This window comes from Choristoneura fumiferana, chromosome Z (genome assembly GCF_025370935.1).
Source record: "Choristoneura fumiferana chromosome Z, NRCan_CFum_1, whole genome shotgun sequence".
Lineage (NCBI taxonomy): Eukaryota > Metazoa > Arthropoda > Insecta > Lepidoptera > Tortricidae > Choristoneura > Choristoneura fumiferana.
Genome location: NC_133472.1, coordinates 10357872 through 10642075, shown reverse-complemented (window position 1 = coordinate 10642075; position 284204 = coordinate 10357872). Strand labels below are relative to the sequence as shown.

Here is a 284204-nt window from a genome sequence, read left to right as displayed (position 1 = left end):
TACCACGGAACAGAAAATACAAGATATCTACCTCTACCTCATATTCGCATGCTTAGTAATAAACGGGCCTAACTCAAAATTGGCGAAAATTTAGTTATTGTACTAAAACGGCTTATATCTGAGAGCACTATCGGCTCTCTTTCTTAAACCAGCCTAAATCGGGTATTATAAAGAGATAGCACGACTTGGTGCATTTTACTTTTAACAAAATTGCAAATTTCATTTGGTGCTAAAGCAGCTAACTTCAGTCATGTTCCGACTTACTTGCGAGCAAGAAGTTGGCTTTCGTGAGCCATTTGAAGATAGATCGTTATTGCAAGAAGGAAAACATGAGTATTTTGAATAACTTTTAAGCAAATAAAAGCATATTTGGATTTACTTCTTTTTAGCACAAAAATCAAACGCAAAATGAAGTGATGTAATTCGGATTGCCTCGTTTTATTAAAAATAATCCTTGAATACTTGGTGTTGTATTAAGACTTGCATCATTTATTATTTTTATTATTTCGCTACATTTTGCTACATTTTGTAATAAAGTGATATATGAATGCAATGTTTTTTTTTAAACCTTAGCAATATTATTAAATATATAAAAACAAATTGGTTTATAAGAAAAAAGTGCAAGTAGACATTATATACAACGTTAGGAATTATAAAAAACATAGTGAACAAAATTAAATCCTACCAAATAATTCAACGGAAACGAGAAGTGCTAATTACTTAAACTTTAAACTCGATTTGCCAAAATTCACGATTTTTGAGTTAAGACCGTTTATTACTAAGCATGCGAATGTTAAAATCCGTCCAGCCCTTTAGGCTGCAGTGAGGACCAAAGAAATGGACATACATACCCACATACATTGTTACATACGCTCGAAAAACATAACCCTCCTTCGGGCAGTCGGTAATTTTTTTTTTTAAAAAGTTTATTTAATTATCACAGTTCTTGTAACAATGTGTTGATAATGTGCACGGCTAGGAAAATGTCCCCACAAAAGTTACAGTAGAAATGCATAGCTAGAATGAAGAAATATATAATTTGATACATTTCGCTAGCCCATAGAGCCGTGTTTTTTTTTGTTACCACGTTGAAATATAAAAGCGCCCAAAGGAGCTCCGGCGCGGCCCGCGCAGGTGTCGCAACGTCGGCTCTGTTACATTTTACCTTTATTGAAATGAGTTTATTATAAACTGTTTAAGCGCGGCTGGCCCAGCCGACCTCGCGAACTGGTCAAGGCACCCACCGACACATAACCCAATTGCACTCGCTCGTAGTATTTTCGTGACATTATAGGTTATGAGCGTAACGACGTAATTTTTTTAAATTGTGATGTGAGGTGCGTATTTTCGGTCGCGTAATTGCCTTCAAAAATGGAGGAAGTTCTATGTTCCAATGTTTGTATTATTTCTATGTATTTTCACCGTTTACTCAGTCAATTGTGGACCGATTCAAAATTCTTTTTTTATTCGACAGAGTACTCTTCTGAGGTTGTCCCATTGTCACCAAGTCAAGATCTGATGATGGGATCCTAGGGAAATCGTGGGCAAACCTCAAATTTTATAGGTTCACCTATGGGGATTTAGGCATTTTTAGCATTAAGATAAGCATTTACATTCAGAAAGTATTATAAAAAAGTCCAGTTTGTGAAAACGGCGCCTCAAATTGTGTGAAAGCAAAATTACGCAACTCACAACTCAAAAAATGACACTCTTCTGGCTTCACCCTATCACAACTCATCATCATCTCGGCCTACATATTATGTACGTCCTACTGCAGGGCACATGCCTCTTCTCAGAATAAGAGGGATCCTAAATAATTGTTATAAATGCATAAGTGAGTTTGCAATTGGTATGAAAATTTTCGGTTTACTAATGTTTCGGCGAATAACGTTTGTTAACCTGTTTCATTTCGCAACTTTTCATTTCCCAACTGTTTAATATTTCTGAAACTGCAAATATTTCAGGATTTTTATAAAACTAACCTAACCTAACCTAAAGGGTTCTACACGATGGCTCTAAAATAAATCCTGAAATATTTACAGTTTTAGAGTTTGCGAAATGAAAAAGTTGCGAAATGAAACAGGTTGCCAAACGTTACGTTGCGAAAAGGCAGTACTCGAAAATTTTTCATATATCGTATTAGATATCCAGAATAAAAATAGGATACCTTTTATCTATCTAGTAAGTACGCTTACTTGATGACATTTTCTAACTACATAGATTATACGTATAGATACTTTAAGCGTAATTATATCAAATATATCAAACTACGAGCACATATATCAAATGAAAAGACCACAGATAACAGATTTACCTAGATAAGCCAAGTTTCTCAATCTATATGAAAACCAACCGTGTTACTTTTTTTTGAAGCTTTTTTTTGCAATGTGTGTGTAGGGGTTAAATATTGCAAGTTATATTTATTTAACCTACTTTCAGTGATCGCATTGTCATGAAATTTGGAACGTTTATGTAAATTTGGTTACTATGTAGTATTGACATCCTGGTGGTTCAGCCAGTATCGTATCCGCTGAAGAGAACTTCTCAATAGTTTACAGCACAGACGCGAAACTTATGTAACCTGATTAATGTAGTTAGTTAGATCACATTGTAATCTTAACTACTTGTAGTTAAGGTTACTTACCACTTGTAACCTAAACTACAAGTAGATAAGGTTACTTGTAGTTAACTATATGTAATCGTAATCTGTAATCAGCTTTCAAAATGTAGTTAACTACGCCCTACTCTGTCAGTCGGTTAGATTATAGGAAGATATTGGACCCGTATCATTTGTTTTGCAAATGAAGATATAGCCAGTGACGTCACGCCGTGCGGCACTTTTTAGTACTGTGCGGCGTCACGGGCTCCCACTAAGCTTTGGTGCACTTTATCTTTGTATTTTTTGTTTCAGTGACAAAAGAAAAAAACACTTGTCGAATATTTTCTGATATTTTAACTGACAAACTAAATAGAAGATTATTAATTTATCCAGGAACCAACTGGCAATAACCAAATTAGCAAAACGGATCCGATTAAAAAACTTTCGTTAATAGAAAGCTTCATCAAGGTCACAGCTCATTACAGCCACCCGGCACCCGACCAGCACTCACACCATCAACTCCGTAGCGTCACCGGATCGCCTCTCCCGCGAGGATGCCACGCGCGGACGGCGAGTGGACCACTCGGTGATAGCCCGCTGCTCGCTGCCAGAGTGACTGCTAGGAAATTCGTGGACCACGCCAGGTCCACTCGATGTCAACGCGGTGTCCACCCGTGGACCACATGTCGACAATGAGTGGACGCCAAAAATCGAGGCGGTGCTGGTCGGGTGCCGGGTGGCTCTAATGAACTGTGACTTTTATTCCAGGATCTTATACTACGAAGTGCAAAATTCGAACTTCGTATCTTGCCGTCCCGCTGACGCTAATATTATTTAATACGAGAGTGAGAGGGACGGTACGATACGAACTTCGATTTTCGAATTTCGTAGTAGCCCTCCAGATCAACATAGGTAGGTAGGTATATCGGTTAACACGATAATTCCGCCGTCAGTTCAGTTCATGCGCGACATGGAGTAAGTGGCGTGCAATAGCTAGTCATAGATACGTATTTAAGGAAATATCTTCTTTTACGTAATATACACAATAAATTATACCTTAATAATTTGATTCATTTATTGACAATTGTTTTTTGTAATCCCAAAATACATACACATTACAAACATAAATCCATACTAATATTATAAATGCGAAAGTGTGCGTGTTCGTACGTTTGTCCGTCTTTCACGGTGAAACGGAGCGCCATCGTCGTGATTTTTTGGCATAGAGATGCCTTTGGGCCAGAGAGTGACATAGATAGGCTACTTTTTATCCCGGAAAAATGCATAGTTTCTGAGGGAACAGCGCGCGATAACCGAGTTCCACGCGGGCGAAGCCGCGGGCAAAGGCTACCCACTAATAAAACAAAGCTAATACTAAGTAGGTACCTATAAGTTAGTGTGGTGGTACAGACCACATATTACAATTAAAATTGATTTTATAATTAGTTACAAACATGGGAAACATCTCATAAGTTTATAGTTGGTCATGGGACATCGTCTACATTAACTTACGCTCTAAAAGAACTATACATTTATTTAACGTTAAATAAATATGTTTCTTTATTTCTGGCTTACCTACAAGTATGTACAATGCGCTTAAATAATTTTCTAATAACGTAGTCAAATATATGTGGGATCGAAAATTACTATGATTGTGTGTAATTTTAATATACTTCATTGTGTGCATGAATAATTAAAGTACATTTAAATAAGTTAATCTTAAATCTTCTAAGTAATTTAAACATAGGTACGTCCAAATGTAGTTCTACCTAAACATCTATTACCGATATAACAAAGATTATACAGCGTGTATTTTTTTTGATACTACCTCAAACTGTAACCAGACGAAGATTGAAGTGCTGTGAACCGATATCAAACAAATTGCTAATTTATTAATACCAGACTGTATTTTTAGTTTTTGAAATATTTTTGAGCAGTAATGTAATGCGTACAATAATTTGTTACGAGAGAGAAACGTTCTGTGACAGCTGTCACGTCAACAAGTGCGACAAAATTAATTTTGTAAGGAAAATAATAAGTCATATTTTACTAAAACATAATAAAATGTGATTATTAGGGCCGTCACAAAATACCCTTAAAGTTTTAACATACACGCTGTATACCCGTACGTAAGTACATTGGCGGGAAAGTAAGCGTCCGGCCAGTTCGAAGCATCCATCTACGTGGTAGACGCAGATTTGGTAGGCCTCCTACTAGGTGGGCTGATGACATTATTTACGCGGTTTGCGGGTAACTGGTATTGTGCAGGTGGCCAGTTGTCATTCATTGTAGCGGAATACGCCGTAGGCCCTTTATTTAACGCATCCAATACCACCGACGCACATATGCGTTTTCGGAACTTCGCCTAGTGCCGCGGTCATAATTATTCATATATTTTGAACGCACACGTGCGTCGGTGGTACCTGTGGAAGTCAGGTGGTAGTGAATGAGTTTACAGTGGACGTCTTCCGTCTGCTAATAAACTAATATGATACGCTGACGTTTAAAAATGTTGTTCGCCGAAATAGACTTTACACTTGGATCTAATCTCGGCTTATACACATATAACCTACTGAAGGGCGCATGTCTCCTCTCAGAATGAGAGGACTTGGATCGTGGTTCCCATGCGCTTTCAGTGCTCCATCAACTTTCTTCATAATTTTCTTGACGATGTTTTCCTTGACCGTAAAGGTCATGGTAAATTGCAAATTTAATTTCGTATATAAATTCAGATAAACTCAGACTAAGGTGCGACCCCGAGCTCGAACTCTCAAACCCCTCCTTGACAGGCCATAGGTGAAACCACTAGGCTACTAAGACTACACACTTGCTTGCTTCAAACACTTGGATATGCAATGATATTCACTATTTAGATTTAGAACCTAAGGGGAATGTCCAGGAATAGTTTCATGTGCTCGCCGATGTCGGCTACAGAGCGTTCGTCGAGTTGCTAGCTGGGGTCGTCGGTGTCGGGGTCGTCGGGGTCGATGTCGTCGGGGTCGGGGTCTTCGGCGTCGTCCAGTGGCTGGCTGGTAAGCGCGGCCCAGAGCGGCGAGCGCGCGCCGAGCTGCGCCGAGCCGCGGCGCTAGCTGTCGCGTACGCATGCCGCCGCCGCCGCCGCCGCCGTGCCCATCGCGCCCACCGCGCTGAATAGGATGGCGCCCACTTCGCGGTCCGGTGTCATCTCCACCTGAACAATAAGAAAATATGTAACATCTAGTAGTATGGGTGCTCTGAGGATGAACTCTGGTTGAGTTTGAAACAAGTCAGTGTAGTGTGGTGGTGGTTATAGTTGGGTTTGTTTGTGGATGAGCTGTATGAAGACAGATTTGTTGCATAGACGTAGCTATCGTAAGGTCACGGGTCAGCAAAGTAATTGTTTCAGTTCAAAAAAACGGTAGCCGAATGCCAGTAAGATAATATTAATATCTTGTGCAGTGCTCACATCAAAAAAATCTTGGGATACCTACCTACCCATTATCCCTAAATAAATTATAGTACATTGTGCAATACGGGCCGCAGGAAGGGAATTACTAACGAGAGTCTATTATTGACTCGAGTTTGTTATCCCCTTACTGCCCGTGATACACACAATGATTTTCATCACATTACGAGGAAAAAAAATCAAAAAATAAAATTAAATATTTTGTGTCGAAACACTTCCCAGTTCGGCAAGAGAAAGACGCTAAGAAAAAAACTGAATAAAATAATGGCTACCCGTCAATACAGGGAAAACACAAATTCGAAAATCGATGTTCGTATATTGTACCGTTCCTCTCACTCTCATATTAAATAATATTAGCGTCAGCGATACGATACGAACGAACTTCAATTTTCGAATTTCGTAGCCACCTGATTGTCACTTTTTTCAAGTTGTCTACCATAGATATAATGCTAAGAACTGTAAATGTGTGAAGATTGCTCAATACGGCCAGATTCTTCCGACATGCTTAAAAAATATTTGCTAAAATTATTGCAAAACAATTTTATATAAAAATAACGAAGTTTCATGAAGCGTATTTAGATAAGTTGTGTGGTGTAAAATCGGGTCATAGGTAAGTTTTATAGTACATTGTGCATTAAGGGGCGTAAGAAAGGGATTACTAACGAGAGTTTGTAATTCTATTACGGCCTGTGATACACACAATGATTTTCATCACATTGCGAGGAAAAAATGCAAAAAAAGGGAAATATTTTGTGTCCAAACACTTCACAGCTCAGCAAAAGAAAGACGCTAAGAAAACAACAAGTGTAAAATTGGGTTATACTCGTAGCTAAGTTTTAAAGATGTAACTAAAACGTTGGCTGACTTAAAACCTCTTTAGTCTGAAATGACGTACCTACCTACTAACTTTTTAAAACTAATTAAAGTCATAGCTCCCTTGGGGAGGAAAACTATACGTAAATCCATAATTTCCGCAGGAACAATTGAGGACATTGTCCTTACAGGCATGAAATAACATCATTGACGAGCAAGTGTGATGAAAAAGATATCAATAAAACGTTGACTGACTTGAAACCTATTTACTCTGAAATGACGTAGTACCTACTAACTTGTTTGCAAATTTTAAAACTAAACTTTTCCTCCCTGGGGAGGAAAATCCATTACTCCCGCGGAAACAATTCTACAATACATTCATCATCTGTGAAACGTCCCAAAACACCATGTTATACGAGCAATACGTTAATTTCGTGTCAAATACATCCTACGTACTAATCCAAATGACGCCAGATATAGAAACAATGATAGATTCATACAATGATATTAATATAAGTCGTGATTACTTCATCCATAGCGTCACGATTATCGTACTAAAGTAAATTAGGATACTATCGATTTAGTGAAACAGACAGTTTAACATTGCTCCCGAGGTCAGCAAAATGACCCTCGGCCCGACTTAACACTTAGCCGTCCCAGTATTAGTGAAGAATGATCGGTTCATCAATCTGAAGGGAAGCTCTACAGCGGCCTATTTGGTGAATAAATGTTACGAATCAGCCTAGTGTAAGGCGCAGAGGCCCAGTCCGGCCCAGCTTGTTCCATGAAACTTGATACGCCTACACAGTTTCAATGAGCAAAAGGAAAGTACGATTTCGGTGTCCGAAAAGTTCGAAATAACGGGACTAGTTACGAATCACTTTTACTCTCATAGAAATATAACAAATACTTATCGATGTTTAATGAAATAAACCCGAATAACTCACGTCTTAAATCGAGTTTAGCTAGACATGTTTCGGGATAATTCGTAGCCCGTCCTCTAGGAATACCGCGACACGGCAGCTGCTGCAAAACGCGCTATTCGCGCCACCGCTCTGCCCGTGCGGGATTATTAACACCGCGACACGGCAGCTGCTGCAAAACGCGCACTTCACGCCACCGCTCTGCCCGTGTGGGTTTATTAACACCGCGACACGGCATCTGCTGCAAAACGCGCACTTCGCAGCACCGCTCCGCCCGTGCGGGTTTATTAACACCGCGACACGACAGTTGCTGAAAAACGCGCACTTCGCGCCACCGCTCTGCCCGTGCGGGTTTATTAACACCGCGACACGGCAGCTGCTGCAAAACGCGCACTTCGCGCCACCGCTCTGCCCGTGCGGGTTTATTAACACCACGACACGGCAGCTGCAGCTGCAAAGCGCGCAATTCGCGCCACCGCTCTGCCCTGAAAGGTTATTCCTATCCATAAAAAAAAACTAAATTTTTCATCCATTCCCCATTGTATTTTTATGAACCTCCTATAATACGGTGTTGGTAGAGTCGAACCCTTTTATTTCCAACCCACCTCAGAACTTTCTCATGTAAGTGATATTATTATTCGCCACGACATTTTTTCTAAAAAAAGTTTTCACATTAAGTAACTAAGTATTCAGTGGATTCAGAAGAATTTAAGTGTTATGCGCTGAACGTAAAAGCATTTTTTTTTATTTTAATATCAACATTAATGCATCGAATTGAGTCAATGTGGAATTAAATTAAGCATAGCGTAGAAGGTAGACCACAAAACATTCATGGTTATACCTATGTGGGCGCGCTGTTTGTGGTTTATTTGAACAATTTCATTATTATTGTTTCATTGATATATTGAGTGTTACTAAGTTATCGTATCCACATAAAGTAGCTTTTGCTATGGTGTTATTATAAGGTTTCTCAGAAATCTACAGGTTTATATCGCCAACTGATATATTATTTAGGTAGACAAAAATCAAGTAATGTTTAGTAGAATAAAGTTAACGGCTACAGATAAAAGCCAGCTGACGGTATTAAAATTAAGTGTTTTATGTTCTGCGAGATATGCGTGACTATAGTTAGTTTTTAGCTCGTTGCTAATCACTTTTACGCCCCACTAGCTATGTGCAGTGACCTAACAAGAGTTATTTAGAAATTTGGGCCAATCAACTTTTTTACCCACACTAATCTGTCCACGACATTTTTCAAACAATTGCAGATTTTTACTTTTATTTTTACGTACATGAATACATGCACAATAAGTTCAACCTATTGAACCTAGATATACCTTGTTGGAAGTGATTTTTTGGTAACGCCAGAGACAATTTTGGTAATGCAGGAGACGCCCAAAGCGTCGGTAAAATAGTTGATTGGCCAATTTGCACCGTTTAGACACTTAATCAAAGCTAACACAAGTTTTACAACGCCTCTGTTTAGTATCCTAACAGTCTGTTTCGGTTTCAGAGATTTTTCGCGTAAAATTAGAATAATAATATCCGTACCTGAGAAGCATATAACACTGCAATGCAAGTACTATATCTAGTACTAAGTACTATATGTATGTAGTATCAATTTCCGGTTTTTAAAAGTGCTCGCCAAAAAGGTAAATTTAACAAAAGACCATACAAAACAGCATTACTTGCTAAAAGCGTATTCGGCATGGCATCAAAGATCTTTAATAAACTTCCGAAGAATATATTGATGACCGAAGATATTCACGATTTTAAAAACCAACTAAGTATTTTACTTTTTGGCGGGTAAGGCCTACTATTCAATGGAGGAGTATATGCGTGATAGTTTGGCAACTTTTTAGACTTTATTTAGTTTACTGCATGGCTGAATGTGCCTACCTACAAGACATTTATATTTATGTTTGTCTATGATCAATGTACCAACTATTTTGACTTATGTTTGACAAATAAATTATTTGTATTTGTATTTGTACTATATCTTGGAAAAAACCGGCCAAGAGCGTGTCGGACACGCCCGAAATATTTATCTAAGGATTTCGTATTTTGTACGGAATATTCCAAGTTTAGGTAAGTATATTTTATACCTTAGGCTGCTATTTACTCTTAAACTACTAATAATTCTCAAGAAAACTTAACCGTTATAGTTTTCCTTGTAAGATACTTACTACCATCCTGATTTTTTTTTAACTTTTCCACCCACTGGTTTAGATTTTAGCGCTCGATTTTAATGAAAATTTTCACTTTAAAGTTGAATATTTTGCAAACAAATCACTGAACCGAAAAATTGTTTTAGCAACCCCCTAATGGTTTTAAAATACCTATCCAACGATAACCCTCACTACAAGATTAGATGAGAAAAAAAATCTCCCCCCCTTTACGGATAGGTATGGGAGGTACTCTAAAAAAGTTTTTTGAATTTTTTATTGTACTATTTTGTCGGCATAGTTTACATATATATTCGTGCAAAGTTACAGCTTTCTAGCATTGATGGTCCCTGAACAAACTCGCGGGCGGCTGTCCGCGGCTGTCTGACAGATAGAGAGACAGACAGACATAGCGAAACTATAAGGGTTCCGTCTTTGCCATTTTGGCTACGGAACCTTAAAAATTACACCAATTGAACTTTCACTTTTCGACAGGAAATCTGCGTAAATAGGTACCATGTAGGTATGATAAAATGCTATGTAATGAATGTGAAGTGTGTAATAGTACATCGACGCGGCGTTATTGCGGTGTCTTTATTGCTACCTTGCTATGCATAAATTTAGCGAAACGCTAACATATATATAAAAGCTAAAATGAACGCAAGTTAAACAAAACTATTTTTATTTAGGATCTTCAAGAATTCAATTTGGGTTTTGGCCGATAATGTAACACAAACTGAAATTCAGTTTCGGTTGCTGATACCAGTTCCCGGTTGGCTACTAGCACGATTCAGGTGACAGTTGTGATGATTTAGGGCTCCATAACAACAAACGCCACAGGGTGTAATTATTCGGTTACTTACCTGCGAGAACGTCGTCTGCTCTGGATCCGACCGTTCTTCCAGCACGGTGGCGAGCTCTAGCGATGGCAGAGGACGCGACGCCCGCGCCAGGCTCACGGCACGCCCACGCGCTTTCACCGGCGACAGACGCACCACCGACAACTCGCCGCGGTCCAAGTCGCAGTTGCGACGACGCGCGCGCTCCCTGACAAAAAACGTCGTGAATAGTCCCGAGGCCGTATTGTCTACCGTTTCTGGCGCTCGCGATCGCAATAAAGTGATAGTTTTTGTATGAGAAATCTGTCATTTGGTTGCTATCGCGAGCGTCAGTAACGTTAGGCGATACGGCCTCCGGTCGGTATTAGGGAATCATTTACTATAATTGAGTATAAATGTGTTATTATTCGTCCAATCAGAAAAGTTTGAAATACATCATACATTATACAGGTCGTAAGAAATAACGACCATCCTGTATTTACGATAATTCAGAAAAAATGCCATTTTAAATATGTTCTACATGAAATAACGTTTTGGTCTTAATTTAGACTACATTCACTACTGCATATTTTAATTTTGCTCCTATATTATTCGGGATTGATTAATTTAGAACGAAAAAAAAATTGGTTCAAAATATTTTTCATGACATTACATTTTAATAATATTCACTTTGGACGGTATTCATGTGGAATTAATTTTGTACCGAATTCAAAATAGGTACTTAGTCAATTCATGTGGAAGATTTTCCATTTGTACTGAATGACAGTAAATCAAGTGAATTGGTACTACAGCGCTATAGGTAATAAAAAATTAGAAACCCGAGCCTTAAAAATGCTAAAAAGAAGAAGGTCACGATCACGATTTGAATGGGTCCCGACTGTTGAACTTTAAGAAAGCTACCTACTTAACAGATTCTTAAGACCACTAGACGTGTTTTCTTCTTTGGAGTATTTTTTAAGGCAGTCGGGTTTTTAATTATTTTAAGTATTGTTTTATTACTTTTTGATATTTCTGTGAAAATGGTAGATTAAAAGTATTTTAACTCATTTAAATTTAGAATAGGTAAGTTAACTATTATAGCTTTTATTTGATACTCGCTTGTTACAAAACAATGTTTTTTTTTATTCCCCGCCATATCGAACCCGGCCGGGAATAGAACCCGGGACCTCAAGCTTCATAGTCAGGCTCTGCAATGTTAACAATGTTAACGTCAATGTTGTATACCCTATATCATATGATAAAATCCGTCCAGCCGTTTAGGCTGCAGTTAGGACCAAAGAAATGGACATACATACATACATACGAGTACATATGCTCGAAAAACATAACCCTCCTTCGGGCAGTCGGGTAAAAAACTTAAGAAGATGATCTGTATGTAGTACCTAGTATTATCTAATGTGTCCGTATAGATAAAATATAAGTCGACGTTCCATATTCGAAAAATGACTTAAGTCCTATATCAATTCTGTGCACTACTACAACACAATTCCACAGTGACCATAAATATTGTCTATCGTGCGTGTGGGCGTTCGTAATCGCATTCATCATCTCTTTCTACCCTCATTCTATACCATGTGATAGATAGAAACAGTAAAACGATCGTATACCCGTCTTCGACGAAGACGGGATAATTAAGATCGAACTTCACTTCAGGTAAGTTCGTTTGATCATCTAAATATATTTTTAAGTTTTTTACCTATATACGCTAGCTACAGCACCGGACATATTGTAACGGTGCATTGATGCACCCCCGTTTGAGATGCTCGACTCATGTATAGTTTGGCTAATGAAAGCTGAACCCAGCTATTATTTGAGTGGCAACATTATTCAAATGTCATGGGAAAACAGACCAAAGAGTATAAGAAAACAGACACTTGACCTTGTACTATTATCTATTCTGTTTCTGTGACATGTTGAGAATATTATAGTAGCTTCGTGTGTAAAAATAGTTTTTTTTTTGGAAATTTACTACTGATGAAACATGGGCGAAACAATCAAGTCGTGTGCCACAGATTATTTTAACCATGATAAGCAAATTCATACAAAAACAAGCAGAGGGAAGCCTTGTTCAAACAGAAAAAACCGGCCAAGAGCGTGTCGGACACGCCCAAAATAGGGTTCCGTAGCCATTACGAAAAAATTAAGTAATATTTTTCTAAGGGTTTCGCATTTTATAAGGAATCTTCCAAGTTTGTATATTTTATACCTTAGGCTGCTATTTACTCTTAAACTACTAATAATTCTCAAGCAAACTTAACCATTATAGTTTTCCTTGTAAGTATGATATAATTACTACTATCCTGATTTATTTTAAACTTTTCCACCCACCGGTTTAGATTTTAACAATTTGCACTTTAAAGTTGAATATTTCGCAAACAAATCTCTGAATCGAAAAATTGTCTTAGCAACCCGCTAATGGTTTTAACCTATCCAACGATACTCCACACAATAGGGTTGGATGAGAAAAAAATCACCCCCTCTTTACGTCTATGGAGGTACTCAAAAAATTTTTTTATTGATTTTTTATTGTACTATTTTGTCGGCATTGTTTATTTATATACCTGTGCAAAATTACAGCTTTCTAGCATTGACAGTCCCTGAGAAAAGCCGCGGACGGACGGACAAACAGACAGACAGACATGGCGAAACTATAAGGGTTCCGTTTTTGCCATTTTGGCTCCGGAACCCTAAAAAAAGAGTGTTTAGATGCGGTGACCGAATTTGTAGGTTAGTAGGCATGGTAAAATATTTTGATACTAATTAATATCCTTTTCAGAACTGGTCAATACAACTGTGGTTACTAAGATTCACTTTTTCTCAAAAATATTCGTATTAACCTTTTTATGTTCAACACATCGTTTTAAATAATTACTTATTTTCCAATAGGCATGCGATAGACAGAGAAACAAAGTACTCGTAGGCACGATTCTTATGCCTAATCGTCACTTTTGTACGGCAGAGACTATTACATATTATATGGTGATACCTGGTGGTGGTGATACCATCTGCAATTTTTTTGAATTTGCCGCGGTTTTGCAAGGTTCGTCTTTTATAAGCAGAGTCTGGCTAATTGGCTTTCATTGACCGACTCGATATAGTTTGTATGGATTCAATCCCACCCGAGCATTTGTGCTTGTTTGAATATCATAAAATATCGCCATGGACAACAGTTTGAAACGTGATGACAGTAAAGGGACGAATTTTGCCGATATTGCTTAGAAAAATCGATTTAATTTCGCTGAGGAGTTAGTAGTGTTGGTATGTTTAATAACTTAGCTAAATTTAACCAAGAAAATTGGATAAATCGGGAGTAGACTTAGCTCATTATTGGAGTTTGTTTAGTGACATGGACAGATGACGGATTATTTTAGCGCGCATGTTGTCCTAAGCTTATGGGAGTGGGAAGCTTATTTACAAGGATCGATTCGCGATAATACAGGGCCGCCGCTCTTTTGATGGATATACCTACATGAGATTGATCGACCGATGTATTGTAGCGTTACGTGCAGAATGTCTCTTACAATGTGTAAATTATACATTGACCCTGGATCACGCGACTAAAAATAATTTACAATTCTTCTTTAAGTTGAATCGGTATTGTTGTAAACCTTTACCCGCAGTTTTGCACGCGTAAACCACTAGATCTAGCAGTTAAATTGAGATTCCGCGATTTTATGCGTCTGTCTCAAGCTCGCTCCAGTGTCACTGCTCTATACCGAGACAATGGCGAAGCAACACTTGTGGCTGTTAAAAGTGTTACTTGCGTCATATAGCACTATACTCTATAGCTGGCTATACTCCAACATGTAAATAAAATCGTTCGTTCAATAAATTCCATAGCTCAACACCACTCGAACGAGGCGTAAAGAGTTCCAATCGGCGTCTGGCCTCAAAGTCTACATTGATGATGCCAATCAAAGAATGTGATGAATGTATAATTTTGTAGACTCGACGTGTCAGACCTTTTTTTAAACCCAAAAAACACTGCATCCAGTCATTTTTATCGGAGCTCTGTTCACTGACAAATACGGTTCCGAAATGTCACGAGAGGCGAGCGAAACCGCTCGAAACTCGCAAATCGAAGTTCGTATCGCACCGTCCCTTTCACTCGCGTATTAAATGACATAAGAGAGAGACCAGCAAAAGTTTGCTCGGCACCTGTATAAGAGGCTATATGGTTATTATCCGTTTTTGTTTCCGTCGCTGTTTGTGTCAGGCATTGTTGGGCTGGATACCTTATACTGTTCTTTGTTGCAAAATAGAGTCAATATTCCTCTGGTAAAAAAAAAAATCCTCTGGTACTGCGGCAAATGACTATTCGTCCCGCAACCGTATGTACGGGCGGGAGTGCGCCGCCGCCAATGCCGCCATCACTTATTCGCAGCGTTGGCGGGGCTGAGGACTCGTAGAGCTAGGAACTGTCCAACGGCCGGGGCAATTGCGCTGCTAAATGAATCTTTGACTGAAATCCAGGATGCTGACGTGTTTGCCGATGGTTGGGGAGCACTTTTATCTAAAATAATGTTATTTTTAGCATAGTATTAAGTATTAACGAGCTAGGCGTTTTGGTGCAAACTGTAAGCCTGACTTTGTATTGAATAAATAAATAAATAAATAAGCGTCAGTGGGACGGCAACATACGAAGTTCGAGTTTTGCACTTCGTGGTATAGGACCAGTTTTATTAAACGAGTATACCCGGGTTCATACCTTTGACAGAGGGGAAATTCACTTCCATTCTGCTCCATTATAGATAAATACTCAAAGTAATCGGCATATAAAGTAAACGTGTTAGCGCTTCCGGCTGGCACCGCCAACAAGCCTGCGTTACACTACTTCCGTGCAACCCCAAGCCTAAGAATTGTACAATTACTAGCAAGTCGATCGAATAATAGTTTATTGATTGTGATGTATGTAAATCGGCCTTGTATTTATTATCAATTACTATTTTTTGGTACTTATTAATTTTGATTTGACTTTACTTGTACTGTAGTACTTGCTTTTGTTCGACAATAATATATGTATATATATATATAATAGATAGATAGATTCATTTTTGATTATTCTTGAGACAACTGTGATTGTAGACGTTATATACTATGTTCGTTGACGGTAATAAAGTTATAAATTCTCAAAGTAAGTTATTTCTTTTGGTGGGTCTCTGGTGAATATCCAATATATGTCTTATTCCAGACGTCCATCTATAGTAAAGTTAATAAATTTGCCAGCAAAAAAATTATCAAAAATATGTGAACACGACTCTATTGTTAACGGTATAGAAGCGTGCTTAAAAGTATAAGAACTCAACTGTAGGTACATAGCAAATTTCGTCCTAATTCGTTCAGACGTATTAGCGCGAAGGAGTAACAAACATACACACGCACGCATGCACACAATGCATACTCGCAAAATTTCGAATTTCTAATTGGTAGTACCTTGGCGACCGAGCTTTGATCGGGCTAAAACTCGACAATAAGCATTTTCCCAGAGATAAGATCAAGCTAGATCGTTTTGTCATCCCCGAAAACCCCCAAATACCTAATTTCATCGAAATCGTTGGACCCATTTCCGAGATTCTGATTACAAATATATATACAAGAATTGCACGTTTAAAGGTGCTACGAGTATGATCAGTAGGATACATAGCGTGTGAGCTAACTTTGGGGCGGCAGACGTGAGCTTGCCTTCGGAATCCAAAAGCTTAATGGTTACTTGACCTGAAATGTATATTTCAGAACTAATAGTACATTACTGCAGAGGCCATGAAGTAAGGGATTGATGGACGAGTTCGGGGTAGACGGCCGAGTCGTAGACGAGGCCGGATAAAACGAGTCCAGCAATCCCTGTTCTGGCCGAGGCTTGTATAGTGCTTTTCTCAAACAATGTGAGGAAATATTTCATCCATCCATCCATCCATCCAATCCCATCGCATCGCTTCGCATCGCATCGCATCGCATCGCATCGCTTCGCATCGCATCGCTTCGCATCGCTTCGCGTCGCTTCGCATCGCTTCGCATCGCATCGCATCGCATCGCATCGCATCGCTTCGCATCGCATCGCATCGCTTCGCATCGCTTCGCATCGCTTCGCATCGCTTCGCATCGCTTCGCATCGCATCGCATCGCTTCGCATCGCATCGCATCGCTTGGCATCGCTTGGCATCGCTTGCATCGCTTGGCATCGCTTGGCATCGCTTGGCATCGCTTGGCATCGCTTCGCTTCGCTTCGCATCGCATCGCATCGCTTCGCATCGTATCGCATCGCATCGCATCGCATCGCATCGCATCGCATCGCATCGCATCGCATCGCATCGCATCGCATCGCATCGCAGTATCGCAAATGCTTATAGAGTAGTGGTGGTTGGCTGTTCGTAATTTTTCCTTTGTCAGTTTAATGTTAGTAAGTAAAATTAAAAAGTTAGAGCAGCGGACAATAATTGATTTTCATACATACTTCATGGCCTAGGCCAAGAAGTTATGTAGGGAGGTGGTAGGGAGCCATAAATGAGAAACTTCATGTCTCCATTTCGTGACATTAACGCATACATTTCCGAGCATGTTTGAGAAAATTATTATTATTAAAATTTATGAGGGTGGAAGCATTCTACACTTCCACTGAACGTAGATATAGTTAGTGTTTAGTTTTGTAACTAAGGGACCCCATACATCCCTGTATTATTATTTTTGCAATTTTTCTTTAATCGTATACTGTAGTTTTTAAGTATTTTATTTGTAATTATATTATTATGAAAAAATACTTTCTGCCAAGTTTCTTGCGGCGCATTCTTCTTGGCAATGATGGTCTTTCCGAAAGCGCTGATAATTTACAAATGACGTGTAAAAGCGCCCATTGCGGCCTATTTACTGAATAAATGATTTGAATTTGAATTTGAATCACTTTTAATGATGGTAACTGATAATAGTATAATATTGTTGAAGATACTGAAAAGTAAGCAATTAGATGAACGAGTTAGTTTGAAGGCCGACCCGAAGGGGAGGCCTTCGATAATACGAGTTCATCTACTTATTGCACTTTTGGCCGAAACGAAACATTGTGCTTTTCACGACCACTGCGAGGAAATAAAAAACATTTATCACAAAACAAACAATAACAATTCAAAGACTACGTTGCTCCAGCCGTGTGACACGACCTGTTACCGTAATGTATTACATTGTTGTCGTGTTTTGCGAACCATAAATGAGTCAGCTGTTAAATGTACATATGTATAGGCAGTTTCGGGTACTAGATGATTTAGCTTATCTATGGCCACATTTTCGAGCAGTGTCGTGAAAAATAAATTATTTCAATACGAAGCAAAATGAGGTTACCGTTGGCGGTTCCAATTAGCCTCCTATATGCTAAATAAAGTGCCCTTTTCCATTAAAAATGAAAACCGACATCACCCGACATCAAAACTTTGCCCCCGACCCTTCGCCTTATCGTCAATGAGAATATAAATAAGACCTCTTATACATCAGAACATGTACCTACATCCAAATCGGTTCACGAATGTCACAATGAAAAATACAGTCAGACATATATCTAAATGTAAGTATCTTGTGTTGTGAATAAATGATATGTTTGCTTAAAAAAAAGAAGTACCGTCAGACTGAGGAACATTATTCTAAAAGTTCGGTGTAAAAATCAGTCGACGTTTAAAGGGCTCAGGCCTGGAATATCCATTTTCCCAAAATGTCTGCAATCATGAACATGCAACATTTATCCAAAATATCTTTATCATATCAAAAATATCTCTATTATTTTAAATTTTATTTTAAGAGTACTAAGTATGCAAGCAATTAAACCTTTTACATTTATAACATTGATTTGAAAATAAAGCAGATATTATGGGAAAACAAACAAAAGCAGAACTTATTGTAATGCTAATATTACAGGAATGTAAAAATTATAAATAGGCGACTTCCTGAGATTGTACATATTTAAATTAGAAGACATTTTGAGAAAGCTGACAAAATAGAAGTGCTAATATTGTAAAAATGCAGACGTTTTGAGAATTGTACATTTTAGGAAAACAGATATTTTAGCTCTGAGCCGTTTAAAGCAATAGTTAAAATATTAGCCGGAGTATAAGGGCATTAATCGTGAATTAATTATTGCTTAATTTACTTCATACAAATTTATTCCATACAAATATAATTCATACAAATTTATTTCATACAAATAGAATGAATCGGGTTTGCCAGCGGCTGGACTAGCTCGAGCATTTTACTTGTTAAATCTCAGCACGAGCCAGTAGGAATCGACCTAGTCATCTGCACTTTATCTAATATAGTACGAGTACATATTTTCTATTGATTGGGCTTGGCACCGACTTCGAACTGATTAGTAGGAAGCGCACACAGAAATATATGTTATTTTGAGCAAAAAAGGCAAGGTATTGTGTACGAGAGGGCGGTTTGATGAATCTATGAAAAAAGTTTTTCTCATATATATTTTTTTGTAATCGTTAACTCTTTGGTGGCTAACTGGCAAGATTTCTTTTTAAAAAGTGGGAAAATAAAAAATAAATCGAGTCATATATCAGATGAGCAAAGCAGATGAGGTCAGAAAACTGTTGACCATATTATGGTACACACAAGTGGTTACGGAATTTCGTTGTGGTCGTATCTCTACTGAGACTATACACATTTCATCTGAATGAGTTTGTCATATCTTGCACAATATTTTATTTACGAAAAAGCTTTCCGCAAGATGGATGCCGCGATTGCTAACAGCCGATCAAAAATGACACCGCGTAACAACTTCTGAGTAATGCTTAGCCAAATTGAAGCGTAATCCTGATGATTTTTTACGTCGATTCGTGACCGTGGATGAAACATGGATCCATCGTGATACGCCAGAGACGAAAAACCAGTCAAAACAGTGGACTTCTACTAACGAACCTGCCCGAAGAAGGCAAACCCGTTAATTCGGCAGCCAAGGTAATGGCCACTGTTTTTTGGGACAGCCAAGGAGTTATTTACATCGATTACTTAAACAAAGGTAAAACAATAAATAGCCTTTATTATGCTACTTTGTTGCAAAAATTTAACGCAGTAATTTTTAAAAAACTACCTCATCTGGCAAAGAAGAAAATACTTTTTCATCAAGATAATGCCCTTGCACAGCGTTGACATACGCAACAGCCAAATTAACAGAATTTCGATATAAAATACAGCTACATTCACCCTATTCTCCAGATTTGGCACTATGTTATTTTTTTAAATTCCCAAACCTAAAGAATTGGCTTGGTGGGAAAAGATTTTCATCAAATGAGGAACTCATAGCTGAAACTGAAGCATATTTTTAAGAGCTTGACAAAAAAAATTTTTGAAGGCGTTGAAAAAGCTGGAACATCTTTGGACGAAATACATCGAATTGGAAGGAGATTGAAAAAGTTTTTTTACTCAAATTCACTGACTTATCAAACCACCCTCGTACCTACTTACACAATAAAAATGTATGGCGCATGTTAATAATACTCGTACACATTTTCATCAGCCATTCTATTTCATTATTAATAAGGTACACGTTTCGTTAAAACTTGAATTGGACGTTAAATAATATAAACATTGTAAAGGACAATGAGAGTGAAAATAATATTTATGAATGAATATTATGCTAATTCTAGCACTACGCTGTAGATAAGAAAAAAAACATCGCATTGCGCAATATAACTATAAGCAAGTAAAGTATAAAATAATGTACCGTATTAGGTACCACACTGCATCGGATTACCTAGGATACAACAGACAAGTTAAAAGAAATCATGTACGATATAAAAAATAACGAACACATCATCAACTTATTGGAATAAAGGTAAAAAAATGTGAAATTCGACTTCACTAAATGGTGATTTTCAAGAGCAAATGCATGATTTAGGTACTACTACTCAATATACCCAAAACACTAAAGGTTATTTACATTGCTACGAGAATCTCAAATATATTCAATATTGTAATTTTAACACAAATATTATTATGTGGTTTCAAAGTTATTTAAGAACACACGAGATATTTTTACATTGAGAGTTCCCTCGATTTTCATAAGTTCCGCTTATCAGAGCCTAACTTGATGAATGATGACAATGAGACATAATTGAAAGTATTTTTTTTATTTGATTAAAAAAAATGGCAAAAAAATAAAATCTAAAACATATGAAAACACAAATACGCGTCTGCATTAATATGTGTAAGTGGCGAGAAAGACACGTCAGTTCTGGGAGGAAATACACCCGATTACTTTCCTATTCCTCTTACTGTTTCATAGTTAGAACATAAGTCATCACATCATATTATTATAGTGTGTCGGATCTTGTTTCTTTCACATTCGCAAAGCAAGCATAGCTTTTGTTTATTTATCTGTCTACATCCATATCATAACTTCCCTATAATATGTTCAGAGACGATAAGCAAATGACCCACCCACATTAAGAAACTTCTATCTGTATATCTTAATTCTATTTGTATCTTGCATCTTAATGTTTATATTAAAGCACCGGTAATTGATACTTTAAGTGGTATCATATATTTTACGCGAGTGAAAGGGACGGTGCGATACGAACTTCGATTTGCGAGTTTCGTAGTAGCCCCTCTGATCTCAAACTACTCGCACTTGGTCATTTTCAATTGTCACCCCATCACACCGACACACAGCACTAACAACGTCCGACCCTCCCTCCGAACATGTTTAGCGTGATAAGTCCTGTTTGTGGTATTTTAACTATGAGTGAAAATCACGAAAGTTTAAAACATTAAAATCGCAAGCATTTCAAGAGATTCCCGATTCAAATTCAAAGGAACGATCAGATGTAGCTCCCAGATAAATTGAAATCTATTTATAAAACTTATTAATCCATATTGAAAGCCCGTTCTTTAAAAGTCCATAAGAACGGATCTTTTGTTATCCGAAGTGAAGAGAAAAATTGTTATTAAGTTATTCTCTATAATCCTTTGCGTTACAACTTTACGTTATTTATAGCAGGGGAGGCGGGTATGCTAAATCGGTAGTTACTTAGTAAGCGTAATGATCCATGGAACGGGGGATGTCTAAAAATTTAAAAACGCTTGAAACTTTTTATATCAATAGGAATAGGTAATCTTGGTAAGCGCGTGCAAATTTTTAAAAATGTAAAAAAAATAGTCACATGAAAATAAAATAGTCGAGCCCATCAGACATTTATAGAGTAACGTTCTACGTCTATCTGATAACCGAGAGGTATTTATTCATTTGACGGGTTGGTTGGTGGGGGTGGCCGTAGAAGGGTAGAAAAAAAATAAAAAAGTTATTCGAGCGTGTCAGATACAGGGAATATAGAAAAATGTTATAAAAACGTGACCTTGAAATACTCGAGCGCGTCAAATTTTTGTACAGACGGTTCAGATTTATGTCCTAGTCCTAAATTAAAATCCGACAATTATATGAAGGTAATTCGATGATCTGAGAAGTTGAAAAAATTTTTTGGTCGTTTCTTTTTTTTTAAATGACTGAATGTAATAAAAATTCCTACTAATCCTACTAATATTATAAATGTGAAAGTTTGTGAGTGAGTGACTATGTTTGTTACTTCTTCATGCTGAAACGGCTGGACGGATATGGATGAAATTTGGCAAAAAGTTAGTTAATAACCTGGATTAAATCATAGAATACTTTTTAATCCCGATATTCCCACGGGATAGAGATAAAATATCTAAATAACAACCGGTGGGTTTAGAGTCATGAAATTTAGTATGTAGGTAGCTGGACGTCTGGAATAACACATAGGCTACTTTTTATCCCGATGTTCCCACAGGATAGGGACAAAATCTCGAATTAATAATCGCTGGGCTTAGAGTCATGAAATTTGGTATGTAAATAGCTGGACATCTGGAATAAAACATAGCCTACTTTTTATTTCGATATTCCCACGGGATAGGGATAAAATCTCAGAACAACAACCGCTGGGCTTAGAGTCATAAAACTTGACCATGATTGTTTTTAATGTGACGTCAAAGAAAACAACGATTTATTTTTTTAAAAATCCCGGAATTTCAATTCAGCTGCTGGACCTAATGATTTATGTGTGAGAAGCCGCGGGTAAACACTAGTATTATAAATGCGAAAGTTTGTGTGTGTGTGTGTGTGTGTGTGTGTGTGTATGTTTATTACTCCTTTCAATTCGACTGCCAGACCTAATGGATTACGCGAGTAAAATCACGGGTAAAGGCTAGTTAAGTATAAAGCACGGTTATACGTTTCGCATAGCACAGCAAAGTTGAAATGAGAACATCTGACGCGTTGAGTGGATTTTTACGCAATTCAGCCTCATTTCTACGTAAAGTGATCTCCGTGCCCGAGGGGACGAAAATTATTTAAATTGGTTTCTTGTAGCCGTTAAATTAAAACCATAATGCTACTTAAAGCCACACCAAGACTATTACTTAATAAATCCTTAACTTTCAAATCTGAGGATACGACGTGGTGGATATACTCTAAATATGGTGGATGGCCTGTCGTGTTTAAATAGATTAAATTTAATTAACTTGAATTTCTAGTTTCAATAATCAAGTGATGTGTCTGAATATAAACGTTTAAAAACAAAGAGATAAATGTAAACGAAAGAAAATAAAACTCTGGCAATCCGTAACAAAAACTGTGTAGCGATGAATTTTTCCGTTTTTGATTAAGCGGTTGCTATGAATGTATGTATATTGGTACATGCTCCCTTTTAAAGCGCTAGTATAGTCTCATAGTAGTGCCTGTAGGTTTCGAACTTTATTAGCGGTCGGCGGCAGATTGGTTTCGCATTGTTCAGCGCAAGCGAAGAAACTCTCGACTTGCTGCTTACCTAGCTAGTTTCGCTCTTCGTCGCAGGCAGCAAATCACCGTCAAGGCAAGTACGGGAAATCCGAATATGCATGACACGATCGGGACTACTATCGATTCCGGGGTCACTGAAACAAAAAAATTGTAAAGTTTTATTTTTGTGATAGCGACCAATTATGTTTTATTAATTTTGATAAAAACCTGGGTTTAAATTGGCCGCCTTAAAATTAAAATTCCGACCAAATCTTTCGTTTGCCATACTGATCATTTGACACAAGGTTTTTTAGCAACTATAGAGCAAGTTGTACTGTTTAAGACTCCGTAAGCTACTGTCTTAATCTAAAGGGTTTTTAGGAAGAAGATAATTTTATAATTAACATAAATTTATTTATGAAAATTCTAAATTTATAAATCATGGTCAGTAAGCGGATCGCGAAATGGACACATCATAGCGATATTTTTATTGCAGCTTTAATTGAAGTCAACAATGTTTGTAATGTTAAACCTAATCTGTTGTATTGTATACAACGTATATAAAATTGTGTGGCATTATTCTATTAAGTAGTTTATTTTTAATTGACTTGGGACAGCCAATAAAGTTGGTCTGAAAATTCACCCATAAATAATTTATGGGTAATTATTATATTTGATGATATGCAACCGGTAGAAATTTTGTCACAGGTTTGATTTATTAACCGGGAGAAAATGTCAAAAACTTTAATTTTAAATAAAATAAATTATACCTAATTAAACTTGTCATTGATAACGAAGTTAGAAAAAATGGCGCCAGAAAAGAAAAATAGGTCCATGGTGTTTTCTGCTATATACCTAAAAGGCGATAACAGTTTATCACTGGTTGTAGCTGCAATCACCGTTTAGTTGTAGTCCATGCTTTTTGTGGACTAAAACTGGGTTAAGATGGGTTCATGGAGGGTTCGTTAGCACCGTGAAGCGGAATTCGTTCTTCTTCGGGTACATTTCATCAGATTGCACTCGTATGTACCTAATATAGAGCAGCTGTCACAAATTTGTTCGTGTTTTTTTTTAAATAGTTCGGTAGGCGCGTAGGCGCTGTTAGTAAAATGTCAGGACATCATTTTACCAAAACATTTTAGTTCGGAGTATCACAAAGACTAATGAAGGGATCTTGCTAGCCTGTTTTTGATCTTGTTTTTCTACCTCCTTCCCTTTTAATTGTAAAGGAAATCAACGGACTGTTTGGTTTGAAATTATTTTAATGATGATTTCAGCCGCAGTTCTTATCGAAATTGTAAACGGGAAGTAAATAAGTAAAAGATAGGCGTTGATAGATACGGTATGAAAATTACAAAATACACATTCCTTTTGATGGCTTCGCTTCAGAGACTTGATTTTTGACAGCTCCCACAGACCATACTTTGTCTAGTATTTGATTAGGTAATTTCAATTCGATAAAAGACTAGTGTCTCAGAAACGGGAAGAGGTAGATATTTACTTAGTATCTACCTCTTCCCGTTTCTGAGACAGTAGTCTTGGCAGAACAGACGCGTGCACGGCCAGACAACAAATAGATCCTGTAAGGTGTTTAAACATACCTGTACCCTTAGTGTAAGTTATCGGTTACAAAATACGTCTCGATCGCGTTCGCGTTAAGATCTCAATTTATATGGAAACACGAACAGCGCCTCTAGCGGAACGTTTGAGATGTTCGTGTTTCCATACAAATTGAGATATAACGCGAACGCGATCGAGACGTATTTTGTAACCGAAAACTTTCACTATGAGCACTGAACACTTTGATCATAACTTTGACCTTTAATTTGAGCATCAGGCCTTTCTATTGATGGTAGCTGTACATTATAAATCGATCAATGTCGTCGTAAATCTGATTCGGGAAAAACGGGAGCGACATCGAAGTAAAGTTTTGGGCCGGGTTTAGTCTGTGGCAGCAAGTACCTAGTCAAATTTTGGACATTGAGCCGGGACCCAGGCGGTTTTTGTGCTCTGTTCCGCAGTCGCATCATCGCCCTAGTTAGGTAACCAGCAAACGAATGACAAGGCAACCCATTTGGGGTGGTTTACGCGGGTCATGTAACGAGCGGCACGCGGGCTACTTGAGTGCGACCTATTAATAGCTGTTTGAGAACCGACTATACTGGAGCTCAAAAGTACTCAGATGATGACGTGCATGCATTAAGAAAGCTATGTAATTGATTTTAACGCAGCTTAAAGTATGTAGCGAGAGCTTCGCCGCGGTCGATTTTAAAGTTGATGAAAGTTTTTACCTGTGGGGTAAATGATGATTGGCGTAGGCCGTTTATTGTTGGCGCTTTGCTTAGCGACGGCTACTGTGGCGGCAGTGGGGGCGGCGGACGCGACAGAAGTGCTGCTGCCGAACGGAGCCAGGAACCCCAGGGGGTTTCTTGTCGTTCGCGCCATCTCACTGTTGTTAGACCCAAAAATATCTATATTAATATAATACCTGTAGATACATAATTAACGGTTTTGGAAACATCTTAATTTAGACTTTTCCGCCCAGCTTTTTGTTTTGTGGCAGTTGCGTAAAAACAGTACTTATAAATAAAATAAAAAATCCTGACTGACTGATATATCAACGCACAGTCCAAACCGCTGAAGCTAAAGGTCTTTGGGGGCCAAGTGCGCGTCGGCTATATAAAGATTTGTCGACGCGCCTAATTGAGGCCTCGGGCGACCAGAGGGCTGGCCACTATTTCGCACAGCGTATAAGTAAGTATCGCTATACAACGAGGAAATACGGCCAGCCATCTGGGCACCTTACCCATTGACGGTGATTTAGGCCAAATTTTCTATCTATAGTTTAATTATGTTTTATTATGTTTGTTTATAACAAAACTTTATAATGATAATTATAATAGTGAATTTAATTTTATTAATGATTATTGTAAATTAATGAATTATAATTTAAAATTAATATTTGATTATGATAAAGTATTACTAGTATTAATAGTAAACTTTGTTACTAACAAATTATGGATTTAATTGTGTGAAATAAATGTTTTTATTTTTATCGAAAATACAAATTGAAATAAAGATGCACAGAAAAAGCAGAAAAATAAGACCAGCGCTGGGAATCGAACCCAGGTCCTCGGCATTCCGTGCCTAGCGCTACACTACCGCTGGACGACGATACAGACACGAATTTCTCCTATGCACCTCATATCTCAGCTTGTGTTGTTTCTTATTTAGCCACTTAAGCAGTGACACTAGCGACATCTATGCCGTAGCCCTCATCGAGAAACTTTTCGACACTCCATCGGAACTAACTGCTCACCCGGACAAGAGATATCGTTACTAAGCAATCAAATTAAGATTGGTTTTTTGGAATGTTTTTGTATTTTTTATTTCAATTCCAAATTTTTTGTTACTTTTACGGTCATCCCGTAAAACCTATATCGAAAATACAAACTGAAATATATATGCACAAAAAAAAAGATTCCAAAAAACCAATCTTAGTTTTTATTTTTTTATTTTTTTTATTTTAAAGATGTGAAATTTGGTACACATTTACTTTAAGTGAAGTAGAGGTGCGCTAAAAAAGGATTTTTTGAAATTCCTACGGGCTTGGGAATGAATGGGATTTATATTTTCACTTCAAAATGGCCCTATTTCCGTAACTAGGTATAATTATTAGAGTCTCTTTCCAAAGACCGATGAGCAATCCTCATGGTCGGGTACTGTATAGTAGTTTTCAATATTTATTTATTTAGTACTAAATAAACATGACCCCTTACCTACACTCTTACTATAAAATCAATTTAGTTATTTATTATGTACCTAGCTCTAGGCCTATAATTTGTCCTAGAACTAGAAGTCCGCCGTGCAAGAGTCGTATTTACAAAAAAAGAAAAGAAACGCCCCTTTTCTAAGTCCCTTGTCAAGTTTGAATGAGGCTGAAAAGAAAAAGGGCCTTAGTCACGTTACGTTTGATAACTTCTTACTGGTGTTATTTTATTTGCTTTCCGGATGTCTCTTGCATTGCGCTGACGAAAACTCGGGTATCGTTTTGACACGTGCCGTGACGTGACAAAAGGAAAAAATCCCACAATAAAGAAAGGCTAAATTAATGTGGTTGCACGCTTTGTCAAAGAAAACGGTTTCGGTTAATTTTTACCTGAACACGTTCAGTGAAAAATAATAATAATGTGAACGTGAGTAGGCATCTTATACCTTCAGAAATACACGGAAAAAATTATAAAATCTTTAGCAACAAGATCATTACTCATTTATCTTGATGATTTTAGCCTGTCAGACATTTAAGTTACTTGCAAGTTTCGTGTTAATCTCTCGTTAATTGCGCAGATTCGAAACTAAAAGCGTAATCAAAGCCTGTAACACTAAGCATAGGTGTTGTATCACTTCCCACCTCTCCGTCTATTGTACTATTTGTACTTAATCAATTTGCTGTACCTATACTACTTACACATTAGTATAGGTAACACATCATAACGAGTAGGTGCAGCTGATCCTATAGAACGATTCGCTAAGTTCTTTTTGTCTGTTTTTTTAACCTCTTATACTGGGGCTATGGCTGGCTGGATTTTATTTGTTCTTGTCACGCACACCTTTTCCTTTTCCCCCCGTAAGTTACTGCGATATACATAACTCAATGTGTCTAGGGAGGAATCGAATGACGCTCTGTATTTTTGAATTTTTATTTACTTTTACCCCAACGGATAGCACTGAAAATCTTTATTTAACCGGTCACGCGTTCTAGAGACTATATTAGTCCCTAACTTTTTTTTGCGGGATATGTCCTAGAGACTACGGGTTAGTCTACTAACTAAACTAAACTAAGACTAAACAAAAAAAGTTAGGGACTAATATAGAGTATTGGACGCGTAACGGGTATAAACGAAGTGCCACTTGTAACGTAAAAATAAAATTAAACAATTTATTGAATCAGGCGTTACTTTGCGGAGGTCCATATCAATGAACTAAAATAATTTCCTTGCACACCCGCGACCTTACGATAGCTAAGCTTATGCAAAATATGCGTGGTCATGCAGTTCCTCCACCTCCACACTGTAAGAACACACACAAATCACACAAACCCATCTATCACCACCACCACACTACACTAACGCGTTTCGAACTCAACCAGAGCTCATCTTCAGAGTGACAACCGTACACCATGCTACCAGTTGTTAGTTGTTGTTTTGTTGTGGTTCGTTAGTCTAACAACTGGTAGCATAGTGTACGGTTGTGTCACTCTGAAGATGAGCTCTGGTTGAGTTCGAAACGCGTCAGTGTAGTGTGGTGGTGGTGATAGATGGGTTTGTGTGATTTGTGTGTGTTCTTACAGTGTGGAGGTGGAGGAACTGCATGAACACGCATATTTTGCATAAACTTAGCTATCGTAAGGTCGCGGGTGAGCAAGGAAATTATTTTAGTTCAATAAAATTAAACGTTATTTAAGACACTTTTTTGTAATAAAACGGGCTTAACCTTGAAGTTAATTAAAGCAGGCTCATAATCTAATCAAACCTCACAGTTTGTTGGCTTCAGTTTTGGCGAGCTAACTTCACCGACGGGGAAGCGGATTTCTAACCGTAAACGCTATTAAATGAAGGCGCGATGCCGTAACAACACAAGAATTAATATGCATTTTGATACCCGATTTCCCCGCCTTATCGCGGAAAGGGCTGACCTTTTATGTACTAGGAAAGAGCCCACGAGAATCTCGGCACATCGAGGTTTTTGTATTTGATACGACGTTTATTAAAAAAGTTCCCTGAGTGCGACCACGTTGGATGAGGTTGATTGCATTAAAAGGCAGATAAATTTGTCTTTCATGGACGCGCTTAATGAACTTGTTACATACTTAAGTTTACTCAATCAATTTATTTTCGGCGTGTAACTTAAAATTTGTAAGTAAATAATACACGCGGTTAACACATAGTAAACATGATGACAGGCACAGATCGGACCTGTTTAATGATGATTAACCAAAAACCTACTGATTGTAGTTATTTCCGTGTTATTTCTGTATTGTGTTTAATAAAGAGAAGGTAGGTATGTAGAGTTTAAATTATAAAAAAAACTATAGTTCAACATCTATTACAAGAATTTATGAAAGTCATTAAATAATAATTAGGAAAAGTGGGCGATTAGGTAAGAATGCGAATTTCTCCAAATGGCTTTTAGAAAAATATTTCTTCGCAGTTACTGCTAAAATGAAAACGTAAAGTAATTTAAACATTTAATTCTTCAACAAAATAATAGAACTGCGAGTATGCATACTGTAAGAAATTGAAGCCAGGCTCCTATTTGATAAAAGGTACAACTGTTACAAGTGTCAATTGTCACTTTTTTGCAAGAGAAACTTAACAATCATGTAGAATTGTAACACTTGTAGGTACCTGGTGTAAATAAGTTTTACTAAAAAAACAATTTATCAAGTTTATTTTTAAATGAATTTCAAATACGAAAGAAGGTACATTAAGTTTGGGTTTGTGCGACAAAAATATGCAAAATGTTTTTTTCTTCTAATTTTATTTACGAATGTAAGGTCAAGTGTCCAACAATGAAACACGTAAAATTCAAAATCTCATAGATCTTTGTTTTGACAGATAGAAGTATGAATTTTTTACAGTACTTAGGTAATTTTATTGAGTTTCGAGTGGCATACACAGTATTCTTTAGGAATGTGCTGTGTCATCAAAAAAATAAAAAGTAAAAAATGGGAAATGTTTCACTGTGCCCACATTGGTGTACAGAATGAAACATTACATATTTAAACAATGAAACGTGAAAACTGATATAATCTGTTTCATCATTTTAAGACTTATTTATGTAATACGTATTTATGTAAATACATAAATATAATCAAAACAGATTTAATTACTTTAACTTTTATCAGCCTTATTAAATGTCCCATGCGTAATTGTTTCATTGTTGACTACCTAAGGTATTTTATAATATCCTCGAATTTTGCCTGCTAAATTGTGTCGCTTTAATACGTGAGCAAGTCCACGATAATCTAGGAAATATGTTTAATATTAGGAAAGTATCAAATATATTGAATTTCTAAACATAATTTAATGAAAAATCTACAAAAAATGCTAAATTACTTTTGTGCTAATAATACTGAAAAAGCTCCGTAGACACGTGTTCCTCCACGTGACGCCGATGCAAACTGGAGTACAGTGGGGGATTCTCAAGGGTGTCCTTACGCGATATAGTGCACGATCTGTCAACCTGGCACTTTATTAATATCGCAATGATTCACTGTGTACCTAAGTTTCATTGTTGGACATATGGCCCTACTCACTTTGCTCTGCTTTATCATTCAGGTATAGTTAGACATATCAGATCACAGAATAATGTGTACTTACCTATAAAAACAATTTAATAAAATGCCTAAGCACTGCTTATGCCGCCGCTTTGCATGCAGTTGTTATGGACCGCGGATTTGTTTTATTTTAAAAATCTCTTGCGTTGCTTTGTGGCTTTAACTTCTATACATACGAGTATAATAATGCTAAAGAGGGTCGAAAGTCTGTACATGGAAGATATTCAAAAAAAGTTGGCATCCCCACTTAGAATCGATAACAGAACACGTTCCAACAGTTTGTAGAATTTTGTCTGTTTATCTGTTTGTCGTTTATATGACCGCGCATCACGTGAGAACAGCTGAACGGATTTTGATGCAAACTTTACTAATCTGTCGAAAAAATCCCCGGTGTGTCTCTAAAATATTGTATGGAAATGTTAACGAAAATTAATAAGAAAAAAATTCGTAACAATTCGTTGTTGAAATTGGAGAGATAAACTCAGGGTACAACAGCAGATAGATAGAAATGCCCGTAGATGGGAAACTTAGTGAACAGGTTTTTCAGTTTATATTTATCCGCAGTTTGAAATAATTTTTCGAAAATCTCTTGGAATTGGATAATGTGGGGTGTTTAAGTTTGTATAAGAAAATCTCAGTTGGTACACTCGAACCAACTGTATTGTGACCACAAACTTCATATTAGGTACTAGACGAACCGACCTTACTTGCCAGCGTGACCGAAAGTGAGATGGGCCTGTCTGTGTAAATTTGTAAATGTCTGTTTGAGTTTTAGAGTTGCCCTCACTGCTAAATATGAGTTGTCGATAACCATAGCTATCGTATCCCCGGTATCCCCGTATATCCGGTATCGTCATATACTCGTAGGCAAGGTACACAGTAGAAATAAATCTTAAGGGCTGTTGCAGTAAAGTACGTACTAAAAACTTCATTACATTTCTTAATTAAAAAAATTGCCAGCAAATATCTGTCACTCCCACTCATGTCACTCGTCGTTAACTTTACACTAGACAGTTAGGTAAGTACCTATATTCGTATGTCAAGAGTGTAAATAGTAAGCTATAAATAAAACACAAACAAGATACATGCTTACTGGCTTTAATGAACACTTTAGGTGTTTTTAATTAGCGTGGCACAAAATTCCAATTATTATCTTAATATTAAAAATGACTCGAGCGAAACGTATGAAAATTATCGCTAAATTGACTTTACATGATACAGCTTTGCGACAGACGCATAGACAGACAGACAGACAGACAGAGGAGGCTTAGTATAGGGTCCCGTTTGGCACCATTTGGGTACGAAATCCTAAAAACAAAACACTGAATTTTTGTTTGTAAGCAAATAGTTATTATTTTATTTACTAAAAAACATTTAATTCTCAATGTTACGTTATTTTACTTTTATTTTTGTCAAATCTTTAAATCGGAGAAAAGCAGCTACAAATTTTAGTGCAAAACTTTATTGGAAGAAGGATACAATATATTTTTATTTAACACATAATTATTAGAAATCAAGCCATATTTATGAAATAGACTATTTACCGCTTCATATTAGCATATTAATAAGTATTTGAGAATACATTCAATGAAAATAAGAGCTATGAAAATGGTACTTGTACAATCATATTTACCTGTGAAATGTATGTTTATTTGGGTTATTACAGTAGGTTGTATCACAACGCAACACAGAACACGACACCATTCCAGAATGCAAAAAATCGAAAGGATTGCAGAAAAAATACAAAACAAATACTAAGAAAATTTTGACAGGAGGCTAAAGGTGGCTCACTGATTCAAAACGGGTCTAGCTGTCATTTTGATTTTATCTCTTTCCCACACATAGCTTATGCCGTAAGGATAGGTTTCTTCACTCGCACCACTGTTAGTCTATTTACGCTAGTAATATTTAGTTTATGATCGTGACCCACTGTGGAACCTTTACGTAAAGAGTCATAGTGACATCGCATTGCTTGACAAGGGAATTTATTATGACACTTACTGTGAGAAAATTCAACTGTGGGTAGCGGTGGAGCAGGACTCAAAGGTTTACTAATGTTTCGGCGAAAAATGTTTGGCAACCTGATTCATTTCGAAACTTTTCATTTCCCAACTGTTTAATATTTCTGAAACTCATAGTCAAAATACCATAAACGGGACTTATCACGCTATTTTTACACGAGTAATATTTACCTCGACGTTTCGGCAACGTTACGAGTCACAAGTAGACCCGCCGAGGTAAATATTACTCGTGTAAAAATAGCGTGATAAGTCCCGTTTATGGTATTTTGACTATGAGTGAGAATCACGAAAGTTTGAAACGTTATATTTCTGAAACTGTAAATATTTCAGGTTTTTTATAAAACTAACCTAACCTAACCTAAAGGGTTCTACACGTTGGCCCTGAAATAAACTCTGAAATATTTACAGTTTTAGAGTTGCGAATAGGCAGTAGGTACCTGGGACTCAAATGGTTCGACTAAAAGTTCTACGGTACTATGGAGTATTGCGTAAATATCGAAATCTACGCAGACGAAGTCTCGGGCAAAAGCTAGTATAACATATAAGCTTAGGCCTAGGCATTTGCATAAAATTATGAATACCGAATAAGTACATTCCGGCGGCCTCTAAACTTATTCAATATATACGACAGGTATTCACAATACAGCGGTACCTCACCGTTTTAGCAGTTCACAAGTTTCCGCTCTATATTAGACCCGGGTATATATTTGACTCATGAAACTAAGCCTCCGGCGGACAGCTTAGCAGCCAGTTAGCTGTGACTCAACTAGTCGCCGGCTTAGGTGAACTTTCTCAATCGACTTTTCCTATTTGAATTCATAGAACTCAGGCTAAAGGGCTTACTTATTATTACGGAACTTGATAATACTTAAACTGTTTCAGTTGGGAAGTTTCATTTAATCGATTGTAATATTGTAAATTTGAAAATACTATCTACGAATAGCGGTGAGGGAAGAGTTTCGTTTCTGTGAGGGATCGACGTCCAAGGTCGCTGAGAGCCCTTGTTATTTTATTCAGACAAATCCGTCGTTTATAAAACAATGTTCTTTACTTAAATATCTTTAATAAAATATGAGTTATCGACTCCGAGGGGGACTCCTTTATTGACTCCGAGGCTTTCGAGCGATTATTTTATTAGTTTGTCTATGGCCGACCGACCGACCGACCGACCAAGGTACTGAAGTACCGATTCGTGCTAATGACTTTTTGAATCTGTGTCACTTCAGATATACTTACTACTGTCGAACCGGCTCCGGGGAGCGGCTCTGAAATTGGTATCATGCTTACCCCGCGAGTCCTGCGAGTCGCTCGATCCAATAGGTTAGTCGGAGTTAGTAACTCCTCGGAGTCGATAAGATTTTAAAGGAGTCAATAAGGGATTCGGATCCGCTTAAGGATCTGACTCTTTTGAGTCTTCAGATCCGGATTTACCCATCTCTACAAGGTAGTGAATTAAGAGGATTTTCTTTGCGTCCCAATTAACAGACGCCATCACTTTTCAACATACGGAATGACCTAGGCTTTCTTTGGAGTTGGCTCACCACGGCTAACCCATTGTCTGGACTGTTTTTAGGGTTCCGTACCTAAAAAAGAAAAAACGAAACCCTTATAGGATCACTTTGTTGTCCGTTTGTCTGTCATGTCCTGAAGTTGTTAAATTTTAAGCTTCTACATTAACGCAATCAAAATAAACGGCCATTTGAGCTTTATTATTCATATATTTTGCAGTGGATTCAAAACCTATAGGGTACTTCCCGTAGACCTAGAATCATGACATTTGGCAAGATGGAAGGTCTTACAGCACAAGTAAAGGAAAAAATCGGAAAATCGCTAATTAGTTGCTCCATCACAAAAAAATTTTTTTTTGATTACATACTTATTTAATTCCAAAGCGATGGTTTATTTCGACAGACTCTGACCAGGATCAAGGTGGCGAAGCGGTATACGTGGACTACCTGCATGAAGCCCCGAGTTCGAATCCTAGGAATAGTTATAACATTTTTTTATTTCGTATATTTATTTCTCTTTTTCCATTGTGTAACATCCATACTAATATTATAAATGCGAAAGTGTGTGTGTGAGCGACAAATCAACGTGATCTTTGGCATAGAGACAGTTCATGGGCCAGATGTTGACATAAGCTACTTTTTATCACGGAAAAATGCACAGTTCCCGAGGTAACAGCGCGCGATAACCAAATTCCATGCGGGCGAAGCCGCGGGCAAAAGCTAGTATTTTATATTTTAGATATTAAGTTAAATATTATCTATTTTATATTTAGGGGAAAAAATGGGAAAACCTCGAGGCTCCATCAAAGATCTATTTACATACAAATTTGTACGGAACCCTCGGTGCGCGAGTCGAACTCGCATTTGACCGGTTCTTTCATCTCCGGGATATAGTGATAAATTCACGTATCATATATTGTAACAAAACGGCGAATAAACTCCATTGGATTTCTTTCAAACACATGAAGATTGTCAGCAAATATTCGTATGCGAATATACGCATCTAATCTACGCATGTGTTCTGGAATGAGTAACTGCGGTAATTATTTTCCACAAAGCCTTTTCATGTGCAATCCGTTGTGCAAAACAAAATTTTATGCACCTGCTCAGAAGAGATATTTATTTGTGGCTTTAACTTATTCGCGTATTTTCAGTAAAGCCACCGTTTTTGGGGCTCCAAGACGAGGTGCATCTTCAATGCTTGTCCTGTCGGTTTCGAGTCCATTGTTTTGTAGATGCCAGTTTTAGTTTTGTCGAATAAGATTTGAAGATCTAACTCAAAAGCTATTTTTTTCTAATGTATAGTGCTTATAGGTTCTCCATCGTATTTTATTGGAAATGTTCGTATTTGTCCTGCTCTCTTAATCAGCTTTACTTAGTACCCATCGTAAGGCTGTACATTTTTCATTTTGACATTTGATACTAAATAATAAAGTTTCTTATAGCTTAATTGCTATGAAAAAGTCACTCATTTAATACAATAATTGATAGACACTTCGGGTGCCGCCATATTCCGATTGAGATCCGACTTTTCCCGAAGGAAAACAATTAATTACTTAACAAAGTATGTACGTACCATCAGCCAAATATGTGGTCTACCACTCTAAAGTTGATAATCGTTTGCATGTAATAAAACAATAATGCCAATAGACGTGTCTGTCAACTTGAAAGTTCGACTTTAGCGACATATTCATTTGATAGGAACTTGTTTAAAAATTGATAGACCAATTATTTGGCTGACCGTACATCTGTAATTATAATATTATGTGTTTCCTTTTATTATTTCTAGGAAGCAAGAATTTTCATGTCTTTTTAAATAATTTGTTGTTAGGTAAGTACGTAAGTACATTAGATTTTTTTTTAATCTACCTAACTTAGTTTCCGACACATCAAAAAATCGTTACAAGCGTAAAAATTGTTGGAGGTTAAAAGAAAGACCTTAGTAGTATGAAAATTCGCTGGCACAATGTTTTTCAAGAAGGAGAATTAATAATAGTGCCTACCTATTGACTATTAATGATTACAAACCTTTTCATACTTTAAATCATATTTCAATAGCATAGCTCTTTAATGTCGCATTTAAATAAATTATTTCTATCGTTTTCGTATAGACCTATATCTATTAAAGATAAGGTGCCGCTAATCATTACGAATATAACCATTTTCAGCTAATGCAGTTAACTACCCTATCATTAGCACCCTTCCATTAATTGTCGTTGTCACTATTATTATTATGGCGCTAACCGTGCTACTTAAAATGAAAATGCCAATATAGGGTAAAGAAATTAATATAAAACTCTAATTTTGTTGAAAATAAACTTTCATAAGTGCAACGTCATCACACGTTGCTTCATGATCACGTTATAAACTTACCCAGGCGCAGAGCTTATTGGCACTTGGGAGTTTCTCTACAAATTAAAAGTACATGTTCGGCCGGCAATTGGGTAAATGTGCGATGAGAATTGGTAAGGGTGTTCGGCTTGCGGGGTAGTTCGTTTGCGTGCGGGGTGTTCGCGGTTCGGGCGTTACGGGCGGCCGTCCCGCTGCTCTCCCGCCGGCGGACTGAAGCTGGAACTGATACTGGAGCCGGTGCACTACGGCGTCGTCGACCCGGCTACCCGCTCGCCTCACAAACTTAGATAAAATTTGACGGCCCGGCTCTCTGTGGGCCTACGCTGTTCTTGCTACAAACTTACTTACCCAGTTGTGACAATAATTTTATTACGAAGCGTTCAAGATGATTGTCTTGTTTTTTTACTAAGTTTTATGATTCTTTATATTTTTACTTCAATGACTAACGTCCACTTACAGGCTTTTTAATCTAGGTTTAAGTGGTCTTAAGTCCTGTCAGTTCCATACAAGGCCTGTCAGTTTAAGCCTTAAATCGAGATTTAAAAAAGCCTACAAGACGACCTTAACCATTAACTCGAGTCTCGAATACAACAACTAGCGTGGAACTCAAATTAATTACTTATCTACTTATCTAATAATATAAAACACAATAAACATGTGAGTTGAACAATAGCGGTCTGTGATTTATACCTGCATGAGCAATGTTTTGGTACCTAGTTTTGAGGTGAAGGTGGGTCATTTCATTACATTAGCCATGAGATACTTTGTAACCGGCTTTGGAATCTGACCCGGTGGGCATATTGTCAAGGTGACGCATCTTGCTTGCTTAACTTTTGATATCGCCTCGACACCAGCAGCCTGCGAAGACGTAAGTCAAGGCTCCCTAATCAGATTCGAAATAGATATTTCGAGATTTAAACAATAGATTTAAAGATGATAATGCACGCACAGTTACTTTTATGAGACAAGACTTAGGCCGTCTTGCAAGAATAAATAAATCTGTATTTAGTAGTTAAAAATAGCTTAAGCTTGACAGTTCCATACATTTTGACACTACTAAACTGAGCTTAACGCTAACTCGAGATTTATGTGTTTCCAGCAAGTAGCCATTAGTACATTACAGTATTAAGTGATTCACGGTTATTTACACTTGATATACGTGGTAGCGTGTCAAGCCAAGTTCAAGCTAACAGAGCTGGCGAGCAGCACCGTGTGTAATTTTACCCGAACCATTTGGAGCCACTTTCGACCTCCTCATAACTCAAACTATTTCACATAAACATGTCAAATTTGGCTCATTTATTGAGACTTGTGAGATACATACGTGCTCCAAATTTCATAAAAACACCTCAAACGGTTATTAAGATCATCATCATCATCCATCATCCCAGCCTATATACGTCCCACTGCGCACAGGCCTCCTCTCAGAATAAGAGGGCCCTCTTGTTATTTAGATATTAACATCCAAAAATCGTCATTTTTATCACTGACTCTCCTATAGACCAAAATTCTATCCCAGTTCCAGATGACCTAGAAAGTTAAAATTTGGCATTCAAATAGGTACTTGGGTGAATACAAAGGAATAGGACAGAAACTAGTAAATTTTTGTTATTTTATTATAAATTATTTCTGTACGAATAGTAATGATATCCCATCAAAACATAAATGTGAAATGAGAACCAAGTACAACACTATGATATATGCCTGTATTATAGACTTTAACGACAAAAGAAGTGAGATCTAAATGTGTGCCGAGTGCCAAGGTGCCGTGTTCAATGGTCAGTCCTGAATTTTATTTATAATAATATAAAAATATATTTAATTAATTATTAAATATAGATTACATAAAATAAAATAATAATAGTAATAAGAAGACAAAGAAAACTTACCCAAGAAACCTTAACTAAATATATCTATATGTTACTATAAAAATAAAAATTATAATAATAAATATAAAATATTTTATAACAACTTAAAATATCATTTCTTCTTATAACTTAGGATAATACATTGAAGCCGAAGGTCTGACTTGGCTAGTTGTCATATACGAAGTATTATTAAGTACCTACTAAAGCAGTCATGGAAGATCCCTTTGTTCGATGGCTACTTTCTACCAGCAAGCCAAATTTTTTAAAGAATAAAATGTGACGGGACCGTGATTATCTTTATGCTCCCGATATATTTATGCAGTTGGACACACGGGTAGACTTAGTATACCTAGTGCCATCCAACAAGACGCGTGATTTTGTCAAAATTATAACATTAATGACATTGTAATAAGAACCACGGCACGCGTCATCGTGAATGACTCTACCTATAACTTTGTAAGTGTATAAATAATACACAAAAGGCGACCGACCTTTAGAAGTGCTATAGAAAAATTATATTGTAAATACACCTAGACATTTTCTTCCGTATATAGAGTTCTGTATCTAAAAAAAGACATCCACGTTTTGTCTGTTTGTCCATCAGACACAGAAAAATTTATTCGCACGATTAAGTTGAAACTTATATTAGTTATATTTTAATGTGATTTAAAAACGAACGTGTATCGCCAATAAATAAATTTTGAACGTAGAGGTCAAGATTGCGGGAAAATTTTGCAAACTGTACCTTTTTCGGGATCCCTTTCGTTTGCATGTTTTTTTTTACCTATTTTAATTTGGGATAATAGATTTCGCTTAATTTTTATAACCATTACAGTCACATACTACTTAATACTTTGGCCACTACTTTGTTTGGAATATTACGGTTTTAGAATAATTTTAGTTGGACTAAAATATTTGAATCATCATCGCAGCCTATATACGTCCCACTGCTGGGCACAGGCCTCCTCTCAGAACAAGAGGGCTTGGGCCGTAGTTCCCACGCGGGCTCAGTGTGGATTGGGAACTTCACACGCACCATTGAATTGCTTCGCAGGTTTGTGAAGGTTTCCTCACGATGTTTTCCTTCACCGCAAAGCTCGTGGAAATATTTGAATGCTTAATGTATATTATACAGCCGCCATCAGATATTTCTAAGCAGCCAAGGTGATCAGAAATATCGGAACATGCACTTTATTCTCAAGAATTTACAGTTCATGTCCTGATATTTTTGATCACCTTGGCTGATCCGAAATAGCTGATGGCGATTGTACATATTATTATTAAGGCTAATAATTATTTGTCATATTTTTCAGAAACCATAATTTCAGTTCTTTTCATGAATAAAACACAGTTTTGGTTGTTAACATGAAAAAAAAGAGGAATTAAGTTTTTAGATAAAAAACAAGCAGACTAAACGCCATCAAAAACCTAACATTTTATTTGGCATACATTAGGTTTGGTTAGTTAGGTTAGTATGTTGTCCAGGCCTAAAGTATCTACGTAGAAAAAGAGGTCAACCTCGCTCTTGTTCCTACACATATTATAACTTTAACTATAGCATTTTTATTGCTAAGTATACGACATTTGTACATTACAATTTTTAGGACTAAACATATTAATGCTTTTTGTAAAAATGCGTATTAATTATTATGTCTTTTTTATATTTAAACTGTTTGATGTTATTCTTTGTCACGATTATGCTTTCAATGTTTATGCTTTTAAATTTTATGCGTATATAATTTTGTTGACTCGTACTTGGTACTCGTAGGTTATTTGTGTAATGCCTTACTTATTAATATACATGGATAGCTCTAGGTATAAGGTATTTAGAAAGTTTCAGCCTCACTGCGGTCGGATGAAAGGGCATATTCATAATTTGGAAGGTTTATTTGAAGACAATCCATGCGTAGAGACATAAACAGATCCTTTGGCATTTTAAGGGGATATCTCTGATCTCGCGCTTAAGCCAATTCTAAATGCGTTTTCACTGATTTTTTTAGGCATATGAACCTTCGCAGTGAATTTGTAAAAGCGTGCGCTGTAGATACTTTGTGGGGAACATATCGAATAGTAAACCCTCGTTATTACCCTCCCTCAAAGCCAACTCAGTTGTTCAGGTTTGACTTCAAAGAACCATTGTTTCGGGTAATTTGAAATTGTTTTAAGTAATCGGATTATGTGTCATTAAAATAACTCTTTATGGCTAAAATGAAGGCTTTATTGTTTTCAAGGAGTTTGCGATTAGGTATATCTACTAAGAACATCAACTGTTGTTCCTAATCTTTGCGAGAGGTAAGTGCCATCCCTGGGGTCACCTGAGGCCAAAACCAGACGAGTAGATAAGTCGTAGTATTTTTTTTGTGTCTTCCGACCATGGTCCCATTGTCTCGAAAGCAAGCGCCGCAAACTCATAATAGTTCGTTAAAGCTGAGTATTTGCGGCGCTTGTTTATCTGAGCCTGTTCAGCAGCCGCCCCAGCTCTGAGCGCGGTGCTCTGGATGAGAGACGCGGCAAGAGTGTCGACACACGTCGCGTCCCACACCAAAGTTCGTCCCAAAGTCCAAGGCACTAAGGTGGCACCATCCGGCCTTTTTCCGTCGTCCCTCAACAAACCGCACGGCTCTAGAGTGTGATAGAAATAGAATACAAAGTAATTCAATGATTGTTTTCATTCATTCCTTTGGATAGGCAACGGAAATGTGTTCCATACAATCCGTCTGTTGTTGTCTTTATTAAGGCCAAAACAAAATTAATAAACATGAACTTTTATAGACAAAGATAAATCAAAACATATTTTAAAAGCTTGCGTTAAAAAACGGACTGTGGCTTCGGGCTATTCTGCGTCTATAGCTACGTAACACAATGTCTTTCGGAAGTTACCAAAATATAAGGTTTAGTTTTCGAAAATCGCCTAGCCTGTTCAAGTCCGTATGGATGCTGTCGGGTGGTTATTATCAAGGAGCGGAATTTCTCATAGCAAAAATCAAACATCAAAGGGATTGAACATAAGTTTTATCGACTATTCCAGTTATCGATGTTATCGAATCGACTCTTCTTGTTTTCGCCTTGTAACATTTGACCTCTTTAATAAGCGACTTGCATCTCCATATTAAAATAAAATAAATCGCGTCAACGTCACTTATTATGACATTTAAGTCGCTTGAGTTTTTCTTAATCATTCCCGTGTTATTAAAATGGTTTCCTATAGAAATCCTAAAAGAAAAACGATTGACAAATTGATTTAAAAACATCCCTTATTTATTTACAATGAAGATTCTTCAACGATATACTGCTCTAAATGTAAAATGTAAGTATTTTAATTGTAACACTTAAACAGCGCTATTTTAAAAGTACCTACTATTTCCTGGTTTATTAATTACTGAAATATTTATCGATAGTCGATTAAACTTATGTTCAATTCCTTTGACGTTTGATTTTTGCTATGAGAAATTACGCTCCTTGGTTATTATGGACTCGTAAATCGGTATGAAGGTTCTTGGATTGACCAAGGACCGAGAAAAGCATCAATCGTTGGTTGTCAATAAATTGAGTGCTTGTGGAGTGGATGCAGAAGGTGCTCAATCGTTTGTCGCGGAAGCGAAACAGTAGAAAAATAATGGCAGGTAATTGAAGTTTAGAAGTTCCGAGGGTTTCAAGCATTCAAACATACATCCTCTCTATAAAATATTTTTAACTCCCGACGTAAAAAGAGGGGTGTTATAAGTTTGACCGCTATGTGATGTGTGTCTGTATGTCTGTGTGTCTGTATGTCTGTCTGTGGCACCGTAGCTCTTAAACGGGTGAACCGATTTGGATTTTTGGATGCGGCTTTTTAATTGAAAGCAGGTTTTCTAGCGATGGTTCTTAGACATGTTTTATCAAAATCGATTCAGCCGTTTCCAACTTTTTGTTGGTTAGGTTATTGTGTTATAGGTACTTACTTTAAGTACTATACATTTCCATAATTTGCTTAGCACTTGTAACATTCTCTTCTGTGCATTCGTTTATTTCGTTATCAGTAGTTCTACGTTTGACCGAAGATATTAGTTTATATTTCTTATTAATTTACGTAGCCTGCGGCTGAACCCGTCCCTTGTTTATTGGATGGTGTACTTTCTGGGAGCATTCCTTTCTAACCCTTCATATTTTATGGTTGGCTACCTTCTCTGTGTGTGTATCTGTCTGTGGCACCGTAGTTATTTTATTTGAAAGCAGGGTTTCTAGCGATAGTTCTTAGGCAAGCTTTATCAAAATCGGTTCAGCCGTTTTTGAGATATTGAACTTTGAAGTGATAATGTCGGGGGTTTTCAAACTTTTTGTTGGTTAGGTTACGAGTATTGTTGGTTATTGTTAGGTATTTATCCCAGCACTGATGTTGAAGTATTTTATATAACAGTTTGAATGTTTATTTCGCCAGGACTGGGGCCGCTACCAGTCTATCTACATCTAATATCGCTTTATTACCTTTGTTAGGTACACATAGTACCAAATAAAATATATTCGGCCTTTTTTTGTTTTGACGGTAAAAGGGCCCACTAAAAATTAAAGTTGGGGTAAGCCGAAACTTTACATACTAGTGGATAACGTTTGGTGTGCCTTTCTACACTTGTTTGTGTAGGTAGTCACCAGTGAATGAAATTGAATAGCTGAATAGCTTAAAATGCCCAACACCGTGTAGAAAGCAAGAACGTGCGTGGCTAACTTTGCGTTATTACTCGTAGATTGCTAAATCAATTATAGCTGTTTCTATTCGGATTTTAGAATACTAAATTATTTGTTTAGTAAAGAATAAAAAAATCATACATGTACAAAATAACTCGTCTTGTACAGTCCTTTGTGGACGGACGGTCAGGTAAAAGTATTGGGATTATAAAAACAATAGATTTAAAAAATAAACAAATTTATTTGTGTCCAAAGTATGTATCAGATAAATGCCTTAGGTACTTCTCCTATATTTATCGAAAATAATGTCACGAGTAGACCACGGCCACTGTAATGTGGTCGAAACGTCGAGGTAAATATTACTCGTGTGTTTAGCGCGATAGCCCGTTTGTAATATTTTAATTATGAGTGAAAATCACCAAAGTTCTAAAAATTGATTCCTATTCTATTTAAGCACATCTCTGGTGGAAGGCACCTGTTTGGAGCGCTCCGTCACACCGTGTGCCAGAAACTCCAGCTTAACCTATAATACAAACGTCACTAAGCCGATTACGTTCGTGGGATGAAATTCACCGAACCGCCGTTGGCTGGCGCAAGTAACACGGCATAGGGATCCGCCTTCAGCTCATACTTGTCGGTCACGGGCTCCACTCTGTACTTGTGGAGCAGTTGGGCGAGAGCCGTGCGGACTTGCATCAGTCCATAGCGTTTACCTGGAACGAAGTGAAGTTAGTAATTATATTAGCTTTAGCACATTGGCCGGTACAAACTCAGAGGAAAATTAAATTTTACCACTAGTAAACTACCACTGGACTGTTTTTAATAAGCTAATGTTATACTTGTGATGTTCGTATGGGTGTTCTGTCTTTTCGCCGATAATTCACTTTGACAACAAACTATTACCAAATCTTTGTATGACATAATGTGTCAGTTGGTCGAATTATTATAAAGCTGAATATCATAATGACTCAAAACGTTTGTAAAACCTATCATTTGACAAATCTTTCATTAGGTCAAAAAACTGTTAAACGAATAACGTTTCGTCAGTGCAATAGTTCCGTCTTCATACACAAGCCAACTTTTTACTTAAACTAAGCTAGAGCTACACACCATTTTTTCAATTGGCCATTACGAATTACAAATAAGACTTTGGTAATAGGTATAGCAACAGAAATCTAATGTGTGACGGTCTAGTTAGGTGCGACGACGAGCAAAGCGAGGAGGAGCGTGTTAGGTTAACAGCGCACGAAGCCGAGCGAGCGTAGCGAGCGTGCCGCAGCAGCAGCCGGTGACTTCCGAATCGTATTTTTTAATATTTCTTTTTTAAGTATCCAAAACATGAGTGTAATGAAAAATAATTTTATATTAAATTACCCGCATTGCATTACAGTTACTAAACGAAACCCTTATTCAATAAAATATTTGGGAAACATTGTATGACGAAATTAATATTATATACGCCAACCTAAACATTCGACTAACCGAAAGTTGGCACTATAACAAACAGACCAAATATGCGGTTGGTAACTGTGAGGTTGGGAAATAAAACAAAATCTTTTGATAAGTTGGGAAGTGGTCATTTGGCGATATAGGTACCTATGCGAAAAGTTGGTTGGGTTATACAGCGTGTATTTTTGATACTACCTCAAACTTTAAGGGTAGTTAGTGAAGACCCTAATAATTCTACGAACAAATAATATCAGGTAGCGTAACTCAGAACAAATTCCACACAAAAAGTGGCCATACCTAAAACCAAAGCGACTTATGTGATTCAAATACGAATCAATTTCGAGGTTGCAAATAGACGTGCTTGTTGATTGGTTAAAATTCAGAAATAATGCAGGGATTGGTTGGCTAGCGTGATGCAATGTCAGGATGACAACCTGACGTTCAAACGGATCACTTCTTACATCTAACGTTTCAATGACAGCAGTTGTTATCTCAGAACTCCGTCATTTACTCATGAATCAATTAAAAAAAAAGTATAGGAAAACAATTGTATAGGAATACTCCAATTAGTTCCCATAGGCATGAAATCAGAATTGGATGATTGGATCTCTTCAAACATTGTAGGGGCACTTATGGTATTTTCGATATATTTAGTAGTAACTCGTGCATTTGCTCTTGAACGTCATCATTTGGTGAAGTGGAACTAATGATAAAGACAAGTGAAGATCACAGTTGACCACCGGAGTTACTAAATAACAAATATTTCACGGGTTTAATTGCAATTATTTTAACACAGTTGCTAAGCAATTTATGCTCCTCGTAATGCATATGGTGAAATGGAACGGGTGGTAAAGCACCAGGATTAATTACGCTCTGGTACCTAGTTAATTTTAAATTAACAATTTGTTTGGATATCGGTTCACAGCACTTAAATCTGCGTCTGGTTACAGTTTGAGGTAGTACCAAAAATACATATGGATTAGAGATTACATAATATGCGAAAAGTTGGTTGGGTTATACATTAGGTACTATAACCAATAATCGACGAAACCATTTCGGCGAAAAATTAAAGAACCGTTCGTATGTCTTTATATGTAAATAAGTGTCATAAAATACCTTTAAATCCGACTGTAGTGCGGATATATGGATAGGATGTCAATGAATATACGATACAGTCAACAAAAAACCTATATTAAAAAGTAATTTTAACAATTGCTTTTACACGGCTAAGAAAATCTTATGAGAAAAAATGTTGGCATCAAAAAATTCAGGGTTCATTAATAATTTTCTTTGTGAATCTGTTTTTCTCTGTATGTAATGTAATCTAAAAGTATGTGTCTACTACTATACACATTTCCATTGCTGTACCTAGCCATTCAGTATAATACTTGTAATAGGTTTACGGAAGCTGTAATATTCTTATGTAAACACATTTCCTTTGAAGCTAACTCGTATTTGATTAAAGAGCACATATATACATTAGGTTATTTATATTATAATAACGAAAATGGTTATTATATGTAGGTACATTATTGTGAATCCTTGTACTATTGCCTATATGCTATAACAAGGCATAGCGTGTTGATTCAAGGACATTTTTCCTTTTCAGGACTCCGAGCATATGAACAACAGGCCTTTTAACTCGGAAAGTATAAGATCTTCTATGATGATGGAAATTTAGTACTAGAAAACTGTAATTTGGCATGATTATACATATCAGGCACGCCGACAAAGTGGTAAAACAAAAATAAAAAGTGGTAAAACAAAAGTAAAGTGGGGATGTTTTTATTCACTTCCACCCTATGTCGTGGGATATAGTTGGATAGGTATTTAAAAATTAATATGGGTTTGTAAAAACCATTTTTTGATAAAGTGAATATTTTCGGAGATATTCACTCCGAAAGCTAAAAAAAAAATGTATCCTCCCCCTCTAACTTATGATCGCACGTCTAAAAAATATGAAAAAAATCACGAAAGTTAAGCTTACTAAAAAGTTTCTAGGAAAAGGATTTTCAACTTAATCAGTGGAGTAGTTTTTAAGTTTTTGTAAAAAAATATTTCTCAAATAAGATTGTCATTTAACCTATAAGATCACGCTAAAAGTATCCTCTTTCAAATAAAAAAAAATTGAAATCGTTGCATAAAATAAAGAATTACCTCTGAAAAATCAACAACATACATACTAGTTCTAGCCTGCAAATTAGTTACCTAATTTGCCGATAGATGGCGCTCTACCCTCGACGTTGAAATTATTGTACTTCGCGCTGTTAAGATTTTTCCTGAGTTAATGAGGTCGGGGCGGATATGCTTGATGTTAGGTCAAATAAATCTCGTTTACAATTATGCGTTGATGGTCTTTGGTTTAGGTCTAGCAAGCTGTCTTTCGTTCGTGGGTACTGTTGAGTTGTCATGTGTTTTGGTGGGAAATTGGCCCGTTTTTTAACTTTAAACCATAATAACTTAACTAGTACCCATCTAACTATAAAAAATCGTATTTTATGTCCACCTATTGCGACGGTCGGGAACTACGGAACCCTACACTGAGCATAGCCCGACATGCTCTTGACCAACCGGTTTTTGTTTCTTATTTTTACTCGAGTTGACCGTATTGAATCAAATCCAAAAAAATACTTTAAACAAGTACAAATACAAAGGAACTTAGGAGAACTGACCTATTAATAGAATGTTCGCTAAGCCAGTAGCATAACGTTACAGATTGTTAATTTTAGCACAGCAAGTTCAAATCTAATTAAAGAACACTTTGAGATAAACTCTATCGTGGTTTCCTTATCGAACATGCTAATTAATTTACATATTGAATCGAGTTATATCTTAAGTATCTGTCTATATCTATACATATAATAAAGCTGAAAGGGTCGAAAGTCTGTACATGGCAGATATCCGAAAAAAAAAATAGCTGGGGATACTTTAGAATCGATAACAGAACACGTTTGCGCATCACGGGAGAACTGCTGAACGGATTTTGATGCAAACTTTACTAATCTGTTGCGAAAATCCCCGGCCAGGTTATAGCCTATAAAAATGTAACCCTTAAATGGGGGGGGGGGGGTAGCCACTATACTCTGAATCTTGAGAGAACACAACCATTTATTTGGTATACGCAAACTACAGAAATCCCACGAAACTTCGCTCACCTATGCAGAAGTGCGGCCCCTCGCCAAATGGCAGGAACGTGAATTGTTTATTGTCGTTATCCGAGGGGTTGCTGAACCTCTCCGGACGCCACTTCTCCGGCTCAGGGTAGTACTTCTCGTTGCGATGAATGGCCATGACGTTCACGAACACGGGAATACCTTTTTCTATTACGACATCATCAGTTAACTTGTACCGATTTTTAGAAATCCTCTCCAAATAAGCCACTGGCGTGTTCTTCCTCATTGTTTCTGTAAAGACAAGAAGCAACTTAAGGCACAGCGGAATAAATGACATGAAACAGGAAGGACCGGACCCTTACCGCTAATGCACGCTGTGAGATACTTCAGTTCTAATAAATTATCGTAGTCCAAAATGTCCTTTCCCTTTTCCTTTAGCGCTGTGTCGATTTCTTTGAAAAGCTTTTCCTGGTGAATAAAAAGACGCAAGTTAAGCATTTACTAAACTGTTGTATATTAGGCCATCACAAACGTGAATATTAAATAAAATATATTAAATAGTTGTAAGCATATATCGGTATAACGTAGGTCGTTATTTGTTTTATTTTTGTCCATAGGTTAGCCACATGCCACATCTCTTGCTAACAATTTGTTTTAAGAATCGTTTTCCTAGGTGTATTCTCGGGATAAGATTATATGTTTCAAGCGTGGATTAATACGAAATCACTATCTAAATCCGTGTATTCAAGCAACGCTTGATTTAAACCCGATCCGGATTATTGATTTTATCTTTGTTTTACGTCAATTTGTATTTGATCATACGATTAGCGATTAAAGTATTTTATTACCCATTAAATCTTTTTTTTTCATTTTCATTTTCATTACAGTTAATCCAGTCTGAGTTTGTCATTAAAATCTCGTCAACTACAGTTGCCTTTTAATATAACCCTGGCGTAGCCTGGGCAGTACTGGAACTTAATTGATTTTTTAAGTCTAATTAATCATCATAGTTCAAAAGACATTCTTATACTTACAGTTGATTACAATTACTTCTTGAATGTTTAGGTTAAGTTGAATAATGGCTTATCTATCTGCATTTGATTTACCTACCTTACGTGGGATCAAATACCTTTACGTCGTTATTTTATTGCAAAAAGGGAATTAAGTTTATTTGTAAGCCATATTGCTTTCCTGGTACCTAATGATATCCAGCTTAAAGATAAAATGGAAACACATACATGCAAAGTGTTGATAAAATTGGCCCTTAGAATTCTTATCTCACAAGTATACATATATTCATTTATAAACAAAAGTAGTTCGCCTCTTCTGTCGCGTTTGTTCCCAAGATTTCTGAAGGTATCCTGTTCGTTTTCCCTCATAAAACCATCGATCCGATCCGAACACTCATTCTGTTACACTGCTTTGGCCCGTTGAAGGTGCAACGGACTTTAGTGCGACTTTGACATTCATGAGCGGCGAACGGACTAAATTTTGATTGAGACTCCGAATGTAAGCGTAAACCTGCACGTAAGTAACAATTCACTACTCAAGTAATTAAAATTACATGTTGTTCAAGTGATTAAGCAGCTAATATTGTAAAACCTCAATAAAAAACGCTATCCTACAGTCATACATGCAGACGTTCCCATTCAAAATTGGTTGTAGGTAAAAAATTGTGACGGAACTTGAATGACAATTTGTTTAATTGCTTTGTACCCAGTTTGATATTTTTTAATATTTATTTTATCTTGTTTCTTTTTAGTCTAAATAATAGGTATCAAAAACCTACTGTGAGGTTGAAGAGTACAATTTCCTATGATGAAATTGTTAATGTCAGGTTCCATGACTAAAGTTAAGTAGGTACTCGTACCTATATGATTATATAATAAATAACACACATTGCACAACACAGTACATATTAGTACAACAAGTTGTTTTTTTTTTAAGCGAAAAACATTGTCGCGTAAAGACAGGAGGGTTCAAATCCCCTGCGGCATTCCGAAAATCTTTTCGCTTTTAATAAATCTGAAATTTCGTTGAGCAAGCATACATTGCTAATAAAATAATAATAATAATAATATTAATACACCAGTTTTGACTATATTAGGGCTCCGGATTTTTTTTAATTTTCCAATAACGGGGTCCATTCCGATAAAGGTTTGAGAACCGCTGAATTACGGGTTTCAATGAGGGCTATCGTTTTTTGTCTCACTAGATGGCGCACTGTTGCGTGAGGTTTTTAAGTATGGCTTTCAAAGTCTGTTATTACGGGCGTGAAAACAAAGTTTAGATTAAAATCATATGTAATACACCTTAAAACCGTACCATAAAAATATCGAGCATGCCACAGTGTTGCATAGTCCCCGTTTTGTTCGGAAAAAAGGGAGGACAAAGTTTTCCGAAAGACAAAACTGTCTCAAAACACAGACATTCATTGCCCCGGAACGCATATTTGCCATAATTAATTTCAGATATTGCAAAATATTCATAAAATTATTCTAATTATAAATAAACCCGCGTAGCTCACCCAAAAACTATGAGATTTGACATTTCGGAGACCATACGCTACACTAGCGCCTCTAGTGGAGAATTCATATGCGATAGCCCTCATTACATTTCTACTGCTTCAGCTTTTTTCAAAACCTCATTCACTATCTGTCTATTTATTAAGATCTTTTCTTTCAATTGTTTAAAAATTGCAGTTACATGTTTCCGTTTTTTTTCGAAGAAATCTATTTTATTATATTTTGAGCATTATAATTGTGTTTTGTAGGTAAAATAGCTGTGTCACTTCTGCGGTGTATAATTTATATAGCTATGACGTGTTGTGACAATCCGGTATTTGAACATATTGTTGACATGAAAAGTCTTGTCTATCGGTAGAATATATGTCAATGCATAAAACACAGTTATTAGGAACAAATGGTCAATGAAGTTACTAGTCGTTGCTGTTAGTCCGTGTGATATTACTGGTCGACGCGACTCACGAACGGTTCGTACACATCTGACCATAAGTTATCGTTTATGAGAAATTGAGTATCTATTAGAGCAGATCCAAACCGTTTCAGTTTACAGCGCACTTATAGGCTTAATATAACCTTTCGTCATGGCACCTTTCAGATAGGAAGCTTAGGTAGCTAAAATAGGTTCAATAGCTGGCAATGACGTGGCGCCGTAACAGCTGAGTTATCACCAGATTGCCTAAGTTTCTGGGCTAATTGGAGCCCCACGCGGCGCCCATGGGTACTTACCACGGCTCCCTCGGGGCACCACGGCGTATCATTTGGACTCCTGCATTAATCCTAATAAAAGAATGGGTGTTATGGGTCTTACCTGTTCTTCGGGGTGATGGGCCAGTTCATGCAACGTGTAGCTAAGCGTCGTAGAGGAGGTTTCAACCGAACCTAAGATAAATACCGCTGCTTGCGCCAACATTAACTCGTCGGCCAACTCTGAAATAATAACTCAAATATTACCTTACAATCAAATATCAACCAAAACTTAGGTACCTAAAAATAATATGCATGTCTATTGTTCCATGAAATATATTGCAGACATAGACAAAGAGACTAAATTCGGTTATAGTCGCCTTATTTTGTACACATTTCAATTCTACGTCTGAAGATCAAAAGTGTGAATATAATAAAGGGGCAACTGGCAAAATCTGAAGCAAACGAGAGGATTCCTTTGTCTATCAGTGAGTAAATGTGGAGTGAATGCGGGTGAATACACAGCAAATTTAAAATCCCTGCTGATCCCAAACAGCAGAAACAGACATTTTTACTGAGTTGAGACACAGAATATATGTATGTTATAGATAAAAGATAAAATACAAAACTTAAAAAAAGCAAGGTACAACATGAGTTTTGTAGAAAGAAACTTTAAATCGTGGGCCAATATTTCGTGGCCGTAACAACTATGTTGATTATTGTGAAGATACGTTATTTTATGTTAGCGGCTTAGCTGATCGTTGTGGTCCCATAAGCTCCACCTGGACTTGAATGTCGTTTCTCTTTCGAAAACTGATTAATTTGAACTTTAACGTCCTATAATATAATACTGATAATAATGTCCTTAAATGCTACGAGATTTCGGTACAATAGGCAAAACTTATTGTTGAAATAACTTACGCGATCCAGACTCAGCAGGGAGTTTCACGTTTTCCTTTAATCTCAGTAAGTGATTAACAAGATCCTTATCGCTCGATATGCCAGTTTTTTTGCGCTCTTCGACAACGTTCCAAAACAATTTTCTAATGTATTCCGTGGCACCGTCAGAGAAGAATTTTAATCTGAATAGAAGAAAGCGGTATTGAAACGAAACCCGCGAGCGTTATGTTAGGGCACAATACAATATTTTTCTTATAAAACGACGAAGGATTAAAGCGATGACTTACAGAGACGAATATACGATCTAAAAGTACCTATTTATTTTTATTCAAAACCCTAATCAGAACTTTTATTCTGGAAGTATCTTGTTGCATCTTATTTAAAAATAAAGTTGTGTTAAGTTGTGTAAATCTGTTTAAAATAAAATATACCTCGTTGAGTTTCTTGCCGGATTCTTCTCAACAGAGGTTTTTTCCGAACCGGTGGTAGATTTTTTTTGACATTCATAAGTGTTTGTTATAGCCTAAATTGAATAAAGATATTTTGACTTTGACTTTGACTTAAGTTTAGAAAGAACATAAGATTCAGTGGACCCATGAACACAATCATAAAAAAGGTATAAAACAATTCGCTTATGTTTTCATTGATAGTCACAATGGATAAAAGTATAATAAATATGCTAAGTAAAGCAAGCCGTCATGGAGTAACGTAAAAAAGTATTACCTTAGAAGTTTCGCAATGACAGGCAAAAAGAAGATAGCGCTGAATTCTAGGCCCCGCCAGAAGTTCCATTTGACCATGTGGCTAGTAATGTACCACAAAGGCGAGTCTTGGTCATTAAGGCGACTAATCCGAATACCAAACACTGTGTACGCAACTGTGTCTGATGTATACATTGAGAAAATTTCCTGCAAAAAACGTGAGCTGTACAGAAAATTTTAAAAATGTATTTTATTCTTCAACTTATCGTTAGTCAACTTACCTTGAGATTGACGGATTCTTTCTTTTCGATAAAATTACGTTGCACTCTAAGAACAAGTTCAGAGGCGTTTCCATTCATGAGATCTGTGAGCTTTCTGAGGCGAGAGGACGTAAACATGGGGGTGAGTTCCTGCCTCATGGATGACCAAATAGGATTCTGTACAAAAATGGAATAATATAAATATTAGAACACTTTGTTATATTGATATTAAATTAAAAAAAAACACAATAAGCAAAGCAAGTAAGGATAATCTATAACTGAAAACTAAAATCTTGAAAGGTATCAAACGAGTAACAAAGTAACTTAACATACCTTGACAGTAAATAAATTCAGAGAGCCCAGTGGGTCAGCGTGCCCCGAATACAGATATCTGTCCTCAAAATTGTCGTAATCCTTGACGAGTATTTTTCTGGCTAATTCCGGTGTTTGCACCACCAGGGTAGGTTGGAGTCCAAGAAAAATCCCGACGTAATCGGTGGGATACTTTTTACTTAACTCCAAAAAGAAATCCGTCACTGATATTCTCATAACAAATCCCAAGTTTCCTATTAGAGGTATGGGTTTCGCGTAAGGAATGCCGCGTCGCTTAAAGTAGTCGTATTTGCGCACAATTACCCAGCACAAAAGCAGGAATGCGGTGACAGCCGCCACGAATAAATACTGCGTGATAGTATTCATCTTCGAAACGTCCATTTTGTTCCAAGGAGCGACATGTAATGCCACTAGACCAACACTGTTATTTAATAATTACTTATAGAGGAAAATTAAGCCGGTTGTGACTAAGCCGTGCGGTCGGGCGTCCCTATCTGCCGTGATAGGCTGTTGATCGAGTGCCCGGCCCGACCTAACAACAAATTCTCGCGTAGATAATTTAATCGCTGATACTTAAATCGGCAGCTTGTTTATAAACTTAGATAACGTGCCTACGTACAGTTACAAATTTTCAATTACAATTTTTAGTCTTGCCAAATCGGCATAAAAACATGGCTTTACAATAACGGATTACAAAGTTTAGGTTAGTAATGAAGACAACTTCAGTACAGTACCTAACGAGCATCTTCGTGATTGCATAGATAAGTACCTACTTATACTTATTTATTTGAAAATCGAAGCCGAGAGTGCAATTCTGGGACCCTAGTGAAAAAGGGGTTAAGTCTGCGAAAATTACACAGCTGTTTTCTATTTTATGTGTAAAGGGGTTTAAGTCGAAATCGGCTGTTCAACTTCTGCAGAATGAACCCCTAGGGCTCCAGAATTTTGCAAGGAAAATAATTTAATACGTTAATTAAAATATGAGACTTAAAAAGATAAGTTCCTATTACCGAGAGCAAAGCACGGGTTTTTCTGTGGAACGCAAGCACTACACTAAGAGGAAAACTGATAAGTTACATTTTCCTCGTAGCTGGTTGCTGTTGATTTATGCTATGTAATTAAGCAAACAACCGTATCATAGCTTCGTGTTTGAGCTGCGGTAAACCCCTGTCATTAATTCACCTTTGTACATATAAACAAAAGCAAAAACAGTTGACATTTTTAAGCCAATGCACTTTTCTTTAAAATTTTTGCTCAACCTTTTCTATAAATATGCAACAGAATTACTATAAAATAAAACCACATTTAAGTTAAACTGGTCTCATTGGAAAACAATAACATGCTTGTGGCGCTCTCTGAGACATGGACGCGATTGCGTATTGGATGGAACATTTAGTACGTCTACGCTCCGAGCCACGAGAACTAAGCAAACATTTAGCTCAAAACGAGACGTCTCTCTGAACTACGTATAAATCCGCAACAATTTCGGCACGCAACATGGAAAAAAGTGGTTACGTTCCGATACCAAATACCACATCTCAATATTATGCAAATTTATTGACAAATACATTACACATTCTCTGACAAGAGATTAATCTGGAAAGATTGGATCTATTTATATATGTAACTACTATTTTGATATTCCAAATGGGAAGTAGACGTCTAGGGCCAATGAATAGCTACAATATCATCGCGCAAGTGGTACAGTCTGGGTATCTACGCATTTTATACAAGTACTGCACTGTATATAGGAGTTATAAATATCTCTCCAAGTAGGTACCTTATGAGTTATTTTAATCATGAGCGTGATTGAATAAAATAACAATTCGTATTATTTAAGCTCTCGTAAAGCATGATTTGTAACGTTAAAAAATTATAGGTGTTTTATTGGATAATATATCAAATGTAGTAATCAATTTTAATATAATCTTTTAAACATGTAATTGTTGAGAGATTGGGAGACGAATGTTAGAAAAAAGAAAGGAAAAACACATTCATATTGTGCCACACATGTAAGCTTTAATTTTATACTGAAGGCTAAATAGGCTAAACGACTATTTTTTTCATTTATTATTGAAAGTTTTTTTTTCCATAGGTTCTTAAGTAAGTGATGCTGACCATGCCATTTGTTTACAAAACATTGATTGATTATAGATACCGATATTTATTCTGCTTGCCCAACTCTATAGTGTATCGATCGCGGCGTAGTGGCCTTTTCACTAGATTCGTTAAAATATATGTTCATTGCTGTTCATTGCAATGAACAACTCAACTAATATTATACATAAAAACAGAGGTAGGTTGTAGTAACACATGTCGAATTTAATTAACAAATTTTGCACGTGAGAAACATAAACACTCAGTCTAAACATGGAATCGGCCTTCCAAGAACACCATTCAAAATGTACTTATACATAAGGTGTAATGGTATTGTTCAGGTGTGAGGTCAAAAACTTGACCGTTTATAGCAATTACAGTACCTACTTAACCATGTATGTCATTGTCACGGCATACTTAGTTATCATCATAGTTGCTAGAGGCTAAAGGTAAAACGTCTCGATAAATATATTGGCATGCGATTTTTGCGGGTTCATTTTTGGAGCCGTTGCATGCATTTGCAAATATGCACTTGTAATAGATAGACAGACAAGGTTCAACTTATTTAATCGAAATTAGTGCTGTATGTGGTTACCAGTAGCGTGGAGTGAACATTTTTGCGAGGTAAACCGGAGAGCGAGAGAAGCGTGAGTTTGGTATGCTCTCGGATACAACAATTCGTAGTTGACGTACACAGCCTCTGCGATACATGTCACTGATAAAAAGCAACCCGGTGAGATTCGAGTTATTACGGCGCCACGCTGCTGGTGCTTACATAAATGCCTACACATATGCATAATTATACATATTAGATTATTTGTAGTTTCTAAGTTAGGAAGCCATGCTCTTTATTCTCTAATAGGTCCTCGAGAAACTGCATGTCCATCTAGCTCCTAGGTCTTAATTGAATGACAGCAGCCTACATGATAGGTAACTTGATTCATTGAGTTTGTACTCAAGGAAATTAGCTGTCATGTCTATAAATATGTAATTCAACATTTTCTGAAGGAAAAAAACACGCATATAATCCTTATACCTATCTATTTATTGTGGTTATAATGTATAGACTTTGTCTTGTAGGTGCATAACATACACATAAGATTTCCTTTAATAAATGATAATTGCATAACATAATATAATAACAACAATACAGTACAGTAGCGATGGCAATATTGTGAGTGTAAAATGTTATTTACTTATGTCCCTCTTCAGTACCTACGTTATCCTGGGATGAAGGCTATTCCTACGTAAATTCGTGCGATGCCCGATATGTTTGTTATACTTAGAGTACGTCTCACTTGTTAAATGTTGTCAGTATATTTTATGAATTGTTGTTTATACATATTTAAACTTGGAAACGTCTGTGTTTTACGTTCACTTACAGGCTTTTTAATCTAGGTTTAAGTGGTCTTAAGTCCGGTCAGATCCATACAAGGACTGTCAGTTTAAGCCTTAAATCGAGATTTAAAAAAGCCTACAGGACAACATTAGTCTAAAACGATCCCATCCTTAGTTATTTTATGTTTCTAGCAAAAAATACTTCCGAAAAGTGTTTTTGGTTAAATATAAATAACAATCCGAGGCCATAGTTATAGTTATCCCGACTAACAATGTCACGAGTTCATTTGAAGTCGTAGGTACTTTGTTTTATTTCAGTTATAAATATCATGTGGATAGATATCTTGCGTCTTAATAAAATCGATATTATCATGGGACAATAAAATTAACATCGTCACTCGTCCACTCAAACTGATACAAATGACCTATAAATAATAATATAATAATCTATAAGTACTACTATTATAAAGAGGTACAATTTGTGAGTTTGTAGGGGTGATCTCTGGGTCTACTGAACCGATTTTGATAAAATTCGGTTTAAAGATAGTTTGAGTCCCGGAGAACAACATCGGATAGTTTTTATCCCGGAAAATTGCATAGTTCCCGCGGGATTGCAATAAATAAAGGCTACGCGAACGGCGTCGCGGGCAACAGCTAGTTAGGGTTCCGGAGCCAAAATGGCAAAAACGGAACCCTTATAGTTTCGCCATGTCTGTCTATCTGTCTGTCTGTCCGTCCGTCCGTCCGCGGCTTTGCTCAGGGACTATTAATTCTAGAAAGCTGTAATTTTTCACGGATATATATGTAAACTATGCCGACAAAATAGTACATAAAAAAATAAAAAAAATTTTTTTAGGGTACCTCCCATTGACGTAAAGTGGGGGTGTTTTTTTTTCTCATCCAACCCTATAGTGTGGGGTATCGTTGGATAGGTGTTTTAAAACCAGGGGGGTTACAATTTAGGGGTTTTCTAAGACGATTTTTCGATTTAGTGATTTGTTTGCGAAATATTCATCTTTAAAGAGCAAATTTTCATTAAAATCGAGCGTCCCCACTCTAAAATCTAAACAGGTGGATGGAAAAATTTGAAAAAATTCAGGATGGTATTACGTAAGTATATCAAACTTTCAAGGAAAACTATAACGGCTATGTTTGCTTGAGAATTATTAGTAGTTTAAGAGTAAATAGCAGCCTAATGTATAAAATATACCTAAACTTGGAAGATTCCGTATAAAATACGAAATCCTTAGAAAAATATTACTTAATTTTTTCGTAATAGCTACGGAACCCTATTTTGAGCGTGTCCGACACGCTCTTGGCCGGTTTTTATAATTATATTATCTACTAGCTGTGCCCGCTGCCCGCGACTTAGACCAATAAACGGACAGGATGATAAGGGGTTCAGTTTTTACCATCTTGGCTACGGTACCCGAAACAATCAGAGTAATAATAGTAAGAACGTAACGAATTTTTAAGGATAATTGTTTGAACTATTCTGTTTGTGAGATTTATTACGTAAGTACTACTTATGTTCAATGAACGCGGCGACGAACATCCATTAAAATTGTTTTAAGTTAAATGATGTTATCACGTAAGTGACAATCATGTCTTTGTTGATAATAAATCTTGATGATATGATATGGATACATTTAAGACTGTTGAGTCTTGAACTCGAAAAGATTTGAACGAGAACATTTGCTCCGATCAGGATCGCTACCGGGACCTTAAGCTTCGTAGTCAAGTTAAAGCTATTCACTCTTGAAAATACTTAGATCCTGTGTATTTCACATCCTTCACATCCTCCTAGTGCTATTAATTTCGTTTAATGTTCGTACCGACTTCATTACCCTTAAAGTAAGCCACCAGAAATCATAAAACCCATTCTTCTAAGTTTGCGCGAAGTTGGTTGATGTTTCTTCCGAGTTTATTGTATTCGACGTACTACACCCGCCGATTCATTAACATAATAATAAAGTTTCTTCAAGTTGTTAGATTATAGTTAGTAACTACGTGCCAAGCCAACCGCTTTTAAGCGACGGTATGTAAAAAAAAGTAGGTTTTGAATGAAATTTGAAGGGACTACGGGGACCAAATGAATCGGCAAGCGCAGCGTATGAGTGTGACATCGACCAACGTGATGTATGACCTGAGGCCGTATTGCCTAACTTTTCTTACGCTAGCGATCGCAATCAAATGACAGATCTCGCATACAAAAACTGACATTTGATTGCGATCGCGAGCGTCAGAAACGTTAGGCATACGGCCTCTGGTTAAAGCCGCAGCCGCAGGTTCACGGTGGATGCAGGCCGCTCCCTATCAAAGGACGCCTATTTTCAACAGCGAACTTCCTACGGCTGGCTTTCCTATTTTTCCCATTTTTTATTATTTAGCTATTCTTCAACTCTTTGGAAAATACGAAGGCAAACTAAAAAGAACAACAATTCTTTTGAAATATTGTTAGTGATTAAAGCTTAAGCTAAAGATTAAAGATAGATTGTTAACTGTTAATTGGGGATTTGAGTTTAGTTAATTATTAAGATCTTATTGTCTCAGAACAGAACTATATCAATGTTACAAGTCATTTGCTTTGTAATTGCTGGCTTAACTAGCTTTAAACTCAGCGGGAGGCTCAAGTTGTATAGGCACGTCGAGGGGAAAATGGGTTTAATGCTCAAATTTTACACTGCTTTTCACTTCGGTTGCGAGGAGATGAAAATAACAACAGAACAAACATTGTTCACTTACTAGGTACCTTTTATTTTTATGGATTGCTAATATAATTATAAATATTTAGTTTTATTCGTTTATTTGATTGATTTTTTGTTTCATAAAAATTAAAAATTATTAAAAAATACACCTGTGATGTTCCAGCAAAATAAATAATTTCATTTCATTTTTCATTTTATAGAAACTTTTTTGTTTGTGGCTGTTAACACCTAATTGCCTTGGTCTTAGACGAAGGTTTTACTTTATGCACTAGAGCATAAAAAAGTCATTTAATGTCGCCTAGTCCAGCATAAACACGAACTTTACGAGTATGAGAAGTGAAAAAGATTTTTCTTTACTTTCTTAAAATGCAGCAGGACGTGCAATTGTTGAAACCGAGCAAAGCCTCGTATTGGTTTTGTGATAGATCGAGTACCTACCTAGGCTGCCTAGATAATAGGGTGCCTTTGCATAATAGACAACATTTTTATGGTAAAATACCTGAACATTGCAATGTTTTTTTATTTTTTTATTTTTCTGTTGTCTCTTTATTTATTGTATATCTTCTAACAAAAAATATGAGAAACATGAAGAATTAAATGCTTCCTCTTCGATCCGACTACCGGTTATTTTGATCGATGATTGAATAATAAATGATTTTTTACCAATTAAGTATTAAGTACATAGTGAGTTACAAAGAATTTTCCTTGTCGGAAACATATGTACGTGGTTCAAAAAGTCATGTAGCTACCTCCGCTTATAAGTTTGATTCGTGATTGGTTGCCGAGAGACAATTCATTACAGGCTGGTTGCTCTATATTACTGTTCAATATTAGCTATCATGTGCCCTTCTTCGGGGACAGAAACTGACTGTTTTCCGTATTTCATTTGAATCAGTTTATCGATTTAGACGTGATGAGGTAACGAACAACCAACTTACAAACTTTCGCATTTATAATGGGTATTAGTGAGATATTTTTCTTAGAATATGTCACACACATTACGAACGAGGAAAAGGTCTAAAGATAAAAGCGCGAAATAATGGGACCTTTTGAATTAAGGGGCGTAAGAAGGGGATTACTAACGAGAATCTATTAGAAGCACGACGCCGGAGGCGGAGAACTTACGGCCCTTGATACACAATGATTTTCATCACATTGCGAGGAAAAATGCAAGAAATTAAATTATTTTGTGTCTAAACACTTCACAGCTCGGCAAAAGAAAGATGCTACAAAAACAACTGAATAAAATAATGGTTACCCGCTAATACAGGGGGCTACAACAAAATTCGAAAATCGAAGTTCGTATCGTACTTTCCCTATCACCCTCGTTTTAAATAATACATATTTGCGTCAGCAAAACGATACGAACTTCTATTTTCGAAATGCGTAGTAGCCATTTTTTTCGAGTCGTTTACCATAGAGAATGCTAAGCTAATTATTCCAACATGCAAAAAAATATTTACAACAATTATTGCAAAATAATTCATACTTCCATACTAATATTATAAATGCGAAAGCGTGTGTGTTTGTATGTTTTTCCGTCTTTCACGTCGAAACGGAGCGACGGATTGACGTGATTTTTGGCAAAGAGATAGTTTATGGGCCCGACAGTGACATAGGCTACTTTTTATCCCGGAAAAATGCGCAGTTCCCGAGGAAACAGCGTGCGATAACCGAATTCCACGCGGGCGAAGCCGCGGGCAAAAGCTAGTTTGATATTTATTTAAAATATGAAAATAACGAACTTTCATGAGGTGTGAAAAAATTATATGGTGTAAAATTGGATTAAGTATAGTTAAGGTTTTAAAGCTGTAAATAAAAAGTTGACTGACTTGAAACCTCTTTAGTCTAAAAATGACCTTGAAATGACATACCTAAGTACTCTATTTATTTATTAAACCAAGATACTAAAATCAAGTTTCATGTGTTACCTGTTTATTACATCTCATAAATAGTGATGTCTCACAACCGGTAATCACCGAAAAGTTTCGGTAAGTACCTATGTTATAGGTAGTCATTCAGGATGACGCGTGCCGCGGTTCTTATTAAGTACAATGTCATAATTAATGTCTAATTTTGACAAAATCACGCGTCTTCGTGGAGGGAACTAGGTAAGTATATACGAGTACGTATAAAATGTCAGTAATAATTTATTTATTTAAGATAACTATGATCCATAATTTGTACATTACATCTTCATCAGCAATACTAAACATAAAATAACTTAGGTACTAAAAATAAAATCAATAAAATTAAAATATGAACGGATCTGTGACGTACAGCTACCAGCACCAATATATGACACAACAAGCGTGCATAAATATCTGACACGATTCTATTTCTAGGGCTGGAAGGACGTGTCAGATATTTTTCCACGCTCCGCTGTGGAAGATATTTATGCTGGTGACTGTACTAACATACGTAGGGCACTTAAGACATTCTAAACAAGGTAAAAAGGGTCTAATGAAAATGCCACCGTTTAGGAGATATTTCGACTTTTTGTACATGTTGATGTTGAAATTTCATTTCATTCTAACCAAGTTTTGCCTAAAAGCTCAATGCTTATCGAAAGTAGAATATTGAATGCTTTAATTTTATTTTTGTTTCCATAAAATATTATGTTTTTCCGATTTTTGCAATAATGTCGAAAACCGAATTCAGAGAGCAGCACTATTCGTATTATGCTTGGTCACATTATTTTTACATATGACATTTTATTCTGTCACTTTAACAATAAATAGAGTATATTACTTAGTATATGAGTATGCACATACTTTTTAAAACTAAAGTCATACTCATACTCGTACTCGTAACTTCCTTGAGAAGAAAAACTATACGTACCTAAACCTTAACTCTCGCGGGAACAAAATATTGAGACCATTGTCCTTTAGTATATAGGCATGGAATAACATCATTGAGGAGCAAGTGTGATGAAAAGTAGGTACATAGTTATTTCAACGTTAATGGTCTCGACAGCAGTCCTCACGTTAGTCGAGCACCGTGTCTGAACCGATATATTGGCTGCTGACGTAAGGCTCAGTTAAGCAAGCCATTGTCGACCCTAATTACATTTACTTCCGAGAATATAAACTGTGTGGTCTGTGTGTACAGGTAAAGTCGTAAGTAGAACTCTGAAAGAGTCCCGAATAAGGCCAGCGCGGCGCCGAAGGTAGGCAAGTAAATTGAATCGACATAGCAGGAAATTAAAGCTCCGAGTCTGTTAACAATACCTGCTTGTGAGTTCCGTGGAATGTATCTCGGGTCATGTTCTCGGGCTCTCTCGTCACCAACTCGATACTCGTCAAAAACAGTGTCGTCGACTTCACTATTCATGGGCTTCATCAAAACTTCAGTGAAAAAGTCGGCTTTTCGGGAATGTTTGTTCCAACAGACGAGCGAGCCTAAACAAATAGCGTCTGAAATAGGCATGCCATTGCATGCATTCTCTTTGATTCTACTAATATGGCGTTGTTCGAGTAAAGTTAGAATTGAGTTACATTGGATACGAGCTTTCATTTTATTATTTACTAGCTTGAGCCCCCGGCTTCGCCCGCGTGGAATTCGGTTATACGGTTTTCGGTTATTCGGTGCATTTTTCCGGGATAAGAAGTAGCCTATATATGTCATTCTTGGGCCCATAAACTTTCGACGTGAAAGACGGACAAACATACAATCATACAATCACACAAACATACGAACACACACACTCTCGCATTTATAATATTAGTAAGTTTGGATTAATTGTTAGATATGTCAATTTTTTTTACACGAAATTTAAATACAATTTTTCGTTTCCATTTTTGATCAATACCATTTACCACTAGGATTCAACTCAGCCCAGACAATGAAATATCGAAGCTGTTTCTCCGTAAGAAGGCAACCTCATTTTACGGTTCGCGAGGCACGGACGGACGGACGTGACGCCCGGCGCCCCCGGTTTATTGTCCAACAAACTGCTACATTTTTTTGTTTGCTCTATTTTTTGACTTGTCATCCGCATTTCGGACTTAATACGTAATCTGATCATAAGAAAGCCCTAAATACCAAATTATGATTACCTACTTTCAGTTTCATATATCATTCATTTGATGATTCCGGAAACCGTCGTATTATGTTCAGTCGTTTAGCTCGCGTTAACGCTTCGATAATAATGTTTCATTACCTGCCCATTAAAAATTTTGCATCAATGTGTCAGGTTGCTACTGAATATACATATTTGTATTACAAATAAGCTTCAATTAATTTTGGCAAACGCTGTTACGTAGCTTGCTGTAAATTAACGCGCTGAGTAATAATTTTAGTCAGACCAATTGCAAATTACCAAGCACTATTTTTAAACCAGGATAAATTTTGCATATTGTAAATAGGATTATTAAAGCAAAATATGTACATTCGTGTATCGCTAAAAACAGGAAAAATCTTAAACGTACAGTCAAGGGCAAAGATATCGACACGGCCAAAGTTACAAAAATATGTATACACGACTTTATGCACTTAACATTATGGCCGTGTAGGTTTACATATTTTTGCATTTTGGCCGTGTCGATATCTTTGCCCTTGACTGTACGTACTTGGCAGACTAGGTCAGGAGAAAAATATTTTAGAGGCAGTCTGCGAGCTTTCGATAAAGAACACCACTTGACGCTCACTGACACGGTAAAAGCCTCAGCGATCCCTCACTGTATCCCGCAAGAGATATCTTCACCAACACTGAGAATTGCGATATAGCTACCGATATAGCATGTAAGTCGATAATAAATATTACATGTTGTGCATCAAAGGCTGCTCGTGCGGGGTGGCATATAAGTTTCTGCGCCCGAAAATGCCTCGCGATATCGGATAAAACTGTACATTTCTCAACATTCAATACTATTATATGTTTACATACGAACGTATATTTTCAACTTAATTATATTTATTTTTGAATACGATATGATAGAGTGTATTGTCTGTCTTATTACTAGCATTTAGCGCTGACTGTACTTCCTTGGCAATAGTACAAAAAACGGACAAAAATACATTTCGGAGAGTAACATAGCATTTTTACTTATTGCTTGTAGCAAGGAACTAAAACAAAGGTCGTAAAGAAAATAACGAGCGTAACTGCGAAAAGCGCCGTGCTTGTGTGGGAGGGAGATCTTTCTGTGATTTACGGACAAGATCGTAATTAAAATACGCAGATTAATGAAGCCCTTACATCACTAGCGTTAAATAAGGATGTGACTTCTAGGTTCAAGTTTGTATGGCATTACCGGGACGTCACTGTGTCTACTTGATACTTGTTCACTGTGATATCACATCACTGCAATAAATATTTTGCCCACATAACTCCGTAATTTGTCTCAACTCACTTTATTAGCCGCCCGAGCAAACTGTCTAGATATTATTTTGAAAGTGTTTTAATTGTATCAAAGGAGTTTGTTGATGATAAAAGTTTCAAATTAATAAACGCCTGTTACTTTGCTGACAATAAAGAACGGAGTCTCTATTTCACACCGTCCTTATTACGAGTATAGCAGTTTTGCCGCAACGAGATAATTATGCACCACGCTTTTCGCTTCGTTATGCTAGTAATAAGTAAATACTTTTAAGTTTATTTTATTAGTCGTAAATAGACATTATTTAGTCCTGGTTAAAAAAACACTGGGATCTATATGGCTTCCGTAACAGAGGATCGGTTTTAGTTTTTCTGAATTGTCAGAATGTGATTTTCACGAAATTTACATCTCAAAGTTAAACGTCTTTTTCTATAGTATCTGTGAAGTTCCCAATTCGTACTGGCCCCGCGTGGGAACCAAAGCAAAAACCCTCTCATTCTTAGAAGGCCGGAAACTGTAACGTATTTAGGCCGGAGACGACTGGTTCATTTCTATTAAGTTCACTTTATTTTGACGTATACCTATTTACTTAATTTTTATATGGTGTTATAATAAGTTAGACTCAATGATCTAGAAACTAAATGGCATATACCTATAGCTACACACATTGTGTATTTTTATTCATTTAGGCTGTTCAGCTTCCCAAATAAATCGACTTTCAAATACGTGGCAGCCTCTTGACTTAACTCTGTTTGTGCTATAGGTTGGCGCAAGTCTAACGAGAGTCATAAATTTTCCCTACGAAATCAATTTATCGAAATTTTTTCGGGTAATTGAATTTTCTTGAGAGGGTCTGTAACTCGTGTTTGTGCTACGGACGCGACACTGTTTTTCGTTCGATCCTGATTTATGAGTGATGAGACCCCACGATGCGATTTCAATTTAGCCATTTTAGAGGAGATTAAAACTTTTGAATCTTTGCGGACAGAATAGGTCAGCGCCAAGAGACAGAGCTTCAGCGACTTAAAAGTTTTACTGGCGTTTTTAATATAATTCCGAAAAAGATTTTTTGAGTACGAGTATTTACTTGAAATCACCATCGTTTTCACCTATTCTTTCTGTCACACGATGTAAGATGAGTGAGAGTATGGTGAATGCAATCGCGAACGTTAGAGCGTTTAACAATACGTCCACTATTCATAATACACATCATCGGTTGTTAGAAGTGGCTGTAGGGCACTGTACTTTAAATGACGCATAACTTTTTTTTTCAGAATTAGGTAAGTAATTCTGGATTCTCCTTACTCAGAATCACAAGTACCTTCTATTGATTTAGGTGAAGAAAAAAAGTGTCCGTTATTTTTTTCTCAGTTCTACTTCTGCGCCTTTTTAGGGTTCCGTAGCCAAAATGGCAAAAACGGAACCCTTATAGTTTCGCCATGTCTGTCTGTCTGTCCGTCCGCGGCTTTGCTCAGGGACTATCAATGCTAGAAAGCTGTAATTTTGCATGAATATATATGTAAACTATGCCGACAAAATGTTACAATAAAAAATAAATTAAAAATTCCAACTGGGGTATCGTTGGATAGGTCTTTTAAAACCATTATTCGATTCAGTGATTTGTTTGCAAAATATTCAACTTTAAAGTGCAAATTTTCATTAAAATCGAGCGTCCACCCCCTCTAAAATCTAAACCGGCGGGTGGAAAAATTTGAAAAAATTCAGGATGGTATTCCATATACATATATATGCCATCAATTATGTCATGTGGTAAGTGTCCAGACGAATAAAAAAAGAGTGCAATTTCATATTCATTAACAATAGTGAAAAGTTATGTTAGCACTATTATTAAAGTAGTACCTACCTTGCCCTGAGCGACAGTAGAAGAGTATAATTTCAGTAACTTATTTGACAGCTCGCATAATTTTACATTTATGAGTTGTGGCCTCCAAAGGTTCGGCAGGCAATAAATTTTGCCATATTGTTTACTTGTACTGGGATAGCGTTGCCAGTGAATACCTTTGTGAATCCATGTTTACGGACGAGTGAAACAGATTAGAATGTTGTCCTTTCCTCTCTTATTGGTGACGAATCCTATGACCCTGAGCCATCTTTACCATGTTTAGTTTATGGCCTAAAACATTTAAGAACCGTATAAAAATATACTTTTCCGAATAAAACTGATGTAACGTAGTATTTTCCCATTGTTCCCAATAAATGATTGATTTTGTTATTTTTTCTTAATACCTACATTATTTTTGCTGACTGTATACTAAGCTGTGTTGACTGCATTTGCAGTAACTCGTATTAACATGCATAAGGTGACCCGGGGCTATTGTAGCTGGGGGGATATTGTATCTGAGCCGTCTGATGGCGTCCTTACGACGCCATGTTCGCCATGTTCATGTGTGTTGTGTGAAGACAGTCTTTTGGCGAACACAACGTAAAATGGCCGAGAAGAACATGGCGTCGTAATCGTAAGGACGCCATCAGACGACTCAGATATAATATCCCCCCAGCTACAAAAGACCCGGGTCACCTTACTTCATTTCAGGTAGGTAGACATAAAAAAAACAGATTTTTAAGTATTTCTTTCTGGTTGTGATGAGCTTATAACAAATTTCAGGTTTTGATTCTCCGGCAACTTAAATCATCTTCTCGTGGGAATTCCCAAAAATTACGCGGTCTACTTCATTTTGATAAAAAAAAAAAAAAAAAAAAAACATTTAGCCAAATTTTATATCTCCATGTCTTTGTGATTGAAATTTTGTGATTTTTTCCCGACCCTGTGGACATCGGGAAAAAATTGCCTATGTGTTATTCCAGACTTCCAACTATCGGCAATAATCGGCATACTTAATTTCATCCAAAATCGTCAATGCATTTCAGCGTGACGCAGTTACAAGCACACACACGTGCGCACGCGCTCACAAACTTTCGCATTTTTATAGTATAAGTAGGATTCTATTGTAACAATATAAAATAGCAAAAGATGATAATTCATCCATTTCTGATTATAAATTATACATGTCAAGTTACAAAATCACAATTAAATTAAATTAAATCAACTAATATAATTAAAATAAATAAAAGTAAACAATGTCATTGATAAAATACATAACTAAAAAAATAATTAAAAAAACCTTGTACTCGTAACATTGTTTTTTGACCATTATGTGAGACTGTAACCATTCGGGTAACTAATGGGACACGTGACACCAATTGACCTAGTACTAAACTAAGCAAAGCTATGGATACTAGGCAACGGATAAACATACTTATATAGATAAATACATACTTAAATACATATTAAACATCCAAGACCAGAGAACAAACATTCGTATTATTGTAATGTCGATGCTTTAAGTGCGTTTTAAGACATCAAAGGGATGACTTCATCTTAAATGAAAAATCGTACAGGGTAGTTGAATAGTGAATCAAAGTAAGCCAACCATCTGCTGAAAGATTTCGGATTAATTTTAGAATTTTGTTTTAAATTATATAGTAACTGACTATATACTATATATACTGAGCGGCAAAAAATCTGGCCCTCAAATGTATGCAGTTATAGGTAATTTTAGATGGAGAGTGGGCCAAATTTTGTGCCGCTCAGTATATTATAGTAACTGAGTAGTTCTCAACTGACTATTCGTAAATGTTGCCAGGGTAAGGATTCACGAAAGGCCAGCTAAAAATATTTACATGCATGGGGTAGCTGATTATCGACTCACAGAAGGATTACGTGTATTGCGACGTCTGCAAACGCCAACACATATAACGGACTATTCGTAAACGTTACCAATAACGAAGCATAAAGCAATGATGGACGGTTTGGTCAGTTGCGATCACACCACTAAGTACTTATTTAGCTATACTTAATCACAATCTTGCCACTTATAGAGATCACTTGAGCCTTAACCTACAGCTATAAAGTAGTTTTCATAATCTAAAAATGAAGCGGCCAACTACCTAGTTTGTTTTGGACCGCACATCTCAGTTAACGTTATGAAAATACTTTTATACCAATACGTTCCTCTCCGAAAGTTTGTGTTACGAAGTGAAATAAGGCTGGAATGGCTAAATATAGCGATTTAACAGCCTTTTTGCGTCATGTTTCAGTGTGCCCCTTTGTCATTAAAAGTTGTTTATGGGCCCCATAGGTAATAGGGGAGACCTAAACTTAGAATTGAGCTATCATAATTATGGTCTGATTTGTGTCTGTTTTATTGTTACGATAACCCGAGCGAAACAAAACAGTTTTTCATCTCTCCTGTTCGGAAAGTTTAATTTTCATGGGTAGATAGCCGGGTAAAAAATTGCGTTTTCATCTCTAGGGTGGAAAGTATTTTTTTTTAATTTTTGACTATCCACGGAGTCGAAGATAATTGAGTTACGTCAATGACACTTTTTTATTCACGTTTCGGCATGAGCTTATACAATACAACACTGGAGGTTGAACGCCGAACATCCGTTTGAAACAAGAAATTTGATCTTTATTACGTCACGAACATATTCCATCTCTTTCTTTGGTTAGGTTAAGAAAGAAATGGAAGTAATTCGTGAAATGTGAAAGAAAGAGATGGAATATAGTAATAAAGGTCAAACTTCTTCGTTTGGCGACATTTGCGCTAATTCTAAGGCCGACAGCCAACCTGTAACTATTGTCGTCCATATTAATTCGATTTATATTTATACATTTAATAACTGTGTTTCGTGGACTCATCCACTCTCATTCCCTGTTTAAAAATATTCTACTCGTAGTTCCTTCTATGAAGTTCAAAAATTTTTTCTATTCCCAATTTCATCTGGTGCAGTGCTTTGATTGTGAAAAGTTAACTATCTGTATATGATTAAAGGTCACATTTAGATCCAAACTGGCGATTAAAAACTATAAATATTGTAGAGAATATTTCTTGAGTTAATAATATTATATACGTTTCGTTCCTTACAGAACGTAGTTAACCTCTGCCTCTTTAGGTATTTTATAGGGAGACGTTTCTGTTTTTAACAAAACAGAATAAGTTTTTTAATTGTTTTTAAATTATGATATGAAAAATAGCAGTTAATCTCACTAATATTAATTATAAACGCGAAAGGTTGTAAGTGTATATTTGTTTGTTACCTACCTCTTCACGTCTTAACCGCTGAACCGATTTAGATGAAATTCGGTATACAGATTGTACAAGTGCCGGGGAAGGACACAGAATAGTTTGTATCCCGGAAAATTAGATAGTTCCCGCGGAATCGCAATAAACGAATTCTACGTGAACGGAGTCGCGTACACTATAAAGAGCCTATTTTCCTTCTGTCCATTCCTATACTGAACAGACTGTAACCGACTAAATAATTAATTTTGTGCAGGCTATGACGAGTAAGGAATATGACAAATCAGGAATATGACGAGTTAGGAATATGACCAATTAGGAAAGTGTCGAATTAGGAATATGACCAATTAATATGACTAATTAGGAACAAATCTTACTTACGATACGACCATCCAACTACCTAATATTGCCCTGTCCAAATTTGAGTCACACAAGTCTTTGTAAAAAATATATTTTAATGTAAACTTTTTTTGTAAATGGTACCTAGATTCTTTATTACGAGTTGCATTGTTATCCTCTCTACGTTTACAATCCAAATTTCAGCTCAATCGGATACCATTGAATTTGAGCCAAATTTAACTTACAAGGTTTAATTACAAAGACAAACTGAATAAAAATCTTGCGAAAAAAGCAATTTCAGGTTTTCCCGAATTTTCCAAGCCAAGCCTAAAGCGTACTAAATATTACGAATAGTTAATACTATCTACACTACCTTTTTCATACATACATCGGAGAGATAAACTCAGGGTACAACCATAGTAGAAGAGAACAAGTATCCATACTCCGACCCTTTAGGAGACTATTAACTGTCTACTCCGGCGCGGACGCTTAGGGTTGTCGATGTCTATTTTAGATTAATTAATTACCTACCGGCAAATAATTTTAGTATGAAAGTTAACTTAAAATTGTCTAATATCTGTGTCTAGAGAAACAAGATTCTTTGCCACTCTAGTATTATTATTATACTAAATTTAAAAATATTATTTATAAATTCGCTGAAGTCGCGACGTACGGCACCGACGGCAGCGCAGCCTTGACTAAAGAAAACTTAATCCTCCTTAAATTATCAGTGTGTGCGTGCGGCAGGTGCGTGGGTACCGGCGCCAACCGGCGCGCACACAATAAGTAGATGTAGGTACTTTTGTTCGTATATATAGTGAACCTACTTGGACCCTTTTACTATGGTACAACGGTAGATAGAAATGTCCACTATGGAAAATTGACACTTAATTACTTAAGTAGGTTTTCTGTTATTCTTACCTTTCAATATGATTCGGAAGTGAAAAAAAACTAAAGTTTCTGATCCTTATCGTTATTTTTGCATCCAGCTACAATGCAATATTTTTTTGTATTCATCGTGAACCAATTTCACAAAAATCACAGAACTACTACAGGCGCGACTAGTTCGAGAGACTGCGGGCGTGCATCCCGGGGGGAACGCATTAGTAGGGTTCTAACTGAGTTACGCCGGGACATCGTGGCGTGTTTTGATACTTAAAGGATCGCACCTATATCGCTGAGAGCGCCGCGCCTGGTCATACATAAGTTGTAATATGTCATTGAGAAAATCGATCCAAACAGAGTTCAGTTAAGTTTTTCATTTAATTTTCATGACAAAACCAATAAAAAAATCACAATATTTATTTAAATTCCGACCTCTTCTTAAATCAGTTATCTTTTCAACGATAATTTTTTTTAGTCGTTCGGGTAAATAATTGAAATAAAAACTTAACCATTTAAGCAATTTTTAAAAACGAAATCAATAGCTGAAACTACTGTACTGTGTGTGTGTGTGTGTGTGTGTGTGTGTGTGTAGAAGAACTTCTAACATCCACTTTGCAGTAGGTAACCAGAGTCACATTCCTGCGGGCATACTTACACAAGCAGTCTCACTTGGTGAACTACCAAAATCTATAGTCGAAGCCCACATCTTGTACGTGAATTGACTGTTATATTAATCTTTGATACACAGTCACGAGCTTGAGTTTCCAACATCTAATATTTATTCCATACTGAACACGTGCAAGTAAAACTAGAATCTACTCGTAGAATCGCTTGACGTTTACGGGATCGTCATGAAAGTTTTATAACAGTATTGAATTGGTTTACCGTCGTGCTTGGGTTTGTGGGAAGGGTTACTAAAAATCTATCTACCTAGATATCAGAGCAAGTTAAGTATAGGCATATTATCTTTTAGTACTTATATTCATGCTTATTTGGAGTGCATGTTCTAAAATAAATTACACTTTGCGACTGTTGTGTCAAAATGAAAAGCCTCATTTATATGTATGAAGGTGCTTTCCTGGGAATATAACTTATGATTCTTCCAAGTATGTCTAATTATAAAACTCGCTGGATTGTAAAGCATGCATTTGACTTTAAATTGCTCATTTTCTCTCCATGGTTATATCGTTCCTTTAATAGATTGTAAACAGGAGCATGCTCTTTGAGCGTTTACTTCGCGGTAATAATGTCGAAGTATGTACATACGAGTATACAGGCCTAGAAGTGCCTTATACTAACTACGGCTACGACTCGCATCCGGAAAGGTCCACGCGTAGTAAAATAACTCATCAATGTTTGAAATCTTCTGAAACATTCCAATCAATTACAGATCAACTTTATTTATACACCGAATAACTTTATTTTTGGAGAGGAAGAATGCCTTTGAAACGACCTTCACGCGTCTAATATGATAATTATTGTGTTAAAAATATATAGCAAGTAGATTGGTTAAAAAAATCCGGGCTATGAAAACAAAAAAAAACTCTACAACCGTCATTCAAACTAACTTTTTTCAGACAACCTTATTTTATCATCTTGTACGTGTCGGCGGCCGATCGTAAAATCCGCCAGATCGCGAAATTCCTAGGCATATCGTGAAACGCCGCCATTTCATGATATGCCTAAACGTTGGCCAGGCATATCACGATGTGCCTGAGAAATAATACGGCAGGTCGATTAGAGCAACGCATTCGTCGATATTCCTAGCTCTGTACCGGGCACATCGTAAAATAGTTTCTTATTTGGCCACTGGTGGCGCTGCGTATGCAATGGCGGCCGTGACCAGCTGGCCGGCCGTGTTTGTGTAGCGCCTGAAAAATGTCGGCGTCGCAACAAAATGATCTTTAAACCGAAAATAGTGATTGAATTCTAAATAGAATTGCAAAAGAAGCTTTTGAACATCAGCTCCGTTCTTTTTATGTGAATCAAACGGATTCTGTGCACAATGTGAAAAAACCATGGACGTTTGCCCGTATTTTAGAGGTTAGTATTTTGTTGGTAAATAAAGTATTCACTAGTTGTTATTTATTTATATAGAAAAATTTAGGTACGACGAGCGAAGCGAGGAGTGGTTAGTATTAATTGTGTTCACGACGCACGAGCCGAGCGAGCGAAGCGAGCGTGCCGCGGCAGCGACCGGCGAAGTGCCAGAACCGATATGGCGGCGTTTCATGATATGCCTAGGAATTTCATGATCTGCCTAAACTGGCCAAATCATGAAATGGCGGCGCTTCATGATATGCCTAGGACTTTCATGATCTGCCTAAACGTCACTAGGAAAATCGCTAAACGGTGAGTTATGAACGATATGGCGGATGTCCCTTAGCCAATTCATGAAATGGCGGCATTTCACGATATGCCCAGGAATTTCGTGATCTGGCGGATTTTACGATCGGCCGCCGACACGCAATTGAAGTATTGTAGAGCTTATTTTGACATAAGATTTGTTAAATAAAATGGGAAAAATAGTAGAAAACTTATTGTAGTTACTGCCAACCCAGTATAGTTTCATACTTACAATAACATGAGTACGATGTTTAAGAAACATTGTAGAAATTTTAATTAATCATAGTTTGACCAGGTATTTTTCAGCCAACCCTCGCAATATTTTACTTACTAAATTTGATATATATTTTTTTCATCCACTAAAAGTGAGGGTCCTTTCTAATTCGAAACTTAGATCATTACAAATTGATAGCGGAATTACTGGACTGGAAGTAATCACACTAACAGAAAAAAAAACATTTCTACCTTTCTACCTTAAAGGCTTAAAGGATTAATTTATTGAATCAGGCGTTACTTTGCGGAGGTCCATATCAATGAACTAAAAGAATTTCCTATACTATATTATTATTTGTATTTGCATATTTTGCATAAGCTTAGCTATCGTAAGGTCGCGGGTGAGCAAAGAAATTCTTTTAGTTCGCTTATAAGATTATAAAAACTTATTTTACCTGAATCAAAAAGTCAAAAACTTTGGCAACACGAACTTCCTTAGTAGGTAACGTGATAGAATAGATGTAATCTGGCAATTACTCGAGCAACATGCTTGTAAGTTACTATAGACTGTGTTAAGCGATCAAAGTTTATCTATCCAACTAAGAGTTAAGTAACTGCTAATTCAGAAATAACTACTGTCTAAATTTACGGAACTGTCGGCGCTTAATGATTTTACGCTGGAATTTCAACGGTGAACTTGCCTTCAGTCACTACCAAATAATAATTATCAAGTGAGCAGCTTACCTCGCGCAGCACAATCCAAACTGCAGAGCTGTTAAGTGGGAGAACTGAAACCTGAACAAAACCTAAAAAAATATTGATCAATGGAAAACCATTCTGTGGTCAAATCACGAAATACTCGTACTTTTTTGCATTTTTTATTCTTTCGGTTTTTGAAACAACAATAGCTTTTGATTCAGACAGATTCAGATTAAATTTAACGTCTAAATAAAACTGTTAACATAGAGTGTACATGTTGAGAGGCGCGTGTATAACTAACTATACGCATTGCAAGCGTCTATGCTTATCATAGGTACAGGTTTAGTTCCATAAAATGTTAATCCGTTTTCCAAGCTGAGACATCTGATTACCATGTAACAGTGTAGACACAAGAGTACCGCCGTAGGTGGAGCGCATAAACGTGCCGACACCTCACGGCGGAACGAAGAGTAATGATTCCCGGCGCGTCTCGGACCTCACTTTTTATTAATGCTACGAGAACCTGGCTACCTAAGTTTATGCTGGTATATTTTCGTTGAAATTTGAATATTAATAAAGACTTTGCTACCTTTGATAACCTAACGTAAGGAAATAATTTCCAGGAAAAGGGAAAAATGAGGTTAACTACCTACTAGGAACGTCGAGGCAGTATGTTGACAAAGTCTTATCTGGTTACCTAAGTACTATGCTAGTCTATCCGGAGGCAAGCTCATTTGTTACTTTCTTACTCGCCGTTACGCAGATAATATCACGTGAACATCCAGAGTCCATCCGCTACAGCCTTGTTGACCTCGCCTAATATTCCGTAACCTATTCCATCCATCTGCCTTCACCCCGCTCGAGACAAACAACTAACAGCTCTGCTTTATTTTTGTTTACGCGAGAGACACCGAAAAACAAAAACCAAATGTTATTGCGTTCCAAAAATAAATACTTAACGGAGTCAAGGACGATACGGGATCGCCAAATTATTTGTCCAAACTTTTCCTCGAATTTTAGGGTTCCGGAGCCAAAATGGCTAAAACGGGACCCTTACAGTTTCGCCATGTCTGTCTGTCTGTCTCTCTGTCCGTCCGTCCGCAGCTTTGCTCAGGGATGCTAGAAAGCTGTAATTTTGCACGGATATATACGTAAACTACGCCGACAAAATGGTATAATAAAAAAGAACATTTTTAACAATAAAGTAAAACCGACTCAAAAAAAATAATAAAATAACAAAAAATGGAACCGACTACAAAACCCTTGAAAATATTTTTCTAGGTAACTAGCTCGAAGTCGGTGACTCAGCACGAGCCAACAGGAGTGGGACAATTCACAATAGTCGTCTACCTCACCTACATACTATGGGTTTCAATCCCTCCTGCTGGGTCGTGCTGAGTCACCGACTTCGAGCTAGTACGTACCTACTTACCTAGAAAAATATTTTCAAGGGTTTTGTAGTCGGTTCCATTTTTTGTTATTTTTTTGGAGTCGGTTATACTTTTTTGTTAAAATTTTCTTTATTTCTCACTTTTTAGTGATTCGTAGCCAAAGAACACCTCACAACGATTCCATTAAGCCCAAAGACGACTTAGTTAAGTTGTTTTATAACAGAGTTCCGTTGCCTACCTTCTGGCTTCAGCATCAGATCAGTTCGAAAGAATCATTAACTTAAAGGTTCTTCTTAGTCGCTTATCTAGGTAAGTATATTAATCATGATAATTTAAATTTAACCCGTGAAATACTTGTTATTGATAGTAGTAGTTCCGTTGGTCAAATCTGGTCTTCATCATCAGTTCCACTTCACCAAATTATGATTTGCAAGAGCAAATGCACGAGTTACTGCTAAATATATCCAAATTACCATAGGTGTCCCTACAATATTTGAAGAGTTCCCTCGATTTCCTTAAGATCCGATCATCAGATCCTAATTTGCTGCTTATGGGACCTAATTAAAAGCATTCCTAGACAAACGCAAAAAAAATTTTTCAAATCGGTTCATAAATGACGGAGTTCTGAGGTAACAAACATAAAAAAAACATACAACCGAATTGATAACCTCCTCCTTTTTTTTGAAGTCGGTTAAAAACTAAAAAAAAATCCCATAGACTTGTGGGGGTGATTTTTTTTCTCATCCAATCCTATAGTGTGGAGTATAGTTGGATAGGTCTTTTAAAACCATTAGGGGTTTGCTAGGACGATTTTTCGATTCATCGATTTTTTTGCGAAATATTCAACTTCAAAGTGCAAATTTTCATTAAAACCGAGCGTCCCCCCCCCCCTCTGAAACCTAAACCGGTAGGTGAAAAATTTCAAAAAAATCAGGATAGTAGTAAGTATATCAAACTTTCAAGGAAAACTATAAGCTAAGTTTGCTTGAGAATTATTAGTAGTTTTACTCTTAAATAGCAGCCTAAGGTATAAAATATACCTAAACTTGGAAGATTCCGTATAAAGTACGAAATCCTTTTTTTACTTAATTTTTACGTAATGGCTACGGAACCCTATTTTGGGCGTGTCCGACACGCTCTTGGCCGGTTTTAGTTTAGAATTTTACTTGTAAGTGTTAAGCTCAAATATTTATAGGTAGTAGTAGTACTTAGTAGTAGTAGTTTGAGTCTAGTTCCAAGATTCTTTATCAATATTTCAATAATCGCTTTCACTAATAGGATAACCATTGATTGACAAATTTCATTTGTCACTGCAAAAGAAGGTTAACCCTTAAAAATCCAGATTTTTCTTAAAGCGCTGCTACACAGAACGCAGTAGCAGATTGGTTTTTGTTACTTCCGGTTTGAAAGAGTTGGCGCATCGTAGTTCAACCAAGTTAGTGGTTTAAACTTAATCCAGCGAAATGGCTACGAATTACGGAACTTATAAACGAGGGTAAAAGTTGTGATGAAAGATTTAAGAAAAGATTCGTGAAAATTTAAATACCTATGTAGGGAATCTACATAGATTCCGCTCAATTCAATTAATTATCGTCAAAACTCTGTCCAGGCCAGCCTTGCTGAATTTTAATTCCTATGTTGTCTAGACGTTTCACGTGCATTTTAACGTATCGACAATTCATATACGCTATTGCAATATTGCTGAAACTTACGTATAGTACCTACCATTAATAGTCTCTGTTGCGCTTAAAGAACTCTATACCTCTCAGGTACTTAAATGCGTAATTACTTAGTGCCACTGCGTTAACGCTGCTTGCTAGCTTTTAGGTCACGCCCTCAACACGGTACGTAGTTAAAAAATAAATAACAAAACTGTGCAAAGTTTGAATCTTAATTTTTTTCAAATCCTTTGTACGCAGCAGGTAGTATTATTGTGTTATCATAACACAATACCCGGACTGCCCAAAAAGTTGTCATTTACATAAATGCTTAAAATTTTCATTAATTTTAGCTATGTCTCTTACAGGATATTAAAATAAAATATTTTTGAAGGCGATCACTAAAATAACTTTTAACACGTTCACTGCGGGACAAATCTTGAAGAACTTTAACTGGTGCGGTTGAGATCAGATCAACCCAAACCTAAGCTCTTTTACAGTGCGGGTGAGACCTTGTCGACCTCAAATTTCAGTTCTTACTTAGATCCTTCATAACTTTGCCACGACTAGGATTAGGTGTTTTTTTATGTGGCCTTCATTTGTCAGAAACTGATCTAAATGTAGGTACTTAGCTTCGCCCTTGGTTCTGACTTCTGGTTAAAAAAAAAACCTAAAGGCTAAAGTATTCTTGAGGTCTTTTAGGGCTCAAAACCAGGATGTCACTACTAGATTATCGTATTGTTACGCGATTTACATACTCGTAAGTATTCCAAATTTCAAGTCTGACTAATAGAAGTTGGTCAAATTTAACTTGCAAGCTTTGATTACAGACAGACAGACAGACAGCCAACGGGACAGGTGAAACTAAATAAAAGCTTGTAAAAAGAGCTACGTATATCAGAATGCAGTCTGGGTTCTAAGTGCTAAAAATAGGCGGTCGAATTTAGAGGCAATATATAACATAAAGTAGATAAATATAAACATAAGATAAAGTAGGTACGACAGCATCAACTTGAGACCGCAAATATAATGAATGCAAACTTAATATCTCGGGCTCGTCTTTAATGAACCATCGTTCGCGCAGATATAATAACGAAAGGGCGATATTTGACGATGCACTGGTTCGCTTATCGCTCATATATTAAAATACTAAAATTCTAGTTTCTAAAGTTTCTAACAAAAGCAAGTTAGCAAATCAAAAACGCAACTTCCTTCAATATTGCAAAATCAAAACCGCCATACGACTAGATATATACAGTGTATGTACAGTGTGTTACCGGCAGCCAGGTTTTTTTAAGGGAGATTAAAGTAACGTATTTCTGTAACTTAATCATGACATTAATTTAATTAATAAACTAATATTCAGACTTTGTTAACTTTCTAACAAAATTATAATTGCCAGCAATTTAGGTACAGCAAAGTAAATTGACAAGTAATAATCAAAGTATCTGTCGGCTGTCATTTACACTTGTCAATTTACTGTATATGCATATAATATGTAATGCACACAATAACGATATGTAGGTACAGTCAGCCATAGCGGGACAGAATGAAACATTAGCCAGAAAATTTTAATTAGCCTCCACTGAAAATGTTGTGAAGTTAAAAATTTAACTAATACAGAGCAAAGTCTTGCATGTTCAAAAGTTGACGGACTATATTCTTCATCCCAGTACCTGAATTTTAAAGAACAATTTTATGAATGTCAAGAGAAAATGAGATAAATATCCGTTTAACTCAAGAGCTCTCAACTTAAACGGTCAACATTAATCTTGCTAATTACACTAAAATTTCGGTCGCTGAAAACGAACCCCAGAAGCGACGGCACTACGCGCCTTTTACGTACACCTTAAGGGCTTATTTGCATAAAACTTAAACTTAGTGTACCCATTACATATTTAGTGACGAAGTTCTCTAATTATGTAGTATGATATTTTCCGAAGGATCGGTTTTGTATTGCCTTAATTTTTAAAGTTACCCGAAGCTACCCGAAGGATGTCAAACGGATCCCTCTTAAAAGACATATTATTGATTTGTTTTCAGGGAATATAACGCGCACTTACACTGAACGAATGGTGGCGTTCAATAAAGCCCACAACAGATGGGCTACTAAGCAAATCGCATTTCGTATCGCACTGTCCCTTTCACTCGCGTATTAAATGATACAAGCGTCAGCGGGACGGCAACATACGAAGTTCGAGTTTTGCACTTCGTGGTATAGGGCCTGGGCGGACTCCCTTTTGAGCTGATTTCCGTTGACTTGAGTGCGAGTTACAAATTAACGCAATGCGTGCTAAGCGCGGATTTAACAGCGCAAAGATCAGAGGCATATTCGAGTAAGGCTGCGTTACCACCAGAGATGTGGCGAGAACGCGAGGCGCAAAGAAATGCGTTTTTCATGAACCAATGGAGACGCTTTAATTACCTATCTTCGCTCCGCTCAGCTGTTTCCAGCAGGGCTGTGCTGGGCGAGGATAAGAAAATGAACTGTTTATTGATGCATGAAAAACTCGTAACACGTCCTCGCACATCTCTGGTTGAAACGGTACCTAAGTGTATGATAGGCATTGATTATCCACACAAGTCTACATATGGAGATTTCATATAGCTTTAAAGAAAACTTCTTAATGTATCATACCTATACAGATCCAGATTCCAGGATTAGGATGTTGATAAAAAGTTCATCATAATAATCATCTGCCGGATGACGTCCACTGCTGAACGATTACTTGCCTCTTGCGTCCATCGTTTGCTGGCCTGCAACTCTCGCTCTCAGGGTGTCAATAATGGTAAGTATTATAAAGTTGATATTAAAAGATAAGCAAAAAATCAAGGAAGTGCTTAAATTTTCTGTAAGCAGCTACCAGTGACGTGGAGTGAACATTTTCGTTCGATAACCCAGAAAGTGAGAAAAGCGTGAGTATAAGTGTATTCGGTTGAAATTTTTGGAACCGATAGGAATCGACTTGTTACGACGCCACGCCACTGCTTGATACCTAATTTGTCTAAATATCTACTTTACTTGCAAAAGACAGAGGATTGAATCTAATCTTGAAGTATCGATACTTATACCTATTTTAGGAACATGGTAATAAAATGTAAGTACCTAAAGTAAATTTTGTTTGTATATAACAAAAAGCCGAGAATAATAAGCAAAGCTGTAGCTAAATTCGGATGATGGAGATTCTGAGTTCATAACAGCTCTGAAGTAAATCTATTTTAGGTGCACGTTTACGTCTTCAAAGTAGGATTAAACAGTGTAATGTTCTTGCGATTTTCGCTTTTAGCGTTAATCTCTCTACTCGGTGTAAGCTAGAGAATAACGATGTGTGGTTATTACATGATTAACCTGAATATATTTTTGGAGTGTTATTTACGATGTTGGTAACAGCGTACGTGTGTGACCTAACTATTACACTTTTATTTCAGTGGAATATGATGGAATCGATTTTGGAGCTGCATACGCTCCTATGCTCCTATCCTATGCTTGGAATGTGGTAAGGTCGTAGTTGTTCTGTATGCTGAGGGTGCTCACTGAATAAAATACAAATGTTAGGACAATTGTTAGGAAAGATTAGGTTAAATAAAATGATGATAGCTAGTAAAGCGATTTTAGAAATAACGTGTTATGTGTAGTATACCAAGTGCTTTGCCATTCTATGTATCAGTCCTTACGTCAGGAAAAAAGGAACATATAAGCTCATTATCACATGTAACAGTGTTTCCTGACAACTATGACATCGGGGCTTTCAAGAAAAGGGCTTATACTTAAAAGGTCGGCAACGGACCAATGAGTAGTTGAGTAGTTGGTACTCATGGGCAGCTTTGATCATTTCCCATCAGATGGCCCGCTTGCTCGTTTTCCTCCCTCTCATAATGAAAAAAGACTTGTATGTGACAATAGTCCTTAATGTTTTAGGGTGGTAAAATTACTTCTTGGTGGACTATACAATGTTTCGTCTTTCGCAAATGTTTTGCTGAATTTTAGTGTTAAAAAAGTTTTTTTACTCCTTTTGTTCGTATAACAATACCTACATAACCAAAGTAGAATAAGCTTAAAACACGTATTCGGAAATTAGTAATTAATTCCTTCGATATCAATGCCTTTGAACACTTTGTTCACTGTAATTTAGTGATAGGCCATCTTCCAATGATTGCATTTCGCAAAAGGCGAATTAATCGTAAAAATCTGCATTAATCGAATTCCAAATACAGCGTGCGAGCAGCCTGCAGGACTCTTGCATGAAAGCCAATTAAAACTAATAGGCACTACGAGGTGCACAGAGATCAAAGTTAGCTATAAAGCGCAAAATGAAACCTCGAAAAGTAGCACATGAGTTTGCTCAAAAAGAGTAGCCGGTGTACGGCATCAGCCGAGTTATACGATATTCCATGAAATATTTTTAATATTCAATAACACTGTGTACGTTTTTAATTAAACCGGAACGAAAACATAACATGATAAACCTCCAAGCCTAAATTAATACATTTGACCAATTTACTTTTAAATGAATGCATAGGCGCCAGTCGCGAACAAAGATTAATAAAGGGACTTTCACGCATAAAATAATGGAATTAACATTTCATCGTGTCTCCACAATGATAAAGTAGTAGGTACATTGTACATCTATACAAATATTATAAATGCGAGTGTGTGTGTTTGTATGTTTGTCCTTCTTTCACGCCGCAATGGAGCAACGGATCGACGTGATTTTTGGCATAGAGACAGTTTATGGGCCCGATAGTGACATAGACTATTTTTTATCCCGAAAAAATGCACAGTTCCCGAGGATTCCCGAATAACCGAATAGCACGCGGACGAAGCAGCGGGCAAAAGTTAGTTTAGGTATAATCTGATTGTAACGAAATATAGCTCTTAAATTAATGACACAAACAAATTAAAGTTCTTTTTGCTTCCATTTTCGAATATTAAGTAAAAGTTTTCAACGGTATATTACCGAGTTTTACCTCAATCTATTGCCAAAAAAGTCACACACAACACGCTTTGTATCAGGTATCACAATGCTAACAAGGTTTCAATCCTGTCTAAAGTAAATATATACACGAAATATAAATATATAGAAAAATATTTTATTTACGGTTCCAAAATTATACCACCACCAAACAACAGAAACCAATTATAAATAAACACCTAATATTATTTATAAACATAACCGCCTTATATGTATATTTCTAAATTGCTAATGGTGGTGGGCGACACCAATGTCACCGAAAAAAGCTCTACACTTAGAATATGTTGCTATTGCTACACAATGGGAGCATTTCACTGAATTTATCCGTTTTGCCATGAGCTAAATTTCTCAAAGAAATACGTACGTAAACGACTCAAACAAGACAAAAAAAATCTAATTTCTCAAACAATTCTTAATAGCTAAATTGGTTAATCTTAAACTGACAAAAATAGGCTGGTGCAGAAAGCAAGTAAAACTGGGGTGGAGGAGCAGGATGACAAGGGGCAATCTGATAAGGGCTTCCAGGTCGTCGCACGCCCGCTTTTCAGCCTCCTGCGCGCACTTCACATGCTTCGAGTACTTACGCCGAGATACGTGGACCCTATCGCCTGCGCACACTACAAGCAAACCACCCATGTGGCTAATGCTATGAAAAATTAGGACAAGGGTTGGGGTATTAGTGCGGACATATTAGTTTGTATTTTGAAGCTGGCAGGCAATAAATGACATTTTTAATGCGCTGTGGGTGGAAACTAAAAATAATATGAAGTTAAAGATGGGTTGGGAAGTTTTAAAACTTTAATTACAATTATGACAATTGGCAGTGCGATTCTTCATCATCTTAAAATCGTTGACTCTCGACTGACTTGATAAAACCTGCCCATAGAGCGCCATGTAAGTTTGTCATTTTTAGAGTTTAATATCTAGGTCGGTAAAACGGTTTATAGAATACTTTATTGTCCGTCAGTCAAGACACTTTTTCTCAGGCGCGTGTGGAAGTATCAATCTGAAATTAATATCAAATACTTAGATAATTTCTAGCAGTGAATAATTAAACCTATAACGCAATCAAAAGACAAAGTCATTCAAAAAGGTGCTTTCATACAAAATTCCGGACAATCAAAACCTATCTATTAGGGTACTTCCAGTTGTCCTAAAAATTCAAAATTTGGTATAAATGCGCAGAATTAAAAAATATGTGCCAAAATCTCTCCTTAAAGAACGAAGTACTTATGTAAACAGAGGGTAAATAAATACTTATACTGGAACAAAAGCAACTTTTGTCATTAAAATCTTTAAAAGAGTTGATTCAGGAAAACGTGAAGGTTATCACGAAAATATAATATTAACTAAAATACCTAGATCAGCCAAATAAGTGGTCTATCAATTTTTAAACAAGTTCCTATCAAATAAATATGTCGCTAAAGTCGAACTTTCAAGTTATAACACACACACACGTCTATTGGCATTATTGTTTTATGACATGCAAACGATTATCAACTTTAGGGTGGTAGGCCACATATTTGGCTGATTGTACATGTAAATGAATGCCGACGATATCGTTACGGCCTATCGTAAGAAGACAAATAGCACGGGAGCTGCACAAAGTAAACAACTATCGATCGTTGTTACGCTACGAGATGGCTGCAGTGAACAATGGCTTGTAACGGGTAAAACGGCGAAAATGTTCATATAAGAGGCCCTCACGTCAAGTAACTCATTCCTGCGCTAGAAAGTTAAAATAGAACTTAAGGATACTTTACGACTATACCTGTAAATACGTAAGAACTAGCTAAGGACAAATTCTAGTACGTAAAATTAAAAAGGGGAAAGTCAACCCCGTTATGTGCGGAAGGGAAATAGAAAAACTTGCAAAGCTTAAAAAACCAGCTTGAATATCTTCCAGATTTCATTGTTTTAGTTTTCTTATTGAATTTGAGTGTTAGTTATGAAGTTATTTGAGTTTTTGCTCGAAAACGGATAACGGATTTTCACTAGTCATAGAAGAAAATACAACCACTGGAACAGTTTCTAAAAAAAAATAATCGTTCATCCAAAAGAAACCGTTGCGAAATGAAATATCTAGAGATTTACAGCGAAAAACCAGGATCCCAAAAAAATAAGTGAAATTCCATCACACTTTTTAGCCTTTGTATTGTGTTAAAAGTAAAGTACATAAGGCATCTTCGCTCCGATCAGCGGCTCGGAGCTTCATTATTTACCGTCGCAGCGCACTGGTTACTAAACAACATAAGGCGCTACATTAGTGTTGTGTCGTATAGTGTCGCTTTTACTAACGGACAAACCATTACGAGATAACATAGATGTCGGTTACGTAACTAAGATGCTTTAGGTATTAATTAGGCTGATGAGTAGCTATTTGGCGGAAACCATAAGATAACGTATTCGTGACTTATCGCTTGATCTTGCCTTTCACGCCATGTTAGTGGTTTTGATTAGTATTCCATTAGGACGTGAGATGAATGAGAGAGATACAACGTATTAGTAATCCCAGTTTATGGTTAGGTTAGGTTAGGTTAGTCTTTAGTTAACATTAAAACCATGTGAGCTCCTGTGATGTCAAGAGTACTGCTGTCAAGCTTCGAAGAATCATTTTTGCATTAGAACCCCGAATTTAAAAATCTATTTATTTAACCTATTGAACTTTTGAGCGAGCAATTCTCTCTTATTTACGAAAATGGCTCTAATGAATTCGATGAAATTTGCCAAGTACCTAAGGATATTCACTCACTTATCGATCCAGCTTGGTCTCACCTCTGGAACAATGCGTATTTTCGAGTTTTAGTCCGAGCGAAGCAATATAAATACTATAGATACATAAATACCGCTGGCGTGGAGTCAACATAGGCATATTTTAGTTCATACAACCTTTGCCATACTTGTCATCACTGAAGTTACACACATATTCAGGCGGGAATCGAGTTGTTACGGCACCACGTTAAAGATATACATTACATACTTAATACATACATGCTTATCAGAACACTGTACATACCTATAATACCTATCCATATCATTAGGTAAATTAGATGCTAATTCAACGTGCACAAAGTACAAAACCCAATTTCACATCCGGAAAAGGAAACAAAAGTCTAACCGATCCTGAATTCCTTACTGAAAGAAGCAACGAAATTACAATCCGCTTCTTGGCGTGAAAGGTATGGTATGGCTTCGGATGAAAATCTCGACCGTCCCTGAGCTTGTTTGTGTTTTTAAATTAGTACCGTATTGCTGTGGGTTTATTATATGGAACTGTTACCGAATGAGCGTTCATGGGCGGCAGGTATTCGTTACTCATTTCAATTAGGTGCGTACGTGAAATTATTTGTGTGCATTCACGCTCCACACGCCGGTGGCCGTGAATGTACCTAGTGGATGGCAGGAAAGGTGACGCCTTCATAATGGAGCCTCTAAATTCTCTATAGAAATGGAATTACGCCATAAATCAATGCAGGGTTTTATTGTTGGGTTGTATTTGCCTGAAAACATCATTTTTTTTACATCCACGTCCTCGTTCTACAGAATGTTATGGGGTTTTTCAATGGTCGTAAAACGCCCCGCGATGCGGGACATAAAAGAGATACCTACTTCCACCTCTCGGAGAGAATCGGAGCAAGTTAGCAATTATTCATGTTGTTAGCCGCTATGGGTACGAGTTATGTAATAAGAAGAAGCGTTGTTCTAGCTTCACCAGTACTACAAAACTGAGTTTCAGATTGTTGCCTACTAAAAAACGTAAAACATTAGATGGGTTTGCGGCGCAAGCAAGAAATCGATGATCACAAGCGTACTTGGGGCTTGAGACCAACCGCTTTATCCCAGGATTGACAGAAAAGTGTCGGGAATGACGGCCGAATCTTATGGGCAGGACAATAGACAGCTATCTATAACTTATAGCCACAACTATTCAAACTAGTGTGGAAGCCGACAATATGTACAAGTACCTGTGTATACATATTAGTTAAAGAATATATAGACACCGCTTATACCTACATGCGACTTGCTAAGTTACTTAGAGCGTTATGGTCATTATTACATTCCCTATGCAGTACCTATGTTGTAAGTCCTAGTTTTTATGATACTGGTGCTTCTGTTGCAAAGTAGCTTTTTGGCAACATTTTTTCATGTTTCGCGTAAAATTCTAAAGTTGTACGTTAAAGATTGCGGCATGGAAAAGTTAGACTTCATTTGCGTTTGTTTCGAGCCAACTGTCCGCGCCATGTCCGCGCTCTAAATTCTCAATTTGTGTTCTGTATTGTTCTGTACGTGACGATTCAGCATTTAACGTTTTGTCTCCAAAAATAGCGGACTAACTTCGCTGGGCAATCACCCTATTATGTACGTTTATGTTTTGCCCCAGTTCAATTTGAAATGTAAATATTGTACACAATTTGCGTCCTAAATATTTGTATTTGTAAGAAAATTTGTACTTAACTTAAAATAAAACTTAAGGTAAATTGTAGTAAAGTGTAGTTTGTAGAGGAAGACATTTTGAGGGTGAGATAGGTAAACCATTAACTGCGTGGATGGGGCAGTGACGACGAACAGTGCGCTGCCGAGTCTCGCCTGCCGCCTACGTGACCTTTGGCGCCCGCCCGTAATTTATTGGCTTAGTTTGACCACGTTTACACTTTGTTAGCTCGCCCGCCGTAGTCAACTAATATCGCAGCCGGATGCTTTCATCCCTTCACACGTTATCAAGACAATATCCCTAAACTACATACATACAATCGAAATTTAAATAATAAATAAAGGCGCACGTTTGGGTATGCGTATAGGACAGTTACAGCGAGTGATAACTTTCACTATCTAATATTAGGGGAAGGAAAACATATCTGGGGTGTAAATTTTATTGGGAGTCAAACAAAATTCTACTTTTGGTGATTTTTTTATCATTCCGCCTTGACTTGCTTCTGTTTGTTATTGTTACAGTACGGTCAAAAGCATAAATATATTATATACGTTACCAAAACGTCAAAAATATCTATACACCTTTATGCCACTAAATATAAGGTCGATGTATATGATTTTGACGCTATGACTGTTATATATTTTTGCATTCGACGGTACATTTACACCGCTTTTAATTGTAAACTATGTCAAAGTCAATATTGCTGTTTACGAGTACAGACTAACTGATCGATCAACTTAATTAAATCCACAACATTGAATAACGTGTTTCAGCGGAGATGTGCCTTAATCTCTATTAAGCTGTCATTTACTCGACCCGATTTTAATATGAAATTTTCTGCGCAAAGCAAAACCTAGCACTAGCACGAATTAAATTGCATTCTCAAGGACGACAAAAATGTTGCTTATCTCAAAGTAAAGTTCTTCTATCTGTTTTACATGTCATTTGCGTAAATTACCTACGCTAATAAATCATCGGGGTACAATCGCATCGAATGCGCGGGCTCTGATAACGTCATTAAGGCTGCCTTTGAATTCGGGTTGCCAAACGTTCCGACGGCACATAACAACTTTGCTACGTATCCGTATTTTTACAACGCTTTTATTAGCTTCACTTGTGGTAACCGACTCGACCTTTGAACTCGATTTGACTCACTTTAAACGCTTAGATTTAATTTAAACTTTGTACACTTATCAAGAACCGATGACAATAGAATAACTTAAAAAAAACAACAAATCGAAATAACTAAAACTAAAAATTTAAAATTAATATAGTTTAAACACTAAAAAAAACCAGCCAAGAGCTTGTCGGACACGCCCAAAATAGGGTTCCGTAGCCATTACGAAAAAATTAAGTAATATTTTTCTAAGGATTTCGTATTTTATACGGAATCTTCCAAGTTTAGGTATATTTTATACCTTAGGCTGCTATTTACTCATAAACTACTAATAATTCTCAAGCAAACTTAGCCGTTATAGTTTTCCTTGTAAGTTTGATATACTTACTACCATTGTGAATATTTCAAAATTTTCCACCCACCGGTTTAGATTTTAGAGGGGGGGAGGGAAATAAAAAAATAACAAAAAATGGAACCGACTACAAAACCCTTGAAAATATTTTTTAGATACCTACTAGCTCGAAGTCGGTGCCTCAGCATGACCCAGCAGGATGGATTACCCATAGTATGTATTAGTAGGTGAGTTAGACAACTATTGTTCCATTCCTACTGGCTCGTGCTGAGGCACCGACTTCGAGCTAGTAGCGAGCGTCAAACTTCAGTGACACCGACACGGGACGCCATATACAAAACATCTTTCTTGTGGAAATTTATAGAATTTGTGATCACTGTTTTAGCCATTGTTCTTGCAGTTAACTACGCAGTAGGTTTCGTTACGCATAATTTATTTATTTTGCTTAATAATAAAATTTCATTTTATTTATAGTGAAAGCTGGTCCGCCGAAAAGTTCCTTGTTTGGCCACGGCGCGCGCTGCAATCGATTCGTGGTTCTTCCACCTCCTACTTTGCACTAGTTTGCACCCAGCGAATAATTATTTTTCACTTTTTAGTTCGATGTGCTGTAAAAGCGATTTTTTTATTATTACTATGAGTTCATTATTATATCTGAACTTAAAACTAATCAATTAGATTCACAGTCCGTAGTCCATGCCCTGCGCTTGGGATGTAGCGATTGGCGACTAATAAACTAAACTAACCTAAGCTCGGCATTACTGAGTTGAGTGGATTGTGTCAGCACGCGGAATCCTTCTACGCTCCAATATAACTTTAAACGATATCGTACGTGACTCTATCCTAGCTTCGCTTCTATTATTAAAGCGATCACACTGTTGTCGGTTGACTCAAATTTTATAAGCGCCCTGTATGCTACATCTCATATACTATTATCCGACGGAATTGTTCACCTATCTGTTTCTTCGTGAATTTATAGGACGAATATACCTACTTCACCATTTAGAGTAGCACCTCTTGTGCGAGAGCTATCTCGAGAAAGTTACTTAAATTAGGTTGCATTATGAATGAGGAAGGTAACGGTAAATGCGGATGACGCTAAGACTGTATAAAGGCAGATCGACATTTTGTTCTAGGTTCACCCTGCAAGACAAAGACAGAATCACTGAGTTGATAATTTTCGTGATTTAAGAAATACAAAGAAAAATATTGGGGCATCAGTAAAATAAAATCCAGGAAGTAATAGAATATTTAGAAACAAAGCATATAATATTCATTACGTATAACTTCACTTTCTATATTTTGTAAAATATAACAGACGTTTGCTATAATGCTCATAACATAATAATGATAAAATATAATATTTGCAACCTCTAACAACCAAAACATATGTATAACATTCATTGAGATATATTTTATTTAAACAAACGCATTATTTCATCATTCACATTCATTTAATCTTACAATGGAAAACATAACGCTCAAAAATATATATTTTTTATTTCACTTTTACGGTTTATAGCTGCTATAAAAAAACCTAACAGCGAAGCGGAGCGTAGCTCCCGCCTTAGCCTTCTGAACCTAAACAATCCAAGTCGCTTCTGCTGCGAACCGTCTTGCTCGCTCGCTTCGCTCGCTCGCACAAATTTTGAAGTAATACTTTGCAATACAAAAATTAAAGGGTGTTAAATACCTAATTTTTAGTTTTAAAACAAAGTATATCACTTGATATTATATCATATTAATGTTATATAAGAAGTTATTACGTATTATAAACGGTATACCTTATGTATGTTATATATTATGGATTTAGGCCATAAACATGTAATTTCTTATGAAAGTATATAAAACAACTGTTATACTAATCGAATGTTATACATAATGAAATTATAGTGTTTCATGTTATACATAATGTAATTATAAATTATGAACGTTTATAATATGAAATAAATAACGTTTTTATATAACATGGGACGCACCCACATATGTTAAATATACTCTTGATCTCTACAATTCAGATTTCGACCACTTTGAGTCGGTATTATTATAGTGTTATAGCTTCATAAGTCGGTTTAGGGTTCGGAAGCTAGTACATACCTACTTAATCCATACTATATAATATATAATAATATTATAAATGCGAAAGTAACTTAGTCTGTCTGTCTGTCTGTCTGTCTGTCTGTTACGCTTTCACGCTAAACCGCTAACGGATTTGGATGAAATTTGGTACAGAGATAGAATAGACCATGGGAAAACATAGGCTATCTTTTATTGCGAAAATTTAAGGGGTTAGGGGATTAAAGTTTATGGTGGATAAAACCATGAAACTTGGCATTTAGGCACTTAATAAAAAATAAGTGGTGAGCTTTTTGAAAATGAGGGGATGAAATAGGGGATGAAAGCTCATATGGAAGGTCGTCATTAGATGATGTTTCTTATGAAACTTGCATTTGGCACGTGATAAGAGATAAAGATAACTTTTTTTGGGGAAATAGGGATGAAATTTAGAGATGATAAATTGATATAGGAAATTGACGTAGACAACTAAGGGATTTTGAAGATGAAATAGGGGGTGAAACTGATAGGAGAGCCATGAATGGTAATGAGCTGGACAACTGGAGGCAATTTTTATCGGAGAACGGGATAGCGGAGTTGGGCTAGAATGGAATTTGGGGAGGTAGCAGACGTCTGGAATAACAGCGGAAGCGGAGCCGGGATAGGCTAGGGGGGCTGATGAAATTTGGTATGTAGGTAGCTAGACCTCTGGAATAACACATAATCTATTTTTTACCCCGATATTCCCACGGGATAGGGATAAAATCTTGAAATATTAACCGCTGAGCTTAGAGTCATGAAATTTGGTATGTAGGAAGCTGAATGTCTAGAAAAACACATAGACGACTTTTTGACCCGATATTACCACGGGATACCTAGGAATAAAATGTCGAAATAACAACCGCTAGGCTTACAGGCATGAAATTTGGCTGTAGGTAGTAGCCGTATGTCTGGAATAACTGAACTGAATAAAATGACTTTCTGCCAAGTTTCTTGCGGCGCATTCTTCTTGGCAATGATGGTCTTTCCGAAAGCGCTTGTAGTTTGAAAAATTACGTGTAAAAGTGCCCATTGCGGCCTATTTACTGAATAAATGATTTGAATTTGAATTTTGCATTTGAATTTGGTTGGATAGGGAAAAATTTTGAAACTTCAGCACTAGGTTTAGAGTCTTGAATTTTGTTAGAGTTATTCACAACACAACCTCAATGAAGACCACGATATAAATATTATACGATATTTTGTAAAATCCCGAAAATTTCAATTGCAGCTACCACACCGAATAGTTTACGCGTGCGAAGCCGCGGGTAAAAGCTAGTATTATATTATTATAAATGCGAAAGTAGCTCTGTCTGTCTGTCTGTCTGTTACGCTTTCACGCCTAAACCGCTGAACCGATTTTGATGATATTTGGTACAGAGATAGAATAGACCTTGGGAAAGAACATAGGCTATCTTTTATTGCGAAAAACAGGCTTTAAGGGGTTGGAATAGGGGATGAAAGTTTATATGGTGGAAGTTCGTCGCTGTCGAAGATAAAACCATGAAACTTGGCATTTAGGCACTTAATAAGAAATAAATCGATATTAGGTTGAGCTCTTTTGAAAATTCGACCTGTGAGGGGATGAAATAGGGGATGAAAGTTTATATGGAAGGTCGTCATTATCGATGTATCTTTATTAAACTTGCCATTTCGGCACGTGATAAGAGATAAATAGATATTTGTTCGCGCGTTTTTTAAAATTTATCGTGTGAGGGGGTGAAATAGGGGATGAAAGTTTATATGGAAGATCATCATTGTCGAAGATAAATCGATGGTTCTTTATGAAACTTGGTATTTGGGCGGAGGCAATGGATGAAGCGGAGACAATGCAGGCTACAGCGGAGGCAGTGAAGTAGAGTGGAGGCAGCGAAGTGGAGCTGACGCTGCTGAGTGGAGCGGAGGCTGGCGGAGCGGCGGCTGGCGGAGCAGAGCGGAGGCAACGGAGTGGAGCGGAGGCAACGGATGGAGCGGAGACAATGCAGGCTGCAGCGGAGGCAGTCAAGGAGAGCGGAGGCTGGCGGAGCGGAGACAATGCAGGCTGCAGCGGAGGCAGTCAAGGAGAGCGGAGGCTGGCGGAGCGGAGGCTAGCGGAGTGGAGGCTGGCGGAGCGTAGGCTGGCAAAGCGGAGGCTGTGAAGAGGAGGCAGCGGAGCGGAGGCAGTGGAGCGGAGCGGAGTGGACGCTGCTGAGCGGAGCGGAGGCTGTGGAGCTGATTGATGGTGATGGTGATGATAGTGGTGCTGATTATGATGATTGGTGATGATGATGGTGATTGTGGTGATGATGATTGATGATGATGAATAATAAAAAAATTGTTTTAAAAGAATGTCTTCATTTGAAAACTTTACCTGCGAGGGGATGTTAGCAGAGGGGATGACGCAGTGTTAGCAGAGCCTTCAAAGCTCATAAGACAAATGTACGCAATGTGAGTTCATCATCAATCTTGGCCGGACTACCAGGATGCTACTTCCAGATTATTTATTTATTTGTCAACAAAAAATTACAGCATTACAGTTAAACACCAATGCGCTGTAAAATTCAAATTATACAAAACAAAAAGACATAAAATACACAAAAATTACATACAAGAAAAAATAAACTAATTAATTAGGAATTTTTGAAAGTCGTCTTCGTCGCTACCCTAAAACGTCGGAACACCACACCCTCCGGCCAGAAGTCAGAGCGCAGGAACATCTGCTGGTGCTTGGCAGGCACGGAGTTTAAATGAGCTGAAATTGTTAGCCCTTTGAGACTCGAGCAGGCGGATGGACAGCTCTAGATAGGCTCCCTGTAACCAGCCCTTTATCGCCTCGCGGACGTGCTCGAACACCTTCTCCGGCGTCGTCTTCTTGTCCAACCGAGACAGGTAGATGTCCACCATCGTAGTTATTAACTATATTGTCACCACATATACTCGTACTTTAGTATGTCAAATTTTAAGTCAATCTGACCACTGAATGTGGGTCAAAACTCAGTTGCAAGATTTAACCCGCACGCACATACATTCATAAATAAATACATAGGTTCATTGCGAGTTAAGTAAAATCTTGTAAAAAGGCTTTAAACCTAATTACTGTGCTATTCTAATTGTAATGGTTTTTTGATTTGATTAATTTTTAATGAATTCACTTAAACTTAGATATATAGAATAGAAATATTTTTTATTCGCTCATCGCAAAACACAAAAACATTAATAAAACATAAAAAAAACAATTTGAAACATATGTCTCTCGATCTTTCTGGAAATTACTGTCGGGACCTATAGGATGTCTTATAATTATTCCGGAATGTATCAGCTGCTTGCATTCAGTAAATGTTTTTACGACGTTCAAAATGTATCGCATCAGAGGCACTTTGAATCAAAAATTCCACTATAAATCCATTAGGCGTTCAGACTAACTCAAATACCCCAATAACCTTCTGAAAATTTCCGAAACAAATTCAAAGAAAACACCTGTACCTATAAAAATATTTAACTGAGCTAAGGAGGAATAAAAATCGTTAAAACAAGTTAACCATAATCGAACAACAGAAAGCTAATGATTTAACTCTCGATGCTTCTCTAAAATATATTTAGCTAGTTAGTCACTGGAGATTTCAGTTATACAATTCGTATTGGACAAATGAGTTAGTCAGCGCTTAGGGCTCCAGTTGAACACTGGGGGTTAATAGACCGTTTCTCCCTCTTGCGGCATTCACTGGTAATGAGAACTGTGACCCCGTCTGCATTCGGCGAAGATTGTTAGTATAATGATAAGTATCGTAACCCGGCTAACTCAAATTTATTATCGCAGAGTAAGTAATAACTCAGCAGCATTCGCAGTGACGTTTAGGCTGAGTTACCTTTAAAAAGTTTGCTGCAATGTAGTTGAAAGCATATGTCTTTAAGAATATGTATTTTTTTTTCATTAGGTAAAACGCTTCGACTCAATTCTGTGTTTTTAATGTGATTGTATTGCGTTTTTAGGGTTCCGTAGTCAATTAGGAACCCTTAAAGTTTCGCCGTGTCTGTCCGTCTGTCTGTCCGCGGGTAAGCTCAGAGACCGTTAGTACTAGAAAGCTGAAATTTGACATGAATATACAAAATCAGTCACACCGACAACGTGGTACATAAAAAAAGTAATAAAAAAATTTTTAGGGTGCCTCCCATAGACGTAAAGTGGGACTGATTTTTTTTTCTCGATTAACCCTATATTGTTGAGTATCGTTGGATAGGTCTTTTAAAACTATTGGGGGGTTGCTAAGACAATTTTTCTATTCAGTGATCTGTTTGCGAAATATTCAACTTTAAAGTGCAAATTTTCATTGAAATCGAACCCCCCCCCCCTCTAAAATGTAAACTGTTGGGTGGAAAAAATTTAAAAAATTCAGAGTTAATATATCAAATTTACAAGGAAAATTATAGTAGCTAAGATTGCTTGAGAATTATTAGTAGTTTAAGAGTAAATAGCAGCCTAAATAAGGTATAAAATATATCTAAACTTGGAAGATTCAGTACACAATACGAAATCCTCAGAAAAATATTATTTGATTTTTTCGTAATGGCTACGGAACCCTATCCTGGGCGTGTACGACACGCTTTAGGCCGGTTTTTTTAGATATATTTTATCGAAAAGCTTTATGGAAACTATCGCTCCGTAAATAAGAGGAGCATACAATTACATATTTTTAAACAATGCAAATTTTTAAGCAAAATCTTAACAAAATGAGTTGGTACTCCGTCACTTTAAATCATTTTTAACAGACTTCAAAAAAAAAGGAGGTTATCAATTCGGTTGTATGTTTTTTTATATTTTTTACCTCAGAACTCCGTCATTAAATTAATCCACCGATTAAAAAAAATTGCGTTCGTGTAGGAATGTCTTCAATTAGGTCCCATAAGCACCAAATCAGGATCTGATGATTGGATCGAGGGAACTCTTCAAATGTTGTTGTTGTAGGGACACCTATAGTAAATTGGATATATTTAGTAGTAACTCGTGCATTTGCTCTTGAAAATCATCATTTGGTGAAGTGGAACTGATGATGAAGACAACAGTTGACCATCGGAGTTACTACTCAATAACAAGTATTTCACGGGTTAAACTTTAATTACTTTGACGTAGTTGCTAAGCAATTTATGCTCCTCGTAATGCATATGGTAAAACGGGTGGTGAAGCACCAGGACTCCTCAATAATAAACGTCTCTGCATCGGAAAAAGCAATCTAATTAATCAAATCTCATCGTCATCATGTCAGCCGAAAGACGTCCACTGCTGGACATAGGCCTATCAAATCGAATCAAAGCTAATTTCGTAAAAGGTGACGAGCAGTCGATATTAAACTATTGTATCTTAGATTATTTACACTAAAAAGCGTGAATTTTTTTTTCTACCAGTATGAAGTCGGTCGGTGCCTCAGCACGAGCCAGCAGGAGTGATTGAAGCCCAATATAAAGTGCGTAGGTAAGGTAGATGAGTATAGGTCCACTCCTGCTGGCTCGTGCTGAGGCATCGACCGACTTCAGACTGGTAGAAAATTATTTTCATGGTTTTTTGTAGTCGGTTAAATTTTTTGTTATATTTTTTATTAATAATAATAATAACTGAGCTAGTTATTAGTATAAGTTTTATATTAGACTAATTTATCACTACTTATATTATGTCGTATTATTGTCGGTAGTTTTATTATATTTAGGCATAAAGAATAAGAATTCAATCAAAATGTACCTTATACTTTTAAAATTAGTTAACTATTAAGAAAACTAACTATGTTAACATTGTTTAATTAATTTGGTATAATAGGTCCTTTTGTAACACAGGAAGTCCTAGTTCAGACACTTGTTGTAAATATTTCACGTACAGTATGTTTTACTTCTCTACAGACCTAATAACAGAGATCATAATTTAATAAATATAAATCAAATGTGTAGTAAGTTCCTAAGTTTTTCGATATATGAAAATTTTATATGACTATGAGGTTCTTGCTATCCGTGCAATTTTTTTATTATAACATACTCAAGTATCGACGCTGCGTTCTTTTATCAAACAACTTAGGAAACTATGAAACTGGATTTTATACTTATATACTCGTAAATCACATAATATTCAAACTCATTATTGTTGTTTTGAATGCTCAATTCATTATATAAATTACCACTAAAATAATTATTGGAATTACCAAGAAACGCTCCTAAAAGGCCATCCGGTCTTCGGCGAGACAGTTTGTCCCGCAATCAAGTGGTTCTTGGAAATCGTGAGACAAAGGAGCCGTTTCCATTTCTATCAAAGCGAGTCACAAAGGAAATAATATTATTGTCATATCTACCATTGTATAGTGAGATTGCGTCAAGCCACTTGAGCTTGGCTCGGCGCTGTTCTCTCGCGTTTTACTATCACATTCCATCCAAATTTTAATCGATTTCAATAACAGGAGATTGGCGGTTCCCCTGTATATTTTTATGTGTTACGAGTATTTACGATCTCTGCTATTCTCGTGCTACCGATTTGTACGTTATTTTTATCATGAGACGTCAGAGAATGTTAGGTCGGTCGTTTTTAAGATGTGTGCGGAATGAAAAAGTACAGGACTGGATGTATGTTAGGTCTACAAGATGTTTTATTGCTGAAATTAAAGTAAAACTATAATCCGCGCGATAAAGTATTGTTAAGTTTAATATTATATAAGTAATTATTGTTTCGGCTTATGAAAAAATACTTTTTTGATCGAAACTATATAAGTACAAAGTCAAATTTATTCCTTTGACTATTATAAAAATCATAAAGCTATGTTTTTTTGCCATAATTCCAACCGTAAGTAATTACCTACATTATCAATTATGAAATTTGTAAAAAAAACAACGAGATTTTGTCTGTTAATGTAACGTTTTATTTATTTATAATACATTTAAACCTAATAAGTTTTTTACACTATTTATTTTTCACTATTTTGTATAACATTGTAAGAAAGCGTCGCAAATGACGCCCCCAGGCGGGGATCTAATAAATTATTTATAATCACCTACTTGAGCAAATCCAATGACATTGTATATTATGTTAACATGGGTTAACATGGGTTAACTGCGGCAAAATTTCATAATTTGCCACAAATTTTCGCCTTTTTCTTACGTACCTATTTATGTATTAAACTGGGATTAACCCGTACCCATGCTATAATGTAAAACATTAACACTTAAGTTGCAGCTTTTATGGTCGGAACAGGCACAATTAAAAAAATGTATCTTTACCTATAACTATGAACATCGATAACTTTACCATTAGATACTATTGGCAAACCTACCTATACCGAGATACACTTTTTCGTATCGAGCACATTACGTTGAGAATTGCAACTCAATATAATTAACAGTATTTTTAAATATTATATTACAATACATATAAAAAAATCTCTGACTTATTGAATACTTAATTAATTAAACGGTAACTGTCCACGAAACATAATTATGTTTATGATTATAGATTAAAAATGGTACGAGTATTAAACAATACCTACACTTTTATAAGACGTACGTATTTTTTGAAAAACACCTTTTCTTGATAGAATGCGAGATATGTATGCATATTTCGCTATTCAGTAACTATACCATGTAATATTATATTATTTAAATATAGACTACATATATTTAGTTCTGTATTACCTTTAAGTTGATCGTATTTGTACGATTACAGTGTAAATACTATCTTTCTCAACTGAATAAAAGGAGTAAGAGTACTTAAAAATTCTCTATTTTGTTAAAATATGTTGAAAGCGTCAAATTTTGCTTCCGTGAAAATGATTATCCGTTTTTTAAATCCTGCGTTTTGAAGAGTAAATGTACTGGTTCCCGATTTAAGTGCTGCGTCGGTATAAAACGGGTGCTGGTAGCTACATGTTTCTATTCATAGGTAGGTAGGTACATGTGTTTAAGGCTGCCCGTGCAATGCAGTACCGTACGACACAACTCGTTTGAAGAGTACGAGTATGCCTATGCAAATGCATCTCCAGCATGATGCATTTGTAATGGTAGATAATAACAAAACTGGAAATAGTTCAGTGCAGTCTCATTCCACTATGGACTGGTTAAGGGCAGTAGCATTAGCTAAGCAACTTACGCTTTTCAGAGTTCCTTGACGCTAATAGCATCGGATAAAATTAAAACTAAATAAAGCGTTGGTAAGTTAATGGCTTTTGTTCTTGGGCGTCCCGCCGCTGATGATCTTGAGCAGGCGCACCACCGGCGCCTCGAACGCCAGAGAGATGACAAACGACGTCACGAACGCCATCACCGCGTATCCCGAGTAAGATATTATCTGAAATAATAATACATCCTCGTTAAGAACATAAAGGAATACAAGATTCCGCTCAGAAATGTCGCTGCGGCACCCGTCGAAAGGATATAAATACGAATCGTGCCGACTGACACTGAACCGATCGTGTCTCCTTATTATTTAGTTTCCCATAAAGAGGAAGCATATTGAATGCCGCTCGGATATTGTCAAACTGAATGAATACGAACGCATCTCCATAATCTCTTTCTCGATCCGCTTTTACGCTCTCTGGTGGAATAATGCTGGAATACTTTCGCAGAGTCGTTTTTACCTACCCTAAAAGTGGACCACGTTAGATATTCAATTTAACGAACAAAGTTGTAGAACAAACGGTGTGCTTTGCCTGCACAAGTGCTCTGCGGGGCGGAGTCAGGATCGATTGATTTAATGTTCCGCCACGGCGAGGCTTTTCACTTTATTACTGGAATCCCGAGGCACAAGTGAACTTTATATCACTTATTTTTTCACACCGCGCCAGTAAGTACTTAATACTTAAAATTACTGCTTCAATTTAGCATAACATATTTTACAACTACCTATAATAGAAAGCTAAGTCGACTTTTTTAGTCAGATGCTATTTTAGAGAAAATTTCATCAATTTAACGCATCAGGGATCCTACTAGACTCGGACATTGCCGTTAAAAAGGATCAGAGATAAACGACTTTTATTATATTGCAAAGCTGTGAGATAAATTATCGCGTGTTGATAAATTATGAAACCTTGGGGAATAACAACAAGACTTTGGTGTTAAAAGTTTTTTCCCGACGATTGTTCGGGGCAGTTTCACGGGTCGCCGCCACCGCCTCTTGCGGGAATGGAACGCTGATCTCTTATTTGCATGTTATCGTTTCGTTTTCAAGCAATTTTCGAGTTTCGTCCCAGTATTGTCACACTGAAGGCATGTTACGAGATTAATAGCTCTGATATTGAAGAAAAAAGTCGACCTTCGCAGAACTATCTTAAGAGCCTTTTTTAAATCAACGCTTGAAAGAAAATTTATGAGATACCCGTCGGAAACAGCACAACAAAATACAAAAAAATATGGTTCTACTCGTATTAAGTAGCGCGTTGAGCGAAACTGAACCGTTTTGAGAACAGAATGGAATTTAGAAGTAATTTCCCGGTTCAGAGCTATAAGTATGACTAAATTCGCTCAAAGCGGTCAAAATCTTACCCAACCATCTGATCGGCCTGAATCATTTCTCTTCATTTCGCGATTCACAGGATTCGGTTATAGGTACCTATTCAGTTAATTCTGTCTATCTAGTTTTACTCCATCTCGCTATTGGGTACAGATCGGATGTAGTGCAAAATGGTTTTCCTTCATACTTTATCGGAAAAGTTCGTATTTCTCGTGCTCTCTCAACAAGCCTCAGTACTTACTAATAGTTTTTGTCACTTTGACATTTAACACTGAATAATAAAGTTCCATATTAATGAATCGTAAACGTCTCATTTAATACAATAATTGACTGACACTTCGGGTGCCGTCGTATTCCGAGTTTTCCCGATGGAATAGTAGATTATTGTCGTGGCCTGGAAGTAGGCAATTGCTGGTTGAGTATGAGTATTAAACGGACGAGCTTGCGAGTCCGTTTACCTAATACGAAGCCAGCAATTGCTATTCCAGCCGAGACTAATATAAAGCTTTTCTCAAACATGGTGAATAATTCTGAAATAGAATACACTTTTTCTCAAAATATATTATAAAAATTAATTTTATTCCAATATTTTTCTTATGCTTTCCCGCCTTTTTTCATTAAAAATAAACTGCAGGTGTATTTTTCCACCGAAAACACCACAAGCTATTTCAGACCCAATAGAAAAAGTCCGGAGTTCCAACAAAATATCTGATACCGGCCATTAGACTTGGCTGTATACGACTTGTGCCAATATTTACATGGCCTTTTTAACTTAAAAAAAAAATGTGACTGATTGCAGGCGCGCTAATTCATTATTGTCGAGCTAGTGCGCCTGCAATTTTTTTAACTTTTTAATTTTTCGCTGACCATAAACTATGCACTTCACCTTCTGATATGTAAAGAATAGTGTCAACTTTTACGGACATTTTTGAGAAAAATTATTTTGCACTACATGTATACTTCTTATTGTAGCAGCGCTGAGCTGTTTTTCAACGCTAGTAATATTAAGTTCACGGTTTTTCAACTGTTGAGATTTTTTATGACTTTTGCACTAAAAAAATCTTTACAATTTTTTTCCTTCGAGAAAAATCAAAAGTTAATGATAATAACCAGAAATGCTTAAAATTTGTGTACGAAAAATTTGCAGTTTTGAATAGGTCCATAAATCCGCTTGATCAAATGGTAATTCAAGTGAAATATCAGGCCTTGTGTTTGTATAGTAATGGATTACAGATATAGTGCACAGATGTTTCATGTACATCGTATTTTATCGGAAAAGTTCGTGTTTATCGCGCTCTCTCCATGAGGGCTATCGTTTTTAGGGTTCCGTAGCCAAAATGGCAAAAACGGAACCCTTATAGTTTCGCCATGTCTGTCTGCCTGTCTGTCCGTCCGCGGCTTTGCTCAGAGACTATCAATGCTAGAAAGCTGTAATTAAATAATTGATTGACACTTCGAGGGCCGTCGTATTCCGCTTGAAATCCTGCTTTTCCGGAAAGATATACATCACTATATCTGTACTCTACTTACCACCATAGAGTTTTGTAGGTGGAAGGGTCCGTCGAGGAGGAAGCAGGTGTACATCATGATAGTGGGATGGACGAGGTACGCGCAGTACGTGAGCCGGCTCAGCGGGAGTAGTCCGCGGTACGAGAGCACCGAGTTCACCAGCCCGCCGTAGCCACAGCAGCATGCTATCGTCACCCACGCCAATGCGAGACCCCAAGCTGCAAACATAATCAACCTTAACAAATCACATTTTATTTATTTAGATAGATATCCAAGAAGAAATCACACAAAAATATTACATTAAATAAAAAAGAAATATAAAATAATGAAATTAAAATCAAAGTAAGAATTAGTTACTTAAAAGCCATACCTACGGAATTCAAACCCTTGTCTGCCATGGTGACTAACGCACCAAGTGTCCTACTAACTGGCCACCGGGGCTCCCAACCAACCATCCGAAAAACTTTCTCTTTCTTTCTTAATACAATTTTTTACAGCTTCCTCTACACGACGATGCACGGGCCGTCTAGTGGTCGATGAAAAATTCACACGTCCTTTTATTTGAGTCAAGACACGTATGATTTTTTTTATTAGTTAGAATGGTTAGAACTACTTGTACTATTACTTATTCTGCGGTTAGAACAACAATGACTTCGACTTTCCTTATTCAATTATTTTAGCCTAAGCATGTGGGAACATCTTGACTTCACAAAATATGCATTACCCGTCGTTTCCGGTGAAAAAAAAGATAAAAAAAAAAGTTTTTAGAATTGATTTACGCTCAAGTCCATATACCTACTTATTTTATAGGGTATGAAAAAAAAAGCTTTACTTGAACCATAGTGATACAGACGCCTCGGAGCTAATATGTCAAGCCTTTCAGCGTGTTGTTCATTTTTTATTTCATTTTTTACGGTACACTTAGCAACAACAGTAAGTCATCTATTACATAAATAAATGAGGACACTACCTTGTTTAGATGTTGTTCTGTTACCATTAAAGAGAATTTTTTTTAAGGAAAAGTATCATTTAGCCGTCGAATTGAATTTCCAGGATCTTACTAAGTTCCCAAACGTTGCACTTAAAACACCAGTGCAAAATTTCATACTTCTAGACTTAGTGGTTATAGGTATGTTTAAGATTCTGAGATTACCTGTAGGTACTACGAGTACAATGATTATCTATCTAATATATCTATTTTAATACCCTTGAACGAGCAATTCTTGTATATATCCACACTTATAATATTATAAATGCGAAAGTGTGTGTGTGTTTGTATGTTTGTGTGTTTGTATGTATGTTTGTCCGTCTTTCACGAGAAACGGAGCGACGGATGGACGTGATTTTTGGCATAGAGATTGTTTATGGGCCAGAGAGTGACATAGGCTACTTTTTATTCCGGAAAAATGCACAGTTCCCGAGGAATCAGCGCGCAATAACTGACTTCCACGCGGGCGAAGCCGCGGGAAAAAGCTAGTATATATATATATATATATATTTGGGATTTAGGAAACGGCTCCAACGATTTCGATGAAATGTAGGGGTTTTCGGGGATGAAAAATCGATTTAGCTTGGTCTTATCTCTGGGAAAAAGCTTGTTATCGAGTTTTAGCCCGAGTGAAGCTACAGGTACTTATTATAAATAATTATTTTAATGTATTTATTTTAATCAATACCCATGATTGTGTTAACGAGGCTAAAATACATATAATAAATACCTGTGTGTCCGACGCTGACGTAGAAGGCGGTTGGCCAGACCTCAAAGTAGCCATCTACCATCCCAAATATGAGACTGCCGATGATAGCCAGGGACACTGGCCAGCCTACCGCCACCAGCCAGTAAGGCATCTTCACCTGGCACTTCGTCTTGTGTAGGTACCAGCCGACTATCATACCTTTAATAAAAAGTTTTTTATTTGCCGTGACTTTTTCGCTCTTGCCATGAACGCCACAGAAAAAAAAATATTTTAGGAGGTAAGTGGATAAAGAATATCTATGGTTTCTTAACAGGATAATATTAGACTCGTTTGACTTGTATACATCTAAAGTTATAAACTATGTAGGTATGTGGCTGTACGTATATTATTTTAAATATTTTTGACTTATAAAAAGTTACATAATATTTGTTGTCTGTAACAAGCTAACAAGATTGTGGTGCAATATTTATTTAACGACTTAAATAATGGCAGGCGTGTGAAGTTGTCGATATAGTTCATTCGGCCGATTGGTTTTTGTGGGATGCGTTTAGGGCGGGCTCGCTGACCTACAAAGGGGATATTTGAAACGTACTTACAACGAACATAATCGTTTACTTTTTAGAAAAGGTTCGATGGATATTACAATATAAAGGGACGATAGCTTTGACCACTTGGGAGTTCATCGGGTTGTTTGTAAAAGAGTTCGTGTAGGAGTTTTGTCACCTTACCGACAAAATAGGGGCCGATTCTAGACCAAGGTTTGTCGTAGAGCCCATCAAACATCTCAAACGGCTCCTGGATCCGGGCCTTGTACTGGCTTGACACGGAGATGTACATCGTGGTGGCCCAAGAGCTCACCATGACTAGACACAGCGACCCCACAGCGAATTTCGGGTGCCTACAGAATCGAAACAGCGCTAATTTTATACAAATTCAACAACGTTAACAGCTCTCATAGTTAAATAGCTATAAGTTAACAACTTTACAGGTTTTCACACCAATATTCTTCTTACTTACTTTACAGAAATCAATAGAAGTATTATTCCGACAACATAAAACTGCGTATCGTTAGCCATGTACCAGGACCAAACCATGCACATCTCACGTTGTGAATACAGATTGTTGATGTAGAGGAGGTTCCTCCACCAGAACTGGTCGCAAGTGATGTGGTCGTACTGCGCCGGTTCGAACACCGAGTGCGAGTTGGTGTACCGCAGTGTCACCTCATTGAGACCGATCACGAAAGCGTACGCCGGCGTCAGTCGCACCACGCGGTAGAAGAACAGAACTAAGAACGATTTGATCAGCCTAAAGAATTCCCCTTTGGTACAACAGTTTCCCTTCGGTTTCTCAAGAAAATCCTGGCAGAAGGAGCTCTGGCTTATCACGGACACCGATAACGCGGGATTAGTGTAGCCGTTCATGTTTTTATTAATGTCTTGTTTATCTTTTTGCAGTTTCACTTCATCCCTACGTGCCGCTTTTTTATCTTCGGTCCTGAGGAATAGGACTGTCACAAGTAGGCCACTGAAAAACAAATTTTTAGTTATTATCTGTTCATCTAAATTAATCTAGAATATTTTTCAAAGTATGTGTATTCTTAGTTTTGATTAATAAAATATATCTAAAATACATGACAAAAAAACTAATTCGAACCTGATGAAGAAGAAACTATCGACGCAGTACGAAGCATTGCCGACTGATTGGTACATGAAGTTGCGCTCTATGATTATTCTCATCGTTTTGTTTGTCGATATGTAGAATATGGTGAGGTATGTGTGCACCATTATCACCCATACGACTGATAAGAATCTGAAATTCATACACTATTTTAAAACAATGTTTTAGTCGAAGACATACATACGAGCTACGCGCGATCGCATTTTTAATTTTTCATACATCTTATTATTTATTATTTGAGTACAACTGAAGAAATTATTTAGTATTAAATGATACGGATAACTCAGTTCTTAAATCGAGTTTAGCTCGACATGTTTCGGGCTATTTCGTAGCCCTTCTTCAAGGGAGCACGTGACTCGGCGGCTGCCGCAACACGCGCACTACGCTCTGCTGCTGCGGTGGCGCGGAGTCGCGTGCTCCCTTGAAGAAGGGCTACGAAATAGCCCGAACCATGTCGAGCTAAACTCGATTTAAGAAGTGAGTTATCCGTTACAATATCATTTAATATGAGTGAGTCTCACGGTAGTTTCATGTTCAAAATTATTTTGTGTTGAAGTGGAGGCTAACACTGACTACTCAAACAATCCACCTATATTTTACCTACCTACTGTCGGAATTTGACGAAAACAGAAACATAACTTTAAAACTGAACATTTCGAGTGGATAAATTGTCTTATACATAGTGAGTTACGTGTAATCGAGTGTCTTACGAGTAGGTTGGCGCTTCGTGGGTAGAGATAGCAATTCAGTTGATTACATTAATGGATGTCACGCGTTTCGTTCTACCCTCGAGGTGTCTTATAAAATTGGTAGTGCTGCTCCATATTATGGACATGGGTTCTACAGAACCCTTCACAAAATTACAATTATTAATTGGTAAGTTATTTGAAGTACCTTATACCATGTAGCGAAGTGAGCGCGCCATCCGTGGGACGATGCGTACTGAGGATAGCCCGCCCGTTGGATAGCATCGAGAAAGAGAGCAGAATCTCTGCCCATAAACCTGTATATTTCGAGTTAAAAAAAATAATATCAAATTCGACTACTCTGTAAAAAGTTATGCGTTTTTTCGTCGGTTATAAATAAACTGATTCATTAGATTGACCTCCAGTAAAAGGACCTGCGCAAACCCCATTCAAGCTATAATTAAACTTTGAACTTTGCGAATTCAATAGTTAAATTAAATTAACAGTTTTGTACATGCTTTATTTATGTCAGTTTTTCATTTATCACGGGAACATTTGCCTTTTATTCTTAATAACTAAATAATGTCGGTAATAAATGTAACATGGGTACCAAATAAATAATTGCCGATACCCGTGGCTATAAACACCAAAAACGACCAGAATAGTAAATACAATTTTACTATTTAAATTTATTTGTTGGTAAAGTTGTTTCACTTCCTTAATCTAAACACATATCCAAAGCAGTATCTTGTTACCTGGATTCTGTGTTCACTAATTTTCAAGGCTAGTTAATGACAAGATAAATTATAATTAAGTTCATTAAAATAACGAAATTCGCAGAGGCGCACTCTAAATTAATTAGTGGGTGTCTCAAGAGGTTGGCTACCGCTGCTCCTACCCTAACTTAGTTTGCAGCCACATAGCTAGGCACTATAGCGAATGTACTCATTACTTATATAATATTACATCATGATAATTTACCAGCACTTATAGCAAGAGTTGCAATGAGGCAGTTGCTGTACTAACCGCATGTTTCCCGCCGAAGGTCTTTGTCTTGATTGTCTTTGACAGGGAAGTTCCCAACGGCTGCCTGCGTGTTGTCGCTAACCTGCAATTTACTATTTTTCATTATAATTGCACGAGAATAATCAGTGTGTAGAAGAAGCTAATAATTAAGGTTAACGACCTTTATGCTTACTATTTTTACGGAGCTAACTAGGTAACGTGGAAATCAAACAATTACTCGTATTACTCTTAAAACTTGAACTTGATTTTATCTCCTGCTACATTTCAAATTTTGCAAGAAGCTTGTCGTATATTAGGGGTTCGTAAATAAACTACCTATAATATATTTTCTTCTACGTTTTATAGATACCATTAATGTGTGCACCTCACGTCTTAGTGACAAGTATAGTGTTGATGGCCAAACAGATAGTCGAACTTGAACAAATCCATACCTAATGGTGCCGCAAAAAGGTCAGGGTACAATTATCTTTATGTACCAACATTTTCAATATTGTGGTATTAGCGACGTCACTGTTCCCGGTAGGATGATATTAATATGCTATGCCAACCGCGGGCGTTTATTCATGACAGGGGTGAAAGCCTTGAATTACGTTTTGGGGTTCCATCAATGTTCAGATTTTAAACACATTTTGTAACATAAAATATAAGCTACCTACAACTACTACGAATAGTTTCAAATAACCTTTAAATCAATTCATTGCTAAGTTTTATCACAGTCGATATTATAATGTTTATTTTATGCATCCTCATGGGGCTTCACATAAATTTTGCTTTGAACTCTCGAACGAATGTCAACAAAACTTCTTGTTTAATATCAAAATGTTTATTTAAAGCTGGAACCTTTTATCTACTCGTATATGTATTTTGCAATCGTCGTGTCTAGACGGGCAGCATCGCTTGTGTCTGTCTGTGCGTCTGTTTTCTATTTGAGTTACTTGAAAAAATCTGCAACATAGCGAAACGGCTAGATTGAGAAACATGGTAAGGAAGTGTTTTGCTGATTGATTGATTGATTAACGTGAACTGACCCTAAGAAAGCATGAAGAAAGCTAAACATACACCGCGGTATACCGATCAATATTATATAGGTAGATTATCATACCGGCTTATTGTTGTTTTCGTTGTGTGCCAGCTCGAGATCCTTAGACTCCGAGCTTTGCCGGTAGCGTCGCTCCAAGAATCCTTCGTAGCATGATGCTGCCAACATCAGTAGGAAAACCACCAGCGACACCGTCCTGCAAAACGCAACATACAACGTCATAGAGAAATAAACCCGGATAGCTCATTCGTAATCCTCACATAACTACTAACACAACAACCTCACATAAAAAAACCAGATAATTTTGTGGCGAGCCACGTACAGTGTAGGGTTCCGTAGTTGTCCGTCACAATATCTAAGCCTGCTAAGCTGTGATTGTTTTCGTTAACCTTTTCGCTTGCAGGGGTTCTATTTAAAGCTTAATAACCTACGAGTAGGATACCTAGGAAACCAAACGGATCCCTGAATATAAAATGGGCTTCGATGCACCTGCATAATTTTTCAAATTCAAATAATTTATGCAGTAAGTTGGCCACAATGGGCTCTTTTACACGTCAAAATAGATGAACAAAAAAATTATCCTTACTGAGGAACCATGATTTTTTTGCAATACGTATATATTTGGTTTTTCCTGTCGGCTTAATTCATATGTAGGTTTTTACTTTACCTATCGAAAAGTCTTATCTGTCAAAAATAATAACATGATGCTTGAAAAAAACGATGAATGCGATTTTGGTAGCGTGTATGTTTTAGTCAATATGTTTCCTGCGGGATTTTTAAATCGTGAGTGATGGCGCTTCTGATGTAGCAAACGCCATGTTACCTTGGGTACCTATCTGGCTAGCTTTTCGTAAAATTATACGGAACACTTCAAGTTACCTACAGCGGAATTTCGTATAAAGGCCGGCGCAGAGGTGAACATTTCACCGTCAGCAAAATCTGAACTTTAAAAAAGTTGAAGTTGAAATGTACAACAAATATGAGTTCAAGCTCAATTCAACTTATTCATAGTACCTACCTGTCAATGGTGTGGAGTTAATATTTTCATTAGGTTTACTCTGAGTGTGAGAGAATATTTGAATTTAACAGTTAGCGTTTAGTGTACAGTTGCCGCCCCTAACCCTTGCCGTTATGTGTCAGCACTGATTTCATGTAAAAAAAAAACCTTGTAGAAATGACACTGCTACGTAGAATCGTGAGTAGTGATAATATGGTCCTTGTCTAAGTTATCAAGAAATTCATGATATAAAATATTATATTAAAACCGCTATTAAAGTAGGTTTCATGAGATAACTCTGTTTGTCCTAATGGTCCGCGGTGATGATGATAATTACAGGCACTTAATGGAACAACTCGCGGAGGACATTACGGTTGGATCCTGCGGCTCCTTGGAAAAACATTTTAATTAATTGTAGGTGTTGGAAATAACGACGTTGCCCTAATTACGTCCATTATACCTCAATTTACGTAGAGATTACATTAAAAGGGAACGTCACGAATGGGCAACCGTTGTTAAATGTTTGTTAAGTAAATTAACATTGTAAAGTTACACTCATAATATTTCATGCGGTCCCAAAACCATATTTTATTCAAACCAATCTGGGATGTCGCTTTCATATAATTTATGCAAACCGTGATTTGTATATAAATCATATCACTCGACATAATTTATCGCGTTCCTTGGCTCTATCGCGCGACAAGCGCAGCCAGGCCTCGGACAACATGGATTAAGAATTTGTAACGTATTTTTTTCTGTCTAAAAGCAAAAAATAATTTACAACCTCCGGATAACAGAATTTTAAATCTATCTAGTAAAATCTCGTCGTGTTAGCTCAAATCAAATCACTGACGCGGCCACTACCTATATACTGATATATAGGTACGTACAATAAATCCTATCGAATGAGATATAGATACCAAAGGTATTGGAAGTCTTACCCTAGAATATGAGCTTTGGTGTCACGCAGTATATTGTAAGAGCTAGGGACGGGCCGCACGCCGACAGTTTTGATGGAGGACGAGAGGCCGACCGCCAAAGCTCGCCGCGCGGCCGCATTCTCGGCCTCGGCCATCAACGCCCCAATCGCTGTCTCGTTACAAGATGCTGGCATACATTCTCCTACCAGGATCACTCTGCTCTGAAAGTAGTCGGAGAGTAACCACGTGGTTTATGAGATTCAAATGCTGGAAGGTTATACACGAAAATATATATTAGACTTTTGATTAGGGAAATATGAAACTGATCAGCAGTTTCATGTTTCTCCGCCATGCCAAAAACCGTGCCCGTCTAAAGCGAAACTGGGAACTTTCCTTTGAAAATTGCAGTGGGAATATAAAAGCGACTGTAATTATTATGTAGTTAGTTTCGCTTCCCCATTGAGCCGTCCCGGTCGCCTAGTGCTTGTGCAAGGCAAAATATAAAAACCCCCATAATTATGATTATAATATCTTACTAAACTAAAGTCACTTTACTATGCAATTTTCTGTTTTCGTAAAAAATATTAAACTTTTGACATCACTCTAAAATATAGGCTTTGCTTCCGGGAAAAACCGGAACCGAAAGTATAAACGAATTATCATTGTGTCACACGAATTATTGCAGGCAATGTAGGTACTAAACCTAACTCTAACTCCTAACCTAACATGGATACTACATAGTAAACAAAAAAGGAACCCTAAAAAGTGGATAACTCTAATGTCACAACCACATAAGCGAGACAAGAGCGAGACTAACTCGCTGGCTACCCCTCCTATCAAACCAACTGAATCGTGAATTCGTGAGACTTCAATTGTCATAGTGACATTGATTGTCGTTATCGCATTGCATTGAAACTTATTATGACACTCACATTGACGATGTTCTACTGTGGTTCAGATATCTATTATCTAGTAGGTAACTTCGATGATTACACAAATAGGTTTTATAAACTACAGTACATACCTACAATTTCAAGCTATAAGTAATGCAGTGTTTGCGGTCGTGATTAGTTTATAGCCATATCTAATATATAGCAATTAATAATATTATAATACCTTTAAACGAGCAATTCATGTATATATAAATATATTTCACTTCTCATGCTCTAAAAGTAGGTCAATATAGCCTTACGAGGCAGGAAGTAAAGTGAGTACTTTAGTCCCTAGGGAGTAAAAGTAATTAATTTAATAATTTATTTCGAGTGACTTAGAGAAACTCAAACAGCCAGTACTTACTTAGTTTTTGGCATAAAATAAGATTGTGTGTGGACCATTTTCATGACGAAAATGTTACGTTCTTAGTCTACGTGGTCTTAGTTCTATGCTTTTTCCGCATAGAAGGTAGCGCCATTCTATTTATTCCGCAGTTTGTGTATGGACCCTTTCGCCGATGCGATTTTATTATATCTGTGTCTGGTGGGAAAAAATACTTACCACGAAAACTTTGAAAATGTTGTAGAGCGTAAATCATAAACGATTAAAATAAAATGATTATTCTCACAATTGACGACATTGATAGTGAAAATTATGGTGTCGAGCAAAGAGCAAAAGACATAATGATGGCTATCGTTTTTTGTCTCACTAGATGGCGCACTGTTGCGTGAGGTTTTTAAGTATGGCTTTCGAAGTCTATTATTACGGGCGTGAAAACAAAGTTTAGATTAAAATCATATTTAATACACCTTATAACCGTAGCATAAAAATATCGAGCATGCCACAGTGTTGCAAAGTCCCCGTTTTGTTCGGAAAAAAGGGAGGACAAAGGTTTCCGAAAGACAAAACTGTCTCAAAACACAGACATTCATTGCCCCGGAACGCATATTTGCCACAATTAATTTCAGATTTTGCAAAATATTCACAAAATTATTCTAATTATAAATAAACCCGCGTAGCTCAACCAAAAACTATGAGATTTGACATTTCGGAGACCTCACGCTACACTAGCGCCTCTAGCGGCGAATTCATTCGCGATAGCCCTCATTGATCATCTTTTGCCGCCGAAATCTAGAAAGATTTATAATTTATTTAAATAACCTATGAAAGTTTTATGGACTGGAGGAATAAGAAACGCATTTAATTCATTCACAGAAATGACTATTTTTTTCTCGCAATCGCTCGCAAAGCTCGGTCGCCGAGGTACTTTTTTATAAAACTAAACTAACTAAGGACTAAATAGGTTAAACGGTAGAGTTATGTCGTACCTAAATATCAACTACACCTCAGTTTTTGTATAAGAATAAAAATGTTTTTCAAGGCGATTTTCGTATTTTAAAATAGATCACTACTTTCTGCAAACAGTATTTATACGCTTTTTTTTTTCTAGACAAGGGATAGAAGTCTGTGATGGAAAGTTCGTTTCACAAGGAAACGACGAACCGTAAGGAAACTATGTACATAATAATACAATTTATCTACATGCATATCATAACTTCCCTATTATATGTTCAGAAACGACTATCAAATGGCCTTTATTAAGAGACCTGGTATCTGCGGGTGCATCTTCACATTAAAGTACAGTGCATCTTAATGTTTACATTAAAGTATCGGTAATACTTTTTTTAACAATGCATATCTGTACATATTGTAGAAAACTTATGACATGCATGTAGATAATAATTATTATTATAAATAAAACTTTAGTTTTTTATTATCTGTTTTATTTAAGCTTTGGTAGGTACTTCACACTAGTTATCAGGAACACTAACTTAAAAATACAGGCCATATCTGAACATATTATAGAAAACTTATGATATGCATGTAGATAAAATTATGTATGCGGCTATACATAATTAGGCATTAAAACACTCGTGTGATCTTATTATGAAACTCGCCTTATCGCCACACTCGTACTTTAATGCCTCTCATTATGCACCAGCCACATAAATAACTATAAAGTAAACCTTGTCTGGAACCCCAGTGCCTACCTATTTTTTATTTCTGAGTGAGTGGGGGCGACAGTTTTAATACCGATAATAGACAGTCAATAAGACTAGGTAGATTCAGTGCACGAAAATTAAATTAAACGATTCACTAATGAACTACGTAAGAAATTTCTACTTTAATAAGCCTTTTTCCAATTACTAAGAAGTGTGCAAGTACTTTTTGAATACTCATTTTCTGCTGTGAATAGGTTAGGTATACAAAGCAGAAAAGGTACATCGTTACGTAACAAAGTGCTTTTAAATTTATTATGATTACAAAAGCTATCCAATCTCCCGCTGTAGGCCTGGAACTGGGTAAGCTAGTAGGTAGTAATATAATCGCAATTGAATTTGTTCCTTTACTTTTGTCTATCTGCTTACATTCCATAAAAATCGACCCATGTGACTAAGAGTATATCCTCTAATCTAAAGTACGCTTGGTCAAATAACAGAATTTTAAACATATCGTTGAGTACTGCTCGTAAATAAGTCAAAGTCAAGAGAACCTAAAAAATATTTGGATTTTTCGGTAATAGAACAGGTATAGAGGTTAATGTGTGAACTGATTTTAAGCTACCATTTGCAGTTAGACGCTGTTAGTTGTTTGTTACCTGAGGCAGATGGTCCTCGTCAAGTGTAACGTTGATCCTGACCATGAAGAACTTGGTGTCAAAGGGCGGCGTCTGTGCATAGTACTGCTTGAGCTGCAAGTCCCGACAGGAGCTGAACGAACCGAGCCAGTACTCGTTACCGAACATTACGTTCTGGTTGTACTGTCCCGATGCATCGTAAACTGAAAAAAATAAATCCTTTTAAATTTCACGAAGGTAGGATTTACGAGTATATGGCATTTATTTATATGGCACTTGCGAGTGTAAATATTTTGTCAATAGCCAGCGGCAGTGTTAGTAAGAGGTTCTCAATTTGACTGTATTTTTAGGGTTCCGTTTGCTCACGGGTCCGTCTGTCCATCTGTCCTTCATCTGTCTCGTGGGTTTCATAGCCAAATGGTTGAAGCTACCGTATTAAAATTTTCACAGTTTGCGCGTAACCATATTGTTGCCACTAGGTTACAAAAATTTACAAAAAAAAATTTTTTTAATGAGTGCGGCTCCTGTTTAACTAGCGGAGGACCTTAATTTGATCAATATTTCTGCTTAAAATAATAGTGAGGTATTTGCCTACATAACTGAGGATAAAATATTAGTGACTTCTTCACGTCAGTGGTGTGAGGTGTGAGGCAGGTGAGGTAAAACAAAAGCAGTGCAAGTAAAATGTTTCAGAAAATAAATTGAGGTCAGATTTTGCAGAGTTATAACAATAGCAAACATCCGGCGAGGCCGTCGAGAAGTTTTCGTCTAAACAACTTCTTTTCTACCTGGCCAGGATCTGTTGAATCGACTTACGACTAAGCGACGAAAACTTTGGTCAGTGTTAAATAGAACTTCTAGGGCGAGTTTGGCCACACTTATCCACGCGGCTTATTGCACTACTATGTTTTTGAAACTCTGGGTAGTAGGTATCTTAATGATTTTACAACTTAATTATTACTTACATTAAAATTCCGAAAAACATAAATATAAAAAAGCGCTAATGCACTGAATTTCCCTAGAAATGCTACGTTAGAAACTATAATTTTTGTTCACTACTAAGGATTGTACAATAAATTCATGTTTGAACCGACTAAACTTTGCGTAGGTTACATGAGTCTAATACTTTTGGTTTTGTGTCTTATTGTATTTAGTGATATTTATGTTATTTACAGATCCTAATGACAAACCCTCTTGCGAATTATTAAAAAGTTCTTTAATTTTACAAATTAAAATGTTTTATTTATTGATAAGCATTTAAAGATTTAATAACAATCTAAACAAAATTTTAACCTCCTATATACTCAAAACTAAATTAGATAGGTAAGTACTTTTTGAGCTGTGCACAAGAAACCTTCGTATAAGGGTAAGTATCTATTCACTAAGGCGGCTTATATTAAACCATATAGTTGCTTGTTTTGCCTGAGTTATGTACACCGTCCACATTATTACGTGTACCTACCGACTACCGACTTAATACAAGTCGCAGAATCGAGAGCTCGCCAGTCACGATGGGATGGGATTGTAAAAGAAAAGATTTTAAAATAGTAAATAGATAATAACAATTATAACAACAAATGCTATACCGGGTTCATGTTAACTTTAAGAGCTTATGTTACATGTATGCAATATATAAATAAAAATAAAAAATCCCCATACAATCATAGCATAGTATAACAGTTTTGCCCTATATATGACCCTAAAAGCGGCTTGCCATTTTGCCAGCAATCATCTTTATCATCATCATACAATTTTGAAATGAATGCGGGTCCCAGGCAACAGGTGACATTGGGTATTCGTTCTAAGTATCTTGATTAAAATACAGGTAACTTCCTGTTTAACACGGAACTCTCAAGCCAGTAATGTATGATCAGCCAAATATGTGGTCTACCTACCACCCTAAAGTAAATCGTTTGCATGTCATAAACATAAAGCAATATAATGCCAATAGACGTGTCTGTCAACTTGAAAGTAGGACTTTAGCGATATATCGTCACTACTTTTAAAAAAGCTCGTATCTCAAAATCGTCAATTTTATGAGTGAACTTTATAAACATTATTTCAAGGGCCACTTTTGTTAACGTATTGTTTGAGATACGAGATTTTTTCAAATTAGTTATGATATTCATATATGATAGGATGATAGGAACTTGTTTAAAAATTGATAGACCACTTATTTCTATGTACTTCGCATCGTCATAGTCATGTATTGTTTGCTACCTACGGTCTCAGGCATGAAACAGGGCCCCGGCCTCGCGTTTACGAAGTCCAAACGACATTTAAAGTTCAAATGGTAAAGCAACTTTTTGGGCGGCTATAATATTTTTATACTCTTCCAACAAAAGCTAATTTGACGAATTTTGTTTTATAAAATACTCTCGAAGTGCAAACATGTTGCGCTAAAACGGCTGCAGTAAACCAAATCCGAAAATAAATTGCTTCTGTATGCAAATATTAGGCTCGAGGTGGGAAGCGAGCAGGACTGTCAGCTTAGCTGACGTGTGGGCAAACGGTAAAAAATACAGTCATATCATAGCTGGCGCAGGTGCGACGTTAAAAAGTCATTGCATATTAGTATTAGCACAGCGTATAGGTTAATAATTACAGATATTGTGAATACTGTATTTTCTGACCTGACCTGAGTATTGACCTGTTTGTTGGCGGAAATCAAAAATATAACGTAGGAGGATTAAAAAACAATTTAGTCTTTCCTATTTTAAAAGAAAAAGTTATATTTATTCGATTCGGAGGCTTGTTGTGTCATACCAAAGAAGGATACTCGTGAAATATTTGGTCAGCTGTTGCTAACTGCACGATCTTTACAAACCATCGTCGCATGGAAGATTTCGTCTTATCCACAATAATAAAATAGCTAACACATGCTTCCGGTATCGTCTTTTATTTGAAAATAATCGAGTTTCACTTGAAATAAGGTCCTTTTCTCAAACAAAATAATGATTAATGAACGTACGTGCCGCGCCGCGGGGGCCGGCGACGCAGGTTGGTCACGGGCCACGTGGAGGGCTACACGATTCCTTGATTTATTGCTCACATTTATTAATTTTGTAATATTTTTTTCTTTCAAAACGTGGTCCCTTTTCACAGTACGTCGGGCTCAAATGTAGCAAACTAATGACTTAAGATTATTTCCGTGGCGAGCAGGACAATCCTGGCTACCCGCGAGACTTGGTCCTGGCGCTAAAACAATGTACCTAGGTAATCGTGTTCCAAGTACGTTGATGGTATCACTTTCAAAATTAGATTATTTGTAGGTATGCAGAACTATACACTGAGAATCCCCCCTCCTGCGTAAAGAAACTGTCAAAATTTTTGCAAAAAAGGTGATTTTTGTAAAACTATGAAATGACACGTTAGTAAGCTTTATATATTATATATATGCTATTGTTTATCGGGGTTTTTGGATATTGATAGTTATAAAGATAAAAAAACTTAGGATAATACCAGTGTTTGAACATAAAACGAAAATACCTAGTTAATTTTGAATGCTGTATTCATACACGCACGCAGTAAGTAGCTACTTGTATACACGCGTATATATTTAAATAATAAACATAAAACACAAATTTACCTGGGCGAATACGTACTTAAACTGGCAGTAATTAAAATTAAATTAGCGTTTTACTTTGTAACGTACCTACTTTGCTTAACTTTCTGCCTCTTAATTATATATTCCTCGTTAATTAAAAATTTGTGTATTATAATTTCCGTACCACCCATATTTTAAGGTAAGATTACCTATACTAGCGTATTACTATGACGTGTAAAAGGGTACCCGAGTCGTGATATCCATCATGAATTATGATCACTCTAAGGGATCGTTAAACCATTCCGAAATTGACTTGCTTCTCTATGTTTGCACTCTCCAAACGCACAGCTACGAGGTAATAAAATCCTAATAATATATTTACTTTGGGCATAAAATATGAACCTCGTGTACCTATCCACCGATAGAGCCTCGGGCGAGAGAGGATTACCGAGGAAGCTGCCGCAAAATCACCTCTTTAATTATTTAAAGTATATTACCATCGGCACTAGAGCATTAGTCTACAACTACTACAGCTTTGTATAAACAGCACAGGGGCACACATCACAGCGCATACATTATGCAATACACACTTCACTTGTTTTATTTTTCCTTCGACTGTAGAAAGTAAATGAATAAAAACACCACAATCTCAAGCTCTGACTAACTTATTCCACAAATCTGGCTCAAAAGCTGTTGTAAAATATCAGCGCTACTATCTCCGTAGCTTTGTGAAAAGTCAGCCAGTTAATTTCGCAACACATGACACTCTTAACTAGTCAGATTCAACATGGTTAATTTCTCGTATTTTTTCCATGTTTTTCTCCATTTAGTTTTAAGTATTCTGTGTGCAATTATGTTGTGAAAAATAATATTTACCTATCTATTTACTTGGATCAGCCCTAACTCGTAGTCATAGAAAGCTAATATTTTGCATGAAGGCTTTCTTTATTATTTAGACAAGGAAATAAATAAGGATAAGTATTCCTTTAAATTCGGCAAAACTACAGGTGAAAGCTAGCCAAGTCACTGAAATAAATGGCATCATACTTATATCAGATTGAAGTTTGTTTATGTAACTTAATTACCGTACTGTGGGAGTAGGTATGTAAAGTAACTCCGCCACAAAATGAACACAGAAGGGCTCGTTGGACATGCCCCCGCATTTTCTTCCTTACTAATTACGAAAAATTATTTTTAACGTTGAATTTGCAACACTACACTACATCTTATAAAATCTGCCGTGTTACATTAGACTATAAATAAAATCTGGTTAGTAAGTAAAATATTTAGTTGGTTATTAATTTATAATCCAGAAAAGCTACATTATAAAGCTATATGATTCGATTTCAGTTGAGTGCAAAACGTAAAAGTGCTCGACTTTAAAACTTACTTAAACAGGGCGCCCGTATTGGCGAGAGCCACATTCGCATTTATCTGTCGTGTTGTGTCGTGACGCATCAGCAGGCCTACTACGAAACTCGCAAATCGAAGTTCGTATCGCATCGTCCCTTTCACTCGCGTATTAAATGACATAAGCGGCAGCGGGACGGCAACATACGAAGTTCGAGTTTTGCACTTCGTGGTATAGGGCCAGAACGGTATCGGTTTCATACTTTTTAAATGGTTGCGTTCACATTTATCTAATGCAGTGTGTTTTGACGGCTTGTGTTGTGTCGCATCACAAGCTATAGAGAGAGAGAGAGAGACAGAGAGCATCACGACGAGCGTGAATGGGAACGTTGGAAGAGGAAGGCCTAGTCTGTCGATCAAATCGAGGACGTTCTGAAGAAAGGTCGGATCAGGAGTAGGTACTCTAAGCTGACGTGCATGCATAAAAAGATTGATGAACGTAGAGGAAGACAGAGTTGTATGCCAGTATCGTAGCAAATGGAAGGACGTAGTAGTCCGTTGGGAAAAAGGCGTGATTTTATGTAACATCAGCAAAATATGTGGTCTACCACCCTAAAGTTGATAATCGTTTGCTTGTTATAAAACAATAATGCCAATAGACGTGTCTCTCAGCTTAAAAGTACGACTTTAGCGACATACTCGTTTGACAGGAACTTGTTTAAAAATTGATAGACCACTTATTTGGCTGATGGTACCTATGCATGTAAGTATATCAACTCAAATGAATACTAATACCACATAGTGAAATATACAGAAAAAATATAACTAAAAGCCAAATCATTATTAATACGTGCCGCAAGCGGGGGTATTACTCTCTAATTTGCAAAGATATTCACTTCACCTCGCTTTCAAAATATGTAAACTGCTAAAACAATATTTCACAACACTTTTCGCATTGTATTATTAGTTGATAGCATCAACAGAAACTAGAAGAGGGATTTCTTTGAGAGATATAAGTTAACCAACACCATACAGTGTTTGATTAGTGCAATGCCAGTTAAACCGATGGTTATTCATTTTATTAAATCTGCCTAGTACCTATGTACTATCGAACCAACTGAATCGTGACTCACTGTGGAACCTTTTTGTAGAAAAAGTTACAGTGACATCGCATTGCTTGATAAGGCAATTCATTATGTCATTTACTGTGAGAAAGAAGCCATGGTAGCATAGTGGGTTGACGTATGGTCTCTCAAGCAGACGATCGTGGGTTCATACCCGGGCTCGAATCTCTGAGTTTTTCGAAAGTCGTGTGCGTTTCATTCGAAATTTACCACGAGCTGCACGGTAACGGAAAACATTGCGAGGAAACCTGCACAAAGCTGGGAAGCATTTAATGGTATGTGTGAAGTTGCCAGTCCGCACGGGGCCCGCGTGGGAACTACGGTCCAAGCAGATGTAGGTATTAGATCAAAGGCGAAAAATAAGTCAAACTTCACAAGACATGTCTTATCTTTTATACTCGTATGAATATAATGCGGTTATAATTTCCTGGCAAAACCTCCTCATACAGACTAGTGGAGCGTGTTATTGTATTCTATCTGGCCCTATATATTACGAAGTGCAAAATTCGAACTTCATATCTTGCCATCCCGCTGACGCTAATGTTATTTAATACGAGAGTGAGAGGGGCGGTACCATACGAGCTTCGATTTTCGAATTTCGTAGTAGCCCCTCCTGTTGGTTGCGTCCGGTGAATTTCATCTCGGTATTATGAGCGACGTCGACTATCGGTTGCTGATCAAACAACCAACTGAACCAACACTACTCAGGTTTCAATAATATTAAAGTTCATTAGATTTACTACGAGACTTAGGGGCTGTTTCACCATCCATTGATTAGGGTTAACCGACGGTTAAATGTGATGCCGTCTCCGTCTATTCGAACAAAACAAATAGAGACGGCACCACACCTAACCGCCAATTAATACTAATCAATGGATGGTGAAACAGCCCCTTAGTAACGTTTTGCTATCATGTTTAATATTTAGCAGCAGAAGAATCCACATAAGATTTACATACAAAGCAGTGGTTAGGGAGGATTCTCTAAAATGAGAAAAAAAATAACTGTACTGTGAACCGCTTTGTGATATTTTTGTACTTCAGCACTCGTGTCGCTACACGTATTACATTAAAGTTCGGCAATTTTAAAATTGATTTCCCTATTAAATAACGGGTAATTTTTGGTGCGAGGTACCTACCTACGAGATCGTGCTGGCTCCTGTTCCGGATTAAGCGGTACGGTATTTATTGTATGGGCAAGTTTCCCGAAATAAATGAATTTATTATTATTATTATTATTCAGACTATTTATTTTGATGCCCTAAGCAATGCACGCCGGTGCCCCCCCCCCCCATTCATAAGTAGCCTAGTAATAGTATATATAACGAACCGGGCCGGTGTGCGTGATGTGTTGGACGAATTACAACTGTTATTTTTAGGGCTCCGGAGCCAAAATGGCAAAAACGGAACCCTTATAGTTTCGCCATGTCTGTTTGTCTGTCTGTCTGTCTGTCCGTCCGCGCTTTGCTCAGGGAATATCAATGTTAGAAAGCTGTAATTTTGCACGGATATATATGTAAACTATACCGACAAAATAGTACAATAAAAAAAATTAAAAATATTTTTTTAGGGTACCTCCCATAAACGTAAAGTGGGGGTGTTTTTTTTTCTCATCCAACCCTATACCTAGTGTTGCAAATTTTCATTAAAACCGAGCGTCCCCCCCCCCTCCTCTAAAATCTAAACCGGTGGGTGGAAAAACGGTGGGAAGTACTCATACAAAAGTAAAAGGGCTTGAGTTATTAAGTTTAAGAGTAAATTGCCTAAGGTATAAAATATAATTAAACATGGTATTCCGTAGGATTTTTTCGTAAAAACGTAATAAACAATTTTTGGCTGGGCCTTGTAGTTGCTATTCTATGCCTCACCTACCCTTATTTCAATTACCTAATAATATAACAACAATAAAATGAACATGGTCTAACTAAACTAATTGTCTGCGCGATCAATCAAGTATTGAATAATCCCAACAAAAACATTCCGTAAAAAAGTCTCTATTAAGATGATATGCTTAGAAAAAGTAGTGAAATGACAAGTCAATGAGTAAACAATGAAGTTGCCAAGAAGCTGCAGAAGGATCGCCAAGACCACCAAACGATAGGCTACCACAAGATAGGCCCATGTGGCTATGGTTGAATGATCAGAGGCCGTATTGCGTAATGTTTCGGACGCTCGCGATCGCAATCAAATGACAGATTTTGCACACAACGTTAGGCGCTACGGCCTCTGGATGTATTTTTTAATGACTGGTCGGACACAGCTCAGGGTCGGGACAAGTGGAAGACTTGGCGGGAGGCCTTTGCTAAGCACCGGAACACTTCTCCGGTTTATAATTTGACTGACCTCAAAAGCTACTTGATACTTGTGATCTTTTACGATATTTGATTCAGTCCTTTTGTTTAGTACCTTGCTCAATAATACGATTAATTTAGGCCTAGTGTAATTCTATTTCGAGTTGATCGTCAGCGCACGTTCTACTCAGACTGTAGTAAATTGAATAGGCGTTTAATTCACAAAAGTTCTGGAATAGCTGCTCAGTGGAATTGGGAATTGGAATTTATTCGACCTTGGTGAAACAGTTTACTAAATTTCAATACTCTGCGCTGTTTCAATACGAGACGGTTTATGTTTTCTCGTAACTAGGTTAGCTGGAAGAGATCCCTTTTTAGGAATAAGCTCGCCTTTGTTCTGCTCTGTGCTTTTGTATTTTTATTTTTATGTGCAATAAAGAGTTTACATACATACATACATATATTAAGAAGCTCTGTTTAGTTTGTATGGTATGGTGTTCTTTATTATTTACGTTCACCACTTGCAGAACATATTTTAGTTAGCTGGATGTATATGATCCGTTTGCCGTAACTATATTCCGCTAAAGATATGTAGCGTGTTGTTGAGGTTAACATTGTTTGTTTTTCTTACTGAAGCAATGATATCGAGTGCGGGTGCCATGACCGTCGGCGACTTGCACAGTCAGGGTCGGCCACTGGCACGCTTCGCGTTCATTCCCTGCTCCAAATGGATGACCAATTATAATAGTCTTAAGATTACATCATGACGTGACTATTGTAGTTTCAGGTAGCAATCGCGTGATTATTTTTTTAAGTGTCGGTAGATGTCATGTCGTTCCAAGCAAGGCCATATAAATGTACCAATAACTTGAAAAAAATGTGACAACATTAAATAAGTAAAATCAGAACTGTGAAGTAATTTAATGGTTTGTGTGAAGTTCCCGATCCGCAATGGGCCCACGTGGGAACTATAGCCCATGCTCTCTCATTCCGAGAGGAGGCCTGTACCCAGCAGTTGACGATTATGATAATGAAATTAACAAACAATAAGCTACTAATTACAGAAGTCTTACAATCCAAACGAGATTAGAATACGAACATTGATGTTATATTAAGTCAATGGTACTTACATTGTACGTGCAGGTACAAATGATAATACCTATTTCAGTACGAAGAAGTTCAAAAGCTAGGGAAAAATATAGCTAGATTGTATTATTACCCGATATTTCAATTATATTATGAAAGTAAATAAAACAAAAATATTGTAATTATTAAAGGAACACTGTTTAATGCTTTAGGTACCCCGAATGTATTTTTATATATGTATTTTTGCTAGAGTTTACTAACGTAGTGACTGATTATAATGAAGCATACTTTGTAATTTGAACATACCTAATCTTAAAATAACAAGATTATAAAAAAAAGTTACAAATTAAAGGGGGTCATTATGTCGTTCTACAAGAAACATGTTTTTTTCAGCGTTTTGTGGTTGCTAGGCGTTATTGGCCGTTGCTAAGGCGACCGAGTCGCCTAGAAACGGGTAGCTATGTCGTTTGAATATTTACCTTTAAGTTTGCGATTTTAATTATGTTTTATAAGAGCTTCGATAGTATAATATAGTGACTGTCTGATTGTGTGGTTTATTCGTCTTTGTGCAAAATTAATAAAGCAATTTATGAACCACAAACCTCAATGAAGCCAACTTTGATAAAGCGCTCGCCAAATCCACACCGTATTAATCACTCACTATGTTTACCTATTGTTTTTTACACTAAAAAATCATACTAAGTAAGTATTTAACACTATTTACAAGGTTCATAATCCAGTTTAAAATTTATTCACACTAGTCGAGCTTCTTATTATTTAATTACACAACTTACGAAGTCCGCCGAATTTCCCGCGAATGAACCGCGCTGACAGCTTTTTTTTTTGAGCCACACGCGGCGCGTTTCAGGCAATGGTTTCAGAAGCAAACAGCCAGAACCAAGGAGAATGAGAATTCAAATTGTTTTTAATTCAAAGTACTTACTTGCACAAGTGCTTACATTTCGGCGATATTTTTAGAAGCTTGCCCTGTTTGTTTATTTATTTATTTATTGTTTGTTTGGGTTAAATCTTGGAAGCTAAATTTGACCCACTTCCGGTGGTCCGATCGACTTGAAATTTGGCATACTTATGTAAATTTGGTGACATTACAATAATCTGGTAGTGAGATCTTGGTGGTCCTGACAGGATCGTCTCTGCAGGCGGGAACTCCACAATAGTTAATAGTACCGGCTAGAAATTTGGTACAGATATGTAGTTTAGACGACAATGCAAGTATAGTCAACAAAAAGTACATTCGGTAAAAAAAGCTTGTATTAAAAATGATTTTTTGACAAAAACTTGTAACAAGCATTATATTTATTTGCAGTGTAATGTTTGCTCTTTCAACTCAAATTTGAAGTGGATATCTTCAACCGATTGAGCTGAAATTTTACACGCATGTATAAATCCGATGACAATGCAATATGATTATAACATGGAGTTGGTCTGATGTTAAAGCTAGCGGGTGACCATAGGAACTCTGTGGTAAACGACATGGCCGCACCGAGTTAGGACTCGTTTGTCGTTTTGATGAGTAGTTTGGTAACCGGGGGCATAAAGTACAGTCAGCAAAAAAACACTTATATTAGAAGAATTTTAAGAAAAAAAATTACTGAATTATTTACGGAACCCTTCATGTACGAGTCCGACTCGCACTTGACCATTTTTTTCAAGTGTGTAGATGGTTTAGTTACCGGTGGTAGATTTTTTTTGACATTCATAAGTGCTTGTTATAAATAAAGCCTAAATTGATTAAAGATAGAAACGAAACTATACGAAGTCAACGCCAAAAGCAACAGCTATTATAACGTACCTAATATATCTAGATTCGGGCCTAATTGTACGAAAATACCATATTTCACAACTTACAAATATGTGGCATGATTTGAGTGTGATTGATGAATACTCGTTCTTATACAAATATGAGAATTAGGCCAAATCACTCCAAGAAGAGCACAGCTGGCTCATATAGTAGACGAACATTAGTCCAGACAAGTAAATACATTGACGTATTATTAATACTTTAATAATAATAACTTGTTTCATCAAAAAGTAGGTCTTTAGATTTGCTTTGAAGTGAAGCAAGCGACAAGTAAGTTTTATTAGGGTAAAGATTTTTTTTAAATACTTGATAACACGTGTGCTATCGAAACCCTGTCACTCTCATAACATAACTTATTTGATCTACCTAATAGTAGAACTTTAGGTTTGCTTGCAAGAGAGAAAAAAACAAGTTTCCGTTCCGTAGGGCTAAAGTTCTTAGGGTTCCGTAGCCAAACCCTTATAGTTTCGCCATGTCTGTCTGTCTGTCTATACGCCCGCGGCTTTGCTCAAAGACGAGTGCTAGAAAGCTGTAATTTTGCAAGGATAATAGTAGCAACCATGCCGAAAAATTTAATGAAAACAATAATTATGGACCTCCCCTAGACGTAAAGTGGGGGTGATTTTATTTTCTTATCCAACCATATGGTGTGGGGTATCGTTAGATACTCGTAGGTCTTTTAAAATCATTGGGATGGTGAAGATGACGGTGAAGATTTTCGATTCAGTGATCTGTTTGCGAAATATTCAAATTAAAAAACAAAAAACATTATAATCGAGCGTCCCCCGCTATAAAATATACCTAAACTTGGAAGATTTCATACAAAATGCAAAATTCTTAGAAAAATATTACTAGATTTTTTCGTAACAGCTACGGAACCTTATCATGGGCGTGTCCGCCACGCGCTTGGCCGGTTTTTTGAGATAATGTTTGTGTTAGACAAAACCCCGTTCGTTCGCCAAATCTCATTGTCAGTGACGGATGAATATTAATCAACCGTGCTGGCAAAACAACATGCAAATTAAACTTTCTAGTATATTTAAATTCGGATATATCTACCGATCAGATTACACTTAAAGTTATGTCTCGGAGAGGCTGGTTAGATATTGGATTCAGTAAGTACCTACTTACTCAAGAATAAATCGGATGAATTTTTAGATACTAGGTATGTTTTGATTGCAATCTTGTAGCGGCGGCCTTAGGGGGTGACGAACAGGGCGAGCGCCGGGGGCCTCGCTCTTGCAGGGGCCTCGCGCAACAACCCAAGCAAATTTAAAAAATATATATATTTTTTTAACTACGTTTTCGCATCACATACTTTTTACGAAGGACAAAGGGCCTCGCAAAGACCTGCCGCCCGGAGCCTCGCAATAGTAAGGCCGCCGCTGCAATCTTGCATACTAGTTATGGTTTACTTTTTTCCTAGTAAAACCGACAAGACAGAATCCGTCTGTCCAAAGCTTAGCTTTAAGACTCTTAGCAGGTACTTACGAAGCTATAATTTACATAATTATGCCGACATAAGTAGTAGTGGAATAAAACTGAATAAATAAATCACCTCTAAAGGTAAGTGGGGACGATTTTTGGTCTTGTATACGTGGGATGTCTTTGTAATGATCTTTTAAAAACATAGCTGATTTGCGAACGTTTTTTTTCGACTTTTTAATATCTTAAAGATAGTGTCCGCTACCGTATCAGCTGAATGGTTATTTTATTTTGTATAGGTACCATCAGCCAAATAAGTGGTCTATCAATTTTTAAACAAGTTCCTATCAAATGAATATGTCGCTAAAGTGGAACTTTCAAGTTGACAGACACGTCTAATGGCATTATTGTTTTATGACATGCAAACGATTATCAACTTTAGGGTGGTAGACCACATATTTGGCTGATGGTACCTACGTAAAGAAAACGAATTATTTATAAACGAATACTTTCAGATAAACTTCTAAAGCTTAGTAGACCACATCTCGAACACATCACATCTCGGTCTATACACGTCCCATTACAAGACACAGCAGGGCTACTACGAAACTCGAAGTTCATGTCGTACCGTCCCTCTCGCTCTCGTATTAAATAGTATAAGTGTCAGAGGGTTCGCACGACACGAACTTCGAGTTTCGAGTTTCGTAGTAGCCCTGCGGAATATTTCTTGGCTTGAGTTAACAATATTATAAATGTTCCGTTTCTTGCAGAATGTTCTTTACCTCTGCCTCTTTAGGTATTTTATAGGAAGACGTTTCTGTTTTTAACAAATCAGTTTTTTTATTGTTTTTAAATTATGATATGAAATATCAACGAAAAATCTCACTAATGTTAATAATAATTGCGAAAGTTTGTAAGTCTGTATGTTTGTTTTTACCTACCTCTTCACGTCTTAACCGCTGAACCGATTTAGGTGAAATTCGGTATACAGATAGTACAAGTAGAAGCCCGGGGAACGGCATAGATAGTTTTAATCCCGGAAAATTGCATAGTTCCCGCGGGATAGCATTAAACGAATTCTACGTGAACGAAGTCGCGGGCAACAGTTAGTTAATGAATAATTGAAACTAATATTGACGTCTTCGATATTTTAATTAGAATTAAGTTCAGAACGTATACTATATTAACGCAATTTAATAAATTACTTCCTAAAGCGTGCATTATAAAGAGCCTATTTTCCTTCTGTCCATTCCTATATTGAACAGACTACTACATATTTAATACAAATTGTGAATATTATAAAAATATATATATACAAAAATCTAAACTTAGAACTAAGCAAATCACGCAACTGACGCAACACGCTTCAACGTTCATACCTATATTTAAAACTTACTTACTCATAATGAGCTCAACTCTCCACTAAAAAACTAGCATGCTGTAATAAAATGTACCCAAAGCTAAGTATATGGAATGAAAAATTAGAGATTTTACGGGGCAGTCTTTTTTGTACGGTCTGGGAGACTGAGACACAATTATAAAACTATGTACCTATTTGTGATAGGTATTCAAATGTAATAATGTTATGTATTGTATGGAAATAGCCGCACAAGGGACTGGAATAAATCATGTGCACTCATGTGGCCTTACATCGGTCATTCAAGTACAAAGCGTCGTACATGTTAATATGTTACTATGTCTCTGTAGGCTATGTAAGCCATCTTAGAGCGCATGAGCGCCAAATAACTAACTAGGAGTCGAGGTGGTCGCCATGGCCGAAATCGGTCGGATTGTCATCATCATGTCTCTGTAGTACCAACGTCCCATCGAAATGCGTATATTATTATATGCCTATCCAATTTATTAAAAGTGTAAACAAACCGATTTCATCAAAAATCTTGTATAAACACTCACTGGATTGAATCAATAACACATTTATCTATATATAAATTCATGTCGTTTAACTAGATGTCTAATCACTTTTTTCACCAAAATTCACTTGATTTCAATATTTATTTAGATTTATATAAAAACATGGCTCTGTCCATCCACATCTATCTAAGCCGTAAGGTACATAGATGTCAATGGCTCTGTCCATTGGAGGACAATTTTGCCAGTGTCTAGTAGGTTTGGCCGTTGTACAGTAGAAAAATTCTAGAAAACGAAATATGAGAGGTAATGGTGGATGAACGATGACAGCGCGAAATTTGTACTTATTGTATGGTAGTATTTATTTTATTTCCAATATTTATTTATTTTTCATTTTTTTTTGTTGTTGATATGGCGTTTGCTGCGGGGCACTTTGCCAATGTCACGTCAAATTGCGTGATTTTGACTATCTCTTTTGTGGAGCGATTAAAATAACCCAGGGAAGGGACACTGTGGCAATTAGTTTACAATTATTTACATTTCATTTACGCACATACCTATATGCAACAGTTAAAATTTATAATGTGAAGCATTGTTTACAGCTTGATATCGTTTTTGTCAATAAATTCAGCCAAAAGGTAAATAACAATTTCTTTAAAGTTAGCTAAAAGGGTACGGACGTTAGTCGGGAGCTCAGTCTTTAATTTTATAAGATCATCATAAATGTCAAACTTATTCAGAGGGCAGTTAAAAAATATATGATCTAATGATCCAATGTCCTTACGGCATTCACACATAGGATCATTTTTAATTTTAATCTTGTGTAGAAATTCTGGAGAGCACACGTGACCCAGTCTAAGTCGAATTAATATTTTTCATTTGAAAAGTCTTCGTCAAACTGACGTTATTTCTTGATTGAAACATGACTGTGTATAATCTGTAGTAGCATAGACTAGCGTAGCCATCTGATGGAAAATTTGCCATTTTAAAAATCGATTAATGCGCGGATGAATAAGCGATTTTTATTTACTTTCCTTGAATATGGGTCGCGCTGTCATCGTTCATCCACCATTACCTCTCATATTTCGTTTTCTAGTTTTTTTTACCGTACAACGGCAAAACCTACAAGACACTGGCAAAATTGTCCTCCAATGTACAGAGCCATATTTTTTAAAGAAACAACAACAATTTACTTTCCTTAAAATCAATAACCCTCCTTCGTTGTAAATAATAAAATAGACAAAAATACTTTGGTCTATTCAATTAATAAATTAATCGATTTACTGAGCAGATTAATTATTTTGCAATAGGTTCTAGGTTTTCACATCATTGATTGTCTGTGGTCAGATAAATGGCGTCTTTAAGTTTACACTTATCATAAATTGGATCAAAATACAATATAACCCTCAGTCACGAAAATGAAACGGTTCATGAAACGCCACTATTTTTCTATTACTAATATTATAAGTGCGAAAGTTTGTGAGTATGTGTGTGTGTGTGTGTGTGTGTGTGTGTGTGTGTGTGTGTGTGTGTGTGTGTGTGTATGTGTATGTGGGCATGTGGAATAACACCTACTTTCTATCCCGATAGTCCCACGGGATTTTTACATGCAACGTTAATGATAATAGTAAACCAGGGGTATAATTTTTTTTTGTAAAATCCTAGAATTTTGAAAATAACGTACGTATGTACCATCAGCCAAATATGTGGTCTACGCTAAAGTTGATAATCGTTTGCATGACATAAAACAATAATGCCAATAGACGTGTCTGTCTACTTAAAAGTTCGACTTTAGCTACTTATTCATTTGATAGGAACTTGTTTAAAAATGTATAGACCACTTATTTGGCTGATGGTACCTACATATAAAAGGTGTGCCGAAATTATTCCGGAATATTTCAGATGGTATGGGTTTGGGTAGTTTAAATTGAACACACCATTTTCCATTGGAATTTATGATTAAAAATTTAATCACGCCTTTGATGCGGTACCCTTATACAAAGTGTTAATTTATACCTATACTGGAAACCTCAGACAACTCAACAGCCATTTTTATTTTATACTAGCTGGTGCCCGTGACTTCGCCCCCGGTGTAGTTTTTTTTTAATTTTCTAAAACTTATTTTATAAGAACATAAGAACCTTCTCCTGACAATAGCAAACGGGTTTCGCAATTTTTCCTTTATCTGTGCTAAAAGAGGTTGCTTCGTAGCAAATTTTAAGAGTCTGAGTTCACGGGAACTACCCTGTAGGTTTTGATTCCCTTGCCAGTTTCGAAATTTTGCGGCATAAGCGGTATCTTTTGATTGCGTTGGCTTAGAAGTTTGAGTTTTTCACAGCTCCAAGGGACAGTAGACCTGAGTATTTGATATAAATTTCAGCTTGATACCTCCACGCGCTCCTGAGAAAAAGGGTCTTGTTAGATGGACGGACGGACGGACAACAAAGTGATCCTATAAGGGTTCCGATTTTCCTTTCGAGGTACGGAACCCTAAAAAAGATTAGTGTGTTGCATTTATTTTCGAATACTTACTTTAATTTCAAAAAATGTTCGTATGGTGTTGCTTTGTCAGTTATTTGACTTGACTTCTAACCTTACGCGTAATTTGTACCTACCTATAGGTAGAGTCATTCACGATGACGCGTGCCGTGGTTCTTATTACAATGTCGTTAATGTCTAATTTTGACAAAATCACGCGTCTTCGTGGATGGTACTAGGTATACCAACCTTGTCAGTTGCGCTTCGCTATTTTCAAAAGATGAAACTGACAGAAAACGGCCAGTGTTAAATAATATAAATAGGTCCTACCTATGCCACTTCATGCACTAAAATATTTAATTGGCGTTTGCATACTTTGCATATGACCATTTAAAAAAAACCGATCAAGAGCGTGTCGTACACGCCCAGGATAGGGTTCCGTAGCGATTACGAAAAAATCAAATAATATTTTTCTTAAGATTTCGTATTGTGTACTTCAAGTTCAGGTATATTTTATACCTTAGGCTGCTATTTACTCTTAAACTACTAATAATTGTCAAGCAATCTTAGCCGCTATAATTTTCCTTGTAAATTTGATATATTTACTACCACTCTGATCCTGTACGTAAACCATTTAGGTTTTCACTTATTTACTTAACAGTGTACACATTTGTCAACTACAATAAAAAAAAACTTGAAAATCATTACAGATCCAGTCATACCATCGATATATAATGTACTAACGTATATAAGTCAATGAGTCATACTATACTAACCCAATTATCTACTGAAATATTCCGAATTACTTTCAAAACACATTGTATACATGGATTAGCGTAGCTTCGTTTGAAATAATGTAAATGTGGTTCGATCGGACGCATCAAGTACCTATCATCAACGAAATAATACTCGTAGTGTTTAAAGCTTTAGCGAGTTTTATAATGTTCCGCAAATCAAATATTCAGCATGCATTTTATCAGTTACTCTCTGTCAATAACATAGTAACTAGCTCGACAACGCAAAGTCAATAAAATAGTGGTTCTACCAGAGAACTACAACTTTGAATGATCCATTGTTTCCATTTTTTGCTTTTTAGGGATCATAGTAGGGGAGGCGGGTATGGTAAATTTGTAGTTACTAAAGCGTAATAGTAAGCGTAGTAGTAGCCTATTGGATTGTGAAGATTAGGTGCAAAAACAAAAAAAGTTTATGTTGAGTATGCCGTTTTAATAGGGGGAGGGGGAGCGTGTGCGAATTTACAAAAATATAAAAAAACAGTTACAAGAAAATATTTGAGCGCATCAGACATTCATACAGTACACGCCCTATGTCTATAATGATAACCGAGAGGTATAAATCTGACGGGTTGGTTGGGGGTGACTTGTGCTGAGGCACCGACTTCAAACTAGTAGAAAAATATTTTCAAGGATTTTGAAGTCGGTTCCATTTTTTGTTAATATTTACTAATCTGATCGGCTACCCTTAACGCATACCCCTATATTGAGGGTTCATATATTGTGGGGGTACATTACAGGGTGCAAGGACCTATGGTTTTCTGACGCGCTTGAGTAAAACGCGGAATCCCCTCTTGGGCTCCCTTACTATCATTTACGTAATGGCTGAACCTGCAAGAGAATAATGAACTCGTCACACTCGAAGTGAATTCAAGTAACCCAGAACCGGCTAGATAAAAATATCGCTGACCCGAATACAATTCAGAGCGCATCTGTATTCGGAGTTAGATAAAAATATGCTTTATTGGAGAGGAATATAAGCCGGTGTACTTAAATTGCAACGAGTGCGCAAGCGCTGGCCTGTGACATAACGCGGCCATCGCGCGGGCGCAGCGGCTTGCGCAAACATCGCATAACGTATTAATCGCCAATTTCATTAGTAACGCGTGAAAGTAAGCAATCTTTACAATTATACGCTACGTTATAAAGTATCGTCGCACTTTCTTGTTAAATCAGCTTTGTCTCATTTAGCATAATCCGCCCCGAGCTCGAATTCATTCATTATTTATGTAACTGTCGCCGTCAGTTTGTTTGACCTATTCTATTAGACGACTAAGCGCCGCTGGCCGAAAATAAACGCGTAGTGGAGTAGTTGGCCAATTAAGGCACGAAAGATTTTAACGACATACGAGTAATGATGATGATGATAATGATTTTTTTCACATCACATGCTCGTTAAGTTCGTGTTTATGCTGTACTTATCTAGGCAACATAAAATGACTTTTTATGCTCTAGTGCATAAAATAACATATTCGTCTAAGACCAACTTATGACCAAGGTAATCAGGTGTCAACAGCCACAAACAGAAAAGTTGTTACATATATTTTTAATAAATTTTAATATATATAAAACTAAAAATCAATCAAATCAATCATAATAAATCAATAAAATTAAAAAATAGAATTATTATAATTATGCATAAAGAATAAAAGGTAGTTACATAGAAAGTGAATTATTGTTTCCACTGTTGCTATTTCATTTCCTCGCAATCTAAGTGAAAAGCAGAGTGTAAAACTCGAGCATTAAACCCATTTTCCACTCGACGTGTCTATCCACCCTCGCCGTACCAGCTCGGGTGGCTATATGAACGTCTTAGGTAAAATTACTCGTTTTGTGCTCTTGTTGTACAATCTACTATTTCATAATAATGGGAACAATTATTTATGTATATACTAGCTGTTGCCCGCGACTCAGTCCGCGTAGAAGTATGAAAAATAGTTTACATCCTATTCTCAGACCTACCGAATATAGGTACATACACAAAAAAAAACATAGAAATCGGTCAATCCGTTTCGAAGGAGTTCGGTTACAAACATTTTTGACCCGAAAGTTTTATATAAGTATTCGATGATCCAATGATGCAATGCGTGATAGAGTACTAAAAGTTCTATCTAACATGCAAGTAGCTGGCGCGCTGTCAAGCATCAAACAAATATTACTTACACGGTATGTATACGTATATACCTAATTTTCCAGTCTAGCTAAAGTAGATACAGTCGAATCATTTGATTCCTTATCCACTGACATGAAACATCTCGCAATAAATGAAATGATTTTTTATTTATTTACCAACATTCAAAAAACATACTAACATACAAAAAAACATTGTATGCCAAGAAAATCAATAATATTTAAAGAAAATGTTTAAAACTTTAAGGCAGTGTAAATTAAAAAGATTCGACTATTAAAACAAAACGAAGTGGAGATGGGCCGAGTAGCCGATGCTGTAGTACTTTGACTCACAGTGAAGTCTCGTCTCACGATTAACGTAATATTTTGTCGACTTTCTATGCCATTTTAAATCTCACTGATATTCACCCTGTTATTTTGCGCAAAAACTAGCCTGTAGTTACTTATGTATTATTTCCCACAAACCGATAAACAGATCCGTTACACAAGTGCGACGAACTACTTTAAACCAGCAGAATGTTACTTCCACGTGCGTAGCCCGACTTGTTTTGTGAAAATGCTTTAATTTTTATTAAATCCCATGAAGACCGGTTTATAGAACACTTTCCAATGATATTATGGCGCTCAGATTTAGAATTAGTTACATCATAGCAAGTAGACTTGAATGAAAATATCGTTCATTCATTAAATTTCTCAAATGATGGTCTCGTTTTTAGGGTTCCAGAGCCAAAATGGTAAAAACGGAACCCTTATAGTTTCGCCATGTCTGTCTGTCTGACTGTCCGTCCGCGGCTTTGCTCAGGGACTATCAATGCTAGAAAGCTGTAATTTTGTTTGAATATGTACATAAACTATGCCGACAAAATATATCACAATAAAAATTAAAAAAAAAAAATTACCTTGCCGACATTAACTTTGACGACCATCTAGCCTAGTGGTTAGAGAACCTGATTACAAAGCTTGAGGTCCCGGGTTCGATTCCCGTGTCCGGGCAGATATTTGTTCTCGGGTCTTGGATGTTCAATATGTATTTAAGTATGTATATATCTATATAATTATATTATCCGTTGCTTAGTACCCATAACACAAGCTTTGCTAAGTTTACTTTGGGTCTAGGTCAATTGGTGTAAATTGTCCCGTGATATTTATTAATATATTTAGTTTTAACTATTCGGTAGGCCATGCACCTTTTTCACTTACTAAATGAGTTTATTTTTATGAATATAACTGAAAAGATTACTCGTTCCGAGCAAATACAAATATTGCCGCACATCTATGAATTCGACACGGGATCAGCATTATCAGCATCGCTTCAACTCGAGCCATTCAGAATTTAATGAATGAAACGCCATAGGGAAGGCACACTATAAGTGTGAGCATCATATTTTTAATTTTCACAGTATTATATATAATCATTCACAGAACACAAAGATCAGAGAGCAGAGAGTAATGATCATTGCGCACGTGCTTTGTAATATTATCCCATGCATGATCTACCTATGTAATCTTTAGGTATTCCGAAACCGACTCTTTATACAAATCTTTCCCCGCGCCCGCGCTGTGGGCCCGATAACTCTTATTGGCCCAACGTAACGATAAAACTAAATCATTCAGGTAACCGGCAGCGTAGAGCAGTTGCCGAGATATTTTGTACTCGAACATCCGCGTCGGACTTCTCGTTCTGTTTGAATATTTCTGGTCAAGCTTAACTACCTTCTTTAAAACAGATTTACAATATTATTAATTAAATTATTAAGTAACTTAATACCTAGGTAGCATTATTTTATAAGGCAAACACGTCGTCAAGAGCCGTCACTGGCATGGACCCCAGAACGCAGGCCGCATTACCTCTTTGTATAGCTATCCCTATTCTTTGCGCGAGATAACCGCCAGCTCTAGAGTCCCCCGAGGCCAAAACTAACCTCTTAGACAAGTCTGAATATTAATGCTAAATGCAACTTCTTTTATGGATACCGAGTATCGATTTACTTTCAGTTATAAATATGTAATTTTAATAATAACAACACAGTAACCCTTTTGCGGAACATAAAAGCACACACTAGTATTAAACCAAAACATGGTTTTTAAAAGTAATTATTCTATAGAGACCTAAATACATATACATTTACCTAAAGGCCTTTTTTGCGGACGGAGGGTTGGTTAATTAATGTCGAAAGAGGGCTGCTAACGACACGCTGCTGGGGCGGGGCTATCATTTAGATAAAACTAGTTAAATCATACTTAATATGTATAATGAAGCTTACTCAAATAATATTTTGTCTAAAGCTTTTATGTTTTTCACCATGAAATCATATAGTCGTACTTGTTTAGCAGTCGACCCGTCCGACATTCGATAATTACCTATGAGTAACCAGTTGCGTAAAAGGCACAATGTACATTATTGTTAGAGATTCATACATAGACCTAATAATAAGGAGAATAGAAATTTCATGCGGATTACAAGTGCGGGGCGTACGATATGGCTGAAAAACTACATATTTATTTTCCGAACTAAACCTTTAATGGATTTAATTGCTCAAAAATATTGGGTCATGTCATTGCACGGATTATGGGTAAAAAACCGGCCAAGAGCGTGTCGGAAACGCCCGAAATAGGGTTCCGTTGCCATTACGAAAAAAATAAATAATATTTTTCTAAGGATTTCGTATTTTGTACGGAATATTCCAAGTTTAGGTGTATTTTATACCTTAGGCTGCTATTTACTCTTAAACTACTAATAATTCTCAAGAAAACTTAACCGTTATAGTTTTTCTCGTAAGTTTGACATACTTACTACCATCCTGAATTTTTTCAAATTTTTCCACCCACCAGTTTAAATTTTAGAGGGGAGGACGCTCGATTTTAATGAAAATTTGCACTTTGATGTTGAATATTTTGCAAACAAATCACTGAATCCAAAAACCGTTTTAGCAACCCCCTAATTTAAAAAAACCTATCCAACGATACCCAACACTACAAGATTGGATGAGAAAAAAAAAACACCCCCACTTTACGTCTATGGGAGGTACTCCAAAAAAAATTTTTTTTTATTGCAACCTTTTTGCCGGCATAGTTTACATATATATATTCGTGCAAAATTACAGCGTTTTAGCATTGATAGTCCCTGAGCAAAGCTGCGGACGGACAGACAGACAGACATAGCGAAACTATAAGGGTTCCGTTTTTGCCATTTTTGCCATGGAACCCTAAAAAAAGGTTACGTTTAATTGGTGAGTATGCCGTAATTTATTAAACACAACAAAGACACAAAAAAGTAGCCACACCGGTGCTAAACGAATATTATTTCTACTTCTAGTAATCTATTAAAACTCAGTCTACCACCTTTTTAATTTCATTTCATATCAATTATTATTATTATTATATTATTATTATTTTCCTACATTCTTACTCATCTAGAGGAAGGTGAAAAGTGAAGCTGCAACATAGAATCACCGCGTACCTGAGCTTGACTTAGCGGCTTTACTAAGTGGTGAAGGAGCCCAAATTGCGAGGTGACGACACCAACATAAATTACCCTGTGATATAGGGCGATGGCGGAGACATCTGTTTCTCGGGTCGCTGGGAACATTACCTTCGCGACGGGCCGGATATATATATATGCGCTTTAATAACAGCCAAAGCGACACCAATTAACTCTAATCCGCGTTAATTGTGATAAGTTTTTTTTTTGTATAAGATATTCCCGCGTAATTTCATGACAATCGCAATGCATCTCTAGGTTTTACGACCTACTAAGGTGAGTAATAAAACTATAACCCGCGTACTGGCTTGAGGCATTGACATTGAACTATCGAAATATATCGTCTACTTAGACGGCAAGAACAAAGGGGATTTTAATAATCAAGGGCATGTCTTAACGCACAGATAGTTTACAATGTTAGTAGTAGAAGGATATTGGTCACCCTATCAATTTTTCTATTCAATAAAAAGTCACTGTATTGTATGAAATACTTAATCGACAGTGTTCAATTTGTGTCTACCGATATAGTACCCATAGATATTTGTTCTTTTATTTATTTTATTTCTCCAATTTACTAATTATTATTTTGAAATTCACTGCAATCATTTGTCTGTCATAAATTGAGTCTTACTCGTAGAACGGACATTGACGAACATGTACAGTCGAACAAATTGAATCATGACCCAGGGTGGTGTGCTACTAATGTCACGTTGACATGTCATACTTTTTACAAGGAAATCGTAGTGAAAGGTTCAACCCTGGGTCAATTTGTTCGACTGTACAACTGTACAACTTAGTACTTACAAATAACGAGTAATTGGCAAGACTTTGAAGCATTGTTTTATTCTCTGATCAAGCATATTGACCTCAATGTATGTATGTCATAGGTACGTAAGTATCAGAAACTGCCAGAAGAGTGATAGATTGCTCTGCAAGAGAGAAACCTACATCACAAAATTAAACTTTTAAAACGAATCGTGGGATAGGTACTTTGACGGAAATCCTAAAATGTACTCTCAACTTTTCCCCTCCAAAGGTACATGCTTATAACGTGGCATGCTATTACGCGCTGTCATGACATGACATGGCTTAATGCTTGCGTAGGTATCCTTAAAAGAGATTTGTCATTGTTTTAATAGGTTGCTATACTCTGACATTTCTAAAGTTAAAGTAACATATACAATTAATTTATTCTGTCTGCTTTTACTGAAGAAACTAAAGGAGACAGTCTAGGGCCTGGTGGTACATACTGTGGGTTTTATAACAAAATGTAGCCCCAGATTTAAACTGGTCTTGATACGGGTTTTATGCTAGTAGCAGCGACTGCTCTAGGCTTGCTTGTATCGATTCAAAGGGGATGAATTTTCACTAAAACTGAAATATTTGGCGAATTAGCTGGCAAATATTGTTACCCATAACTTCTGACGGAAAAACATAATATGAAAAAGCGGAAATTAAATTTACGATGTTGTAAAATTCTTCTGAATTATTTGTAATTGTCTTCGCACCCGCAGCGGCAGTCACCCGTCGCGGTGCCGCCGCACGCGCTGTTGCAACCTCACTCTTTCTAGTTTCTACACATTTACCAATCCGAAACGCACACATTTGGGTCGCGCGAATACTTTGAAATCGTTTTTCCTGATTTCATTATTGCTTCTAAGGATTTACGGCGCTGTCATAACCGCCTAAAGAATGAGGCAAGGTAAGGCACGAGTACTTGTTTTCATATAGGTACACTCGTGCCTTTTGTGGGTTTATCTTATGACAACTAGGTACTATACGCGTAGGTATCTACCATGTTTTCAATCTAAAGAGGCGATGCTTAATTATTTCAAATAAAATTGATTGATGCTAGTAACTGATTTTTTTTAGTCCTAAGGCAAAATAAAGTTGCACCTATATCAAAAAAAAATGACTACAAAAAACCGCATGAATATAATTTACTACCAGTTTGAAGTTGGTGCTTCAGCTGGTGACAGTCCAATAGATATAGGATATATATAGGTAAGGTCCATTGGTCCACTCCTGCTGGGTCGTTCTGAGACTTCAAACTGGTAAAATAGAAAATTATTAATCATGGTTATTTTGTAGTAGATTAAATTTTTGCTTACAATTTTTTTCTTTTTTAGTGTAAGTACAATGGCTTAATGTCAACTGCTCGATACCTTTTACTAAAGATTGCTTTTTCCAATGCAGAGACTTTAATTGTTACTGAGTCCCCCTAGTGTTTCACCTCCCGTTCCACTTCACTATATGCGTTGTGACAAGTATAAATTGCTTAGTAACTGTGTTAAAGTAATTGGATATCAATCCGTGAAATACTTGTTATTGAATAGTTCCACGGGGCTACTGTGGTTTTCCTCATCAGTTCCACTTCAACAATGGTATTTTCCAAAAACAAATGCACGAGTTACTACTAAATATACCCAAATCACCAATGGGTGGCTACAATATTTGAGAAGTTCCCTCGATTTCTCTAGGATTCACTCAATAATTCCTGACTTAGTGACAATAAAGCCTAATTAAAAGTATTTCCACTCCAACGTAAAAAAAATATAATTAACGGAGTTTCGAGGTAACAAAGCAAAAAACAACTGAATTGATAACTACCTGCTTTTCTGAAGTCGGTTAAATACTAGACAAGTGACACATTCAGAAAGAATCCGCGTAACACTCGCCAAATAACCTTGTTCTCACTATTCATAACTTTCTAAAAGAAATTTTTTACATATTTACATATCGAATTACGTCCGTTGCCGAGTGTTTGCTCATCTAATATTGATCACCCATACAAATGATTATGTCCGCTAAGATGTTTAAATGTAAGATTATGTTGTTTGCTAATAAATAAATACAAAGCGACGTTTGACGCCTTACATTAATGAACGAGTGTTTATATAACAACTACTTTCGGGTATTATAAATTATAATACGGGTTTGGTTTTTCAAATTCGTTCCTGTTCTGTTAAGTAGGTAATAAGAAAAATAAAATTGAATGATTAAAAAACCTTAATACACTGAAGGAAGCCAAAGGGTAATCCTATATAATAAAGAGCTTTGACGAATCGAATTGAAGCGAAACGGAGGCGAATTAAATATCTTTAGCTAACTTTGCAGTTGTATAGTTGACCCTCACTAAGTAGCACTAAACAAATTTTAAAGTTAATATGTAAAGGTATCCCCCTGAGCTTCCCGGCACTGAAAAGCTGAGAATGTACGTAAAACTTAAATTTACTTATAAAATCTATGCTTAACCCAAATTACTTGCTTAAAGTACATACTTGCCAACAAAGCTTTTACCAAAAAGTTTCTCCAGACATTTCGCAGGAGATAACTCAAACAACTTTTTTTCTTTTTAAGCATAGTACATAAATAAGTTGTAATAACAGGTTTAAATACGTTTGAGACATAACTGTTAATTTTTCAGCTCGTGTTAATTTTATTCCTCCAGTTTTTTTAATGCTTAATCCACTAATTAAGTAGCAATGTATCAACGAAGTAATGTATAACAATGTGTGTGTAGTAACGTATACATGCTGTACGTCTGTTTAAAAAAAGGCTCGATAATGATCTCGATGAAAAAATTCGCGCGTGCGCTTCAGGGCTGCCACACGGCGGCCCGCACCGAAAATGTGATTTTACTCATAATCAAGAGTGGAGTGAAGCTAAACCACTGCCGTTGCCCACTTGTCTGCACATCCGGTCTGTACATTTTAGAAATGAGGCAAACAGTGATGGCTATAAGCCAAAAGTCGTTCCACCAGCCTTAGTAAAGTTAAAAAGAGTACCTATCTACCTATGTTGGGTTGGAAAGGGTTCTGCTATACATACTGTAGTCTTTGGGGTTTTGGCCATTCCGTAATTCCAGAGTGACTTCACGAAAGGAAGTGGGTTCGCAATTCAACAAATTACCTTTATGTTAGTTCAGGGGAGGGCTGTACTTGTACAACAGCGTAAGTTACGAAAAGAAGAACAAAAGGGGGATAAAATAAATAAATATATATAAATATCATGGGACAATTAACACCAAAATGTAGTAAGTACCTACCTATTTTTTTTGACTGCATATTGTCAATTTAATCCTTTAAATCAAATTCATGCCCCTTGCTTTCATTCGGTAGTTACCAAATGGACAATCGGACATGTATTAAAGGCGGTGAGCAGAAAATAGTGTATACTACAGATTGTGTAGGTATATGTATGAAGGTTTTACTTTTCATTGCCTTAGCCAAAAAATTGACAACTACACTCAGTTTTAGTTACAGTAGTGTAGTTTATATATTAGGGTTTGACCGCACAATTAAAAAAAAAACGATTTGAAGTTTGAAAAACCAGAACAATTCGATTTTAAAACAGGAAGCGAGCGGTTAACAATTTTTCAAATAATATGTAGAAAAAACATGTATAATACAAAAAGGCTCCAATTTTTAAAATACTACCTTATCTGGGTGCTTGAAAAATCAAGACGCTTCTTAAAAAGTATCCAGTAGCCCCAGGATACCCCAAAAAGCAGGACATAATATCATAAGGCATATTATATATACTCACAGATATATACATATATACATATGTAAGAAAACAGGACAGTTACCAACCCTAGTTTGTATAAGAGTTGGTTTTAGGTATGACGTCTAAGTTAAGTGTTGACATATTTAGTGATGGCATTGATAACCCTAGAGCTGACCCAGATGAGCCGGCGACCTGCTGGCTGCACCGGGCTTTCTGTAGGTACTTCTTGTTCAACTGCAGTTATGTAATCAGATACAAAGAGAGGCTGCACGCACGCCGCGATTATAAAACAACTAAATTAATCTCCGCCGACTTCGCTATTAGAGTACTTACTATTTAATGGACAAGTAATGTACAAAATTGGGTTACGTTTGTACCTATCAACAATGCTTACAAATTTACACAAGGCGAACTTCATTTCACTACGGACCCACAGGATTTTGTGTTGTGAGTTAATTTATTTGTCACGATATTTCGCGCTATTCAATATAAATAATTACTTAAAAGAAATTGTTTCGTGATTTTGTTGTTTTCTGTAAACAGTTATAGCTGTTAGACAGTAACTTCACCTGTTACCGTTTATGATAGGTACTTTGATAAATTGCAGACATAAAACGGAATAATTTACATTAAAGGGCTGCCCGCGACTGAATTTGTAAATATTACTGAAAACAAAAGAAATGTTCGCCCCGTTTTCTTCACACTTCTCCGGGTTGTATTTTTATAGCTGCCGCGTCTTATTGAGATTCATTTTGTAACTAGAAGCATGCACGGCCGCACATTACAACTCATCGTTTACAACCGAGCAAATTGTGGGTAAAAGTCTGAGTTTACCGATTGCGACGTGAGGTTTTCCTTTTACAATTTAAGCTTCTTGTTCATTATTCATGCGCGTTTTTCGCACAATTACCTAAATCCATTACTCTCTTTTTAATGGCCTTCATTTCACCATGGATAAATTCTTGCAAGTTTTCGCATGGCAAGCAGATAAAAACACGCTTAGCTTTGTTCAAATACAATATTACCTACATGACAGCTGCGCTTAGATAACTTATGCTTTTTTTTGTAAATAACTTACTTTTGGAAGCCCATACTTTTCCGCTGTTGAGCGCTGTGAAGTAGGTGTTGAGGTCGTGCTTGCATTGATCTGGAAGGGCGATGCCTTCCTTGTTGACATATTCCGGCCAGTCGTGGTGATCCATCAGGGTTCTAAGCCACCCCATTAGAGATTGTCCTTTAGAAACCTCCATCGAAGTAGTGTTCACGTTTGCACCCACCACACTCACAAGCACTAAAATCGTCACAAAAAACATAGTTTTGGGTTCTCTGTACAGTTTATGACACATCCTGTAGGTCAATTATTGGGCATCTTTATCTTGGTCCTTTAAAACACGGTGGTCTGGTGAACTGAAAATAATAAAAAAAGTTTTAGGTTCTATTTCTACCACTTCACTATAACTACATATATTATGATTTTGACTCAGATATGTGAATAATATTACAGAACTCGATAAACATACTAGGTACTCTTTAAATCGTTAGAGAAGAAGAATTATCGCCCCCATACTAATAAAAAACCTAAATTGCTGAAACGTAAGCGGAATTTTCGGCATTATAAAGCGAAAACTTGAAAAATAACGGACTAACTTTATGGAAACTTGCTGAGGATCTACAATGTGTAGATTCTACATGAAAGCTATTTCGGGGCGCATTTTTAATATTATTTCCCATTTTGATCCAACTCTTTATGAAAAGTAAAGATAATAATTTCTAGAGAAAATTACATTATTTCTTGTTGCACGAAACTCACAGTGAACGCTCGGGAGCTATGCTTGGAATGGTGCCTCGTAAAGACATCGTGAATGACTCCTTACCTTACCACCACTAAACAACGTATCGCTAGGAAAATAGCAACAAAATAGCAATTAAAAACCAGCTCTACCTATATTTACAGACGAAGGTGCCGCTTAGTGCGTGTAACAGTCTGTAAATATATGTAAGATTATTTAAATGAAGACGAAACGCCAAATAAAATACAGATCTCTCTTGTTTAATTTTCGGGCTTTTAATATCTGATGTATGTTTTAGTTATGTTAGTTATGGTGTATGTTTTGTTATGTTTTGTTTTTTTTTGGTTTTTCTATGCATCTATATTTCAGTTTGTATTTTCGATATGGGTTTTACGGGATGACCGTAAAAGTAACAAAAAATTTGGAATTAAAATAAAAAATACAAAAAGATTCCAAAACAACAATCTTGTTTTGTTAGGGTCAAAGCAACTACTGAAATAGATATAAAATAATTATGTTATCTTTTTCCCATAATAGGACGAGTTAAACTGGCCCATAGAAATATATTACTATCGTGTAGCGGGATTCTTATATAAATAATCTTCTGAGTGTGCTCGACTTGAATATTTCAACGGCGAAATGAATTTCACAACAGCTGTGCTTAATTTTCGATTAAATGCAATTACCACGGTCCTAGAAAAATGCAACTAACATAATTTGGAAGCATGAGCGGCACTTTAGAATGTCGATCAATTTTAGTGAGGTTGGCTAATCGAATATACTGAAAATCTACTGGCTTTTAATGTGATATTACCTACCAATTGTACAGGTAAGTAACCATCCACGATGTTTGTTTTACTCGTGCTCATTCATATCTATAATAGAAGTTAATTTTACTTTCTCTATAATGAAACGACACACTGGCGGCTGTTCGGAAGTTTTTTCGTTAAAATTAATGAGCGTGCAACACGGAGAGCGTTGAAAATTATTCTGAGAAACCTTATACAATCGAGACAATGGTCAATACATAATGGACCCTGACCTCACCTTTGTGGCTCCGTGGCTCCTAATTAATAATGACGCAGAGACACGGGAACAACAGAGCAATAGCTATCACACGCAGTGATTGCCTGCGCGGTATTACACTACCTACTTTATGCTACGCTCATAAAACCCTGCAAGAGTATTTTTAGACGGTAGAGGTGGTGATTTCTGTGGAGATTTCTTTTATTTTTCTTGCCAATGCCTTTCGGTGAGATAACGAACCGGTCCGTGATTAATAGGTATTTCTATTACCTGCATATTCATTAATAATTTATAAAGCCGTCTTAGGTTGGCCACCGGATAGCCAAGGATTAGAGAACTTGACTATGAAGCTTGAGGTCCCGGGTTCGAGCCCCGGTCGGGGCAGATATTTGTACAAATAGTACGATTGTCTTATTCGTACAAATCTTGCTTTGGACGTTTGATATATCATAATCTAAGGATGTATTTTTCTATATAAGTATGTTTATCCGTTGCTTAGTAGATACCTGTAGTAGGTACCTACAAGCTTTGCATAGTTTGAGACTAACTATGTCGTAAATTGTTCCAATGCTATATTCAATTTTATTTATACTAGTTTTATTTATATTTGTATTGAATTCACACCGGCGGGCTGGAAGATAGTTTTTTTTTTCATGACTAAACTCGTAATAAGTATGAGGTATCGTTGGGTCAGTGGCGTAGCTATCGTATGGCCAGGTGGTGCAGTGCACTGTGTTGGGTAGTACTTTCAAAAACATTTCAAGTTTCTTAATACCATTTTTCAATTTAGTCTAATTCTGTTTGCTTAATATTCAGCTTTAAAGTGCTGTTCTTTTCTTAGAGGCAAGTGTCCCCCAACAAGCTACCTAAATCGCTGGTTTGAAAAATCTGAAAAAATAAAAATAGGTAAGTAAATACCTTTAAGAGCCGTGGTGGCCTAGTGGTTTGACCTATCGCCTCTCAAACAGAGGGTCGTGGGTTCAAACCCCGGCTCGCACCTCTGAGTTTTTCCAAATTCATGTGCGGAATTACATTTGAAATTTACCACGAGCTATGCGGTGAAGGAAAACATCGTGAGGAACCTGCGAAGCAATTCAATGGTGCGTGTGAAGTTCCCAATCCGCACTGGGCCCGCGTGGGAACTATGGCCCAAGCCCTCTTGTTCTGAGAGGAGGCCTGTGCCCATCAGTGGAACGTATATAAGCTGGGATGATGGATGATGAATACCTTTAAGACATGTTCGGGATAAAATGGAAACTATCACAGTTTAAGGTTTACAAGTTAAGAAGTAAATCAAAACTTATTAAATATTCAATATTAAACGTACCAAATAAACTTAATATTGAATATTTGCGGCATATTATGTATTACTCGGAGGTCTGTATAGAACTACACTGCGCGTGACCGCTACGTAGCCTAGTAAATAGGTAACCTTTTCGTAGAAAGTCATAGTGTCATCGGATGCTTGACAAGGAAATTTATTACGTCACTTACTGTGAGAACGTTCTACGGTGGGTCAGGAATCAAATGTTCGACTGTAAATAACCTTTCTCATGCCCGTATTTTTCCTTCATAAAATTAAATTCACGGTTTGTAGGGAAAAGTTTATCCGCCCACAGATTTCCATCAGACGAATTTATCGTCATTTCCGGCATTGACAACTGACAGACTGCAATCTGCTCCCATAAATCTTCTACGGAACTAAACCCGGATTTATAATCCCATGGAAAAAAATAAACAAAGGTGTTGTCGTTATCAAAAAACATTTGCAGAATTCAAGATATTTTATTCTTTCTACATTTGCCAGAAATCGACTTCCCATTAAAAACCTGTATTTCTTAATCAAGATAAAATATTTTAATTTACTGATGAAAATCTTTACTTTGGTATTTACTACGCTTTGATATATTAATTTACAAAGAGAGTAGGTACTGTTTTCGTATGCATAATTTATTTATTGTCCTGGTATTACACCCGGGTTTTTAAGCTGTGGGCCGCTCGACGCGAGACGTCACTCAATGCACTAAACTTCGAGACTGAACTCGTAATCGTTTTTCAGTAACTCTTGTTCTGTTATTTTTTTTACTGTCGACATTGTTGTTATATTTTTATTGTAGTTGAGTTGTTCATGGTTACGTTTTCCGCTGTTTTTCGTTCATTTTTGTATGAAAGGATGGACTCCGGTCCAAGTACTTCTCGGTCAAAAGACGACTTGTAAGTTGTCTCCCATAAAAACGGCTATTCTATTGAAAATAGAAAAATACATGGCAACAACAGAACTTTATATAATATTTTCTAGTCGGCCCATACCTTGAATTCCCCTGAAATGTCACTTTGACAATGACGAAACTTTGTTCACATTTTTTCCTTTAAAAATCCGGGTTTACAAAAGTGATTTACATTATTTTTATGTACAATCGGACGAGTTTCATCTTGACCCATTTTGGAACCCTTTCATAATAAATGTCGTCATGACATTGCAGTGCCTTGACAAGGGTAATCATTAAATATTTAGTGCGAAATCGATCCACGTGTTGAGATGATTCAACTGGTTCGAGTACCTACAGTCGTTTTTTTTTTAGAGCAATATTTCTCTCAAGATACCGATACATTTTTATTGGTCTTGATTAACTACACTTAGGGGCTGTTTCACCATCCATTGATTAGTGTTAACTGACGGTTAAATGTGATGCCGTCTCCGTCTATTCGAACAAAACAAATAGAGACGGCATCACATTTAGCCGTCAGTTAACACTAATCAATGGATGGTGAAACAGCCCCTTAATAGTGCATATACTTAACGTGGGACAATTGACATCAAAAGATCTTGTCCTAAACTAAACAAACAAAGCTTGTACTATGGCAGCGTACAGCTGATATCGTCACTACTTTGAAAGAGATCCGACTTGCACTTGGCCGATTTTTTGAATTATTCAGGTTCTGTACGTACAGTCGAGTAAATTAAATCACGTACCAGGGTGGAATCTTTTCTTAATCAATTTCGTCATGATTTCTTTAGCAGATGTATGGAATGTCAATATGACATTAGTACCATAAAGGTACGTGATTTAATTTCCTTGACTGTACATCACTAAAAATCTAACTGACTTGGTCAAGGTGGATACGTATCATATTATTACATTATGTATAAAATTAATAAACATGTGTGTTCACAACTCATACGTTCAAAATATATAAAATACCGGATAATAATCGAAATCCAGAAAGTAGCTTTATCCTAATCATCGAAACGCATATCGACCTGCAATTAGTAAAATTGCGCTGTTTCTGATACCGGCTTTCTGATCTGATGCGAATAAATACCTAACATGGAAGGCTATGGTGAGAACTTCGTTTCGCTTCGCTCCTAGACTGGCCTGCTGCACCTAACCTATTTCAGTCGCTGCGGCCCCGGCCCACAATTTTGCCCAATCGATATACAGGACTACAATGAATCATCAAAATGCTTAATGTCGCGTCGCTGTTTATTTCTCGCCTCTTTTTTTTTAAAGCTGCACCCGTGTGTGTGCGTGGTAGGTATGTATGAATTTCAGCTATCTGTCAATTATGATTTTCCAGATACAGCCCTGTGACAGACAGACGGCCAGCGTAGCGAGAGTAACCGATACGGGACTGGATTCGATTTGTAGCATTCGAAGATGGCGGATGTAGACAATATCTAATTTTGCTAGTTCTGTTTCTTTGGCTTTGATAGTGCGGCGATCAACCTTAACAGTGAACAGTGATCCCAAAATTCTAAATTGCTCTCTTGTCTAACATTTTTTAATGCGCAAGTGGTCTCCACGTGGTTTCTGGAATTTTACTATCAAGTTGCAAAAACTACAATCACCGTACAACGAGCCTCTCAAAGAGAGTTTACCTCGACACTGGCGAAATTGTCCTATTAATTAGGACAGAACAGCCATATTTTAAAAGAGAAGAAGATGAAGGATACGGGACCCTAAATAGCAGCAGCAATGAGCCGAAGCTGCACTAATGAGCTAACTTTCCCGTTAATAGTTTTAAGTTAGGTTTAGAATAATGGGTAGTCTTAATAAGACAAAAGAGCTCCAGAAAGGAGGCAGTTAATTGAAGACCGGCTTTTTAATATAAACACGGCTCCGCTGAATACGGGATTGATGCTGAAACAACGCCGCTATTCGATGTTCCTGCTTTCCGTTCTTCTATTAACCCGCTACCAGCAACGAAAACTTTTCTCGCTTGTTTTATTTGAACAAATAGGGCCAAGTATGCGCCGTAAAAACAAAGGTTTAGCCCTATTTTAAAATGTTCAGCACATTTCATTTCATTTAAAATTTACCCTTATTGTTTCATCATGTCCGTCCGTCCACGGCTTCGTCTAGAGTAGAGACTCATAGCGAGCTGTCGTTTTGCGTGATTATTTGTTTATTTACATATAGGTATGCATCGTGTTATTTTTGATTTCAAATGAATTTAATTTCGACAAGACACTAGTGGCCTAATACTTACTGTTTTAAGAATAACCAAGAATTAACATAATTAATTATGCGCGGTAAAACAGTATAAAAGGTTTTTAATTTATGACGCTTTTTTAAAGCCCGTAGATAGGTATCTAAAGTCTTTCTGATTCAGACATTATTCAGCACAAGAGCCGATGTAACTCGCCAAGTTTTCGAAATTTACAATTTGAGCTTCAAGAATGAAGGAGAAGTTATATCAAGGATGCAAAAACGTTTTATTTCGGTTTGGCCAAAAATATAATTACTGGATGGTTTATCAATAAACTCAACTGCCTATCGCAATCAACAGAAATCAAGAATAACACAGCGTACATACTCGTATGTTAACTACGGTGCTAAAATGGTTTAATATTGTTTTAAAGAAAATTATCTGTATTTATTTTACGAGTATGTCATAGACATAGATAAGTGAGTTTAGCTATCTCAAAAACACATCTGTAAGAAAAAGTACGACGATGCAAATAGGTTACGCGTCACGTCATTCAAAAAAGTTGGGTACAGCTCTACCTACCTAAGTAGATATGTGAAAATTAGTCTCATTAGAATTATTTTACAGATTATTGGCACTGAATCTAATTTAGCCCTATTTAGTAAAGGTTAGCCGAACAGCAACAATTGAGCCAGATTTTCCAGTGAGTGTGACCAGTTGTTGATTATGTGTGTGTTGATGCTCAAATGTTTCACAATAAAGCGTCTATGCGGTTACAAACGGCATAGAATGACATAATTATATTTACACAGTTACCTACAAAGGCATTCTTTTCATTACCGCACTAGAGTTAGGAAACGAAGTATGCGTTACACGTGAGGTATGTACGTACTAGAAGAGATTTCGAAATTAATGGTTATGAAGTAATAATTGAATAAAGCTCTGCAGAGGCGGGGGTCGCGGTCGGCCGCGGTACATGGCTTTGGCATTTGATTGTTGCACTGCACATTGTGCTGTGTCCGCTCGGTAGTATATTGTAGTTTGCTGCAGTCAAGCGAAGCTCACTTGTTCAAGCACTACCGAGGGGGTCACTTTTATTGGAGCTCTATAAATGAACTAATTTTCAAGACAATGCGATCACTAGATGAGCGTTAAAATACACTTGCTAGGTTTGAAACGGACATCTTATACTTATATTTAATCGTTATCAGATTGTACTCGTATTTAACTTACATACATTCGAACATTGCGAGATAAAAGTTTAGTAACAATAACGATGGATGAGTATTTCGAATATCAAACTTGTATGGATAATATAATATAGTATAGCCTACTGAGTATTAAAATTTGAAAATATTCTCAGTTATGAAGAAAAACCGGCCAAGTGCGAGTCGGACTCGATGATTATCTATCCAGTGTTAAAGAGCCCTTCTTCTAAGCAAAACTTACGCAGTGTGGGGTCATTTTAGATAGTTACTAATTATATACATACATAAAAAAATCTTACTGATTGTCAGTACGATAATAACTCTACCTTCACGCCAAATTTAAAGTTTTTAGGACAACTGGAAATACCCTAATAGGTTTTGATTCCCCGGCAATTTAAAGAAACACGTTTTTGATGACTGTATCTTTTGATTATGTTGACGAAGCTTGATTTTTTCACTGCTTTAAGGGATAGCAGACTTAAAGTAGGAATAACAAAAAAAAAGTTAAATAAAATGGCTAGAACTCACTTTCGATAGACGAGATTGGGGCCAAAGAGAGGAAGAAGAGAGAGGCTTTTGCCCCGCAGCGGGACGCAATACGAGTATACCAATGCTATTAAAAAAAAAAAAATTGATAAATGTATATAATTAAAAATGAACCGACCACAAAAATGAAAATAATAATTTTCTACCAGTCTGAAGTCGGTGCCTCAGCACGAGCCAGCAGGAGTGGTCCTATAGTCGTCTACCTCACCTCCATACTATTTATAATTCAATCACTCCTGCTGCCTCGTGCTGAGGCACCGACTTCAGACTGGTAGAAAGCTATTTTCATGGTTTTTTGTAGTCGGTTCAACTTTTTGTTATTAAATTTTTTTTTTCACGATTTTTAGTGTCCTTAAAAGATTCAAGATACAATAGTTTAATGTCAACCGCTCATTACCTTTTACGAAAAATTGCTATTATTTCCGATACAGAGACGTTCATTATTAAGGAGTTCTGGTGCGATAAGGAGACTGGAGCTTTAATTGCTTACCAACTATGTTGAAGTAATTGAAATTCAACCCGCGAAATCACTTGTTATTGAGTAGTCGCTCCGTTTAGCAAAAGTGGTCTTCATCATCAGCTCCACTTCACCAAATGATGATTTTCAAGAGGAAATGCACGAGTTACTACTAAATATATCGAAATTACCATAGGTGTCCATACAATATTTGAAGAGGTCCCTCAATTTCCTGCATCCGATCCTGATTTGGGGCTTTAATTGAAAGCATTCCTGGACGAACGAAAAAAAATTTTTCAAATCGGCTCATAATAAACATAAAAAAAAGAAAAAAATACAACCGAATTGATAACCTCCTCCTTTTTTTGAAGTCTGTTAAAAAGGATCTACACACCGGTAAGTAGCAGAACAAATATCATAAAATGAACATCCCTAAACGAATTTAATAAAGTTTACAGATATAATACGTGTATATAGACCTATACATAAATTAACTATTTTTAACCGACTTAAAAAACGGAGGAGGTTATTAATTCGCTTGTATTGTTACCTCAGAACTCCGTCATTTATGAAACGATTTGATTTTTTTTTACGTTCGTCTAGGAATTCCTTCAATTAGGTCCCTTAAGCACCAAATTAGGATCTAATGATTTGATCCGAAGGAAATCGAAGGAACTCTTCAAATATTGTAGTGTACCTATAGTAAATTGGATATATTTAGTGCATTTGCATTCGTGAATTTGCTCTTGAAAATCATCATTTGGTGAAGTGGAACTGATGATAAAGACCACAGTTGACCATCGGAGTTACTACTAAATAACAAGTATTTCACGGGTTAAATTCGATTACTTTAACACAGTTGCTAAGCAATTTATGCTCCTCGTAATGCATTTATGGTAAAACGGGTAGTGAAGCACCAGGACTCCTCAATAATGAACGTCTCTGCATCGGAGAAAGCAATCTTTTGTAAAAGGTGACCAGCAGTTGACATTAATCATTAAACTATTGTATCTTGAGACTATTTACACTAAAAATCGTGAAAAAAAAAATAAAAAAAATTAACCGAGTACAAAAACCATGAAAATAAATTTCTACCAGTCTGAAGTCGATGCCCCAGCACGAGCCAGCAGGAGTGATTGAAGCCCAATATATAGTGAGTAGGTGCTGAGGTAGACGACTTTAGAGGGGTAGAAATTTATTTTCATGGTTATTTGTAGTCGGTTCAATTTTTTGTTTAATTTTTTTTAGGATAAGTAAATACCTAATGTAATCTTAGTTAGCATAGAGTGTAACATTAAAATCACCTTGACCTGAGTTTCCAAAGCTTTGAGAAGAATATTTCTCAAATCTAATGACAATTAAGTAAGATCACGTCTCTATTTATTCCCTACTCCGTAATAACTTTTGCACACGCACTCAGAAATCAATTAGTTCTTTAAATGTACTTTAAAAGCGACATCCATTACGAAATTTGGGAAGCAATGCGGTCAGTTTGTTCTCGACATGACCTACATAGATCCTAGAATGAGTTTTGCTGCACTCGTACACTGCCATCTGAGTTAATAATCGAATTAAAATTAATCCAGTAAAACATGTCTGACTGCCAGAATCCTGCAGTATGGTCAACTATCCACATAGATTTAGGTAGAGTACGACTCTAAAGAGTATAAATTACGAGTACTCGTATGTCGCTGCTTCTTCAAAATAACGTTATAACATAACTTAAAAGTGTACTTTTTACCCGATTGTTAAAAGGAGGGTTATATTTTTCGATCGTGTGTAGGAGTTATGTCTATTTTTTTATGTTCTCTGTACCTAGCTGAAACGGCTGGAATGCAGATATGAAACAGGTCGATTATTTTTTTATATAAATAGCATAATAATACGGATCTGACACGTACTTTCAACTTGTTATCTACCCTACGTAAAAATGTATATACATACCTACCTAAATGGAAAAGTAACACCTAAAGGCAGACGCAAGCTAAGTTGACAACAACTTAAGAAGCATTTCCATCAATAGGGGGATAAATCGATTACGGTTCGATAAAACAGTTAGTTCGTTTTCTTTTAAATTAAATTAAAACGTTTTCCTAAGACGGGGCTTAATGAAGTCGTGATCATAAATCTGCGTGGCGCTTTACTTATCTCCCTCACACAGCAAACGACGGCAACCGAGCGGTTGCGGAACGCGGTAACGATAATGAGGAGCCAGCAAATTGCGAGAAGAAACCATTACCCACTGCGATCCATCCGATATTGGACAAGCGGCGGCCGTGTTAATCTTGTGTTAAGACACAAAACAAACGGAATAGGTATGGAGATAAACAAAGCGCTTCATTATTGCCGCATGAATAAATAAATGTGAAATCGGAGTTTCGAGCGCACATCCATCATTTTTATTATGAAAATGCGCGACAGCCTGCTGTCCGTGACCGTGGGGAAATAAGTGTTATGTATGTTACATGAAACTCGAGGCGATAAAACGTAGGGTCGAAAACAGACCTATCGCCCTAGATATGAATTCTCGATGTCAACTTGAATATTCTCTCTTGAATTTTCCTTTCGAGAATAGTGTCGCGTGTGGGTAGTCAACAGGTGCCAAGAGAAGACGAATATTTTTAAATATTAGATAGGCACGCTCACTAAAAACTTTCCGCATCAGTCCCTCGCCTCTTCACAGACGAAACTACGTTACAGATTTCCCCGGGCATGCATACATTTATCAACGGGCCGTAACCGTGGCAGATAGGCAGGTAAGTACTAAAAAGGAAACTCAGGAGTCAGTCGTGAAATTGTAATGTCACAAAGTGATAGATGTAATCATTTGCTGGATATTGTATGAAGCCTCGCTTTGCCGTGGAACGTGGGGATTGAAGTCGTAAAACGGGTGCGGACGCCTCGCGTGCCCTAGTGCCCTTGTGCCCTTGGCTCGACTGCTCAAAGGGCGGTAACGTCTGATCACATGACGCCGACTAACTCTCCGCCACATTGTCCGGTACACCACGCCACTTCGGTTTCGGTGTCGAGAGAACTTTACTCGCTGCACTGATAGTTTCTTCAGACACGAAATTATATAGCATCCTTATTAAGGTAAGGGTAGATACTAATTCTTGTTTTATGTGAGGAATTCAAATTAAGACTTTTAAGATGACTAGGCACCTGCAGGAATCAATGCATAGGTAATTTCTTTTCCGGCTATGCCTTTTAAGACACGGGTGAATTTTCTAAACATAAAGTAGGTATTTTGAGAGTTTTCTAAATCATTTAAAAGCCACGAGCAGGAAGGAATCAGTAGAGATAAAAAAACAAATTTCAACGATTGAGCTAAATTAGCATTAACTTTACTCAGAAAATTAGGCCACTCAGATAGCGTGTGAATTGCCGTTTGCCAAATCAGTGGTAGGCTTATATAAATCATCATAGCTATACCTCTTAGTGGTATAAATGAAGTGACGCAACGCGACATCCTCTTCGGAGGTAAAATTAACAAACGGTGAAAGTTGACAATGCGGGCCCAAGACAGCCTCCGTCAGAGATGACTCTGTCTCGATTTTCTATCGGTCGTTTAAATGTCAATACCCACTTGAAACCGCGGCTTATGACGAAACACTGAGGGTCCCGTTCGGAATTGCACGTGAATGTGTTGTGACTGCAAGTTACGACCACAAACATCGTACTGATTGAGATTAGGTATTCATATTGGATAAGCGGGTCATGCTCGTCATTGCTCGAGCTTACAAAGATTTGAAAACAACATATTTTTGAACATAACATAGATAAAGTTTTACTGTTAAAAACAAACATAATAAAACATAATTAAACTATAGATAGAAAATTTGGCCTAAATCGCCGTCAATGGATAAGGTGCCCAGATGGCTGTCCGTATTTCCTCGTTGTATAGCGGTACTTATACGCTGTGCGAAATAGTGGCCAGCCCTCTGGTCGCCCGAGGCCTCAATTAGGCGCGTCGACAAATCTTTTTATAGCCGACGCGCACTTGGCCACCTTATAGTATTACTTATTTTTAATTCCAAACTCATAGGACAGAAGGAATATGGAAATGGAATGTCCTTGAGGCGCTAATTACATGGTCTATTATTGAGTAACTTATTACTTGCCTAAGTTTTGTCACGTATAAAAAGAAAATATGTCGCTTTTCATCCAGCACTTACACGTGTAAGGGACGAATGTGTAGCCCGCTATTCGCGATATATGCTACGTTTACTAGGGGCTCTGGTTACATATATTTTGTGTAGAACTTTGGATAGTATAATAAAACAGATTATCTAACCAATCTAAATATGAGACCTATTACCCTCTTTTAAAGTACGCCGTAATTGCGCACTTAATAAACCAATTTGAAGTTACCTCGTGATAAACGCTCTGATATCGTGGATAAAATCTCAGCCTAAACTGAATTAGCTAAACTGAACGATCCCACATATAATGAGGCGAGGGAATCTGCTCTACCGCTTTGTAAAGGGCTCTATTGCTAGAGTAAACACAATGGTGTACTGTTCCGTCAAAACCATTAATATTCATTTCTTCACGTCTAAGGACAGCATTCACTAGAATAGAAAGGTTCTACTTTTTTCTTCTAACTTTAACGTCAGCTGCGACAAAGAACATGTAAAGTCACACCATTAAAATTACGAGGGTGACCTACTGGGCATTCAGTGCTCGCCGATATAGTACCTAATCCAAAGTTCGATTGTGAGGCAGGAAAGAAAATGCACTGTAAAACATTAGCTAACGCCGGCTTTTTTTTTTAAAGGGAAACTGTTTTTAATAGTAGCTTAAAGTATCGCCGCGAAGCGCAGTGCGACCGGCGTAAAGTGTTTTCGACGTTTTTCCACTTTCCTCGCGGGGAGGGCGTCGATCGTTCGAAATGGAGCGGCAACTGCAGAACCGGTATTTTATTCTATTTTACGCAACTAATCGACACATGCAATATCGTTGCCTGAATTCCAAAGCGATTATTAAGTACTTCAGTTACGATTGCAAAAATAAACCTAACCGTAGATACACATGTTTCTAAGTGATACTAAGTTGAAGCGGTGCCTTTAAAGTACTGTATTTTCTAACAGCGGCGCTTTTTATAATGAACAACGTTAGCTGTGTTTAGTTTAATATTATTGGATATGAAAAATCACGAAAGTTTAAAACGTTATATGATTGGATAATTATGAGTTACGTAAACTACATATTAAGACAAGGTGTCAAGTTAAGTGATTTGGCGTTAGCTTATTATGTAGGCAGAGAATGAGTCTCGCAACGATAATCAATTCATATTTATTTTAGAGTTGGATGAGAAACGTATAAACAAGTAATAATTATAAAAAAAACTTACTTTACAGATTTAACTGAAAGTATTTCAGTTAATGATCAAGTTCACACAATTTGGGCTTATGCCGTAATATACCGATTTGTGTGTATTTCATTAAGTAGCGTAGTAAAGGAATCAAAAATGGGTGAAGACCAAAAGGTTGCACACCATAATTGCTATTAACTTTTTTAAATTGTGACACGGAAATTAATCATACATTTGTATGGATAATTTTCGTGTCACAATGGAATTAAAAATAATTTTAACTAGGTACCTGCGTTAAGGTGTGCAACTTTTTGTTCTACACCCTAATGTGTCTTTCTATCAAAATAAAATATTGACGAAATTTATCTATTCCCGAGATTAAACCTGAGGCTCTTTGTTTTTACATTTCAAAGTCAAAGTCATAGTCAAAATATCTTTATTCAATTTAGGCTATAACAAGCACTTATGAATGTCAAAAAAAATCTACCACCGGTTCGGAAAAACCTCTGCTGAGAAGAATCCGGCAAGAAACTCAACGAGGTAGGTATATATTTATTTCTTAAGAAGGAAGGCAGATTGCGAAATTTATACAGAATCCTAATTAGGCTACGCCCGAAAGGCGTGATTAATGGCAAGACCTAACTGTAGCTGAATTTCGGGTTTCAAGCTTAACACAAAAATGTAAACAACAGGGGCTATTGTTATTTATTCCATTACAGGAAACGTTACTGGGTATCTACTTAAAATAACAATACCTCAAATGCTATATTATTGCTCTATGAACTCATATTTTAGTATACATTTTAGCGGGCTAAAATATTAAAATCACCTATAGTGACGTTTTTGTAAGCTTAGTTTATTGCACTCATGTAATAAAAAACTCTGTGTCCAACTATGTAAGATGTTTGCCATCAGTTTTGCGTCATGTGAAGATCAATCGCGTTTCTGTCGGATAATTCAAACGATTGCGTCTACCGGGTGTGGCCTGTAATACGAGCAAATAATTAAAACATAGATCGTACTTGTCAAGCTGAACAACATTAGTTCAGCGACTTTTAAAAATAATGGAGTCTTTATATTTTCCTTTTTTCATACAAATTAAATACTGCTATCTATCGATGTACGCCATCCTAGAACACAACTGACATCGTCTGTCACGCTACAAACATCAAGTATTTTGCGTTACATTGCTTCTTCGAATAAACTTTAAAGTGTAATAAAAATTAAAAAACTAATTATTTTTAAAAATCGCTGAACTAATGTTGTTCATTTTGACGAGTATGATTTATGTTTTAATTATTTGCTCATATTACAGGCCCTGTATAGCTGGAGTCCTAACATAACATCCGCTATAGGTATCCATGGATACCTATCGCTAAGTAGTTAGTACAAAATAACTAAAGCAGTTTTTAATTTAGTTTTACTCGTATGTTTATTTAGGATTATGAGATCAAAATGTACAAACCTTTGCCGATTAAGATATTTATATCTTATAAGTGTTGAATTGTAGTTAACACCACTTCCGTTTTCCACTGGTATAATTTTTCTGATGTTTTCAAAATTCCGTCGGAACCGTAACAAGTAAAGTTGTGAGCTAATGCTGCGTAACAATCCACGAAGAGCTAGAGCCGTGTGCGTGCGCTTGCTGTGACGAACGCTGCGGACACTGCGCCGACCACCACAGCCGACCGCTCGCGACCTGTGCAAAATTATGAAAGTACTTACCTAAGTTTGCTGCATTAGATTAATTTACCTACCTCAATGCTTACACCAACCAATACACAGTCGATCCGAGCTCATCTCTATTTCCTTAATCACACAACGAGTGTCATCCAATTACTTACAAAATGCGCGTTCCAATGGAACCGCACCCTTTATTTGCAATTAAATTAATTGAACGTCGCAAAAGTTTCATTAACGGGGAGAGTCTCACCCGGCTGGAATAACAAAGAAGCACGATGATGACGAGCGGTCCAATATTCCGCGCGACCAGACAAATTACCGGCCCTTAGTATTCCCGCCGCCCGCCGCGAGCAGGGCCACATTACTGCTTGTATATTGGACAGGGCATCATTCATACAACTCTTTGGAGTAATCCATGACCATTTTACTCGTATCGAATACCTAAGCCGTTATGCCTACCTCTGCCTACCTTTATGTAAAATTTGAATTATTTCCATGACTATTCGTTTAAATTTGGAAGATAAATATCGTAATTTATCTCGAACTGCGATCATTTCCTCGTCCTGCATTATCTCGCGGACGGACGGGAAAGGTAGAATTTGGTGCGGCGTATTGAAATTTTCAATGGAGACAACCATCAATTGATTGAAATGCCCAGTATCAAATGAGATTTGAATAGAATTCAAAGAGTAGGTAAGTATTTTATCTTATGTTGATCTTAACCAACATCCGTCAAGGGTTTATCAATATTTTCCCCCGACACCGTCCGCGTGGAATAGTTACTTTGGGAAGTATTCAATTTATTTAGGATACCTATTTTGCCAATAATAGCACATAGAAACTTCTAAGGTTTACTGAAAATAATCTATTTTAAAACATTGCTATAAATATAAACAAATTTTTGTCCAAATGTCAAGTTTCATAAAGAACCATCGATTTATATTCGACAATGACGATCTTCCATATAAACTTTCATCCCCTCACAGGTCGAATTTTCAAAAAAGCTCAAACAAATATCGATTTATTTCTTATGAAGGGCCTAAATACCAAATTTCATCGTTTTATCTTCGACGGCGACGAACTTTCACCATATTAAATTTCATCTCCTATTTCAACCCCTTAAAGCCTTTTTTTCGCAATAAAAGATAGCCTATGTTCTTTCCCAAGGTCTATTCTATCTCTGTACCAAATTTCATCAAAATCGGTTCAGCGGTTTAGGCGTGAAAGCGTAACAGACAGACTAACAGACAGACAGACAGACAGACTTTCATTTATAATATTATAAGTATGGATATGGATGGATTAGTATGGATTTATCAACTTCGAGCTAAGTTTACTGAAAAAGACAGTTCCTGTTACGTTACTTGATTTTCCTTTGTAACGGTTCCAAATAGGTATTTTATATTCTTCGTATTTTGCAAATCCCATAGCAACGCAATCCCTTATTCTGACAGATCTAAGTCTATTTTGCTGTGAGTTTACTGCGAGCTCAGGTGCGACCTTTTTTCGGGGAGTAACTAAGCCCCTCTTAAAACTGTCAGTTTTACAGCAGAACGTGAGTTGCATTTCGTATATTTTGTGCGGGAAATAATAGGATGTAAATATTCCGCAAGGTGGAATCCTTTGCTTTTACTTGTTTATTGAATACTTACAGATATGCCGTTACAAAATGCTTAATGTAGCATAAGTTAATGTTGACTTCAGTTTTCTCACCAATAGAAATGACTAAGCAATTTAGACCTGTCTTTAAACTAAAAATACTTTAAAAAATATAGAATAGCAAATGCCCAAAAAAATATTAAATTGATTTCTATACTGTGAAATGAATGCGAGAGAGAAATGAATAAACAAGTCATTCAAACAAATCGTCACTACTTTAAAAAAGACTCGTACCTCAAAATAGATAATTTTTGAGTGGACTCTATGCACATAATGTCAAGGTTCAATTTTGTTGACATATCGATTTTAGATACGTGATTTTTTCAAAGTAGTGACGAAATGCTATCTACCTATCAGTAAGTAGGCAATAAGAATTAGTTAGAGAACTTTATGTATGGTTGTTGTTTGATTTATGCACGCCTTGCAGGGTATCTTTAAGCGTTTGTGGCCTGCACTAGGTTCTGGCAGGCAACAAGCAGACAACTGAGCCGTTGGTATGAAGAAGAGTAAATTGTATGCTTGAAATTAACTTTTTTTGCATCTTTTCGATGGGATTTTTTTTGCTGTATGTGATCACTTGTCTATGTGACCATTATTATTTGTGATATTTATTTTATTATACCGAAATTACATGGAGATTAAGATTCAAAAGTTCACCTATGGCATGTTACTCAGGTTTGCGATAACAATCTGACGATGGCCTAATCATAAAAATCCTGAAGAAAAAACAATAAAAATAAATGGTTTGTGGGACCGCACAAATATCTGACACAATAAATAGTTTGTGGGACCGCACAAATATCTGACACAATAAATGGTTTGTGGGACCGCACAAATATCTGACACAATAAATGGTTTGTGGGACCGCACAAATATCTGACACAATAAATGGTTTGTGGGACCGCACAAATATCTGACACAATAAATGGTTTGTGGGACCGCACAAATATCAGACAATAAATGGTTTGTAGGACCGCACAAATATCTGACACAATAAATGGTTTGTGGAACCGCACAAATATCTGACACAATAAATGGTTTGTGGGACCGCACAAATATCTGACACAATAAATGGTTTGTGGGACCGCACAAATATCTGACACAATAAATGGTTTGTGGGACCGCACAAATATCTGACACAATAAATGGTTTGTGGGACCGCACAAATATCTGACACAATAAATGGTTTGTGGGACCGCACAAATATCTGACACAATAAATGGTTTGTGGGACCGCACAAATATCTGACACAATAAATGGTTTGTGGGACCGCACAAATATCTGACACAATAAATGGTTTGAGGGACCGCACAAATATCTGACACAATAAAGCGTGCATAAATACTTATCTGATTTCTAGGGCCGGTAGGACATGCCAGATATTTTTGCACGCTCTGCTGTGGCAGATATTAATGCAGGTGACTGTACTTTGTAAATTAGACTAAACTAGTTTATCGTGCAATCGCCCTTAGATTTAGATTTAAATAGGCAGACGAAATATAATTTAAGGCCAATTTAAGATTCGACGCGAAACCGACAATGTAAAAACCAAAGTTTTTATTTAAATAAGTACCATAATATGATTATTTCACAAACGAAATGGTGGGAAAATGCATAACACAAAATGAAAATTACAATATGAATACCTAGGTACATACTTTATTTTGTCGTTACGCTTGCTTTTGCTTATGTATCTATTTTTAATTAGGTATTAAGGTATTAAGGTATTAAGTGTTTGGGACCGACTTATACTTTGAGGTACAATAACGTGATCCCAAAGATTGTAATAATCGCCTCACTTTCGTGTTCTTATTATGTAGCCAAATTTACCTTAAGTGCAGGATAAGGGCCAAAACAAAATTAATGTAAGTAGGTAGTTTCGTCTCTACTATGATTGTTAAGTTTCGGCAGTTTCCCTTGGTGAAAATTATGTTATTGTTTTTTTTAAGTAGTATTGTATTTCCAGAGATTTCCTCTATACACAAAAAAAAACAACTATAAAAAAATCACATCTTTACTGTATAGGTATGTATGTACCTACCTAAAGCATAGTATAGAACAGTATTTTAAAGGTACATATCGGTGATAAGTAAGTACTCGTAGCGAAAATACCGAAAATCTGTGAGAATCCCTTATTAGAGATACTTATGTAGCTCCAAAATAATGTCTACATATAGAACAAGGTTAAGATTAACCTACTTATATCCCAATTAAACCGAATATAGTTAATTCAAGAACATGTTACTGTTGAGCTTTTGATAGTCGATGTTCTTTAGTAGGTCGCCGTGGGTCGTAACAAGCCAGCACCATTAGTAGGTAGGTACATTGTAAATTTTAACAGGCGTAGGCATGCGAAATGCCGCGCTCACGCCCCCCGTGTACTCCGGGTTGCCGTCGTACCAGTAGGTATACCAGTAATTCACTGACTCTAACTAGGATAGCCGCCTATGCAACTAAACCCGTTTGCGAGGCACAGTACAGCGAAATGTGGCAATTGTCTTGCATAACACCCAGTGCGCACTGTACGTACGAAAGGCTATACAAGCAATTAAATCACCAAACTATTATACATTAACCAAAATTAGTTAATACATTTAAATCAATTCGCAATGCTTACTTATTAAATAAAACTTACCTACATAATGTAGGTGCAGATATGGCATGGTTTAATGGATGGAGACGTTAAATGCATTAGTCAAGCACTATTCGGTGCCAGACAATCCTATTAAGGTTTATTCATTTAGAAAGATAAAGTAAACTTTGAACAAAAACATTGATTAGGTACGTCTGGCTTTCTCCGTAAAGATATCATTTTCAAACCCATGTCAAAGGACTTACGAACTTTGATTATATCGGGCTTTGAGTACGTTGGTAAGTAATTACTTAACACTGCAGTATAATTTTTTGAATAAAGCGGAAAATACAAGTTCAAGTCTGTGCCTCCTGTGATCAGTGATGTAACTCGACTGGTACCCTTTTGTGTGTTTTTACTAAGAAATAATCAGAAAAAAATAACGATTTTTTGGGTCTATCTCACGTACCTTTAGGTGCTATAGTTTCGGAGATATTTTTGTGAAAAGTGATACAACTAGCAGAATAAAATCGTGCACATTGATATATATCAAGTTGTAACCCCTTTATGTAATTGCTCTAAAGCTTATTTTCATGCTTTGTGGTATAAGTGAAATTGAATTTATTTTCACATTATATTTTTCGGTATTTTTTTCGGCAATATTGATATATCTACAGTTATACCACTTTTGACCAACTTTTCTAAAACCCGACCAGGGCACAACTCAACATGAGCTACTACCATTGAGAGACAAATTTTATACATTTTTTGTGATAAGTGATACATCTCGTCATGAATCACTTTTCACAAACACATTTTTAAGTGTAAAGGTATACAAATTGAATTATATCTAAAAGTCAAACTATTCCCGTAAAATGTTTATGCAATAACAGTTGTGCTAAGTGATACAAGTGCGAGCATAAAGAGTGTGGTGGGAGTGGCGGGGGTGCGGTGACGCGGGATAGGGGTGCGCGGGACCTGCTCGCCTCAGTGTCGCTGTAAACTGATAAAATTTACTTTACTTTTTGCAAACTAATATAAGTTAGGTAAATTTTATTTGTAACGGGGTACAAAGTCAAAAAAACAATTTTTCAGGGTTTTATGTTTTACTTTACTTTAAGCAACATTGAGCTAGAAACATATTACGCTGAGTGGGTGAGTGAGTGGGTGTGTTTTACAAGTTTATGTATATCATATCAGTTTACACCAAGAGATATTATGAGTGCTCCAGGGGTGCACCATGATATAAGTAAACTTGTATCATCTAACACATATTATTTACTCATATTAGACATTTCAATAGGTACAACTCGCAGATTTTTCGCGATTTTCTTCGAACTTACAATATTTACCGAAAAACGATAAATGCAAGTTTATAGAATATATTTTTATGTATTAAAAAAGAATTTCAATAAATGCTAGCCCCCTTGGCTCACAAACAAGAATTTTTTAAATCTTATTTTCGCTCTCCTGTAAAATGACGATTTTGCACTTGTATCACTTATCACAGGAGGCACAGAAGTAGATTTTGCTGTTTTCTACATAAATCCAAAATCACATAAAAAGCACACAGTTTACACAAAAAGTAAATAACTCCATGAAATTAAGCTATTTATCTGGATACCCATATATGGATACATACCTACTGCCTACCTTACCTACTAATAATAATGCAAGGATAAAAGATTCTTCAAGTTTAAAATATACAATGGTTCTGATGGTAATTAAGTACATACAATACTTAGTTTCGAGACGGTAAGATGAGATGAATACGAGTATATACATCTCTAACTACGTATACACATACATATATATAGTAGAACTAGAGTCAAATTAATCACTTAGAAGGATGGAACATGTCGACAGACATTTAATATACCCGTCAAAGAAATTGACAAATTGATTGTAAAAAGATTACCTATAGCCCGATGTACACGATTTAGTTTCATCGACTGTACCTGTGATGCGTACAACTGTACCAACTAGGAAGGTACTTATGTATACATTATGTAAAGTCTTAGTGACTGAGACTAAGTCGTTTACCAATCTTATACAATTTATGAACTTAAGGACTACTCCAAAACTCGGAACTCGAAGTTCGTATCGTACCGTCCCTCTCACTCTCGTATTAAATAGTATAATTAAGTGTCAGAGGGACCGCACGACACGAACTTCGAGTTTCGGGTTTCGTAGTAGCCCTGCTGGACTTGGGACCATTTTAAAATTATAGGAGGGCGAGCGACGATGAAGCGTGACGAGAAGGCAATCAAAGTTTTCTTTGGTTTTAATAAAAAACTGGCCAAGAGCGTGTCGGACACGCCCGAAATAGGGTTCCGTAGCCATTACGAAAAAATTAAGTAATATTTTTCTAAGGATTTCGTATTTTGTACGGAATATTCCAAGTTTAGGTATATTTTATACCCTAGGCTGCTATTTACTTTTAAACTACTTATAATTCTCAAGAAAACTTCCTTGTAAGTTTGATATATCTCCACCCACCGGTTTAGATTTTAGAGGGGGGGACGCTCGATTTTAAAAACAATTTACACTTTAAAGTTGAATATTTTGCAAACAAATCCCTGAATCGAAAAATTAGCAACCCCCTAATGGTTTTAAAAGACCGGCGTTACTTTGCGGAGGTCCATATCAATAAACTATGGGAGGTACTCTAAAAAAATATTTTTGAATTTTTTATTTTACCGTTTTGGCGGCAGTTTACATATATATTCGTGCAAAATTACAGCTTTCTAGCATTGATAGTCCCTGAGCAAAGCCGCGGACGGACAGACAGACAGACACAGACAGACAGACATGGCGAAACTATAAGAGTTCCGTTTTTGCCATTTTGGCTACGGGATACGGAACCCTAAAAAGGATTCTTTAATATCTCATTCTTCATTTCGTAGTCAATTTGAAGTTAGCATCTCTAGCTATCAGAGCTGCTCCTAACTCTCACAAACGAAAACAATTTTTCTCCGGTCGGTGCCACCGCAGGATTACACGCATTATGCAATAGCCACTACCCAGACGTAACAGGAAAAGCATTTATATTTGCGCAAGCCTTCGACCTCGGGATGTCGCATAGGTAGGTACTCCCGCAAAACTAGTTCCACTCCGGGAATTAGGTAAACGCAAAGTTACAGAGTGTCGCTATAGTCGTGTTTTGGCGGATCACAATTGTACGTTGTACAGCGAATGATGCAGCGGAGTGCGTACAAGCGGACTGCTAACCGGGACAGTAATAGATGGTGCTCAAACTGCCTGAGCCTAGCGGGTGCAGCGTTATTAGTGCAGCGCCTTATGCAACTGTTTCGTGGCGCTACACGGAAGGCGGTGCACTCGGCCATTGAAGCAGCTAGAACTGCATAATGTAAGCAACATATATCTAAACACGCGAGCTCAATTACGAATTGAAGTGTATTTTTGTCATGAACTACTTAATAGTAAGCCAGTAAGTACTTACTTGGGAGACTTCGTGATTCACAGTGTTACAAAATGTTGTATCTATTTAGTAAATTTAAGTACTAACACAAAGTAGAGATATCCATATAATACTCGAAAAAAGTAGGTTGTTGTATGTTTTATTATTACCTACCTTAGTTACCCACTACCCAGCACCCACGTTGCTTGTTGCTTACCTACTTAGAAAATTAAACCCCTTATGTATGTATGTAGGAACGTATTGTACTTAGACTCTTTATTGTACAAAAGAGAAGAAACAAAATACAATTGACAAACTTTGAGATACTTGTATAAAGGCGAACTTATCACTTTAAGAGATCTCTACCAGTCAACCATTGATTGGATGATAGAAGCAATCACTTAGGGACTTTATTCACGAACACTTACATGTATATTATATTAATACTTAGTGTTAATTGTGTTTTATCTATGCCTATGAAAAACAATTCTATTGTCAACGTCACAGACTAACAGAAGCATAAGGGGGTTAGTAGGAACTTACCGTAGCCGTAGATAGTAGGTAAGTACGTCTAGACACACCCTTCCCTTTATTTTATACAACAAAAGTGTCAATTATGAAATAATGACATGATAACTTAATTTAAATAGTGATCACTAATAATGTATTTTATATCCATACCACCAGATTAGTGTGGTGGTTATTGCAAACTTGAAATTTTGTGTTGACTTTTAGTACCTACCCAATACCACTTTACATCACTAATATTCTATCTTGAACATTATAATAAGGCTATCAAGAGGAAGGCCTTGGGCACACAGTAACGTAGTCTAGAAAGGAAGTGCGGCCCGGATCTTGTGCAAGCCAGGCGACAAGTGCGCAAACTAAGGAAACCAGACGCAATTTTCTTTATAGGTACTTCGTTTAACGAGTCGTGTCGTATGCCGACATAGGTCAGGTAGGTCATTGACATTAAGCGTAGCAACAAACAAGTACCTATCTACTATGTATCTATGCACTGCGCGTAAGAGATATTAACTTACTTTATTACCTAGGTTGATATCTATGTCGAGTATAGAAATATTCCGCGCCGGGTCCGGTTTTAGAATAGGACAAACCTATCCAGTGGCGAAGCTACCGGAGGGCTAGACGAGGCAGTGCCCCGGGGCCCCCTAGCTCAGGGGGCCCCTGGCCCCTCGTACTCTGACTTACAAACTATAAAATATAAAATCTGGTGTACGTCGAATTCGGAACACGCATATACGGAACAAACGATTTAGAATAGTTTAGTTGCGGCCCGTTTATTTTGCCCCAGGGCCTTTGGTTGCCTAGCTACGCCACTGGACCTGTCTTTTCCTTTTGGGTGTCATAAAAGTCGACTAAAGCACCTGACATGAGGGTGGGCAGCAAGCAGCGCTTTCTATTGTTTAATTGAATGAACTCTGTAGTCCAGCACTGCATTGCGGAGGGCAACAAGAAACCATCACACTATTTACCCAAGAAAGTCTTCATCAAGGTTCACTACTGATTCTCACCTAACGAGCACGACCATTATGTTAGTATAGAATAGTAGATTGTACAACAAGAGCATAAAGCGAGCCATTTTACCCAAGACGTTTGTTTTACACTGCTTTTCACTTAGATTGCGAGGAAATGAAATAGCAACAGTGGAAACAATAATTCACTTTTATGTACCTACCTTTTATTTTTTATGCATTATTATAATAATTGTATTTTTTAAAATTTTACTGATTTATGGCTTGACTGATTATCAGTTTTATATAAATTAAAAACTATTTAAAAAATACGTACAAACTTTTTTGTTTGTGGCTGTTGACACCTGATTACCTTGGTCTTAAATTGGTCTTGGACGAAGATTTTATTTTATGCACTAGAGCATAAAAAGTCATTTTATATCGCCTTAATAGGTACAGCATAAAAACGAACTTTACGACCATGAGAAGTGAAAATATGTTTTTCTCAAACATGACATATTTCAATATTGACGTTGTGTTACAAATAATAGGCTGAGAGAGAAGTATCGCGCTGCAGGCGCTGTGACTCGCCTGCCTGCGCGTGGTCACTCTAGCGGCGTGCAAAGAGATTTCATACAACCTTGCAGGCCGCTGGCCGGCAATGCGACCGTCTTTTGTTTCAAAGCGCGCTCTACGACACGCACCGCGGCCCACGCCCAGCAACACCGCCCGCAGCCGCCCGCGCGACAAGCGCGCACACAACAAGCGAGCGTCAGCGCATGCAAGCGCGCACACAACAAGGCAGGCGTCCCGCCAGCTTAATGTTTGAGAAAAAGCACTTTACATGCCTCGGCAGGGACCTGGGGTTGTCGGCCTCTACAGTAATGTATACTATTCTCAAACATGACATGAAATATTGACGTTGTGTTACAAATAATAGGCCGAGAAGCATCGTGCTGCAGGCGCTGCGGCTCGGCTACCGCACCGGCGCGCGGACACTCTAGCCAACTCATAAGCTTAATATTACTAGCGTAAATAGACTAACAGTGGTGCGAGTGAGAAACCGATCCTTACGGCATAAGCTATGTATGGGAAAGAGATAAAATCAAAATGACAGCGTGACCCGTTTTGAATCAGTTCGCCTCCTTTAGCCTCCTGTCAAAATTTTCGTCGTATTGTTTTGTGTTTTTTTCTGCAATCCTTTCGATTTTTTGCATAAAGGGACAGGTAAATATGACTGTACAAGTACCATTTTCATAGCTCTTATTTTGATAGAATGTATTCTCAAATTTACTTATTAATATGCTAATACGAAGCGGTAAACGAGTCTTTTTCATGAATATGGCTTGATTTCTAATAATTATGTGTTAAATAAAAATATATTGTAGCACTACGGCGTAGTGTGAATATTTTTTATCGATACTTATATCGATATTCTTTCAATAAAGTTTTGTCAATTTAGCGATAATTTTCATACGTTTCATTCGAGTGATTTTTAATATTGAGATAATAATTGGACTTTTGTGCCACGCTAACTAAAAATACTTTAAGTGTTAATTAAAGCTAAGTAGGTAGGTACGTATCTTGTTTGTTTTTTATTCATGCTCGTAGCTTACTATTTACACTCTCGACATACGAATATAGGTACCTAACTGGCTAGTGTAAAGTTAACGACATGACATGACATGAGTGGGAGTGACAGATATTGGCTGGCATTTTTTTTTATTTAGAAATGTTTATGAAGTTTCTAGTAGGTACCTACTTTACTGCAACAGCCCTTAAGATTTATTTGTACTGTGTACCTTACCTATATGACGATACCGGATATACGGGGATACCGGGGATACGGTACCTATGGTTATCGACAACTCATATTTAGCAGTGCGGGCAACTCTAAAACTCACACAGACATTTACAAATTTACACAGACAGACGGGCCCATCTCACTTTCGGTCACGCTGTCAAGCAAGGTCTGTTCGTCTAAGTAATATTAGGTTTATGAGCCAACTTTAACCAAATCCACGAAATTGTATGAAGATGACAAGCTATAATATGCACTGATCCCTCCATACTGTTCGTACCTACGACTATCAGTGTTCGACTTTAGTTTACACTGAACTGGGTACCTATTTGGTTTGTGGAATATATACCTACTGACCTACATAGCAACTTTCCTACCATCTGTCAGACATTTAACAAAACGGGTTAAGACCACTCTTATTTTAGTTTGATCATGAATGATTATTTTATCATACGAAAATTAAATGTAAGACTCAGGTAAATATGGGGTCTTTAATTTTTTCATCGTGATTTTTCTCTTAAAATGACTTCTTTACTTTCGTCTACGCTCCTAGATATTTTACAACTCTCAAGTTCAAAAATAAAATGTAAGTAGAAAAGGAGGCAATTCGTGCAAATGTGAATGAATTTTAATTTTCCATTAACTTGTTTTACGTTCAGTTTTGATTTAAAAATCTTACTGCTTACTGTATAATTTGTATGGTTGGCAAAAAATATTTATTATACCTACATTTCCTGTGCCAGGACTCGCTTTCCAGAGTATCCCGCTATTTTACTATTAAATAAAAACCAAATAAATTTAAATGATCACCTGAATTTGTGCGAGTAAATTGAAGCGCGTTGCGTTGCGTTGAGGTCCTATTGGGAGTTTTTTTATGCATTACTTGCCATCCGACCTGGCTTCGTACGGGTATCACAAAAAAAAGCTGAATAAAGGCCTAAAATCAAAGGTTTTTTCACATTCTTTTGCTAAATTATGTACTACTAAGCCAGGGCGCTGCAATAGTTACCTAAGAGTAAATGCATTACTCTTAAAACCGTGAAAAACTGTCTGACTTCCGCAAACCGCATCAAAATCCGTTGCGTACTTTAAAAGATCTAAGTGGTCATGCATATAGACAGCAGGAAGTGACTTTATTTTATACTATGTAAGAAAAAAGAGGAAAAAAACTATTTTAGACACCAAACTTTATTAGTGTTACTTTTATTTCCGTTTACTTTGATATACTGCTTGGAACACTTACAGGAACTTCCTGGTAATCCATTTTTATTCAGATCAAACTCCTCTTAGAATGTATTGATTGAGTAGAAGTACTCATTTGGAACTCAAACGTTAAGTGTACATCCCCGTTAACATGCATATAATTTCTGAAGATTTGAAGTTTGAACGACAAGCCAAGGCCGTGAAGTTTTAGAGAAAGGTTGTAAATAAAATAAGCTAGTATAATGTCCTCGTATAATTTTATATTTTTATATATAAAAATCAAATGCGCTCGTTCATCCTTCCTCTCACTATAAATACATTAAACTATCCGTTCCTCACAATACAGCAAATATTCAGAAAATAGCATTGCCTAATTACGATATTTAGCTAGCATTATAACTATGCAGAATTCAATTATCATAAGCTTTATAATACATCGTGACATACATCTTGGATACACAGTAATCCATTACTCGTTAACATAGATTGTAAAATGTATGGAGTCTATCTGAGATAAAGAGTTTTCAGTATACAATACATATTTTACACAATCATTAATTAATTATCTATTTTTGCTATAATTTCATATACTTAATGGCTGAATCTGAATCATATGAAAGCAAAAGAGTACCCACTAAGTATTATAATAAGTACGAAAAGAACCTTAATTCATAAAAGCTGGCACAATAAAGAGCTAGATGAGTTACACATCATTAATATTAACATTACACTATTAATCTGCCATACGGCACACATGAAAATATGTATGTCATATAAACAACAATATACATAATAAATATAATCATGGAATGTTATTATGATTTCCTCTTTTTGTTCATATATGGCGTGCGCCATAACAACAATCGGAATAGAAAGGACACGATACAAAAATAATGCTAAAATTCTCCATTACGATAAATTATAGCAAAAATACTTGTTTACTATATAGGCCACAAAATAATTAGAGTGGTTGCGTTAACCGCGCGTCGTAAAGTGCCCGCGAGCCGCCCTCGCCGCCGCCCGCCCGACTGCCGCTGCTGCCAGCCACTGCCTCTCATCTGCGCCAAAACATCATTCATTATAGATTAACACAGTCATACTGCCGCACTCAAGACATAGTCAATTCAATTGTTATTGGTAACGATTTTCTATACAAAAATAAGGAAATTGGATTAAGATTCTTGTGGGCAGTGCTAGTATGGTTCGTATGCAAGCGCTACTTTTCGCGTACATTTCCTACACCCGAAAAGAACATTTCTCTGAAGGCACGTGATACGTAGTATCTAAGCTGAACAACAAATGACGAAACCATCCTATGCATGTGATTCGTACAGTCAGTAACAAAACTATACATATGTTTGAAGTGCCAAATTATGTATGTATACGGGACTTTATTATCTGGACATTGGGTCGTGTATACATATGTTTTGCACTTTTGCTGTATTTATATCTTCGTTGCTGACTTTACAAAGAGCTGTGCTAATTAAGCGAAATCAATAAGGGACCTAAATTCTATCCCCCTTTAAGTACAATTGGACGCTGTTATGCAATAGTGTGTCAACCTTGACTGATTGTGACATACAATGTCAACCCTTAGAAAATAATTTTAACAGTTGACATTGTATTGCAGAATAATAATAATAATTATTATAATCTTTATTCATTTAAAGTTAACATTTTACAGTATAATGTGGGGGCCGCCTAGTAAGCGTTTGTACACCTGTGTCAGGAGGACTCGCTCTTCCCGATGTACATTTCGTTTACCCTTAATGATAAAATAGTTATTTGTGATACGAGGTTGGCAAGTAAGGTTTTACAAACGAGTTGACGAGTGATAAGCCCGAGCCATAAAAATGACCGTGGGTTGACTCAGTATTGCAAAACAGCGTCTACTTATGATTGGGACAGCTTAGAACGTCAATTGCGTCCTCGCAACGGGTTGTCTAGCATTACCGCTCGTTAGCAATAGTACTTGGGCGACCGAGCTTTGCTCTGTCTAAAACTCGTTAATAAGCGTTTTCCCAGAGATAAGACCAAGCTAGATCGATTTGTCATCCCCGAAATCCCCTACATACCAAATTTCATCGAAACCGTTGGAGCCGTTTCCGAGATTCTAATTATATATACAAGAATTGCTCGTTTAAAGGTATTAGATAGATACGCATAGCATATATAGGTTCTTTTAAATTTATTGACACAGTACGTTTCAGACAAGGCAAGGCACTGTACAGAAATAATATTGTTTCGGTGTAATATATATAATACGTGGTTTAAATTCAGCGTTTATTCTGCAGCTTTTTTCGTCATTATATTCTCCAAATATATTTTTTTACTGAGAACGCTGAGTCTAGTTCGATCGAAGTTGTTGCGACTTGTCGTTCTCAATATAGCGAAATTCGACCAGAGTGGTCAAAGCGCTCTATAATTCAACGGACGGTGCTGCCATCCTACTAATACTATAAATGTGAAAGTTTGTGAGTGAGTGAGTGAGTATGTTTGTTACTTCTTCACTCTGAAACGGCCATTTGGATGAAATTAGGCAAAAAGTTATTTTATAACCTGCATTAAAACAGGATACTTTTTATCCCGATATTCCGACGGGATAGGGGTAAAATCTCTAAATAACAACCGCTGGGCTTAGAGTAATGAAATTTGGTATGTAGGTAGCTGGATGTCTGGAATAACACAAGGCTACTTTTTATCCCGATGTTCACACGGGATAGGGATAAAATCACGAAATAACAACCGCTGAGTATGAGTTATGAAATTTGGTATGTAGGTAGCGGGACGTCTGGAAAAACACATAAGCTACTTTTTATCCCGATGTTCCCACGGGATAGGGATAAAATCTCGAACTAATAACCGCTGAGCTCAGAGTCATGAAATTTGGCATGGGTGTTTTAATTTAACGCCAATGAAAACCACGATGAATTTTAGGGAATTCCAACGAGAATTTAATAAAATCCCGGAATTTCAATTCAACTGCTGTATCTAATGATCTACGCGTGCGAAGCCGCGGGTAAACGCTAGTTTATAATATGAAATTCGGAACTGAAAGATGGTCGTGCACACAGACCTGAAATTTTGCGAGCTAAAAGCTCGAGGCGTAAACGTACATGGGTAAAAACCATAAATTTTCCAAACTTATGCCCGCTCGGGGCAGATTTTGTATGAAAAGCAACGATTGTTTGTTCTCGAGCCGTGGGTGTTTAATATGTATTTAAGTATGTATCTATCTACTTAGTATGTTTATACGTTGCCTAGTACCCCTAACAAAGCTTTGCTTACTTTGGGACTAGGTAATTGGCGTCAATTAATTATAAATAATTAATAATTATTTATTTACTATTAGCACGGCTATCACGCTGCTAATGTAGTCTATATTTGAAAGCGTGTGGGATAGGTGGTTGTTGTACAGGTCAATTCACAAAAGCTGGCTCGAATGGGTTGAAGTCAGATTCTTTTATTAAGCTGTGGTGGCCTAGTGGTTTGACCTGTCGCCTCTCAAGCAGAGGATCATGGGTTCAAACCCTGGCTCGCACCTTTGAGTTTTTCGAAATCCATGTTCGAAAATACATTTAAAATTTACCACGAGCGTTGCGGTGAAGGAACACATCGTGAGTAAACCTTCACAAACCTGCGAATCAATTCAATGACCATAGGGCTGGCCTGGCTCTTACCTCGGTCAACGTATTGGCTTTGCCATACGAGAAAACGCAGCCAGCCTTATGCCCACCCTGCCCAATAGCAACGACTTGGGTGATATTTGTAAATATAGATTTTTAGGATTAGAGTAAGTTAGTTTTAGTTTATTATTTTTTTATTCCTGTTAATTATTGTACATATTATTTGTTTGTTTATAAATAAAAACCATTCAATGGTGTGTGTGAAGTTTTCAATCCGCATTGGCCGCACTGGGTCCGCGTGGGGTCGGCCCAAGCCCTCTCACTCTGAGAGGAGGCCTGTGTGATGTCGTATAGGTGTTTGTACGTACGACTAATGCGCGGCGTCCGCGTAGAGCGTGGTGGCGATATACGTGGTGGGGACGAACCCCTCCTCGCGCGTGTGGTGGCGGCGCACGCGCGTCCAGCCGTCGCCCGCGTCCGTCTCGAGCACCAGCAGCCGCTCGCCGCACTCCATGCGCATCGTGGAACCCGTGCCGTTCGCTACAAACATAATAAACATGCAAGGTTTTACCACGAAAACAAATAGGGTAAAGACTGCAAAGAGTACCGCCAAAATTGCAGAAATGTGTAAACGCGACCTTAGTCTACATAGTTTTGGAACTTTGGCCGCATCGTTCTCTTTGCAATCTACCCCACTAATATTATAAATACTTTTCTAATGTTATATTTTTAATAGCTTGTAAGTCTGTTTATTTGTAATCTCATCACGTCTAAACAGCTGAACCGATTTAGTTGAAATTCGGTATACAGATAGTTTGAGTCCCGGGGAAGGACATAGGATGGTTTTTATTCCGGAAAATGGTTCCCGCGGAATAGCGATAAACGAATTCTCCGCAGGCTTGAGTCGCAGGCAACAGGCTAGTGCGACATAAAACGGTAAAAAAAACGGTAGCATCCTATCCTACTAATCCTATTCGATAAATATTATTAGAAATTTTTGATGATGTTTGGATATTGGTTACTGAACTTGTTGCCTGACTTTGGTATAGATATTTTAAATCACATACTTACCGACCCCAGTCAACAAGAATGCCCGGTCAGCTAGCAATTTACATTATCGCCGACGCCGATCAGAACGTTCTGGCCGGCCGGCGTATGTATGATAAGGGGCCAATCATAAAGTACGTCACACCAAACTTTTATCATTTACAGACGTCCTCCTTGTGACACCTATTACTATGAAGGGAGCGCCAAAGTTCGCATACACTTCGTTAATCATACTTCGTTTGTCATAATTGTTTTTATTTTTTCCTACTGAAACCTTACTTTTCTGAATTTTTTAAATGGTCATCCTATAGAAAACTATAGGGGTTAGGTTAGATATGTTTTAAAACAATTCTGAACAATTATTGCATTCAGAGAAAAAAAAGTGATGGCAAACAATCGTTCTGACAAACATTACGTTTGGACTTCGAATAAGTATGCGTACCAATATGGACCCGTGTGCCGTAATTTATGGATGACCCGTACGAACTCAGCTTCTATTCTGTTTTTACAGAACATAACAGAAGCGGTACGCCTCTGGCCGGTAAGATACGGCCTTGAAACAGACCAAACTACTGTTAATTAAGATAAACACCGACTAACCTTCAAACGGATATAACGCTTTACAGTAACCAAGCGGCTGCAGGTCCGGCTCGTAATAGTAATCGTCCGACTCGTGGTCATCGTTGTGGTCGTGGTCGCCGTTGGTGTGGTCGGTGTGCGCGGCGGCGAGCTCCCCGCCGAGCCCCGACTCGGGCGAGCCGCCGGCCGCGCGGCCGCCCGTGCCGCAGGTCGAGCCGCCGCCCGCGCCCGCGCCCGTGCCCGTCGACACAGACGACTCGGACGCGGAGCGAGAGAGGGAGCCGCTGTTAGAACCGATGCTGAAAACAATTCATACGGTCTTATGGCTTAGGAAGTATGCCGAAGTGGAAGAACTAGTGGCGAATTCATTAATAGGACGGAAAAAGGCAGTGCAGTTTCGAACTTTTTTGTAAATGAGAGATCATTCTCTTACAAAATCTTTATCTCACCAGGACTCTTACCACAAACGTTACAAGTACTACAATTTCACATAATTGTCACTTTTTCTATGAGAAAGTGGACAATTATATCGATTGGTAGCACTTGTAATTTTTACAGGTACAGTTGGTCAGGATGATACATATAATATAACAACGATTCGGTAATCTTCACTATCGCCGATCATTTTAACAACTACTTGGACACAGTAAATTAAATTAGAGCAGTTTTTCTAAGCCCAAAAAAGTTAATGGAGTCTTTAAGCTACATTATTCCTGATATTTCTCTGGCTATCTCGAATTTTCCAGTAAAAATATACATTCCTATACATATTTAACTTTTGCCTTTCATATATTAAACATATATCAATCATTAGTATCACAATGAGTAAATTATAGCCCATACAAATAATTCATTGCTACTATAAACGTCGAATTGTTCCATAACCGGAAACATTAGAACATTCGCTTGTTAATATACAAATTACAGGCCAAACATTTGCAACATTAATTAGGCTGCAGAGCGTTACAAAATTAAACATGCGTGGGTTGCGTAATAGGTAGTGGGCCATTCTAACTAAACATGGATTTTTAACAGGGTTCAAAAATAGAAGGCATTCTATTTTCATCATTTCAGTGATGTGTTTTCATGGATATTTCTTATTAGCTGTTACCCGCGACTCCGTCCGCGCAGTATCGCTATCCCGCGGGAACTATGCTATTTTCCGGGATAAAACTATACTATGTCCTTCCCCGGGACTCAAAATATCTATATACCGAATTTCATTTAAATTGGTCGGCGGCTTAGACGTGTCGAAAATACAAACTGAAACATAGATGCACAGAAAAACCAGAAAAAGAGAGAAGCGCTGGGAATCGAACCCTCCTCAGCATTCCGTGCTGCGTGCTATACCGCTATACCACCACTAGACAGGAGTACAGGCACAAATTTCTCCTATGCACCACATATCTCAGCTGGTTTGTTTCTTATTTAGTCAGTTAAGCAGCGACACTAACTGCGGTTTCTAAAATTTTCATCGATTTCCCCTTATATACACCTATTGCTCACCTTGTAATTTTTTCTTTGTGTATCTGTTTTCTGTATCGCTTACTATGTCTGGTGTACAATAAAGAGTCTTTGTATTGTATTGTATTGTATACACCATACTATAAGACACCATATTGTACTTCTACTGAAAAACCGCTGACTTTTTGTCTCCAAAGGCAAAGGCAAGTTATATACTATCAGCGCTTTCGGAAATACCATCATTGCACCCATATAAGCTCATGTCAGTTTCTATTAGCATGAACATGAAAAACAGGGTCGGTATTTCCATGTCAGTATTATTCGGCCCGGTAAAGAGTGTCACCTGTCAAAACGAACGAGTCAAAGACACAAATTCTTTTTAATGTTTTTTATTCTGGACTATGGAAAATCCCGTAACCGACCGGACTGTCGTAATTTGGCGGCAAAGAAAACTCTTTCATTTTTTAAATTAATTGATGCTACTTAAAAATCAGTTTTCTTTTTCTGTCAATTAGAGAGGTTATTCCTATCGATAAAAAAAGTTTCAGTCGTTTCTAAATTTTTCATCCATTCCCCATAATAAAATAAAAATTATAATACCTGGTTGCCTGCGCGGGAGGTGCCCCGTTGGTCCGCGCGACCGGGTTAACGGGCGGCGCGCACACTTGACTGTTCGCTTCGGCAAGCAACTCCTCAAACTTGCGGAGCTGAGAACGTAACTTCTTCAGTTTGTCGCAGCACTCATTTAGTTGGCCTGCGAATTGGGAACGGGATGATTGTTGAAGTCTTAAGCTAGACTTTCAACCAGAGCGACTCCGGCTTTAGTAAAGCAATGACAGTGACAGAGCGGTAGTATTATATTTATATGGAGCCAGCCTGTTGCCCGCGACTCCGTCCGCGGGGATAAAAACTATTTTATGGCCTTCCCCGGGACACAAAATATCTATATACCGAATTTCATCTAAATCGGTTCGGCGGTTTAAACTGAGTAACAAACCTCCAAACATTAAAACATCGAAACATCTTGACAAACTTTCACATTTATAATATTAGTAAGATATTCTCAGCGGCACAATATTTGGCCCACCATTCATACAATATAACCGATTCTGCATACATTTGAGTTCCATTTAGCTGCTCAGTATAGTATGAAAGAACATTCGAGCGTAGCATCACTATCACTGCACTCATCAGAAGTCCAGCTATAGGGTATTAAACACATCAAGAGAATACTTGTCTTTTCTATGGCCGAAAGTAATCGATGTGGGCATTGCATCATTCATTACGTTTTCTCTTGAAACATTAAAACTTCTACAAGTACTGTCTCAATTCCATATAAATTTAATTAATATTTAACAAGGCATTAGGGCACTTCCGTCACACGTGGCGAGAGGAGCGCTGTCTGGAGTCGCGGGCGCATACCCCGCACCCTGCTTGCAAGGATATAATTATAAAATTCCAATTATAAATTACTGGTTCTACATCCTAACTCGTGACTTAGTTCGCAGGAAACTATGAACGAAAATCTGAACATGAGCCTAATAATCCACAATATGAGAGTGAACATTAACATAGGTGCATAAACCCTTACGGTTTTTTACCGAGACGAAGGAAAACGAGCTATCGGGTAACCTGATGACAAGTATGTACCATAACCCATCGACACCCGCAAAACCAGAGGATAAAAGGCTAAGATAGAATACCGTGTGTACTACTAAATTCACCGGATTTCTTACTCTTTTCAACATAATTATGACATGCTATTTTAGAAAATTTCGATTAGACTCAATCAGTTTTAAGATACACGATTTCTTAAATGTGTACAAAATTGGTTACGGATATACCATGTCAACATCGTCACATCTGACTAATGCATGGTAGGTATTTAACATTTTTAGATTTTGACTTGCTCAAATTCCATAAGTGTTACACATAGCGCCCAATCATTTCGGAAAACAGGAAGTGAAAAGCTTCTATTCGTTCATCACGCATTCCTAGCGTGGATCGCATCATTCAGCATGATTTCATACATAACATTGAGATGTTAGTGCAAAACTGTTTCTCACCTTCCACGGTCATCGGATCTCCTAGTGTGGGATTTGTTTCGTACACGCCTTTCATCTTCATTAGTCCTTCCATGGCAGCTTGCTCTTGTGCAACCTGAAACCAATGAAGGAAATAATGTTAGCTTCTAACATCTTACAGCTGCCACTTGAAGCGATAATATCGGCCGTAGATGCATGCACGTAGATACAAATACGGAAATGTAATATTTAGCACCCAAGAAGATCTACATAGAGCATGCCTACAACGAGTAAGAAGCTTACTTTACAATATATTAATTTTAGGTCTTATTTTATAACGATATTCAAAGAAAAATTTGGCGATTTGAGGAGCAAAGATTTGAGCGTCAATTATGCCAATTATTAAGTCGTTAAATCAATTTAATTTCTTGTTATAAAGTGACGTCACTTGCCTGTTTATTCAGTTCGTGCACTTTGGCTTGTAGTTTCTTTTTCTTTTGGTTCGGTGGCAAGTCTGAATAATCCTCCTTTCCGTCCGTAGACATATTGTTCTGTAAATATACAAACATATGGTAAACTGGTTTTAAAAAACACATTCAAATCAATTCACAAAAATCCCACACGCATTAATTCTAGTAACTGATATTGCACTACATTTTTTTTCTTCTAACCTATTATTTTTTATTTATTTGTATTATCTACTATAATTTTCATAGTTTTTTTCCACACTTAAAATCAGACAACTTATAATAAATACCGAATAAAACTTTAGTATTTTATATATGTGAATAGTGATATTGCTAAACATAAAACACGAGTTTGTACCCAGAACGAGTAGGACACAATATACGTATTTTACATACAAATATAACAATAGCATATGCCGAAAATACAGAAAGCCGTGCAAGCATGATACGTTAGAACAAGCAAGCTGAAGGCAAACGCACGGTTCTTTGTTTATGACAAATTCTATGGGTTTCACTTTCATTTTCATTATTCATTCATTAGTATTAAAAGAAGAAAAAATATTTAGATTTAGTCCAAGACAATCCTAGTTTAAGTTACTCCTTATCTATTTTGATTAAACTGAGCCTACCGCTAAATCGAAATAGTTTTGATTTGCAAGTGGCCATTGAATTTTCATTTTTATTTAGTATTAAGTAAACATACACTACTGTCACTCTGTAGACATGTTATTATACTAATAATATGAGTCGTAAAAGGTGCTATGACTCACAATTAAACTTGTTATGAAATAACTTTGAAACACTCATTGGCGAATGAAAATAAGGTAATTGTCTCGGTGGTATTAGTATAATATTAAGCGTACATTAACCAAGACAGCTTACTATAGCATACTTTGTGTAATTATTGTTGTTCTTTGTGTTATTGTTGTAATTATCGGTAGTACAATTTTTGTTACAACACCTGCTGCTGGCAATAGGAGTAAAACGAATAGTATGTTGTCATAAACAGTGTCGCACCGTGTGAGTCACGCTGCACTGACCTTGAACGAATTGCACGCCTCGACAATCTTCTGTGGCCAAAGCGTTAACGGCGCGCAGTCGCAGGGAAGGCAAACAAACAACATTAAAACAAATAAACGATAGGACAAGACAGGACTGACGCCGCTCCACGGGCGAGCCGCAGGAGACGGCACAATGAACACGGACGCCAACAAGGAAGTGATCGAGAAAAAGCTGTCCTTCAGTGCGAATGATAAGATAAAAAAGTAAATGTCCAACCAAACAAAACTGAGTTGTATAGCAAAACAGGTAGTGTTAAGTAAAATGTAGTGATATCAATCATGCTTTCAGTTTACATCCCCAACCGTTGAGGGTTAACTTACTTTTTCCGTTTGTGACAAGACACCGGCCGCAGACAGCCAATAATACGGAACAGTTGTTATGTGAACCCATGTTAGGTAGGGATCGAGGGAATAACATACAAAAACAAATTAGTACCTCCAAATTATATTACCAATAATAAATGTAGGAGCTGGCGTTTAGTCATCGGGTTCTCAAACAAAACCATTCATTCATTAATGTGATTACATTGAACGAACCTTACATAACTACACGCCAGCTGTGGAAACGATAAAATATAAGAAATTAATAATAATAATATTTAAGAGAACGTACATACTTTCAATTACGTAAACATATTTGGAACAATATCATATTCATGCCTTTATTACCTACGACAATGTGTCTAATATAAAATATAATGAAGAAAAGCTCTATAATGCCTACTTTCGAATAAATTAAGCACAGCCCCGACAACCATGGATGGCAAGGCAACATATAAAAGTTACATACGAAATAATATATTCTGATAGATTAAGATTACATACTGCAATATGTCAAATATACTGGGTGCGTTCCATACCTCGCATAATTTAACGCTGTTGTATTTCCCTAAGTAAGGTGGATTCCATAATTTTGTCTCACCTTGTTGGAGCTGAATATGGAGAGCAGTCCCCCCCTCTTCTTGATGCGGTTGCCGGAGACGGTTCCCCGTACGGTGAGGTGGTTGTGGTGGTGGTGGGTCGTTGCCGCGTCCGTGGTGTCCGCGCCGGCCCTCTGCTCCTCGAATGGGAAGTCCTCCGGAGGCACGAAGCCGGATTTGTACCTGTCTATCACTAGTTGTGTGTCCTGTGCAACAAAGGTCAATTATTAAACGAATCAGATGCAAGCTACACAAATGACGTCATACATAAAAAATATTTATATAGAAATAAATGCCTGCTGAGTCAATTTTACTTATTGAAAATGATCAATGTTAATATTAACCTTCACGTTTTGAAGGGGCAATTTCATTACGAGATTTATAGTAAGCTCTATAGTAAGAACTAAAATTAACAAAGATTACGATAACAAGGGTAAGATAGGGGGGTGCTATTGCAACTGCAGGGGAGCCGCTCCCTACCTTAATAAGAATATTTTCGCATGGTGTTTAAGTAATCACAAAATAATACGGTAAGGATTCGGTCGTCGGTTAAACTCATGGCTCAATGGCCACTAAATGATTATTGAGAAAGAACTATTGAAACTATAATAATTTTATTACTTTATCTGAGCCCGAACAAATTTCCCATACCTGAGAAGTTCTTACTTCACAGTATAATTCAAAACAATTACCCGCAGAGCTAGTGAACTGGTTTACGTAATATTGCTCAAAAGTAAGCCCATGATTTTACGCTCGTTTCACGGGTCAAATAAAAAGTAAGGTCAATGCGCGTAACGCCCTAGCATTCTCCTTGACAAGTATCATAATAATCAGCGTGCGACACAGTTATAAAATATGTACGCTTCACTATACTTTACGTCGCGCACCAGTTACATTACACTCTGATACACCTGCCGGCCAATGTCATTAGAAACAGATTACGTTACCTCTTTTTCATTAATACTATTGGCGGCGTGTTCCATTCCTTCTAAGCACTGCATTATAATTGGAAAAACTTTTCTTTCAACATCCACAGAACTCAACATGAAGTTCTTTATGTTTTTGATACGTTTCTCGTCCAGATCCTGAAAAATGTCGAACAGTTGGGTCAATAAACTAATGTTTTTTTTTACATTTCTTATACAAAATGGGTATTTTTATAGCGGAGTTGTAAAGTGTTTACTGAAATAGAAGCGGTTTTTCAATTTGTAAAGTCTTTTCATGTGACCTAGTTGGCGAGGAGCCAGTGTGCATAATGCGGCTCTCGAGTAGAGCATTTCCCGAATTATTCCAAAGTTCACGTGACTCACGGACACGCTATCAGAGAAAGTTGTAAAACATCGAACAGTCAAAAATACACCCATGTTTATCTGTATCAAGTGCTTGGGCGATAAATCGTCAAACTACGACTAGCTGTTCCGAGGTCGGTAGTAAATGCGTTTTTCCGTATTGAAATAGCGGCAGTGTCGCTTCAATCACGCTAAAACAAATTTATCTCATAATCTCCCTAAGTATATTTAAGAGTGGCTTTTACCGGTGGCATAAATGATACTAAGTATGTACTTGCTACGCACTGTAATATAATATGCAATAATCCGTTTTTGTTTTCATAAAGCAGCCAGATTGCCGGAATTTGCTAAGATATTTCATGGTATGTTATGTACTTATGTATGATTGTCTGATATATATCGAAACATTTTGTTTCCTAATCCACCATAGAACGTTCTTGCGGCAAATAACTAGTGATTTTCCTTGTCAGGGTGTCAGGCAATGTGATGTCACTATGATATTTTCTGTGGAAAGGTTCTACAATGCGTCACGATTTAGTTGGTTCGATAGTTCTGATACAGCCACATCACTCGGCTGACTCACTTGTAGTTGTTTGAAAACGTGGGGTAGCCGCTGTTCATAGTGCTGTCGCTGTGCCTCGTTGGTTTTGCGGAGCTGGTCAGCGTACTCGTGTTTAGCATCCTCGCACGCCTGACTTCGGAGTTTCATGTTTGCTTTTTGTTTTTCGACTTCGGCTCGGCTGTAAGAATCAAAGATCATCTTTAAAATATTGATTAAAATATATATTAACCATGTGTGACGACCGGATAATCTAGCGGTTCGCAAACCTAAGTTTGAGGTCCCGGGATCAATCGGGGTATCGAGAACATGAAGAATAGAAATATTTGCTCTGAGTCATCGACGTTTAATAAGTATGTCTATCCGTTGCCTATAGTATCCATGGTAAAAGGTCTGTTTTGCTATTCATCTGGTCCTAAACTAATTTAGAAGTACGTAAACTGGTGTAAATTAATATTGTCAAAACCGAATAAAGAACTTTGATGCTGACATACCGTGGCTTGTACAAACAAATATTTCCGCGTAGATTTACTTTTTAACAATTAATATTTCTAAAACAAGTAAATGGAACCAACTATACCGATTTGAGCAATAATCTGCTCAGACGTATGCATGTGTAGTATAAATAACGCAGTCCTATTAAACATGATGTCATCATCAAACACTGACACACTGCAGGGTTATTCCGAACCTTGTATCTATAGGATAAATTGCAAAACTCAGGTACTTATATATAGTAATATGAGTAATGGGTTCGTGCAAAAACAACCGCTTTAATCTATACTTTCACTGTAAATCGAATAACTGCGATAAATAAATAACGATAATAAACAATCCCAATCTTGATATTGGACATGTTTACGAGTTTTATTTTGGTATTGTAATATTTTTAATATGAAGCTCTATGAATGCCGCGCATATTATTAGCAGCCAGTTGCGACCTTGCAAACTAATTACGAGTAAAACCTATGAAATCTATGAGGTAATATTCGTAAAGTGGAAATAATAATCAGCATTGGGTTGCGTGATAGATAATAGTAAAAGTATGGCAATTTTTGCGGTGTGTTCTATAACCGCAATATTCGTGTAAATCGGTCGAATAACAAGTAAGATAATGTTTGCGAACACGTCGTGCATGTAAGAATACAATTTAAAATATCTATATTATATTTCGTGTTAAATCTAAGAGAGCTGAGATAAGCGTAACAGTGTACCAAATTTGAAGCATGATAACTTTATTCGAATCGAAGCTATGTATTGTTGCATTGGTGACAAAATGGAGCATTCAAACCTGCGGGCGCCGCCAACCATGGCTTACAAACGTGTAGATAGCGAACGTAATCATACGAGTTATTTGCTAGTGACCGACCGATGCCTACCGCTAAGTGTGCACATGTAGAATATGCCCAGTTGTTTGTCAATCATATGTCATTGTGCTGTAATAATCGGCTTTTGTGAAGTTATTTATTTATTTATCCGGATAGGGGCAGCCGCTTGTAAGATGAATACGAATGCCATGCCAGAGACGCAGGTGTTACATGTATTTATTTATCTATGTATGTAAGTATCTGTATATCCTATGTGTTGTGTGTGTATCTATCTAATACATTTAAACGAACAATTCTTGTATATCTATAATTAGAATCTCGGAAACGGCTCCAACGATTTTGATGAAATTTTATACGTAGTGGGTTTCGGGAATGAAAAATTGATCTAGCTCGGTATTATCTCTGAGACAACGCTGGTTACCGAGTTTTAGCTTGATCTCGCCCAGATACTGTTTATCTATAGCCCAATACAGTCGCCATCAGAAACATTGCAGCAGCCTTAGTTAGGTGAACAATACAATATCTTATCGCTTAAAAGCAGTCTCTTTCAGACCGTATTGTAGTCGTTACGGAAACAAATATAAATAGGCTAAATCCCTAATCGGCAAAGGAAGATAATTCCAGAGACAAAGTGAATACATGTAAAGGAGGATAGAATTTAGAGGAAGAAGGAGGAACAGACAAAGATCGAATAATATCTGAACACACTCTTACTTGATTGACAACACGGTCGTGTTCAGATATTTTAAGATATGATGGTGACCATCATGGTGACTGTTTCCAGAGTAGTCTAGGTTTTGTTCGGTTTAGACTGTATTTTATCAAATTATGATTAATACTGGTCGAGTAATTAAGAAAGCAATCAATAGTAGCCGTGTCACAATGCATCATCTACCTTAATGAAGCTGATTAATAATGAATTTGCGGTTGGAATAAACCAGGAAAGTCCGCATGAGGGCAAAAAGCGATTACAGTTTATTTTTATATAATGTGTCATCTATAGTCCAGTTATTCATTCTGAACGTATTTATAACAATACCTAAGCATAGGTAACTTTATTGAAACAAAAAACGAAAGTGTTATTTATTATAGATGATGGCAACTCTGATTTTAAGTCCTTCGCGAGCCTCCGCCTCCATCGGCCGCTGACGACTTTAAGTACAGCTCGCTATGGAGTTCTTTGGAGCATGACCGACAATCGTAATTGTAGGGATGGTCAGCACCGACAACCTGTGACCGACAGACATCCGCTACCTACTTAAAGGGATTTGAGGGTTTTTTTTTAATATTTCGTCTTTGATATTATCTGTGAAGGCATTTACCTCAAATTGAGATCGGCATCTGCCCTTTGGAAAGCTTCCAACGCCCGTTCGGATTCTCTCGCAGCGCGTTCGTATGCCCTCCGCGCTCTGTCTAGAGACCCTACGGCTGAGTTCAGGACGGACATCTGTCTGGCTCCCTCATTTAAATGTTGCTGAAACAAACGACATAGTAACATTAGCTCTATTATCCAAAATAGAATTGCACAAACAATAAAATAATTTAGTGTCTCCCTTACATGCCTAAAGAATTAAAGTATTTTCATTAAAAATATGCTTCCGTTGTGTCGTGTCAAAAAAAAAACACCCCATATCAATAGACCTCCATTTTTTTTAAATTCATTAATTGAAAAACATTAGGTAATTTAATAAACAACATCATGTTTTATCAGATTCACGCACAAGAAAAACATATTTGTCCGGAAACAATCGCGTTTATTCAACTAATCAAATCATATTTACACGCTGATTGCTAGCAAACTTAGGGCTCGAAAAATGGTATAATATAAGCAGTCGGTGCCAGAGCAAGTTTGATGCAACCAACAAGTAACAATAGAAGTAATGAATTATAGGGGACACCGGGGACAAAAGTAACATTTGGAGTTTGTGCTCCGATTACTCGCTATCTATTATGTAGTTGCTCAAATGAATATAGCTATATAAAACTTTTGTTTATACTCTATATATATGCGTCCATTTTACTAAATAGAGTTCGGTTTTTTTATAATTACAGCACTGAAAAATAATTATCGATTGTTACTTTTCTCCTCTAGGGGTAGGACGAAAGTAACATGGTTAGAATCGAAAGTAAACCCCATGAAACACCACTTTACTGAAGTGATCTGCATAACCTATGGTCACTTCTTTCTACTTCATGTAAGTTTAGGTACTTTAATGTTTAATGTTTGGAATTTACGATGTCTAATTTTTTTTGCAAAAAAAAAACTTTCTGCTCTTCATAATCCTAAGCGGCATTTGAACTCGATCCTTAGCAAAAAATTAAATGTTTTGCATAAAAATAACTTAAAAGACTCCACAAGCAATCAAATAGTGTTACAGTACCCAGTAGTCATGTTGCATAAAAATAACTATCGCCCATGTTGATATTATCGCCCTTATGATAAACTAGTGTTAACCCGTGGCTTCGCACACGTAAATCATTTTATCCAGTAGCTGAATTGAAATTTAGGGATTTTTTTAAAATTCCCGTGGGAATTCCTGTAAATTAAATCGTTGTTTTCATTGACGTTACATTAAAAACAATGATGTCAAATTTCATGGCTCAAAGCCCAGCGGTTGTTATTTCAAGATTTTATCTAATATCGGATTAAAAAGTAGCTCATGTTTTATTCCAGATGTCCAGCTATCTACATACCAAATTTCATCCAAATCCGTCCAGCCGTTTCAGCGTGAAGGAGTAACAAACATACTCACTCACTCACTCACTCACAAACTTTCGCATTTATAATATTAGTAGGATAAGCGCCCAATAGATCCATCTTAAAATTTTACTTCAAGGGTGCAAAATCATGTTAGGACGGACGCAGATACCGATATCGGATCGGATAATCTAAAAACGCTCTTATTCATGTCATTAAATTTTCCAAACTTTTATCCAAGTCAATTTAAGCTTTAGATAAAGTAATATAGATAAACCTTTAAACCGTTTTTAAATAAATATCGTCAAGTGGCTTTAGTTAGGTGGTATGCATACAAGAGAGTCGTAAAAATATTGACCACAGTATATGACGGCGTCATAGAACAAACTTCTTAGAAGAAATCGTTAGCTCATGTAAAAAAAATCTTGTTACATTGTCCAGTAGCAATACTTAGAAAAGTATGTAGTACGTGACCGTGTTCCCGTTCGATAAGAGCTGGCCCAGTACACGTGCCTCATAAGCGTTTTTAAACAATACTGGAAAAAGCATGTTTATTTTAAAAGTTTTAGTGAATTTGCAGGACGTAATATTGCCCACAACTGTAATGCCATCTAGCGTTAACATTTATTGGGGAAATGTGAAATCCTACCAACCCTACTAATATTATAAACGAGACAGTTTGTGTGTGTATTTGTAGACACTAACTAGGACTCTGGAATAACACAAATGCTACCCTATTTAACTGATATTAAGTGGATCGGAAAATGGATGGAAATGTATCCCCAAATCTCAACCGCTAAGGGTAGAGTATAGAAATGAATCACTCTACTAGTGACCATAACCGGTGCAATAAGGTCGTCGGCGTAATTTTAGCAATAATTTATCCGGTTGTGACAATAATTAGAGACATTAAATTTCACACTGATGTTCTTGATTTAACTTACTCATGGAAAAACACCTTATTTATTCCATAATAATTTAATGCTTTCCTTCATTTCTCGGGTGCAGTTTCCGGTGCTATCGCAAAGTAAAATTTACACAAGGTTTTTATGGGGTTGTTTTTGCAGTTAACAAGTAGATAAGTTGATGGTGACCCATTTTAATTAAAGACACTACGAAATTGTCAATTTTGACATTGACTGTCGTTGATCTCAAAAGTTTTACAAGCATGCCACTACGAACGCTGCAATCGATTACTCTACCCCCACCGTCCGTGGGGCCTGCACATAGCCGATACCTTGACTCGAATATATCTTAAGTTGAAACTAGGTCAGGTCAAGACATTATAATGTAGGTAATTGCACTTGCTGTATAACCTTATCACTATGCAGTTTAGAGTTCGACAACATTCTGTCAACTGGATGACCGTTTTGTAAAAACAATTATCAAGGAAGCATAAATAGAAGTGCAGTTATCCAGACCTGTAATACATTCGTGATGCGTGTTCGTTTTTAATTGCACCAAGACTTACCTTCCTTTCTTCCCTGAGTTCTTTTGCGAGCAAATATAATTCTCTGACAACATTGGACTGTAAGTTTTCGGCCACGACCTCGCGCTGCCCTGCGAAGTCACCCAGCTCTTGTAACAATTGTCTAAATGCTTTACATGATGTGTACCTGAAAAAATGTTTTAATATTTAAAAATATAACCGAACTTGATATCTGAACCAGCAGTTGCTAATAAAAGTAGTCATTCGTTTGCTTAATGGGGACATCTGCAAGGAAGACACATTATATCGTTTCAATTACATTTCCTTGTTCTCAAGATGTATTTACTAGTTCAAAGTGTAATTCTGATCGTTAATTGGTTTGTATTGTTTTAGTGATGTTTAAGAACTGATGACTAGGTACTTGCCAGCTAGTGACAATGTGTATGAAACTGGCACGCTTAAACCAAGTTAACGAACATAATCTAGTTTGTTTTCATTTAAGGAAGTACATAAGTCTTATTTTGTATCGGTAACCTTCCATCGGTACAGTTAAGGAAAAAGTTTAAGGAAAAGTGCGTGTCGGACTACGCATAACGAACGAATTGTTCTATAGTTGAAATGAAATTTGATGATTTAAGTTACCACGGTTTAAAAGTTAGATTGGGGGGCAATTTCTTTACGTATCTGACATTTTACACAACTCTATTAAAAAGTGACCTCGGCAGGCGCGGCGCACTCCGCGATATAGGTACGATTCTGTAAGTATCAAAACACCCCACGCCGGCGTGGGTTAACTCACTAGGGCTATGAGCACCGCCCGGCATGCACGCTCGCGGTCTCGCTCGAACTAGTCGCGCCGCGTAACGCTACGTGTAGCTGTGTGATTTTCGTGAAGATATTAGAAAATCTATCATGAAATGTTATGTTACCTGAACATGAATTTAATTTTTTTGGTAATTCATGAAAATTTCATTCATTGCAACACTAAGTTTCTTACTATTTTCTATTCTGTACATAACATTACACTAACTAACCCAATTCTGTTCGAAACCATATTAAGTGCGACTGCGACAAAAGAACAGATAGGTAATTCGCGATTTACCAATGCCCACTGCGGGTGTACAAAACCTTTGAGGCAGCCGACGACGCATTCGGCACGCGACCTTGTACAATTATCAATTTTGTGACCGTCGGAGATCGCAGGCACGTCAATTTAAAAATGCTAGAACACTAAGTATTTGTCCGAATTTACTCTTAAGTTATATGCGAGTATTATTTTTTTGATTTACAACCCTATCCTAAACCAAAACGTAGGTGCAGAATAATAACGACCTTCGCGCGCAGCATTAGAGTTCAATGTTGCTTGATGGTGCGCGGTGATTTTGCTAATAAAAATTACGTAGGCAAATAAAATGGCGGTTTTCGTCAACATCGAAAGAGAGAACCTTCTGTACTTCTACTATTACTTATTCTGTGACCTCGGTCGGTTCGGTTGCATAAATGGAGTGACCCCTCCTAATTTTTATTTTTTTGTCGTAATTTTATTTTATGAGCTGGTGGCTACCGTTATAGATTTGATACCTACGAAATTTAAAAACACAAACAACAAACATCTGACTGAAGATAAGTGGATGGGTCCTAAACGACCCTTTACATAATATTTGGTAACATTCTCAATTGCCTGGGTATCGAAAACCCTACTTGCCTCAATAAAATGTAGGTATTGCAAAAAAATATAAAACGTGTATCAAATTTAAGGCTCGCTTTAGCTCCACCACGAAGTATTGTACCTACAGCCAAGTGCAAGATATCGACACGGCCAAAGTTACAAAAGAATTATACACGACCTTAACGTTAAGTTCATAAAGTCGTGTATACATATTTTTGTAACTCTGGCCGTGTCAATATCTTTGCACTTGACAAGTTTTTACGTTGCCTCACTCAAACACCCTACTCTGAAATGTCTACCAGCTCTCGGTATATAGCGGTCAAGGAAAGACATTGAACACTTTATTCACATAGCCCTATTGGTTTCAAACTAAAATGCCTTTGTAAGGCTCTTTTTAGAGTGCCATTTTGGCATCCTAAAAAGAACGCATTATAAAGTCTTTCGCATTGCTTCCGAATCATAATTGATTCCTTCCCTAACGTTCCCTGTGCGTTTTCGCCACTCGCAACAGGACAACAGGTCAAGCAGGTTCCGAGAGGCGAACATGCTATTTGGTCAAGTGGGAGCGTTTTCAGAGGGAACCTTACTACGTAAGTACGTACATTAAATGTGTATAAATAAATATATATAGCAAAGAGAACGTATGAAATCGCAGTGCAGCAGCTAATAATGTATTTCTATTAGTTTCTTAGTCTCGCAAAAAGTATAAGAGGTGATTTAGGATTTCACTTGGTGATACAGCAATTTAATGCAAGTAACCGATTGAACAGCCCAGGCGAGTTTTCTCTCAGGAAGATTACTTTGTATGACTGTATGTATCGAACTTGCTGTCAAGATATTTCTTATACGATCGAGATACATAAAAAGCAGAACAGAACCCTCTTGTTAGAATAAGAAATTAATATTCCTCGCCTTCCTTGATATGTAAGGTATTTTTTTAATGAAATGTTATTTGAAAATTGATGTAGTAACTTGAAAATTAGTATAATTGGTCTAACACGCGCTGCTAAAAAAATCATTCGCTAAAGCATCAAGTAATTAATACTTTTATTATAAACGATGTGAATTGGTTCGAACGATTAGTGACTGTCAGCTGCTGGACTCCAGCCAAGAGACTAACGGAATAAATACTCACTGATATTCGTCTTCTTCCTTCCTTTTTGGTTGAAAATTTTTGACAAGCCTCCTGTAAAAGAAAATAAAATGTAAAATTAACTACTTACTATCGTTATTGTTCAAAAAGTATCTTCTGACCTATATTTTTGATTACACATTGGAACTGACTTGGAAGTAATGTAATCAAATACTATAGGAACATTGCGTGTTCGTATAAAATAAACCTAATAAATAGACATTAAATTAAATAAATTGATTACGCTTATACACAACTGAATCAATAATTTAATTATCACTATTATGAAGACGTTGTGAGTTTAAGAATGCTTACCTAAGTTTTCCCGCATATTCTAATTCAATTGCGCATCTCTCCTTGACAAAGTTTCCATATTTGTCTAGAAATTCAATTCCTTTTTGTGTGTGGGCGGACAAGTTATCATATTGATCCTGCGAACAAAGAAAATAAGCACGTTATTGACAATCATTTAAATACTTATTATTAGTAAAAAAATAGCTTATTATTATTCATTATTTTATTTAAAACAATAAAAGGAAACTGGGCATGATAGCCGGCCAGTAACGGGAAGTTGACTTGTTGATAACGTACAGCATCATTCAGTACCAAGACCGTATGGAACTATACTATTTTAAAAGGATTATTGTAATTCAATTTTAATTATACGACGACGACAACGAAGATTTCAATATAAATTCTTATAACTGACATTTATGTAAATTATAATGTAATATTATATTGAATGAATAAATAAACTAAACTATATGTAATTTCAAATTATTTATGAAAGTATAATTCTTACAAAATCTATCAAACATTTTCAAATATAAACCGGCGAATTATTCATTAAACAGCGATGACTTCGACACGATTCTCATTCAATTACTATATTACAAATCACTTAAAGCAAAAAAAATATCTACAAAAAAGTGAGCATCAGAGTTCCTTTCCCACCGCGTGGTCGATCGATCAATTGGAACGGGAACACAGGAGATTGCGTGTAGAGATGCGCACGCGATGCAGCCATCAACGCAGGCGCAAGCGGTTGCGAGGGCAGACGCACCGCCCTTGACTCTACTCGAGGTGTGATGGGTGCAACGACACCAACAATGGACATCCGCTGTATCGCTAGGGATGCTAGTCTAAGCCTTTTGTTTGAACCATTGCATATTTTCCATATCAGCTATGTAGACTATAGTAATTAAACTACTAAATTGATGTGTCAGTTGGAAACAGTAGGCTGTCAATTAATTCACGCTACGCTGATGTTCTCTAACAGTTTACAGAATTGTCCGAATGCGCGGCCTTCCTGTTTGTCAAGGTGCCGATAAGAGGATGTAATTTAAAACTGTAAAATAGGATAGTAGTCGTACATCGAAAATGAGTATCATAAAATAGAGATGGTATTTTTATCATGTTCCTAACACTCCTAGCAACTTTGAAGACGATGAATGAATAAAACCCACTGAATAGGTCAATAAAGCGATAATGGCCGAGAGCAATGTGACTTAGTATGATCTCCATTGTACGTTGCGTTATAACCAGAATGATAGTTTATATATCAGTGACAAGCTACGGAAAGTAAGGTTACTATGTACTTAAGTAGTTTTTCTACCTTTATAATGAATTGTAATATTTCAGTCCTAGTAGTACAGGTCATCCAAAAATTGCAACACTCATTTAAAGGGAAAGGTTTGGCGATTTGTGGCACAAGAACAAAATAATTGCGATTTTTATAATAATAAGTATGACAACGGGAGGGCGTCTAAAATGACGTATTGGTGTTAAATGATCAAAATGATGGCCCTAACGACAAGACAATAAATAAAATAGGAAGATTGTAAAGTACGAAATTTTATTATAAAATTACGTTTAGCATAAAATACTACACTATTTAATAAACTCTTTTTCAAGGTAGCCATGCTGGATGATGACTTAATGATTCTACATACAATGTACGTTAAATAATAAACTGGTACGTCGTTGGCGTTTTGTTTCGCTGATAAGCAGGTGTAGTATAGAAATGTGTGTTAATTGCCAGTTCTATAGGTGCACTTTTGCCGTTCAAACGGCTCGTCTCATCAGAAGTAACAGCTTTGTCGTAATTGTACCGTTCATGTCCCAGATGTCTAAATACTTGCGCATTTTGACCCATGGCATTATAACGATTACAAAGGTTACGATGTCAAGAATACCATTCAACCCTGTATGGTTCGCTAATGAGATATAGCTATTCCAAAGACCAATAAATTTACTTGAAGTGATTTTCTAATTTTCAATAATTGTAGTGCATTGCATGTAAATGAGTGGTTCGTTAACCTGGGGGGTTGGAGTGGAGCAGGCGGGTCGCGAATGTGAGAGTGCCTCAACTGGACGTGGGAGAACTGGAGTGACAACTATATGCATCGATAAAACCAACTACCGCGAACAAGCATACTCCGTATGCATTAACTTTGCGCGTTATTAAAATTGCAGCTATTTCTGGAGCCATTAAGTTCAAGTTGTATGACGAGAAAGCTTGCTAAAGTAGGGGAGACGAGTGACTGGTGTCGCTGTCGAGGTCTTAATTTAAAATATGGTTTATCGTGCGTCAGACCGTTAAGATAAAAATGTGTTCCAAAAGTATACTGTCAACATAGAATTGTAGTATGCACTGCTTTTTCATAAATAAGCAATTTTGTTTTGACTTAAAATGTAACCAGTGTCCACATGATATTTTTTTGCTTCGTGAAAGATAGATGGCCGGTCATTGTTTTGTTTGAAGTGTACGATGGAGTATGGCGAACAATACCACAGACAACAGCATTGAGAAACGTGGCATAAATTAAATAAATGACGCTCGATGTTGGTGTTAAGTGTTCGCTGTCTCACCGTGGTTGCTTGAAGGCGGTTCGTGGGCGAGTAGCCACTGGAATGCGCACTCTCTGCCGGCCCCATCAGAATGCAGATCACACTTCGCATGGTTGCCGACACGTGTACGGCTACCAGTTACCTTGGCTAATTATTGGTATACAAATGAATTTACAAAGTATTACGTGACAATACGTACTTAGAAATGCTTGGGCATACAATGTCCTAATTGTTCCGTTGTACCCCTGGATGTATGCATCAGCATTTTGTTTGTTTTTTAGAAATGTGACAAAAAAAAATAAACGAAAGACAACACTATTATTTTTGAATGAAGTTTAAAGACATGGTGTTGGTTAAAAATATGCATTTTATAGTCTATTCTATTATTATTACTGATGATTTGGTATGGTCACTCTAACTTTAAAGTTTACCTAATATGACCCTTCAAATAATACCCAGATTTTTTTTTTACTATCCTAATGGCTACTTGCTGGAAACACAAATCTCGAGTTAGCGTTAAGCTCAGTTTAGTAGTGTTAAAATGTATGGAACTGTCAAGCTTAAGCTATGTTTAACTACTAAATCTAGATTTATTTTTTCCTAAATGCCTAAATTACTTGAAAACAAAAGAAGATAGAAGGCTGATATTAAACAGAATATCCTGGTCTGCCAGTACAACACCGGAAAGAATGACCAAATCCGTCGTCGGAGCCACAGCAAAACCCTTTTCTCGGTTTCTAATTTTTGATTTTGGCTGTAACACTAAACCGAATTTGAAGTTTACATGCTCATTCGAAGCAGAATTTAACATTCTTCAATATTGAGGTGAATAAAATTTGTACCGTTTTTGTGCTATAAGCAAAAAATGAGAAAAGGACAAAATTTTCGCAGTTATTTGGCTTCCAGAAGTTATGGTCACCTCCTAGGAAGGTGCAAACTCGAATTAAACGTATTTAGGACCAAATGAAGGTATAAAAACGATTTCCAGCTTTCTGGAAATTTATTCCCCAAAACGCTGTTAGAGGATTCTATTCTATTGTCCTATATATAATTATAAACATACTGAAAGTTGGGTCACATGCACACAAGATGTATATGTGACAATCCGTAGCAAAAAGGTCCTTATGGCAGGCTGCCTTAAGGACCCTTTTGCTACGGATTGTCACATATTTGCATGATTATTCCATGTAGTCAGCGAGCGGGCTAAGTACGACGATCATGAATAGCCCGCATTTTTACACCATATTTGGGGCAGCGCCTGAACTCGCATCTTATTAGCATCGTGTCAACGCACATAAGTAACAAGTTAGAGTACTTTTTGAATGTCGAGAATGAATAGTGGTTCACATTGCATGGCTCATATTTAGCACACACGCGTCATTGTGTGTCGTTGAACCTGTCAAAGCTTTGTCGATGGTGGCGTGGCGATGGAAGGCCGTCAGTCCGTAATAGCTACATGTCGCGGCACGCGATAGCCAAACATAAGGCGTGGAGTACGATTATGATAAGTACAAAAACACGGTACTTTCGGACAGCTGTTACTTAGTAGCAAACAATAAGCATGGATGTACATAACAAGCATGGTTTAAAGCGCGCTATTTAGTCGCGTTTATTTATTACTTAAAGTGTTTTAACTAAAAAAAATACAATTGGCTTTGGGAGTTTTAGATCCCGCGAGTCGGTCTCTTACGTTTTTAATCCCCATGGCTCCGCAATTTATAATAATTATTGAACTTTCTCACAATATTTCACTAAAATCGGTTAAGAAATGCGACCTGGACAGGAGAACAGCGGACATCCAGACAGAAATATGATAACATTTTTACCCAAGATGAAACGGAGACACTTCGCCCTTTCTGGGTCAATTCTAAATATAGAGATCATCTGACATTACGTCAAACGAGAGTTATAAACGTCAAGAGAAGAAGCATTTCTCCAGCAGTGGAATCCTATAATAGGACATTAAAAAAAGCAAGACACTATCATCCCACTACATTAATTGCAACGTACATATTGCAAAAAGAAATTACACAAATAAATAATCCCTCTTTTCGAATCCTTCCCTTACGAACATTCCTACTGACTGGTAAAACTTCTACCAGAAAAATTTAAGAAATGCTACATGATTATTTAATGGAGCGTATATATCAGGCTTAAGCGTTAAAGAGATATAAGAGCTATGTCGGGCAGATAGTGGTATTATTAGTATGTGTGTTTGGCTGGACGAAGTGTTTGTAATACTTTACAAACAATCGAGAGAAAAAACTATAAGTACTGAAGTGAAATACTAATAATCAGCTTTATGGACATAATTAAACTAATTAGTTTCAGTACTAGTAAACCATTCATTTAATAACGGTTAAAAAACATGAGTGTAGTCTTGTCAATATAATATGTTGAAAAACATGAGTGTAGTCTTGTCAATATAATAATAATAATAATATATTGCTTAGATAATTAAATTAGGTACTCGTACAATAACGGCGTATAGCTACTTTTTACCGGTCAGTGTAATTTATAACAACCACCTAGTTAACCAACACTCCGAAGATGATAGTTTCAAACTCTGATAATAATATACGCAACATATGTAACGGTTAAAGCAATCAACATCACAATAAGAATGAAATACGATGATAAGTATTCCAATTTTACATTTATAAACCATAAATGATAATTCCATAGGCCTTTAACCCGTCGGACGCCCTGCGCGCCACAGTGGCGCGTATCTAAATACTCGTGATTAGTCCATTTTTGTTACTGGTTTCGATCGGTTCTCTATTGGATGGTATAAAATTATTTGTAATATTATTGTTACGCATAATTTTACGCATAAAATTAAAAAGCATAAGTACAGAACGCATCATCTTCATGAATACTAACATCAAATAGCATAAATAGAAAAAGTCATAATAATAAATTTGCATCATTACAATGTGCATAACGACAATCACGAGCCCTATGCACTACGAGAAAAGGTTAGTATTGTGTTAATATATATTTAGGAACTAAGGCGAGGTCTACGGACCTCCTATTTCTGCGTTGCTTGGGCGCTTCGCGCCTGGATATCATACTAACCTAACCTAACCAAATGTACCTAACGTGATCTAACCTAACCTAATATTTTGTTGTTCATTTAAACCAAATAATCAATAGCCCAAACAATAATAGGCACAATGTGTATTAGTCTAATACAAATTAGTCCAACTGAAATTATTCTAATAGCTTAATATGCCAAAAAAGTAGTAGGCCAAAGTATTACTATGCGACAGTACTATAATACAAATTATGCCAAATCAATTATGCGAAACTATAAGTCTTAAAAAAATTATGCGATTGAAAGGGTTCCCGTTTGATCACCCTTTAACATAGGGTACTTGTCCAAAATTACCCAAAAAAGTCGTTGGTCGCGCGACGGGTTAAATAACCAAATTGACGTTTCTGAGTTGGCATGACCAATTGACCACGCTCAAAATTCTAAACAAGTGTGATGTGATAAAATAATACTCCTAACATAACTAGTCGGGCAAAACAGCTTAATATCCAAATAAGCTTCTCTTTGGTTTCCTGAAGTCACTTCTACTAGGTTATCCCGTAATCTATAACTAAAGAAGCATTTAAGTGACACCCCATACTCCTACCCCTACAGTCAGTTTGTGATAATACAAAATACGTAGTTCGTTATAGGTAAATACTAGTAACTGGAACTTACTATTAGAACATTACGTGTGCATTTTCTATTATTAACCTTCGAGTATGTTGTCTGCGTGTTTTAAAAGAGAATTCATCAAATGTGGAAGTCTCTCCTACGGCACTAGTCGAGATCTATTTTCTTTTTTTGGATTTCCGTTATTTTAATTCAATACAAATTATTAGTACTAATCTGGTTTTACTCATTGCCCATGAAGGAATTCAACTTTTATAAACCTTTTTAAGGACTATACCTTTTGATTGCGTTGACTTAGAAGTTTGATTATTTCAATGTTCTGAGGGGTAGCTAGCAGGCCCGAGTATTTGATATTAATTTCAGCTTGATACCTCGACGCGTTCCTGAGACAAAGGATCTTGACAGACGGACGGACAGACAGACGTACCGTTGAACAACAAAGTCATCCAATGAAGGTTCCGTTTTTAGGGTTCCAGAGCCAAAATGGCAAAAACGGAACCCTTATAGTTTCGTCAAGTCCGTCTGTCTGTCTGTCTGTCTGTCTGTCTGTCTGTCTGTCTGTCCGTCCGTCCGTATGTCACAGGCATTTTACTCGAAAACTACAAGATGTATATCAATGAAATTTGGAGTACAGATGTCTTGTCAAAGCCGCTATTTAGTTTTGTACCTAGTTAAATTACAAAAATAAATATTTATAGGCGGGGCACTCCATACACGTAACAGTAATTGATAAAAAAAAAAACCTCGCATCAACGTGTGGCACATAGTTCGACAGCTCTTTTGAAAAGATAGTAAGGTTTCTCCACTGATGAAGGTAACGCTTAATAAATACTTTTAACGAAAATTGGTTTCAACATAATCGGATTTACCGTTTTTGAGTTATTGCCGAAAAACTGCGCTTCTCAACAAAACGACGTAAGTGCCGTGAAGATACGCTCTTTTTCAGGTAATAGATTTTAAGACTGTAGTAAGTGTTTTAATTGTGTTATAACGCACATAATATTACTTGATTTTTTTCGTAATGGCTACGGAACTGTATCTTGGGCGTGTCCGACACGCTCTTGGCCGGTTTTTTATTGCTGACTGAGGTATATAAGTTAAAGAGGCCGTACCTATACAAAATGTTAACAATTGTATTAACGTTAAAAAATATTACAGTAAAACAATCATATTACTAGCTATAGAATGCAAATAAAATATCAGTCAAATTTAATAAGTATAAATTTAAATCTTTAATATGTATTAGGTAGTCGTTAACACTCTTAACTTAACACTCATATAACTCCGTGTTTAACTGAAAAAGTACGTAAGTACTTACATTAGCGAAAGATGGTTTTTCGACAGGCGAAATATCGCTAGATGGCGTTACTATCGTGAGGTCCGTTTGAAGTTGTAGTCTTGCTTGCGATTGGCTCATTTAGATATTTATCCAATCACAAGCGTGACAGAAATGTCAAACGGACCTCAGGATACTAACGCCATCTAGAGATATTTCGCCTGTCGAAAAACCCTCAATTGACTAAATTAAATGTACGCTTCTTAATTCGCGGAGACGAAAAACGCTTAAGTAAACACTACTATCGGAGCGCTTGCCTACCGCATTTATACTTGTAACATGTAATTTGCTAAATTGCGCAGGTATCGCCGACGACCTTGCAATCTCGGTATCTAGACGTCTTACTTGAATGCCAATGCCATTTAAGATCGAGATCACAACACAAATAACAATAATAGAAGTCAGTGATGAGAAATTTAGCCCAAGATGGTGATTTGTTGCTCGAAGATGTCTCTGGCTGTCGCTGTGACCTTTATGTGCGTTTCACACACTGATGTACCGTTTCCGTTGTCTCCGGTATCAATATGACGGCGAGTCATACCGGAACCCGGTCGCGACATTCGCATCGATTTGATCGAGCAGCGGTGACTCACGAAGGAGGAACGCCCTGGCCCCGGCCTTAGCTGATTAGTACTCATTACTCATCATTAGTTAATCAGACAACAATACCCACCCGACACGATAAGATTACGTTCACGGAATCAATAACAAATGATAATGATGCTGTAATAGTAATAAATTACTATTTCAAATAGTAAATCTACGAAGGTGAATCATTTCAAGTAGACTGTTTTATTCTTTCTACATGTGGTTTGATCACGATATTAGATTTTGTAAAAAAAAACATTTTTAACACAAGCTTTTTCTGCTGACTGTACTTTTTTGTTGGCGTTAGGTACTCGCATTGCTATTCAACTTACATATATATACCAAATTTAAGTCAATCTAACTACTAGAAGTATATCAAAATTAATTTGCAAAATTTAAAGGAAACAAATAAATTTACGAGGTGAAGTTAAATAAAAGCTGATAATTAGGTATAATAAAGAATCGACATTGAACTTTTCCACAAACATGATAACAGCTTGCTAGCGACACTTTCTGGAGAACCAGCGCATTGGGTGTGGAAGGCCTTTACGGTGTCAAAGTACGCACACAACTGAAGTAAAAGACCAAGCTATATCCGTGCACGAGAAATTCTCTCTACCTACAAACTTGCAGTTTCGAAGGGACGTTTTTAGGGTTCCGGAGCCAAAATGGCAAAAACGGAACCCTTATAGTTTCGCCATGTCTGTCTGTCTGTCTGTCTGTCCGTCCGCGGCTTTACTCAGGGACTATCAATGCTAGAAAGCTGTAATTTTGCACGGATATATAAATAAACTATGCCGACAAAATATTACAACTAAAAATTCAAAAAAAAAATTTTTAGGTTACCTCCTATAGACGTAAAGTGGGGGTGATTTTTTTTTCTCATCCAACCCTATTGTGTGGGATATCGTTGGATAGGTCTTTTAAAATAATTAGAAGGTTGCTAAAACGATTTTTTGATTCAGTGATTTGTTTGCGAAATATTCAACTTTAAAGTGCAAATTTTTATTAAAATCGAGCCCCCCCCCCCCTCTAAAATCTAAACAGGTGAGTGGAAAATTTAAAAAAAAATCAGGATGATAGTAAGTATATCAAACTTTCAAGGAAAACTATAACGGCTAAGTTTGCTTGAGAATTATTAGTAGTTTATGAGTAAATAGCAGCCTAAGGTATAAAATATACCTAAACTTAGAAGATTCCGTATAAAATACGAAATCCTTAGAAAAATATTACTTAATTGTTTCGTAATGGCTACGGAACCCTATTTTGGGCGTGTCTGACACGCTCTTGGCCGGTTTTTTTAAATTATACATTTCTAGTTGCTTAGACCTCTTGATGCGTGTCGGGCGTGTGGCAGTGTTCACAAAAGTACCTACATTCAATAATGAAGAGCGTGGGTCCACCGTGTTCTCCACTTACACAACCGCTCATACGTGCTTTGCTTACGTCGGAGTGGCACTTTGACGTTCACGAGCCCGGCCATTCCAACACCAACTGGGGGAGACCGTACAAGTTTTACTCTCACTTTATGTAATATCTTGCACAACACATCAGGTGACATAATTAAATTGTAAATAATGACAGCTATAATGTTGCTGAGGGATGGTATCTACATAAGGGCCCAGTTTCTCGAAGCATATTAGCCTAATAATATGTGTTTTGTCTCATATTATTTTATAATTTATAAGACAAAACACTAATATTATTAGACTAATAAGCTTTGAGAAACAGGGCCAAGGTCATTCATAATCATATGTAACCAATATTGGAATCAAGGAAGACTTGATGATGATAAATTATCATTGAAAAGTTTCGTCTATTTCCTGCCCTGCCCTGGTGACAACGGGAACTAATTGGTAGTAACGCCAAATCAACGTTTTAGATCGCTTTTTTATATTACGGAGTTCGGATGTAACAAACTTCTTCCTCTCTCTACTTCCCCTTTTTCTTTATCTGTTAGTAAATGCATACGTAAGCGTCCAAACTACCACTAAATGCAACTAATAAATAGGAGATCTAACGAGGTAAAATTCCAACAAAAATATTCGAATCACATAACGTAAGTATGTAGCCTAAAACGTGACGTCAATGCAAGTGCTAAATAAAGTCTAGATAGCCTTGAAGGCTGACGTCCATGTCTTTGTTTGGAGTGATTCTGGCAATTCTGTTCGTTTGACCAAACGAACTCACCAATATATCGAACATAACCGAGAACACCAGTAGCTAGTATTAAGGAAAACTAATCAAATACGTTAATTGCTAGTCACTTAAGAAACAAGTTTGCTAAGCATGTCATGGCATTAGTACTATTGCGCTAGGCTAACACTTTTGAGATACGAGTCCGTTTCACGACTAATTAAAGTTCATAAATAATACTTAATCGAGATATGACGCTAAGATGTTACGGCGGTATCTTTGAACTTTGAACTTTGTTAATTTATCAACACACACGAATAAATATAATTAAGAATGTATGTACTGTAAGAATGGCCGCCCTAGATGGAAAAATAAGGTCAAAGCGGACTATACCCCACAATATAGCAAACTAGATTGACTGCGACTTATTGACTTCGGGTACGCTGAGGTTAAATTCTAGCAACTACAGTAACGAACAAACTTATTCAGTATGTATGTGTTTAGATTAAACATTTAGCAACATGAGTTAAATGTTAGGTAAAGTTCATATTCCTTCACAGTCTCCCAACTAGAGGCCATCATCGGCTCATAAGGTCGCCATCTCCTAGGATACGGGAAGCTAATCTAATTGTGAAGAATTTAAAACAAGAAATAACAAAAAACCTCTATAGTAAACCTAACGACGTATACGATCATAGAAAATGTACACGTTAAAAATTAAAATCAAAGGTGAATAATAGAATAGGTAAGAATGGAGATATTTTCCTAATGTTTACAAATGTAAACATAATTCCATTACATTACATTGTTGAGGCATCTCCCGTTTGAAACCATTACTAAATCAGTAGGAGTGAGTCACGAATAGCAGTGACGTCACGGGGTGCCAGGGTGACACGCACCCCTGCGGCACCCGCCGCCGGCACCCCCGGTGACTCAGCGCCACCCACCTCTGGCGAGACGCCCGCCACATTCCGAAAATAAATAGAAATTGATACTGTTACAATACTTGGGCTACTCATTCTCGACAGATACCTAGCTAATTATAAAGTATAAAGGCTTAATAAGACTCTGAAGACCGGAAATAAAGGACAAAAACTAAATTTCGTAAAAGTAGTTTGACTCTTGAGCTTCTAACAGGGATGAAATAATTAAACAAGAACATCTGTATAAAATTGCACACTAATAAAATCTGCGAAACAAATTACCATCTCATTATTTTGAAACACGTATTTTGAAGTGTTCGTCATCTTTACTTGCATCTTTAGGTACTATCCCCTTTTTTAATGACTCTTCACAAACTATTATTCGACTTGGAATGTTTGCTTGATACTGTTTACTAGTTTGACATAAATAGCGCAAGCAGATTTTCTCCCATTTACAGTCTTAATTAGTTTAAAAAATATGTTATAACTTTATAACTATTAATAATGGCTGTGAAGCTATTAATTTAATTATTATGCATGAAAAAAAGGTTTTCATTCTAGAACGAAACGATAAAGATAATTATCAGGTAGTTCACAGCAAGGAACTGAGCTGTCCTTCGAATTTAACGGAAATCGAAAATAACACGGTGTATACAAATAATAACTTAAAGAACAGCCATCAAAATATTATTTTATTTCACAGTGAAAGCATTTTACACCTCCACTGATGGTTTCTTAAATTTTATCATGATCGGTAGAAAGTCTTTACGATGATGTTTTCAATTAGGTTCTTAACTAATAATATAACATTCCCGTAAAAGTTTAACAGGTATATTGAATGACAATGAAATATACTCATGTAATTTATGTACACATTTCTAAATTACTTTGTCTTGCTTGTTTTAATTGTCATTTTTTTTAATGTCTCTCTGTCAATTTTCTTTTGGATCATACTTCTTGCTTGGTAATGATATTCTATCCAAAGTGCTGGTAATAGAAAAAACGTGACATGTAAAAGAGCTCTTTGCGGCCTAACTTACAGTACAAAGATTCAAAGACTTTTTTTAAATATTTGACAAAAACTTTTTTGATGAAAGCATTATGACAACATTTATTTATAAAGCAGAAGAAGTAATCGAATTTATTCAGAACGCAAACTAGTGAAACTTTCCATGTTATGCAAACTTTCAACATATCAAATTCAAAACGCGTCCGTCTTTATCACGTAACTGATTCATTTCATTTGGACTTTCATGCAAGGGCGGCACCAGCCGATGGCCCAAGGGGGGACAAGTTGATATGGAGAATTACGGGAATGATCGATCATGCAAGTCAAATCAAAGACTTAGGACTTTGGTTTGGTTGCTTTGCATTTGGCAATACTTTTTAGGATCTCTGGGGAGGGAACTGACCCTCCATTGCTCGCCACTGGCGACACCTTTGCTTTATCGTTTTGTTTTTAAAGCAAAGCATAACCGAAAGCATCGTTCAATACATTTGTAGAGGTAGACAAAACAAAATTTAATTTCAAGAAAACAGCTACGCACATTCACAAGCCAGCAAATAATGCTTATGACATATCTGTTGAAAGGTTGAATGAAAGTGCGCGAGAGTGTCTTTCTCAGTGAGAATCACTACAACGACCGTAATTGTAAAGATCAAGCAAAATCTGTTACGACAATTTGACGGCACATCCGGCAAGCGATTCAAATTTGTTAGTCACGTACAAACTTTTATAAGTTAAATATTTTTGGCACTTTCTTTAGGACTCTGCATCTTCGTTAGTCTCACGTTTAAACAATAAAATAAATTCGAGTAATACTGTATTTATCTGCGTGCTAAGTCTCTACGTGACAGCATGAAAAATAAACGTGAGAAATTACATATTATCGGTTGGACGTGATACGAAATTCCAAGTCGGAAATCGAATTATATTGAGTGACATTAAAATCAGCTGTAAATCTTGATTGCATCTTTTAGTATCAAACAAACGTGTAACGCGATGCAAGGGTCCCGTCAGCGCCAATGACCGTGCAGTGAGGAAAGTCACTTTCGACGCTCAAAGAAAGTGTTGCGAGGACATCGTTATTTCGTACTTATGTAAGTATGTAATACCTACTCGCTTTTGCTCGCGACGTCGTCCGCGCAGAAAGAAAACGGAAATTTACTTTCTTCTTAATCTCCGTAACTACTTCGGCCACATTTCATCCCTTATTTTGCCCTTTTAGGGGTTCAATTTCTAAAAACTCGTCCTTAGCATAGTGCTCGCATATTAAGAATCATTTATTCGCAATTCGCAAAGACAAAGGGTAAAAATAAGAATAAAAGCAAGGACAATATAAGAGGAATACTTATAATAAGTTTTATAATTTTGTAATTGTAATTTTAATTGCTGCACCCAACAGGGTACATAATATGATCTCCTAGTTTAAGTCACACCACCTAAAGCCATTATGTGCAATAAAGTATTGAGTATTGATTGGCTTTTTAGAGTCTTTTTGTATTTTTATTACAACTCCGAATTTGTTACTTTTACGGGTATCCCGTGAAACCATATCGAAAATACAAAGCGAGACATGGATGCACACAAAAGCCAGAAAAATTGATTGATTGAGTATTGAGTCTTGCAAAATCGCGAAGCGGTCCCAGCTGAGCATATTGTTGGCTGTGTAGGCCAACGCTGGTCTTCCGCTGTGACCGCTTGGCGACTTCACGGAAGGCGACAATCCAAAAAAGTAAACAAAATAATAATAAATAACGAAAAATGAAAACAAATTAAAAAATAAATAAATAAAATGCGAAATTGAAAGAAATCTAAGTTATAACCGGCTATAGACCACTAGATGTCGGCACAGCACAAGGGTGAAGACCAAAAAGTTGCACACCGTTAAAGCTGCTTTAGCAGGTAGTTTTTGTTTTATATTCGACTGGATGGCAAACGAGCAAGTGGGTCTCCTGATGGTAAGAGATCACCACCGCGTATAAACATCTGCAACACCAGGGGTATTGCAGATGCGTTGCCAACCTAGAGGCCTAAGATGAAATACCTCAAGTGCCAGTAATTTCACCGTCTGTCTTACTCTCCACGCCGAAACACAACAGTGCAAGCACTGCTGCTTCACGGCAGGATTAGTGAGCAAGATGGTGGTGGCAATCCGAGCGGACCTTGCGCAAGGTCCGTACCACCTACGAAAAATTAAAATGTCCATTATCTTTTTCCATTGTGACACGAAAATTAATCATACATTTGTATGGATCATACATTTGTATGGATAATTTTCGTGTCACAATGGAAAAATGGTGTCAAGGCTTGGGCGTAAAGGAGCCGTCTGAGCCGTGAAATTTGTAGCCGTACGGACGAAGCTGCCCAAGTCTTGGGCTTATGGAGCTTTCGAGGGAGCTTGTTTAGTGTAAGAGGTGCTGTTGAATGTGTGTTTTACAGCTGTGCTTCAGCTTTTAAGAATAAGAATCCGAAGAAGAAAAGTTAATGAAAATTTTAACTACCTGCTAAAGCAGCTTTAACGGTGTGCAACTTTTTGGTCTTCACGCACAATCCTTCAGTTGTCAAGTCTGTCATAGGTATGGTCATAGGTATGTATTAAGAATAGACCACGGTAAATATCCCCGTACATTACCAACTTGTTACATAACCAGTACTCATCCATGGGCCCGGTTATGTACGAGAAATGAAAATTCTTACTACAATACCCGGTTTTGAAGTAGTAATTATTATTGCCTTGTACAGAACCAACATCGGGGATCGGTAATATACGAGGAGAGAGAAACCGGGTTAAAATTAGAGTCCTTCCGAAACACGACTTTTTGCCGAAACCGAAGGCTCGGTTCTGATTATAGTTGCGGCCGCAACCGATACTATACATTAGGCTTCAAGCAGGAGTGGACCTATAGTCGTCTTCGTCTACCTCACCTCACCCACATAGGTACTATACTTATATATTGGGCTTCAATCACTCCTGCTGGCACGTGCTGAGGCATCGACTTCAGACTGGTAGTAAATTATTTTCATGTTTTTTTTGTTATAATTTTTTATTCAGGCTTTTTAGTGTAAATAATCTAAAATACAATAGTTTAACGTAAACTGCTCGTTTCGTTACCTTTTACGAAAGATTGCTTTTCAGCTCGTCTGATTTGGATGAAATTTGACACACAGATAGGTTATAGCCAGGATTAAAACATATTATGACTCTTCTTACTAATAAATATACACAGTTCCCGCGGGATACGGATAAACAAAGTCTTTGCAGACGAAGTCGCGGGCAACAGCTAGTTTATACATAAATATGATAAGTGTGCATAGGTCATCATAAGTTAGGTGGATTATTTATCATGCACATTTATATGATTTTGTATGAATGTTACTAATAGTACCCAAAAAACGGCTAGTTCCCGATTCGCCGGATTTTTGTTTCGTCGAAATTTTTAAATTAAAGAAAACTATGGAAATGTTGTGGCTAAGCTGGTATTTTTACTGAAAAATTATGCTGTTTCCTTAAAAATATGAATCTAACCGATTTCTAGGCAATTGAAGTAATAATCTGGGCAATTTGCCCTTGCAGTTATGTGCAGACCTGGACAATGTAAATACCTACCAATCTGAACTGACAGTCTGATACTATTGGCACACAAGTAGAGCTTGTTAGGCACGATTTACATGGACGATTATTCAGTTTCAAAACTCTTACAAAGGGTGCTTCTGTCTATTTGATTTGCCATATTTAAAGAAAAAATCTTTAACTCTGGCGCATTCATCAAGTGTTGTGTGAGTCAGACCTAGACTCCGAATCCTCATTATCTTATCAACCTAATAGCCTATCCTAATAGGCTCCGCGTCATTAAGATTTAGATACAAACCGTCGTGCGGTTGAATTATCTAAGGTAAATTTGGTAGTCAGTGGGTCGGTCGTACACTTACGGATCGTAATTGCAGTTGTCTGTCATTTCACGTGTTGCGGTTATTTTGTGTCAAATAACTGATTTATTAACATGCCGAATAGTTTAGAAATGAGACATTAGCGGGCTTTAGGTTGTTAGAAGAAAAAACTATACCAGAGGGTGAAACAAAGTAAAAAAAAATTGGAGGAGCCAAAAACAGGTAGTAAACAATAGCCTCGATAATCTGGGTCTGAAAGTTTCTACTCAGCAAGCGAGCATCTGAAGGCCGACACAAACAATCGGCAGGTTAGTTTTGCAACAATTCTCGTTAAAGTAACGAGAGTTGGGAATACTCGACTGCTGGCTAGCGAGTCACACCACTAGCGGCACATCCCGTCTGTGCAGGAAACATGCGCTTTCTTCGTGAAAATATTTTTCATTCGCGCGGCCGCGGGCAATGAACCTCTTATGTGGCGTGTGGCCACTGACTCACGTCCATTTATATGTTTTAAACTTTCTCCAGCTTCGTTTATGATTTTAAAAAGAAATGCATCCGTTTACAAATCGTTAGTGAGTAGTAGCTACAGATTTCGAAGATAAAACCTATTATAAATTTAACATCAACACTCAATTCGTCTACCCGAAAAAAGATGTGATTTAGACAAAAATAACTGGCTATTTGTGTCTACAATGAGAATTTCCATTGAGAAACAGGTAAACATTCTCATTTGACGTTACGAACAAAAGAAGTGCGTTTATTATCTTTTGTAATAGGCTCTTGCTGATTTCTAAGGAATATCTTGTATGGATATAGGAAAGTCAATACCCGACCACCCTTCTGAAGGGATCTTTGATTATATTAGTAAACCCCTAGAAGAGGGTAACATAGAGATATGTATGTGTATGGGATAGAAACAAAAAACATGCCAGCCGTGTGTAGTCAAGTAAGTTTACGTCAAACGTTTGTTTAAAATCCGTGAACAAGTTTATTATTTTTATGATAGCAGCAATAAACAATTTTCCTGTAGAGCGGGTTATAAATAACCGCAATGAATGTATATTGAATATTACAAAGCTTGACATATTCTTAATTACGTGGTGGTACAGCAAGACTATATCGAGAAGGTACTAATCAGTAGTGCGTAGCACTGTCGTCAGAGGAACCCATTGGCGATTCCTAGAACAAAATACAATACAGCTGTGCAGAATGTGGCTCAGCACGAGCCTCGGGCCATTGCATTGTTGAGACTTAAGACGCGTTTCCGCTTTCTCGTGGAAAAATGCAAGCACCTTGTTCGAAAGTAAACGTATGAGCAAATTACAAGAATACTAATTTGCAAACTTTAAACATTATTGAGATGCGATACATTGTAATTATGTAAACACCATATTGACTTTTGAGATAGAACTGAATACTCTTTTGCGTATGTGATCGGTACGGTACATTTTGCTAATGGCAGTAGACAGTGTAGGTTTAGTTTTCTAGGTTGTGTTGTTGGTCTGGTCGTCATACGAGCGTCGGCGCCGGCTATGCGCCTGTTAACAAGTGCCCTCTGTTCTTGGCGTCTTGATGTGAACGACGTGATTACTTAGTAATATTCTCGTGATAGCATAAGCGCTCAACTTGCTAGTGGTCTTCTTTCTAAATGCTTTTTTCTCGATGTAAAGTTTTTTGTTTCCCGCGTATAATACCTACCCTTAAAACAAATTCGATACAAGTCTCTGACTGTTAGTCATCTATCAGTCTAGTATTTCTTCTTACGTACTATAATCACATGTTTAGATTACGAGTAGCATACTTAACTTATTTAACAATATCAAGATTGTCAAGAACGAGTACCAAGTAAAGCCTATAAGTTTTTTGGTCCAGTTGGTCATTACAAGTTGTCGTAATCTACGTTGACATTGGAAAACCACAATAAGTACTTGCAACAAGACACAACTGCGTAAACTATTCGATCTCTGTCACCATAAGGATATTTTAGTAACAGAACGTAAGTGTTAATTCCCTATATCTTTAAAGCTGTTTCTACAACAACTTATCAAAGATGGAATCGGGATCACGACATTTCAATCATGCAACTATTTCTAATTTACTGCCTCAACCAATTAACTGAACAGAACAGCAAGCAATTAAACTGGACTGAAATCGGTTTACTACATGATTTGTGAGATAGGTTCTTCCTGTTCGCAATCCGATAAAATAGGAGTATGATCTGAGACGATTGCAGAGAAAGCCGTTAGAAGCAAATAAAGAAAATCGTATTATCAAAGTATTTTTATGGGGGAAATAAGGTTGGAAATCATATTCTATAAGGTTCTGTATGATAGAAGTGCATAATTTTACAGTTGAGTGGACGCGAGACCGGTCAGAGGGGTCGGACGACCGCAGCAGGTGTACAGATACCATTAACTACCTGGTCGCTAACACGGTTAAGGCTCATTTGATAAGGTGGAAAATATAACCAGCGAGCTAACTGGCACTGAAATAGAACTATCCTCGTCATCTTGAATGAGATAAACTTCCATCTTATTAAAATATGATAAAAGAGGTTTTTATAGCATATTAAAGTAAGCTCACTCGTATAAAATAAACAAGCCATAGTAATAATACTGGAATAAATCGCCAGCTGCAAAGCAAGCATCATAAATAAACATTTTGATATTGCTTATAACATTTTATTTATATGTAGCCACTGAGGTGACTATCAAACGAAAGTAACTAACGCTGCTCGATCTAGTCCATGAACGAATAATTGGTCAAAACAAGCGCCGGACCGAGTCAAATTGTTTAGACAGTCTCTGCAACCAAACGCTCAATTAGGTCGCTCAGATATAAAGTTCAATTATTAATATGAAAACACCAATCGCTTGCAACAAAAAATAAAAATACATATTTAATAATTTACGTAGGTTGGTAGCATCTTAATTCAATAATAAACGGTGGCAAATAAAATTTCCGCTTTGCATACAATTTTACCCAAGTTATTTATGCCACTTAGTTTATTTTTGAAAAAGATGAAGGGATGAAAATTCGCAATGCATACAATTTCGCAGTGCCGTACGTAATGTGAAACATAATGCTACAAATTGTTTATTTGCAACATTTAATTAGAAATGTACCGACACGTAAATGATTATGTTTGAAATGTTTACAAAACACGGATGTTTGTTATGAAATATGTCGTCGCAGATCATGCAAACAATCGATTTCCACTCATACATAAGCAAGGACATAAAATATTATTGGATTAACTTATTAGTGGATAATTTTTTTAGTATTAATACTATGTGAACACTAAATAAGCTTACTTTATAATGCTTGGATAATGTGACATTCCATAACCACTTCAGATGAAAATCCCTTGTTATTGTAGAGGTAGGTGAGGAGTATTGTTGTAAGCAATTACATCTGCATATTTACTATAGAATTTACGAGTAGTTATATTTAACGGATCATTTTTAATCAAGCTTTACACTGCGGCATGCATGTCGTATAATTCGTAAAAATGCAACGCAAATATTTGAACTCGTATCGTCGCAGATCATGCGACAAGACTTCGCGGCTCGCGCCAGTAACGAGGCCAACGTACGTAGCTCCCATACCCATTTTTGCAAGATTAAAGCTATGTGTCGGTATTCGCACAGGGGCTCCAGCCAGGCTGTCCAGGCATTGACACAGTTAACAAAGAAAAACACGATGACAAACCCACAATAATTGAATTTGCACTGTCATGTTCATGTCCTGTGCAAAAACAGTATTATTAAAAATAACAGATTTGATTACAGTTATTATAACCTGTAATATTTTTACAATATCCACACATCGATTTGTTCGGTTCAGAACAGAACATGAAAGAAGATAAAAGTGAGTATTCAATATATACCTCTTCAACATTATCCAAATGGTCCCGTTCTGACGTCAACATTTGCCGAAAACTCACTCAGCTAGCTATTTTGGTATACAGGAGCGCCCATAACACGATGAATGAACTGGCATATATTATGTCGGATAATTTCAAGTGGCCAGATTGCATTATAAGTGACCAATATACAAAGTAGTTTAAATCAGAAATCAGTACTACGAAGTACCTAATACCTATTTTTGTGACCTGCTTCCTTTTATTTACGAATAGAATAATCTACACTGAAATATAATTGAGGTTTTCCTTGTTTGTTTATGTGTACAGGACTGACTTCGGAAGAACTGAACAGGTTAATAAATCGTTTATCATTTATCATTTATTCATTGCATATCACATTTATAAAGCAGTTGTTACAATTCGGTATTAGTCACATGCGAGTGCCTACTTTTTATCCCGAGAAAGTGCAAGTTCCCGCGGGACGCAGACGAAACGATAAGTCTTTCATATTTTATTTACTAAGCTGATCATTTTAAGAGTTCAAGAGTTCCCACGAGACAGCGTTCGAGACGCGATCCAACTAAAACCAAACACATTTACAGTGATTGGCCAAGACAAGACGGTCTCTGTATAGTTGTTTAATATATAGCATCAAGTTATTCTACATACGCTTGTACTTTGAGGGCACGCCTTAGACGCTATGGACATTGGACATATTTAATCGTAACGCTCGTTTGAACCTGCAATAAAATTAATTGAAACCGTAATTATCACTTATAGAACATTTGTGTTTATTTAAAAGAGGCAACAAAATCTCATGAGTCACTCACTAGACACTGAATATATATATATATATATATATATATCTAACATTAATCGAAGGTTAAGGTGAATCATTAAGTGACGGTTTATCAAGACCATGCATTAATACAGTCGAAAACGAAAAAAATGGGAGGAATATAAGAGGATCGTATGACCAAGAGTGCATTAACCCAACGCGGACGTTGCTCACAATTAGACAGCCTAAATGTGCCACGAGCACGAGCAGGTTCCCGAATTGCCTGCCATTGAAAGAACGTGAATAAACAAACTAATTTAAACATGTTAAAAGTATCTACGCTCACTAGTGCGCATGTACTGATGAAAAATAATCTCGCAAAGTCAAACACAAAGTCAAATTCATTTGTAGGTAGTGTAGTAAATAAAAAACTGTTCTAAATGTAGATAGATGGTAACGAATTATCAAACTAATACAAGGTGGTCTAAACACGAGGTGGTCGTCGACGACATGTGGCACGGCAAGGGGACTCCAAACACAGTGCGTGTTTTATTATGAGCACGCGACTACGCAAGTGCTTGTCAACAAAACTAACATTCCCCTCACAACGAATGCAAATCAACTACGAAATAAGATCATGCAAAACATATTTATTGAGGAAAAAGCATTAAATCTCTATAACGAGGATTTGAGGGCTTTTGCTAATTTAATATTTATGGGCATCAGGTACATCTTATTTGTAATAAAGCATACAAAAAATGTTCGCCATTCATGAGCAGGTATACATTTAAAAGCGGAACTTGAAAAAAGAGCGCAGGGTGCGGCTGCAACACATTGAACGACATCAATATGTGCCTTACCTGCACCGGTCGGTGCATTGCATGCTCCATTCATGTAGACGGTTGAATTTGAATCACAAAACAAAGCACATGCTCTAATGTAACTAACAGGTGACGCATTTAGGACTGCTTGTGATCGTACGACTGTGGATCAATTCTCTTCGTTCAATCATAGTTTCAGTAACGCTTTTAGATGAGACATCCTTTTGACTTGTAACTTTTAATCTGAATCGTTTAGTTTTTACCGGACTATGTCAGGGCAGGGTTATTTATTATTTTGTACCGTATGTATGTATCTGTTACCTTCTAAAAATTTACTTTAAATTTACTTAAAATTTCTAAAAATTAATTCTTTCGTCTAAAAATTGGATTAGCTAGTGACATTTAACTGAACGAGGAAGAAACTATGCTATAATATAACACGGAATCTTTTGAGGTGTAGCTTCCTTTCACGTTAGCGCAGTACCTTGAAACATAATCTTGTTAAGCAGCTGCGTGCAGCGCATATAAACCAGCGTTTGGCACATCGTTCGAAGGCAAAGTCACACGCTAAATGCGCACAATCGTAACCTTACAGAGGAATTCCCACTGTGGTTTGCTCGCACATAATAACACATGGGCTATTGTTTACGAAAATGATGGAATCACGACACAAGCAAAGCGAAGATTAAGCAAAATGGCTCAAGTTTTTATAAAATCAAGCTTTATTCGGATCGTGAGATTCGAATGGGAATTTAGACAATTATAAAAAGTTGATATAATTATTTAACAAATTATGCGTATATGTTTAATAATTGGCCGACCTTTCCGGATTAATTTAAAACCTTGCATTCAGCACAGCATCAAATACATTCATATATCTGAACAAATAAGATGTTGACACATAACTGAACAAGCATCTTTAATTCACTGTTTTAATTTCAAATAAGAAGAAATAAAGTTAAATTAAATGATTAACCCCCCGTTTCACAATCCATTGATTACATTTATTTGACGGATAAATTTGATACCATCTCTGTTTGTTTTGTTCGAATAGACAGAGACGGCATCACATTTATCCGTCAAATAAAACTAATCAATGGGTGGTGAAACAAACAGCCCCTTAATATTCTCTTTTATTTAATTGATACGCGAACCACACTGAGATTTTATATTCTATAAGACTAGTTCACGCGTATCAAAGTGGAGATGATACTTATACGTTAAATTATAAGAGTTCATTCTGCCTTAACTTACCTTTACGTGTACGATCGCCCCATGGACATCAACCCTCCCTATAAAAATTACCACTAGCCACCCCACGTGACATCTGCCCACGTATTAAATGGTCATCTAAACGCCACGCCACGCTCGATTAATTTAACCAGCTTATTTTACGACTAGTCTTAGAAACCTTTCACTTGGCCATTAGAAGTGATGTAAGCTACATGATTGGTAAAAATACAAGCAATTCAATAATTTACCTAACAAAGCGTATCAAAATTAAGTAATACGGTTTGATATGGTGAGAAATTCAAAGAAAGCGGTTGAGATGTGATGCGACCGAACGACAAACGAAGTGGGAACGAGTGGAGCGCGTCATGCAGTTGAGGATTGCGAGAGAGGTCCGATGCACGCGACGACGCACGACGTGTGGCGTGCCGTGTACTCCGATCCCCGACACTTTCGCTGATCGTCACCGGCCACCGGACAAACGGGAACAACGCGGCAAACCGTTACAGCAGGAAACAAATCATCACTCATAGGAATATTTCATTTTGTTTGAGTATAATGTTAATTTACTGAGATCAGAACGCAAAAAAGTTGCAATAGGTAAATACTTTGCACATACATATGCTCAGACTATTTACCGGCCCCGCAAAAAAACGCAAGAGGGAGTAGTAAACGCTTCGTTATTGCCAGAATAAAAATCGTTTACACATCAAAAACTAGCCATAATAACACTAGTTACGTAACAGTTAGAGAAGAAATTACAAGAACAGTATCCTAATTTTAACGACGGACCTGATGACAGTGAACAATATTGTTAAGTATGTCAACTCTCAATTGTCATCACGCGTGTATTGCTGCCTTGTGTCACAGAAAGCTAGTTGTAAACGCCTACGCAATACATGACTCTGGGATAAGATCAATGCACTCAGAGGCATTCGGTGAAGCGATAATATCTTTATAGCTATTGCGAATACCAACTGTCACAACGACAAAACTGTCATGGCGAGAAACAAATAGCACGCTTGATGACAGTAGTTCTTTATTTAGTTAAAATATCCATACACAGTAGCAGCCGAACGCAGTCAGTGGATGTAGAGATAAGCTGGCAAAGTGAGATCGATATTGAGGCGCAGCACGTTGCCTAACGAGGAGACAGACAAGCTAAACCGGGCCCGGCTAAGCCGACACCAACCGCTCCGCTCAATGTATGTAATAACTTGCGACTTGCAACATCACGTGTGAAGAAACAGCAAAATATAATGCCATGAGAACTATACGCATCTTATCGCGGCCTCACTAACAATTTTGAAGATTACAACAAATTGGTCTTCAGGTCAAAGCAGTTTTACCAAATACTATTAAGTATATCGAATCGAATGCAATGCACCTGACGAATAGTATACATCAAATATTATAAAGAACGATTCAGCCCAACGACGTCTCTCGCACGTTATCTTAATGAAACGTGCTTCATTTTAAACATTATTCTATCTAATTAATAAAAATCAGATCTCTAAAGATAATATGTAACTGATAGAGGACGTCTTATGATGTAAAAACGGTACCATAAAGCCTACATGAATCTAAATTTTCTACCATTTGGATTAATTTGAAATAAAAGTTTATATTAATTATGATTTAACGAGAGTGTATACAATTAGAGCCACCAGGCAATGCATTTAATCTTATCCCAACTTATCCTTATGTAAACATGAGAAACAGTGAAACGACCAGTGATGGCGTGCCTTGAACTCGGACTTCTAGCGGTTTTAAGGCTATAATACGGCTATTTTGTTAAATATAACTAAGTTGCTAGAAATGTCACTATTTCCTCGGGACTTGGACGAGCACGATGTTTTATTTGATAGTTTATCTTTTATCTGTCTGGGACGTGCAGTTAGTAAATAAACTATCTCAAAGAGGATACAATTAAACGTTCATCCAGTTAAAATAGATTAAATGATGGATAGATGTATACACTGGAAAGCTTTTAGAATGAAAAAAGTACAACATTAGAGAGGCGAATAGGAAATCATGCAGGAAAGAAAACCTACAAACCTACTTTGCGCCGATAAAACATGCAAATGAAAAATGATGTAACAAGTGGAACATTACCCATTGGCGATTGGCGAACTAGCCATACAGACTGCAGATAGTTTACGTAATTCCGTTACTCACCTGAAACCAAAACAAACGTGTAAATTAGCGTTTTGATTTGCGACTCTAATTGGCAAATTTTGTTCAACAGACGTACGAAGGACATGACATAACATTCGTCGCCGATATAAAAAAGGGTGTGTCAGAAGTGGTAAGACATGTTGTTTATTTATGTATTATTTTTATTTCAGTTAAACTATCATTGGTCAAACGCAAGTGAATGACCTCGAACTTGAGCAGTGCAGATAGCTGGCGTGTGTAAACATAAGCGCGCTCTGGTAAATGAAATTCCTATCGACGAAAGGCGCGCTTCCGCGTCTGTGCAGGCGCACACGTGCCAAGCGGAGAAATCTGGCCGCAACTAACACGCGGCTAAATCCCCTCATCAACACGATGTAGGGTCACTAACAGCATTCTACTATATGAGCTGTGCCCACTCATTCTGGTATTTGTAATAAAAGTAAAAGTCAAAATATCTTTATTCAATTTAGGCTATAACAAGCACTTAAAAATGTCAAAAAAAATCTACCACCATTTCGGAAAAACCTCTGTTGAGAAGAATCCGGCAAGAAACTGAACGAGGCATATTTTTTTTAAACAGATTTACAATATTATTAAATGATATCTATACATCACAAGTATTTTACACAACTACATTTTTAACACAGTAGGTTCGCTTTTTGAAGGGATCGCTAATGCGGATCGGAATTATTTCCAAATATCCCTGTCCATGATATAATCATTAACTTTATAATACGCCTTTGATATTAATGTCTTCTTGACAATAGATCTGAATTTTGTATCCGTTTCATTTATAATCTTTTTGGAATTTTATTATAAAAACGTATGCAATTTCCCAGAAACGACTTTTTGGTTTTAGCCAATCTGTAAGATGGAACTTTAAGCTTCCCTGTGTTTCTAGTAGCCTAATAATTTCTAGTAGTCTCATATTAATGTAGGTTGTAATAAATACATCACATCACAGTGTAACATCGATAAACCTACCGCGAATACGTTAACATATCAGCTTTAAGTAGGTAGGTGATGATGTTAGCATTAGCGAAGTGCGAAGTGTTATTAGGACAACTAAGTGATCGTCCGAGCGATAGGATCTAACCAACTTACCTATCGTATTAAGAATTTGGATATATCTAGGATCAAAACGAGTATTTTACAGAAGTTTCTTAGTTTTAGTAACGGTCTACAACAAGTAAATTTCTTAAATTTTAATTCATTGTAGGTATTCAGCGACGCGATACCTCTAAAGCCCTAGGACTAGCACATGGACGGGACGGGTTCTTTATCTCTGTTCGTATCGTCATACCTATGAATGCAGTTTTTGTGTAACGGACATATAGTTTGAATTCTCAAACTTTAAGGCAGAGCGAGCAGATGTTCGGTACACTTGGACTAGAATCACAACAGCCAATTGGAATTATTTTAATAATGCTATCATATTACGATTAAGTTTCTCAATGTAGATTAAATATTCGTATCCGCTTTCGAAAGGTTCATTTACATTTTATTGGACGATGACATAATTAAATGAGCGAGAGTGCGCGAAATCTAGTTCCAAGGAGACTATGCAGTAGTTTCGCTTTTAATTCGTTTGAATAAATTTCGGCGACTGGTTCGATTGAGTAACAGACATTGACCTTCGATTTGTTGTTTTAAATTCGCGTGAGAAAGTGTTATTTTTCATAACATTACTCAATTTGGCGCGTATCGATAAGTTTTATACTGTAATAAAAACGCGTTTAGCCTGATTACCAAATATTATCTTTTACGCATGTAAATGTAACATTTTGCAAGTTGTAATAGATTTATGACGCTGCAATTAAATTTACACGACAATTAGATTAACGAGGCTTCTCTTTCGTTGTTAAATAACACTGATACTGTTTTGCCGACCTAAGACATAATTATCTTAAACTACCTTATCATTTTTAGTCTGTATGTAACGAATGTAAATTTGTAAAAATCTGATAATTTTTTCGAGAAGATCTATGAGCTAACATTTATCATAAACGTGCAACGGTGAAAACGTGGAACTTTCACATGACACTTTAAAGGCCGCGTTCACATTCTTTGCTTATGTAATATACGAAATCCTCTTAAGAATCGTATTTCTGAATTAGATACTTTGTATAAAGTGCCTTGTTAAGATTGAAATTTAGAAGCTGAATAGGTCAAAACATTCTTAAAGTCGAGAGGGTTTTCATTGATTTTCATGCAACAAAAGTTCGTATTGTATTGCGTTTCGTGTAAATGAAGGCGAGTTTTGAACGGCGTTTAGCAAGCGCGCGCGCACCGGATCACCTAATTGCACCATTGCCGTCTAATTGCCCGAGTGCTACACCTCCATCGGGCTCATGTGTAGCTCGCATTTTTTCTCAGGGTCTCGCAAACTGGGTAGTATCGGATAAAGTAATATCGTTGACTTGTTATGAGAAAGATTTTAAATTTCGAATACGTCCCGATGCGTCGCAGTTGCAGTACGTGGATAAGCTTTTAATATTATATGACTGTTGTCGTTGAGTGCTCGTGTTACGTTTTACTGGAGGTTAAACATCTAGCAATTAGATCTTGAGTGCCTATTATCGAGCTGTTTATATCTATCCCGAAACGAATGAACAACTAACGTTGCGTACACTTTCCCCAACAACACACTTCGCATTTGCTTTTGTTTTTACTTTACTTTGGAGACATGATTCCTTTTAATTCAAAGTAGTTAACATTGCGGTTCTCTGAATCACACAACACTTAAATGCGGTCAAAAGACATTTAACTTTTACATCTGTAGTTAACAGAGACAAATTTTGTCATGTCATAATTCTAGTAAACATACTTTTCCTGCTTTCTCTCAACGGAACTGGGTAATTGGGAGTTTCTTTTAAGTGATCACAGAATAACGTGTGATGTCATGGTGTTTCAAACAAAGTTTTAAAGAATTTTATTTCATGTAGCTGCTAGTGATTCCTCTGAATCACTGCCTCTGCAGAGAACCGGATTGATTGACTGCATTTTACAACCGAATGAAAATGAAAAACGGCTGAAACTTGACCACTAAAAGGGTTACCAAACCACGTTTCGGTTGAGCAAAGAGATGGCGTAGGATGGTGGCAGAACGCGAACTCAAGATACAGCGATTAGCATTCAAAAATATCGTTCCTACAACTGGGCGGCAAAGCAACTCGACGCAAGCCTTGGAACAGAGACTAGTGACCGGAGAACTTTAAAGGGAGGCAATAGAATCGAATGTTCACTGTTGAGCTTATACCTCGGGACCAGCCTTGCGTATTCTCGTCGAACCGGTTTTATGCCTGAGTCCGCGACTGGACCTGCCGCTACCACTCGCCAAATGAGGCGCGCGCCTGCATCGTAACTTATAGCAGCGAGTGCTGGACGTATGCCAGGCTACCTAAATCCCTACACGCTAATATACCAGTCTAAAACAGCGCAAGGCTTCTCAGGACCTTATCCATCCTATCAATATTTTGCAAAAATTGCAGAGAATTAATTCTGGACCAGTAAATTTAATACTAGAGGAAAACTAGGGTATTGTCCCGTACTGAGGAAAGCTAAGTTGTACGAAACAATGAATCTTGTGGCCGTATTTCACAGGTTATAAAACCGTATTTTATTGCCCTCTGTCTTTCATGAAAAGAAAGAAACAGCGTTAGTCACTAAAGGGCAACACACACAGAGAGCGGGCGCGGGTCGTGCGCGGGCCCGCGACGGGCGTATTTGCATGGCGGTATATGGAGCCTTCACACAGAACGCGGGCGCGGGCGCGGGTCGTGCGCGGGCCCGCGCCCGTCGCCCGTCGTCACAAACAGCGCGCGGGCCGAGCGCAGAGTTACCAACTCTCAAAAATATTTATCCCTAAAACTTAAGTTAAAAACCCCTAAAATTGCTATAATTAATTGGAAATCCCCTAAAACATGTTAGTATAGGTAGTGCCACAAGAATTAAAGTGAATGATTACACACACAGCAACATGTCGTATAATGACATCAGGCAGGATTGTAAGTTTGATATACTTACCATTCAGTTTTTTTTAATTTTCCACCCATCGGCTTACTTACATACAAAAAATCTCTACTTTACGTCTATGGGAGGTACCCACAAAATGTTTTTTTTTAAATTTTTCATTGTACAAGTATCATTTTGTCGGGATAGTTTTCATTATATATCCGTGCAAATATCAAGAAATAATGTGAAATATAAGAAATACAAAATAAATATAAAAAGCAAAACTTCCCAAAAATCCTTAAAAATACCCCATCCCAGTTATTTACCCCCTAAATTTGAGGGGAAAACCCCTAATTTGGCAGCCGTGCCGAGCGGCAAATGGCCGGTGTTTCTATCGCGCCGCCGCTTTGACACGCGCCGCCTCTGTCAAAGGATGCCGCGTGCGATTTATGGCTTTACCTTCGCACGCGGCGTCCTTTGACAGGTAGGGTTGCAACGATATATCGAATTTTTGATAGTATCGATAACTTTGACTCCACAGTATTGATATATTAGCATTGCCTATCTACAGTGTGTTACTGGGCTACCGGCACCCAGGCTTTTTTTTTAAGGGAAGTTAAAGATACGCTATTTCTGTAACTTAACCATTACATAAATTTAAATAATAAAGTAAAATCCACACTGTTAACTTTCTAATAAAAATATAATTGTCAGCCAAGCTAATTAAATTGACAAGTACTATATATAAGTAAATATTATAAATGCGAAAGTTTGTGTGCGTGTGTGTGTGTGTGTGTGTGTGTGTGTGTGTGTGTGTGTGTGTGTGTGTTTGTTTGTTACTCCTTCACACTAAAACAGCATTTCAATGACATTTGGTACGTAGATAGCTGGAATAACATAAAGGCTACTTTTTACAACCTTTTATTTAGTTTCACCTGTCCCGTTGTCTGTCTGTCCGTCTGTAGTCAAATTCTGCAAGTATATTTTGACCACTTCCAGTAGTCAGATTGACTTGAAATTTGGAATACTTATGTAAATTGTGTAACAATACAATAATCTGGTAGTGACATCCTGGTAGTTCAGCCAGGATCGTCTCCGCAGCACGGAACTCTTCAACGGTTAATAGCATCGACTTGAAATATGGTATGCAAATGTAGTTTGTGTGGTTGCAAGACTGTCAACAAAAAGTACAGTCACAAAAAAAAGCTTTTATTAAAAATGTTTTTTTTTTTTACCAAAAACTTGCAAGTTAAATTTGACCCACTTGCCGGCATCCGATTGAGCTGAAATTTAGCATGCATGTGTAAATCGGATGACAATGCATTATTATTATGTCATGAAGCTGATCTGATGATGGAGCTGGAAGGTAACCATAGGAATCCGGTAATTAAATAACGCAACCGCATCGAGTTTGGGCTCGTTTGATTCGTCTTGATGAGTACTTTGGTCGGGGTGAATATGCGACCCTCTAAACAGTTAAAAACAAAATTAAAAGAAAAAAACCGACCAAGAGCCTATCGGACACGCCCAAAATAGGGTTCCGTAGCCATTACGACAAAATTAAGTAATATTTTTCTAAGGATTTCGTATTTTATACGGAATCTCCCAAGTTTAAAGTTGAATATTTCGCAAACAAATTACTGAAACGAAAAAAAGACCTATCCAACGATACCCCACACTGGCCACACTATAGGGTTGGATGAGAAAAAAATCACCCCCATTACGTCTATCGGAGGTAGCCTAAAAAAATTTTATTTTTTTATTTTTTATTGTACCATTTTGTCAGCATAGTTTACATATATATCCGTGCAAAATAACAGCTCTCTAGCATTGATAGTCCCTGAGCAAAGCCGCAGACGGTCAGACAGACAGACAGACAGACATGGCGAAACTATAAGGGTTGCGTTTTTGCCATTTTGGCTCCGGAACCATAAAACCTTTTTCAAAACAAGCTTTTATTAGAAAAAATAAATGAACTAAAAAGGAGAAATATATATTGTTTTTATTCGACTGGATGGAAAACGAGCAAGAGGGTCTCCTGATGGTAAGAGATCACCACCGCCCATAAACATCAGCAACACTAGGGGTATTGCAGATGCGTTGCCAACCTAGAGGCCTAAGATGGCTAATATGGGATACCTCAAGTGCCAGTAATTTAAGTATCCATATTCAGTCTCTAGAACTTTAACTATCTACACACGCTTTCTTATAATGACGAGTATTTAATTAGTAGGTACATACATGTAACTTAAATTTATTTTTCCTTTTAGTTTTCTAATAAAACCTTGTTTTTAAAAAGGTTTTTCCTTTTAATTTTATTATATTATCCCGATATTTCCACGGGATAGGGATGAGCTGGACGTCTGGAATAACACATAGAGAGAAAAGACGAGGTGACACGAGAATTGAAATTTGTATGGCAGCGCCCGCGGCGGCCCGCGGCTACTCGCGGCGGGCGCGCGAGAATGCATGCAAATTTCAATTCTCGTCTCGCCTTGCCGTTGGAAAATCACCATTAAGATATAGTTAACGCAGGATAGCAATAAATTCCTAATCCAATAAAAATAATAATTCTATTATTAAGTGCATGTATTATGTAAGTTCAAACACAATCACTGTATTGTTCATGAATAAATATTGAATTGAATTGTATTCTTTACAGACGAAGTTGAAGGAAACAACTAGTTATCGACAATATCGCGTTGAAACGGTCGATAGTATCGATTATCGATCTTTTAATTTCCGATATAATTAATTTTACCAGGCAACAGGGCACTGGCGGTCTGAAAGGTTGGGTTACGTGAAAAAAAAATGTTGATAACTAATTAGATAAATATATAATTAATTAATGACATATCGTGTAGGTACAGTCAACGTAATAAATAAGAGATCACTTTTGTACCTTGGCACTTTAACGTCATGTTTGATAAGCCATACGAAATTGTGTAACGACTGAAAGCGACAAGGTACCTATACCTAAAAAGTGATCACTTATTTATGACGTTGACTGTCGAACAACATACATAATATAAAAAAACACTTACTTTTAATCCCATCCCACTAATATTATGAATGCGAAAGTTTGTAAGTCTGTTTATTTATTACTTCATCAGCCATCATCATCACGTCAAAATCGCTGAACCGATTTAGATGAAATTCGGTATACAATGTATCCCGCAGAAACTATACAAATTTTCCGGGACAAAATATACTATGTCCATCTCTGTGACTACAACTATATGTATACCAAATTTCATCTAAATCGGTTCAGTGGTTTAGACGTGATGAAGTAATAAACAAAAACCGCCCAAGAGCGTGTCGGTTTTTTTATTTCGATATTTATGCTGGCTCGTGCTGAAGCACCGACTTCGAGCTAGTAGGTACACCTAGGAAAATATTTTGAAGGGTTTGTAGTCGGTTCCATTTATTGTTATTTTTTTTTATTTGTTTGGAGTCGGTTTTACTTTTTTGTTAACCACATATATCTCGCGGTACTGTAATAATTCTGTGTCGAGTTGACAAAAATGTATCCATTATAAGTTTACGTAGATAGTGTAACTTTATTACTAATAGTACATTACTGCAGAGGCCATGAAGTAAGGACGAGTTCGGGTAGAATAAAACGAGTCCAGCAATCCTGTTCTGGCCGAGGCTTGTATAGTTTTTCTCAAACAATGTGAGGAAATATTTTATCCATCCATCCATAAATCCATCCATCCATCCATCGCATTAACGCATACATTTCCGAGCATGTTTGAGAAATAGTACATTACTGCAGAGGCCATGAAGTAAGGATTGATGACGATTCGGGGTAGACGCCGAGTCGTAGACGAGGCCGGATAAAACGAGTCCAGCAATCCTGTTCTGGACGAGGTTTGTATAGTGCTTTTCTCAAACAATGTGAGGAAATATTTCATACATCCATCCATCCGTCCGTCCGTCGGTCCGTCCATCCATCCGTCCATCCATCCATCCATCGTCCATCCATCCATCCATCCATCCATCCGTCCGTCCATCCATCCGTCCGTCCATCCATCCATCCATCCATCCGTCTATCCATCTGTCCGTCCGTCCGTCCATCCATCCATACATCCATCTGTCCGTCCGTCCGTTCGTCCGTTTATCCATCCGTCCGTCCGTCGCCCGTCCGTCCGTCCGTCCGTCCAACATCCACTTCGTCATCCGTCCGTCCGTCCGCCCGTCCATCCATCCATCCGTCCGTCTGTCCGTCCATCCATCCGTCCGTCCGTCCGTCCATCATCCATACATCCATCTGTCCGTCCGTAGTTCGAGTCCATCCATCCGTCGTAATTCCGTCCGTCCGTCCGTCCTCCGTCCGTCCGTCCTTCCGTCCGTCGCCCGTCCGCCCGTCCATCCATCCGTCCGTTTTAAAGATTCATCCGTCCTGTAGTGTCCTCCGTCCGTCCTCCAGAGAACCATCCATTATCCATACAACCATAAATCACATCGCATGCATCGCACTATCGCAAATGCTTACAGAGTAGTTTGGTTGGCTGTTCGTAATTTTCCTTTGGCAGAGAACTTAGTAAGCAATTTAAAATTAAGAGCAGCGGACAATAATGGATTTTCAAACATACTTCATGGCCTAGGCCAGAGAAGTTACCGTAGAAGGTTAAAGGGAGGCAATAGAATCGAATGTTCACTGTTGAGCTTATACCTCGGGACCAGCCTTGCGTATTCTCGTCGAACCGGTTTTATGCCTGAGTCCGCGACTGGACCTGCCGCTACCACTCGCCAAATGAGGCGCGCGCCTGCATCGTAACTTATAGCAGCGAGTGCTGGACGTATGCCAGGCTACCTAAATCCCTACACGCTAATATACCAGTCTAAAACAGCGCAAGGCTTCTCAGGACCTTATCCATCCTAACAATATTTTGCAAAAATTGCAGAGAATTAATTCTGGACCAGTAAATTTAATACTAGAGGAAAACTAGGGTATTGTCCCGTACTGAGGAAAGCTAAGTTGTACGAAACAATGAATCTTGTGGCCGTATTTCACAGGTTATAAAACCGTATTTTATTGCCCTCTGTCTTTCATGAAAAGAAAGAAACAGCGTTAGTCACTAAGCGAGTATAAATTACGAAGTGAGCAGGTGTGGCAGCCTTCTAGATATTTTTCAGGGTAGCGCAAAGGTCACGCCTCGTGGTAATCCGATACTAGTCCAATTAAGTCGGGAACACTCAGGGGCCGCGCCTATGCTTTGTAAGCAAGGCTTTGTTTAGACCATGAATCGCGTAGCAAAAGTAAAATCTGAATATAATTTGGTTTGTTAACACACGGTCATTTCATTTCATTACTAAATTCTTTAATTTATAAAGTATCATAACGTACACGATGATTGAACGCTCAGTGAACATAGTCGTTATCATAAATGTGTATAGAATATTTTAATTCAGTAAGACGTTAAGACCATGTTTTGGCGATGAGATCATCGCCCGACAAGTACCCATAATAGGCCGGGACCTTTTTTCTGCCGGCCCACAGGCGGACAAAATCGCAAGTCGTGGGGTATTCGGTAACATTAGAATGCTCGAATTGATTTAATAGATTTAGACATTACACGTTAGTACCTACTCGTTCATGGTTATTTCAGTCGACGTCGTCGTTTATACTATTCGATAGTTTAATCTCACTACTGCCCCCAAGTGGTCTCCTATTTAAGCGACGATATATCATTAAGTTACACTCAACTGTTATAGATACTACTGATACTCAACTGTTAACATAATAGACGTTTCATGATTGCTTCAGTGAGTTACGTTACGGTATCAATAATATATTTAAGATCTATTCTCACAAAATAATTATTTTCAGTTGATTCTATTTAATTATAAAAAACTAAAAACTCAACTCTATTACTGACTGACATCACAAAAAAATTGTATTCGTATAACAGTTACTCGTCAGATATATGTGAATTCGCCTAATCATTGGTAATAAAAGGCGGTACCACAGCTGGGATTGAAAAAGAAATCAACGTAACTGTACAACATCACAAAAATGGAGGTAATTGTAGGTAAGGGCGTGTTTCGTGCCGTATTGGACGATGTTTTAATAACTTTGGAACTAAAATTGAGATATTAAGCGGACAGTATGAAAGCGTGAGAATTGGACGGTTTTCGATACGAGAATCAATTTACATACATTCTTGATCCTCCTTAATGCAAATGTTAATAACAATCTGCGGGTAGTTTGTTAGTTTTGTAGGTCTGCAGGGCTACTACGAAACTCGAAGTTCGTATCGTACCGTCCCTCTCGCTCTCGTATTAAATAGTTTAAGTGTCAGAGGGACCGCACGACACGAATTTCGAGTTTCGTAGTAGCGTGCTGATCATGATAGATACCAACATTTGCTTTACACTCGTATTTGTAAGATGAATGATAAAGATTATAACAACTTTGATGAAAGAAGGAACCTCGATACTGAAAAAACTTGAGATTTCGAGTATGTATGTACTTTGAATACGTGCCAAAAGCTCAGGCCGGAGGGTTAATGAGAGGAAACGCCGAATTCTCCTAAAGTAGGCACTTGAAAAGGAACATGCTTTTGAAATATATACATGCCGTGACTTCATACAACTCTAAGTTTACCTACCCAAAGAACAATACCTTTAAATAACCCTCCTTTGGGCAGTCTAGTAATAAAATAAAATTGCGTCGACAACTCCATTAATTTGCTTTTCAGACATCAATTTAATGATTCAACCTGTAACAATGTATTTTAATTGTCAGGTCACAAATGTTTGGAATTTTTGGTAATTAAGTTTATGTTTATATTTATGTTGTTATTTTAGTTTAATTTTGCACTTGTTAATTTGGACATATATTGGCCTGGCTGTATTTTGTAACTTATTTCTTGTATTATAATTGAATAAATCATTTGACTATTTTATTTTGAAAAGAAAATGCATATTCTCTTATTGACACCACTGGAGGGCATTTAATTTGAGAAAATCTAAAACGTCTATCACACTGTAGCCAGTATCCAGGTCGCGTTACGAAACGTTAGCGAACTAGTTCAGGGACGTCGCACCCAATTCGATTGTGTAACACCTGCTCTTTATGTAACGCATTATTTACATACACTTTTAACATATCTATTGTTTACCAACAATTTGATTTAGTTTTGGCAAAGGTGCCAATGCGACGCAGGAACTCTTATTGTGTACTTAAAGTAACTCAATAAGAATCAACATAACACTCGAAATATTGGCACCCGAGCACTTGTGTGATATTGGTTATTTTCCTCCCTTGTTGAACAATCTACTATTAGAGGTGGTAAGTTACAAATGTTCTCATTTCACAACTAGTAGGTAAGTAAATAAGTAGGTAGGTACTCTAGTGCAACGCGTGGAATGCGGGCCGCCATCTAGTGCCGCCACCGGCCCTGTAGTTGCTTGCCAACACTGACCACTCTCGCATATACATCTATCTATATTACAAAACGGATACTGCAATATCAATACGAAGCGGTTATGTGCGTGTTTAGAGCAATGACCGTTGTGTAACCTAGTCAATCTGCAAATAACCTCGTTGTAGTATTTCTATGGTTATTTACTTTATGTTTATAAATTGACTAGCTGTTGCCTGCAACTACGTCTGCGTCCCGTGAAAACTACTCTTTGCCGGGATGAAAGATAGCCTATTTTCTATTATGGAACAATGTCTACATCTTTAGTATTAGAACCCGGGCGTCATAGCTTCGCTTGGGCTAAAACTCGACAACACCTGTTTTCCAAAAGTTAAGACCAAGCAAGATCGATTTTTCGCCCGAAAACATACGCATATCTCATCAAAATCAATAGAGCTGTTTGAGATTTCCCAAATAAGTAAATAAATATTACACACATAATCAACACACATCACACATGTTTCTCTTTTGTTATTTGTTAATTCCATGTGTTTAAGTACCATAAAGATTTATTCATACATAAATATATAAGAATTGCTCGTATAAAGGCATTAGATAGATTGTATTTATTGAAGTCGAAATTAAGGGTCCATATCGGCTCGCATACCTACTTATTGGAAGTCCGAATGTAATGTTTGTCAGAACGATCGTTTGACATAACTCTTTATTCTCTGAATCCGATAATTGTTCTAGATTGTTATAAAACAAATCTTAAACCTTACCTATAGTTTTCTATATGATGACCATTTCAAAATTTCAGTAATCTGTAAGGTTTCAGTGGGAAAAAAATTATGACAAACGATGATTCGGACAAAAATTACTATATGACTAGCGAATAGTATGCGAATATTGGCGCTACCCGAAATTAATTTATAACAACTGAAGTTCATTTTAGTTCTAAACATCCTTAGCAGCATCAGGTTTAAAACCGTGTTCACGGAACTGAACATTATTATAATCGTCCAAATCTAAAACGGCATTAAGATAATCGTTTTTAGGAATACACATAAGCAATTAATGAATATGTTTTTTAGTCTACGAATAAATATTAATCATAGATAGGACATGCTTTTTCGCGACTGACTTCAGAAAAGTAGGTTATTTTTACAGACTTAATCGTTGAATTGTACATTATAAACAAAACAAAGACTTAAGGTTCCGGTCCTCTTAGGTATCAGATGGATATATGCCAGTAGATAGGAACAAAATGGCGCCAGATAGGCAGGCATACAGTCCAACAAAGTTTTTCGTTCCGCTCATCAGTCAAGGACGTCCCGTCCATTTTGCAACGGAAAAGTATCTGCTTGTTTGGTTAACATTATTTGAATCGGCTTCGTACAATTAGTTTAAGAAGAATTGAACTATCAAGAACTTATTCGACCAAATAAATTTGATAACAGAAAGCATACAATATAATATAGAAACCTGTCATATCAATAACTGAGAGCTTAAGTACAGTCGAACCATTTGATTCCTGACCCGCCATAGAACGCTCTCACAGTAAGTGTCATAATAAATTCCCCTGACAAGCAATGCGATGTCACTATGATTTTTTTCTACAAAAAGGTTCCACAGTGGGTCACGATTCATTTGGTTCGAGCGTACTTTGATTAAAAAACATTACTTGTAATTGCAGTCAGATAATAAGGAACGGTCACAGTTTAAATCAGGTACCTATTTATAAGTTATGGATGACTATATAGTATAAAATAAAGTCACTTTCCACCTTCTGTCTGTGTGTATGTATATATGTACGCTGAGATCTTTCAAACTACGCAAAGGATTTGTTTAATGCGGTTTCACCATCAGAGATATTTTTTCACGAACTGTTTTCATATATGTTCATGATATGTATATGATTATAGGCACTGTCGACGCGTAGTTTTGGGGAAAAGGGACTTAAAAATGCGAAGTGTATAAATTAAAGACTTTTTTTCAAAATTGCACCCGTGTGAATCCGGGGCAGGTTGCGAGTTATGAATAACGCTGACTTTGGACGCTGACTGTACCACGCTGCGTAATGGGAAAAATAATAAAATAGTAATACATGCCTACCTAGTTAGAATACCTAAGTAACGTGGCATTAGTATAATGAATCTTTCACAAACTCACTCACTTTTTACTTACTTATCTTGTTTAGGTTTTCGTAGTCCCACAAGAAACAACTGCAGTTTAACCGTTCAGTGCAGAAGTCCCTATCCAACAATGGAAATCATTTTGAGAGGACTATCGATCAATATAGCGTGACGCGTTTTATTTTAATTAAAATGCATCTGATATTGAATAGACGGTGAGTCTGTACATCGAGTACTGGGTACAATACGCAATTGTAAGCAGTCTATTAGCACACAATATACAACAGCAGATATTATTCAAAGTGCGATCCATTGTGGAACATGACCTGTTCGCAGTTCTGGAAATTAAAAGTTGACAATTAATTATTATAATTATTCGTAATTAAAACATTTTGTTAACATTATATGTCTTACAAGCTTCTTAAATCTCATGAATACCTACAACGTGAAAATAATGGGACAGGAAATCTTTCTACTGTGATTCCTCTGTTTGGTTTGCAAGACCTACTTTCTGCGGATGATACATTGTAAAATTGAAGCTGGATTACGTCAAGCGCCTAGGAATTAACTTTAAATGAGACCACAACCTATACCTACAGTAAATTTAATATTTTTTCCTTATCGAACGTAATAATTTTTCGATAAGACTCCTAATAGGGCAAAATTCCAAACTAGCCAGACTTTATTAGTGTTAGCAGATGTCGGATCTTGTTTGCAAATGAAACTGTACAATGTGTGTGTATGTATACGAAAAAAAACATGATTTTACTTATAAAATTCATAAACAGCAATGTATTGAACACGTATAGGTATATCTGGCCTTCGAAAAAAAGTATTTTCAATCATTTATGTTACCGCACAGAAACTCTCACTCGAACATACCTAATAAATACTCGTATACGTATATAGTGAGCGGCCAAAATTTTGCTCTGAAATTTATGCAGTAATAGGTAACTTTATTTTATTATATAGAGTGGGCCAAAATTTGTGGCGATGTAGTAACAAAAACAAAAGTAAGACCTTAGGAGAGAGGTTAAGAGAAAGGTTAATTTCTTCAAAACGTTTTTCACTGTTTGTGTATTATATTGGCATAAAGATCCTCGAATCACACGAGTCATTCAATTTGTAACATGACACAGCGATGTAGTGTCACGCAGCGTGGCGACTAGTCACGACCATGGTAAGCCGAGAAACATGAGCTGAAACTCAAGCGCACGCCGATTCTATTCAATAAGTAGAATACGATACAACTTCAGCACAATCTAGTAGCTAATTCTTGTTAACCCGGCATTTAATATAAAAAAATCGGCGATAAAACCTTATAGCGGCGAGTGAGAAAAGGGTAAGACAATCGTGAGTTGTCTTCGGATGCAACAAGACGTCACAGTAAGTGTTACATGTACACTATTTCATACTTGTCATCACTGACGTCTTGTAAACAGTTATCGAGTATGGCCAAACTAACAGGCAACCCGGTGGAAATAAAGTTGTTACGAGATCACGGTACTGGGAAGTACCACTGTTTACTTAAAGTAACTGCTGAAGGTACAGCGTAGGCGCATTGACAAATTTGTTAAGTATTCAGGCCATTTGGATATCAGATGATACTTGGGCGTTTTAAGATAAAATTGATACAAAGGTGTTGCTTTAATATTAGTTACAATGTTTAGTACACTAGGCCTGTCTCTACGTAGTATTCGCGGTTTTGTTACAGTTTTGCAGAATAAGTGACGCGCGCATCATGTCATCATGTCTTTATGGCTCAAGAGGATTAACACAACACGAAGCTTCTAGCATATGATAGTAGATAAGTACATATATACTGCCAGCTATCTAGACGGGTAGATTTTTATAAACAAACAAGAGCATGGTTGATAGATTAGCATAGTAATTTACTGATTTCAATGATAATGAATGAATGAATAGGTTTTGAGCATACACAAGTTACGTGGTTCATACCACGGTCCGTGCAAATGGAATTCTGCACACAAACTTGTAATTCTGAAGACCATGGCCTTTCATGTTAATTGTCACAAAGCACTTACACATTATAATTATATCAGGATTTTCCTTTAATTTATCTTTGCACTACCTAGTTTCAGACGTTTTTCGCGGGGGCGGGGTATAGCACACGCTTACGTGATGTCCAAGGGAACGCGAACATTACCATCTCGTGTCATAAGTGCTTTTGTAAAATTGTTTTTCACGTCTTCTATTTTTAAGTCACGGTCGATTATTATAATTTTGTATTAATGTATCTTAAGTGCGAATAGGCTATATTTTACGATAGTTAAAATTGATGTTATTAGCACAGACAGAGATAAAGTATTACTTTTATAGAATTGGACATCTAGTAGTAACTGTCTGTTTGCATGTAGGGGCAACCTCTGAAACTTCTGTGCAGATTCTAAAAATTCTTTCACAAATGAAAAGCTACACTATACTACTGATATTACTGATTAACAGATTACTTTTATTCCAGGTGAGTGCTAAGTTCCCTTAGTAGGTACGCAGACAAAGTTTCAGGCGACAGCAAGAATTATAAATAAAAATTAATACTTGATGCGAAGGGTTTTAACATTAGGTTTAAGAGGTACCGCATTGCCACGCCGTAAGGGCGAGTGAGAGCTAAATTAGTGATTTTATGACTCGTGTGATTGCACCTGATAAGCTGGCCCTACCTTAGTAACTGAAATGAAATCCACAATGTCAAATAAAGAGGAAACAACAAAATATCACCGAACGAAACGAAAACGAAAGTCACCGAATTTGCTCAAAGAATTAGTTCGCTGAAATGGCGTTGGGCTGGCCACGTCTGTCGCAGGACTGATGCGGTGGAGCAGACGAGTTCACGAACGGAGACCACAGACGGGAAAACGTAGCGTAGGGCGTCCTGAGGCACGGTGGACGGACGACCTTAAGAGGGTCGCTGGCGGCGGATGGCTGCGAGGGGCTGAAGACATAGTGTTGTGGCGCGCCATGGAAGAGGCCTATGTCCAGCAGTGGACTGCTCTAGGCTGATGATGAACAGAATATCTACTAACCAGAAAACAAAATGCCTTAGGCTGCATAACAAAATGTCTCATATTGCAAATATTTGTAAGTTCTTTCAATCTGATTGAAAGAATGCTAGAATAATAAAATTATACAGATTAACATTAGTACTAAATTTTATGTTATGACACAAGGGGTTCTAATGTACAGTACAAAAAAAAGAAAAGAAATTCAACCAAATTGATAACCTTTTTTGGAGTCCATTAAAAATGTTGTTTATATGTTTGAATGAAATAATAATATATTATAGCAGGACATTCGCATCATCCTCATTATCATGCCAGAGCTTTAATCTGCTAAATATGGATGCAAATTTTACAAATTTAATATTGTCTATTCAGATGACAGTCTTGTATCAGTAATGATATACCTACAGCTTTAAAAAAAAGTAAGTTCCTTTTTGCACTGAACTAAGGGAGGAACTTTGTTTTGTAGGATTAACTGTATGCTATAGAATAAATAATAAGAGGAATAGAGATATTATAGTGTGTATTTCATTCCAAAATCTGTGTCTCTCTTGCTAAAATGTAATAAAAAAACATGGAATCCTTTATTATCTCTGCAATAATTAATTTTACAAGCTTTTATTTAGTTTCACTTCTCCCATTTTCTGTGTCTGTCTGTAGCCAGAGAAGTAGTCGGATTGACTTGAAATTTGGCATACTAATGTTAATTGCGTGACAATTCAATAATCTGGTAGTGACATTGTGGTGGTCCAACCAGAATCATCTCCACAGGACAGAACTCTTCAACAGTTAATCACATTGACATGAAACTTGGTATGCAAATGTAGTTTGGGTGACAGTGCAAGTAAAATCGTCAAAAAGTACAATCAGCAAAAAAATCTTATATTAAAAATGTTTTATTTACCAAAAACTTTTTATTTTGAATAGTATGCATTACGACTGAGCAGGAAAATTAACATAAAGGCTTTTTAGCCACATGCAACCATTTTTAATCTTGTGTTACATTTGACATTATATTCTAGTTATTATTTGTTCTGTAGTTGATGTACTTAACATTTTAGGCAACAAATTATGCCTTGATTGTGTTTGTTTATTTTGGTATCCAGAATTTCCATACAGTTAAATCATCAGTTAAATACACATGCAAAAGCATGAATCACCACACAGCAGGCACATTATCCTTAAGATATAGAGCCAGGAAATGAGTTAACTAGTGCACTCAAGAATAACACTAATTAAGTATTTCCCAATGAAGAGAACTGCCTTTTTATACTTTTTACATTTTTTATTCATATAGTTTAATACTTACAAAAACAAATACTTAAGACTGCTTTTGCTCAGGAATGGAGAGTGAAATTTAAAACTGCATACATATTTTTATTTTCTATTTCTTATTATCAACACCACTCATTTAATTTTTAGAGTCCAATAATAATATACTCAGCAGCACAAAATTTGGCCCACCCTTCATACAAAATTATTGATTCTGCATACATTTGAGGGCCAGATTTTTTGCCGCTCAGTATATAATAGTTGTAACAAAATATAAATAAATGTAAGTAAATATATAAATAAATACATTATTTTGTACAATAATGAGTTTCAATACATATAAAAACAAAAAGACCTAACCTGATATCTTAACTAAATATTTATAACTATAACAATAGAAAATATAAAAAGAACACTCCATCTAATAGATCTGCCTGTGGCAGGGTTCCCATAACGCTGGCCACATCACCTCATCTGTATGGATATCACTTAATTACCAGAAACTGTTCTGACTATTTGGCTAATTAGTGTGTAAGGTACCATCAGGCAAATAAGTGGTCTATCAATTTTTAAACAAGTTCCTATCAAATGAATATGTCGCTAAAGTCGAACTTTCAAGCTGACAGACACGTCTATTCGCATTATTGTTTTATGACATACAAACGATTATCAACTTTAGGGTGGTAGAACAAATATTTGGCTGATGGTACCTTGAGTGCCAACTTTATAAGGTTTTGTACCCAATAGAATTTGAAGTTATGATAAATTGCTTTCTCTGTGGATTAATCCAGTATACCACATTTACAAGACTCAATTTGCAATAGCCTAAAATATTTTTCTTCTGAAGCCAGTGTGACTAAGTCAATTAGGACCTAAGTAATAATCTAAAAAGTTTTAGAATAACTTTAAAAAGGTAACTAATACATTTGAATGTGCACCCGCACAATAAAAATAAAAATAATATGATCCACCCAAGGCTCTCTCTCCCATCCCTTACAATTCTAATCAATGTTATTGTGCTTCCTACCTACCTATTGTTTTGACTTTTATGGTGTTTTTGCTTCTTCTAAATTCAGTCACTTTTAGTGAACTATTTTATATCTTTCAAAGTTGTCAGAACCATGGTACTTTACCATGAAACAAAAATGACTCATAGTAGGCATCAGTATCTCTCCTTCCCTAATTAACTTTTTTGTAATTTTAAATATTGTAAATACATAAATCTGGTAGTAAAAGGCGATAACTATACGAAATTCCGTACGAATAAAAAACGCCAAAGGGGAAGATCCCTTATTTAAGAAGCATTGAGAAGAATGTATGTTGGTTATTGTTCAATTACATGGAGAAGTGATTAAAGGTTTACTACAGTGAGGGCTGGTCAGTTTTATAACTATAAAATGTTAACTATATAACCTTGTTAATAATTGCCTGGACAGTCCAAATGCCTCCTCCCACAAAAATTACCATGTGTGGACGGAAATCATGCCAGCCAGCCTAGCGTTACTTTCTACATTGCAACTGCAACACTGACTAATCTCACGACACAGCTGAATTATTTACTGAAGAACATGATATACTACTTTATTCACTTAACATTTTAAAAAAGCATGATTTCTTATTTGCGGTGTGATTTCTATCGGGATATTGGTCTCGAGTATAACTCAAAACAGTAAATTTAAATGCGCCAAACCAACTGAACTTTCTGAACATTTTAAACTTACCCAAAGCTCCGTGCCCCAATTCATTTTCACAGCAGTGGTATCAACTCACTCAAACAAATAACACATTGAAAATACACTCACAGTTCCCAGCGTTCAGAATTATTTCACAGTTTTAATTGAATTTTATCACTACCACCATTTCAACACATACCAAAGAAAAACATGGCTGACGATCGTAACACAGAAACTCGCTGCATCGCAGACTAACGTGAAATGAGAAACAAATCAAATAAACTATACATTCTGGTCTTGTCTATGGTTAGTGTTGCCAGTTCAATTTGACTACTAGGAAGTATGGGTAAACCAGTAATTCAGTAAAGTAAAGAATATTTCTTTATTTTTAAGCCAAACATAACAGCTTACGCAGAAATAATTCAGTAGCCATAGTTTCTTACCACAAATCCAACAAATAATGCTATTTTTGGTTGTAAAATATATATTTAAATACCATCACTCCCGCAGAGGTTACTTAAATGCAGTTAAATTCCTGAAATAAACGTTTTGTTATTAATACTATACTGTATGTAATTTATAATATAATGAAATGTCACTTTGATTTAATAAATTTGAATTTATTTGGTTTGACATAGATAGATAGTTTAATTTAATGGGGGCTATCGTTTTTTGTCTTTCTAGATGGCACCACTGTTGCGTGAGGTTTTCAAGTGTGGCTTTCAAAGTGTTATTACGTGCGTGAAAACAAAGTTTAGATTAAAATCATATTTAATACACCTTAAAACCGTACCATAAAAATATCGAGCATCCACAGTGTTGCGTAGTCCCGTTTTGTTCGGAAATAAAAGGGAGGACAAAAGTTTCCGAAAGACAAAACTGTCTCAAAACACAGACATTCATTGCCCCGTAACGTATAATTGCCATAATTAATTTCAGGTAATGCAAAATATTCACAAAATTATTCTAATTATAAATAAACCCGCGTAGCTCACCCAAAAACTATGAGATTTGTCATTTCGGAGACCTCACGCTACACTAGCGCCTCTAGCGGCGAATTCATACGCGATAGCCCTCATTGGATGTGATGTGTTAATTTGAAATGAAACAGAAGTTAATTAATTATGCAGTGTACATGAATGTCATGGAAATTAATGTAATTTGATTTAATGTAATAATAATATCTTATCGGCCATACCATAGTCTCATAAGAATATTGTACACACTAACAATACTTGCACCTACTCAGTTATTAGCAAATAAATTATTTTGATTTGATTTTTTTATTAAATCTCTAACAACAGAACTCTTGCAATACCAAAACCTTCACTCTAAAATTATTTCTAAAAGTTCTTTAATGGTTTTTTACATGAAATTTTGAAACTCCAACTGAAACATGATGGATGACCTCTCTCGAATAGCCAAAACAACATACTGGCAGGCGCTTAAATAATAAAAAAAGAAACCTGAACTGGCACTATAATATATTTGTGAGAAGATAACTTTCACTAATAATGTTCTGAGCTCACAAGCTCATTAGATACGAATATTTTGATGTGTCGAGGAGCACTGTCACCACGCGATTGCAGCAGAGATCCGTCGGAGCCCCGGCGAACCAATGCACTGCGACGCATTTCCTAAAGATAAAAAGTTTTGAAACTAAATACTCTTTTATCTCCACATTTGTAATTTTATAAAGACTAGCCTTTACCTGTGGCTTCACAGGGATTAGACAGCACCATTAGATCTTTTTTTTTTTTTTTTTCGACTGGATGGCAAACGAGCACGTGGGTCTCCTGATGGTAAGAGATCACCACCGCCCATAAACATCTGCAACACCAGGGGTATTGCAGATGCGTTACCAACCTAGAGGCCTAAGATGGGATACCTCAAGTGCCAGTAATTTCACCGGCTGTCTTACTCTCCACGCCGAAACACAACAGTGCTGCTGCTTCACGGCAGGATTAGCGAGTAAGATGGTGGTAGCAATCCGGGCGGACCTTGCACAAGGTCCTACCACCTGCAATCTGGCGTCTAAATTGAAATTCTGGGATATCGCAATATTTCCGTAAGAATTTCCAGAAATTATCACGTAGTCTTCTTTGACGTTGCGTAAAAAACACTTAGCGGATAAGATTTTATAACTATTCGATCCCTTAGATAAATCGAGATTATAAAAAAGGAATAAGTAGGTAGCTTATAGAACTAAGAACACACTTTAATAGTGAACCTGCAGGCTGCATGACTGCTTCATCAGACTCTGGACTAAATTATTATTAATGTATTACGAATCAGATGAACTCTGCCTCCTATATTAAAGAAAACTCTGTAAATCAGTGCAATCTGTAAGACTATATTTTCATTAAGTGACACTGTCTACAAACGAAAAAACCGTTGCTACGACACAGAAACCATAGACTTTAACAATTATTGGTCAAAGTGCACCCCAAGACTGTTTCAACCAACCCAAAAACTACGTTACGTTATAAATGGTTAATGCGAGCGAAGCCACGGGTAAAGGCTATTTTGATTTATTTATATTTTGGGGAACTAAACCCACAGAAATATACAATACGACACAACAATAATTTAAAAAATACAAAAGAATATATAACTCAACGGTGTCAGATAGCCTATCGCAAAATTGTCGGTACACTACTAATTTAGGCTAAAATGACTCTATACAGAAAGCCGGCATTTATTTGGTTGATTTGGTTTTATAGGGTTGGTGATAATATTAACTAATTAACAATGTAAAATAGGGAATAGGTACCTTTACTGGTTCCAAAACCATATGATGACTTGATCGTCGCGATGTTGGAGGGCCTGTGATTGATGAAGCTCGAGAAGAAGGCAAAGGGCTCTGAAACAATCAAAGTACGGACGGATCCAATGATGTTTTCATGGTCTACTTCTTTAAGACTTATGAAAGCGTTACCTACTTACTTTTAAAATAGGAACAAAACTAAAATCTGCAGGCAATGGCTGAGTCTGCATACAGTAAATACCATCTTCAGATGTGACTGATACTATAGATGGACGAGCTGAAAGCTGTTGTGCCAGTAAAACTGGATCTGCATCTGAAATTCCGAATCATTAGATGTAGACATAACTAATGATGTAAAAACAACGTATTAACGGCCAACGTGTTTAATTTACCAATATTCATCCCTTTAGCCACCCTTCGTGCTTGTAAAACCCTACTAGCACTTCTTCTAAATCTAATTCCTTTCTCAGCTTCTCTTCTTAACCGTTGACTGGCTGCAGCTGACTCACCTATCGCCATCGACATGGATGACATTCCAGATCTTTTAAGATTAACGTCAACCAAATAACTGAGACAAATTGCGTTGGATAAACAGCTGTCACTTGGCTAGAACATGATTATCATTAATAAGCTTCTCATATATTCAGAGTAAAATAAAATCCCATGGGTAAAAGCATAACTTACTGAACCAATATCATTTACACTTATATCTAATGCCCGTAGTGGTGTTTTTGCTAGGCCAATAGCTCTAGCTAGGAGCTCGCCACATGTTGGAGGACTATCGGCGCTTGTTGTTGACCACACGCCCGTTGGTGCTTTCTTCAATGGAGTTGACTTTATCCCACATCCAGATATATTTAATCTTAAAATGAAACAGCTGCCGTTAATTTAACTTGTTAGAAAAATGTGTACATCATTAAAGATGAATTGTTTTCAACATAGCAGTTGAGATTTAGCTACATGTAATCCATAAAAGCTGCTTGTAATTAAAATGGTTTTGTGCAAAACAAAGAAAAAAATATTCAGTTACGATGTCAAGTTACACCCTCTCGCTATGGTTACTGCAATGTGAGCGATGCCTTCAGATCCAAGCCTATCGTTGAGCCTCAAATCTAAATTGCGTATACTGCAACCCAGATGATTAAGCGAATGCGCTATATTCTCAACGCCTGCTGGTCCTGTTGAATGTAAATGGTCTAAGATCCAAACTTAAATTGAATCGAACGTCGGATATTAGAATGAAACTTATTTTATAATAAGTAGGTAATAAATATTTGTAAAAAGTCTAAGATCTGAACTTAAATCGACCATTCTGGTCTGATTATAGAATAAAAAATCCTGGACAGGATTTTTCTATTTTTTTAAAATCATATTTTATTTATTGTCCAAGTTTTTATTAGCAAATCCATTTCTAATATATTTTCTAATATACTAAATTTATTATACAAAATACGTTATCAGACCGGTGAAGTTTGACTTATGTTCGTATCCTCTACTAAAACTTCATATTTTGAACTATATTTCTAAAAGCTTCATTTTGATAAACCTGTAATTTTTATGAATCCGAACGCTGTCAAATAAAATTCTATACATTAATTTTTGTTAATTAGTTCACAATGTTATACCAAAAACATTATCAGCCAAAATCAAACTTCTTAAATTCTCATGGCGCAGCATAAACTTAGCTATGGACGCAGCACCTTCATCTCCAATTTTGCAGTGGCTAAAGTCAAGAGTTTCTATGTTTTGATTGTCTGACAGACCGCGTAAAATATACTTTACTCTTTGGCAATTCATATCACTCCTTGTTATTCTGCAACAATAATATTAGTTATATTTTTATATTTTGAAATTGTTCGCTGATTTTGTATTGTTTCCTATTCGTTTTTAAATTACCTTAGAATCTTAAGTTGACCACACTTCTCCAACCCACGTGCTAAATTTTTGGCATCATTGTTAGTGAATTGAAACTGGTCTTTGCGATATTCAGTTCCGATAAAACGCAACTGAAACGTTATATGCAACTCCACTAAATTTGTCAAGCTACCCAAAGCTGCATGAAGGGATATGTGATCTAAAATTTTACGATAGGTATCTAAATTTAATTAAAAATTAATACGAAAAAAATATTCCTCAGATAGTTAATATTTTCATAGAAAAACTTGCCTCTTGTCAGAATTTCGTTTTTTTTAAGAAGTTTAGTATCAGATTGCTGCTGAGTTGTAATAAGATCAGCCATTTCAGGTGAAATCGTTCTCTGAATTGGAATGTCAGAAGGTGTTAAGCTCCGAATACTCAACGATTGGATGTAGGGACCACATAATTTCACTAAAAACGTAACCTGTTGAAATCTAAAAGTTTATACCTCGAATCAATCAATGTACTAAAAAATAATAATAATGATTATTATATTAATTTCTTACCTTTTCAGGATCGTACTGACGGGGATTCATATTTTCTAAAATTTCAGCATAATATTTTTCCATGAATACATTGATCCATCTTTTATCGTTTGTAATTACGGGTGAATCGGACCACTTGGACTTGTAGTACCTTTTCCAGAAGATATCATTCTTAATATTATCGACCAAAATTTGTAGAGGTACATTAGTGTCGAGGATTTGCAAAAATAGTTCTCGATCTTTGGTTATTAGCTTGTCCAACGTTGGATATCCTTAAACAAAATTTTTAGATTTTTTTATGAACTAAATAACTAATTGTTATATATTAAATCCGTTGAAAACCTTACCCATCCAATTTTCACTTAATTTTTCAATACATATTACAACAAGTGACTTTGGATGGTTAACGTCCCAGTCGAAATTTTCTGGTACAATTTTTCTAATTGGTTCCAAATTGCTTGGAGGTTTATACGCTAAGTAGGTGTTGAAGCTAATACTTTCCGGCCAATTCACTGACATTGAAGCCATTGTTAAACGTTGAGGAAGTTACATCAATTACAATTCTGGAATTATTTCTATCACGTAACGATCTAACAACAGTCAAAATATGTAACTAAGGAATTATGATTATGATGACATATGAAGTGCTTGATCAGAAGTTTCTTTTTTATCACCTAAAACAGCAGAATAGCAGAAATATGCAGCTTAATTCAGAATAAGAACGAAGTTTATTTATTAATTTCGTCTTAAACACTGTGTAATTGGGTAAAGCAGATTCGTCACTGGCAGCACTAAGAGGAAGATTTTCCTTTAATAAATTCTGTATTTTTTAATAATATTTAATTAGAGAAGCATGCGTCACTGATTTAAATTTATTATCAGATAAAATCGATAAAATAGAAAATTCTTGAAGTCGTCATATTGTAATTTTAATTAGTTCCAATTATTTTTTTCAAGAAAAATACTTCTATGCTGTCATAGTTCCACTTTATGGTAGATCAAACTTTTTTTATTCTGATTGATACTTATTATAAACAGTAAATCATTGCTTTAAAGTCTATTTTTGAGTTTTTGATGTCAACCATATATTTATAAAACTAGGCGAGTTTAGCACTGTGCACTGCACAACTTTACTTACTTGGTTTACAGACCTACACACACAGAGTACTTTATACATCCTACACAGACGTCAAGACAGGCTAAATTGGCCCGTGATTATTGAATTGAAGGATTTACGGATACTTGGTTCGTCGTGTATATTTTAGCCACAATGGATAAACATAACAGTACAGAATTAATCAATTCGGATTTCTCGCTGTCTAAAAACGCCAGTTCTGATTCATTGGACTCAGACTCAAAATCAAGTTCATTGAATTCTAAACACGGACAAGACTCCGTAAGTTGCCTAAAAGGATTAATTTATTCCCATTGAATATATATTATTACAGTTGCTTCACTTCCTCTGGGCTTAGCTTGGCTTACTGTGATTATTTCAATTGGAACCGTAGTGGCTATCTTACGTTGTGTTGGATAATTTCGACATGAGTAAAAGTAGAACGATTCACATTTGTTTATTTGTGAACCGCATTCACAGTCAGAGACAGCATGGGTTGTCACAGGCGCGTATAGTTATTCCAACATAACTTATTGGTGTGTTGTCTGCGTGCTAATGATATAATTGTGTTTACAGCCTCATGTATTGGGAGATATCCAGTTGTTGGAAGGCGAGAAAGTAATGGGAGTCGCTCGTGATGTAGCTTATTTGTGCCCCTACAATGGACCATCAAGAGGAGTCCTGAAAGTGACAAATTATCAGCTTCATTTTCGACCCACAGATGCTGCATCTATACACAGCACTCTAAATGTCCCGCTTGGTGTGGTAAGTAAAATTTTCATGTTTTCCTGGTGGCACAGATATTTTCTGTCTTTGTGACATTTACCTTATAAGTAATACATGAATATTGGCTACATTACGATGACTATCGTTTTTATTATCAGCTTTGGCAAAAAATAACTTGTTTTTATGCAGCATCCTGCGATGTGATAAATCTATAAAATGTTATTTATAAGACATTAGTTACTTCTATGTTTGTATCTACATTTGCTTTAGATTTTGCTCTATAGATGAGATGTAAAGGTGGAGTTAAAAAATACAAATACAATGGTTACATTTACCACCTACCCTCTTCTTAATTGCGAAAACTATACTACTTATTACTTTATCATAACTTACATCAATATGCAATTAAAACATTTATTTTGTCAACCATAATACTCATGTTCATGTCCATAAAATGTATAAATAAGTTTTTGCCATTCATAATACAAGCTTTTTTGCTGACTTTACTTGCATTGTCATCTTAACTATATACTCATTCCAAATCACAAGTCAATCTGATCATTAGAAGTGAGTGAAGTTTAATTCACAAGATTCAACCTTAACAAACATTGTTAGATAAAATGTCTTGTAAAAAATGCTTTTCTCATTTCAATATCATGGAAAAGCTACTGTCAAAGTAACATGTTTTTTTTACTACTTGTTATTGAGCTTACATATGTATAGGATCAGCCAAATAAGTGGTCTATCAATTTTTAAACAAGTTCCTATTAATATTAATATGTTGCTAAAGTCGACGAACTTTCAAGTTGACAGACACGTCTTTTGGCATTATTGTTTAATGACATGCAAACAATTATCAACTTTAGGGTGGTGGACCACATATTTGGCTGATAGTACCAGCAAAATTTCAGGTTGATCTGACCAGAGGTAATTGGTAAAAATCAAGATTGGTTTACATATATAGTTAGTCAGCTATGAGGTTCAATCGTCATTTGCATTTCATTTTAGATATATATTCTCATAAGTTTTCTGTGTAAAGAATTTGGTTCAACTTATTTATATGTATATGAATAATAATATGCAATGCGCGCAATAACGCTATCTCTGCTCTATAAAGTAAAACAAAATCGCTTCCTGCTATCCTGTGGTCTTTTAATTTTTTTAAACTATGCTATATATTTTAGTGCACAGCTCAGTTTTCATCAATAGATAGTATGATTCAAACAAATTTATACTAGAGATGGCCAGACATGGGTTTCACCAAATATGAATATTTGGCTGAATGTTCGGTAAAACTTTTACCGAACCGAATATTCGGCATAATTGGTTCCTAAGTAGAAACTAGAAATATGATTCGTTTTTAATTATTTGAATGTATAATAATTTAACTATTGAGTAAAACAAAAAACTTGCTTAATTTATCATGATAAAGACTGATCGATTATATTAATATATTATTTTATTATAAAGATCATACTTATATTTTGATTTTAGTTAATAAACATTTTTTTTATCTGCTGTAATTGAAAATAAGCCTACAGTGTCAACAAAAATGTAAAGCCTCACTGTACCTCACAAAAATAAAACATTTAACACTCAACTCATACATAGCTCAATACAGTAAAAATCGACCACTTTCGATACGATTATTCTGTGAATGTGCCGAATACCGAATCTAAAACGAATATTCGCCCCATCCCTAATTTATACACATATACTGTAAAATTGTTTTTTTTTTTTTAATTTGTTGAAATATATTAATAAATATAATCTCTCTGAAAGTAATAAATAGTCAATTGAGCTGCCAAAAGATCATAACAACAGCTCATACAAAGTATGTTAATTAAACAAGTCAACTGCCCATTTTTCCTGCTACTGCTCTGGAGTTTGAGTAATATTACATTTGTGCTCCAGATATAATATTTATATACCTTTCACTGCAAACAGAGCGAACACCATATGGACTCAGTTTAACCAATTAGCTCCATGGAAGTACTTCCAAAGAAGTACTATAAAGTTGACTGATGTTAGTTAAGCTAAGTACATATACAGAGTCCTCTCCAGTCACGGTAGAAGGTGGGCATTATGCCAATATGCTGTGGCAGTTTAGGTAAGGCTAATCACTATCTAATGAATCTTTTATCTATTCTATACCTATAAAACAGTACCGTGACTGACTGACTGACAGACAACGCACAGCCTAAACTACTGGTGCTAGAAACTTGCAATTTGGCATACATGTACCTCGAGTGTTGTAGAGGTGCACTAAGGCAGGATTTTTCGAAATTCCCACGGGATAGAGAAATATTTAAACTTTTTTCATTTCTTTGTTTGTAGTCGAATCGCTGAAACTATTGAGCCGATTATAAAAATTCTTTCACCGATAGTAAGCTACACTATCCTTGATTGACATAGGTTACTTTTTATCCGAGATAATGCAAAATTCCCTCGGAATAGAAATTAATTAATTCAATTTTGGAGCTGATTTAAAAAATTCTTACGTATTATGTGATATGACTATCCCCAAATGACAAAGGCTCCTTTTTCTTCGGGAAATTACAAAATTCCAATGGGATAGAAAAAACTGAATTCAACTTCGGGGCTGATTTTAAAAATTCTTTCACCAATAGAAAAAAACACTCACTCACATAGACTGCTTTTTCTCCGGGAAAATGCAAAATTCCCATGGGATGGAAATTAGTTAATTCAACTTTGAGGCTGATTAAAAAAAACACTAATAGAAAGCTACAGACTGATTAACAATAAAAAAAATAAAAATGGGGTTAAAATAGTCATTTCTGTCCCACGAGAACTTTCTCAGGACAAAAATGACGTATTTCAATCAGAATCAGTACAGCTTTCGATGAGTGATAAATGATTTTGCTCGGTCGATCCACTTATTTATTTCTATCCCTCGGGAATTTCGCATTTTGCCGAGGAAAATTAGCCTTTGTCAATCAGGCATAGTATAAAGCTTTTTACTGCTGAATGAATTTTTAGAATCGGCCCCGAAGTTATATTTACTTAGTTCTATCCCGCGGGAATTTTGCATTTTTCCGGAGAATAGTAGCCTGAGCCAATTACTATAGTCATATTCGAATTCATATTCATTTATTCACTGTCAGGAACGTCTATTACTGTTTTTTTTAAACAGACTTATTTCTTCCCATGGTAACTTTATACTTGCTCAGGATAAAAGTTGTCTATGTTTTACGTGACTGTACATACAAATTATTATCAATTAAATATTTATTTGTTGTATAGTAGTTTTGTTGTTTGGTTGTAGGTAGGTCAAATGGGTTTTTAGAAAAAAAAAACTGTTACATCACCATTAAAAAACCAATACTTTGTATTATTTATGTTATCTACGCACACGAAGTCGCGGGTAAAAGCTAGTCAGAAGTATATGTAGTGTAGACTCTGTTCATACAGTGTTGGTAGATCTCGTGCACAACCTAAGTCCGATCTGTTAGGGGTATTCGTGTATACCTAGTGCCATCCACGAAGACGCGTGATTTTATCAAAATTTGCCATTATGGACATTGTAATAAGAACTACGGCACGCGTTATCGTGAATGACTCTACCTATATGTGATATGTTATTTTTATTTATAGGTCTCACGCATTGAAAAAGTTGGCGGAGCGTCATCAAAAGGAGAAAATTCCTACGGCATCGAAGTATTTTGCAAGGTTGTTATTTATTCTATTTACAGATTACATAGTCTTAATGGTTATTCTTAGATGGTCCAGTCTTTATCTTTCTTCACTGACAATCAATGAGGGCTAAAAGACAGGCGAAACGCTAGATGGCGTTAGTATCGTGAGGTTTTTTGACGTTACGGTACGGTCCTGCTTGCAATTGGCTAATAACTAAATGAGCCTGAGAATGAGCGAGCGAGAGCGGGGACCCGTCACGCGGAACTTTAACAGGCTATAATCGTCATTATCTATCGATCTATCTATTATAATACCTTTATACAAGCAATTCTTGTATATATAAATATATATTATATAATCAGAATCTCGGAAACGGCTCCAACGATTTCGATGAAATTTGGTATTCTGCGTTTTCGGGAATGAAAAATCGATCTAGCTTGGTCGTATCTCTGAGCAAACGCTTGTTATCGAGTTATAGCCCGAGGGAAGCTCAAAAGACAAAATACGTGTCCAATATTTTCTGACAAACTGTCGAACGACTTTTTTTTATCCTGGAAACTACCCAATGAGGGCTTAAAGACAGGCGAAATATCTGTTACTGACCTATTACTAGATATCTGATACTAGCCTATTGCATATTATTCAGCATTGTTCTCATTTTTTATTTCATCTATCTACAGGACATGCGGAACCTTCGTTTCGCTCACAAGCAAGAAAACCACTCGCGGCGTGGAATATTCGAGAAACTCCAACAGCTGGCCTTCCCATTGTCTCATAGGCAGCCTCTTTTCGCCTTTAGTTATGCCGAGAGCTTCTCTGAAGACGGGTGGCACGTGTATGAGCCGGTCGCCGAACTACGGAGAATGGTATGAACCATACTCATTAAATCTTTGACGTAACTATGCGTCGAGCGGAGGACAGGGCGCAATGGCGCGCATTGGAAAGGCCTTTGTCCATTAGTGAATGGAGACGCTGATGATGATGATGATATAGGTATCATCAAGTCAGTCAGTCAGTCGTCATCATTCAGGTTTTCTAAATATTGACCTGTATGATGGCGCCTTATCCTAAAAACAGGTCAATATTTAGGCCACATAACCTAAATCTGGGCAAGTGGGCATCTGATTGATAGACTACTGATCAAAAGTATTGTGGTGCTACTAGCGAAATAATAGTAGATTGTACAATGGGAGCATAAAACGAGCCATTTTACCCAAGACGTTCATATAGCCACCCGAGCCGGTATGGCGAGGAAACATATCTGAATACGCTTCTACGTCGTTAAAAATAGTGTCGTGTTCGTGTTTAGATATTTTTGATTGAATTTTTGCTCAGAACTATAAGAACTCTATAGTACACCAACCCCGTAAAGACACTCCTAAGTACAATGACCTATCTAACCTGAATAACTAAATACTACTATAGCTCTAATACCTGCTCGACGAGAACACAAAACTCTTATAATAATATACTTTTTAGGGTGTCAACAACGACATGTGGCGTATAACCCGCATCAACGACAAGTACGAAGTGTGCGAGAGCTATCCATCGGTGTGGGCTGTCCCGGCGGCCGCTAACGACGACCTTCTGCGCTCGGTCGCCGCTTTCCGTTCGCGCGGGAGGATACCAGTGCTCGCGTGGATACACCCGAGCTCGCAGGCCACCATTACGAGATGCAGCCAGCCGTTGGTTGGGGTGAGTTCGATTAACGCTTCTGTTATGACGGGCATAAACCTACTAATATTGTATGTATTACTATGTACTTACAGTCAAGGAAAGTGGATCACGTACGGTCAAGGAATTTTGCATGAGCCACCATGGTACCTTTTCAAAGAAAAAAGTTATTATTATTTTCATTTTTAATTAATGTGATGTCAAAGACGTTTACTGTGAAATGTTTCCATGGTGGCGCATGAAAAGTTCTTGACCGTACCAGGGTGGAACCTTTTCATAACAAGTTTCGCTATGATTTCTTTGGCAAATGTATATGTGTGGGAGGTCACCATGACTTGTAGCACAAAGGTTCCACCCTGGTACGTGGTTTAGTGTCCTCGGCTGTGTATACCCTTATAATGTATGTAAACCCTTAAATGTACAGAAATAAAGGAACAAGCAATTGGAAAATGTTGAATACATGTACAATGTGAATTTATCCCTTTAAGAGGATATCCTTAAGAGTCCATTCAATCTTAGAGTGGATGTGGAGTTTGAAACTAACAAAGATGTACAGTCGAGTATCATCAAAAATATCTGAACACGCTTAGTCTACGTCTTAACAGTAGAGTCGTGTTAACATATTTTTGATCAAATTTTTGCTCTGAAGTTTAAAAAGAACTCTACTGCAGATTAGTGAAAAATCTGTTTTATCTTAGATATCGTTGAGTAAACGCCCGGCTAGTGAAAAGTAAGTAGTAATACCTTCAAGGACACAAATGATTGGAAATAATTCGTTGCAGGTGAGCGGCAAACGAAGCCGCGAAGACGAGCGATACATACAACTGATAATGGATGCGAACGCTCAGGCCCACAAACTGTTCATAATGGATGCTCGTCCCAGCGCCAATGCGATTGCTAACAAGGCTAAAGGAGGCGGGTAAGTGTTACCTTTTAACTGGCTGAATGCGGCAAAATGCGAGAGGACTCCCTACCTACCTAGGGTTACTAGGGTTACTTGGTATCTAGGGTTCCGACCGTCAAGGGCAAAATTTATCAATGTATTGAATATTTGTTAGTAATATACAAATATCTAATATAACAAAATTTTCAGTTCATAGGTTTTTTTTTGTAAATAAATCTTACTTTGGTTGCTCCTCCTTTGTATGCCTTGGTATTACAGAAAAAGATCTGAAAAATGTAATGTATTCCAAATAATCATTTACGTTTTAAAATTATTATTAATGTTATTTTTTACAGTTATGAATCAGAAGACGCCTATCAGAACGCAGAGCTGGTATTTCTCGACATCCATAATATACACGTAATGAGAGAAAGCTTGCGCAAGTTAAAAGAGCTATGCTTCCCGCAAATTGATCCAAACAGGTAAGAGAAAAAAGAATCTGAGTTGACTGTTAACCATGTCCATAACGGGCGTTGCCTATAACAGAACAATAAATTAAAATGTAGATATTTTTACTTTTTTAGTTTTTTTATATTGGGTCTCCTGATGGTAAGAGATCACCACCGCCCATAAACATCTGCAACACCAGGGGTATTGCAGATGCGTTGCCAACCTAGAGGTCTAAGATGGGATACCTCTAGTGCCAGTAATTTCACCGGCTGTCTTACTCTCCACGCCGAAACACAACAGTGCATGCACTGCTGCTTCACGGCAGGATTAGCGAGCAAGATGCTGGTAGCAATCCGGGCGGACCTTGCACAAGGTCCTACCACCTGCAATATTAGTAAACTAAATGCCCTTTTTAGAGTCGCAAAGTATCACCAAATTTCATCTAAATCGGTTCAGCGGTGTAAGCGTGAAGAGGTAGCAGGCAGACTGAGTCACTTTCGTATTTATACTATTAGTATTGACGTACTTATATTAAACAATTTATTGAATCAGGCCTGATCAATGAACTATAAAAAAATAATTTGCTCACCCGCGACCTTGCGATAGCTAAGTCGATGCAACTAATCTCACAGAGTCAAATATCTGGCAGGATGGTGAACTGTTGTGCTGCTCTGAGGTGGAACTCTGTTTGAGTTCGAAACGCGTCAATGTAGTGTAATGGTGGCGATAGTTGGGTTTGTGCCATTTGTGTGTGTTCTTACTGTGTAAAGGGTGGTAGAGCTGCATTGCATGCATTGCATTTTTTGCATAGACGTTGCTATCTTAAAGCCGAGTTCGATTGACCACTGCAAACTCGTTGGCTTTACGGCCTCGCAATGTAATGCAACTTGCACGATTTTGTTGCCAATCTAAACACGGCTTAAGGTCGCGGGTGAGCAAAGTGATGGTTTAAAGTTCATTTACTTCTTTATGTTGAACAGTTTTAATCGAGGTAGCTGATAAAGTACTTGCTCAAAATTTCAGGTGGTTTAGCGGTATAGAAGCTAGCTGTTGGTTGAAACACATCAAATGCATACTGGCTGGAGCTGTGCGGATTGTCGACAAGGTGAGTAAATGCTCAACTTGGGGTACTTTAAATGTTTTTATATTTCTATTCTACCTATCCAATAAGTATAAATATAAATATCATGGGACACTTCACACCAATTGACCTAGTCCCAAACTAAGCAAAGCTTGTACTACGGATACTAGGCAACGGATAAAAAACCATTTCTGTACTATTATCTGTGATTTACTTACTACGCTCACATTGTAACTCGCCACTCGCCTCTTTTGACCCCTCTAATACAACATAAAATAAGTTTTTTTGTTTAGGTGGAGAACCACAAAACTTCTGTATTGGTCCACTGTTCCGACGGTTGGGATCGAACGGCACAGCTGACCGCTTTGGCGATGCTGATGCTCGACCCTTATTACCGCACCTTGAGAGGCTTCGAAGTTCTTATAGAAAAGGAATGGCTTTCGTTTGGTCACAAATTCCAACTGGTAAGTATATTAGTAAGACTTAATGGGTATTTCTCGACTAAAACGGTATTTGACTATTTTTATAGTATAAATTAAAACTCACGATGCCTGTTATCGAATAGGGAAACAATTTTGAAACTACCAAAGCAACAAAGTTATAATGGTTTGAAATTCATGATTAGACAGAGAAAGATATAATTGCATGTGACGTCACACGCAAGTAGCGCCATACTTGCTGCATAGAGAAAATCTTTCAGAAAGAGACTGGTATATAGATGTTCCAAAAAAACACTATAAATTCAACTTTCAACCAATTTGTTTTCTTTCGGCTAAACAGTGTCTGTTTACCTATATTTTCATAATAATATATAAGACATGGCAAATTCAGGAGTTGTCAAATACCGTATTGGAAAATTTGAACAGTCCCCTGCCAACTTTCTCTTCAAATTATGATGAATTGAACAGTAATAGTACATTACTGCAGAGACCAGTAAGTAAGCCATCCTGGACGAGTAGAAGTTTGATGGCCGAACCGCCAGGTTTTTCAACATATTCCATTTAGTGGAGAAATATTCTTCGCTCTAATGTGAACTATACTCATAAAGCGTTTGAATTCATTGAAGTTTGAGTGTAACTTTAAACTAAAATATAAAATAAGATTTTATTGTAGTGTAGATACTTTGAAATTTAATTCAATTGTGAGAAGTTTCAGGTACTGTGTTTCCGTTTAAACTCGTTTACTTGTAAACAAATTACCTTTTCAAATTCCGTACCCAAAGGCTGTTCGTTTGTCTGTCACAGTGCTGTGTCTTTTCAAGTGTAATAAGTGAACAGTATGGGGGCTTTCGGGGGCGAACGACAGATCTAGCTTGGTCTTATAACTGGCAAAACGTGTGTTTTCAAGTTTCAACCCGAGCGAAGCTCGATCGCCTAGGTGCTTAATAGTGATCCCACATTGGCTGTTATAAGTGTTATATAAAGTTATAAAACACGATAACATTGTCTAACACTTTATAACTTTTGTTACAACTTGTCAGTTGTTTTAAACGCTGATGTAAAAATGTTATAACACCATTATATTATATACCATATGTTAGCTTAGCTATCACTTGTCATGTTATTTAACATTTTAAAAGTTACATAACATGAAAACGATAACAATGTATAACATTCGTTACAATTTGTTAAAACAATGTTATAAAACAAATGTTTTATAATGTTATATAACACTTATAACAACCAATGTGGGAGCACAAAAAGATTAAACAAATTAATATTTATGTTTTTTTAGCGCATAGGTCATGGCGACGAACGCCATTCCGACGCCGACCGTTCCCCGGTCTTCGTGCAATGGGTGGACTGCGTATGGCAGTTGCAGCAACAGTTCCCGACAGCGTTCGAGTTCAGCGAACGCCTGCTCATCACCATACTGGATCACCTGTACAGTTGCAGATTTGGGACGTTCCTGTTCAACACTGAGAGGGAAAGGGTTAAAGAAGGTATGTGGCCAATGCAAGTGTAGGTACGTATAAGGGCTTAGCGAGAGAAGCTGTCTCCCTCTAAAGAATGAAGCTGATTAGCAAAAATACTCCTGAATCTCGGCTCGCGCAGCCTTACCTTAAGCCCAGTATAGACCAGCAAGAAAAAATGTGCGAATTGTACCATCAGCCTAATAAGTGGTCTATCAATTTTTAAACAAGTTCTTATCAAATGAATATGTCGCTAAAGTGGAAATTTCAAGTTGACAGACACGTCTATTGGAATTATTGCTTTGGCATATGCAAACGGTTATCAATTTTGGGGTGGTAGACCACATTTGGCTGATGGTACATTGCGACGCTTTAATTAAAGCTTACGAATATGGAGTGGTCAAATTATTTCGACCATATGAAACAGTTGGAAAATGAATGAGACGGGACCTCGTGTTATAAGAAGTATTATGTAAATACTTGTTTACAGAATATTAGGACGCCTTTATTTTTTTATTCTTTCGTTTACATATATTCTTATACAGATGAACGGCACTGACACAGTGACATTACTTTCGTTCAAATAATTCATGCCAGCTCTTGTGAACCTGGCGCTGTACTACGAAGTGCAAAGTTCGAACTTCGATAATACCAGAGTGAGAGGGAACGGTACGATACGAACTTCGATTTTGGAATTTTGTAGTAGCCCCATGTACGGACGGAACGTCGAATACAAGAAGCCCACTGTTATCGATGTCAAATACATAAAGTTGCTTCGAAATTCCCTTTCCTTACCTCAACATCTTTTCCAGAAGTGAAAACCAAGACTGTCTCACTGTGGTCATACATCAACAGTCGTCAGGACTTGTACCTAAATCCTCTGTACTGGGGACCGGCCTCTTTCGCACCAAGTTCGCCGCCCTCTCCGTACTCTCGGCCGCAAGTCGTGCTGGTGCCAGTGGCCTCGCTGAGAGTAATCAAGCCGTGGAAGGCTCTGTATTGCCGGTGGAATCCTACCATGAGACAGCAGGTTGGTATATTGGCATATAGCTTTGCTAATAACGTTTTAAACTTTCGTGATTTTCACTCATAAGTCAAAATACCACAAACGGGACTTATCACGCTAAAACACACGAGTAATATTTACCTCGACGTTTTGACCACATTACAGTGGCCGTGGTCACGAGTGGTCTATACATAGTGAATATATTCAACAGGGATGAAAACAGCGGTGTTCTATGTATATTGTAGCAAATTTGGCTGTTGTGCTTTTAGATATTTTACTTCATAAAGAATTGTCACGAGTGAGTAATTGACATCATTAGCTAATAATAGTCAGAAACAACATTAATTAAAAAAATAATCCGAAAAGCCAGATTAATTTTCAATTAACAGTAAAATTCCAATTCAATAAATTTCAATTAACAGCTCTTAAACCGGCAAATACTATCTCCTTCCCAGGACCCGGTTTTCCAACGTACGCGCGAGCTGGTAGCTTTGCGCGCACAACTGGAGGCGGCGGTGGCGGCCGCGGCGGGCGACCACGCCGCGCGGCAACACCGGCTGGCGCTGACGCCGCCGCGCGTCGCGAGCCCTCACCACGTCTAACAACGGGGTGAATCCAATTATTTTTATACAAGAGATTATACAGACCCCACCACGGCTTGGAGAACAAAAAGTCCCCGTCAGTCGCAATCGGATGACCATTTCATGAATCATTTGTGCATTTTGATTTGGTTCAATTGTCTTCCTTCAGTTCTGCTTCCGAATATCCTATTAGTGCTTAACTAATCATTAACACTTTCAGGCAGCATTCCGATTATGGCGACCGCGACCGGTAACGGCGACGACGACACACGACCGCGATCCACTGACTAGTATGAATTAAAACGAGCCACTGACGAATGTCGCGTTGCGCAACTATTCAAGTTCATACTAAGCAGTAGGTCGCACGAGCCGGTCGTAGTCGCGGGTTGCGCTTACTAACATCGCAATTATACCTAGAATACGATAAACTCGAAATGAATTTTTCTGTGTTCTCTATGTTACGGGGGGGTACGTAATGAATACCAAGAATATACCTAAGGTAAGGCTACGCGAGCTGAGCTTCGGGGGCATTTCTGCTTATCAACTCAATTCTTTAGAGGCCCGTACCCGGTATGCCCTTGAATAAGCGTTAATGAATAGGGTATGCTCCTTAATCAATCTATACGATTTGATTGGTTTACGTAATTGACTAAATTCTGTCTAAGAAAATAAGCTGCAAAAGTGGAGAAGGGGTTTGAATTTCTCGCGCTATTTGTTTGTTTGATGATTTCAGTAGCCTCAATTGGAGCAGAACCTGTTGATACATGTTTATAAAGTAGCTAAATAATGTCTGGTCTGGTAGTAGAACAATTTGTAAATACTATCGCAAAATCCATGAGTATTAAAAATTATCTTTAGCGTTTATCAACATGCCAACTAAGGGATCGCATTCAGAGACCGATATTTGCATTCCACTGAATCATGCCAGTAATTGAACCTTTCATATTTTTCAATGTATCGTAGATACTTCAATATTTTGGCTGTTTTTAAAATCGGCTATTTTGATCAATCACTGCTGGGAACTTTTACTTATGCTTCTGCCGACATTTAGCAGCCATTTCATTTGATAATGTGTGTTTCGAACGGAAAAACAATGCCTACATTTTTATACACAAAGTTATAAAGATTTGAAATTCAAGATTAGACAAAGAAATAAATACTAGCGTGTGACGTCACATGCCAGTAACTCCATACCTACTGTATAGAGAAAATCCTATATAAAAATATTTTTTTAACATATTTTTTCTTTGCTGAACATGAAATGAATCCTTAAATTTAACTTTCTGCCATATTTACCTGCTAAGCCCTAATAATGTGCAGTATTCGTTTTTTTTTCTAATAAAGAAGATATTGTTTACATGGGTACAAAATATTAGGAAGCCCCTGTATAATGGTGGCTTTCACACAATCACAAGCGACATTACTGTCGTTCAATTCATTAGGGTCAGCTCTTGTGAATCGAGCTATAAACTACGAATAAATAATAAGTCAGGAAGCGTAACTCAAAACATATAGAACCAAAACGACTTATGATTCATATACGAATCAATTTCGAGGTTGCAAATAGACGTGCTTGTTGATTGGTTATAATTCAGAAAGAATGCAGGGATTGGTTGACTCGCGTGATGCAATGTCAGATGCACAAATTAGGATCACTTTTTACATCTAACGTTTCAATGACGTGTCATAGTATATTGATAATGACAGCTTATCTTTTTAAGCGACTTAAAGGAAAAGAAGGAGGTATCAATTCGGTTGTATTTTTTTGGTTGTTACCTCTGAACTCCATCATTTATAAACCGATTTGAATAAAAATTCGTTTGTATTGGAATATGTCTAATTAGGTCCCTTAGGCACGAAATCAAGATCTGATGATTGGATCCTAAGGAAATTGTAGGGACACCAATGGTAATTTGGATATATTTTGTAGTAACTCGTGCATTTGCTTTTGAACATCATCATTTGGTGAAGTGGAACTAATGGTAAAGACAAGTGAAGACCACAGTTGACCACCGGAGTTAGGTACTACTCAATAACAAGTATTTCACGGGTTTAATTTCAATTATTTTAACACAGTTGCTAAGCAATTTATACGAGGACGTAATGCATTATGGTGAAATGGAATGGATGGTGAAGCACCAGGACTTTTGAATAATGAACGTCTCTGCATCGTAAAAAGTAATCTTTCGTAAAAGGTGATGAGCAGTTGACATTAAACTATTGTATCTTATATTATTCACACTACAAGTCGTGAAAAAAAATATAACAAAAATCAACGAAAAACTTTCACTAATGGTGGTTTATTTGAGTTTAGCTGTCAGAGAAATATAAAGACTTTTTGTACCTATTGTTTGGGCGATACAGGAAAGAAGAAAGTATGGAGAGGGGTGATGAAACTGCCATTTACATTATGCGAGCCATAGATCACAGACTTGATTTTGCATAAATACTGACCATCTCCAACTGATAATGTATTTGAACATTTTTAAATATAAATCTATTTTTAAGACTACTTATTAGTGGAAAGTGATCCCTGGACATTTTAATTTTTCATCTCTCCTGTTCGGAAAGTTTAATTTTCATGTGTAGATAGATAGCCGGGTGGAAAATTGCGTTTTCATCTCTAGGGTGGTTTTTTTTTTCGATTAGCCACGGAGTCGAAGATAATTGAGTTACGTCAATGACACTTTTTTTTCACGTTTCGGCATGGCCATCTAGATGCACGTCGTGACCAAGGGGCTTATATACAACACTGGAGGTTGAACGCCGAACATCCGTTTGAAACAAGAAATTTGATCTTTATTAGGTACGTCACGAACATATTCCATCTCTTTCTTTAGTTAGGTTAAGAAAGAGATGGAAGTCATTCGTGAAATGTGAAAGAAAGAGATGGAATATATAAATAAGTAATAAATTTCAAACTTCTACGTTCGGCGTTCAACCTCCAGTTTTGTATATAAATAAGCTCCTTGGTCGTGACCGTTGGAGGTTGGATATAAGTAAATTCAATTTATTATTATTCTATTTTTTTTGTAGTATTTTACTTTCCTCACAATCGAAATGAAAAGTAGTGTCTAACTCGGGTGAAATGGGCCACTTTCCAACCTTGGTTATCAATCTACTATTGCATTGTTCCTACACCACTTCATAACACACGTTGGCATGATAATTTAGAGCTGTTCACAATCAAAAATGCGAAAATTTGACGTGAGCTCACTAAACTTGCAAAATAAATGTCAGTCAAAATTAAATGACGCGCCTGCGACCTTAGCGCAGGACACGCCTGGGACACGGTATGCTATGCATGCTTATAGCGCAGTTACAATTCCTGACTTATTATTTGTTCGTAGGCTATAAAATGTATTTATCATTTTGCATTTAAACACTACACACGATTGACGTATGTGTATGTACGAGGTCAAAGTTTATATTCTATAATTTAGTGATATGGAAATTAATAACTACCATACTACATACTTAAATTAGGGTATGTTATTTTAGCTACACACTAGCTTTTACACACTAGCTTACACTACACTAGCTTTTTTCGCGGACATTAAGAATACGTCCCTAACACACCAGTTAAAAAGGAATAATTACGTTGGCGCCAAAAACGAGCGCGATAGACAAGACAAGATGTCGTAAATATTACTTGCAATTCAAGATGTTCTATTGTTTTCTTTAATTGTAAAGTAGCTTGTTTTGTTTTTAATAATTTTAATACAACACAAACTTGTAGATAACGATTAAATGACCTGAGAGCATATTGCCTAACGTTTCTGATGCTAGCGATCGCATTCACATGACAGATTTCGCATACAAAAACTGTCATTTGATTGCGATCGCGAGCGCTAGATACTTTACGCAGTAGACCATCTGTATTTGTTTGCTTAATACTTGTTTATCACTATCTTAATGGACTTCCCGTTCATTGTAAACAACAGTACCTTTTCTATTAGTTGCTAGAATGTATAAGATTCTTTTATAGTATTATTGTAATGTATGCAATTTTTATAAGTTTACAAGAAAATGTCTATGGGTGTAAGTCTCTTTAATTTAAATTCGTTTAACCAAAAAAAAACATTGTCCGTGCTGTTTGTAGATACATGCATATACATATGTTTACGATTAATATTTATCTCTTTTTCTGATACACTTAAGTCTGTATCTGTTACTGTAAATACGTTTAATCTAGGTGATGTAAAATATTAAATTTGAACCTTAATTATTTGTCTATATTCAATTTGTCGTTTTATTTCAACTTAACATTTCCTAAAATAATGATAACTTTAAAAATGAGCGAAAACTACAAACATTGTTACTTTTACGTAAGCTAGTTTATTAACAACTGAATTCAAATAAATCGATTCGTTTTTTAACTCTCGTTTAGTTACACTTACCTATAAACAAATTGCCACTCGATGATTACCCGCTTTAAATAATGAATTTGAACTATTCACAAAACGTATCAGGGGCTTCGATGGAGGTCCAATCGCACTAATGGAATCATGAATCGCTGTGGAAATAATGCAGATTAACGCCACAGTAAAATTAAGTGTCAAATTCACAAAAGGTACCTGCGAAACACTTGTTCCTGCCTGAATCAGAAGGAAAGAAAGAAAGGTTTATTTTGGCTCCATAAGTACCACCTAAAACTAAAACTAGCACTAAAACTATGCTAGACTTAATCAGTGAATCAGTTTTGATTTTAGCTGGCCTTTTTGTTTTTCTCACTTATTCAAACATGGTTATTCTTATGTCAATTTAATTTGCCAGAGACAGACTAGAATAATATGTTAATGTTTCTAATAAGAGGTGTCTAATTTAACGTTTTATGCAAAAGGGGGATAAAGTATAATTTTGCTGCAACTTTCTTGTACATTTAATGAAAAACTGTCATATCTGTCATATGATCTATCCTACCCTCATTTGTTAATCGCGTTGTCATCTTTTTAAGCTTGCCTTCGTCACAATAGAATCTTGCCCTGTTATTTACCTATATACAAGCTAGCTGCCTCTAACCTTACAGAGTCTAGTTCGAGACAAATAGCACCAAATGAAAATAAACGTCAACTATGATAAAAAATATGGTTGAACTTTGACTGATAAGCGAAGACGATTGTTAATAATTGCAAACGGCCCCAGTTCTTATCAGAACGTTTGCTTGTCATTACTTAAAAGCGTTCAGCTACCCTGCTTTTGTAGTTCTCGATCAACTACTGAGTAAATAACATTACATCGTATTATTCTAAGTATTTTATCATGTATAAGGTGTTAAAAAATGGAGGTATTGCGCGAAACAGCAGGAATTATTTGAAGTGTCTGCAACAAAGGGCTCTGGCCACTAGCCCAAGCCAGGACGTGATTACATCGGCGGATGTCGTGATCATTGGTGAGTTGTTATTTGTATTGTTTTAGGTCCGCCATAAACACTCGGAATTCCGTTTCGGAATTTCGATTCGAAATTCCGATTCGAAATTCAGAACGCAGTAAATCCATACAAATCTATGGACCTACCACATACGGACAGTAGTTTTCCGTTCGAAATTTTCTCTGATTCGGAATTCTGTGCGTTCAGAATTGAAATAAACATATATGACAATGTGTGTGATCTACGAATAAATATTTATTCGTAGTGTGTGATGTATTTACGGAATTCCGGATGTATGTGGCGGCCCTTACCTCATTCGTTTAATTTGGAAATTGCGCTTTTGTTTTTACCCAACTGCGAAGAAGGAGGGTTATATCTTATTCTATGTCCTCTTGTAACTACTCAACGCCTGAACCGATTTTGATAAATGATACATAAAAATCACTGGGTAGGTAGGTACATAAAATTCTCGAAAAATAAAAATGGCTGTTTTTTGGCGCCAAGATGTGTTATAAAAAATATATATATATTCAAACCTATCGAGTAGGATATCAAATAAAAGCTTATAATTAGGCCATTCTAAATATATATGGGTTATAATAGTTTTAATCTACCATTTTCACAGAAATATCAAAAACAATAAATTAAAAAAATCAAAAAACCCGACTGCCTTACAAAATAGGTACTAAAAAGAAGAAAACAAGTATAGTGGGCTAGAACTCTGTTAAGTAGCTAATTTAAAGTTCAACAGTCGGGACCCATTCACTTTTTAGACTTGTTTTTTTCTTTTTAGTATTTTGTGAGCAGTCGAGTTTTTATTTATTTATTGTTTTCTTTAGTTAGGTACAGTCAAGGGTATAAATTGTACATTACTAAGACGTCAAAAATATCTATACTTAGATACACATTTACGCCACTGAACATAAGGTCGATGTATATTGTATACATACATTTGACACTGTGGCTGTATAGATATGTATGCCCTTGACTGCATATTGATTCCGATTAAATCCAATTTAAGCTTTTTGAATCTTGATTTACTTTCTTCGATAAGGTTGAACTATAAGGGTGAGGTCAAACTAACGTGCCTCTCTAATCTTTTGAGTTGTGAACTGTAAGTCGCAATGCATCTGGTTTTATACAAAACCACCAGGTTGTGCCACACGGTGACGCTTAATTAGTCGTGTACCTACAGCTGTAAGATATTTGTAAGAAACCAAAATTACGCGACCGAAAATACACGAGTCACAACTCAAAGAATTACGTTAGTTTGGCGTCACCCTAACTTCCAAATTTTAAATATAATCTTCTTATGTTTAGTTTCGTAGTACAGTATACACAAACAAAAAAAATGCGAGTTGCATTACGTTTCATTGTACTCATCATCAACGAAATCACTGACATTCGTTTGTGAAGGAATTGTAACTCGTTTACTGCAACCAGGTGGTGGTATCGCCGGCTGTAACACCTTGTACCAACTTACCAAGCGAGGTGTTAACGCGGTCCTCCTAGAACGGGCGAAGCTCACTAGTGGAACGACATGGCATACAGCTGGTAAGATCCTTGCCTTATTCTGCTATTATAATAGCGAACGTTGTTTGTTTACTCTTTCATACATCTGTACCTACATTAATTCTTCGTAGGCGAAGTAAGAACAGGTGGTCTTGGATAATAATAATAATAGTACATACGTTATATATTTATCTACGGGCAATCAAACAAGTAGCTTATAAAGGAGCGGCCACACCGCTACTTAAAAAACGATGACGGTACGGAATCGCAGTGATGCATCGTATGCGCACCGTTTTTATCGCATGCTCTCCACGCCGCTGCTTAAAATACGGAATCGCAGTCGACTTTTGTTCGTACGTTTACGGCACGTCACTGCGATTCCGCACCGTTTGCGTATTTTAAGCGCGGTGTGGAAAGCATGCAAAAAAAAGGATGTGCATACAAGATAGTAAAGTTTCTCAAAAACTTTTTTGATAAAGTGAAGATTTCGGGAAATAATCGCTCCCAAAGTAGCAAAAATTGTGTCCCCCGCCCTCTATCTTGTAAACCGTTTGTACAAAAAATATGCAACAAATATGGAAAGGTAACGCTTAATAAATACTTTCAACGAAAATTGGTTTCAACATGACCGGATATACCGTTTTTGAGTTATTGCCAAAAAACTGCGCTTCTCAACAAAAGGAAGTGCCGTGAAGATACGCTCTTTTTCTGGTAATACATTTTAAGACTGTAGTAAGTGTTTTAATTGTGTTAGAACGCACATAATATTACTTGATTTTTTTCGTAATGGCTACGGAACCCTATCTTGGGCGTGTCCGACACGCTCTTGGCCGGTTTTTAAGCAGCAGTATGGCCGCTCCTTAAAAAGTAAGTCAATTGACTGGTGTGTCAACTAAAGCAAAGCCAACGAGTCGAGATATAAGTACTTCGTCTTTGTGTGATACGTCATTATTACAATTCTAGTGATGGGTTTGACATAAAATTAAATACGGATCTTTATGACAATGAAATTACCTACAGTTAGCAACAATTTTTGTTTTTAAAATGATTTTTACAAAAAGTTTTTATTAGGTCTCGTATGGTCACTGCGCCCTTGTGACTTGGAAGTAAAACTACTGCAGGACTCACGCCATGTTTACGAGAGTCTGGAAAAGGAGAGCGGCGACTTTGCCGGCTGGATTAACAATGGCGGCATGTTCATCTCACGCAGCCAGGTATAGATACTACAGTACAAATATTACTTGAATTAATCAGTATCAGGGATGTAACGGATGTGGTTTTATCGGAATCGAAAGCGGAACCAGATGTTTTCAATTTAGTTTATCGGAACCAGAAACGGAATTGGACCCGGAACCAGAATCGCAGCCTGAGTGATAGTTGGACGAGATGTTAAGGGTGGGTCTTCTAAACCTGAGGTTCTATTGCGTAACGTTTCTGACACTCGCGATCACAATCAAATGATAGTTTTCGCAGACAAAAACTGTCATTAGATTGTAATCGCGAGTGTCAGGAACGTTACATAATTAGCGTTGTATTTGATGTACGCTACGCCGCTCATGTCGTCGCCGCGGTAAGCATTGACATCCGATATAACTTCCGTTTTAAAGAAACGGAACCGGAACCGAAACGGATGTTTAATATCAAACGTAAGTTCCGACTAAACGGAAACGGAATCGGAGCTCCGTAACATCCTTGATCAATATGTATTTCAGGAGGCACGGAGCCACGGTGTATCAGGATCACGACTTGATTGAAATGTCAACTATAACGAAGTGTCCACTGCATCATGATGCAACAATGAGGGCTATCGTTTTTCGTCTTTCTAGATGGCGCCACTGTTGCGTGAGGTTAGATTAAAATCATATTTAATACACCTTAAAACCGCACCATAAAAATATCGAGCAACCACAGTGTTGCGTAGTCTCGTTTAGTTCGGAAAAAAGGGAGGACAAAAGTTTCCGAATGACAAAACTGTCCCAAAATACAGATATTCATTGCCCCGGAACGCATAATTGCCATAATTAATTTCAGGTAGGTAATGCAAAATATTCACAAAATCAAATCAATTCTAATTATAAATAAACCCGCGTAGCTCACCCAAAAACTATGAGATTTGACATTTCGGAGACCTCACGCTACACTAGCGCCTCTAGCAGCGAATTCATACGCGATAGCCCTCATTGATGGAAAAGGTCGTATTTATCTTGCTTTCTCACCTATCTTACTGAAGCTTCCTAAAGCTAATTAAGGAAACAAGATAAGTAAATACGAACTCATTGAACAAAATACGATGGAAAAATATTAGTCACTAATCTGTAGGTACATTTTGAAATTTTAGGTGCGGACTCAAGAATACATGAGGCTGCATACTCTGGGCAAGGCGTTAGGGATCCCCAGTGACGTCCTGGATCCCCATGAAGCACAGAAACTCTTCCCTTTGCTTGACCCTAAGGTTTTCGAAATGGCCTTGTACTCTCCGCTGGACGGCACTATAGACCCCGAAATGGCTTGTCGGGCTTTAGTTAAAGTCTCTACACATAATGGAGGAAAGGTAACTTGTTTATTATATCAAGGCTTTTATTATTAAGAATACAGTGCGGTCAAGAGCGTTAATTTGGGACCAATTTCGTCAAGAAATCCTTTGATTTGTCATAGAAAATGACAGATATTCGACCTTAAGTGGGTTCGAAATTAACGCTCGTGACGACCTGGGCGACCGAGCTCGGGCTAAAACTCGCTAACTAGCGTTTTCCCAGAAATAAGACAAAGCTAGATCGATTTTCCATCCGCTAAAACCCCTCCATGCTAAATTTAATCGAAATCGTTAGCCGTTTTCGAGATTCCCGAAATATATATACAAGCATTGCTCGTTTAAAGGTATTAGATTAGATAAGCAAAGTATAGGCTTGGAACCAGTATTTAAGTGGGTGACGACAGTGGGCCCTTTTTATGTCACGTATCTAAAAATGTCCAAATTTAGATTTTATAGACCAGTTAGTAAATGCCGATAAGGCATTAAATAAAAGACACTAGGTTATTTCCCAGTATTTATCACCCACTTCAATTTGTATAGGTCCGTGTGAGCCACCGTATGAAAATTGTTATATTTTTTCTTTAATAATGATTTGATGTCAAACCCAAAGCCTTAGTCATCAATTTTCACCTTTTGATCCACAGGTGTACGAAAACTGTCCAGTCCTAGATATCCATTATTCTCACAATATTCTTGGCAATAAAGAAGTGACTGGTGTGCACACGGACCGAGGGTTCATCAAGACAAAGTGTGTCGTCAACTGTGGAGGTAAATTAAAACTAAAATGCTACGTAACAAATTGAATCATGACTCAGGATAGAACCTTTGTGCTACTAATGTCATGTTGATATCTCAGACTTTTTCAAGGAAATCATAGTGAAATTGATTATAAAAAGGTTCTACCCTGGGTCATGATTTCGAATCGAAAGCGAAGCCCTTAGGTGTCTGTCTGTTCTTTTCATATGAAAGCTAGTTTCTTTACGGCGGTTCTTAGTTATGGTCCATTAGAATCGGTCAGTCATTTCTATGGTATTAAAGTTTTTTTTTTAGGACAATTGAAACCAATTGACCTAATCCCGTACTATATTCTATTTGTTCTAACATGATCCAAATGACAGATGCCAAACTGACGGAACTTTAGTCCCTCCTACGGTTACGCAAACTATCGATACTTTTGCATGTACTTAGTGCTAAAAGTGGCAATAGCATTATTTGTTGGTTTAAACGTTACGCTATCGAACTGAGGGTCTTATTTGAATTTTAAAATATAATTTTCATCACACTTGCTCGTAAACAGTGTTATAACATGCAGGCTACCTTGGTTGCAACCCCCCAAATAAAACCCTCGACCTTAATGTGCTTGTCATGAAACCCGTGGTCGGTAAATAAGTCATTGCGCGTAAAAAATTTCTTGTCATGAAGCCCAAGGTCGGTAAATGAGTAAATTGCCCGTACTGATGGTGCTGCGCATGGCGTAGCAGCAGGACCACATGCACACGCGGCTCAGGCACATGCTGCGGAAAGGGGAGGGCGGCGCTGCCAAGAGCGCAGCCTAAGGTATCGCCAATATTTGGAAGAATTGTATTTTTTTTTTAAATATAAAATTTTACTCGCAAATGTGATGAAAAACATTGTATGTCGCACGGGAGGTACTAGCATAAAGAACATCGACACATTAAAGCCCTCAGTCTTCGACTTCGGGCTTATAATAGACTCTCGTTCGTAATTCCTTATTTACCGCCCTTAAGACACAATGTACTATTATTCAACAATCTTGCAAATGAATAATAGGTTCGTTTATTTTACCGATAACCCTCACCTCTAGCAATTGCGGCTTATTGAAACTACATTGTAAGGTCGTAATATAATAGTGCTTACGCAGTAACTTAACATATTGTTAGCAAATTTGAGTTCAAATATTCGAACAATCAGCAGTTTTAAAGTGAATATATCACGCATTATATCACTGTTGGAAAAAATAAAAAAAATTGTTACCGCCTCACAAAGTTACATAATCATCATGTGTCATTTGAATCATCTTAGAACAAATAGAATATAAACAAAGCTTATATTATGGATAAATATACTTATATAGATAAATACATACTTAAATACACATTAAACTAAACGCCCAAAACCGGAGAACAAACATTCGTATTATTCATAAGTACAAATATCTGCCTCGGCCGGGGATCGAAACGGGCTTACTCATATTTTTGAACTTTTCTATGTGGTTCAGGTTACTCATGTTTAACTTTTCTAATAGGAGCTTGGGGCCCCAGAGTGGCCCGTTTTGCGGGCGTACCGTCCCTCCCCATCATACCCTTCAAGCACGCGTACGTGCTAAGCGAGGCGCTCCCGGAAGTGCGGAACTGTCCCAACGTGAGAGACCACGATGTCAATCTTTACTTAAAGATTCAGGGAGAAACCTGCAATATTGGTGGATACGAGAACAATCCTATAATGCTTGACGATGTAAGTCTATTATGTTATATAATATAGAGGTAGGTATACGACGTGATATTTACGATTTCCGTTAACTTCAAGGAAACATTTAAGAAGCTCAAATGAAGTTAATTTCTCCAAGATGCTAGTACCCTAACTTTTATCTGTAAAAAAAAAACTGTTAAAAACTTATGTTTTAAATGCAAGCATATGTACACCAAATTTCAAGTCAATCCAACCACTGGAAGTGGGTAAAATTTAACTTGCAAGATTTGACCCGTACATACATTCATAGGTACATTGCAAACTATTTTTTTTATTCGACTGGATGGCAAACGAGCAAGTGGGTCTCCTGATGGTAAGAGATCACCACCGCCCATAGACACCTGCAACACCAGGGGGATTGCAGATGAGTTGCAAGTTGAGTAAGTTCACCGGCTGTCTTACTCTCCACGCCGAAACACAACAGTGCAAGCACTGCTGCTTCACGGCAGGATTAGCGAGCAAGATGGTGGTAGCAATCCGGGCGGACCTTGCACAAGGTGCTCTTTATGATATTTAATTAATTATACGCGGTAAAACAGTGTAAAAGGTTCTTAATTTATGACGTTTTTTAAAGTTCGTAACTAAAGTGTTTAATTCATACATTTTTAGCAAAAGTGGGTTATAAAAGTGAGTTTTTTAACTTATACTATGTTTGAAAACATTTTTTTTATTTTGCAAAAAAATTAATATGATAATGAGATGTGTTTAATACGGTTTACTTACTAATGTTTCGGAGAATAACGTTTGGCAACCTGTTTCATTTTGCAACTTTTCATTTCCCACCTGTTTAATATTTCTAAAATTAAATATTTCAGGATTTTTATAAAACTAACCTAACCTAAAGGGTTCTACACGATGGCCCTGAAATAAATCCTGAAATATTTACAGTTTTAGAGTTTGCGAAATGAAACAGGTTGCCAAACGTTATGTTGCGAAAAGGCAGTACTCGGTTTAACACACGTGGTCTAAGTTATTGCAGTACCTAACCCAGTAATATTTTAAATCCTAGTTGCCCGACCACCAACATTTCCACCTTTACGAGTTGGACTGGGATGTGTTTGGGGTCCACATGAATAGCGCTGCCTCGCTGTGTCCAAAACTAGCCAACATCGGTGTTAAAAGCACAGTCTGCGGGCCAGAATCCTTCACGCCGGACCACAAACCGCTTTTGGGGGAGGATCCCAATGTGTTTGGTAAGAGGGTTCAGCACTGAAGGCCTTACTTGCATTTAGCCTCGGCAGAATGACAAAATTGTGTAAGGACTTGATTGTATTAAATAGTTTTACAAGACCAAACCAGACCATTTACCTACTAAAATATTATCACATTAAGTTGTTTTACAGCCAAGTCATTCCGTCCACTATGGATCATAGCTTATAGCAATGAGGGTGTTTTAAAGACCAAGACATTTTGCTACCCAGACAATAATACAACTAAAGTGCTCTGCTCGCCAAGGCTAAATGCAAGTAAGGCCTTCAGTAAGATCACAAAACGTCTAATAAAAATAAAACAAAACGTTTATACTGCAAGTAGGTCGCATAGAGCTCTTTTACATGACACTTTTTAAAACTACCAGCGCTTTCGGAAATACCATCACTGCCAAGAAGAATGTGCCGTAAGAAACTTGGAAGAAAATCATTGCAAAACAAAACAAAATAAATAGTTACAAAAAATACATATAATTAAAATACAATATCAAACTAAAGAAAAAAATACAGGGATTTATTCCCTATATCCCTAGTTGAAAATAAAACTACCTCTAAACATCGTTCAGTGGAAGTGTAGAATGCTTCCACCGTCACAAAAATAAAAAAGGAAAAAAAAGATTGGAATTGTATATCTAGTTTCCCCAAAGTCAAAATTATAATAAGATTCTGAAATATACATTTCAGGTCACGTAACCATTAAGCTTTCTTGTCTTATGTCCGGCTTTCACGTATAAGCGATGCGAAGTACTAGGTGGGGGTAATGAAATCTATCGCAGCGATAATAGTGGCCAAAAGTAGAAATAATGTAGGCTCTGTCATACATACATATGAATCTGTCATTAACAAAGCAATTTGTGTAGACTTAACTGCCTAATATTAATAATAGATGTTTGTCTTCTTGAATTATTGAACACAGCCCCTGTTTTGTTCTTAATTCCTCTACATCCCGGACATGTCCAGCAGATACCAACAATTTTCCTTTTGAAACGGTTTGTGGTTGAAATTTTATATTGAGCAATACACACAAAACCGATCGTCAAAATAATAAGTATTTTGATCTGAAAACGATATTTAATTTATTACTAGCGATACAAGAACAATTATATATGTTTACTTTTATTTAAAGAAACCATTAAAGTACCTAGCTATAACTTTTTGTTTTACGTAATTTATTGAATCAGGCGTTACTTTGCGGAGGTCCATATCAATGAACTAAAAGAATGTCCTTGCTCACCCGCGACCTTACGATAGCTAAGCTTATGCAAAATATGCGTGTTCATGCAGTTCCTCCACCTCCACACTTTAAGAACACACACAAATCACACAAACCCATCTATCACCACCACCACACCACACTGACGCGTTTCGAACTCAATCAGAGCTCATTAAAAGCACGACTAAACATGAAGTAAACAAACACTGACATAACCAAAATAAAACACACTTTGTGAATAAATTTTACTTACCTCATTTAATTTTAATGACCAAAAATGAATTCACAGCCCTTTGTCCACGCAAATCACGGTATCACAGTAATTTTATATTATAAACTAAAACGTGAAAGGTTTGATTTTTGTCACAATGTCGCAATGAAATTTCAAAACGTCTGAACCTCAGAGCTGACAAACTTGCGGACGCTAGGTGGCGCTGATGTCGTGCACAGAGCCAATAGAATAGAATATAATCGTTTGTTGCAATCATTTATTATTTATATGCCTCGCTGCTGGGCACCCTTCCTAGAAGACCCAGTGCTTCTTGGAAAACAAACTTGGAGTTTTCAATTTTTTAGTTCCTTTTCAAGCAGACTACGCAGACTACTCGAGTGCTTAGTTCAGGAGACATGCAATATTTGAACTATTTACCTTCTGACTTCGAACTTTTTAAATGTTTAAAAGGTCTATACCATAACTGTGGGTACAATTCGGCCGGTATGATGTTTTCGGCCGGTTGCGGGATCCAGATGGCAGAGTGGATCATCACTGGAAGGTAATAATTACTAATTAATTACTTTACGATACATGATTATCCTTATATAGTTTATTTTCATTTCATTTTTTTTTCAAACAAGTACAATAGGCTGCTTGACACCATCAACCAGTAATTCCGAGACAGCTGTAATAAAAAAAAACATACATTTTGAAAAGGAAAATCAAGGGAAAATCAAATTACGGGTGACACTATTTACCGGCCGTACGATACGGAAATGGAAATACCGACCAGATATTTCGTGTACACGTCCATAGAAACTGACATGCGCTTCTATGGGCGTGTACACGAAAAACAGGGTCGGGATTGCAATGTCGGTATTATCCGGGCCGGGAAAGAGTGTCACCCCAAATTACTTAACTTTCAATTAACTGTAGATTTTGATCATGCAGCATTGAAATTAATAAATAAATAAAACGGACCTCACGATACTAACGCCATCTAGCGATATTTCGCCTCTGTTGAAACCCTCATTGAAAATCAATCTCAAATTCAAGGCTAAGCTTAAAGACACCACGGTTGCGCGATAAAATATAGCCCTTATGGTGTGTGATCAAATATAGCTCTTAAGTTGTCTTAAAAAAAAATGGTGTCGTGTCCCCTTTACTTAACGCGGCGTTAAACCACTCCATTCCAGACCGCACTTCAACATGTTCACATTCGACATACGCCGTTTTTCGCCGGCTCAAATGTCGCGAGCGCATTGGGTCCGAGAAAGCAGCCATGAGGCTTACGCTAAGAACTACAGCGTAGTATTCCCTAACGATGAGAAATTGGCCGGCCGAGACACAAGCCACGACGCATTGCACCAGGAACTGGTTGAAGATGGCGCCGTGATGCAGAGCAGGGGCGGGTGGGAGCGTCCCGGCTTCTACATCCCAGGAGAAAAGGTACCATTCGAATTAAAGCGTTATGTTCCCTAGAGTTGTCACACAATACGGTATTTGACAACTCCTGAATTTGCCATATCTTAATATTATTATGAAAATATACATATGCAGACAATGTTTAGCGAAAAGAAAACTTAAATCGGTTGAATATTATATTTATAGTGATTTTTTGAAAAATCTATATACCTGTCTCTTTCTCAAACGCTTTTCTCTATGCAGCAAGTATGGCGGTACTGGCGTGTGACGTCACATGCCAGTATGTCTTTCTCTGTCTAATTTTGAATTTCAAACCCTCATAACTTTGTTATTTGTAAAGGTAGCTTAAATATTGTTTCTCTATTCGATAACAAGCATTGTGTAGTTTTAATTTATAAAACATATACAAAATAGTCAAATACCGTAATTATTGCGATGACACGATGCCAAATGTTTCATTAGACCAGGGTTTCTTAAGTTTCTTTCTTAGGGGTCCGTAATATGTGTATCAGGAGTCCGCAGCAGGTCAGTCTGTAAACATAGGTATTTATTAGGTAATCCAAAAATATTTTTTGAAAGGGGTCCGCAGAATGTGGAAATGGAAGTGGTCAGTGACTGCAAAAAGTTTAAGAAATCCTGGATTAGACGGTTGATTTCCAACGCTTTCTTTTAAGTTCGCTTTGCGCATCATACGGTACAACTAGACGGTACAATGTTGATGTCGCTCAGTACCCGTCGGTTTTCTTCGTTTGCGTGGAGATTCTAAGGAGAAAGAATAAGAAAACCGATCTTTTGTTTCTAGTTTCGAACGACATTGGCAAATTAGTTTAATTTAATACGATTTTTTTCTCAGATCAGAGTGCAGCAATACGATTGGTACGGATCCAATGATTACCCGAGAAATACTGACCGGCGTTACGAAGAATTAGTAAAGGGGGACTACTCATTCGATTTCTCAGAACATTTCCCGATCGTGAGTATACTCTTTATTGATCATGATCACAAAAATATAGTAAGCACTTCAAAAAACAAATGCACCATCAGCCAAATATATAGTCTACCACCATAAAGTTGATAATCGTTTGCATGTCACAAAACAATAATGCCATAGACGTGTCTGTCAACTTGAAAGTTCGACTTTAGCGACATATTAATTTCATAGGAACTTGTTAAAAAATTGATAGACAGCTTATTTTTCTGATGGTACATAGAGAAAAAAATCCAATGTACGCAATAGGCTAGGCAGTTTTTCAGTATTTTACGAGTCTTGACTTCATTCCATGTAGTATTGGACTTTGACTTGAGCATACATATCCTTTCTTAATTACATGCGAACATAAAATTACCGTCTTAATACTTTTTTAGTGCTAGGTTTTTTGTTTGGTAATGTACTTTTTGTTGACTGGACTTACTTTCTCAGCCGTCTTACATAATTAGTACCCAATTTCAAGGCAATCCGACTACTAGAAGTGGATTAGTGAATTAGAGTGGATTAGAGTAAATTTCACTGGAGAAAATCGTCAATTGTGCAAGGCGTTCGTTCTTTTTTTCAGATCAGTAAAGAAGCTCTCTCCTGTAGGAACGGAGCTGCCCTCTTCAACATGTCGTACTATGGCAAGTTTTACTTAACGGGCCCGGACGCTCAGAAAACCGCAGAGTTGGCCTTTACTGCTGATCTGACCAAGAAAGATGACAAGTAAGACAACAAAACATCAAACTCCGAGGCTTCGAGTGCTTTTCGGAGACTCGCCTATCATCTAATCGCAAATCGTTTTTCTTTCTGTAATCTCTTTATTGCTATATAAAATAATGCTAATGCTTCTCGTGTCCAAAAACATCACTTTTGCATAGGCATTTGCTAGATCTAGAAGACCATAAAGTAAATTGCTTATTAGATACGCTGCCAAGTTTTGCTTCCAAGGATTGCATACTTAGTTATAAGGAGTTCCCAATAACTACATCATGTCACGATTATTAGCATCACGACGTCGCATTTACATTGTTTCCCTTATTTTAGCTTCGTTTCGCTTCTTCGCTTTATTATATTATGGTTGTTTACGTTAGTTTTTGTTTGTATCAAGGGTGGTGTATACGCTTATGTTGAACGACAAAGGCGGCGTCGAGGCCGATGTAACTGTCAGCATACTGGACGGCGGCAGTGGTCAGTTGCACGAGCCTGTTTTTAAGGTAATGAATAATGATTGATTAATTCAGGCGCTATTTCACGGAGATCCATATCAATGAAACCTTTAGTCTTGTTTCTCTGGTACCACTACTAATGTGGTAGGTAACAGTACCAAGCAGGCAGTTCATTTCAACGAATAATGTAAAATATTAGAATTCAAAGAATTAGGAGAGGTTTTGTAAAATAATTTGAGATAACAGTTATGCAATATGTACGTAGCGTCTTTTTGACAATTAAATCAATTTTGCCACTAGTAAAATCTAGATATCGTCCGTACTTTGAAAAAATCTCGTATCTAAAATGAATATCAACAAAATTGAACCTTGACGTAATGTTCATAAGGTCCACTCAGAAGAAATATCTACTTTGAGATACGATTTTTTTTAAAGTAGTGACGATATGATCCGGTTGTTAGGTCCGTCACACCACTTGGTATTATTTGCCAGGGGCGTGGCTACTACGTGGTGACGAGCGGCTTCAACGCGCCTCACAGCCTCGCGCATCTGCGCCGGATTATCAACTCGCAGAAACTGCGCGCCACCATCACTGACGTCACTAAACAGCTGTGCATCCTCAGCGTACAGGGACCAGACAGGTACTGAAGGCATTAGACAAATCTTCAATGGTAAATTCAGGATGGATCATACTATGAGGTGCCTGTTTGCCCTAACTTTTATAAAAGTCAAGTTGGACTGATAATGTACTGTCATGGCCACTCATATCTGACACAAAAAAGCGTAATAAATATCCGATACGGCTCTAATGAGGGCTATCGTTTTTTGTCTTTCTAGATGTCGCCACTGTTGCGTGAGGTTTATAAGTGTGGCTTTCAGCCTGTTATTACGGGCGTGAAAACAAAGTTTAGATTAAAATCTTATTTAATACACCATAAAAATATCGAGCAACCACAGTGTTGCGTAGTCCCGTTTTGTTCGGAAAAAAAGGGAGGACAAAAGTTTCCGAAAGACAAAACTGTCTCAAAACACAGACATTCATTGCCCCGTAACGCATAATTGCCATAAATAATTTCAGATATTGCAAAATATTCACAAAATTATTCTAATTATAAATAAACCCGCGTAGATCACCCAAAAACTATGAGGTTTGACATTTCGGATACCTCACGCTACACTAGCGCCTCTAGTCGCGAATTACATACGCGATAGCCCTCATTCTAGCGTCGGTAGGACGTGTCAGACATTTTTGCACGCTCCTCTGTGGTAGACATTAATGCAGGTGACTGCACTCTGCATCATCAGTCTGGCTCGCCCTAATGATTCACGATTTGACAGTAGGTATGATTAAAAAAAATATGGAACGAAAACAAACCTTCAATATATGTATACGCGATTTTGACTGATTAAAGCGGTCTATGTGCATTCGTGGGTGGTCTCAAGGGGCTGACATCAGAACAATAAAACAAAGACAGAGGGTGACAGTAAAATACCTTTTTTCACTTCTCATGGTCTTAAATAGTTATTTGTGTCACTAGGGAGCAAAATGGTGTATTTACGGCGAGGGCGTACATTGAATCCAGAATGCAGCGAAGGATTCTAAAGTAGAATCCTTAGCGTAATGAGGGATTCAAGTGTTAACGCCCTAGATGAAAATAATTTTGCTCCCGAGTGGCTCATACAACTTTTCACACCGAGCATTAAGAAACATGAAAAAAAATATCTAAATATTATTAAAGAACAACCAGCATAGAAAATGGCGTGGCTATACAATTATCAAGTTCAAAAATGGCATTTGCAATAAAACACTTAGAAAAGCCTTGAACAGAAAAGTTGCACTTTGCTCCCTCTCGTCAGGGAGGAAAAGTTACTTTTCTGAAAGAGAGGTGTAAAAATGTTATTTAAGTCGCCGCATATCGGGTCTAAAACTTTTTATTAATCTCTAGGGATTAAAGTTTTTTTAGTATTACTCTGGAAACCTTAAACAGCCAGCAGGGCTACTACGAAACTCGAAACTCGACACTTATACTATCTAATACGAGAGCGAGAGGGACCGCACGACACGAACTTCGAGTTTTGTAGTAGCCCTGTACTGTGTTTTGAATGGAGGATGAGTGGAGGAGTATTGCCAATTTCATTGATGTGTATAGACAATTTTTATGGCGCGGAAATAACCTCATAATGACAACTGGACAAAAATAAAAATTTCGTGAAATACGATTAATGATTACGAAAATATTTAATTATATTAAGGATGAATTCATTATTAATTCAAGATTTTTTATCTCTATCGCTTACAGGACGGGTACGCTAATGTCAATAAGGGTTTTTCGACAGGCGAAATATCGCTAGATGGCGCTAGTATCGTGGGTGCGTTTGACAACTTTGACATTTGTGCGTCTAATAACTAAATGAGTCGTTAAATAACTGACTGAGCCAATCGCAAGCAAAACTGTAACGTGAAACGGTCCTCAAGATACTAACGCCATCTAGCGATATTTTACCTGTCGAAAAGCCCTCATTCTAGAGCACGCCTGGAGTAGGTATCGACTAGATTTTCAGTAGTATCCGTTATAAAGAGCAAATATTAAAAACTTAAAATGCACCCCGTCTTATACTCGCCGTAACAAGCACTTTGACGGTCAAAGCCAATGTGGCCGACACTTTACCTACTAAAAATACTCTTATTTTGCTCCTTCACAGTCAAAGAATCCTCCAACGCTACACCGACGCTGGGCTATCTAACGACGCTTTCCCAGTGGGCACACACCGCAGCATCCACGTAACGAAAGGACAAGATTCTCCAGGGAACAAGACTTACACTTGCCGGGCGCTCCGCATCGGATGGGCTGGCGAGTTAGGATGGGAACTACACGTCCCTTACGCAAACGCTGTGGTGATGTATAAAGCGCTCAGTCGAGCGCAGGATCTTCATAATGCTGGCTGGAGAGCATTGACCGCGCTTAGCGCTGAAAAAGGTGAGGTGTTGCAGAGGCAGGCGAAAATCTAACTTAGTGTGGTTTGTATTGTTGATCTCTATTGCTCAACAAGACACTTGTAAACTCAGCATTCGATTAGAGTGTTTTAAAGTAGTTTTAATGACTGACGATGCCGCCGTTCCCTGATAAAAAATTCTGATAAAAACCCTTCATGCTGATTGCACCTTAGAGCAATGCGGGCTTCCTACCAGAAGGGAGTAGCCTTAGCGGTAGATTACCTTTAAAATAGTTCTGGCGTTTGTTGAGGGGGGAAATGTGCACACAAGTGCAGTTCCGCACACTTACATGCAAAAACAAAACTGCCAACTACCTGTAATGACGACGTTAACACATAAATAATCCAACAATACACTACTAATAAATAATTCGTGTACAGATGACTCAAAACTCACACATTGACAGTAACATCACTAACTTGTTCATCGGCGAAAAGTTGGATTTATCGCTTGACTGATCCGAAATTTGTACGGATTAGCGGACTCGATGTTGGTAAACGAATTATGTGAAATGTAACACCATCTTTTTGCAAGCTTGATGTCCCAGATCTCTTTTTACAGCAGAAGACTGAACAATTCGGCATTTTTAGCAACTGCAGCGTTCACTCGCGCGACTCGATTCGGTCTAGTTTGAAATCCGAGCGCGCCTTGTTATATAAAATTCGCATGCCTAGTTGGGCTTGTACTTTGACAGAGGGGAACGCAGCGAATGGCTACTCCCTTCCGTAGGAAGCCCGCGTTGCTCTAAGGATTGCACTGCTGATGCACCAACTATAATCACATACTAATATTGAATGATAAAAAATTGCATTCTTTAGGCTACCATTTATGGAACTCTGACCTGAGGGCGGACGATAACCCGATCGAAGCCGGCTTAGGGTTTGCATGCCGAAAGGGCGGTAATTACATCGGAAACGAACACGTGACGCGCGCGCGGATCAGCGGAGTTACCAAGAAGTATGCCTTCTTCACTCTTGAGGACAAGGTAAGCTTAGAAGACAACTAGAGGCCTGACTGTCTAACATGCAGACCGCCTCACCTGTTCACCGACTCTTTCTAACTACCACCGTCTGATATAAAGAAGTAAAGTTGAAAAAAAAAAGATTTTTTTTCCATAGGTTGCGTTGTTTGGCCAAGAAGCTATATTCCGAAACGGCCAGCTAGTGGGCTATCTCAGGAGAGGCGATTACGGTTATTTTCTCGACAAACCAATTGGCATTGGATATGTGAAGAACAGGGGCTCTGTAGTCACAAAGGATTACTTGGAGAATGGTGATTACGAGATTGAAGTGATGGGAAAGAGATATAGAGCCACCGTGCATACTAGGTCTCCCTTCGACCCGACCGGACAGAGAATACTCGGGAACTATGGATGCGTTCTGGAAAATACTCACGATCCGCACGCTGGGCAGAATGAGAGGGCTGGCGGAGTCGAGTAACTTACTGTGATCTCAATAAAATAAAATAATTACTTTTCTTGTTTTTTTTGTCGACTGTGCCATTTAGACCCAGGCCCCTCTTTCCCACTGGGCACACTGGGCACGTGTCCAGGGCCCCGCGATGGATTGGGGCGAGGGCCCCTCCTAGTACCTAATCCATTACCAAACGATAACTGATAGCTAAAACAGTGATTTATTAAGGTAATAGGGGCCCCATTATCCTAATGTGGCCAGGGCCTCTAATAGGTGAAAGACGGCCCTGGTTATACCTAATCCTATAAGCTTACTTCTGACAGTAGGTAAATATCGGAGCGGCCAAACTTCTACAAAATATTGGAATGCTTACTTAGGTACTATGATATTGATGATGATGGCTATACGGTATACGTTCATTTCGCAACTTTTCATTTCGCAAACTCTAAAACTGTAAATATTTCAGAATTTATTTCAGGGCCATCGTGTAGAACCCTTTAGGTTAGGTTAGGTTAGTTTTATAAAACAAAGGTGGGACCTTGTGCAAGGTCCGCCCGGATTGCTACGAGTACCACCGTCTTGCTCGCTATGACGGGTTTTAGTGTCACGCGTACCGTCAGTACGGATCGCTCCGCACAGGCTGATCTATATGAGCTTCCTGGGAGCGTTTTAGAGTAATACGGGGGGGTCCGTACGGACGACCGTCCGCGCGGATAGGAAGCTCATATAGATCTGCCTGTGCGGAGCGATCCGTACTGACGGTACGCGTGACACTAAAACCCGCCTATAGGTAGTCATTCACGATGACGCGTGCCGTGGTTCTTTGAATGTCATTAATGACCAAATTTTGACAAAATCACGCGTCTTCGTGGATGGCACTAGGTATAATCCTGCCGTGAAGCAGCAGTGCTTGCACTGTTGTGTTTTGGCATGGAGAGTAAAGGTGCGACCAAACTGCTGCTTAAGAAACGGTGACGGTACGGAATCGCAGTGACGCATCGTATGCATGCGCACCGTTTTTTTGCATGCTTTCCACACCGCTGCTTAAAATAAGCAAATGGTGCGGAATCGCAGTGACGTTCCGTAAACCTCACGACTTTTGTTCGGTAAAGACCTGAGGGTCTATTGCGTAACGTTTCTGACACTCGCGATCGCAATCAAATGACAGATTTCGCATTTAAAAACTGTCATTTGATTGCGATCGCGAGCGTCAGAAACGTTAGGCAATACGGGCTCTGAAGTTTACGACACGTCACTGCGGAGCATGCGATGAAAACGGTGCGCATACGGTCACTGCGATTCCGTGCCGTCACCGTTTTTTAAGCAGCGGTTTGGTCGCACCTTATGACAGCCGGTGAAACTACTGGCACTTGAGGTATCCCATCTTAGGCTTCTAGGTTGGCAACGCATCTGCAATACCCCTGGTGTTGCAGATGAGTATGGGCGGTGGTGATCCCTTACCATCAGGAGACCCACTTGCTCGTTTGCCATCCAGTCGAATAAAAAAAATCCTGAACTAGTTGCGGTATGAAAAGTTGCGAAATGAATCAGGTTGCCGAACGTATACCGTATAGCCATCATCATCAATATCATAGTACCTAAGTAAGCATTCCAATATCTTGTAGAAGTTTGGCCGCTCCGATATTTATTGTCAGAAGTAAAGTAAACAGTAAAGTCTAAACAGAAACAGAACCGTAAAACGGGATGAGTAGGGACAAAATTGAAGTTCAAACCCTGATAAAAAATATTTTCATATGTAGCAAGTTGATGTTTGTAAGTAGATGAAAAATGTTCCGGTGGTATGAATTTTAGTTTCATAATGATTATCTGTCGTTTAGTTTAATAGTTTAAACAATAAACACTAAAATACATATAGGCAAATCCCAGCTCACCCCGTAGTGGGGTCAAAAAGGATAGGAAAGGAACATATGAAAAAAATAATTAACAATTTACCAGAAAAAAGGACATAGGTATAATATTGTCTAAAAATATAACTAGGTACATTTAGCAAGCTGAGCCAGAAATTTTAAGTAGCTAGTGAAAACAAAATATTACCTAGTTCTATACTTCCTATACCTACTCCCACCGTAATCCCTTTCTCAGCCCGTTTTACGGTATTTTTTTAACACATTAAGTACATGTCTAGATAAATACCTAGTAAAAAAATAGTTAAAAATCAAGAGGCATTTGACACCAATTGACCTAGTCCCAAACTAAGCAAAGCTTGCACTATGGATACTTAACTAGGCAACGGATAATCATACTTATATAGATAAATGCATACTTAAATACAACATCCAAAACCCGAGAACAAACATTCGTATTATTCATACAAATATCTGCCCCGGCCGGGGAGCGAACCCGGGACCTCAAGCTTCGTAGTCAGCAGTGGCGTAGCTAGGTAACCTAGGGTCCTGGGGCAAATAAAAAAATGGGGCCCACTGCTATCAAAACTGGTAAGGTTTTTTGAAGTAAAATCATTATATACAAATACTTTAAAAATGCTAAGCAACTTTATCATCAGCTATAAAGCAGAATTTCGAGGGCCCCCTGAGCTTGAGGGCCCCGGGGCACTGCCCCGCCTAGCCCCTTGATAGCTACGCCACTGGTAGTCAGGTTCTCTAACCACTTGGCTATCCGGTCGTCGATTCAATCTATGATCTATCAACGAAAGTATGCATGTGATAGATATTAGTTGATTGATTACTTATAATAGCCTCTATAATGTCTAATCTGATGTCAACTTATTCTTGCATTAAACATTTGACGTGGGGTCTGAGTAGGTTAAAATAACGAAACAGATATCTACTAGCTCCCTACTACAATATGATAGTTTTAATTTTATGTTTTTTATGTTTGTTCTATTGTATTATTTGTAATTAAGTATATGAAATAAATATCAATGTTTATCTAAACCTGTAATAGCTATTATGCTTTGAGTATTTATCTAGAAAAATACTCAAAGCTATTATTATGTTGTCTGACGACTTTTAAAAGATAGGTCAAAGTCGGTCCCTTTAGAGGTTTAGAGAGTAAAAAAATGGAAGTAGTATTATTTTAATTTTAGTTAAGGCCTATTTAAGGCATAGTCAAAGTCTAAGAACTTTTTTTTTACATTTTCTTACACTGTGACTGCGGCATAGTCCATCTTGTTAGAAGGGGGATAAACTTAAAAAAAGAGGTTTAGAAAAATACGCGTCTCAACTGTCACTGTGACGTCACAGGTACTTGCATCTTAACCTTAAAAATTTGTAGTTTGGTTTGCGTTTGTTTGTTTGTATATTTTCAGTTGTACCTGAATATAAATAAATATGTCCGTCACATTGCATACTGATGTTGGTGATATAAAAATTGAATTATTTTGCGAGCATTGCCCGAAGACCTGTGAAAACTTTTTAGCACTCTGTGCAAGTAATTATTATGATGGTTCTTTATTTCACAGAAATATCAAGGTAAATATATTATAAATTATAATAAAGAAGTATATTTGTTACAAACAAATGAGAATACATTTAATTTCGCACTATTGCTTGCAGGGATTCATAGTTCAAACCGGTGACCCTACTGGTACAGGCAAAGGCGGATCTTCTATATGGGGCAGGAAGTTTGAAGACGAATTTAGAGAAGACTTAAAAGTAAGTAAAAAGACTATGTTCATGATTAGAACGACTGCAAAGTAATGTTTCAGGAGACAACACAAGGATGCCTACACAGAATTGAGTGGCTATGGGCTGAAGAATAGGAAGAAGAAGAGGGTTAGCATAGCCATCTAGTCACCCCGGGCGAGTCATGCCTTTGGCCACTAGTTACGCGATAAGCAATGCGTTTATTAGATACCTTTAAATTTTCTCATACTCCTATAAGACAAGCCTATAAAAGTTAATACTCTCGAGTCTAGTTTTCTTTTAGATTGATAAAAAATAGGTATTGAAATGAAGTGGTTAAGTTGACATGGCGCGCGCGCGACGCCTTTTTGGTCCTGGCCTAAAGCCGGCACTCATACAAACCTTTCATATATACTGAGCGGCAAAAAATCTGGCCCTCAAATGTATGCAGAAATAAGTAATTTTGTGCCGCTGAGTATATTATGTACTTTTGGATGTTTTGCAGCATAATGCACGGGGAATGGTCAGCATGGCAAATAATGGACCAAACACAAATGCAAGCCAATTTTTCATAACATATGCAGAGCAACCACATTTGGACTTAAAGTATACGGTGTTTGGAAGGTAAATATATAGTTGATTAATTTCATTTTAGTTTAAGTAAACTGAGTCCAGAATTGAGAAAGAATTTTCTGTTTGAAACAATATTGAACTGTGGAATTTTTAGGGAGAAGGTAGTGAGGGGTATTGATTAATTCAGTAATTTATTTATCATACAATTTACATGGCATCACAGATATACATACATCCAATTCTCAAATTCGTTAAGCTGGAACGGTGATAACATCAGTTTATTTAATAAAAAAAATATTTAGTGTAAGTTTTCTCAACTATGCCTTGACCACTAGCTAGCTAGCTAGCTGCGGCCCGCGGCTACGCCCCCATTCTAATAAGTTTGGCAATGACTATTGTTAAAGCAGAAATTGCATAGTTCTTTCATTTGAATAAAAACTTTTTTTCCAGGGTCATTGATGGTTTTGAAGCTCTTGACGATTTGGAGAAGATGGCAGTGAATCTTAAAACATACAAGCCTCTCACAGATGCTCGGATTACCTCAGTTACTATACACGCTAATCCTCTAGCTGGTTAATATAATACTTTTCTTTTTGTATCAGCTTAATAAATGAATAAGAAAGGATTTTTTTATATCATTCCCTGCACCTTATTTAATTTTGTAGTTAATACTTTTGAATCAAAGCTACTCTCAAAAAACATGTTCAAAAAGTTTATTCTACTTACCCCTTTCCAGCCGAGACACTGTTTTTCCGATTTTTCTTCTAAAATGTCAATTAATTGTGGTTCGTGAAAAGATGATTTACGCGCGCTCAGGATAGTTGCACGATTGTATCGAGCCGGCCGGAAAGGGTACTAAACTAAACTAAACTAAAGTAGTAAGTTAGTCGTCGGTTAACGCTGTGGTTAACGCTAATAAATGGATGGTGAAACAGCCCCTAATTCTGCTAAGTTGTGTACGCCAGTGAGAAACTGATTAGATTTACAACATTAGTACCCCCATAATCTAACTAGGACACGCGTGGGCCATCCTGCCAGATTAGTAGTTGAAAAACCAGAGCAAGCGAAAACCAACCCTATTAATTTATAGGCACTAATTTCAATAAACCTACAACAGTTGTTCGAGTCCTATTCCTATCGCCTCTCGAGCATAAGGCTGTTTCCGCCAGAGATGTGCGACGGTGTTGCGAGGAATTTGTTTTTCAAGAACCATCAGAAACGCTTCAGTTATTTATCCTCGCGCAGCACAGCTCGAAGGTGGAAACAGCTGAGCTTTGCGAGGATGGGCCAATCAACTTTTTTTACCGACACAAATCTGTCCGCAACATTTTTTTAAACAATAAGTAAATGCATGCCATCCTATATACGTAAGTTCAATCTATTAAACCGTGAAATATTTTGTTGGAAGTACGATATTATATGCCCAAAGTGTCGGTAAAATAGTCGATTGGCCCGGATAGGCAAATGAAGCGTTTCTATTGGTTCATGAAAAACACATTCCTCGCACATCTCTGGTGGAAACGCAGCCTAAGATTGTGGTTTCAAACCGGCTTGTACACGCTTTGGAGTTATTTGGGATTGTAATATAAAAGTTTTCTAAGATCTTTACGTCGGAGGAAAACAACGTGAGGAAGCTTGCACACACAACAGATGCAAAGCAATTCAATGGTGTGTTAAGTGCCAATCGGCACTGGGCCTGTGGAAACTGCAGCCAAAGTCTCATTCTGAGAGGCCTAGGCCCATGCCCAGCAGTGGGGGGTACATAGGTAGTGCCACCCGAGTTCGTCAGGTCGTAAAAAAAAAAATCGTTTTGCAAAAAAAAAAAATACTTCTTTGCGGCGGTATGGCCACGTATGGCGGTCATTTGGAACCGCGAGAAAAGTATGGCATGGTGTTTTTCTTGAATGGCTACTCGACGATGATTAGCTGTGCAAAAATTAGCCTGGAACAAATGGTTGAATTGTTTTTTTTTTTTTAATTAATGTATTCGCGTCGGTATGGCGGGCTGTAAGTCACACCGGAGAAGTATGGCATTACACTACCGCCTACATCTTTTTTTATCGACTATCGGAAAATACAAGCATTTTTGTGGAACAAACCGTTCGATTTTCGTTATTTATCCGACACGTTCGATTAACGCCCACGCGATTGGGCCGCCGTTACCAGCGCTATGATCATCATTTTCTTTTTGTCATTCCGTAATTAGACCCCCGAAGAACAGCCAGACTGGTACAAATAATCTAATATTTTGTGTCACCATCTCCGGGCCTATAAGTATTTTTTCCGGAAGTTTTCAGCAGCTGGTTAGATTAATTCGACTGAATACCCTTGTAATTTTTTTTTCCGGGACTTTTATTTATTCTTAACAAACATTTCTTTAAAGATAGGTATTTATCGTACTCCAAGGCGTGTTAAAGGCGTGACTAAACTTTAAAAACATGGATGAAAAACCTGTACAAAAGCTTTCTGTCAAACTAACAAAACAAAAACAATAACTTTGCTCACCCGCGAGTCCCGCGACCTTATGATAGCTACGTAGAACAACATCTGGTAGCAAGGTGTACGGTTGTGTTGCTCTGAAGATGAGCTCTGGTTGAGTTCGAAACGCGTCAGTGTAGTGTGGTGGTGGTGATAGATGGGTTTGTATGCTCTGGTGGAGGAACTGCATGAACACGCATATCTTGCATAAACGTAGCTATCATAAGGTCGCAAAGTAACGCCTGATTCTCAATAAATTAGCCTAATAACTTCCTGAATTACTGGAAGATTTAAAAAACTATCCTTGTCATTCCCTCATTACCAAATTTCATCTACCTACATTGGTTCTGCGGTTTATGCTTGAAGAGGTAACAGTTATTTTAATTTACACGATATATTCTAATAAATATTCGTAGGGATTAGATTACTTACGATCAATGATATTAAATACAAACAAATGTTCGTAATTAAGTGACAGCGTTTAATGAAGAAAGTAAAATAATTGGAACAATTTTTAAGACAAACAGAAATAAAAACCGACACAATTTTAAAATCGGTAGGAATATCCATCTTACGTAATTTCACATATGTAATGTACATGACATGGAAAAACTAAATTAAATATGCATGTAATTATATGTATAATGTGCCATGTGCACGGTTCTTATCTTTATTCAGTTTTTAGGATACAATAAGAATAACAAATTATTTTATTGATTCTATAATTAACTCCTCTTTAAAACAGTCATGCTTGTGATGTCGCTACAATCTCAATGCTGTCGCCAGGAGATCATCAAGTTTGAAATGCAAATCTGCCATGGTCTACACAAAAAACCTTAAATACAGCCGGCGCCACGAAAGTGTATCTATTACCGCTCAATTATGCGCATGAGACAGCGACAGAGGCTACTACGAAATTCGAAGTTCGTATCGTACCGTCCCGCAGACGCTAATATTACGCTTATATTACGAGTGAGAGGGACGGTACATCGATACGAACTTCGATTTTCGAATTTCGTAGTAGCACTTCAGGCGCGCCGTCAATGAGGGCTATATAGTATGAATGCGTCTCTATAGGCGCTAGTGTAGCGTGAGGTCTCCGAAAAGACAAATGTCTGTTTTTGGGTGAGCTACGCGGGTTTATTTATAATTAGAACAATTTTGTGAATATTTTGCAATAACTGAAATTAATTATGGCAAATATGCGTTACTACGGGTCAATGAACGTCTGAGACAGTTTTGTCTTTCGGAAATCTTTGACCTCCCTTTTTCCCGAACAAAACGGGACTACGCAACACTGGCATGCTCGATATTTTTATGGTTTTTTATGGTAGGTAAATATGATTTAAATGTAAATTTTGTTTTCACGCCCGTGATAACAAACTGACCACTATACC

The 284204-nt window shown here is 37.0% G+C and overlaps 8 protein-coding genes across 17 annotated transcripts; 3 read left to right on the top strand and 5 right to left on the bottom strand.

Moving 5' to 3' along the window:
• Nucleotides 1-3656: 3656 nt before the first annotated feature.
• Nucleotides 3657-36985, bottom strand: LOC141438523 (uncharacterized). Its single transcript, XM_074102407.1, has 5 exons — nucleotides 36801-36985; nucleotides 25851-26008; nucleotides 23609-23714; nucleotides 10809-10992; nucleotides 3657-5789 (listed from the first exon to the last, which is right to left on the bottom strand). The coding sequence occupies exons 2-5, from the start codon at nucleotides 26002-26004 to the stop codon at nucleotides 5685-5687; spliced, it is 549 nt and encodes a 182-aa protein (XP_073958508.1). The 5' UTR covers nucleotides 26005-26008; nucleotides 36801-36985; the 3' UTR covers nucleotides 3657-5684.
• Nucleotides 36986-43530: 6545 nt separating this feature from the next.
• LOC141426715 (cytochrome P450 6k1-like) lies at nucleotides 43531-54318 on the bottom strand. Of its 2 annotated transcripts, none has more exons than XM_074085844.1 (9): nucleotides 54285-54318; nucleotides 53275-53695; nucleotides 52963-53118; nucleotides 52704-52888; nucleotides 52002-52162; nucleotides 51205-51323; nucleotides 48234-48339; nucleotides 47914-48162; nucleotides 43531-44022 (listed from the first exon to the last, which is right to left on the bottom strand). In XM_074085844.1, the coding sequence occupies exons 2-9, from the start codon at nucleotides 53653-53655 to the stop codon at nucleotides 43859-43861; spliced, it is 1521 nt and encodes a 506-aa protein (XP_073941945.1). In that variant the 5' UTR covers nucleotides 53656-53695; nucleotides 54285-54318; the 3' UTR covers nucleotides 43531-43858. The 2 variants fall into 2 exon arrangements, with proteins under 2 accessions (XP_073941945.1, XP_073941953.1); XM_074085852.1 differs by having other exon boundaries at nucleotides 53275-53684; nucleotides 54285-54303.
• Nucleotides 54319-97198: 42880 nt separating this feature from the next.
• LOC141426693 (nose resistant to fluoxetine protein 6-like) lies at nucleotides 97199-157289 on the bottom strand. Of its 4 annotated transcripts, none has more exons than XM_074085807.1 (13): nucleotides 157056-157289; nucleotides 141897-142225; nucleotides 112937-113118; nucleotides 109366-109565; nucleotides 107491-107623; nucleotides 106389-106470; nucleotides 105571-105679; nucleotides 104653-104808; nucleotides 104014-104523; nucleotides 103725-103894; nucleotides 103018-103194; nucleotides 101321-101517; nucleotides 97199-98629 (listed from the first exon to the last, which is right to left on the bottom strand). In XM_074085807.1, the coding sequence occupies exons 2-13, from the start codon at nucleotides 142162-142164 to the stop codon at nucleotides 98498-98500; spliced, it is 2316 nt and encodes a 771-aa protein (XP_073941908.1). In that variant the 5' UTR covers nucleotides 142165-142225; nucleotides 157056-157289; the 3' UTR covers nucleotides 97199-98497. The 4 variants fall into 4 exon arrangements, with proteins under 4 accessions (XP_073941908.1, XP_073941924.1, XP_073941916.1 ...); XM_074085823.1 differs by lacking the exon at nucleotides 157056-157289 and adding an exon at nucleotides 149802-149847; XM_074085815.1 differs by lacking the exon at nucleotides 157056-157289 and adding an exon at nucleotides 143656-143738.
• Nucleotides 157290-169642: 12353 nt separating this feature from the next.
• On the bottom strand, nucleotides 169643-235667 carry Cip4 (formin-binding protein 1-like Cip4). Of its 3 annotated transcripts, XM_074085756.1 has the most exons (15): nucleotides 235435-235667; nucleotides 191012-191127; nucleotides 190700-190750; nucleotides 187938-188082; nucleotides 185091-185242; nucleotides 182465-182621; nucleotides 181540-181677; nucleotides 180595-180798; nucleotides 179652-179681; nucleotides 178597-178695; nucleotides 178187-178280; nucleotides 176721-176874; nucleotides 174678-174955; nucleotides 173399-173570; nucleotides 169643-170462 (listed from the first exon to the last, which is right to left on the bottom strand). In XM_074085756.1, the coding sequence occupies exons 1-14, from the start codon at nucleotides 235456-235458 to the stop codon at nucleotides 173401-173403; spliced, it is 1812 nt and encodes a 603-aa protein (XP_073941857.1). In that variant the 5' UTR covers nucleotides 235459-235667; the 3' UTR covers nucleotides 169643-170462; nucleotides 173399-173400. The 3 variants fall into 3 exon arrangements, with proteins under 3 accessions (XP_073941857.1, XP_073941867.1, XP_073941876.1); XM_074085766.1 differs by lacking the exon at nucleotides 179652-179681; XM_074085775.1 differs by lacking the exon at nucleotides 179652-179681 and having other exon boundaries at nucleotides 178597-178671.
• Nucleotides 235668-238676: 3009 nt separating this feature from the next.
• On the bottom strand, nucleotides 238677-241215 carry LOC141426681 (dynein regulatory complex subunit 5-like). 2 transcript variants are annotated; one of them, XM_074085785.1, is made up of 7 exons: nucleotides 240903-241215; nucleotides 240577-240827; nucleotides 240320-240494; nucleotides 240050-240227; nucleotides 239779-239966; nucleotides 239184-239331; nucleotides 238677-239015 (listed from the first exon to the last, which is right to left on the bottom strand). In XM_074085785.1, exons 1-7 carry the CDS (start codon nucleotides 241081-241083, stop codon nucleotides 238760-238762), a joined length of 1377 nt encoding a protein of 458 aa, XP_073941886.1. In that variant the 5' UTR covers nucleotides 241084-241215; the 3' UTR covers nucleotides 238677-238759. The 2 variants fall into 2 exon arrangements, with proteins under 2 accessions (XP_073941886.1, XP_073941895.1); XM_074085794.1 differs by lacking the exon at nucleotides 239184-239331 and having other exon boundaries at nucleotides 238929-239015.
• Nucleotides 241216-241634: 419 nt separating this feature from the next.
• Nucleotides 241635-257882, top strand: mtm (phosphatidylinositol-3-phosphate phosphatase). 3 transcript variants are annotated; one of them, XM_074085745.1, is made up of 12 exons: nucleotides 241635-241800; nucleotides 242246-242434; nucleotides 246011-246085; nucleotides 246733-246918; nucleotides 247532-247747; nucleotides 248509-248645; nucleotides 248966-249091; nucleotides 250083-250164; nucleotides 250434-250604; nucleotides 251875-252082; nucleotides 252865-253082; nucleotides 253514-257882. In XM_074085745.1, the coding sequence occupies exons 2-12, from the start codon at nucleotides 242291-242293 to the stop codon at nucleotides 253658-253660; spliced, it is 1710 nt and encodes a 569-aa protein (XP_073941846.1). In that variant the 5' UTR covers nucleotides 241635-241800; nucleotides 242246-242290; the 3' UTR covers nucleotides 253661-257882. The 3 variants fall into 3 exon arrangements, with proteins under 3 accessions (XP_073941846.1, XP_073941825.1, XP_073941834.1); XM_074085724.1 differs by having other exon boundaries at nucleotides 241636-241951; XM_074085733.1 differs by lacking the exon at nucleotides 241635-241800 and adding an exon at nucleotides 242035-242174.
• Nucleotides 257883-258521: 639 nt separating this feature from the next.
• Nucleotides 258522-276210, top strand: Sardh (Sarcosine dehydrogenase). Its single transcript, XM_074085711.1, has 16 exons — nucleotides 258522-259031; nucleotides 260454-260564; nucleotides 261594-261736; nucleotides 262861-263073; nucleotides 263700-263823; nucleotides 265322-265530; nucleotides 266555-266738; nucleotides 268649-268739; nucleotides 269377-269629; nucleotides 270459-270578; nucleotides 271159-271301; nucleotides 271687-271792; nucleotides 272237-272385; nucleotides 274448-274722; nucleotides 275558-275724; nucleotides 275858-276210. The coding sequence occupies exons 1-16, from the start codon at nucleotides 258902-258904 to the stop codon at nucleotides 276176-276178; spliced, it is 2739 nt and encodes a 912-aa protein (XP_073941812.1). The 5' UTR covers nucleotides 258522-258901; the 3' UTR covers nucleotides 276179-276210.
• A 3142-nt stretch (nucleotides 276211-279352) lies between these two features.
• LOC141438507 (peptidyl-prolyl cis-trans isomerase-like 3) lies at nucleotides 279353-280954 on the top strand. Its single transcript, XM_074102406.1, has 4 exons — nucleotides 279353-279603; nucleotides 279688-279786; nucleotides 280262-280380; nucleotides 280780-280954. The coding sequence occupies exons 1-4, from the start codon at nucleotides 279463-279465 to the stop codon at nucleotides 280904-280906; spliced, it is 486 nt and encodes a 161-aa protein (XP_073958507.1). The 5' UTR covers nucleotides 279353-279462; the 3' UTR covers nucleotides 280907-280954.
• Nucleotides 280955-284204: the final 3250 nt, after the last annotated feature.

What these genes read in the sequence shown, in the direction of transcription:
- LOC141438523 (XM_074102407.1), bottom strand. Translation starts at nt 26,004, where the DNA reads ATGGCGCGAACGACAAGAAACCCCCTGGGGTTCCTGGCTCCGTTCGGC. An exon ending in AATCATCATTTACCCCACAG is followed by an intron (nt 23,715 to 25,850) that starts GTAAAAACTTTC and finishes TTTTTGTTTCAG; the next exon opens with TGACCCCGGAATCGATAGTA. An exon ending in AGCAGACGACGTTCTCGCAG is followed by an intron (nt 5,790 to 10,808) that starts GTAAGTAACCGA and finishes CTTATTGTTCAG; the next exon opens with GTGGAGATGACACCGGACCG.
- LOC141426715 (XM_074085844.1), bottom strand. Translation starts at nt 53,655, where the DNA reads ATGGACGTTTCGAAGATGAATACTATCACGCAGTATTTATTCGTGGCG. An exon ending in TGAATTTATTTACTGTCAAG is followed by an intron (nt 53,119 to 53,274) that starts GTATGTTAAGTT and finishes ATTTTTGTACAG; the next exon opens with AATCCTATTTGGTCATCCAT. An exon ending in AAGAATCCGTCAATCTCAAG is followed by an intron (nt 52,889 to 52,962) that starts GTAAGTTGACTA and finishes CGTTTTTTGCAG; the next exon opens with GAAATTTTCTCAATGTATAC.
- LOC141426693 (XM_074085807.1), bottom strand. Translation starts at nt 142,164, where the DNA reads ATGTGTCATAAACTGTACAGAGAACCCAAAACTATGTTTTTTGTGACG. An exon ending in AAAAGTATGGGCTTCCAAAA is followed by an intron (nt 113,119 to 141,896) that starts GTAAGTTATTTA and finishes TATTTTTTTCAG; the next exon opens with TTTACGATGCATCGGGACAG. An exon ending in ACTTCGCTACATGGTATAAG is followed by an intron (nt 104,809 to 105,570) that starts GTACTTCAAATA and finishes TATGAATTTCAG; the next exon opens with ATTCTTATCAGTCGTATGGG.
- Cip4 (XM_074085756.1), bottom strand. Translation starts at nt 235,458, where the DNA reads ATGAATTGGGGCACGGAGCTTTGG. An exon ending in GAATATGCGGGAAAACTTAG is followed by an intron (nt 190,751 to 191,011) that starts GTAAGCATTCTT and finishes TTTCTTTTACAG; the next exon opens with GAGGCTTGTCAAAAATTTTC. An exon ending in CCTCCCGCGCAGGCAACCAG is followed by an intron (nt 174,956 to 176,720) that starts GTATTATAATTT and finishes AATTGTTTTCAG; the next exon opens with CATCGGTTCTAACAGCGGCT.
- LOC141426681 (XM_074085785.1), bottom strand. Translation starts at nt 241,083, where the DNA reads ATGGCTTCAATGTCAGTGAATTGGCCGGAAAGTATTAGCTTCAACACC. An exon ending in ATTAAGTGAAAATTGGATGG is followed by an intron (nt 240,828 to 240,902) that starts GTAAGGTTTTCA and finishes ATTTTGTTTAAG; the next exon opens with GATATCCAACGTTGGACAAG. An exon ending in AGAGGGTGTAACTTGACATC is followed by an intron (nt 239,016 to 239,183) that starts GTAACTGAATAT and finishes TTTCATTTTAAG; the next exon opens with ATTAAATATATCTGGATGTG.
- mtm (XM_074085724.1), top strand. Translation starts at nt 241,826, where the DNA reads ATGGATAAACATAACAGTACAGAATTAATCAATTCGGATTTCTCGCTG. An exon ending in TAAATGTCCCGCTTGGTGTG is followed by an intron (nt 242,435 to 246,010) that starts GTAAGTAAAATT and finishes TTTTATTTATAG; the next exon opens with GTCTCACGCATTGAAAAAGT. An exon ending in GAGGGAAAGGGTTAAAGAAG is followed by an intron (nt 252,083 to 252,864) that starts GTATGTGGCCAA and finishes CATCTTTTCCAG; the next exon opens with AAGTGAAAACCAAGACTGTC.
- Sardh (XM_074085711.1), top strand. Translation starts at nt 258,902, where the DNA reads ATGTATAAGGTGTTAAAAAATGGAGGTATTGCGCGAAACAGCAGGAAT. An exon ending in GTGTGTCGTCAACTGTGGAG is followed by an intron (nt 263,824 to 265,321) that starts GTAAATTAAAAC and finishes CTTTTCTAATAG; the next exon opens with GAGCTTGGGGCCCCAGAGTG. An exon ending in CTGACCAAGAAAGATGACAA is followed by an intron (nt 271,302 to 271,686) that starts GTAAGACAACAA and finishes GTTTGTATCAAG; the next exon opens with GGTGGTGTATACGCTTATGT.
- LOC141438507 (XM_074102406.1), top strand. Translation starts at nt 279,463, where the DNA reads ATGTCCGTCACATTGCATACTGATGTTGGTGATATAAAAATTGAATTA. An exon ending in TATTTCACAGAAATATCAAG is followed by an intron (nt 279,604 to 279,687) that starts GTAAATATATTA and finishes TATTGCTTGCAG; the next exon opens with GGATTCATAGTTCAAACCGG. An exon ending in AAGTATACGGTGTTTGGAAG is followed by an intron (nt 280,381 to 280,779) that starts GTAAATATATAG and finishes CTTTTTTTCCAG; the next exon opens with GGTCATTGATGGTTTTGAAG.